Below are 288358 nucleotides of genomic sequence, written 5' to 3'. Positions count from 1 at the left end.
TCAATATGTAATTTTACCCATTCCTATCATTCTACCACAGTGACAGCTTCAGCCTGAGTGGAACACAAAATGATAGAAACTATAAAACAACTGTTTAGCAGAGGCATGCAACCATTTTGTTGTTTTTCTACTTCTCATTGTTGTTTGCAACAAAAGGTATGACATGCCTGTCTATTCTAGCTCCTTCACATATCCACTGTAAAAGTAACATGTTTGGTTCAGATCTGATCTGCTGGTAGACTGGTATACCTTTTCCTTCTTCTGGTAAAAACAGAGCACAGGCAGGCATTTAAATCATGTCATGTCACTTGTCTTCACAGGCAAAGAGCAAAATGGAGGGATATGCAAAGAAGAGAAGAGCAAAAAAGACAGATAAGTTGGCAGAGAAGAGAGACAAAAACAAAAGAGAGGGGAAAAAGTGGAGAGATGGACAGAGCTAGAGGTTGAAACCAGATGTGGGAGACAGAAAAAGAGGATGAACAAGGAGAAAGGTTAAGCTAAGAGGGAAAAAAAAGAGAGTACAAAGGATATGGAGCCGAAAAAGAAAGCAGAGACAAAGAGGACAAGGTGGAGACAAACAGGAACACAGAGTGAGAGATGAAGAGCTGTAGCGAGAGAGAGGAGAGAAAAATGGATGCACAGAGTGAGAAAAGAGAGACAGAGGCAGCAAAGGTGGTGGACCATTCATGTGGAACTCATCTCTCTCCATTGTTGACACTCTGTGACCTGGATCTCACAGAAACACACAAAAACAGGCAGTGCTTGGCAAACAGGTTGGAACATACGCACAAAAATGCAGCCAAAAACTGGTGAGACAGAAACATTTAGTCCAAGTGAAAACAACAGATATTCAGTTTGTGTTTATCTGAAAACAACCCGAACCGAGAAAAAGAGTTGAATATTTCTTCTGATGTATAAAAAACTCTGACTTCCGTTTTCTTCTTGATCGATCACTTCAGACAGAGGGCTCGTCACTGGAAACATTGTTTTCTACAATGCGAATGCTCAGTAATACAAAGTAATTACAACTTTGTGCTTCCAAATCAAGCATTGATCTGTTTATGGTATTGATCTGTTGACACTTGAAAGATAAATAACCCTTCATGATTTGTTTGGGATGTCTGGACACATTTGACTACACTTGGTCACTGCTGTTTTTTATTTTTTACAAGTGTAATTTCAAGCTTATTTTGCTTGTAAAATATTCTCCTCTCACCTAGACATGCCCTGACAAGCCAGATAAGCTGTAATATGAGACACAAGAATCATAAATTACTCCTGGAGCATAATCAACTAAGGCACTCTGGAGTAAACACCATTAACATGGTAATGCTCATAACAATAATGACAAATTAAACAAGGCTGACGTAGGTTAATGACCTTTGTGCATGAAGAAGAAACAGCCAAATTTATTCTGCAGCTGTGTTTAAACCCCTCAGGAGAAAAACTTTACTGATACTTTGCCTGTGTTGACCTTGTTAGCAAGCTTGTGATGCCCTTGATAAGAATCTAAACTATGATTAAAATGTTGGAGAGTCTTGTCTGTGGTTTTTAGAAGTCACAATGAAAATTAAAGTCATGATTAGTTTTTCAGCCTATCGGCCTGCAGCAACTGATGGCAGCAGCCAAGGCTGACCATAAGGGGGGATAGAGGGGAAAGCTGTCTGGGTCCAATGTAAAGTTAAACTTTGATAACCATATTTTACATTAAACCTTAATAATAACCACTTATATCAAAGCAGCAGAGATGTAGTTTATTTATTCTTTAAGCACAAAGCCACATTTTCAAAATGTTTTTCTTAAAACAGATTTACCTTTTTATAGGTGATGTTGGTGGGGGGGGTCACGTTGATTAAACCATTTGGAAAACAATGTCAGACTTCACTGCTAAACCATGATAATGTAGAAGAATATGAAATAACTGTAAGGAAAAATAATGAAGTAGCTTCAAAACGAAGGTGAAAATTGGCAGAAGACAAGGGTTAAAAGTGGCAAAAATTGGCAGAAATTAATTGAGAAAAGAGGTTAAAGAGTTGCATGAATTGGTTAAAAGGGGCAAACAGGGAATATCAGCAAATATGGGTTATGAGGAAATAAACAGCTGAGGACTGGTAACAGAAAACATGCCAGATTGATGCTCTTTTCTTTTGTTTTTGACAATCTGTATTTTCAAGCTTGAAGTAATTTTGTATTAAAGCCAACATGAATCCTTAGCTGTATGACTATCTGTTCCCCTGTTGTTGTTGTTGTTGTATATGAAGCATTATCAGTGTTTGTCTGTTGTTAGGAGTTGTTGTGGTTTGTTTGTTATAATTTGTCACTTGATGACACAGCGATGTTTTCCTTTTTGTGTTTTGTTTGTGTTGGTTGTAATCATTCTAAAATAAAACATTTTGAAAATAAAATAAAGAGGAAAAAATTGGCAACAGCGTTACGAAAAAAATGGTGTTAAAAAGTGGTCAAATGGTTTAAAGTGGAAAACAAGCTTCAAGTTGCAAAAATGGGCTGTAAAAATGCTGAAAAGCAGTTAAAAGTGACAAAAATGGGTTAAAAGTGTCAAAAATTGGCTTAGAGTGGCAAACATCAATTGTAAGATGGTGAAACATGGATCAAAAGTTTAAAAATTGGGTTATAAGTGGCTAAAAAGGGGCAAAAATGGATGGCTCCAGTAGTGAAAAGTTTTAAAGTAGTAAAAATTGGCTAAAAGTAGCAAAAATGTAATCTTGCAAAGCAGATGGATATGCCTGTTTCCTTGTTTTTCACTGGTGAATCTATCTTGCAAAGCTCCCTTCTGAACCGTTTGGGCACCGTTAGAAAGTGACAGAACCAATCAGCGACGAGGGGCAGTACTTTCAGGCGCCGAGTCGTGATGTAAACAAGCAGCAGCAAGAGGCCGGTGCAGTTATGGCGAAAGAGCTGAGCGTGGATGCTGCTGAAGCGCCAGTTTTATCAGAGCTTGATGACATTTCTTTGTTAAACGAAGAACAAAGAACAGCAGTGAGTTGTTTTATTTCAAAAATGACAAAAGTCGAGTACTTACATGTCTAAAGTTGCCATGTTTCGCATTATTCCTTGGTAGCTGTGCACGCACAGCTAGATACTGCTAGTTAACTGGTATACTTTTAGCTGCTCACTGGTGGTCATTTCTTTTGAAGCTCAGAGGACATTTCACTGATTTTATTCAGCAGGTTTTCATTGGAGCGCTTCTGTTTTGTCTGAAACTTTGAAAGATCAGCCACTTTACTGCTTAAAAGCTCAGTTTGACCCTAGCAGTCGGCCTCGATATGCCACTCCTCCTTAAGAGCCTTTTTAAGGGCATCTTTCCCTTTTCTCTCCTTCTCCAGTGCTTTTCCTCATTTCAGATCCAGCACACTTCTCCCTCCTCAAGTCTTTTTCAAGAGCTTCAATCACTCTTTTCTTCTTTATAAGTTAATCTAGGAGATCAAATATTTGTCTGATCTCTCATGTCTTTTAAATCAGCCTGATTCTCAGAATTCTTAGATGTTTCCAGACTATCTGAGTTTTCTGACATATCCGGTCTCTTGGACATCTGAGATCTTTCTGACATATCAGATCTCAATGAAGTCAGATTTCTTAGATCTAGATGAGGTCTCTGATTTTTCAGATTTCAGATATCTCACAGATCTGGCAGATCTCCCATCCTCAGAGTCCTCTGGTATTTCCCCTTCAATCTTTTGGGTGTTACTTCCTCAAGCTCCGTCCTGTCACCAGGGGTGAAAAGTAATGAATAACATTTACTCAGATTATTGTAATTGAGTTGTATTTTGTTTTTTAGTACATTTTTGAAATCAGTACTTTTACTTCAACTTAAGTACATTTTAACAAGAATAACTGTATTTTTACTTGAATAGGCAACTGTACTCTTGTACTTTTTTCCACCTGAACTGACTACACAGTACCACAAAGAAAAAATGATTCCTTATCACATCCATAAACAGTAAAAACTGGAACGTTAATATCCAGGGTTAAACATGTCAAAGTTGATTTTCACTCCCAGAGTGTAATTTTAACTACATTCTGAGTGAAATGGTCTTCAGTGCTGGAGTTATCTAACATTACTGATCCACCAGTGTTTGTTCAACTCTATAGAGTCAAATGATCTAAGCTCTGTCCACTGTGGATTCAAATCTGGGGGGGTGTCCCATCATGTTTGATATGTGAATAGCTGTGTTGGATGTTGCCATTTGCACAGTGATCTCTGCTGGGGTTCTTTTGCTCATGTTTCTGGTGAACTGTTGTTTTTGATGTGAGACACATTTGAACCATGAGTGAAGTTATCCACTGAGTTTACGTGTGTCTGATCCTAAAGAAAGTATAGTGGATCAGAATGCATTGCCTTGCTATGAGGGTGACTCTCTGCTTTGATCTTCAACAGGAGACCCATCTTGCCAAAGATTTACTCAAGTTCCTACAGCTCTGTGAGACTGTAAGATACAGATTAACATGTAATTCAGACCAACACAGGCTATTTTAAAGTGTTAAATCTAACTCTAAGAGTTAACACTGTCCGTTTTTCTGTGTATTTGACTTTATTAAAAAGGTTTGACTTTAACTGAACAACCTGGTTGGAGATCCATTCTCTTGTTGTTCTTGCCAATAAGGAAAGATCATATTTTACAGCTCAACTACTCAGTAGCTATTGAGTACTTCAAGTAAACTTTAAATCTAATTCTTTTTACTTTCACCTGAGTAGATTTATAGACGAGTACTTTTACTGAAGTAAGTTTTAACCAGTGTAAATGCACTTTTACCTGAGAGCAATAGTCATGTACCTTTTCCACCTCTGCCTGTCACGTCCACACGTGTACATGGACATTAATTGTTTGGCTTTTGGTTTTAAAGTTTGACCTAAACCCTATAGAGCACTGATCATCAACTGGTGGCCTGGGGGCAATATCAGGCCCCCCAAAGCTTCCTGTCCAGAACCCAAAAGACCATTAAATTCAGAAAAGAAGGAAAAGAAGATGTTGTGGTTTTAAGAGTATTCATTGGCTTTAAATGTATGCAGCTTTTAAACACATCCCACAAACAATTAATATTGAAATAGTTTTAGAATAACTTAACAATTGATCTGTTTTTACTTAAATTTACTGTTGTGATCAATAGATGTTTAAAAAAGGGTTAAAGTTGGCAGAAGCGCTGCAGAAATGACTAGATACAGTGTTGAAAAGGGGTTAGAGAGTAGCAAAAATGGGTGATAGGTGTCAAAATGGGTTATGGAGCGGCACAAAGGGAAAAAAAATTGGCAGAAAAAGTTGTGAAAAGAGGTGAAAAGGGGCAAAAAATGGTAAAAGAGGAAAAAAGGATCAAAAAGCATTCAAAAGTTAAAATAGTGCTAAAAAAAAGTCACAGAAAGGGGTTAACAAGTGGCAAAAATAGAAGAAAAGTGACAAAAATTGATAAACGAATGGCACATGGGATAAAACATGCAGGAAAAATGGTTTAAATGGGTTAAAGAATGGTAACAAATTATCAAAAATAGGTTAAAAGTGGCAAAATTGGTTCTAAAGTTGCAAAAATGGTTGAAAAAATGTAATGGAAAGGGGCTAAAAAGTGGCAAAAATAGAAGAAAAGTGGCAAAAATTGATACGAGTGGCACAGAGGGGGTAAAACCTGCAGGAAAAGTGGTTCAAAGGGGTTCAAATCTTGCAAAAATTTAGTTAAAGAGGCAACAGGGAGCAAAAAGTATCAAAAAGGGGTTAAAATTGTCAAAAATGAGTTAATACTAGCACTAAGTCACAATTGTGGAGGGCCCATTCTCTGGGATTCTCAGGGCCCAGCCAATTCTGTTGCCAGGCCGGTCTCCTTGTGGCCTGCTGCATTATTGATAATAGGGATAGATCTCACTGGTAATGACTAACAATGTCTTGCATTTGTAAGAAAACACAAATATTATTACAATAATATTTCAATCAGACCAAAATATTTATTTAATTTTTGTTTATGTGAAAGTCCGGCCCCCAGAGTTTGTACTGAGACTAAATCTGGCCCCTGTGCAAATGTACTTGATGACCCCTGCCATAGAGGATCTATGGGGTATTGTGAAGAGGAAGATGCGAGACCCAACAACGCAGAAGAGCTGACGGCCACTATCAGAGCAACATGGGCTTCCATAACACCTCTGCAGTGCCACAGACTGATCGCCTCCATGTCACACCGCGTTGCTACAGTAATTTATACAAAAGGAGCCCCGACCAAGTATCAAGTGCTGTATATGATGATACTTTTTAATAGTGCAACATTTCTGTGTTAAAAATCCTTTTGATAAATTGTTTTTAGGTGATAATGTAATTTCTGAGATACTGAATTTTGGGTTTTCATTAGCTGTAAGCCATAATCATCAAAATTAAAAGAAATAATCACTTGAAATATATCAGTCAGTGTGTAATGAATTGATATAATAGATGAGTTTCACTTTTTGAATTTAATTACTGAAATAAATCAACTTTATGATGATATTCTTATTTACTGAGATGCACCAGAAAGTTATCAAAATGTTGTGTCAGGTGTGAAATGGCTTTAGACATGAACATGCACCATTAACTGAGAGCAGATTTGCCTTAGAAAAACATTTCATCATGACTTTTGAATCATTGATTGTAAAAATGGAGATAGAGGCCTCTCATTTAAGACTCTGTTAATGCAGTTTGTGCTCTTCTTTCTCTGATTTAGTTGCTGATGGAAGAGCTGTTTAAATCGACGTCTCAGTGGTGTTGAAGGCAGACCCTGCCTCTTACACACATCCACCTACACCCACACACACTTAGGTAAATCTCACACAGACAAGGCTTTAAAAGGTTTCAGAGTGTAGCAGCACTTACACAGATTACCTCTATCTTTTCACTATAAAGGCTCACGCACACACACACAGTCCCTCTAACATTCAATTACCTCTATCTATTCACCATACAAGCCCATACACACACACACAATCATTCAATTACTCTAAACTTGCTCTATCGATTTTCATTCACAGTGTCACGCACACCCTGTTCGGCTGCTGTGTGCATGTGTGTGTGAGGTGATTTGGAGTATGAATGGGCATGCAGGTGGTGTGTGTTCCCAGACTTTCTGTCTTTGTGAGGATCAGGCTGAGCTTTACACACGACTAGTGAGGACAGATATGGAAACTGAGGGCGTTTTACATTTTCCCGGTCTTCACATCTTCAGAAAGCTTCTAGAGGGTCAAGACTCTGTTTGGTGTAAGCGCTCAAAGAAGGCATTCCTCAGCCCAGTTTAGCCCTTCATATTGGCCACACCAAGTCAACTTTTCAGACCGATGGGAAGCAGAAAGGCAGCACTGCAAACCCCTTTTAGCTTTTTTTAAGTTAGTCCCATGACAAATCCAGAGGGCTGTGATCCCCCATCCCAGAGCCCCCCATCTCCATGCTGGCTCTCACCACCCAACATGCTAACACTGAGACATTTTTTTATCTCACCTACTCTAACATATAGCCATCATAGACCGGTGCCACCTTTAACAGAGCCAGGTGTACATGCCATCTCCAGGTAGTGACAGTGCTGATACTACCTACCCTAGCATATGACTCATAGTTGCCATCACAGAAAGACAGCACTCCTGGTGCCAAAATTACACATAAAAAGTGAGAAGAGAGAATCCAAGAAAAAAAAGGAAAGATGGAGAAAGCCTGAAGAGAGCTTAGAAAGAGGAAGTATCTCCTATACTGTCTTTCCAAGGCTGTCCCTAAACGCTAAGCGCTACAAACCCCCTAAGTCCCACTTCTACTGGACGAAGCCTAACTTGCCTACTTTTCCATCTTAATCTACATATCTAAGCTTATTCTTTTCTTACACTTCCTCCAAATGCAGTTTCTTTATGAAAAAGTAATTGCCCCCTGAACCTAATTGTTCCATCAATCACAGCAACTGGTCCAGGTCCTGAAGCAGCAAAGCAGCCCCAGACCATCACACTGCCACCACCATGTTTGACTGCTGGCATGATGTTCTTTTTATCAAATGCTGTTATTTTTACGCCAGATGTGACGGACCGCACCTGGGAAGGTTCAGCACTGTTCCCAGTTTTCTCCATTTGTGGATAATGGCTCTGACCATGGTTCGCTGGAGTTCCAAAGCCTTGGAAATGGCTTTGTAACTTTTTCCAGACTGATAGATTTCAATCACTTTGTCTCCTCATTTGTTCTTAAATTTCTTAGGATGGCATGATGTGTTTCCTTTAGAGATCTTGTAGTCTACTTCACTTTGTCTGACGGCTTCTATTTAAGTGATTTCTTGATTCAACAAATCCGGCAGTAATCAGGCCTGGGTGTGGCCGGTGAAATTGAATTCAACTTTCTAAGACCTGTGGTTAATCACAGTTAACTCAAAATTTAACAAGGGGGTAATTACTTTTTCACAAAGGGCTGGATAGGTTTGGATTTTTCCCCTTAATAAATAAAATCATCATTCAGTCATTGCATTTTGTATTTACTTGGGTTGTCTTTGTAAGATATCAGAATTGGTTTGATGATCCGAAACATTTAAGTGTAATAAATATGCAAAAAACTCAGAAACGATGTCATACTTAGTACTGTTCAAATTCATATCTTAACAGTTTAGATGAATGTTCAAGATTGCTAAACTTTCAAGTAGGTACAGTAGCTAAAAGTAATTTAACCCTTTATAGGGTAAAGTAAATGGATTACACATATTCACAGTAGGTACACCACATCAAGTACATATTGCATAAAAATGTTTAACAGAGCTTAATGTTAATTATAAGCTGATGCTTTTATTTTTGCCTATTTTGATGGGACTTACACATAAACTGCTGAAAGACAAAGTCAATTTGAATAGCGAAAAGGCTTTAAAACAATAAAAAAAATTGTTGTTGTTTTTCATGTGTTTGCATGTTACAGCTCAGCCACTGTTGTCACCTCTAAGCTTTATGCTTTTTGAGTTAATTTTGCTCTCATTTTCTTCTTATTTCATTTCACCCAGTCGCAACATTTTCATGCAGTCATGCCTCCATTCAAATCGCTCACCACAATAAGACCTTAAACTGTGTCCTCTTTTACCGTTAAAGGTATATTGACTCCTGATGCTTGTGAAATTTGTCTTTTGTTCAGTTTGAGGAATCTTTTTGTTTAGGGTTTGTCTTCAGGGACTGCATTATGTCAATAAGGGTCCACACAAGTAATGCATGCGTACATCTGCCTGAGAGACCTTGAAGGAACAATGAACCTAAAGCTACACAGAGATGCAGAAAGCTTGTTCATTGTATCAGTATGTAAGACACATAATGGCTCTCATTTTACTCACACACACAGGCAAACAATGGACTGAGTAAATTAAATGCGAGGAAGCAGTCATGTAGTGAATCATGCACGAATTAAGTGATTAAAGTCCATCACACAAAGCTTCAACACGTCCACACATACAAACACTCACGCAGCTGTGTAATTGTCTTTCTGTGGTGATCTTCTGCTTTAGACAGGTTGTGTGATTAAGGAGCAGCTCTTGGTAAGACTGTAAGTTGTCTTTCAAGGCTCTTTCAATCAAGAGTGTGTGTCCATGTTTGCATGCATCTACAGGTCACTGCTCTCAGATCAGGTCCTGCTCAGCACCATTTTGATTTCCCCACTGAAATCACCAGCTGTACCTGCCCAGCATGAATGTTCACACAAACACGCCACAATCACCCATTGTGTTTAATTGGAGTGGGGCTCTTTGTGAATCACATAACACAAGCTGTCGGTTCCTCCATCATGGCTGAAATGAAGGGCAAAATAGCTGTTGTCAGAGGGAGGACAAGGTAAATATAATAGATGTTTCTGTGCTGCCTCCGCTTTCTCAACTATTCTTTTTATTTCAGCCATCACTTTACTTTTCTCTATTTTTCTTTCTTCCTTGGCTGTTCTGTGTTTTTTGTTACTGTTGGGATAAAATGCTATTAAAACTAACAAAAACGAATGCATGTCTAACCATGACAAAATAGTTTGTCAAACAATCAATCTATGAGTATAGAGAGCTCTTATTAAAAGTGGAGAAGTAACATTTGTTTTATTATGTTGAAATCGTCTGTGACTGTCTGAAATCATTAGAAAAATGATGCATCATGGATTGTTTTACAATTAAATTTCCAGTTATCAAGCATTGTTATGGGAAAAATATTTTTCTTCTACATTTGGAAAAAACACCCTATTACAAAAACAGAAAACTTAACCATTACTCATATGGGATACAAAAGTTAAACTAAGACAACCCAATAATTTCATCAGCATGGAGCTTCATTTTACTTTAATGCCGGTGTAAAATGGGCAACAGATCTTCAATAGATCCTGGAGTTTTTCTAGAGAATGAGCCACTTGTGATTGTCAAACTATAGTAGCATATACGCAACCCTCCAAAATTACTGGAAGGTTGGGCCCAATTCCTTTATTTTTGCTGTAGACTGAAAGCATTTGGGTTTGACATCAAAATCTGAATATGAGACAACAGATCAACATTTCAGCTTTTACTTCCAGGAATTTACATCTGATACACAACTTAGGAGATAGCCCTCTTTGTTTGAACCCATCCATTTTTCATGTGAGCAAAATTATAGGAACATCTGACTGACAGGTGTGTTTTGTTGCTCAAGTGCGTCCAAAGACATTGATTATCCACACAATAGATAGTGCTGAATGTCTAAACTCAGTTTCAGATTTGGTTCTGCCTTTGGAGACTGCATTTATAGTTAGAGGTGTGAAAATCAGAGAGCTGTCTATAGGTAAAAAACAGCCATGAAGCTGAGAGAAGATGGAAAATCAATCAGAGCCATTTTACAAACATTGGCCAATGCCAGTACAACCATTAGGAATGTCCTGAAGAAGACAGAAATCACTGGTGTACTCAATAACAGACATCAAATGGGTAGACCAAGGAAACAGCAGCAGTTGACAGAAACATTGTGAGAGCTGTAAAGAAAGACCCTAAAACAACTGTTAGTGACATCAGCAACAACCTCCAGAGGGTGGGAGTGAAGGTATCACCACCTACTGTTCACGAAGACTTCATAAACAAAAGTACAGAGGCTACATCAGAAGATGCAAACCCCTCATTAACAAGAAGAACAGGAAGGCCAGACTGGAATTTGGCAAAAAGTACAGAGATCACCCTCAAACTTCTGAACAAAGTTTTATGGACTGCTGAGACAAAGATGAATCTTTACCAAAGTGATGGAAAGGCTAAAGTTTGAAAAACGAAAGGATCTGTTCATGATCCCAAACACACAAGCTCATCTGTGAAACACAGAGGAGGAAATGTCATGGCTTGGGCTTGCATGTCTTCCTCTGTGACGGGCTCATTAATCTTCATTGATGATATGGCAGCAGCAAAATTAACCCAGGAGTCTACAGAAACATTTTGTCTGCCAATTTAAGGAAAGATGCAACCAAACTGATTGTGAGATCCTTCATCATGTGGCAAGATAATGACCTAAAGCACACTGCCAAAACAACAGAGGAGTTCATCAGGGGCAAGAAGTGGAAGGTTTTAGAGTGGCCAAGTCAATCTCCAGACTTAAACACTATAGATCATGCATTTTACCTGCTAAAGAAGAGACTAAATTGAGTAACCTCCCAAAACAAACAACAACTGAAAGAAGCTGCGTTGAAAGCCTGGAAAAGCAAATATTGCTTCTAAGTTGTGTATTAGATCCAGATGTAAATATCTGTAAATAAAAGCTAAAATGTTGATCTCTAGTCTCATATTCAGCTTTTGATCTCATACCCAAATTTTTTCAATTTACAGCAAAAATAAAGGAATTTGGCCCACCGTTCCAATACTATGGTCCATGGTTCAGGGATTTAGAGTAGATGCAGCTTCAGGAGTCTGGTGAGCAGAAGGGGCTCTTTTCTTTATCCTGGGGTGATTTTGGTGATTACACTGAATGACAACACGCTCTGCTGCTATTTTTAAAATGACACTTTATGACTGCACCAGTTAGATGTTAACGCAAATACCTCTTTAACCAATACATGGTAGCAATGAATTTATTTAGGCATGGAGACACAGTCAAGATGATCTGCTTAAGTTCAAACCTAGCAGTAGGATGGTGATGACAGGGGGTTTAAGTGACTTTGAATGTGCCATGGTTGTTCTTAGTCTGAAAGGCTAAAAGGTGTCTTTTGTGAATGCCAGAGTATTCCTTCAGCTTCATGAGTGGTAACCTGACTACCTAAATGTTTGATTCAGTGTGCTTTTGCTAGTGAATTTCTCAGTGACTTTTTGACTTTGCTAACACATTTTTGTCCCCTTCCCTTGTTGTGCTCCTACTTCCTGCCAGTGCTTCTGCCTGCTACTATGCAGCTCACTCACCTTCTTTTTGCACCATTTTTGAATCTGAATTAAAATTGATCATTTTTTTAACTGTGATTGCCACCATGTATACTGGGAGAGGCTTTGACCTGATTAGCAACAATACAGCTGTCAGTAAACATGTCTTGACTTCCCAAATAACTCAAGATGTTGAACAATTTCCTGTTGCCTTTCTATGTATAACTCCCATGTATTTCATCAAGGAGATATCGGGCACTGAACAAACATAATGGAAGAAAAAGCACTCCTGGCTGTGGTAGTTGACTCACGTAGTGTTGTGTTTTAATGCCTTTCACTGACCCCAGCAGATGCTGATAAGAAAATAAGGCAGGACAAACACCTCTGTTTATCTGCTTGTTTGTTCTGTTATGATTGGTGGAGAGGAAACCCGAAGGCGAGGTGGTGGAGCATAACACCTGGATCCATTTTAAAGCCTGCGGTATGGTTCTGCTTGATTCCTCATGATGTCATTCAGCTTTGCAGTCATTACTTCTTCTCCCAACAGATGGATCCAAAATGCAACAGGAGAGCCATGGGGGAGGGGGGGTTAAGGAAATAAAACCAGGAGTGACAAGAGAACATGGGATTAAAGGAAGGAGACAGAGGAGGAGAGGAAGGTAGATTTGCTTAGGGGGAAAGAGAAGCAGAAAGGCGAGAAGAGGGCTCAGCTTTGTTTATAACATCCTCCAACTCTTGTTGGGGGGGGGGCTCGGGCTTCCTCAGGTATGATTTAGCATGCACTAGTGAGTCACAGAGCCACCCAAGGGGGGGGTGTACGTGTGCTCATTAAAGATGACTCTGAAAACCTCAGAAGTATGATAGTGTGTGGTGAGGGCATGACATTCCCCCCGAGGCCTGTTATCAGCATGTGTTCATGGGTAATAGTCTGCATATTTATGTTCATGTATGAGTGAAGGGGGCTCTTGGATGTGTTAGATAATGCTAAAATCTTAGGAACTAAAAATGTTTTAATATCATACAGATCCAGTTTAACCTTTTGCATTGTTGTGGTTTTGTATTTTCGAGCAGACAGTGCTCTTTCCTCTTTATTTCTAATCTTTAACATACAGGTCAGTAAACCTTTGGTGTGGAAATATTCCAAAATATCCTATTTTTGCAGCATGCTTTAAATCCCTTTGGATGACACCAGCCCTACAGCAAGGGTGACAGCCATATCAAATAACTTCTGAGAAATAATCAATATTCTTTCAGCTTAAGTCTGGTTTGATTTGCTTTTTAAGCCCTAATAGAGGCATCAGTTTTACCCACAGTCTGTTTCATTTCTAGTCGAACACTCGCACAAGAGTTTTAAGTTGTAGATTTACTACATATTTAGACAAACAGTAACTAGTAAAGGTTACTTATAGCAATTCAGGATGCACAGATTACCGATATAAACATACCTTTTTGAATTGTAATAAACAGCAAGTGTCTCCTGTGCAAATAGAAGCTGGGTCAAGGGGAGTGGGGAAGTAGAGAGTCTGGTAGTTGTTTTATGATTGGGGCTTCATTGAAGATGTGCAAGGCTCACTATGGGGATCCTTAAGTGTGTAGTGCCCACCTATACCTGATCGTACATTTGCATATTTTACCAGTATTTAAGGCCAGTACTACTACTATTCTACCAATAGCTATGTATAGTTGATATAGTTGTAAATATCCACAGAAACTTTCACATCTGCTGATATACAGATACTCGCTATAATGCTATAATCTGCCAATACCAATATCATGCCACTAACACTGTACATCCCATAAAAAAGTGACTCACTGAGTTGCTGCATTATAAAAGTAGTTATCTAGGAGAGAAGCTTGAGTGCTACCTCTCTGTTCTTCATTATCGTTTTAATGTACACATTATTTAGTGTTGCTGTGTTTGAGGAGATACCGAGCAGATTTCAGAAATCAAAGACGAATAAATACATTCTGTAAAAGACTTTCACACTGCAATTACTTTACTGCTATATTTATTAATAATAGTTCTCTCTATTCCATTACCATCCTAGCAGCTAATAATAATACTGCTTTGTTTTGTTTTCTGTTTTCTATCACATCTGGGGGGGGTTAATCAATCAAAGTTGTTGCTGCAATATTTTTTTACACGTTGTAACTGAGGCTGCAGTACCTGCAGTTTCTTTGCAACTCTACTGCATGCACTCCGATCTGTCTTCAGTGGGGAGTATGGCACCAGGTATACTTTCGGCATAACCTGACATGCCAGATGGATTTGTTTCACACATCCATGTGGAAAAACTTCTATAAACAGCTGCTGGATGCTGCGTGGATGAGCAGCATCCACGCTAATCTCTTCCACCATAATTGCACCAGCCTCTTGTTGCTGCTTGCTTACATCATGACTCCGCCGCGCCTGAAAGTACTGCCCCTCGTCGCTGATTGGTCCCGTCACTTTCTAACCGAGCTCAGACAGTTCAGATGGGAGCTTTGCAAGATGGATTTGCCAGTGAGAAACATGGAAACGGGCTTATCCATCTGCTGTGCAAGGTTACTTTCAGCACTGGCTACTACCAAACTGCATCAGTCCACCCAAGGAAGATCAGTCCAAACAGCCAGAAAAATGTGTAAAGCTTACAGTCAACTTCAAAGTACAATACAATGCATGTGTGTTGGAGAGAAAACCAAAGAATTTTACATGAAAGCACACATCTCTGGTAGCAAACATAAACCTTCTAACTTCCTAATGTACTTACACATGATAGAATCAAAACAAAAATCATGGGAAAATCCCATAATAAACCCCAGCAGCTCAGGGTTGTGCTGCACTGCACTACAGGACAGTTCCAGCATGTGCGGTCACTCACTTTGGTCTGAGCAAAGCATAGCCTATCTGGAATGCAGAGCAGTTTAGTCAGAGGTATGTAATTCTGCTGTACATTCATTTAGTTTTCAGCTTTCAGTAACAATGATAGTTGTGAGGTATGGATCCACAGCTTACATCCAATTAGCCTGGAGTAACTCTGACCTCTGCTGGCCATTTGTTGTCTTTTATATTACTTTTCAATCAAACCAGCATCCTCAAGGTGGATTTATTTAATTATCTACAGTTTTCTTTATATGCACATTAGAACAGAATGAAGGAAACAAGTGCCACTCACAGCCTGGTCTACATCATTATGTGAGCATCAGAGCACAGTTTACACAGTAAAGTGAAAGCTTGAAATCCAAAGTAGATGGTGGCTGTACTTGCAGTCATGATGGAGCATGTCTTCGTCAAGTTTAGTTAAAGTTAATAGCAACATCTCTTGCAGCATTTATACAGGTATATCAGTTGCAGTGGTATACAGGACCCAGACCACATTTCAGATTTAAAAAAAAAAGGTATTCTAGAAATTGTACTTAACTTTACCCTGGACAACAGCGAATTCTGCTGCAGTTACCAAAAGCAGTGGTTTTCTCTTTGGTCTTTAAAACAATCACAATGACCTCATTTCTACGTGGAAAGCAATAAGCTGAAAGAATCAGAGCAGATATCATAAAACACGTACAGTAGGACTGGAAACCTGATATCAAAACTGCCCACCTTTATTTCTCTTGAGCTTTTTGCTTTTGCTGATAAATCCATAATAGGCTGAAGATAAGAAATGGAAATAAAAGATTAAATTAGTCCCGCTATTTTAGTTCCCATCCTATTGACTAAAAATCCTATTTGTCATTAAGCAGGCATTTTCCACACAATGCATCCTGCTTTAGGTATTACAGCAAAAAGACACATCTGAAGCTGAATCTAAGAAGAGATATGTGCCGTCACGAAGCACCTTCATTGACAATCAGAGCAAGAAGGGACAGCTTAGGCGTGTGCATTTTTGTTTGTGTTTGTGTGTGAGAGATCCATCTGACAGACAGCACGCTCCACAGACTCTGGCTCACTCAGTATCATGGGATTAAAGGAGAGGAATGTGCAGAAGAAAAACAGAGGAGAGCAGGGACACTTAAACATAGAAGTATTGCTAGCTACTGTTACATCAGCCACTGGTTACCACTATTAATGAGTGAAGAGGTCAATAGACTTAAAAGTTGTCAAGGCTGAACAGCCCTTCCCCATGCCTCATTCATTAGGAAATAAGCAAATTAACCTATAACCACAATTCCTATTACACACCTGCATGCTACTTATAGACTACAGGGACAGGCCTACCCAGTTAGCTAGGTTGAAATCATACAGGACAGAGACTTCATGAAAAAAAAATATAAACCATAATACACTGAATAAGAGAAGTCTCAAGACTTCTATATGTTTGAAAGTTTACCCTACCCTAACCCTAGAACAAAGTATCTCTGCTTAAAGCGGACTGAATAAATAAGTCCATTAACATCCTAGCCTAAATAAAACCAGAAGAGAAAATCTTACTTTGAAATCAGCAGGCAGAGCATTGCTTATATCACATGTGTCAACTGCATGGCTCACAGTTCGTGTCACTTTGTGTTATTACTCCCCAAAAGCAGTGTGGATAATTATAAGGCTGCATCAGTTCTGCTCTGATCCCCCACACACAGCTTAAACTAATGAACATCAGAAGTGAATAACATTATCTCTCGTCCTTATCACCTCAAGGAGGTGGGGTGGGGGGAGTGTGTCTCTCCTCTTATGCAAAATCTTTTTCTTATTCACCGTTTTCTCTCATTTTTGGTAGATTGCCCAGACCCTTCATCTCTGTTCTCCCCGTAAAAGGCATGGGTTATACATCCTGTAAGTGACAGCCACCTGTTGATCTAATTTTTCTCTTTGCTTCCATCCTCTCTATTATCCCTTGTCTGTGTTTTGCTGATTAATTATTTTCTGGACTGATTGTCTGTATGGGTTTGTTTTTTCTGATTGCCTGTCTGCATTGTCCTTTCTGTTGCTTTATTCTCTGCCCAACAAAATCAATTTAGGTGTCCGAAGAATAATAGTGAGGTGAGAATGAGAAAAAAAATGTAATGGAATTGTCCGCCTCCTTTACTTTTAGTTGTTTTACGGCAGGTACACAAACTTAAAGGGGACATGGCAGTGCATGTTATTATCATCAGTTTATATGCAGATGTTGTCATTTTAACCAACTACACACAATTACAGCTAAGTAAATTATCATCCACATGTAATACTGCATTCATCATATTATTAACATGCAGGAATAGAAACTGAAAGTTTAGTTTTAATATTAATTACAATGTCACATTTGTTGTTTTCACAACCAAAACATTCCCATGTGTTGATTTACATATGTGGCAGAAATATTGAAGTTAAATTGAATTAGGATCCAGATGCAAACCTGAATGATGAAAGCGTATGATGGTTGATTTCAACTGTGCTGAACAATGATGTCATCTGCATATAAAGCCAGTTTATATGTATACCCCCTCCTCATTGCCTTTAAGTTGACCTGAGGTCTGGACGACGAAGCTGGCTTAACAAGTCTTGGATATCTCTCCGTTAGCTGGATTGACTTATCAAGACATTCGCAATCCAGATGAGCTGTACGACAAAGCTGGTTATCAACTCGCTAATTGCAGCCAGGGTTTTCCAATCTGGATCAGTGCGCGCACACATAAAAGGGGCGGTGTTTGCAGCATCTGACCAATCGCAAACATGAAGAAACCCTGCAGAGCAGCGTACTTCTCAGTGGAGGAACAGACAATAATTCTTCAAAAATACGAGGAATTTAAATCAATAATCCAGACCAGAAGCAACACTGTCACCGCAGCAAAAGCCAGGAAGGAATGCTGGCAGAAAATTCTCTGTTAATGCGTAAATTCGTCAGATTATACAATACTAATTCTACGGATATTATAAACAGACAGCACTCTGATCACTCAGTTTCACTTTATTACAGCACAGATTTTTGGGGCAGAGCTTCCTCAGCCAATTTTGTGTTGTAATATTAATTCCTCACCTTGATTAGTACAACAAAATACAGTTTATGAACATGATTAGAATATTAAATGTACAGTTGTCATACCTAGCTCAAGTTTCTGCGACAGTGCAGAGTCCCTGAAGATGTGGGAGTCATGAGCGGACCCTGGCCACTCAGCGACAAGGCTTGTGACCATCATTTGATAGTAATATGTCATCTGCAGAAGCATCTGGGGTTCACATTAGTCAGTGTGCACTTGAAAAGATTTGAATAAAGTTCAACTGTGAAAACAGTGTTGTTTGGGCCTCTTTGTATATGTGGACTGTTTGATTATGATTTAAAAATGATTATGATATAAATTATGGAAATTGAGACAAGACATATTGATAATGAACTAACTGAATGTAAAATGTTAGTGCACTGCAAATGTTTCTGTATTATGTGAACTACCTAAATGTTGAGGCTGTGAAAGTTTTTTCTACAAAAATTACTACAAAAAATACATTTGCAAGAGCCACAATCTATGTGGTGAAAAGTGGCAATTAAAATAAGTTAAAGGTGGCAAAAATGGGCCAGAAAGTGGCAAAAATCAGTAAAAGGGTGGGAAAAATGGGCAAAAAGTGGCAACAATGGGTGAGAAGTGACAAAAACATGAGATAAATGTGGCAAAAATGATCAAAAGAGGCAAAAACGTGGCAAAAATTAGTGAAAAATGACTAAAATAGGAAAAGGCAGCAAAAAAAGGGAAAATGAGTAAAAAGTGCCAAAAAATGTGACAGAAATGGGTGAAAAAGGCCAAAAAATGAGACAAAGTTGACAAAAATGATCACAAACTAGCAAAAACATAGCAAAAACAAGTGAAAAGTGACCAAAACAGGCAAAAAGCAACAGAAAAGATGGGGGGAAATGGGCAAAAACAGGCAAAAATGGGGAAATAAATGGCATTTAATGGCAAAATGCAGCTCAGGAGAGCTGGGTCTGCTGGACTGCATGATCCCATGTTGTTGTCAGCATTTTTGCTAGCATTAGCAACATCAGATATCATCCCACATTGTTGTTAGCGTCTTAACTAACATTAGAAAAAATGTGTTTTGCCCAGAGTTGGTTGGCTACTTGTTGTGCTTTGGTGTAAAGACAGTTTATCACCGCAGTAGGCACACACAACTTTGTTTCATCCAGTCTTCCATTAGGCAGCTTTTTAAATCGAGATTGGCCGTGACACAGACCTGGGTCTGTCTCCTCACTCATCACTGCTGGCTACGTTTGACCCGCCTTTAACCTTTTCACCCCAGGGACGTAAACATCCGTGCAGGAGGACTATGTGGGGAAGTTGTGGTCAAACTTAGTCATATGATTAAATTGCGTTAGCATTTTAATCATATAAATATACTTGGCCAAATATACTTGGCACTCTTTTAATGAATAATCAGCACTGAAGAGCAGCACAGCAGAGAATACTTTTTAAAAATGTGTCCGGCTCCTTTCCCACAAGTACTTCCCCACTCTGTCATCCCTCTTTTCATTTCTACTTAATGTCCTCTGAATAAAGCCCAAAAATGTACATTTTTTTAAAAATAAAAAAGGTGACAAATGAGGTGCTGGACCCATTCAAGGTATCAGTTCTAGACTGGGAGATGTCAGATCCTTTCTAGCATCTGCTGAGTGAAAAGCCAACATAAGAGCGGGTCAATCAGCTTTCCTCCAGCTCACCTAAAGCCTGGTGGATGTTGCCAGTGTCATCTGTAATATGTTATAACATTTAAATTAACATAAAATCCACAAAAGGCCAATCTCTGTTGTCGAACTTTGTTGTATCTCGTAGTGTTTATTAATCCTGTCTAAACTTTTCTTAGCTACCTCTATGGATGTTGCATATCGTGACAGGAATTTAAAAATGTTCAAATACAGACAACAGAAGGAGAAAGAAAACATCCTTTCATTTCTAGTTTTACTTTAATAAAATTTGCCCTTGGATAAAAATTAATTAAAAATACTGGACTCCAAAATAGTCTGAGATAAATTCTGCTGCCGCACTGGAATGCAACATTTGCACATTAATTAATCACAGGCACTCTGTAACAAACAAGTGCAAGCAGCACAAACAGTAATCATCATTACTAAGAGGAAACAAAATTACAGGGGACAGGCCAGCAAATGTTAATTATTATTTTTTTTAATTCTTATGCAGATGCTGTATTTTTCCATTCAACGTGCCCACATCCGATTCGCCGGCTTATTTCTGGCTCACCACTTGTCCATCTGCTTTGTCCCTCTTTCACCCCTCACTCTGATGTTTTAGCTGCGAGCTAAGCATGAAGATAAATGGAAACTATGGAAATCCCCTGCAGTGACAGGATGACACAAAGTGAAATGCTAAAATGCAGATTTGCATGCAGGCCTGCATGGCAAAAATATTCAAACTGTACTGAAGAATGAACGCAAACATTAAAGGCAGAGCACTTGACCAACACGTGAGTGTTTTATCTTTTATCACACACAGATGTGTTTGCTCTCAGAGTGTGAATGGAAACCAATTAATTAAATAAAGCTTATTTATGGAGCAGACATTTCTGCAATGTTGGAATGTCTTGTAGAGTGTACCCCCTGGAGATTATAGCCTCTTTTACTGAATCTTTGCCCTTTAAAACAACAGTTATAAAACATTTACTCTTTTACCCTTTACAAAGTATGGTCACATTTCCTCTTCAAGATAGCTAACATTATCTTACAAATTTAAACTCACCTGATGGCACATAGAATCCCAAATTAACAACTTCAAGAGAGACTAAAACACACCATCTTGTTGCAATATTGACTGTTTTGTCGCAGTGATATCAAACTACATGTCTGTTTACTCACTGTTTACAACAGGAAGAGAAAAAACCATGACGCACTCAGCAGTATGACATTATTACCTCCGCCAAGGAGGTTATGTGATTGGGTGGGTTTGTTCGTTTGTTAGTTTGTTAGCAGCAGCATAACTCAAAAAGTCATGGATGAATTTTCATGACATTTTCAGGAAATGTCAGAAATGGCCTAAGGAAGAACTGATTAGCTTTTGGGACTGATCCGGATAACCGTCTGGATCCAGGAATTTTTTAAAGGATTCTGTACTATTGGGAGATAGGGCTGCACTGTAGGGTTTAAAAGCCGCACGCCCAGTCGAGGAGACAAGTCGGAGCGTAACAGAGAGAAAGAAAGCAAAATGTAGCGAGAATACTCACAATGCTGGGAGGAATAGAGGAGTATACACCCTTTGCCATGACTTCCACACGTAGCGAAGCCAGTGCTTTGCCTCACCGTGTCTCCACCACACTGGGGAGGGAGTAATTGGCGAATTAGATTTTGGGAGTGATCTGGATCCCGGAATGTTTTTAACCCTTTACCTACTGAGTCTAAAAATGGGGATTTGGACATATTTCGTTATTATGGCTGTAAAATAGTCAGGTAATGCCCTAAGTCTGAGAGCTTTGGTCCCTTTTCCCAGGAGTACTTGAACTTGACTTTTCAACATCTGGTTAATGATTAATGCACATTATATGGAATTGTCATCAAGAAGAAAAACACAAAAATGGATTTGTTTTTTCATGGCTTTTATGAGAAGACATTTTGTTATTGCTCACAAAGTTTTGATTTGACATTTGAAATGTGAACCTGTACATGTTTAGAACAATCACCTGTCATTTTTTGAGTCTAGGACTCTGGGTGTGCAAAACACAGTGCAAAAGATAACTATATACATAGGTGAAAATTAGTGCAAATAAAGGTGGAAAAATGCATTCTCAGCATTCTCAAGTGACATATTGTTATTGCACATGACAGACACTCACAAATGCCACTAACGCTGTTTTTTGAAAACAAAACACCACTCTCGCTCGCTCTACTTTTACTCTCTTCCTTCACTCTCCTTTCTCACTTGTCTTCTGCCAAAGCTGCCAATTTTCGCAGTGCTGTTCAACATTACCGTAATAAATATACCACAAATCATATATTGCCGGAAAGGACAGATTCTCAGCTCTCTGTCAGCATTGGAATTTTTTAGATTGAGCAAACTTTCAAGGAGTTACAGTGTTGAGAGTCCATGTAGCAGTCTCGCGATACTTCTGGTGTTTTTCTATGGTGTTTTGCTATGAATGCCCACATCATTTGGCTGCGAATACTGTAATTAACCATATATGTGCGCATGCCCACAATTCTCAGCTTTTCAACGCCATTGGAATTTTTCTGATAGGACAAACTTTGACAGAGTTACAGTAATAATACTCTGGACATATAAAACACAGCGCCAGCTCAGTAGGTAAAGGGCTAAAGGATTCTTCACTATTGGGAGATAGGGCTAATGGCGGAGGTCTGCACTCTCTGAATGCTTTTCTAGTTGTTACTCGATGCTGCTGATAGGAGTCTTACACCAAAAGAAGTAATGAGAAAAAAACATCAGTATCAGTTGGCTTTATTATTATTTAAACATCAGTAATTCTAGTTGGCATCCAGCTCACGTCTCTAGAGACGTGCAGCAGAGAACAAGTCTTAGTGTTTGTTTTCTCTCAGACTGGAGGTTTTTAATAGTGTTTTGAAAGACTTTTTACAGGGGATACGTGTGGTTAAACAGTTAAGTGGTTACATTTTTTTATCAAGTAGGCCAGCACAAGATTTAGGAGTTGATTAAACAAATTATTATCTGTCATTATTAATAAAAATGGGCTTGAAATCCCAGTCTATACTGCACTTTTAAACTGTAATGAACCTCCAGCCACCAGAGGCCACTGTAGCTTTAGTTAATGGCCTTCTTGTCTGAGCTTTCCCCAGCACTACACAGAATTTAAATATGAGAAGCTTAGCAGTAAGCATGTAGTGTAGATAATGGAAATAAAGTCATATGTAGGCTGTCAAGGGTTTAGCTCACGTGCTCAACAGAAGTGAAAAGAGGCCACATATCAAAGTCAATATCAATCCACAAAGAGGAAAAAAGGCTGGCGTAGCTAGCTGATAATGTTAGCTGTGCTATGGCTCACATCACACCCACTGACACAATGCCCCTGTGATTAATTTGACTGTTTTATCAGCATTTTTCAGACCCAAGTTCTCATAGTCAGAAAGACAGAATGTCATGTTTTGAAAAACACTGAAACTCAATAATGGATTGGAAATACCACAAAGATAACACATAACATGTTAAAAGTGAGAAATGTTATTGTTCTTGGAAAATTATGTGCCCAACTTGAATCTGATGCTCACAGCTTGTTTCAAAAACTTCATTCTGTGGCATCACCTCTTCTTTAACTTTATATTGTGTATAATATTGTGGCGATCCAGGAAGTAATCGCCTGGAGCAGGGACTGCTGGGATGGTTGGTACAGGGGAGTTCGCTATTCTGATGTTCTATAACGTTCATGTTTGATTGTGTGGTTGTAGTTGTGCATGCTTTGGTTGTTGGTTCATGTTTTTGGGGGAGGGTGTTCTTTCGAGTGTTGCACCATGAGTGAGGGGGATGAAGGTGCGGACTACCTTGCTTGTATATGTATGTAAATGTGTGTTAAAAAAATAAATGAGAGCTATTCGTGTTCAGTGTATGAGGGCTTGTAAAATGCATTCAGCTTGTCTAGAGCCATTCTTCACCACAGCTTGCCAGAATATAAATTATTATAACTTTATGAAAGAGTGTTTGGGGCTTTTTGCCTTTATTTTGGTAGGACAGCTGAAAAAATACAGGAAACATGGGAAGAGAGAGTGGAGCAGTCATGCACCAAACAGCACAGGATTGAACCTGTGACCACTGGGTCAAGGACTATGGTCTCTGGATATGGGATTCTGTTTGACCAACTGAGCTAAACCAGTAACCACAATCTACCAGCTTTTTGGGAGCTGGGGCTGTAGAAAAACTAACAAGAATAGAAAAAAATAAATATCTGAAAGCTCACACTCAAGGATTTAAGCCAACATGCACCAGGGAGTCTGACAGTCTGAGGAGGAGCTTGTTTGTTTTGGACCAAGCACCCACTAAAGGACATTTCTGTCTATTATTTCCAGAAAATCTAACTACACATGTACTGCATGAAATAAATTAGCCTGTGTGCATAAAAATATCTGAATAGAGACTATTTTTGGCTAAACTGATCATAGGTATAAAATGTTTGTATATATGCATGAATATATGGTGTAGGCACATGGTGATTCTTGCTTTCTTTTTTTTTTGTCTGACTGACAGTCCGCTTGGCACCATGAGGATTTATGACTAATCAGCAAGACACTGGCTAATCAAACACACAGACACACACACAAGCTTACACACAGAATAATACAGATGGTGCAGAATATAATTGTCAGTGATTGCATTTGAATACCTGCCCATGCTTCCACTGATTAGCATTGTGGCACAAATCACTGCTGGATCCCTCATTCGTCAAACCAAGAAACTATCAAATCACTGAAGTATGGAGCTATTAATAATATAGCATCTATATAGATGCTTCCAGCATGTCTGACAAAGGTCCAAGCAGTGTAAATTCTTTGTGACATTACCTGCAGCTTTATGATTTCAAAATCTACTCTGGTATGTTGTTCCTGTTGTTTTCCTCTGTAAGTGACAGCTATGACAGTTTCTCTATAGTACATTCAAAGTCTTCTGAAACCTCAGTATCACCATAAATGACTGATATTTCCCAGAAAGAAGAAAAAACCTGTCAGTAATGTGCTTGGGAGAAAAACAGCTTTTTTATTGTTTGTATGAGCTTTAGAAAAGCTGTCTTTTTGAAGACTGCAGGTTTCCACAGGGCATAGTTAAGACTGTGTGCTACATTTTGGCCTTTGGCGTGTAAAGATATTATCATACTGATTATAGAATAATGTAATAAAGCAGTTAGATTCCCTGAGAGGCACAAAAGAGCAATGAGAGAGAGTGAGAGAAACAAACAGAAGGGCAGAGAGAGGAGGAAAGGAAGATAATTTCTCCTTCATTAAGATGTAAACAGCTCCCGCTCTTCTGGGAGAGCAAACAAGTGGGAGAAGGAGAAGAAGGAGGAGGAGGAGCCGGGTAAATGAAGGAAGGAAAAAATGAAATGAAAAGGACAGGAGATGTTGGGCCGCTTGTGTTGATCAAAGTGTGAATATTCACTGCACTCTCCTCTCCGAGATTAAATACCAATTACACTCAACAGCTGCTCAATGAGCTTGCTAAGACTCATTATCACAATGTAGTACATGTGTACCACTTTGGAAACACAGAGCCTCATTGCTAAACAAGAGGTCCACCAAAAGGAAAGACAAGCAGCAGCCTCTCGGGTACAATAATACTTGCAGGAAATCTTTAAAAATGACCATTTGACAAACCTTTATCAGGAAGCAAAAATCTACTCATTATTCAGCAGGTACATAATGTGATACAAAAATGACACTGCAGTCTTTTTTTCAATCATGCTGGTCCTCAAGTAATTCTTCAGTGTCTCTAAATACTAAATGATTTAGTCCAGAGTTCATAGTCTCAACAGCTGAACCTAAACAGGGGTTTAGAAGATGTGCTTATATCTACTTTTATCTAAGAGCTCGTAAACTTGATACACCTCTGTTTGCATGGATGTGAGGCTTTCTGCAGACAGACGGTAACCTTTAAGATCTGCAGAGTCAGTGTTTTATTGTAAACAATCATTAAAGCAGTTCTTTGACATTTTGGGTAATTGCTTCCTTGGTGAGAGTTAAATGGGATGATGCTATGTCTTAGCTGGAACACTGACTTTTCTTTTTAATGTTGATGTTGTTACTGTAGGGATGGCTGAGCATCAAGCAGATAAAGAGATACTGCTGTGTGGTATAACGACTGTGTCAGTTTGTGCAATACGCACAGATGAAACAAATAAGATGTAGTTGTTAATTTAACATAGGCTTTAAGGAGGGTTTTTTTTCTTCCTGGGTTGGACCAGATAACAAAAGACCCTTGTCATTGATGCGGCATTGATTTATTTTCCAGATACCAATATTTGAATGGCATAATCACTTAAAGTGCCTTGGATGTCATGATCAACATTGTTTCGCTTTTTTTTTTTTTTGCATATTAAAGATAGTAATTTGGACTGTGTTGGAATTTTTTATCCATCCCCTGACTGTTACTCTTCATAAATCTTTTCTCTGAGTTGCTTGGAGTGTTCTTTTGTCTTCATGGTGTTATGGTAGCCAGGAATACTTATTAACTAATGATAACACCTTCCAGACACAGGTGTCTTTATACTACAATCACTTGAGACACATTCACTGAACTCAAGGGATCCCCATTTCACTAACTGTGAGACGAGAAACACCATCTGGCTTGACCTAGCTTGAATTAGGTCAGTCCATGGGGTACTGATTTCCCAGGCCCACAATAGGGAGGGACCTGTGAGAAGCCTGCAATGAAAAGTGTATTTTATTTCTTTTTTTCTTAGTAATTAGTGTCATTATTAAATCAAAAACAACTAAATGAATCGGTCAACCGGCTGAAATTCGTATCAGAGGGAAATACAGTACTGGGGGGCCCCTGCTCCTCCCTTAAAAATGTCCAAATGGTATGGTCCAGCCCTGCAAAATAATGCAAGTAAGTTTAAGTCAACCAAAGGAAAAATATTGCTCATAAATCAAGGAAATTATGGTTCAAAAATACATTAGAATGCATGGATTTTTGTGATTTTTGTAAACTCTTGTTGCTCGGCTAGCTGGTTAAAGGGGGCCCTGTGTAATATTTTCTCTGGGGAACAAAAATCCCTTGCTATACCCCTGGGTCAGTCACTTTAAAAGGGGTGGATATTTATGCAGTCACTTATCTTGCCTTACTGATCACACCCCTCTCAGGAATTGGATGTGGCAGTCCTGATCTTACAATGCTACAGAAGAAGGAAGGAAATGGATTTTTATGGTATCTGAGGGGATTGTGGACAGGCCAGGGGCACATATTTTTGTTAGAAAAGCCTGAAAAAGTGATTTTTGAAGAATGTGTCCCCTTGTAAGTTTGTGGAAACACAGGTCCCACATTTGACTACTTTGCTTCTCTCAAGTTTCAGTCAAAAGCCACAGATCTTTTCTTTGACACTCCTTTGTCAGCTGCAGATTAAAATATGCCATTAATTGTGATTTTTTTAATTATTTGAAGCTCAAAACTCAGCAAATTAGCATTAAATTGTGCCGCTACCACTGTTTTCTTGTTTCTTCAGTCTTGAGTCTGGTTTTCACCCATTTGGGGGTGTTGCCACTCTGGAGGGCAGGAAGGGAAATGTATCTGCTCTTATGCATAGCAGTCTTCAATATACAGTCACGGACGAAAGTTTGGCACCCCTGGAATTTTTCCAGAAAATACGCCATTTCTCCCAGAAATTGTTGCAATTACAAATGTTTTTGTATCCACATGTTTATTTCCTTCCTGCATTGGAACAACACAAAAAATCCAAAGAAAAATGCCAAAATGGACATAATTTTATTCAAAACTCAAAAAATGGGCTGGACAAAATTATTGGCACCCTTTTAAAACTGCAGGCAAATTATTTTATTTCAAGCATGTGATGCTCATTTAAACTCACCTGTGGCAGTAACAGATGCTGGCAATCTAGAAATCACACCTGAAGCCAGTTGGAATGTATAAAAGTTGACTCAAACTTTGTGTTGTGTGTCTGTGTGTGTCACACCAAGCATGGAGAAGAGAAAGAGGAGCCGAGAATCGTCTGAGGACTAAGGAAGCAAAATTGTGGAAAACTAAGAACAATCTCAAGGTTTGAAGACCATCTCCAGAGATCTTGAAATTCCTTTGTCCACTGTGCGTAATATAATCAAGAAGTTCATAACCCATGGAACTGTGGCTAATCTCCCTGGATGTGGATGATAGAGAAAAATTGACAAAAGAATGCAATGCAGGATAGTTGGAATGATGGATAAACATCCTCAGTCAACTTCCACACAAATTCAGGCTGTCCTGCAGACTCAGGATGAAAAAGTGTCAGCTCGGACCATACATTGTAATCTGAATGAGATGAAGCGCTATGGCAGGAGACCGAGGGGAACCCCACTGCAGACAAAGAGACATAAAAAAGCCAGGCTGGAGTTTGCAAAAAAGTACCTGAGTAAGCCTCAATCCTTCTGGGAGAACATTTTGTGGACAGATGAGACTAAGGTAGAGCTTTTTGGAACAGCACATCATTCTACTGTTTACAGAAAATGGAATGAGGCCTACAAAGAAAAGAACACAGTACTTACAGTCAAACATGGTGGAAGTTCAAGGATGTTTTGGAGTTGTTTTGTTGCCTCTGGCACTGGGTGCCTTGACTGTGTGCAAAGAATCATGAAATATGGAGACTATCAAAAAATTTTGGGCTGCAATGTAGGGCCTAGTGTCAGAAAGCTGGGTCTGCATCAGAGGTCATGGGTGTTCCAGCAGGACAAAGAACCGAAACAAACCTCAGAAAGCACCAAGAAATGGTTGGAAACAAAGCGCTGGAGAGTTCTGAAGTGGCCAGCAGTGAGTCCAGATCTAAATCCCATTGAAAAACTATGAAGAGATCTCAAAACTGCTGTTGCAAGAAGGCACACTTCAAATCTGAGAGACCTGGAGCAGTTTGCAAAAGAGGAGTGGTCCAAAATTCCAGTTGACAGGTGTAAGAAGCTTGTTGATGGTTATAGGAGGCCATTGGTTTCAGTTATTTTTTTCCAAGGGTGTGCAACCAAATATTAAGTTGAGGGTGCCAATAATTTTGTCCAGCCCATTTTTTGATTTTTTTCTGTAAAATTATGTCAATTTTGTCTTTTTTCGTCATTTTTTTTGTGTTGCTCCAATGCACATAAAGGCGATAAACACATGTATACCAAAAACATTTGTAATTGCAACAATTTCTGGGAGAAATGGTGTATTTTCTGGAAAAATTCCAGGGGTGCCAATAATTTTGTCCATGACTGTAACATCTAGGTTGATAAGCATTATGTGTTTGTGATGGAGGTTCTGTCATGGCAGCAGTTGTCACAGGACAGCCCTTGTTACAACTTGAAATATTGACAATTTGTGACTGTTTTATTTGCGTGTTTTGTTGTTATTTACCTGCCTTGGGACCTCAGATGGACAATTATCTAGTAAGCTAAATCTGGACAAAACATCTTGCCTCATACAAATATACTAAATAAACTAAACTTAATTAACCCTTTAAAGCCAGTTGTATAATATTGGATTGATGATGTTTCCTGCTGTCTAGATCTTTGCTTATGTTGTATTTACTCTCAGATGTCCATCGCTTTTGATGAAAGCTTTTGTCAAATGACATTGTAACATTGTAATACCTTTTATGTTTTATTTCCAGGATCTAGAAATCTTACAAAAGCAAACATCTTCTTAGAGGTGCATTGTGTAGAATTTGGCATTTTAGCGACATCTAGCGTTCAGATTTTAGAATGAGCCGATCTGTTACCAAAACATCACATCACTAAGCGACGAGAGCCTGTGAAGACCAAAAAGGATCATGAGCCGGTCATCATTTACAGCAGTGACGAGGTGAGGGTTTATTCATTCATTTTTGTAACCATGATTTTTATAGATTATAGGTCAGTCTTCTTCTCCACCTGCCTTCCAGGTAGCTTTCAGGACCGGCAGGCAGGTTTGTATTTAAAAATCACGTTTCACTCTTTCTGTCCCCAAAACATTGCCGTAGACAACATGGCGGTTCGTTATGTCAGCCTCCATGAGGGTGACCCGCGGTAATGTAAATTTAAAAAGCTTTTTTCTAATTTTGTAAAAAGAAAACGAAAGTTTAAAGGGGATGATTGTGCACTTATTTTAACATACTTCACATAAATATATAAACATTATATCCCATTTACACCGTTTCTGTTCGGCGAAATGCAGCCAAATTCTACACACTGTACCTTTAAATTTCATTACTAGCTTTATCCTGAAGAAGCTTCAGTGTGTTGGTCTTATGTGTGTTGTGGTAAGAGGAAGATGCTTTCAAATGCCAGTGAGAGGATGTTACAAGAATGTTACAAAAAAAAAATGTAAAGACCGAGAAGTTATGAAATCCAAAAATCCCAGCACTTTGATGTATAAAAGTTGACTGGCATGTACTTTAAAACAAACTGCCACATACTGCGTATTCAGTTTATCAGCAGGGCCATTCAGCACTGTATGGAGGCACAAGTCTTATTTTCTGCAGGTTTGAGAAGACAGAAAAGCTTGCCAAGTGAGCAGCCCTCCTCTCATTTGAGCCCCTCTTTACCATAATTCTGCACACCATCCCAAAATAGCAGAATCACCATAATACGATATAAATAACAGTAAAAGAGTGTGGCAGATGGTGGGCGAGCATGTCACACAACTGGGTCAGCATGTATGAGAATGGACCAGGCTGCTCAGAGTTTACACGAGCACGATAAGACACAGTGCAGCTGAAATGGATGACTGCAGCTGAACTTGCAAAATAAAGGCTATGAACGATGAATATAAAAATACTAGGAAGGCAAAGGCAGCTGAGAAAAGTTAACCAAAAAAAATCTTATTCATCTGGTGAAGGGTGTTCAGCTCATAGGTTTCTCTCCACACTTTCAGTTTTTTTATTAAACTGACTTAGCTGCAGTTTATCCCGCTGTTACGACCATGGCTGTGACAAGTATCCTGAGTTTATAATGGGCTAAAAGCAGACTGTGTGTTAGTGTGTGCGTGTCTTTTTGTTTGTTGTCTGCGTGACTGGCAGTCAGGCAGCATGAGAGTTGACAGCCAATCAGTGCGTCACTTCCTAATGGGCTAAAATGTTTGTATGCATTCACAAATACACACTCTCACACACAAATGCACACAAGCACTGCATGAAGTGTAATTGTCTGTGATTGCATTTGGAAAACCATCCACACTCGTGCTGATTAGCAATGTGCCATTTACAGAGAGACAACTGCAGAGAGAGAGCAGGGGAGACTTATTAGATGGATCAGTTTTTCACATAACGCTATCAGTGAGAAATTTTAACCAATTAAAGGGAGACAGAATTCACTAAACAGCAGCCCAGTACAGTTTCTAATGGTAAATTAACTTCAACACAGCTGCCATACAGCAGCTGTCAGTTTTATAGCCTCAAATTACAACCCTAAAGCCTGAAGTATTTCTAAAAATCATCATCATTTGAAAAATTGACAGAGAGAAAGATAAAACTTAACTGACTCATGTGTGCATGTATTCACATCACTGGTTCCATAGACTGACAGATCTCTGGAAAATTACCATCTGTCATCTGGTCACTACTTTATGACTTATCATGCTTAGACTTATGACACCAGTGAGGGGAGCCTGTATGTCACTAAAAGAAGTAGCCGCCTTACCCTCAAAATCCATATACTCTGTACACTCAGGAGAAAATCATTCCCTTTCAAGTCAGTTTTAGCAGTCCCACAGCATTTGCCACAATCTATCACCATCATGTGTCAGAAGAACTACTCTGTACTGCTATGTTGAGTATACACCTAGTATATTTTCAGCAGTCTCTGCTTAAAGGCTTTAATCCCTGGAGAGCAGATTGATCTAATCAGGAACAAAAATCCACAGAGAATCCAGTGAGTTTCACAATTGCACACAATTCCCAGAATTTTGACTGTAAATCTCATCACTTTGTCAACTTTACGTCTTGTCACCAGTTAGTCAATGAGTTATAGAGGTAAACAAGAGAATAACAACAAAAGAATAAATTGTTGAGAAGGAAAACCACAGGATTTAATTTGACACCACACATCCTTTGTAGAAAACATAGACCTTTTAATATTCCAACTTACCCACCCGTGGAAGAAGCAAAAAAGCAGGGAATAATCTAAATGAGAAGAAAATCAACCTCAGAAACATAAACCCTGCTGATAATATGCTATTGTTGGTTGATATCTGGCAATTTCCATGTGAACTTTTAGTTTTCCCTTGTGATCTCTTGTCTCCAGCTGCTCAAGCTAGTGCTCAGTTCTGCTGCACAACAGAAATGGATCCAGTTGACGAGGACATGAGCGATTGGTCAGAGATAAACTGTGGTACTCATGAAAAGTGTGTGAATTTACAGGTAGCCCTTTGTACACTTGAAGCCTTTTTTGGTACAAGTATTTATAACTTTTTTTTTGGCTGACCACTGAGGTCAAGTAACTGACTGAGTGAGTGACCCTACTTCCACAGCCCTAACATAACAGAGTTGTGTTTGCTTGTACTGAATGCTGTTAGTGATGGCTGCTTCCACTGTGTTCACTAGAGCCATACATAGAGTTGTGCTATGGGCAGGGTTAAGTGTGACTGAAAGCCCTCTAATGGCTACCTCCACTGCTCTAAATACCTCAGATCTAGCTTTAGCCTCTGTTTAACCAGAACTGGGCCACATTTCTGTATGACAAAGAATAAAAACAACCCTATAAGCTTTTCATGTTGGGAAAGTTTTCACTCTTCTGCTGACCTGCTTTGGCATGACTATGTGATATTTAAGGGGGAAAGGTAACTTCCTGTGTGAATGCTTGTGTGCTTGAAGCGATTAGCTCTGAATTAGTCACAGCAGCACTTTAGTCAAAATTGGACATTTCTTCATTAAAACAAGCGAGGACAGCAACACTAAAAGCTTTCTGTAACAGAAAGGGTGTTTTTTGCCCTTCTGCCAAACCACTTAAGCATGAGTGTGTGTGATAGTTAAAGGGGGAAAGGGTTAATTGTTGTGCTTGTATACAACGGCTGCTAGCTGAACGTTAGCCCGGCCTTAGCCAGACCAACACATTTCTTCATCACAGTTAGCACTGAGAGCAACACGGACATTTTTCTTCGACAGAAAACAATGTTGTCGCTCTTGTGCCACCCCGCCTTGGCATGTTTATGTGATAGTTACGGGGAAAGGGTTAGTTGTTGTATACAGCTAATGGGTTGTTGTGTCCCAGCTAATGATTCCACTAGCAGGCCTGTCAATAGCTGGAACTGGGACTGAGCCGCAGCCGCGCTTTGTCTAAACCAGACATCGTGTCTCATTCCAAACAAGCGCAGAGAGCAACGCTGAAAGCTTTCTGAGACAGAAAAAAAATGTTCTCGCTCTACTCCCGGTCTGTTTTGGCATGGCTTTACGATCATGGCGGTGGGCTTGTCCAGTATTATCCGGCGTTAGCTGTTATCTTGGATGTCACTTTAAGACTGTTGCAGTTTACTCCAACCTGGACCGCTGTTCTTGTACTTGATTCGGACTCATGATTTGAGACACCCGCACGAACTTCGGTTTTTAATTTTTCCACCATGATCTCCTGTCCCCATCTCACTCTTTCTCCTATCATCTCTTTCTCTTTGACTGTTCGTGTGTCTTTTATGCAGCAGCGTCACCTGCTCTCCTTTAATCCTCGTCTTCTTTCATGCTGCATAGTGACACACACAAACACGACATGCACACACCTACACTGAAATGCACGCTAACATGTTCGTAGTGTAGACTTCAGGCTTCCATCTGTTGAGGGCAAAAGTTTCAGGATACTGCGGGATAAACAGCAGAACTTTCTCCTCTTAAAGCTCCTCTCTGACTACGGAGGACCAGCGCGTTAGCACTGTGTGTGTGCACTCCAGCTGTCTGTGTCGCCCGCATGAGCCAGGGGTGTGTGCTATGCTAAGATAATATTTGGTAAATATTCCCTTAATACTGTATGATTATGGGGAACAAATAAACATTAAAATCTCTGCATTTGCATTGTTAAAAAGAACGCTATTTGAACATTTGACATGTCTTTAGTTACAGGAAATATGATAAATGTGCTGTTTATAGATAATTAACGGATAAAAAAATGATAGCAACACTAAAGTAGACATTCAGCTTAATTTTACTTATATAAAGACCCATACACACCTGTCTGAGGAGAATTACAAATGTTTATGAAACCTGCTGAAGTTTTTATTTTATTTTAGAATAAACAGTTCATTAACAGTTAGTGTTTTATTGTTCGTATTACCTTACTACCATTAAAGACTTTTATCTGACAAAAAAAAAACGTAATCTCCAGTGACACTGTCTGTCACTATCAGTGAAGTCTGACACATGTCTCTGTGGTGTTTCATATGTGCACAGAGAAGAGCTTTGTTAAGAGGAGAGACAGAGAGAGAGAGGACAGCATGTAGGTACATACATTTAAGTAGCCACAATAAATTTGCTCACAAAAAATAGCAATAATGACAAAATCACTCTGCCAGTCAGGCTATTAACAGGCATCCCAGATAGCTGCAGTCAGCCATATACAAGGTTTTAACCTAGTCTTGTTTTTTTGGAGCATGTAGCAAGTCAATGCAGGTTTTCACACCAGCAGTATGATTTTGCCTTGCGAAATTACAACTAGTATTTTTATAAGCACACTTCTGACCAATTAGACCAATCACTTGACATTACCTTTGGTAGAAGAGTTTTGCAGCAGTTTTATCTGCATTTTGGGTCTTTCACCTTTTGTTTTGGATTTTTGCCTACACCTGACACAGACAAAGGAGCTAAAACCTCCCCCTTTTTATAATAATGCATAATATTTATCCCCTTTACATATAAACATATTTTATTATCCCTTTCATCGCACTTTGGTGATATGCCAGTGGTTCCATGCTCATGCATCATGCTGCTGCTGCTGGCAAAGCTTATACTCCTCCACCCCAGCCTCCTCCTTTATAGCATAAAGCTTTTGCACCCTCATATTTAGATTCATACTACTATGATTAATTGCTTTTGAATTATTTTTATTGTATTCAGTATGCATTGTCAAGAATGTATCAATCCAGATGAGGGTGTCTAGCCATGTGCTTCCTGTAAAGTCAAAGTATACTTGACTAACCCAGGTATCATCATTTGAGCAGCACCTTCTCTGCCAAGTAAATTTTGCAATAAGATGGTTAAATGTATGACGAGAGTTTTCCTGACTGAAAACAATTTTGAATGCTGAATAGTGGAATTCTATTATTATCATTGCATTTTCTGATACTGTCCCTGTTGATTCCTGGTTTTGATACAGCAGTGTTCACAGAATCGGGACTCTTTTACATTTATAATTTTCTTCCTTAGAATGCCATTAAATGTTACATCAACGGAAATGCTTGCAGGCAAACAAGAGCAAACCTTAATATTCATCAGAGTTAAAACTCCAAGCAGGTTCTCTAGGTTTACTCCAAAGTGAGAGGCTTATTTGTTATCAGAACGCATCATCATAGCTGAATTATGGCAGATTATCATTAATAAGAAGATCCTGAATATAGCATCTCTTTGAAAAAAGAAGCCGTTTTCTCCACAATCCCTCCCTGTCAATCTCATAAAAAGACTTAAGATGTCTCGCTCTCTCTATGCGCACAGATGGGAACAGAGGGGGAGACTGAATGGGTGAGAGGAAGGGAGAGGCAAAGAGGAAGTGGAAGAAAATGGATACGGGAGACAGAAAGATGAGAGTGGGCAGGAGAGGAGGAAGGAGAGCACTGAAGACGAGGAGATGAAGGAGGGGGATCAGAAAAAGGAGTGGGAAGAGAAGAGCAGAGAGGGAATGAGAGCCTTAATGCGCCTGCATGAGTGACAGCCATGTATGAATATTGCATGTGTGATTAGGCAGGAGAGAAGATGGGGCTTAAATGGCTTGTTAACTGGGCCCCTAAATACATGTGGTGCAATGGATAAGAGCGAAGGAGGGAGAGGAAAAGTTGGAGGATAGGAAAGAGATAAGTGAATGTAAAGGAAGGAGGAGTTAATTGATCTTTTATTAGCTGATACAGCAAGACATGGAGGGATTATAGGAGGAACAGAAGATTAGAGAAAATCAGAAAACCCAGGGGAACAGGAAGACTGTATGGCACTTGACAGGTCTTCAAGGACCTCTCAGATTATCTAATCATCGTTGAGATACTCACTTATTTTTTGTTTATGCTGAACCATATTACAAACCATACATGTGGTTACTTCTAACAAGAACTCTCAGTGCTGTGATATGCAGATGACACTCTGCTATTCATGTGAACTCGCCCTTCTTAAACTCAGGTTGAAACCTGCCTCACTGCTTGTCTGACAGATATTGTCATGCACACTTTAGAGCTCAATCTTTAGACAGGCTTTTACCTTTAAGGTTTACATAGAGGAAGTTCATCTTTATGTGATAGAACTTTTTGTCCCTTTACCAGAGCTATTTAACGATAAATTGTTGAGGCTTCCTGAAGGAATTAAATATGTGATCAAGATGTTTTGATTTTCAGCACAAAAGTAGACAAAGACTTTTAACCTTGCTTTCAGACAGAGCAGCAAAAGTATAGGCAGCTGTTTCTCTTGTATTTTTATTGTTTTATTTGATCATTCTTTTGAGCAAGTGCATACAAGTGGGGATTGTCTTTACGTACGGTGCTTTGGTGAAAATATAAACATCAGTCCTGATATGATTTGGTTTGGTTGTAAAAGAGTGTAAAGAACACTGATCTAATAACAGACTGGAGCTGTCTCAAATAAACAGCTGTGCTGTGCTTAATGGTAACATCCACGTGTCTGTCCGTGTCCTCCTCATCCTCCACACTTAATGGATGTCTGCTTACTTCTCTGTTCATTCTAATGACAGATTATGTCTCTGTGAACTTGTGAAGTTTGTAGTTTGTTGCAATGTGAGCTGCTATTTTTGATGATTAAAAAATACTGAAATGTACGTTCAAATTAATTAATTGATAAAACACTGATTTCTGCAGCAGGAAGAGTAACATCACATAAAATAAATTCTCTCAGCTGTAACTTACCAATTACTGATATCAAAGTATAATAGTTTGTCTGATAATAATGTGTTTTATGTGATATTGTAATATTAGCAGTGGCACCAGTGTACGGTCAGCATATTTTTTTCATTTTTTTTATCCAGTTAATGAGTCACACATAATCCTCCAATGTGCTGACATGGATGGTTGCACTGCATGCCTCTGCAGGAATGAATTTTTTGCCTGAAAATTGGACTTTCTCTGTTTTATCTCTGTCTTACTCTGTCATCGTGGTGTTGGCAGAATGCACTATGCGATGGTCATGTTTGCATCTGCATCTGATTAGTGCAAATTCTCTTGTGGAGAATCAAAAGAGTAGAGCCAATCTTTTGTTCTCTAGGTACAAAGATTGGCTATTTCTTGGTGCAAATCTTAGTGGATCTATCCCTGAGTGTTACTATTTGCAAGTATCATTTTAAAACCTCAGAGCAGAGAAAGCTTCAAGCCCCGCCCCCGTGGTCCCCCGTGGCTGGACCCCAGGCTAGGAACAAATTGCTCCAAATCCTTAAAGATGTTAAAGAGGGACCACATCAAAGTTTTGATGATGTTAGCCTTTGTCTTTGAGTTTGAATGTACTGGAAAAATGCATACGACTAATGGTTGTAATTTTGTTTTTTTCACAGGGTTTCATTCATTTCATTGCAGGTTTATTAATCCCTTTAACCTGCTAAATAAATCTAAGATAAACTTTTGAGTATACTGGACATGTGCACAAGATCACAGTTTCCACATGCAACCTCCTTAACAATGGAAATCGTCCCAAAACGGTTCATCACTGATCTCCCTAATGTCCCATTCAGTTGTCATACTTCTAAGTCCTGTAAGGCAGTTCACAAAATTCTATTTGGGTAATGTAAAGACTGTGAAATCCCATGTATATCAAATGTTTTTAAAGACACATTTTGTTCTTTTCAAATGCAATTTGTCTCTGAGACAGACTACTATGATGCTACCGGTGCTTATACTCCATCTCAGTTTGGATCTGTTTTTGCCGCTCATATTTTAATTGTCAGACATATTTTTCTTGGGTGAATTTTGGACTGTTTTTATGGTCTTAGGGTCCCATGGAGATCAGCTCTTTGGTATTATATGAGGTTTGAAGTCACAAAAACACCATCTTCCAATACCAAAAATGTATTCTACATGTTTTCTTACTGTTTTGCATTTGCACAAAATTCCTGATAAATTCTCCAAATAAAGCTGCATGTGTAAATACAAAAAGTCAAATTTTCCATTCAATCTTTGCCCTACCTTTTTCCCGACAGCTCCTGGTAAAAATGTCCACATGTGCTGCAGGAGGTACTCTTGAAAACCCCCAAACTACAGTGTGTCTTAATACATTTTTTGCATTTTTAGTTGAAAAACATGCAGAATGTTCTCTCATTTGTCTTGCTTTTTCTTAGTATACTGGCAGTTTCTGTGAATATTCCACTTTATCAAAGAAATTCTAACATGAATTCTCATTAAATGTTGGCCAACAATGAATAAACAAGCAGTAAAACACTTATGGGATTTTGTAGACTGGCATGAGGTTCTTGATTTCCAATTATGTTTTTCCTATTATTGTTTTATTGTTTGCAGCATCTCAGACTTGTTTTTGGCAGTATGGAGTTTCTCTCAGCACTCTCGATCCGTTCCTGGCCGTGCTGCTGTTGTGAACGGGCAGCGTTGGACCATGCTAATCGAAAGTGGCTGCATGCCCGATTTGGCACCGTGTCACATATCGACAGAGCAGCGGACACTTTCTCAAGTCCAAACTCTTGCTGCAGGACATTTTCTGGCAGAGAGAATTAGCTGTCCAAGCCAGACATACACGCACATAGGAACATGAGCGCAAACACCACACAGACTAACACAAACACACACACTATCTCACACACGCTCATAAGCACAGAAATGTGTATTTAAAGGGACAAATGTGACACAGACTTAGTGGGGGTGGGTGCTTCTTGTGTGAACATGTAAATGACAGGCGTGTGGTTAAGAATAACCGGCCAACATGTCCCTCTGTTTTGCTCTTCTAAATTCCATGAATAAAAGTTGTGCCTGAATACTTATAAAGACATTTGGTCACATTAGGGAGATGCTCATGAATACAAACTTTCAAGCTTCCTCTTTTTGTTGCACTTTGTGTAATCTGTCCTCAACGGATCTCTGGAGTATCTGTTGTAAATGTCAAAGCAATATTCAAAATGGGACTAAACTATCTCCAATGACTCGTGTTGCAATTAAATCAGCACTTAAACACTTTGTGTCCCTGAAAGGTTTTACTGGCAAGAAAATTAATTTAACAAGTACTATATGAAAAATGTAGGCCAAAACCATTATTTATGATGAGAATAAAGGGTTATAAAAGTACAAATCTACATTTTACAGTGCCCATGGAAAAATATTCATCCCTTTGGATGTAGTTTTTTGATTTTATAAATCAATCATGGTCAATATAATTTCGCTTTTTTGGTTAAACTAATTACACAAAACTCTTTAATGTCTAAGTGAAAACTGATTTGACCTGATTCATCAAAGGTCCAGCCAGTTGGTGCTAGTAGCCTCACAATTCATGAAATGGGGGTCATATTTGTGTATTGAATGTGTCTCAGGTGATGTAATATAAAGACACCTGTGTCTGGAAGATCCAGTTACAGGTTAAGCAGTATTCCCAGCAACCATTACACCATGAAGACAAAAGAACACTTCAAGCAACTAAGGATACAATATATACAAAACAAATTCCATGGCACTGAGCATCCCCCAGATTTCAGTTAAATTCATCATCAAGAAATGGAAGGAATATGGCACATGTGTAAATCTGCCTAGATCAGGCCGTCCTCGCAAACTCAAGAAGGAGACCAGTGAGAGAGGCCACCAAGACACCTATGACTACTCTGAAGGAGTTACAAGCCTCAGCAGTTTAGATGGGAGAGACTCTGAATACAACAATTATTGCCCGAGTTCTTCACCACTCAAAGCTTTATGGCAGAGTGACAAAAAGGAAGTCAAGGATAAAGAAAAACTCATATTCAATCTCAACTACAGTTTGCCAAAAGGCATGCTGGAGACTCCATGGTCAAGTGGGAGAAAGTTCTTTGGACCGGTGAGACTAAAACAGTGTTTTTTGGCCATCAGACAAGACACTTTGTTAGGCGCACACCAAACTCTGTACATCACCACAAACACACCATTCACACTGTGAAGCACGGGGGTGGCAACATCATGCTGTGGGGATGCTTCTCGGCAGCCATCCTTGGGAGGCTTGTAAAGGTAGAGGACAAAATGAATGGGGCAAAATATAGGAAAATCCTGGAGGACGATCTGTTTCGGTCTGCAAGAGAATTACAGCTTGGGAGAAGAATTATTTTCCAGTAAGACAATGGCATGAAGCATACAACAAAAGCCACACAGAAATGGTTTAAAGACGGCAAGATGAATCAAGGCAAAACCCAGACCTCAGTCCAATAGAGAATATGTGGCTGGACTTGAAAAGGGTAAGCTGTCAGAGCTTGAGCAGTTTTGCAAAAAAGAATGGAGTAAAATTGCAGTGTCCAGATGTGAAAGCCTGATTAAGACCAATCCACACAGACTCAGTGCTGTTATTACAGCCAAAGGTGCATCTACTAAATACTGACCTAAAGGGGCTGAATATTTATACAGTCACTTATTTTATCTTACATATTTTTTATGTAATTGACATTACTTTGTAAATATATGTTTTCACTTTGACATTGAAATGTTCATTTCTTGTCAAAAAAGCCAAATAATATTGAACATGATTGATTTATAAAATTAATAAATGTGTAAAACATCTAAGGGGTGGATACTCTTTATGGGCACTGCTGTATACATAAACTCTATTCTCTTATGTGAAATTTAGCATAGAATAATATACATTTTAGTACTCACCAAATGTTAATCTAAACACTGAGGGGACCAAGTTTTGAGAAATTTTAGGCGTTATTATTGTCAGATTATACATGATAACATTGTTCCTTCAAGTCTTTCTTAAGTTGCACTTGAATAAAAAAGGTGTGGATCAGTCTCCTGGATTTTAGTATGTAAAGCATTCTAGTTTTCATTTGAAGTGTATTTGAGTAGTTTTGAATAATCGAGCTGCAAAATTGTATTGTGATGAACTCCCAGCTCCCATCAGCAGCAATCTGAAGACAACTTTTACATCTTTATAAGAACACCCATACGGGTAAATTTTGCTTCCTTGTGTCATGTGGATCCACATGCAGACACAGGACACAGGTAAAAGTTCAAAATCCGTTTAATGGAGGCAAAGTTCGGTACACAGGAGGTCAAATATCTCCGGCAAAAGTACAAAAACAGCAGGAAAAACTTGGAAAACTAAGGTCATAAACTGGGTCAAAACACAAAGGGTCTATCAGAATAATAAGGCTCAAAAGTAATGCACACTAGGAGTTAAACAAGACAATCTCGCACAGAGGGAAGGGAGTGAATGGTTTAAATACACAAGGAGAGGGAAGACAACCCAGACGCGGATCACCAGGTGTAGCTACTCAAACAATCAATGCAGTTGAAACACAAGGTGATTTCAGATGCGGGGAACAGGTAGGGATGGGCAGGAAGGAGTGATCTGGAAAAGAGACACAAGGTAAGTATACAAAATAAAACAGGAAATGACAAGACTGAACATGAGGGAAAAATAAAAGACTTAACTAACTCAACCAGGGGATGTGACACCTTGTTGATATGAACACAGTGGAAATTTTAATAGGAGGTCATCTAAACGCACAACATGTACATAAATTCCACTGCCAGGGGTTCTCAATTAATACAATAACAAAAGATGATGAGTAGAGACACACTGCTCAGCTCGAACCCACCTCTTTTGCTTTTTCTTTTCAATAAAAACTGCACTCTCTTAGGGTTGATTACAATACAATAAAGCACCGCTTTCATTTCAGGAATGAATTCCTGGAATAAGTTAGCCTTTACGTTTACAGTCATCATCCTCATTTAAAGATATGTTTATAAAAGGATATGTGCATGCTGGGTTGAAAAATGGATTTGAAAAAGGGCTCCTTGGTGTGCGAAACATTTTTGTGAGCATTATTGATCCAAACAACACATTAATTCATTCTGTCCATAATTTTGTCCCCCTGTTGGCTATGTAAGACAAATGATTCTCCACTACTGCAGATATACCAGTATGTAAACTTCACCAAAGTACATGTCTGGCTTCGATTTTCTGATTAAGGTGATTTAAATTGTTTTTGAGGTTTGATGTGAGGGTCCAAAGTGGCAAAAACTTTCACCTAAATGTATAACTCAGGTTTAATGAAGCTTAGCTTAAGTTCAAGCAGGAAGACTGTTTCATTTCCATTCATCCTGTCATTCATTAGTAATCACACACTCATGCGTCCCCCTTTTCCTGCTCTGTTTCTATTTTTTCTCTCCTCTCTGCTGCAACCCTCCTCCACCCCAGCCACCTCCATTAAATATCATCAGTGTCAAGGCTCAGCTCCCTCATGCCATCCTACTTCCTTTCATCGTCACCTCCAGGGCATCCCATTGGTGTCTGGGTCAAGATCCTCTGTACATCCTGCATCCCTTCATCCCTACTTTCAGGGGTTTTTTATCAGTGTCGGGCCAAGCTCGTTTGAAATCTGCTCCTCAGAATTCTCTTACTTATCTTATCCTACTCCTTCCATCACCTCCAGTGTCTAGACTCCATAGGGGGAGGGCCCTTTCCTGCTGTTGGCCTCACAATGGTGTGAGGCCAATGGTGTTTATTCGCCAAAGACTGTTTACGATTTAAAACATCTAAATTTGTAAAATAACTTATTCATCTCTCCTTACTGAACTGGGGTTGAGTTGATCTAAATCTGCATTGCTTTACAGAGATGGAGAGTAAATGCCTGTTGCTACAGCAACACAAAGTGACAGCTGCCACTATCCTAAGCCTTTTTTTTTTTGTCCTCCAGGCCTCGGCACAGTCACATGAATGAAAGCTGAATACATATTCTGTACAATGCACAAATCAGTTGTCTGGTTTACATTTCTGGTACATGAAGAACACATGTACATTAAACCAGCATGCAGGATAGTCTACAAGCTTGAACTTTGACAAAAGCTACATTACAATATGACTCAGAGTTGTTGGGAGTCTAGCTCTTAACTGTGTTACAAACCTAAACTTGTAAAACTAGTGGTTAATCTCCCAGGGACCAATTTTGTGTTCTAATAGGACATTAAGGCACGCATTGTGTCTAAAACATAAAACACACACACAAAGTCACAATTCACACACCTGCTGGAAATCTCATTGTGCTCTTGGAATATTGTGTGTTGTGCTGAACCCTTTTAGCATCATTGAAAATAAATGAAGAGAGGTAAATGTAATCTTTCTCGCTTAGGTGTTTCTCCTTAGATGCACCAGCCGGACAAAATATGAATATCATTCCAGGTGATAAATATCGCACACTGCATTCAGCCTGCTCCAGATAAACACAATCATGTCATTTGATTTTTGACATTTTGATTAATGTGGTGCTGCGTGTCTCACAGGAGAAAATGTGGTGTGTAAAAGAGAGGGGTCACCTGTGAATCCTTCTTCTTGATTGGATGGACTTTGATGCAAACAGTATTAATGGTGAACAGTTTTCATCTTAAATTGAAAACAATATAAACTTAAAACAAAAAGTAAGGCAATTTGTGTTTGGTATATTGTTTCTTTGTTGTAACAATGCCTCTTGGTACTAAATCTTATACCGTTGGAAAGCCTGTTTATTAACCTTTAAAACTGTGTCAAATTTGTTTGGAACATGCATTTGTGGGATGAGCAGCAGAGCTGAGTATGTGGGTTGTGCCCATGAAAAATGTGCCAAATCTTCTCTGCCAATGCCAAACAGCTGAGTCTGCCTTTGACTCTTGTTTGGTGTTATGTGGATTGGATAACTGAAGTTTGAAGAAACAAGACATTTTGACAATTTTACAAAATATTCATTTAACAAACAGGCGACTCAGTAGGGTGTGGAAGAACCATATACAGCTCCAACAGCCTGGCACCTCCTCCTCATGCTGGTCCCCAGCCTGGTCACACACTGCTGTGGGATGGCATCCCAATCTTCAACCAGCATTTGTCGCAAGTCAGCCAACATGGTTGTGTTGGTCACTCTGGCACAAACAGCACACCCAAGCTGATCCCACAAGTGTTCAATAGGGTTAAGGTCAGGACTGCTGGCAGGCCATTCCATCCTCTCCACTCCCAAATTCTGGAGGTAGTCTCTGATAAACCCCACTCTGTGGGGGCGAGTGTTGTCATAGATAGAGTTCTTGCTGACAGGGTGAGAAAAAAATAATTTTTGGGTTGTTGTCTTCCCCATTATATGGAACTTGGCCTTCAGTTTGGAGATGGTACTAGGGTTCACTCCAAACAATGCCGCAACTTGGTTTTGCAGAACACCAGCTTGAAGCTGCCCAGCCGGCGGGCCCTATCCAGATCAGTCAAACGTGGCATGCCGATTTTTGAAGCAGACATCTACTGACCACTGTAGCAGGGCCCATTCTCACAGGTGCTGCCAATCAGGCACCTCATTGGCAGCACCTGGGGGTACCAGAAGCTCAAAACAAGAGTCAGTAGCAACAGCAAAATAAGCTGTTTGGCATTGGCAGAGAAGATCTGGCACATTTTTCATGGCCGTAACCCACATACTCAGCTCTGCTGCTCATCCCACAAATGCATGATCCTTACAAATGTGGCATCATTTAAAAGGTTAATAAACAGGCTTTCCAACGGTATAAGATTTATTACCAAGAAGCATTGTTACAACAAAGAAATGATCTACCAAACACAAATTGCCTTACTTTTTAAGTTTATTCCTGAAACAGTTTTTTTTTTTTTTTTTTTTTTTTTGATAAAGGGACACCTTTTTTGCATTTTTATTTTGAGTTAAATCAACTAATATTGGCAAGAACTCAATCATGATGTGCGTTTTTATTGTCAGTATTCTGCTTGCAGATTATTAAAAGACCAAACCTGAAAACCACTGCATACAAATAAAGAATCAAATCATCAAAGTCTTTCTGTTGTGGCATTTTATTAAAGTTATTAGATTTCATTTCCTTTGGGAATTTCAGGACTTGTATGAAAACATCAATAAACATCCAGTATTTTTATTATTTCTTGATAATCATGAAGCAGCGAAAGTAACAGCACAATATCATACAGCTGTATATTTCACCCTAGTGTTAGATTTAACTCACATATATTTCTGTCTAAATTTAACAGTCTAGTCAAATAGCGTTTTAGTGTTGAGAGTGACATTATCATCTTAAAAAAGGCCTCAGCTTTGTATGTTTTCAGCTCTTTCTTAAGAGGGTCAATATACAGGAAGGGCATTTACTGCCACGGTTTAACAGGTCACGTCAGGCAAATCAATCTTGAAAAGCTCCAGTCCACAACGTTTGTGCCAAACAGCATGCTGTTTGGACCAATCAGTGTCATTTGAAGAGAACGAGGCAGTAGGTATGGGAAGGGTTAAGTGGGGCTAGCCTATTGCAATGGCTGCCACAACAAGTGGCAACGTATGAAATAAAGAGTAAAACAACACTTCAAGCTTTTCATGATGGAAAAGATGCAACTGCTTTAAGGGGGGAATTTTATGATAGAAGGGTTTGTAAAAGGGTGGGCCCAAGCATTTAATGAACACAATGTTAGTTAAAATGTTTTTTCTTAAAAGATGACTGCATACGGTTTAACAAAAATATGCATTTGATTCTTCTTTAATCTATGGATGGATGGACGGATGGATGGATGGATGGATGCCCCCTAAAAATCAGTTGAAAAAAATCAAGAATAAAAAGCTAATAAAACAATTAAGAGATTTTTACAAAAGCATTAGCTAATTATCTGCATGTAAGGCACATCACTCACGGAAGGAAAAAACATACTGTATACTGCTGGATCATCCTGTTCTGCTGCTGAGATTACTTACAGAGATGAAAAGTGAAGAGCAAATGAAGGTCAATTCATTTTAAGCATATGACTGATATTAATCTTACAGATATTTTTACAATGATCATAATCACCACCCAGTTACCCAAATTTACACTTTGTTAAAATAATCAATCAAACTACAAAGTATTGCAAGCTATGATAAGGGATAGCTCAGAGACCAATCTTGATAGTTTAACAAGCACTCATGTAAAAATGCTGAAACGACCAAATCCAGACTGAGCTTCATTAGGAAGAAGACGCTTGGTCGTTAAAATTCAAAATTTCTAGTGAAATGTGACACAATGTACACCTTTTACATCTCCAAACACAGTCAGCATGCCATACTTTGGTCAATTTTTTTTTTTTTTTTTTTTTTTAAGTGTATCATATCGTGTCAGAAAGCGGGGAAAATGGGTGGGTGTCTTATAATTATTCTGGAAGGACAGCCATTATAAAGTGATTTAAAGTGATTATTTAGGAAAGGAGAAAAAAGCAAACAAGCCAGAACTAATATACTCTCATAATTAAATAATACTGAGGAAAGAGAGAACTAAACCACCGCTGCCTAGCTAACTAGAAACAACACTTGGGCAGACTGAGAAAAGCGATCCATAAATGAAACACTAAGGGTACATTCACACTGCAGGCCTTAGCGCTCAATTCTGATCTTTTCTCAGATCTGATTTTTTTGTTTGCCTGTTCACACTGCAGTCAACTTCCAGACGATCAGATAAGTGTCTGATTGAGAACCACATACGAAAGTGGCCTGAATCTGATTCGAAAAAGTCAGATTCAATGTGACTTCCGCTGTACACTGTCAGAAAAAAAATCAGATACGAGTCACATGTGAGCAAAAAAAATCAGATTCAGGTCACTTTTAACTGCAGTGTGAACGTAGCCGAAGATCTCCAGACCAAGGTAAAAGGAAGGAAGGAAGCATCAACCATCTTCAACCCCGGGGCAACTGGTCAATCTTAGAAAAGTCTCTCTAATAAGATGTCAGGAATGCTTACACAAACTTCCTCACTCAAATGCACAAGAAAACACAAGGAGATGCGCTCACTCACTCACTCTGAAGGTGTATAATGAGCACTGAGCGCTGTAAACCAAGAATATAAAAGCTCGCCACATCTGAACCTAATCAGTGGCAATCAGCCACAAACACCTGACACTGCTGTGATTGATCCACATGCAGTAAGTAGCCAGTGTGATCTCCCCCACAGGATCGTATTGTTAAATATATTGTGGATCAAGTAGTAGAATAGGTTTTTGACCCTGTATAAACCAAATCTAAAAAGCCTTTCTCAGAAGTTGGTTTCAGTGTCTGTCTCTTTAAATGCAAAAGAGCTGCATCTCACACTGCCTCTCTCTTCTCTAGGGTAAGCTGACACAAATGGTTGCTTCCATAGCCATGGTTGGTGATACTAATTAAGGGTCAGGTTTCATTATAATGACTGTGGTCTTGATGTCACATGGATCACAGTCTCTGTTTGGACTGTCAGATTTTCTGTTTTCAGGCATAAACAGATCATGAACAAAGAACTGCTGGCATATTTTACATTTTGTGGGTTGGTAGATACTCTGGATACTTAAATATATGGGCAAAAATACTAAAAAGTGGGTTTTGTGAGGCCTTTAAAGAGCATAAAGGGCACAAACCTGAGGATAAGATGAACTGATGTAGTTTCAGCACGGTTCAGCTATCTGACACATACCACATGTTGTTCTCAATTTTTGGTCACATAACTGAGAATTTTAACTTTCAAATGCAGCTCTTGCATGGTTGTGGATAAGATGGAAGCAGATGGATAAGATCAACCATGATATGACATTTCCAAGTAAAATCCCAGAGGGAGCCCTTTTCTAAGAAGGACAGAAAGGTGAGGGTAAGAAAGATGAAAAGACAGATGAGTGAAAAATGTGAGAGAAAAGTGCAGTGAAATATTCGGGTGTAGAGACGAGAAAAGACAAACAGTCTGAGGAGAAAAGAGAAAGTTTTATAAAAGTGCTCTAAGGAGCTTATCGCTCATATGATAATCATCATTCAATTTGATTGGTGTGCAGATAGAAGGTCAAGAAGGCAGACAGTCATAATTGTGCCTCGCAGCTCGGCCCCACTGAGTCGTTTCAGGTAGCAGGTATCGTGTGCATCTATGCCTGTTTTTCTGTGTTTTTGCACCCCAGTCTATGAGGAAGAACTTTAATTAAAGGATCTGAGAAAAAGAGGGAGAATTTGTGGGGATATTTGAGATATTTGTGTGTTGTAGGCAGGTTACATCTTAGTTTAGAAAGAAAGATTTCTACAAGTACAATTATGTTTGCATGTACAGTAAGAGATTCAGGAGAAGAGACAGTAATAATAAAAGACAATGTTTATCTAAGGAGCACCATTCATAAAGAGGAATTCAAAGTGCTTTATGGAATAAAAAAACAGAACATTTATGTCATTAAGAACATTAAAAGGCAGCAAAGAGACAATAAAATATACTGAAATATGAATTCAAGGGGCGCAGATAGTAGAGCAGCGAGGTCATGCCCCATACTCAGGTGGCCAGGGTTCCAGTCCAGTCTGTGGCTCCTTCCCCACTTTCTCATACCTGTTTCCAACACCATCTACTGTCCTCCTTTATCAATAAAGGCATAAAAAGCCTAAATATATACAAACCTTACCTCCTTCATCACAGTCTGGTAGGACTGAACGATTCACAAAAATAATCTAATTGCGATTATCTTCCCAAATATTATGATTGCAATTTTATTGGGTTCCTCATCTTGTGTAGTTTTTCAACAATTTACAAAAAAAATCATACTGTATTTTAAGCACTCAGTCAGGAACTCATAATACATTTAACCATTTTATTGCAAAAGGGATATTTAGTTTTACTTGACAGAGAAGACTGCTCAGAAGAAGCTCCCTGGGTTAGTCAAGCAGCATGCTTTGATTTTCCAGCTAGGAACCCACATATGGATGGATACATTTATGAGAATGTATATAGAAAACAGTGAAATTACTTCAGAAACAATCATCCATAGTAGCATAAATCTCAGTATGAGGGTGCAGCTATATGCTATAAAGGAGGCAACTGGGGTGGAGGTATGACTTCCATGAAATAACGCTAAGTTTCATCAATATCAGATTAAATGAACTGGGGCAGAACAATTAAAGCTTATCAAATTGCAATTATTTTTGCTCATACTGCAAATTTTTTACCCATTGATTTATTTAAGGGATCATCATTTCTATGTCACTTTGTTGATTAAAAAAAACACATAAAACAAATATACATAAAACAAGAAAAGGAAGATTTTTGTGAACCATTCTAAAAGAAAAACACTTGAATGGTTGCATAATGTGCATAAAATCTCTGCTGCTGCAAACATTGATGAATTAAACTGGTATTTTGACACCTTTAAAGTTAAAGAAATATTGCAACTTCTGGGATTTTTAAATTGCAGCAGGCCTTATTGCTTTTTAATCTAATTTGCATTAAATTGCCCAGCCCTACAGTCTGGTACACTTCAGCCACGATGAGAGACAAAAACAAGAACTGCAGGTGCAGAAAAGGTGATTGGCTGCAATCATCCATCTCTCCATCTATTGCAGTTTTTTCCACAGATGAGCAGTGTGTTGACTTAAAGCTGCCTCACTCAGGTTGCTTCTGATTTTGGGAACAGTTATTTAACCTGAGGGTCTGTATGCCAAGGTATTACGCACATTTCCACCCATTGCTTTTTAAACCAGATGTAGAATTTTAAAATTGATTCTTTGACTTACATGTGGTTGATGCAGAAATGTGATCTTTTTTACTGTCTTGATGTTGGTGAGGACTCTAGCAGCAGTGCTCTGAATGAGCTGCAACTTCTATTTAAAGACCAGAAAGATAAGTTTAAGTCCAATATAATGAACTCTAACTGATAGTATCTCAGCTATCATAAAGTTATTCTTCTGTATAGCTCAGTGGTTTACACAGGAGATCAGGGGTCTTTGGGCCAGGGCCTTTACATCATGACACCTGTCTTGTCCCTTTGGACAAATGTGACAAATATGACACTGTAAAGTTTTGACTTGTCTGCATGTGGCAAAATTTAAGTGATGATATGATGTGAAATCAATTCTAAATTTCTGTAACTATAGTTTTTGAATAATCTTTGGTTACACTTGAAGTGAACTCACCAAACTGCTCCTACTTGTCTTTTTTCAATTAATTATCCTGTCTTTTGAAGTTTTTCCAGGCAAGTCAGCATCATTTAATCTGCGTGACTATGATTTAAAACTTCACACATCTCAGCACTGCTGCTGGGGATTAAAGTAAAGCCATCCCTGGTTCACCTGATGAGGATAATGGTATATCACTTTAACAGCCGTCATTTAATGGTCACTCTGAGATTTGTGGAGAAATGCGATCAGAATCTTTAATAATATTGATTTAAATTACATGTCATTTTTGTATAATGAAAGAAAAGACTGAAGGCTTAGTGCTGATAAAAACGCAACAAGATCTGAACGCAAACGTAAATCTAAGCTAGTTTATTTGTCTGAGTTCTAGTCAACCATATCCTATTGAACATTTTTTATTAAATTTATTTCAAGCTATACAAAAGCAACTAGAACTACTTCCTGGCAGGTGTGTGCCTCCAAGAGATGTACAATTGCCGGACAGTAAAAGTACAGTGGGTCAAAAAGAAGATCTGAACTTTTATTTTGTCCCCAGACTTTCTGTTGATGTGAGCAACAACAAAATCAATGATTCAGGGACTCTGTAAAAAGAACTTGATCACTACAGCACCTCACAGCTAGACACATGATTTCCCTCGCACACTAGCTCTTTTCAGATTTCTCTTTGTAATGTGAAAAACTGTATTCAATATCAAAAGCACTCGGAGAGCGCAGACCTCCGCCATCAGCCCTATCTCCCAATAGTGAAGAGTCATTTATAAAAATTCCTGGATCCGTCCCCATGTGCCCCCCACCACAGCATTCACCAATTACTCCCTCCCCGGTGGGGTGGAAACAGGGTGTCGTATTGTATTGGCTTCGCCATGGGTGGACTGTCAGGGAGGAAGCGTTGCCTGTTGGTGCCAACAGATGCATTGACAGTCTCACCCATGATCTCACTGGATGACTGGAAGTCATGGCAGAGGGTGAATATGCCTCTATTCCTCCCAGCATTGTATGTATTCTTGCCACAATTTGCTGTCTTTCTCTCTGTTACGCTCCGACTCGTCTCCTCAACTGGGCATGCGTCTTTTAAACTCTATAAACTCCAAAACTCTGAATAGAAACACACCCAGATTGCTGCTGGGATTGAAGTTACTCATGTCCGCCATCTTCTGGTGTAAAGTGGTAACAGCGCAGACCTCCACCATTAGCCCTATCTCCCAATAGTGCAGAATCCTTACGAACAAACAAACAAACAAACAAACCCGATCACATAACCTCCTTGGCAGAAGTAATAACTTCCACTCTGGTGAGTAAGGCAAAGTACGTCAACCCAGACATCCCTTTTCCCAACATTTTCCATCTCCTGCTGAGGGATTCCCAGGTACTCCCAAGATGGGATGTATAATCCCTCCAGCAACCTCTGGGTCTGCCCCGGGGTCTCCTCCCAGTTGGATGTGCCCAGAAGACCTCAACAGGGAGGCAACCAGGAGGCATCCTGATCAGATCCCCAAACCACCCCAACTGGTTCCTTTTGATGTGAAGGAGCAGCGGCTCCTCTTCAGGATCCCTCTGGATGTCCAAGCTCCTTACCCTATCTCTAAGGCAGAGCCCAGCCACCCTCCTGAGGGAGTGGAAATTCTAGAGATATCACATCCACAAGAATGTCCCAGATGGAAATACAGCCATATGCACATCCCTACAACCGGATGCCCTAAAGAGAGCAGACTTTTTCCACATACAGAAAGTTATAAAGATGATGGGGCCACTTCCATTTACCTCACCTTTATGATACTGAAGTCAGTAAATCCAGTCTAACTTAGGTAAAGATGTGCTTAGTAATTGGATATACCTAAAGAGCAAGTTAAAGACCCTGTAAAGTGAAATCCATAAGTCTTTATCTTAACACACTAGATATGTTGGAATATGGTTGCTGTAACCATGTGAAAACACTGAGATCTACATGTGACTGAATTTTGGATTGAGACTGTTAGAAAGCTTTTCACCTCTTGTCTGGCTGGGTTTAATTTGGACAGGGCCAATATGTGGGTTCATGATGTCTAACACTACAATATAAAATCACAGAGCAATTCATGTCAGTACAGTCTGTTGTTAGCTGATGTCACTGCCTTTATTGAAAGTTAGCAGTCAGTTAAATGCTGTTTTTTTTTGTTCACTGTGAGGTAAATTTGTCAAATCTATCAGTCATGGTGCCCTACGGATTATGTAAAGTATCATAACAGAGATTTGAGCCAGAAAACAGACTTTGCCTCTTCTTATGAGGTCAACAAAAGGTCAAGAGGCAGGATAATGGTTCTCCTGAGTGGGCGTGGCTTCATCTCATTCAACAGACATGCCCGCAACATCCTGGAGCAGATTTTAATGCTTCGTTTTTCATGATTTTGAAGCTTAATTTTATAAACTTAGAGATGTTTTATTTGACTGAAATTTGACCTGGGGGCTCATAACACAGTGACCTTTCATACAGCAAACTTTTCAAGGATTTTAAGGAGGCCAGCTAGGGTAGCCCTGGTTGGCCCTGACTATCACTTGCTCTGCTGTGGTCGTAATGAGAATGACACCCCATGTACCAGAGAATTAAATGACAGTTTTCTCAGTTTGTCATGGAAAAGCACATCAATTAACCCTGCCAAAATGTTTGTTTACAGAATTAGCAGAGTAGCACTGCCTAGTGCTGAAACTAAAGTGTACACTAAACAAAAGAAATTCATACTATCTTCACAAACTGTTTTTTTTTTTTTTTTTCTGTCTGCTTATTGACAGATGAGTTTAGTTTTGAGTTACCTTTCCGGGCGAGTCCCCAAGGGAACACAATACTATACTCCTCTGTCAATAGGAAAGCACAGATAACATATGCAGTCAAGCACAAGCTTCATATTCTAATGTGTTCTAATGTTTTATTTTTTAGAATTTGCTGCAGGCCTTTAAAGAATGGGCCCAGGGCCGCATTTGTTCCCCGGACCATAGTTTGGACATTCCAGCACTAAGGTCTAATACCTCTGGCCCTAGTTTACACCAGCATAGAGGCATAAAAAATAATGCTTAAATGACTATAATATGTGAAAAATAAATTTGCTAACAGCACGAGCAAAATCTCCTTGTTGGATGTCTTGAAATGTACAAACTAATTTTGTCTGTTTTCTATTGGCAGATTTTTTTCTTTTTCCAAGCCTCATTTGTATTTTTTGTCTTCAAATAAGATTTTTTTACCCAGTTTTGCTGCTTAATGAATATAATAAGATACTCTGACAAGAAATTAAGCAAACAAACTCATTTAGATTTGGAGATTTGGACTTAAATTTTTGCAGTGACTCAATTGAGCATTATGTCCATTCATCTTAAATGTATCTCAGTAAACTAGTCCAAGCTCTGGGAATAGAAAAAGTCTTCCTTTGTTACTGAGGCACAAACACCAAAATTAAAAAAATCAAAGGCAAAGTTGTAAATTAAAGATTTAATTTAAAATTATAAAGTGCCTGCAAAATTAAAAAATGCCTCAGATGTAAAGACGTAAAGACATGTGTGACAAATCCTGATGATATCTATCCATATCAAACATTATAGCAGTTCAGTGCATCATTTATACTGTGGTTCACATCAATATGAAAGTATGAAGTTAAATAATATTCAGTTAAATGGAGAAAATGAGGTCAAAGAGATTTTTACCTGAAACAGTTTAAAATTTCCAAAAGATACAAATTGACCAATAACTGTTTTATATTTTCAACATTTGCCAAAATGTCCAACTTCCATAGAGTCATACATAAACCATTTTGGTACCACTCTGCTTTGCTAACAACAAGAAGACACATCACAACCATTTGTTTTCCAAAATGATCCCTTTAAGGAAAATTAAAGCCAAACAAATGAGCTTATCCTGGAAGAATTGTGGTCTTTTCTGCCTTATTTGCTGTTAGATAATGAACTTTAGGTTGTGCCCTTTAACTGAGGTTGTGTGTGTGTGCTTGGTTAAGACAAATGTGTGAGTGTGCGTGTGTTTGGCCTGAAGAGGGAGAGGCGCAGGTGGTGAGTGTGAGGCATGGAAAGCCTTTGGAGACTCTGTTTGAACCACCAGGGACCAAAATAAAAACATTTTTACCTCTGTTCTTTCTATTTTTTGCTTCCATCATCACTCTCTTTTTCACATATTCTTCTCCTCTTAACCCCCTGTTCTTCTTTTTTCTCTTTTTCCTCTCTCCCTCTCAGTTTGCTCTATGAAAGCTATGTTCATGTAGCGCCATCTTGTGGTAAAACGTGTGGATGCAGTATTTACCTTCCCTCTCTGGTACTTATCTGTACATGACCATGATCTTTGGAAGATAAAAGCCACAAACCAGTGGTCCAGGGTTTGAAACTTATCTTTTCACTGGGCTTGACATAAAAGTGTACTGTACTGTCAAAACACCAAGTATTCTGAATGTAAGAAAGAAATACTTGCTTTCTTTTGAGTGAAACAATAACATCACCATAGACTCAGCAAAAAATGCAATTTTTCAGCTCTGATAACGTCAAAACAAACAAGATGTGTTGTGTTAATGTTGATGCTGTGGAATTACAGGTAGCAGTTTTGCTACTCTGTGGCCATGCTAGTTGCTTCCCCTTATTTCAAGGATTTTAAGAGCTATGGCTAGACTAACTAGCTCCAATTTTATTTAACCCCACAAGAGGGAGAATAGTGTCAATAAATTAATTTGACTTCAAATTAGAGAGCATTAAAGTGTATTTCACAAAATATGGAGTTATTATTCAATAATAGGTCAAAAGCATGCAGTGGCTTTGTCCAAATACAGGGCCTGTATCCAAAATTTGGCACATTTGTAGATACATAACAGATGTGCATCGAAGGCTGTCACTTCTAAAATGCAGCCAACAGCTGCCTTCATCTTCCCCTGGCCAATGTATAGGATCCCTCCAGTGTATTCTCTTAGCCCAATATATCCCAAATTCATTGCATGCCAGTTAAAAATGTAGCTGCCTCTGAAGGGGCCAACTAACACACTTTTAAATGAAAGTAATTAGTTGCAACTCAACTCAATCAAACAGCTGGTTTAAAAACTGAGGCCTTGAGACTTCATATTAGCTTTATATCCCCTCTGAGCCTGGTGGTGTCACAAGAAGATACACAGATTATAACTTTTAAATCATCAATCGTAGTCACTGACTTTTTTCCCTTCTGAAAGCCCCCCATTGGGTCATTCTAATGCTGCTATTATCCCTTCTTAGCTTTTATAGAAGCTTCTCTAGAGAACCTAGAACTTGGGTGAGTCTCTGGGGTCTTTTTAGATTAAATATATGCCAGTAAATCTATTTGATAATCCATTTTTCAATCATTCCTGCTGCTAGCTTTATTCTTTAGCTTTTCCCATAATGCATTGTGACAGGCTGTGGCAACCAATGGCAGGCTGTTCAATCATCATGTCATGCTTTGCCAAATTGTGCATCCTGCAACACTTTGAAACTGGATGAGACCGCCTGAGGAATTTATAATGGGAAAGGAAAGACAGAGAGTCTGTAATGTGTCCCTCGGTGTGACTGTAGACAGGAACTGCTTTGAATTATGACTGGAAAGACACCAATTCCAAATAGCACAAGATTTTTTTTTTTTTTAAATGTGAAATCTTTGAAGACTTTTTTGTCACAGAGTGATTTGTTGTTGTTGTTGTTGTTGTTGTTGTTTTTGTTTTTTTTTTACTTTTTAGTCAAAAGCGATGGCTGTCTCTTGGGGACTGTCATCAGTCTGTACTGTGTGAAATACATAAAAAATCTTTGCATTGTTTAATTTTTTCTTTTGTATTTACAGTCCCATAACTTTTTATAATAAAAGAGACATCACTGTGGAAAACATTTTCTTTGAGCCCAGGTTGTCTTGAAAAAAAAAAAAAGATATTAAGAGCTTGATTGTGCACAACTGGGTTGATGTTTAGCAAGCTTTTTAAGACAAACAGTCCAGGTGAGACAAAATGGTTAAGCAAAGGTGTCAGAGGGTAAATAAGTTCAGTTACATGATGTAACATTGAGTGAGTTCTGGTGCAGCTGTTGAGGGTTGCTAGCCAGAAGTGTAAAACACACTGCAGAACTCACAGTGAGATGTTTTTCAGAGTGTGTATACTTTATTTGAAAAATCATGTCGCTCCTGATGAGCATAGAAAGGCTTGATAAAATTTGCTTCCAAATAATTTGCATTTTGGTGCCATTTATTCGTGTCATCCTTAATGTGCAAAGGCATTAAGAGTGGAGACAGCTGTTGATGTAAAAAGAGGAAAGCAGTCTCTTTTCAGTTGGGCTTGAACAGAGGCATGAAGGCAAGGTATCTTAAAGGGTACACACCCTTAGCTGAGGCACAGCTTATGTTTACATCAAGACTACACATTTTTATAGGCATGGCTACAGAGGGAATGATTCTCAAACATGTGGGTAATAAAACATCTAAGTCTAACACATTTTAACGTTTGAACCAGTGTTGTACTACTCGAGAACAGTCTTGGTCTTGAAACCACATTTTCAATGTCTTGGTCTTGTCTTGGTCTCGGATTGGCCAGACTTGGTAATTTCCATCATGACTGGTTGAGACCAGCACTGATCTGCTATTCCTTGACTTCATTAATGTGATAATAAGGAGGAGCACTTGCTAAAACAACAAATAGTTACACCTGCAAAAACTCGGACATCAGTCCATCTTATTTGTAGTCAGAAATACCTCTGACCACTTACTTTAGGCCTCATTCACCTGACAAATCTAGGTGAACATCTCCTTTTCAGATATTTGAAATAATTACAGACTTGCCGGTGGCTTTTAATTACATACAAGGATTTATTTTTTACAAGAAGCAAATGAATAAATTTAAGATTTGAGATTTTTGCATGTTGTGCTTCTGAAGAGTTGAAGACACATTGTTTGTATCTGTCAAATGTATTTAAAAGAAAACCACAATTAAAGAGGGAATGCTCTCTAACTCTTCAACCCCCATGCTTTTTTAAATTGATTTTTATGATCTTGGTCTTGGCTCGATCTTGACTCGGTCTCTACCCCCAAAAGTCTTGGTCTCGGGCAAGTCTTGCTCTGGACAATGTGGTCTTGAGTACAACACTGATTGGAATATCTTGTCTAGTCCCAAAAGCAGAATTGTCAAAAATGAAACTAGCTACATGCCATTAGCATCATCTCGTTGCCTTTAGTCTCCATGTTAAGATGAGCTTATGCCCTCCTGACTCATGTTCAATAATATATGAAAACTCAAATGCCATTTTAGTAATCTTCCCCTCTAAAATTCTGTCATATTTGACTTTCTCTTCAAGTTTGTCTCTCCTCCCTGCCCTCCTAACTTCCCTTTCTTGCACACCCCACCCTTGTTTTCTTTTCAGCTTTCTCTCTCAGTTCCTCCACTCGCTCTTTTCTTCCTTCTTTGTTTTTCGATTCCTTTGACTCCTGCTCTCCCATTGTGTTGTTTTTCTCCCCTCACCTCCTCTCTCTGCCCACAGGCAACCAGGCTGTGATGCTGTTGTAGATCCACTGGAGGGGAAAGTGTTGGAGCAGAACCAATTCTCCTGCTCCTGGTTCTGTTGTGTGTCATCATGTATGAAGGCTGTCACCCAAAGACCTCAGGATACCCTACAGATATTTCCTCAGTGACTGCGAGTGTGTTTGGGTTTCTTTCAGAGTGTGCGTGTGTGTGCTGCAGCAAAGACAAGTGTCACCTGAATGCCTCAGGTCTCTCATGATGCCGTTCTTTGACGGTGGATGTGTGTGTATCAGGTGCTTGCCCAAGGGTTTCACCAAGGGATACAAGTGTTTGGCTTGCAGCACTTTTTGATCCATTTTGTTAGCATGCTAACAAGCTTCATCCTGATGCTGCAAACAAAGCAACATTTATATTCTCCTGGTCTTTGCAGTAAATTGGATGTGACTGGTTCAATGTTAGAAATACATTTCCTTGTAATTATGTGCATGTATAAAGTAAAGCAAAATGGATTACAAAAAGTAATGGGTTTGTTGGCTGAACTAGAATCAGAATCAGCCTTATTGGCATGAAAAATTAAATTGTATCATTACCCTAATATATACATTAAACATTGATTAACCACTTACATATCGTCTGCCAACAGCATATTTTCCATTTCCTATCACCACAAAAAGCACAATCAATTAGGTTAGGTCAGGTATGGGAGCATATGCTGGTTTGGCACTTTGCCGCCTCAACTCTTGTCTCGTACTGCTCTGGCCTGCTGATGGCCATCATCCTGCGCTCTGCCAGGCCCATGCCCCATCTCTCCAGTCATCCTCCCAGCTGCCCCATCCATGACATACGCAGTCGCCCGGGCATCTGGACCAGCCCACCAGGTCCTGTGTACCCAGTAAGTGGTGAGCTGGATTGGGCCTAGGAAAGTGGCCAGATACCCTGCTGTTCCCGTATCAGGCAACTCCCATCACAGCTCTCCTGTTCATGTCAGCTTTAGACACATGGTCTTGCTAACAATGTCCATAAATGCACCGAAGAGAAGTTGTCACAAAGGAATCCAGTTGGCTCCTCTGGCAGTCCACACCTCACAAGAGTAGAGTAAGACAGGAAGGACCAAAAGACTCTGACTTTCGTCGGCATGGTTAGATACCGGGAATGCCACACTGTCTTGCTCAGTGAACCAACCACCCCATGCATGCGTCTAAGTCTGCAGTTGATCTCAGGCTCTCAGTCAGTAGCTTGATGGATTACACTACTAAGGTAGATGAACTGCTCTACAGTTTCCACACTCTCACCATTCACAAACACTGATTTGATGGCAGCGTACAAGGCATTCTCAAATGCCTGAATCTTTGTTTTGGCCCATAAGACCAATGCTTCAGCCTCCTGTAAGCCAGGCAGGCATTGCTTGTGCCCAGGTGGCCCTCTACTGTCTTACACAGGCCACGTAAGACAGTAGACCATCCCTCAGAGATGAGGCCCTCCCTCCTCCTCAGTAACTTCAAGATGCTTTCACCGGCAGCAGCCAGGTCATCAGATCTGGTGTTCCAAGAGTGGCCACAAACCCAGGAACATACTACTGTGCTGTGACGTGTCCGTTCTGGGAAGAACAGCATATAAGGATACGTCACAGCAGTCAGGTGACGCTTCTGAGGAAGACTGCAGATGACAGTCAAAACATGTCAAGGTAAAAAACATCTCCTACAATTAGTTTGTCTGAAAAAAAGAAACCCAAGATAAGTAATCATTACTGTTACAAATGCATACAGATGTCAAAATGAAGGGAAGCAAATCACAACCCAAATACAATATAAAGATAAGTTCAGTAAATACCCCACAAACAAACCTAACAACCTGAGTCTTAAAAATAGGGCCGTTAAAAGATGAAAAATTTTAATTGCAATTAATCTCAGGATTTCTGTAGTTATTTGCAATTAATTGCACCATTTCACTGTTTTGCATTTAAAACTGTTCTCATGTCATTTTTTATTTTCCACTGTCAACAAAGGGTCAGTGACTTCCTGTGTGGATACAGACCAGCTTTTATAGGTAGATCTAAGATTATGACCATGGAAAAAGTAACTTGTCACAGATTGTAGAGGAAATAAGTGAACAGAGAAATGTACGTGTAGATGTTTAATAGCACAAGGTGCAGATGACTTCTGACTTGTCCACTGAGCTGTCTGTGAGTCCTGTAAAGTGAAATGAGATGTTAAAGGAGAAGTAGTGGACTTATTTTACATCAATGGCTGCAAGGAGACATTACAGTAGCTAAACCAAAGTGTTTTGAAAGGGCCAATAAAGTATTTGATTAATTGTGGTTTTAAAAAATGTGTGCAGTAGTTGTGGATCAAAGTTAATCACTATTAATCTTGGCAGCCCTACATTAGATTAAATATAGCAGCAGGCTTTGAGGTGCTCTTTTGCATTTCATGTTGTATTGCTTTCTGTCTGAGAAAAAGTGAATAAATGAAAGTAGAGGTAAATTATATCTGCTTCGGTTGTGAGTTTTTGTTATAGTTTCGTTTATTTCATTTATTTATTTTAACGTTTTCTTTTAAGGTTGCGAGTTTTATTTATATTTTAGGTTGCGAATTTGTTGCTCCTCGTGATGATTCGTATGAAGATGCTGCCTTCATGGACGTTTTGTAACCTACAAAATCCCAGTGTCGACGTTTAATTATAGAATATACTGAGAGAGATTTATAAGAAATCTAATCAAATGTGGAAAACTACACTTAAGAGTTAGTAGGGGGAACTTGTGGGATCGGTGATTATTCAAAATATATCTCACAACTTGTGTTATGAAGCAATCATTTATAGACAGCTTATCTCGCCTTTTATAAGAGGAAGTTGTAGAATTTGAAGAATTCAGCCAAGAGCGCTTGAATTTGTTGACTTTACTTTTAGACTACCTAGTTTACAAGGGATATTAAGATGGTGACATAATATATCATACATCTACGTCTATAAATACGTTTTAAACAATAAGGGGCGAAATTTTTAAACCAACTGTTTTTTTCGATGTGAGGGTAAGGGACGTGTGCACTGACTGTAGAAATAATTGTATATGCCTAATACTTCATAGTTTGAAAAAAAAAGATGGAATCACATTTTGTGCTTTAGTTATGTAGCTATTAAATACATCAGAAGGCTAAAAACATATCCGACCTTTTGCTCTTTATGTGAACAGTTATACAATTAACGTAGTTGTCAAATTTCCGATAGTCCCTTAAAGCAACCTTGGTATGGTGGGAGAGGCTGGTTTGTTGACTGACTTGGTGCTGCGGTGCGGTTTTGGCTGCGCGATTGTTGCTACTGGCAAACCAGCTAGCTACCTTGTCAGAGATAAAAGGTATCCATTTTCCAAGATGTCAGCAATGTAACTGTCTTCGTACAGCTAAAACTGCTTGCCCTGAAACCAAAAGGAGTTTACTTGTAAATGAATTTCGCATTTTTGGAGCAAATGCTATCGTGGTTTTAGCTAGCAGTAGCTTAAGTTACAAGATTGACAAACTAGACGGCTGAAGTTCCTCTGGAGTGAGATGAGCAACGTCAGGCTCAACAGAGACACACAGCATAGACGGTTTGCCAGCTGAGTGCAACATGGATTCATTAACATTTGAAGATGGATTTCAGCTGTTAAATAACCTGCCCTTTCGGGTGGTTATGTGAGTTGTGATCTTCAGAAACTGGAGCAGCAGTATCTGGGCGTTGCTGTCAAACTGTCGCTCGTCCTGGCTGCAGCGCTGGCCTAGAAAGCTAGCAGCTAGCTAGCGAGCTAGCTAGCTGGCTGTGCGTCTGGCTCATCCACCAAAGTAAGTGTTCCAACCCATTGATAATGTGTTGACATCTTTACCATGTTGGATAGCTCACAGTGAACAAACATAAACCAGTAATGTTAGTCGGTTGAATACGTCGCATGCACTTGTTTGACAGTTGGCGTTAACCCACTTAAAGGTGGGTCTTTGAAGCTGCTAGCATCAACTTAATCTATTGCTGCTATAACGTTGGCTAACTGTAGCACACAAGTTAGGGCCTTGAGAAATCTGCTCTGTTGGTCTCTTGACTGAACTAACTGTTGATCTTGAATATACATTTACATAGCAGCTCTCTTATGAGTTTCAGCCTTTTTGAGGGAATCGGCCTTTAATTTCTGACTTTTTTAGATCTGATACTTTGACACTGTTGACATTTCCAAGTTGTGTTTGAATATTGTTCAAACAAAACATGGCATTTGGTAGCTGGTATTTGGATATTTGACTCAAGATTATGTAAAGTTAAACCGTTTCAGTGTAGAGAGAGCATTTATTTTAGAGTTTACAAAAAATCTACGTCTCCAAGGCTTCACTTTTCCCTGTCACACGGTCTTTGACAATATATCAAGCTGTATTTTATTATTACTTTTGTGTTTAGTGTTTCTGTGCTCACCTTTCCTTAAACTTAAACGGGCTGTTAAAGTAGAACTGTAAATAAAGTTTAAAAAAAAAACTCAAAACTTTAGCTTGTCAACTCACAGTCTGTCTCAAAGTGAAAATGCCTTGCCTAATCATTTTCAGTTCCTCAAATCATAAGATTCACTGCCTTTTCTCAGTTGTACTATGTCGTAAATTGATTCATCCTTTTTTGACGGTTGCATTTTCCTTGTGCTCCACAAAATTTGGATGAGACACCCTAGCGATAACTGACACATCTTACTGTTGTCTTACCCTGTAACTTTAAAAAAAATGTATTTCTCTGTAAAAGTGTAACTCATGAAGTACCAAGACAGCAGTATTTGCTCATACCAAAATATGCCATGCCAGCCATGAATCACTTTGTAATTCCCCTTTCAAAAGCTGAAGTTGGGATTGTCCCCTTTCTTGACAATTGGTCCTCAAATTCAACACCAATTAGGCTAGTACTTCAACAAATTGATAAAGATGCTTCATTACATTAATGTAGTTGCTCAGATTAGATAGGGAAAATAAATGGTTACAAATCTTCAAAGTAATGTTTTTTTGTGTGTGTGGCTTCTTTTTACAGTTATTTTATGATTCAGATACTTTTACAGAACTTATCTCAGCAATGTAAACATTACTGTTAAAAACATGTTAGGAAGGTTTTACAGATCAGTTATTTCTGATACAAAAAGGCAGCTTCACCACCTGTGATGTCCCTTGCGTGCTCCTAATAAGTTGGAGAAAGAAATACAACACCCATAATTCCCCTTTTAGTCTGATATAGTGCTGTCTTTGTGACAAGGAGGAAGGAGGGGGTAATGCAGCTGTTCTACCTCTGCTGACTACAAAATATTTACATCTCCTTGAATGAACTGTATTAGATTTTTGTGAGCTTAAACCTAATAAAGAAGAAACTATGCATTTCAAACTTTTAAACCCAAACCTCAAATTGGAAGAGGTCATACAAGGAATGCATCATCAAAGACTGCCATTACAGTCTAACTTGTCTGGCTGAATTTCATAACTGACACTGAGTAGGCCTCTTTTAAATTAGATTTACAGATTTTATAACCCTTTTCCAGACAATGATTCCTCTGCAATTCAGCTTTATGTAATGCCTGAATCGGTAACAGTTTATGCAACAGCTGAGATCATGTGCCCTAGCTGATCAGGGTAGTTAATTTTTCACATTGTGGAAAAAAGAAGCTATCATTCCTTATGGTGACATTATGTATTTTATTGTTTGAAGGTTGCCTGTGGTTGAAGGTCTCCCTGCCAACCATGGACACTGAGACTGATGCCTGCCCTGCAGTGCACCAAAATGGGAATGCCCATAGGGAATCACCAGCCATGAGTCCAGCTGCTGCTGTTCTACGACTTCATTTCTACCACAGCAGCCAAGGAGAGGGGAACAGCAGCTTCCTCAGCTACCCACCTGGAGATTATGTAGCAGAGGAATTGTGTATAGATGCAGCCAAGGCGTGCAGTGAGTACACACATTGTTCAGGCCTCCACTACACACTCCCATCCATGTGTTTTGCTGTAACTCAGGCCATAGGTAATGAGATAAGGTTATCGAGAGGCCGCAGTGAAACCTATCTACAGATAAATTGTTGGCCTGTAGTGTGCTCATGACTTTGTTCACGGTTTGTAAAAGATTTTTGGCTCTTTGTGATGATAAGCAATAATACTGTAGTTTTTTATTATTTGTACCTTTTAGTACAGAGGTGCAATTTGTGTGTCATTTATATCATTGTGCAACTAAAACACAGAGCAGAACTAATATCATGCAGGAGAGGAGAACTAACCTGCATGTAAGTTGCATGTTGCTTGTTTGATGGTAAACAAAACAGAGCTGACATTTAGAACGATCTTTATTGACCTTTGGTTCACCTTTGTTGGTGGTAGAAACGATCTGTGTCCTAAAGAACACATACATATTCTTCTTGTTTTAAACCAGCATACTTTTCTACTCTATAATTTGTCCAACACAAAGACTTTGTTTTTCAGGCCACCCAGGTATATTTAGAGTCCTATGAAATCAGTCTCATATTTTGCCATGTTCCATTTTATTTTTCCCAGGTTCTGTTTTTTCTGTTTTAATTTTTTTGAAATGCTGTTAAACTAGCTGTACCTTCAAAGTGAGCATCCTGTTTATATTACTGAATAAAATATCCACTCATTAGATAGAAATGATCTTAAATTTATCAAATTTCCTGAATGTGTTGATGAGCAACAGTTGGCCCGTAAGCTGTAGTTTGGAAAACCCAGTGCTTCCCATCAATTACCCAGACCATGGTGGTGTTCTCCTCCTTATATCCACGTAGGATCTGCGCATCTATATGGATTGGTGTGCTCCCACCGTGTCCCTTTCATGGGCATTTCGACTGGCCCTTAACGTCTAAATCAATATTTGTACCGGTAATATTCTTGTCTTAAGTGATGAAACCTCAGCATGTGCACATGTGATTGATAAGACTGCATCTCAGTCAGATGTATTGCTTTACAGACATTAATAACAGTATTTATGGCACGTATGAAACTGGTTAAAAACTCTTTGCACCTGTGATTTGATAAATTTCCGAGTTACATTGACACAGGGGATGAACAGAGTTTATAATGGCAGACCAGACAGTTTACACAGAAATTAAATTCATATCATCTACATTCATTTTGTTTTATTTAGGCTAACAAACATAAAATATTAACCTCACCATAAACTATGAAATAAAAATACACAAGAATACAGGAAATAAAGGCTGTGACCCAGTTTTCTGGTGGAGATAAGTTTAAAATCAGTGATGGTCATGTGACCTGCTGCCATTTTTTGTATTTTTTTTTTATAGAAAATATATACGGTAGATTTTTTATTTTGAGCATAAAATAAAAAATCCACCAAAGACAAGGTAAAAAGTAATCTTTAGATGTCAACAACAGATTTTTTAAAGAAAAGAAAAAGATTTCTTTTTAACTCATTGAGTGCCAGCCCTTCAATAAAATGGGAAGTGCCTTGTTCCAGCATTTTTGGCCATTTTGAGTCATCCTTCAAGACCCATAGAATATTTTGTACTATGATTCTGAAAACACCAAATAGCTCAAATGAAAGAAGAAACTCTATTTCATCATGGGAAAAAAAACGTTTGTTTGTAGCTTGTTCCGTTCTTGATTTGTCTGAAGTTGAATAGAGGCTAGTTTCACCAAAAAGACCACTTTTTTCTAGAAAGCTGAGAAAAATGCATTTTTGTGAAAGAGAGTGTCAGGCAGAACAGTGATTTGAATGTTGTAATTTTGCCTTCAGTGACATAAAAGACATCTGAAAATTGTATTATAAAAGTTATTTTATTGTAAAATAAGTAACAGTGCTTCCAGTCACTGCTATGCCATTCACACTCTGGAACTGGACGGCCTCCACAGGACCTCCCCATACGTCCTCTCCTGCTTGTCGCTGTATGCATCCAGCTGGTGAGAGGCTGCCTTATTATTAGTTTAAAGTTTCTTCCAGCATCTGTTAGAACTTTTAGCTTAGATTACCTCCGTAACGATCGCTCTGCTCTTTGACCCCAGGGTGTCCACCTCTGACGTTTGATCTACCGTCACTTCCGACTGTAGTGTTCCGACTACGTATCCCAGAAGCCCCAAAATTACTCACAGGGAACGTGACAGCGCCCCTTTGTGCCCGCCGCCGAAAAAACACTTTGACGTATATATACGTCAATGGCACTCAAGTGTTGATTTTTAAATGAAGTATGTATACGTCAATGGCATTCAATAATTAAAAGAAAAGAAAATATCTTTCATCCAAAATCTTTATCATCAGGTCAAACAAGAATAAAAGTCAAAACTGGATTGGCCAGTCAAATTATAACCAATACACCTCTGATTTTATTAATTGAAGAGTAAATTTTACCTCTTGGTTTTGCGCTAAAAATGCGCAAGATTGGTGCATTTAACTTCAAAATGTCAACATTTTTGTTTTTTTAGGAATAAGGTTTACACTGACTTTGCAGCGAGCACACATACAGAGAGAGTGAGTGGCTGAAATCTAGAGTTTGATAGTACAGTTTCGTTATGCTGATGTAATTATTTACTTCATTGGTTTTAGAGCTTTTCTGCAATACAGGCGTTATACTTTGGTTGACCTTAGAAAGCATGCTTACATAGAAGGTCAAAAGAGCAGAAACATTCAAAATGATCAAATGCATATTGGCCAGTAATTGATAATTACTGGCCAATCAGTTCTGCTCAAGATACTGGAGAAAGCTGTAACAATGCAGCTGATAAACTATCTGGGCTCAGGGTTAGGTATGGACACAGTTGAGGTTTATTTGGATTTTTGTATGAAAACTCTCAAAAGCCATAGAGCTAGGGAATAATGCAAACTCAGATTTTTTTTTTTTTTTTTTACTTTTGCACTGAAGTTGGGACTCTTGCAAATCTTCTCAACCCTGAAACTAAGCCCTTCTTTTTTGTCAACATCTATTCAGCAGTAGTCTTGTAACATCAATGTATGTCTAAGTTAAACTGGGAAAAGGTGCATATTAATGAAAACAAAGCCTGATCATGCAGTGAATACATCCCAAAATCTATATAATTCATACTGTAGGATGAAGAGAGGATCACTTTACCAGTCAACCAAATATCAATACAACTAGGATTACTCAGTTATATGGAATTCTTTACATAACTTAATGTATTGTTTTCTTATGCTCTGTCTGCATAGGTATATCACCTCTGTACTACGGCCTCTTTAGTCTCTTCAGAGAGAGAGACCATTTGTGGTTTTCACCCAACCACATCTTCCAGCTTGATGATTCAGCTTCAGAAGATGTGTTTTTCAGAATAAGGTAGCAAACTAAATTTCCCTTTGGAGTATCTTCTCTAAATTTGAAAATCATCTTATTTACTCTGTCTGTTTACCTTATTTCACAGATACTATTTCCCTGGCTGGTACAGTGGTGGGGCATCCAGAGCATATCGATATGGGGTCACCAAGGGGTCAGAAAGCCCTGTCTTTGATGACTTTGTAATGTCATACCTCTTCTGTCAGGTGAGTACTTCAGCTCATCGATTCGTTTTTTCTTGAAGGACCTAGATACAATCCACTATTTGTCAGTGGAATCTCTGGATGTATTTTATTCTTTGGTTTTTCCATGGTTATGACTCCGTCAGTGTTCGTAGTTCGGAATGTATTTACCAGGAGCCAAATATAATACATAATATCTTCATAATATATAGAGGTGTCATCCTCTTTGAAACAAACAGACCATGTATCTTGAGCACTTAAAAGACTTTATAAAGCAGTTCAAAGCTGTAAAACTGGCTCTACTGTAATCTTTGGAGAGTTAAGTATGGCTGCAAAATTTTTCTTTTTGGAACTTAAGTCCAATACCTGACAAAAATTCATCATCTCATAAAATGTTGATGTGAAAAGGGAGGTCAGATGGCTTTAAACACTAAGCTGGTGATAAGTAGAATGTCTTTCTGAGAGCTGGTGTATGTTGTTATACATAAGGTCCTTAGGATGATCCAAGTATCAAGGGAAAAGTGAGATTCAGTGAAAAAGAATCCAAATTAGTTTCAGCCTTAGTGGAAATGAGACCTTTTTTAATTGTGGACCAGTTTAAGTACAATACTTAAAAGCAGATCTACAACTTGATGGGGAGGTGTAAATATTTAAGTAACACTTATTTATTTATGTGTGTACGTATGTATTTATTTATTTATTTATCTAGCATTTATTTGCCATGGACACACAGTAACATTAATGCTGTGGCATGTAATCATGCACAGGTCCCAGATGCACTGCTTTAAGTGTTTATAGCAAAGTGCTAATTTTCAACACCATGATTCAAAATCATGATTTCAGTTTTATTTCTAATTCTGTGGGTTGCATCTTGATTCACTATCAATTTTTGATCCAGACCAGTTCCCAATGCACAGTGCATTTCCTATTTGTTTCAGAGACGTATTTCAGGATCTACTCCAGTCAATGGTGCATTAAGAGCATGTTGTATTCATATCCTTTGTTTTACTGCAACTGAAGTTTGTATAGTAGCAAGTGATGCATGGTTTTAACTTTATGAGCTACTATACAGATTTGATCTGAGCTTTAGGTATGATCCCAGTGTCAATAAATCACCTGTATTACATAGAGGTGGGAATCTTTAGGCACTCCGTAACTCGATTAAATTACAATTCGTAGGGCTACATTTCTATTCTTAGTCTGTTATTGATGCACTTTTTTTATTTCTGTTGTCCTTACTGTGTCCAACACAATAAAAAACATTATGTTTGTGTTTAGAAAAAAAAGAGAGAAATAAGATGTCCACTATCCTCTAATTGGAGATGTGTGTTAACTGGATAGTTTCAATTGCACTGAACCAAAGGTAGCAGTGTCTTTTCCTTGTAACTTATCTGAAATAACAAACTTAAAAATGTCCTTTTTCACAGATGAATAACTGGTAATCTAAATCTCGCTGTTATGCGCTACATGTCAGAGTTTCACCTTTTTGTTCTGACTATTCCACAGTATTAAATATTTAAATAATTAATTATTGGACATTTACAAATTGATTCATAATCTTCCACCTCCACATCACGATGCATCTAAGAATCAATTTTTTTCTCCCACCTCTAGTATTACACACTGTTATGATGAGACTGGGAATCCTGAATGGGTAAGCAGTATCAGGTTTCCCCAGCTGTGTAAAACAACTTTTCTGTCGCACAAGTAAACTGCACTGTACAGGTACATCTCAAAACATTAGAATATCGTGAAACAGTTCAATATTTTTTGTCACTCATTTGAGAAAGTGAAACCAATATATTATATTGACTCATTACATATAGAGTAAAATATTTCAAGACTTTATTTCTTGAAATGTTGAGGATCATGGCTTACAGATAATGAAAACCCAAAATTCAGTGTCTCAGAAAATTAGAATGTGAAAAAGCTCAATATTGGAAGGTCATGGTGTCATACCCTAATCAGCTAATTAACTCAAAACACCTGCAAAGGTTTTTAAAGGTCCCTCAGTCTGGATCAGTAGGCTACAAAATCATGGGGAAGACTGCAGACTTGACTGATGTCCAGAAGACAGTCATTAACACCCTCCACAAGGAAGGTAGGCCACAAAAGGTCATTGCTAAAGAAGCTGGTTGTTCACAGAGCGCTGTATCCAAGCATATTCATAGGAAGTGTATTGGAAGGAAAAAGTGTGGTAGGAAAAGGTGCATCAGCATAAGGGAGAACCGCAGCCTTGAGAGGATTGTCAAGCAAAATCCATTCAAGTATTTGGGGGAGCTTCACAGGGAGTGGACTGAGGCTGGAGTCAGCGCATCGAGAGCCACTACGCACAGACGAATCCTAGACATGGGTTACCAATGTTGCATTCCTCGTGTTAAGCCACTCCTGAACCAGAGACAACGTCAGAAGCGTCTTACCTGGGCTGTGGAGAAAAAGAACTGGACTGTTGCTCAGTGGTCCAAAGTCCTCTTTGCAGATGAAAGTACATTTTTCATGTAATTTGGAAATCAAGGTCCCAGAGTCTGGAGGAAGAGTGGAGAGGCAATGCAGCCATCTACCAGGACATTTTAGAGACCTTCATGCTTCCTTCTGCTGGCAAGCTTTATGGAGATGCTGATTTCATTCTCCAGCAGGACTTGGCACCTGCTCACACTGCCAAAGGTACCAAAAGCTGGTTCAATGACCATGGTGTTACTGTGCTTGATTGGCCAGCAAATTCACCTGACCTGAACCCCATAAAGAATCTATGGGGTATTGTCAAGAGTAAGATGAGAGACACCAGACCCAACAATGGTGATGACCTGAACACCGCTATCAAAGCAACCTGGGCTTCCATTACACCTGAGCAGTGGCACAGGCTGATTGCCGCCAACCAAGTAGAGTGCATAGAAATGAACATACTTTTCAGACGCCTGACATTGCTGTTTAAAATATCCTTTTTTTCTATTGATCTTATGTAATATTCTAATTTTCTGAGACACTGACTTTTGGGTTTTTCATTATCTGTAAGCCATAATCATCAACATTTCAAGAAATAAAGGCTTGAATTATTTCACTCTATGTGTAATTAGTCAATATAATATATGGGTTTCATTTTCTGAAATGAGTGACAAAAAATACTGAACTTTTCATGATAGTTTAATTTAAAAAAAAAAAAAACGTTTTTTTGGGCCTTTTCATGCCTTTATTAGGAGGACAGTGGATAGACTCAGAAACAGGGAAGAGAGTAAGGGGAGACATATATGCCTGCATACATGGTGCAACCTTTAAACCACTTGACCATCTGCGCGCCCCGATATTCTAATTTTTTTAGATGTACCTGTATGTGTAATGAAGCCTATGCTATGATCCCTTTGGTTTCCGTGGCTTTTTTATGCCACAGGCATTGTCTTAAAATGTCATACACTGTAGTTAACTGATAGAGCATTTCCATTATGGCAATTGAAATTGAGTTGCTGGTGTGTGATCTGTGGAAGTTTTTAAGCCTGTTCTTGTAGTGCTGCACTTTATGGTAACATTTATCAGTGGCTGTTTAACATTTTTTGCTGTCACAGTCAGTTTGCAGCGATGGACATGGCAGTCACCACTGCAGTTATGGTGGCTGGTTAAGATGGCATTCCCCATACATTGGGCATTGATGGGCTACATGTATCTGCCCATTGTCACCAAAATCCAGTCAAGACATCTGAGTCAGTATTGGATCAATATCTATTTTCACATGTTACTTTAATTGGTCCACATTTAAAAAGGTCTCAGTTCTAAGTAGGGCTGTACCTGACTTAGATTTTTTCAGGAGCAAAAAAACTAGCAAATATCTCAGCCTGTTATTACACAGTATTTCACATTATTAATTATTTCTGTTACTACATATTTCTGCAGTTTTTCTTTTTTCAACAAACAAAAGGAGTCAGATGATTCTGAACTCTCTTTTTGTTTTGAAGATTTTTCCAGATTGAGGATGAAACTGGTTTTAATGACGACAGTGAACATTTCCCCATGGTTAGTAATACCATTCAAATTGTGATTATTATTTAAACCATTTCTAATAACCACATTACATTATCATGGTAAATGATGTCCAGACAGCGTGCAATGTAGGTTGGTTTACAGGGGTGAACTGAAAATCAACAGGTTGACTGGGGACTTGAAGGAAACCTATAGGGAGGAGACATCACTGTCTTTCTCCTCTGCTCTCTCGTCTACACCATAGCACTGCACTGTCAGTCGGAATAAAGAGCAGGGACACAGGTAAAGAAGGACTTTAGCAGAAAGTCAATTAGTTCATCAGCCAAAAGCACATCAGCATTGTTTTATATTATACCAAAATGTAGTACCTTTGACTGTCAGCTTGGACACAACTCTGACAGTTGGACAGTGGAAATGGTATGCATGTTTATTAAACGTTATCATCAGGTTGTCGGCTGTAAGAGTAACAAGTAGCGAGTGATTTAAATTCTCTGTAATTGTAATGGCGTTAATGATTTTAAAAGGAAACACTTTACACCACTAATTACTGTAAAAAGTAACTTTCACGCGTTACTCCCAACACTGGTTAATGCGCATGTAATAAGGTTTATATTTGCATTTGATAACTTTATGATTTGATGTTTTTACAAATAGGACAGTGTATAGTGCTCTCTGCTGTTAATTGTATTTGTGTTGTTGTTGTTGTTTTTTATAAAAACTTGGTGGAATTATTTCAAATGACTTGGCAGCACCTTTTGAACATTTTCAGTAAATTATCACAAAACCATGATAATACTAATACCTGATATTTTAGATCACCATAACCGAAATATGACTTGTAATATCGTTACATTTCTATGTCAAATGTCAGACAGCATAACCCATAATGCAGAAACCAGCATCTGCACTGGAGTTGTGTAAGTCAGAGGACAAGAAGTAAGGTTTTTTTTTATTGTGGACTCACTACAGTGCAGCAGAACTGTGTTTGAATAATATGAGTAAATGAATTTCAGCAGACTGCAGCAGGCTGTGGTTTAAGATAGTTGTGTAATGCAACTGAATGTTCTCACAAGTAGAAGCAATCTGCTGTTATTAGCAAATATATGAGTACATGTTAATCAAGATTCTAATGTTGCGTGTAAGTTCTGTTTGATTAAAATAAAGCAGCCAAGACACAGTACAACAAAATGTTGACACTTTATGACCCTGCCCTGAGTGAACAGCCTTTCATGTCAGGCTTAAAAAACTATTCTAGAATACTGGCTTTGCCTTTGCTTATTGAACCTTTTCTAGTTATCAAATACATTAATTCTTTGAATTAAATAACTTCGCTGATTGCTGGAAACTTCATTGTTTTTCTCCAGATTAATGCAGATTCAGAGAACAACCCAACCCCCCCGTTTTGTCTGACTTTCTCTGATCTGTAAGGTTCATGGGTCAGCTGTCTGTTAAATCACTTGTAAGAATTTCAAAATGCCCTGATAACTGATAAACCTGAAATCACCAAACCAGAATTGTTGGTCTGTTTTCCAATGCTTCTAATCTTCTAAAATCTTGAAAGAAAATAGCCTAATTGCATTTTTTTGAATGGGGACAAAAATAGATCTGGGCCTTTTAGTTATTGGCAAACATGACTTGGACAGGAGCCCATGTTTATCTAACAACAAATTTCTCCCTTGGTGTGTATTGAATATGCCGGCATTCCCTTAAAGTGAAATGTAACCCACTGCAACATAATAGGTCTTTGATTCTTATTAGTATGAACCCAATGTGCATTTTTCCCCAGGGCATCCTTTTGGGTAGTCCGACAATGAATGCCACATTAGCTAACAGATTTACTACTTTTCTAATGCCTAAGAGGCCAATATGTCTCGTTTCTCTTTTAGTAAGCAGAACACACTTGTGATTGAGGTTGCACAAAGCCTGCTCTGGTTTTGTGTGTGATGAATGAAACACATTTTTACTGTTGCCATGCCTGAATTGACTGCTAGAGGCTTTTTGTCATAGGAAGACAGAAATACACTGAAGCGTAGTGTTGCTAGACCGGAAGGAAGAGTAAAAGAGATACTTTTCAAATGTATCATCTTAGCCCTGCAGCCCTTTTTTAGACCTTATGTGTCTAAATCCTACGAAATAAACAGGGGGTCTGTATAATATGACTGAACTAAGGTTACTTCAGCCACCAATATGACTGGAGCTAACCTCTGGTGAACTGAAGGATTATGTGGATTTATGCCTGTGAAAATCTGTGCTTGTGGCCCGGGAAAAGCCTATAAGGGAGAAGGGAAGCACTGCTGTGTGGGTCATTTGAGGGTACCGCGCATTGTGTGTTTGCAGCCAAGCTATTAGACATGCTTGCATTGGCCCTGGACAGATGTTAAGTTTAGTTTTGTGTGGGGCATGTTGGATTCCTTTTAGCCTGTTCCAGCACGGAGCCTCTGTTGGTTATAAAACAGACTAAAACAGATAAAACAGGCTGCTACAACTTTCAAAGGGAGCTTTGTGTCTGCTCATGCCAGTTGGAAATTAGCTGATAAAATAAGCAGAAAATAACCACATTTTAAAAAGCCTCTATTTTGGTAAGGATAATGAACAGTAAGATTGTTGGGCATTTGACATTGCTCATTTCATGTGAGAAAACAATTGTGCCAACTGTAATAGGAAACACTTTCTGGTGCGTGTCACCTGTGCAAGGTACAGTGATAAACAACATCAGTACAGTGTAATACAGTGTAGACATTTTGCATTTGTGTTTTAAATTGTTGTGTCTAGAAAAAGGGTAAAAATTATTAGAAAAGAACAATACAAGCAAGTTTATGGCTGTAGTAGAGTAGGGCGATGTGGGAAAAAAATGGTATCACGATTTTTTTTTTCACAATTATGATTTTTATGGCTGATTTTTATGGTGTTGAACAAAAAAAAAAAAAAAAAAACCGTATTCCCCACATACAGTGCTTAACAAATTTATTAGACCACCACCTAAAGTAAGGTTTATGCCACAGCTGCCCTAAATTAACAGCATTGGTAATTACCAAAATCATTTTTTATGTTTCTGCAATAGTTAATACATCAATATGTACAAGCTCTTTAACCCAAATGATATTTTTAATGCTAAAATGTTATTATCATTGTTATCCATGAATTTTCAAATTTACTGATTTACAGAAAAACTGAAAAAATTAGAAAGCACAATAATATTTCTTGATTGATATGTCAAATTTTAGTTATTTACTTGCATTCCTGAAGAGAAAAAATTGTTTTAGTGGTTGAATGTCATGCTTGATTAATTTCTGACGTCTCAGGTCTTGTACACAAGTAGCCAAGTATCTGGGAAACCGCATATATTTTTATATGTTTAGGCCTGTCTTCCACACGAAACCGCAGTTTTACGTCACTAAAAACGATCTTTTCTGAAAACTCCAGCCAAAGTGGAGATTTTGGAGAACTCCAGTTTCGTGGTTACATGTGTACGCTGGGAAACAGGGTTTTTGGTTCTTAAATGTCACAGCTTTCACCGTGTTTGAATTTCTGGCAGAACAGACAGAATGACGGAAGTTCATTCTGATTGGCTGGCACGGGTTTCACATCTGCAAAACACTGCCATCTATGGGTTTGGCATGCTTAGAGCAGCATTTAACGGTGGACTAGTTCTTTTTTTGTAAATGATCAGGTGTGGACGAAAGTATTTTTAGAAACAAATGAAGGGGTGTATTTGTTTTAGAAAATACTCAGCTACGTGTGTACAAGGCCTCAGAGAAGCCCAGTGAGCCGGCTCAAATTTGGGTATAAAAAGGTGAATTCAGTTTGAAATCCTTCATTCCTGTTCAAAATGGTAAAACGTTGAGAGCTCACTGAAAATGAAAGAGTCTACATTAAAGCACTTCATGATGCTGGATGGTCTCTGAGACAAACGTGACAGGTGGTCTAATAAATTTGTTAAGCACTGTATATTTTTCAAATGCACCAATACAGAGTTTACAATTAAAGTCATATTTTTTCATGCTTTTCTTCAGCAACAACCTGTTGGTCAATGCATGAAATATTTCAGTAGTTCGTACCATCAGGTCAGATGGGTCTGGAGGTCCTCTCCCAAATATTTTAGGCACCTAACATTTTTTAATATCCCTGCATTCATCACAATAAAACCAGGATTTTGTTTTGTACCCCCCTTAGTGTTTTTCAATTAGTGGACAACCTCCCGGAAATCTAAATCTGTGGTTTCCACTCCTTTCTGCCTGGTCCCCCTTTAGCAGATGAATTGTTTAAATTGTGATGTCTAGTGAAGATTTGTTGTTAGCCCTAGATTTATCTGGAAGTCGGCCCACAAAATTTGCCTTGCATTGCTTGTAGTGCAAATCAGAGCCATCAGACCTACTTCAGCTGAGGTATTTTTCTTTACTCATCATCATTTCTTATCTTTTAAGTGTGTTTTAAGGACTGAAGTTTAAGGTCTTAACTACATTTAAGTATCGTATCCGTATTGGCTAAAATTATTTTGTAAATATCAGCATACCGGATATCTGCAAAAAATCAAATTTTGTGGATCCCTACTTTAAATGAACTAAAGAAATAAACAGACTTTTTGCAGCATAATAAATTATTTTAAACGTCATTCTGTTGTTCTGAAATAACATGTGAGTCATAGCTAACCATCTGTGTACTTTTTTCAGTTTACAGGCCAGGTTGAGACAAAGAGGAAGACTTTCTAGGGTCATGACACATCTCACTCTCTTTCCTCTGCTCACTATGTCTATAACAGACGCTAGCTCACATTTTAAAAAGACAATGAAGGACTTAATTAAACATTTTGCTGAATAAAACAGGCAGCGGGGGTAAAGGTTGGCACTGAGGTAGGAGTTGAGATACTCCCATAGGACTTAGACCAGCAAAACAATCTTTTTTTCTCTATCACTGCCTTGAGCGCAAGTACTAGCTCTCTCTCTCTCTACTTCATCTCCCACCGCCGTGTGTTCCTTTCTCTCTCCATGACTGTGCAATCACCAACCAACTGGGGAGTGAGCTGCAAACATGATATCTCCGAGTGACAGGAAGCTCATTATTGGTTGTGTTGGTCAGCCGTCCCTTTAACTAGGGCTATTTCGAATCATAGTGAGGTCACTACATGAATGAATGAACATAATAGCTTTTAAATTGATTCTTTTGACTTGTTACCTCTGCCAAGGAGGTTATGTGATCGGGTGGGTTTGTTCATTGGTTGGTTAGTTAGTTAGTTTGTTTGTTAGCAATATAACTCAAAAAGTTGTGGATGGATTTTGTTTACATTTTCATGAAATGTAAGAAATGGCATAAGGAAGAACTGATTAGATTTTGGGAGTGATCCGGATCACCGTCTGGATCCAGGAATTTTTTTAAGGATTCTGTACTATTTGGAGATAGGGCTAATCGCGGAGGTCTGCACTCTCCGAGTGCTTTTCTAGTTTTTAAATGAGCTTATTCACATATAATCAAAGTTTTAAGCAAATGATCTGAAAAAAAAACTGTAACACTTCACTATGCTGTTCAAAGAAGAAGTATACATTGACTGTGCTTTTCTTTGTGTGCAGTGGAGGAATGACTTTGTAAATGGTTTGGTGAAGATCCCAAACTCCCATGAGACTCAGGAAGAGTGCCTGGGTATGGCTGTCCTGGACATGACGAGAACTGCCAAGGAGAAACAAACATCGCCGCTCGACATTTATCACACTATAAGGTACAGAAACAGAGGCAAGACTTTGTAAGACTTGTTTGAAACTATGTCCTGCTCAGTACTCTTTGATGTTGGGGTTCAATTGTTCACATTACAAAACCTGATTTCTAGCACTGATGCTATAATTGAGGGGTATTGTTGACAGGTTTTTTCTTTTAATCTTTGTGTTGTTTGTTTATGGAACTAAGCCAGTCTTCAATTAAGAGTCTTACTCACCCTTAGCTACAAGTCCTTCTTGCCAAAGGATGTGAGAGCGCAGATCCAGGACTGCAACTTCCTGACTCGCAAGCGAATCCGCTTCCGCTTCAAGCGCTTCATCCAGCAGTTCAGTCAGTGTCGGACCACAGCACGCGACCTCAAGCTCAAGTACCTCATCTGCATGGAGTCCCTGGAGAAGGCCTTCTATACAGAAACCTTTCAGGTCCGGGAACCATCCAGTGGACAGCTCATCATCCTGGTGGCAGCAGGCAGCGGCGTCCAGTGGTGCAGAGAAAAATTAAAAGATAATGGCGAGGTTTGTAACCATACCTTTTGTAACCTTGTTAGCTTTTTTACTGCCATGCTCTACCATCCTTTCTACATATCAGTTTAATTGACAAGACTTAATTGAAAGAAATGTTATCACTAAATTATCCCTTAAAATACATTGAATTTTAAGGAAGAGACAGAAACAAAGCATTGAATCCATTGGCATTCTAAATTTGCTTCACAGACTTTGGTTGTGAGACTATCTTTCCCACTGTTTTGTTATTTTTAGAAGTGTTGTGATAGAATACAACTACAAATGATTTTGGGACATACAGATGATATTTGTTGTTTCATATGTTCTTTATTTAGGAGCTGCAGACCTTATGTGACTATCCTGATGTCACTGACATCAGCATCAAACAGGCCAGCAAAGAGGGTGCCACAGAGAGTCGGGTGGTGACAATCAACAAACAGGATGGAAAGAATCTGGTAATTTCTTTTTCTGGATGTCTGCCTTTTACTCTGTTGTAAACAAAAAAGGAAACGGAAAAAACTCAGCAGTCATGTGTAAAGAAATGAAAGAGCTGGATATCAGCATGGAACAAAAATTCTCAGCAGTTGTGGACAAAGAATTATAAGAATTAGGTTCAAGCTTTTTATGCAACTTGAGTTTTACAATACAGAGTTTAGGAATAGTTGGAGAGCGGTGGAAGTTTTAAGCCCAAGTTAAGTTCTTTTTGAAATAAAACACAAGATACTTGTACCCTAATGAAAAGGATAAGCACTCAGTGAGGAAACTCCTCCTCCCAATGCCCTTATGCCCTACTGATCCGTCACATAACCATAGTGACCACAACCGTTTACACAGCATTGCTGCCTAAAACAGACTCAGGCTCTGTTTATGTAAACTTTCAGATGGTGACAATGCTGATCCTAGTCTACCATATGAATCCCAACTGGTATATGAATGAAAAGTCACAAAGGTTATCAACTTGGTGTCTCTCTTCACCCTTGTTTCATCAAGTGAAGCCTACGACATCTCAGGAAGGTTTGACTGTTTACCCTAACATCCCATAACTCCTCCATATCCTAGCTGTCTTCAACCATTACACTCACATGTGAAACTAGAAGAGCACTCGGAGAGCGCAGACCTTCAACATTGCCCTATCTTCCAATAGTGAAAAATCCTTTAAAAATTCCTGGACCCGTCCCCACGTGCCCCCCACCACGGTATTTGCAGATTACTCCCTCCCCGGTGGGGTGGAAACACGGTGAGGCAAAGCATTGGCTTCGCTATGGGTGGACTGTCATGGCAAAAGCATTGCCTGCTGGTGCCAACAGACGCACTGACAGTCTCACCCATGGTCTCACAGAACAACTGGAAGTCATGGCAGAGGGTGAATATTCCTCTATTCCTCCCAGCTTTGAGATTTGAGATTTATTTATGTTTTTTAAAAATGGGACAATATGCATTAATGGGCATTTACATGTAAGTACATGGGATTATAGCCCAATGGCTAATTTCCATCCCCAGTCCCATTAGCAGGTTGGTGTAAACACATAGAACAAAAAATAAACGTCAGTAAATAGGAATAAAACACACAGAGCGTATTAAAAGTGTACTTGCTACAATTCACTGTCTTCCTCTCTGTTACGCTCCGACTCGTCTCCTCGACCGGGCCTGCGTCTTTTAAACTCTATAAACTCCAAAACTTTGAATAGAAACACACCCAAAATGCTGCTGGGATTGAAGTTACTCATGTCCACCATCTCCTGGTGTAAAGTGGTAACAGCGCAGACCTCCGCCATTAGCCGTATCCCTATAGTACAGGATCCTTTTAAAAAATTGCTGGATCCAGACAGTGATCCGGATCACTCCCAAAATCTAATCAGTTCTTCCTTATGCCATTTCTGATATTTCATGAAAATTTCATGAAAATCCGTCCACAACTTTTTGAGTTATGTTGCTAACAAACTAACAAACGAAGAAACCCACCCGATCACATTACCTCCTTGGCAGAGTTAATGAGAACATAAAAACAGAGTACGGCTGAAGAGGGATGTAAAAAGAGGGGACAGGGAAAGTAGAGAGAGGCTGTTTGCTTACTAACAAGTTTTCATGAGAGGAGAGAGAGATGACCAATTTTTACTTTTATTTTTGTTTTGGTCCCGTCTTAGAATTATTTCTCTTCACCAAAATCAGCTGACTTGTTTTAACTGCGTTTTCGGATGTCTGTTTTACAGCCTCATGCATTCTTTGTCCACATGCCCCCTGTTTTTACAGTAATGCAACAGTTAATTGTACTGTAAACCCCCTACATCCTATCTCCATCACACAAACTTCTAACATATGTCTAACATTTGTTGTTGTTTATTGTAGGAGCTGGAGTTCTCCAGTCTTTCTGAAGCCCTCTCCTTTGTGTCCCTTATTGATGGCTACTATCGTCTAACTACAGACGCACATCACTACCTTTCTAAAGAAGTTGCTCCTCCTCGGCTTGTGGAGGCCATCGCTTCACATTGCCATGGCCCAATCTCGTGAGTGAAGAATAAATCAACTCTTTCTTTGTATTACCACAACGCCAGGGTAATTTTTCCTTGACAAATAAGAAACAACAGGAGACACAACAACAGGAGATAGGCTTTTCTTACACAAGTGTCTCTGAAACTGAAATAACACTCAAGAATGTCACAAATATCTGTTACATGTATTTGCAGTTGTTTTGTACTGTGGAGGGTATTATCCCAACCAACACAGACATTAAGTTAAAGCTGCCAGTAGTGATGTATTTGTACCATCATTATCACACTTTTCTGACAAGCTAATTTAACTTCTAATGCTGTCAGACCAATAGTCATGCCCAATTTGTGATCAGCAAAGCTTAAAAGCCATACAAACAGGCACAGCCACAAAATCTTTTCAGATTCTGTTCATCATAATTCACACTACTACATCTTCCTCCTACATGTAACAGCTCTACTGCACCAGACACATTTGCTATGCCTGCAGAAAAACCACCTCCATTTGTATAAGGTTTTTACACAAGGGAACATAGAACAATATTTTGTGTTTCCCATATGCCTTATAGCATCTGTGTGCCCGACCCCAGTGTGTGAATTAATTGTTTCTGCAAACAAACAGATTAATAACCTTCTCTCACTCCTCCTACCTGATGTGGCTTTTTTGTTTGTTTGTTTGTTTGTTTGTTTGTTTGTTTTTCCAGAATGGAGTTTGCAATCAACCGGCTCCAAAAAAGCGGAGACAAGCGAGGATTGTACATTTTGAGATGTAGCCCGAAAGACTTCAACAAATATTTCCTAACTTTCCCTGTTCAGGTATGTAAGCTTAAAACTGAAAACCGTTTGTCCAGATAAAATAAATAGCTACAGAAAATGTAATTTAAGCTAGTAGATATGAGTGCAGTGACACAATTTTATAAGAATGGTGATGATGAGATAGATGCTAAGGTGACTTTCCTACTTGAATGAAAACGAACCCCTAAATATTACCCATTTGTGATAAAAAATGTGCCTGTTTGTGTTCACACTTGCTGCTTACCTTGACAAATTTTGGTCAATTTTCAGGAGTTTTCTTCGTCTGTAAACAGGGGTTTGTATCTGAGCTTTCCTCATTTTAATAACTGTAATATGGACGGTCATGGCTCCAAATTTGCTTCATTGTTGCAACACATATGAGGCAGAATACCACATAATATCCTGCAGCAGCTTGTGTCAGTTAAATGTTAACTTTCAAGTAAGTCAAACTGTAGTGCATTGGCTTTGTTTTCGATAAGCCTCCAGACTGGACTTACTGCTTTGTGTTTAATCTTAGCATACATACAGTCACATCATGCGTACACTGAGAACATGTTCATACAGACTACATGTAAGGGTTTTTTGTTTTTTTTAAAGGAGTTCCTTTTTTATTCCCTGTAATTTTTTCTTATTGAAATGAAAACACCTTTACTTTCTCTGTTGATATTTCCCTGATTGTAGCAGTATTCTTTTTTTCTGATGAGTCTTTAAATGAAACTCATATCGAATAATTTTAAGAATCTGCTTTCCTCTGTGTCTTTTAGGTGTATGATACATTGGAATACAAGCACTGCCAGATCACCAGGTCTGAAAGCGGGGAGTTTAACCTCAGTGGAACCAAAAGAAATTTTAGCAATCTGCAGCAACTACTCAGCTGTTACCAAAAGGAAACTGTACGCTCTGACAGCGTCATTTTCCAGTTCAGCAAGTGCTGTCCTCCTAAATCCAAAGGTAAAATACATTCTGAAATAACTTAAAGCGATGTTGTATTTGAAAAATATTGTGTTTTGGCTAAGCTCTGATGGAAAATGCAACCATTGATCGCAACCTCCATTCACTAGCACAACCCTCTGTTTGCTGGACATAGAGGCAGCAACGCCATTGTCCTGGAAAAAAAAAAAAAAGTTTTCAAATCTGAGTGCACAGTTTAGAAACTTTGCACACAGATTTGTAAGTCATGGATATGGATTTCATATGACTTTTTGCTTTGTCTGATATGAGTCTTAGAATCCAAAATAATCCAAAATGTCAGAGATGCTGTTCTTTCTCACCACAAAGTCTTGGTATTCAACATTTCCTTAGTCGTGTGTCTACCCTCGTCCATGGAGATAGCAAACGTCCCTGTCATGCTTTATAATTGATCTTCCCTGGAGTTCGTCTACTGGGACGAGGACAGTAGTCCAACCAAATATCCTAACTGAGCTTTAACAGTAGCTCCACATAACTTACTATCAAGTTGTGCCCAGTCACTAAGGAAGTGTGTTTGCTAGCTGGAGATTCATCTTATTGAACCGTGTATCCAGTGGCTTCATTCAGCTGATCAAACAGTGTATGTGACTGCACAGCTCTTGTTTATAAAATGTACCTTTTCATTAATTCAGTGCCTTTCGGGCATCCTTTGCGGTGAGTTCATTTTACATTTTCATATGTTCAGCCCTCCTCTTGATACCATTTACTCTTCTATTAAAACCAACAGAAAAGTCGTGCCTCCTCGTGTGCAGGAGCAACAAGGGCTCTGAAGTGCCTGCATCTCCATCACTGCATCGACATAACATCAGTCAGATGGTGTTTCACAAGATCAGAAAGGAAGATCTGGAATTTGTAAGCAGAGTTTGCCTTTAATGAGATGTCATATTTGTTTTCAGTAATCTAAAAGTTTTGTACACAAATTACAGTTGTAGTTCTTTATTACTATACTTGTTTTTTTTTCTGTTTTAACACATGCTTTAAATTTACTTTGATAATCATTGGTGTAAGTCCAAGATTTTTTTTGTTGGAAAAATGATTTACACCTGAAATCCTGGCTTTCTTTCAGATGGAGAGTTTAGGCCAAGGGACATTTACAAAGATCTTCAAGGGAGTACGTAAAGAGCTGGGCGATTATGGACTTGTGCACCAAACAGAAGTAGTCATGAAAGTCCTGGATCAAGCCCACAGGAATTACTCTGAGGTCTGTGGCATTGAACCTTTAAAAGGTTTTGTTGGTTGGACAGATGAATGTTTGTAAAAAAAACAATCAATATTTGGATAGTGACATTTAATTCTAAATCTGTTCTAGTCTAAATTGTTGTCTTGTATTCAGGCTTTTTTTTATACAAGGATTGTCCAATAATTAATTTGACATGATTTAAAAAGAGAAGTGTAGTTTCTTGGTCATCATGTTGTCCAAGAAACTAAATTGTCCGGGATTTTTCTCAAACGTTTTTCTCTCATCTGAGATTACTGTCTGAAATGAAACATTTGACATGAATTTCACAACCCTTATTTTGTGTGAAACATCTGTTTGATGATTCAAAACTGAAACTATTGCTGTTGTGGACTTCCGATATAATCCTGTTTTGATTAAATCTTATAACAGCCATTTTGAAAAAAACAAAAATTGCATCTAGGAATATCTTTGCAATTTTGTTTGGGCACCTTATCATTGTCCACACACTTGAAAAACTGTGAGCCTAACCTTCATAAGTGCAATCATTAACTGTAGCTGTCTTTGTTTGAAGTCATTTCTCCGGCTTCTTTTGTCTTACAGTCTTTCTTTGAAGCTGCCAGTATGATGAGTCAGTTGTCACACAAGCACCTGATCCTTAACTATGGCGTGTGCGTCTGCGGAGAAGAGAGTAAGTCAGCCTTATAGACACACTCACTGTACAGATGCTGTTTGTTTGCACATAACTCACAAACAGTGCACTGTCATTTGGGCCATATCATGAGCTTATCTCATTAAGTTGTTATGTTGTCAAGAATCTACTGTTGACGCTGTAATCTTAACCAGACTCTATTTGGCTCAGAGCAGTGATTATAGCGTGACCATGGTGGGCTATTCTAAGGAGGATTACATTCCCCTATCCAAAGCACTTTGGCTTGTCTCATGTCGTCTTCATTTCATAAGACTTCTGCACCGTATATAAAGCTTTCCATCAAAGTGATCAGAAATGTCTCAATCAATCAGAATCATCAGTATGACTTGCAATAGAATTTACCCTGGAGAATTTTGAAACTCAAACATCTGATTTACATGTACAGTGGATTGGATGTAGTTGAGATTTTTGTGAATTATTTTGATAACCCCGACAAGAATTATGCAGAAACTCTTTGTCCAGATCACTGTAGCTGTCACCGTTATCTGCGCCTGGTATGATGTGACTCTAAGATACTTCCTGTTTAATTATCAAAGAAAACATTTCACAGCTGCCTAAATCCTTATTAGTAATCAGCCCATGAATTGGATTCAAAGATGCCTCTTTTATCATCAATGTACACTGAAATATAATGCAAAAGTATAACCCGTTTTTTTCTATTCCCTCTTTAAAAATTAAAATGTTGTTTTTCATAGTGTGAAACAATAAACTGTCAAGCAGTATCCTATGACTAAATTACTGAAGCAAGCTTAGTGATCCTAGGAAAACTAAGTAAATAGGAAAGCATAAAGTCAGAAATGTGTCATAAAATTAAATCCTTCCATCATCACTTTTTAAGATTTCTGGGGTGTGACACGTAATCCCTGTGGTCCTGTTTGTAGCTTTGGCTAACCCCATTTGCCAAGTGGCTCTTAATGTTATTGACATTGTGTAGAATAAAGTGAAACTGATATGTTCAAGAACATTGCAATGGTTTTCTAAATGCATCAATGATTTTTTTTAACCTGAGCTGAAAAACACACTTTTCTGCAGACATCATGGTGCAGGAGCTTGTGAAGTACGGGTCACTGGACACTTACTTGAAGAAAAACAAGAACTCGATCAACATCCTATGGAAGCTAGAGGTGGCCAAGCAGCTGGCCTGGGCCATGAACTTCCTGGTAGGAGTCTGTATTTACTGACATTTTATAGAGTTAAAAGTTTTCAGATTAAAGGTTGACAAACATGAAGGGTAACCCGTTATATGATTTTGACAGAACAGCCCCCCCTTGAAAATAGTTACATTTTGCAGGAGAAATTTTCAAATGTACTATTAAAGAATGATAGGGCTAAACACAACATAAATGAATAAATACATGACTAGATATCCTTGCTCTGAATTGCTTCAATTTACAGCTTGATTAAGACTAAGATACCTAGCTATGTATATTTGGAATAAAAAGCTGAAACAATTGAGAAAAAGAAACTGAGAAGATTTTTTTTAGGAGATGGTTAATATCTTCCTCTGTTAACCTGCAGGAAGAAAAGCATCTTGTCCATGGGAATGTTTGTGCTAAAAACATCCTTCTGATCAGAGAGGAGGACCGACGATCCGGAAACCCCCCCTTCATCAAACTAAGTGATCCTGGCATCAGCATCACAGTCCTGCCAAAAGAGAGTGAGTTTCTCTTTATCCTCAGTTTAACTGTAATACAAAACTTGATCAGCATGGGGCAGCAGTTCAACAAAGATGAAAGTGTATTGAGCTTGTATGTCCAGTTTCACATTGATTTGCCAACTTGAAAATGTGGAATATAAATCTAACTGATATAGAAAAGGCAAGCTCTTTTAGTATCATCCGTTTGTGTCTCATGCAGTTTACAGTCCTGCCAGCTACAAGTATGATAGTTAATTCTCAGTCTATGGCAACCTTGATAGTTATGATGTACAGATCCACAGTCAAGAGTTGTTCTGTCCACCTCCGTCTGTCACATATCATCTTAACCCATTAGAACCATTTAGTCCAGTAATATTTCTTAAAATCTTAGATCAAATCAAAATCATCCTCCTCCTCCTCTGCAAACATATCCTTACGCACTAAGCCTTGGCTAGTGGGTCTGCTGTAATTTGGGTCATTGGTCATACCTTTGTTGTTTTAGTCTAATTTCGTGTTGTTGTTGTCTTAAGATGCTTTTCAGCAAACCACATCATGTGGTTTAAAAATAATGAAATCTTTCAAAAAGCACAGATGTTACATCCAGTCTTTTTATGTTTCGGCGTGTTTTATTGGAAGCTTCAAAGGAGTTCACTTCTCAGTGCAGGAATTTATTTTATTTGTGCATTATACTGAAATGAATGCTTATTTTTTTCCTGAATTTATAGTGCAATTTATAGTGAAACCTAAAAATCATGAAATAACTTTAATGGATAGAGTGTTTGTTTTTGTATCAGTTCTGGTTGAGAGGATCCCATGGGTGCCCCCTGAATGTATCGAGGAACCTGTGAACCTGAGCCTAGCTGCAGACAAATGGAGCTTTGGCACCACACTGTGGGAGATCTGCAGTGGTGGGGAGAAACCTCTAGCAACACTTGATAACTCTAAGGTAGGGCAGAGTATAATATATCGTATAGCTACACTGTTAAATGTTTATTTATCTATTATTTAAATACTGTTTATACTGTATAGTGGTAAAGGATTTTAATTCCTTTAATTCAAAGGAGTGTTTTCAAACTGCCTTCTGATTGTGTTCAATTAAAAAGAGTTGTTGACACACCTTTGCTGTAACCTGTGTTCCTGTTGACAGTCTAAGGAGGTTAACCGTTGCGTAAGAAACCTGCACGAGCAGGTTAGCATGTTCCTCTGCATTGTCATGGATTTAAAAGACAACAAAAAACATCCTGGAATTTAAACTAGGTGTCTTTGGTTAGCATCAGCTACACGTTGTTCCAACTCTGTTTGGGAACCTTCAACATGCCGTAAACTCACAAGTTTTTGGCTGAAATATTTCTCTCTCTATTATGCTCTCTATTTGCTCTTTATTTTCACTTCACTGCACTGCAACATGAAATCAGAAGGTTTCACTTCAGCTCAAAGACAAATGCCAAAAGTCAGTCCAAATATTTAAAAACAAAATTTCAGTCAGTTTGTACATAAGTGCAGGACAATCAGGAGCTCTAATGGTGTCACAGTCTGTGATAAAACAGCTTTGTTCTACATGTGTTAAGACATCCTGAGTAGTTTTGGACCACAAGTAATTTGACTGTAAAATATTTAGGGCTGACACCTTTCATTCGTCTGGTCTGATGGTTGGCCAGTATGCTCTCATCTGACAAAGATTCCTGTTTATTGGTTGGTCACGCTGTGCGAGAACGAAACAGTGGAGCACACAGCGGACTGACAGACACAGCAGGAGAGAGGGGAGCAATGCTGGGCAGTACATGCAGAGAGGCACACAAAGTGACGCAGAACATGTTCTGTTCTGATTGTTTCCAGGAGTTAGGCTGTAGATAATTTGGAAACAACAGGTCTTAAACTCGATATGAAGATGCCGGCTTTTTGTAGGCTACTGAGGTGGCACTGCTGAGTGTCTCTGCTTTGCCCTTCATCATAGCTCCAACTCTCGTGACCTGTTTAAATCACTGGTCTGTAAGTATGGGGTATAATATTGCCCGTTTATCATGAGATTGAAGTGTTCACATCAGCCTTAGTGTCTGTTCCAGGCAGACAGAGAGCAAAGAGAGATAAAACAATGTCGCTTTGTCATGAAGTCACAACCAGATGACTTTTCTCCCTTCACCTCAGTAAATAAACGCTGCATGCCATCTGATCCCTGCTCATAAATGACACAGCTCCAGCTTGAACAAGTGATCCTGTTAATAGTTATCGTTGTAAGTTAATAGAAACAATTGACTGAAGATATTTTGTAGACTCTGATGCCCAAAAGTTATCCTGCTGTGATCATGTAAATTATATGATTAAAGGTAGGTGCGTGCTGATCATCTCTGAGTCAGCTGTTGTTTTAGTACAACAAATTAAGGATGAAAATTATCAAAAGTGCCTCATAAAGCTTGTTATGTTGATTTTTAAGGTCATCCAGTCTACCAGAGGGTGCATTGAGGAGCCTGTTACAGATTAAGTGTTCTTTTTTAGTTTAGTTTTGTTTTGTTTTCTAACGGCATGACCAATCGAATGGATGGTGTGTGGATGTAATTTCAGTCAACAAAGATTTTCTTTGGTTGACTACAGCCCTAAAAATATAACACCCAAAATGCTAATAATTCTTGTGTTAGGTTAAAAGTGTGTGACTCCATCATCTACCATTTAACACTAGAGACAGTTGGGTGAAATTTACATGAGGCTTATTTTCAACCTTGTCAAACTTAATGTTGATAATTTGTGAAAGTCTGTCAGTCTTTGACTTTTATTAAAAGTGAGTGCATCTGATGTTGTTAAGCTGATGGCATAAATCCAGATTTTTAAAATGCTCATTTATACCTCATTTATGCCATGCTGATAAAATCTGCCCCATTAGAACACAGTAAGTTTTCCCCTTTTTTTTTTTACACCAGTCAGTAAACTATAGTCATTGGTGTGGAAAAAAAACATTCTGTCTGTTGCTTTACTTCCTAATCAGAATTCATAGACGTTCATGCTGCACTGAGCCGGATCAACGCACGCAAGGCTGCCAGCCCAGACGGCATCCCCGGGCGTGTGCTTAGGGCATGTGTAGATCAGCTCACAGGGGTTTGGACATTTTCAACCTGTCCCTCGCCCAAGCAGCTGTACCAGCATGCTTTAAATCCACCTCCATTGTTCCAGTTCCAAAACACTCCAGCCCAACATGCCTAAACGACTACTGCCCTGTAGCACTCACACCCATCATTATGAAGTGCTTCGAGCGACTGGTCCTGGCACACCTCAAGATCTGCCTTCCACACTGGATCCATACCAGTTTGCCTACTGCAGCAATAGGAGTACAGACGATGCTATCTCCACAGCGCTGAACTCTGTGCTCTCACATCTGGACAATAGTAACTCATACGCACGAATCCTGTTTGTTGACTTTAGTTCAGCATTCAACACTGTCATCCCCTCCAAGTTAACCAGTAAACTTTGAGACCTGGGCATCAACTCATCCCTCTGTCACTGGATTATTGACTTTCTGACTAACAGGCCCCAGCATGTCAGGTCAGGACACACCTGCTCCACCACCATCACACTCAACACAGGCGTACCACAGGGCTGTGTGCTGAGCCCATTTCTCTACGCCCTCTTCACCCATGACTGCAGGTCAGTACATGGATCCAACTCCATCATCAAGTTCGTGGATGACACGATGGTGATTGGCCTCATCAGCAACAACGATGAGACGGCCTACAAGGAGGAGGTACAGCATCTAGCCGCTTGGTGCGCTGAGAACAACCTGCTCCTTAACACCAGCAAGACCAAGGAGCTCATCGTGGACTTCAGGAGAGAGAGAGGAGGCACGCACAACCCTTTTCACATAAACGGGATGGCAGTCCAACCTGTCTCCAGCTTCAAGTTCCTGGGGATCCACATTGCTGAGGACCTCTCCTGGTCCACTAACACCTCTAGCCTGGTCAAGAAGGCTCACCAACGCCTCCAACGATCGAGAGCATCTTGACCAGCTGTGTCACCGTCTGGTACGGGAACTGCTCTGTTTCAGACCGCAAGGCGCTACAGTGGGTGGTGAAAACCGCCCAACGCATCACAAGGACTCCTATTACAGCCTCCCTGCTGGTCATACTCTCACATGTCTGTCATACCTCTGTATAATATGTCCATAGTATTTAAATCTGTATAGAATGTTCATATCTGTAACACGTCTTCAATCTGTATATTATGTTAATATCTTTCATGTATACATCCATACACACATATATATGTGTATTGCACCATAATATATTCTGTATTATATTCTTTGGCATACAATATCCTGTAAATACATATCTGTGCCCCATATACTCACCTCAATATCTGTAAATTATGTCTATAACAAACTATTTAATACATATTATAATTAAGCCATATATCTTTTTTTATATGTACATTTCTGTAAATACTACTACTACTTGCACTTGCTATTTATTGCACTTCTGGTTAGATGCCAAACTGCATTTCGTCACCTTGTACTGCACTTGAGTAATGACAATAAACTTGAATTTAATGTAATCTAATCTAATAGACTAGACTTAAACATGGATACAAAATATGAGATGCATTTTTGTGAAGTGTCATTAGATTTGCTCAGGTTTATAGAGGTTGCCAGCAGTTCTTAAGTTAATGCTCAATTCTGTCTCTTAGAAAATGCTGTTCTATGAGGACCATCATCAGCTTCCTGCTCCAAAGTGGACTGAGCTGGCTAATCTGATCACCAGCTGCATGGACTACGAGCCCACGTTCAGGCCAACTTTTCGTGCCATTATCCGTGACCTTCACAGCCTCTTCACACCAGGTTGGTAGATACACTGCTCACCAGCAGCAAAGCCAAACTGCCCCTATCGGTGTCACGACAGGGAATCCAGGTCACACTGGCAAGGAATCTCAAATGTCGTCAGACTACACACATTTATCACAGTGTCCTCTGAACCACTTCAGTGAAAACAGAGACTCAACTCCTGACACTGTCAGGCCATCTTTGAATGACTATTCATAATGAGTTTCCAGGAGGAGAACAGGACTAATGTAGTTCTGTTTGTTTGTTTGTTTGTTTGTTTGTTTGTTTGGGGTGGGGTGCGGTGGGTTACCTTTTAAGGCCCCATCCACACGGAAAAGAATTCACACACGGAAACAGCGTTTCAGGTGACTGTAAACAATACTTTCTGAAAACGGGTCCCAGAGTGCATAAATCCGTAAACGACTACCGTTTTGTCTCTGTGTGGATGGCTATCCGCATCTTTCTTGAAACGATTACGCCACACATAGCGTATCTCCCTTATGGTGCCTGCGTGCGTCTCACCAAAACATTAATGGCGGACTTCAGGGTCATGTTTGTGCTGCAGAAGCTACTGAGCTTGTTATGGCTTTTACAGCAAAATCTGATGCTCCTTTACCACCACAGTGAAATGCATAAACAATATGTTCTTAAATCCACTGCGGAGAACCACCAAAAGGACAACTAGAAGAAAGTTTGTGTCAGTTTGCTGTGATCTTCTTCTTCTTCTTCTTCTTCTTCTTCTCCTTTGATGCATTTCCGTGGCAGCGTTACAACGCCACGTACAGGCTTGGCATATGCACTACGTCGTTTTCAGTCGTTTCAGTGGTTCCGTCTTTACAGAAAACTTTTTCAAAACGAAACGGCAATGTATCGTTTTCGTCTCCGTGTGGACGGTGCCTAAACGGTGACCAAGTAGACATACACAATTATTGCCACAAGTATTCACTCACCCATCCAAATAATTGAAATCAGGTGTTCCAATCACTTCCATGGCCACAGGTGTCAAGCACCCAGGCATGCAGACTGTTTCTATGAACATTTGTGAAAGAATGGGTCGCTCTCAGGAGCTCAGTGAATTCCAGAGTGGTACTGTGATAGGATGCCACCTGTGCAACAAGTCCAGTCCTGAAATTTCCTCGCTCCTAAATATTCCACAGTGAACTGTCAGTGGTATTATAACAAAGTGGAAGCGAATGGGAACGACAACAACTCAGCCATGAAGTGGTAGGTTTCGTAAAATGACGGAGCGGAGTCAGTGGGTGCTGAGGGGCATAGTGCGCAGAGGTCGCCAACTTTCTGCAGAGTCAATCTCTACAGACCTCCAAATTTCATGTGACCTTCAGATTAGCTCAAGAACAGTGCGTAGAGAGCTTCATTGAATGGGTTTCCATGGCCAAGCAGCTGCATCCCAGCCATTCATCACCAAGTGCAATGCAAAGCGTCAGATGTAGTGGTGTAAAGCACACCACCACTGGACTCTAGAGCAGTGGAGACGCGTTCTCTGGAGTGACGAATCGCGCTTCTCTATCTGGCAATCTGATGGACCAGTCTGGGTTTGGCAGTTGCCAGGAGAACAGTACTTGTCTGACTGCATTGTGCCAAGTGTAAAGTCTGGTGGAGGGGGATTATGGTGGGGTTGTTTTTCAGGAGCTGGGTTTGGCCCCTTAGATCCAGTGAAAGGAACTCTGAATGCTTCAGCATACCAAGAGATTTTGGACAATTCCATGCTCCCAACTTTGTGAGAACAGTTTAGGGATGGCCCCTTCCTCTTCCAATACGACTGTGCACCAGTGCACAAAGTAAGGTCCATAAAGACATGAATGAAAGAGTTTGGTGAGGATGAACTTAACTGGCCTGCACAGAGTTCTGACCTCAACCCAACAGAACACCTTTGGGATGAATTAGAGCGGAGACTGACAGCCAGGCGTTCTCGTCCAACATCAGTGTGTGACCTCACAAATGTGCTTCTGGAAGAATGGTCATCAACACACTCCTAAACCTTGTGGAAAGCCTTTCCAGAAGAGTTGAAGTTGTTATAGCTGCAAAGGGTGGACCGACGTCATATTAAACCCTATGGATTAAGAATGGGATGTCACTTAAGTTCATATGTGAGTCAAGGCAGGTGAGCGAATATTTTTGGCAATATAGTGTATCCAAGTGATGATAATAGGGTGGTCCAGGTGCAAAGCTTGGACACTTCAGGGCACTCTGTAACAGTAAAACTGGTATTTTTTTAAACTTCTGAGCAGTCCATTTCTTTCTTGTTTGAGCTTAACTTTATTTATTTTATCCCTCCAGACTATGAGCTGATTGTGGACAGTGACATCCTGCCTAACAGGACAGCGGGCTCAGGCTGGGCAACTGGAGGCATTGAGAGTCAGGAACCGGCTCAGTTTGAGGAGAGACACCTCATATTTTTACAGCAGCTGGGCAAGGTATCAAAATATATAGGGATGGTGCTTTTGGGAGCAAACTTTGGTTTTGGCACATACACAGGTGCATCTCAATAAACTACAATATTGTCAAAGAGGTTATTTATTCCAGTAATTAATTCAAAAATGAAAATCATATTTAGATTCATTAAACACAAACTTGTATATTTCAATTGTTTCTTTTAATTTTGATGATTATTTCTTACAGCTTATGAAAACCCAAAATTCAGTATCTCAGAATATTAGAGTATTACTTAAAACAATTAAAAAGAAGAAGTGTTGGACTACTGAAAAGTATGAGCATGTACAGCACTTAGTACTTGGTCAGGGCTCCTTTTACATAAATTACTGCAGCAATGCTGTGTGACATGGAGGCCAGCAGTCTGTGGTACTGCTGAGGTGTTCTGGAAGCCTAGGTTGCTCTCATAGTGGCCTTCAGGTCTTCTGCGTTTTTGGGTCTGGTGTCTCATATCTTCCCTTTACAATGACCCATAGATTTTCCACGTGGTTTAGATCAGGCCAGTTTGCAGGCCTGTCCAGCACAGGGATACCATGGTCCTTAAACCAGGTATTGATACTTCTAGCAGTGTGGGCAGGTGCCAAGTCCTGCTCCATAAAACTGTTTCGAAGAAAGAAGCATGAAGTGCCCTTAAACTTCCTGGTAGATGGCTGCGCTGACCTTGGACCTGATAAAAACACAGTGGACCAACACCAGCAGATGACATAGCTCCCTAAACCATCACTGACTGTGGAAATTTTACACTGGGCCTGAAGAAACTTGGATTGTGTAGGCTTCTGATCCAGACTGAGAGACCATTTAAAGGCTCAGGAAACCTTTGTAGGTGTTTTGAGTTAATTAGCTGATTAGTGTGGCACCATGACTTTCCAATATTGAACTTTTTCACAATATTCTCATTTTCTGAGATACTGGATTTTGAGTTTTCATTATCTGTAAGTCATGATCATCAACATTTCAAGAAATAAAGGCTTGAAATATTATGATTTATTACTGAAATAAATCAACTTTTTAATGATATTCTATTTTATTGAGATGCACCTGTACGATCTACATGTTTTAGGCCTACTGTTACTTTTAAATAAGAAATGCAAGATTAATGAGTTCTTATGTTGACTGTGAATATCTTACAAAACGGCTCCCATTATATCTGAACTATCAGTAGCTCTATTAGCAGATGCTTTCAGCCTGAAAATCAAAGGGTTAATACACATTTAGAAAGCTTTTTGAAATGAAGCCAAGACCCTGAATGAGAAGATGCTGAAACTTGCTCACTAAAGTTGTTATTGTCTTCAAGGGAAACTTCGGCAGTGTGGAGATGTGTCGATATGACCCTCTCCAGGACAACACAGGAGAGGTGGTGGCAGTTAAAAAACTCCAGCACAGCACTGCAGAGCACTTACGGGACTTTGAGAGAGAGATTGAGATTCTCAAATCACTTCAGCACGAGAACATCGTCAAATACAAAGGAGTTTGTTACAGTGCAGGTACAGGTCACATGTAATCAATATTTATTCGTAACTCCTGATGCTCCACAGCTGAAAGTGTTGCAATCTTCCACTTCCTGTAAACTTTCTCTACAGACTTGACAACTTAAACACAACATTTCTTAGAAATACTGTCTTTGTATTTTTTGCCATTTTCCTGGCAAGCAGAAAATAATTTGGTGTATTGATTTATACAAATCTTCATTCTGAGATGAGTGCATTTACTGGATACCTTCCTAATTAAGCTGCCTTTAATAGTTAAGTTCCACTGGGTTAATATTACTTCAGTTGCAGTACTGCAGATTTCACATGTTACTGTATAATTATGGCATTAGGCATGCTATTGTAGTTTCTGTGCTGCATTATCTTAGTCTATATTTTATTATGGGTGAATGGAGAAAGTTTGAGCATCAGTCAGTTTACAATCTTGTAAATCTTTGAAAGTTCCACACTGTTGTGGCTGCAGGGTCCCATGATTGTGAGTTCACCATTTTTTCCTTTTCAGGGCGACGAAATCTCCGTCTCATCATGGAATATCTGCCTTTTGGCAGTCTGCGAGATTACCTCATGAAAAACAGGGAGAGGATTGACCACAGGAAGCTTGTGCATTACACTTCTCAGATCTGCAAGGTAATTTCACATGGTCTACTTCTCTAGCATGCTCTCTGAAGATGCTGACCAGAGGAAATAAGATTTTGCAAATATCTAAAATGCGGCTTTTCCCTTTTTGTTCCAAGGGTATGGAGTACCTGTCCAGTAAGCGGTATATCCATAGAGACTTGGCAACTCGAAATATTCTTGTGGAAAGTGAGCTGAGGGTGAAGATCGGAGATTTTGGCCTCACCAAAGTTCTGCCTCAGGACAAAGAGTACTACATGGTCAAAGAGCCCGGGGAGAGTCCAATATTCTGGTCAGGCTCTGAGAGTTTCTTATCTTTGAAAACTGTAATGCACTTATTCTTAGCATGCTCTATTTTACAAATTCTGCACTTCTTTTCTTCTTATACTTGATGTATTACTCATACCAATCCCAATTTATCAAAATACATCTTTGTTTCTGTTTGCTAAGCTCTGATGTGATTCCTGTTCTCATGTTAAAACTACCTATAATCACACTACTTAGATCAAAGTTGTAGAACAGTGACAGTCATACAGTGTGTTGTTTTGTAGGTACGCCCCTGAGTCGTTGACCGAGAGTAAGTTCTCTGTGGCGTCAGATGTCTGGAGCTTTGGAGTGGTGCTCTATGAGCTCTTCACCCACAGTGACAAGAACTGCAGCCCTCCTGCAGTATGTGATAACACACCAGCATACACTGCCTTTTTACCAGAGTATTCATTCTGTTTTATACTTGTTCACAGATCAAGACAAAATGTAAAAATGGAAGTACACAGCAAACCACAGGACTAACTACATATTACAGTACATGTGTCGTATTTACTACCATGGTTGTTTACTCTTTCATTAGATCCTATTTTTATTTGAAAAATTAAGCATAGTGGGTGTAATCTTTGTTGCATAGAAAATCCCTTCATCCCAGCATTTCCTAAAAGCTATCAACATTTCCTATAAATTAAATTTCAAAATACAACATTTCAAAAGAGTTTAAGAAATATATCTCTGGGGAACATTTCCTGGGAGACAAAACATGGAAGTAGACTTCCCATTTCATACTCATGCCACATAAGAATCTGCTTTTCAAGAGCTTAATTTTTATAATTCTCAAACTTACAAAGAGACATGATGGAAACCAACAAAATAAACTGTTAATTGACCAGGAGGCACAGGCCTGTCAGTATAATGCATGCACCTTGTGATGTTAATGGATGACAACTATAGATTATATCCTAAAAGTAAAAATGAAATGACACACTATCTTGACTGTACAACCCTGCAGCAGTCCATTTATTACCTCATCGCTCCAGGTGAGGAACCTTTCCCCCCCTCTCCTACCTGACCTGTCTCACCTTCAGGTTTTTACATAATGAAGTTAAGAGGTCAGCTGTTCTTTCTCTCATGAGCTTTGTGGTTTTTGTGGTTTCAGAGAGCCGGTAGAGCCAGATTTTTAGTGACTCCTTGTTTATGACATGATGATAAGATATTTATTTGCGTTCTCATTTTTGGTTGTCTTTTCCCAAACACGACAGATATATAGCTAGGTTTGTGCCACATTTACACACGTGGACAAAATTGTTGGTACCCCTCTGTTAATGAAAGAAAAACCCACAATGGTCACAGAAATAACTTGAATCTGACAAAAGTGATAATAAATAAAAATTCAATGAAAATTAACCAATGAAAATCAGACATTGCTTTTGAATTGTGGTTCAACTGAATTATTTTAAAAAATAAACTCATGAAACAGGCCTGGACAAAAATGATTGATGGTACCCTTAACTTAATATCTTGTTGCACAAACTTTTGAGGCAATCACTGCAATCAAACGATTTCTGTAACTTTCAATGAGACTTCTGCACCTCTCAGCAGGTATTTTGGCCCACTCCTCATGAGCAAACAGCTCCAGTTGTCTCAGGTTTGAAGGGTGCCTTCTCCAGATGGCATGTTTCAGCTCCTTTCACAGATGTTCAATTGGATTTAGATCAGGGCTCATAGGAGGCCACTTCAGAATAGTCCAATGTTTTGCCCTTAGCCATTCTTGGGTGTTTTTAGCTGTGTTTTGGGTCATTATCCTGTTGCAAGACCTATGACCTGCGACTGAGACCAAGCTTTCTGACACTGGGCAGCACATTTCTCTCTAGAATACCTTGATAGTCTTGAGATTTCATTGTACCCTGTACAGATTCAAGACACCTTGTGCCAGATGCAGCAAAGCAGCCCCAGAACATAACAGAGCCTCCTCCATGTTTCACAGTAGGGACAGTGTTCTTTTCTTAGTATGCTTCATTTTTGCGTCTGTGAACAAAGAGCTGATATGCCTTACCAAAAAATTCCAGTTTTGTCTCGTCTGTCCATAGGACATTCTCCCAGAAGCTTTGTGGCTTGTCAACATGCAGTTTGGCAAATTCCAGTCTGGCTTTTTTATGATTTGTTTTCAACAGTGGTGTCCTCCTTGGTCGTCTCCCATGAAGTCCACTTTGGCTCAAACAATGATGGATGGTGTGATCTGACACTGATGTACCTTGACCTTGGAGTTCACCTTTAATGTCTTTGGAGGTTGTTCTGGGCTCTTTTGTTACCATCCGTATTATCTGTCTCTTCGATTTGTCATCAATTTTCCTCCTGCGGCCACGTCCAGGGAGGTTGGCTACAGTCCCGTGGATCTTAAATTTCTGAATAATATGTGCAACTGTAGTCACAGGAACATCAAGCTGCTTGGAGATGGTCTTATAGCCTTTACCTTTAACATGCTTGTCTAGAATTTTCTATCTAATCTCCTGAGACAACTCTCTCCTACGCTTCCTCTGGTCCATGTTTAGTGTGGTACACACCACGTCACCAAACAGCACAGTGACTACTTGTCACCCTTTAAATTGGCCGACTGACTGATACAAGTTTGTAGACATCTGTGATGCTAATTAGAGGACACACCTTGGTTGAACATGTCCCTATGGTCACAGTATTTTCAATCTTTTCTAGGGGTACCATCATTTTTGTCCAGGCCTGTTTCATGAGTTTATTTTTTAAAATAATTCAGTTGAACCACAATTCAAAAGCAATGTCTGATTTTCATTGGTTAATTTTCATTGAATTTTTATTTATTATCACTTTTGTCAGATTCAAGTTATTTCTGTGACTATTGTGGGTTTTTCTTTCATTAACAGAGGGGTACCAACAATTTTGTCCACGTGTGTTCCTGTTTGGGTTTGTAGCCAATTGTAAATTTGTATTTTTTCTGTTAGGTAAAAGTTTTTAATCCATCTTTATTCTCTTCTTCAGGTTTTTATGTCCATGATGGGGAACGATAAGCAGGGGCAGTTAATCGTGTACCACCTCATTGAGCTTCTCAGATCAGGCAGCAGGCTGCCTCAACCCCTGGGATGTCCCACAGAGGTATCAACAACTACAACAGCTTTCTTTCCAAAAAAAAAGACAACATTAATATACTTTTTAAAGCAGGGCAAAATATCATGTTTTGGGAATATGTTCAAAAGAGATAGAGGGTAGTACCATACCTCTTATATGATATAGTTTATGTTGATGTTGATTTGAGAAAATTGGGCATTACCACTGTCTCTTTATTATTTCATTAAAGGAGCTTGATTTTTTTTGGGGGGGGGGGGGGGTCAACAAGGAGTGGTTTATTTTTTGGCATTTTTTCATGCACATGTTGACCTTGGGTAGCTGACTTTTTGAAATGTCTTTATGGAAAAAAAAATATAAAGGTGTACAATGTGTATTGCCATTTATCTGAAAAACACTAGTGTGATATTCTGTCCATACCATCTGGCATAAATACTTTTACATAAATCAGTTGTGTATGCTAACACATAATTTGCAGTCATTTACTACATGCAGCATGGACAAATATGCAAACTTTTAACTTCTCTGTTTTTTTATTAATGTACTTTTTATGTATTTAAGTTGTTTTGGCTGAAATATAAAAGTCCTTCTTGCTTTTTTCTTGCAGATACATGAAATCATGCAGGAGTGCTGGAACATCGACCCTAGCTTGCGTCCTTCTTTTAAGGAGCTTGCTCTGGGCATCGACTTGTTCAGGGACAGTAAAGAGTTTTAGACAGAAAATCACCCAAAGTGCCCCGCCCTCCTCCAACCGAGTCGCTCTTAACATTGTCGTCATGTTTGTGACAAAGGGACAAAGGCCAAAATGAGTTTCTTCTTCTGCTCAGTGCAAGCATGTGACACAGCAGCTTGTGAATGAAAGAGTGATGGTTCAAAACTAGGACCAGATGGAAAAACTACTGCCGAGGTGCCTTTAAGCGAGGCATTTACGCACCATTTCTGTACTGGAGCTGCTAATTCCCTCACAGCAGAACAGAAATGAGAGCTTGGATGGAAGGAACTGTTGACTGTAGATTTTGCTGAGGAAAATCTGTTAAACATACTGGATTAAGTTTAAAAAAAGAAAAAAGTTTATGGAGACTGTGAGGACAATATTGCCAGGTCTGAAGCTAGACACTTCTGTTAAAGAAGTCTTGTGTTATTAAGTGTATGTGTGTGTTTAGTGAGAGAGAAGTGAGGGTGTGTGGGTGTGTGTGTCTAAAACAAAAACAAAGAAAAAACAGCTAGCAGGGCTAGCTCTCACCATCCCTTTCCCCTCACATGAAGAGAAATGGACTAATATTGTTTAGTGTTTTTTATGTATGTGTGTATATACAAACAGTATATTTGTGTACATATGTCCAGAAAAATTTTGTAATTTTATAAAATGAAAATGCAGTGAAATACTTAATTTGAACTGCCAGCAAAATGTCAGTGTTAACGAAGTTCAAACAGAGGTGATTTAAAGATCTGTTATTTTATGTTTTCATTGTGCCAGGTGTCATCAACATTAAAATTGTTTAATTCCACAACATCTTGTGTAAATTTTTTCATACATCCCACTGAACCCCTATCAGCTGTACTGAGATGAACTGCTTGGTGAATTTATATCATCATTGCATTAGAAGGGTGGGGCAATTTCCCATCAAGACTGGTGGTGTCATGGGCTCTTGTATTCGCCCTGCTCAAATAAAACCAAGCAAGGAAAGAAGTGAACAGTTTTCTAATGGTCTAAAGCAAAAATGCAGTCACACACAGATCCCAGTGTTGTCACATGTTTACAGCAACCTTATTTCAACATATCTAGTGTGTTGAGACACAAAGTGTGGATTTAGATTTAAAGGAACATAAAAGCTCAAATGTGCAGTAATGAAGCTGATTATTAAAGGGGTCATATTATGCAAAAATCCCTTTTTGTGGTTTTTCTAGCAAAAATATGTGCCCCTGGCCGGTCCGCAGTCCCAGAAAAATCCATCCCCCCACCCTCCTCTCTTTCTCCACCTTTCAGAAAATGTGTGCTGAAACAAGCCATTCTCAGATTTTACCCTCGTGATGTTACATGGGGAGTTAGCACCCGCCCCCAGGTTTGGTTGCCTCTCCTCTCCTGGTCTTCCTATCAGCTGCCAGTTGAGATGCTGGATAGCTCAGTGGGTTACCCTGCCGGTTTTCATCATAGATTGATGGTTTGAATCCCAGTCAGGTCTTTAACTTTGGATAAAAGTGTCTGTAACATCAGAAGTGCCACATCCATTTCCTGAGATGGGTTTGGTCAGTCAGACAGCCCAGTAACATTTAAAGCCACAGACACAGAAACAGCTTGTTCTGAGCAGGGCTTAAACAGAGGGGTTTTTGGACATGCAAAAATCCAATACTGGAGTGTTACCCTAGCAACAAACTTTACAGGCATGTTTTTGGGACCTCTGAGACCAATATAAACTTGTCTTAAAGGGGCAAAATATGTCCCCTTTAAGATGACCCAGACTGAACTAGACTGCTCAGTTTTCATGACATGTTGCTTTATGTTGCTGCTTAAATGCCCTTAAGCATATTCATGTCTTGACAAATCTCTGGATTGTAGATTGAGAGTCTGACATCTCTGATAAGAGCAAACATAGACTATTATTGTATTCAGTCTTGATATTGGATTTTACTATATGTAACAGCCGGTTGTTTTCCAGACAATACTGCAGTGCAAGAGGAAACGTTCAAAACTGTCCAGGTCCCTTCAGGCACTGATATGCACTGGCCATACTTCATTATGTAACTGCTGAAATTTAACCCATAAATTGAAGGGCCATGGGGAGGGAGTTTCACCAAACGTCTTAACTATATACAACTTGTACAATTCAACCTGAATGAATTAATGACAGTGTTGGCTATATAAAGTTGGGTTGATTTCTGCCTAAACAGTGCACATGCACCCGCCCCCCAGTAAAATAAAATCGTAAGCGGAAACACACTTTCTAAAAATACACAATGGGCAATAGCTTGCCCATCTATTTTGTTTGGTACGGTAAGTACAATCCTGGACTGTATTTGCTATTTCATTATTAATTATTTATATATGTGATTATTCCATTGTGAAAATGTTTTCCTGGAGTGCTGCACTCCTATGTGTGTGTGTTTTTTTTTTTTTTTAATTTCACAATTTCTACAAGGATGTGGGGGTGGGGTATACGAAACTATGAGAAAATACGGCAATATTAGGGATATTATGGATTCTTTATTTCTTTGTCAAAGTAATGAGGATGATATTTTATGCTGATCGATATTTTAAAATCACTGTTCTTTCTTTGACATCTATTTTATAGGCTGCAGTTCGCATTTTTAGGCTTTGAAAATGAATCAGCGCAAATGAGAGGAATGGAAACTTTGTGTCATCATTTCAGCGTCCTTATTTGTTTTCATAAGAAACTGTTAAACGCGTTTACTTGTATTTTTGGGGCATTAAAATGCTTTCTAATAATATTTCCTGCAGTGTATTGCGTTATTGACCTCAATTCTGTCACTTTATTTTGAAATCCGGATGTTGCGTGCGTAACAGATTAGGGAAACTTTACGGAAGCCGAAGGGGTTTGAGCCGGCGAACGTCGGGTCCTTAAAGGACGGTAATATCTCCCAGCTGCCTTAATTAGTCCTAATGGCCCGAGTGGTGACCTGCTGCAACGATGGGTTAGCAAATGTGAAGAAAACGACGGAATTAGGTCGTTAACGTCGATGATAGCATTAGCTTGTTTTTGTTGTGTCAGTTTAAATACCGTAAACTTCATAATACGATCGCACCGTCAGTGACAGTGTAAATGCTTCTTTTTAGAGGTACAAAAAGAGACGTATTGTAGCAGAAACATAAGAATGACGAGAAGGACAGGCTTTGGACCGTGACAACAAAATGTGAGCTCGTTTTTACTCAATATTTTTATCTGAAAAGCTAAGTGTAGTACATTATGTACTTAATCTGAAGATTGAAATGTGATATAGTAAAGTTCCTTTACAGCAAAATGTTTAGAGACATTAAATTAATTAAAATAGTTAGCTACATAAAATCTTAACTGAAACTAATATGTTTCATTTGTTGAACATAGTTCTTCGGTACTGGTAGTGAGTGTATCTTTGTGCACTTTGCATGCTCATTTCCATTTTTACTCTTGACTTTTATCACTTTATTGCATGACAACCACTGAACAGCACACCGAGGAGAGCAGGCTGCAGGGCAGCAGTTGAAGATGAAGTCCAGGAGAGCTGCACCTCCTGATGGGGGTTATGGCTGGGTGGTGGTTGTCTCAGCCTTTCTCGTTATGGGCCTCACTGCCGCTGTCCTCAAGAACTTCGGCCTTTTTTTCCTGGACATTCAGAGTCATTTTGGAGTTCCAACCAGCACTACCTCATGGGTCACCTCCACCACAATCGCCATGTTTCACCTGGGAGGTAAATATTTTAGTTTTGGCTGAATTATATTAGTAATATAAATTGTAGTATGTATTTGAGTTGTTGTCATTTTCTTCTCAGCTCCACTGGCCAGTGCGCTGACATTGCAGTTTTCCCAAAGAGTGGTCATCATAGTTGGAGGTCTGCTTGCCTCCTCTGGGATGCTGCTGGCATCTCTGGACCTCAGTCTGCCCTGGCTCTACCTCACTATGGGCCTCCTGCAAGGTAACAGGCTCGACTATTAGCTTAGCCTCTCTAAGTTTCCTCCGTTTCTTCTGCTTCAGTCTAAACACAGCATTAAAAGACAGAGAGTGTCTTAATGTGCATTTCTTAAAGGTTCCCAGGCTTTGAGTGGTGATCTCAGAGTTTTAAAGATCAATCTGAGGGCTGACGAATGGAGCAAAAAATGTTGACCTTATGGCTTTAAACTACAACTTAATTTTAAAAAACAGACTTTTTCATCCTTTTATGAAAACAAGACCTCTCTTGTCTTCAAAATGTTATTTAAATGAAAATATTAGAAAGGTTAATGGAGGTTTTAAGCTTCAGAGATCGCAATCCACAGGGGTTAGCAAACACTGCATTTTTGTTTCAGTCTTTGTTTTTTTAATAAGCCATGTTGTCCCCCCTAATGATTTGTACATTGCATTTTTGGTGGGCACGCACTTGAAATATACATTTTTTTATCGTCTACAGACAAAATTCTGTACAATGATTGGCATATTAAAGACCAACTCTGATCAATGCTTTGTCTTCTTATGTATTTTTTTATATATGAAGGAAAGGAATATTTTGTTGTCCAAAGTAGTTCTGAACTGATCAGGCCTCAGGACACTTCCTCACAAATTTCCAGCAAAAAATTCAATCACTCTAAAATTTTTTGTTGAAAATTTTTCAGTTTGGACCTTAGAATGACCAAAACATGACTGAAAAAAGACACAGGAAAAAAAACAAACATGTTTTAAGTACAACATGATTGAACCTCTGGGAGGACATGCAGGCATACATTTTGGAAAGGAAGTTTATAAAAGAAAAAAAATTATACATATTGAATAAACACAGTTATGTTCGGATGCCACTTTTGTGGTCCACAATAAATCTGAAACAGTTTCTCCATTTACCAGTTAAGAATAATATGCAACTATTTTGTAACAGAATGATTACTACAGTAATTATTTGAGCGAAAAGTATTCACAGTTGCTGCTTCCAGTATCTTGAATCAAGATGTTTTGGAATTTAATTGTTGGTTAAAAAATAGTATTTATTGAAATAATGAGCTATCATTAAATTTTTTGTGTTTTTGGAAAAATAGCCTCAGCTTGTATGATCTCAGATGAGCTTCCATAACAAGAGCATATTGTTAAAACTCTTTATTCTTATTTTCAGGACTGGGCATTTCCTTCTCATGGATCCCTGCCAACAGCATGGTGAGCCACTACTTTGTGCGATGGCGTCCCATAGCCTACGCCATCGCCAGCTCAGGGGAGTGCGTCTTTGCTATGGTTTTCAGCCCCTTCTTCCAGTGGCTAATCGAGATGTACACCTGGCAGGGATCCTTGCTCATCATTGGAGGCCTTCAGCTCAACCTGTGTGTGTGCGGTGCTCTCATGAGACCCCTGCAGACGGTCAAGAGCCCACCACAGGAAACCAAAGACGAACTGGAAGGCGATGCTGCTGCTCTCCCACCAAAGAGGACATTTTTCTTCCAGTGCTCACTCATGAGGAAGCCTGAATTTTTCCTTTACATCCTGTTTGCTATCTTTGCAGCTGCAGGTTTCTTCATCCCTCCTCTGTTTTTAGTCCCCTTCGCTCATAGTCTGGGAATTGATAAGTACTGGCCTGCCTTGATCCTTTCCACCCTTGCTTTAGCAGACCTGGCAGGGAGACTGATCTGTGGCTGGATCGCCAACATGAGGCTGCTGAGGAACCTACAGCTTCTCACCATGGTGGTGACTCTGCTGGGCGTGGTGCTGCTGCTGCTGCCCATCAGCCACAACTACTGGGCCTTAGTGGCCTCTGCTCTGCTGTACGGCTTCCTCTTCGGCTGTGTGGTGGCCATTCACGTCACCTCCATCGTGGACATTGTAACGCTAGAGGGATTCGACAATGGACTAGGGCTCTTCATGCTTTTCAGGAGCATCGGGGGCTTTGTCGGTCCACCTGCTGCAGGTGAGAAGTCTGAACTTAGATGTTTTTGTAAAAGAAAAAATTAAACCAGAGGTGATGAGAATGGTAAAAAACAGAAGATTAATACAGCTGAAATGTCTCTTTGATTGTTTTGGGTATGTAAACATGGCATACCAATAATGAACAGAAACCAACACATGTAGAGCTATTATTTCAAGGAGGTCTGTGTTGGTTATCAGGTGAACACACAGTATGTTTAGGCCCATTTTAAACATGTTTATTCAGAGAAAAGTAATTTACCAAGCTGATAAAGTCACCTGTTCAACTAACTTGGATTTGCTTCGCAGTCAAACATGAAAGAAGTGAGTCTTAGCCCATTTCTGGGAGTGATCAGTGACATTCAGTCAGACCTGTTCTAGTGACATTTCAAAAGGAGTAACTACTAACAAATCAACTTCACAATTTAAAAAACAACTTAAATACATCCTGTCTTATAGCTAAATAAAAATGTCCACGAGCCTACATGGAAAACATCAAAAGGGAACAGCACACATTTCTGGTCTTCCTCCTTCCAGTCTTGAAACCTCAAACTTTACCTAGTGTGATTGCAAAGCTAAAAACCTACAGTAAGTTATGATGTATCCTAATTAGCTGCTTTACATATTTTAAGAGGGTTTTTTTTGTCTGGTGTTTTAGTTTTTTGCGTGGTGTTGTTTTTATCCCAACTCTGTTCTGGTATTACAGTATTAGAGTAAAAATGCAGTGTGTGCTATTTTTTTTTTCTCCCAAGATACATCTCATAAATTGTTTAAAAAAATGTTATTCCTCATAGTTTAATGTAGAGTTTAGTGAAGATCTGGCCTGGCATTTGGTCAAGGAACATGAGATCCATTAGAGACACATTTCCTGCAAATAACTTCCAATGTACACATCACAGTCTAAAGAGCTGAAGATGCAGGTTTTTCTGACAAAACGGATCAAACAAGACCCTCCCTTGCCCTTGGTTTTAAGATGAACATTCTTCAGAAAGTTATGCAAGATGAGCCTGCCGGTGTGCATAGCTTTATTAGCTAAGGAGAGCAGCACAGTCAGAGACAACACTGCTGAAATAATCTGCTCTCAGCTGCCATTTGATGGATATCTGTAAAATATGTAACCCTTAATGGCTACTCTTTTACAGACAAAAATTCCCTGACGTTTCTTGTAGGGCAGTGTTAATTTCATTGATTAAAACTATGACTTAAAATGTTTGTCGACAGCCTTTTTTGTCCATGACAAAAACTAGACTTAGACTAAAAAAATGAGTTGTGATGACTAAAACTGACAAAAATTAAGTTTAGTTTTCGTCAAGATGACTAAACTCTACTCTTACATGTAATCTATTTTTCGTCAGATATTAAAATCCCTGATATTTCTCCACTGTAGGCAAATCTGTCAAAAACAATGCATCTGCAGCTCTTCTGCCTCTCAGCTGTAAAAAGCAAGGACCCCAGGTTTAGTAGAGTGCAGAGAACACACTACAGTGATTTGGTTCCAGATTTAGACAAGAAAATAAATGCTTGGACTAAAAGTAAAGACTAAATTGCGACAACTTTTTATGGACTGAAACTAGACTAAAATGTTCTTGAGTTTTCATCGACTAAAACAAGACTAAAACTAAAAAGGGAAATGACTAAAACATGACTAAAACTAAGACATTTCATCTAAAACTAAGACTAAAATGAAAGATAGCTGTCAAAATTAACACTGTTGCAGCACAAACATGAAGCTGACATTAGTGCTTTTGGATGAAATGTTTTTGCAGCTATTTGATGGGCTGCTATGATATCCAAAGGTGCATCTTAGAAAATTAAAACATCATGTGAAGTTCATTTTTTTCTTGTGATTTACCTCAAAAGTTAGACTTTGATAAATTCTAGATTAATTTCATACAAAGTGAAATATTCCATGACTTTAATTTTAATGTTGATGCTAAGGGTTAACAGCAGGGCTATTCAATTACAAATTCAACTGGGCCAAATTTTAAAATCAAGAAACGTAGCCGGGCCAGACCTGTTCGGCGCCCAGTAAGCAGCTGGTGATGTCAAATTTCCAACCAATACAGATCAATATGATGAAAAATATGCACTTTTTATTCATGGTCTCCCTTTCAAATTTGGCAACATGACAATAGGACATCAAAAAGCACATAAAAACACAACAACAGAGCTGTATTTGAACATAACCTGAGGTAGTAGATTTTTTTTCACTTAAATAAAAGTAAAAGAAATAGAGTAAAAATTAAGAAATTCTGTAAATAATAATTTTGGTCACATCTTACCCAGGCATATCTTAAAGTGGATAAAAACTAAATTTGGACAGTTGTAGCTACAGTTCAAAGGACATGTTTTGTACATGATATTTTGGGGCAACTTCTGTTGGCATCACTAGCCAAAACAACGCACTGCATTGTAGGTAGACTGTTGCTAGGCTACACAGAGTGTTGCATTCACTGTCTGAAATACTGTGAGAATTTATGAAAACTTGGTTGCCCTCTGCATCTCTGGCATGATCACAGGTTGGGCCACTTGGGGGTTGGTTCTGGGCTGCATTTGGCCCCCGGGCCACCAATAGAACAGGCCTGGTTTACAGCTTATGAAAGTCAGAGATGGTTTGTGGTGCCATATCATCTGCTGCTGTTGGTCCACTGTGCTTCATAAAGTCCAGAGTCAACACTGTCAGCCATCTACCAGGAGATTTTAGAGCACTCCATGCTTCCATCTGCTGAGAAGCTTCACAAAGAAAATGATTCCCTTTTCCAGCATGACATTGCACCTGCCCACAGTGAAGGCAAAATTACCAGAAACTGGTTTGCTGAGCATGGTATTACTGTGTTTGATTGGCCAGCCAACTGACCTGACCTGAACCCCAAAGAGAATGATTTAAGAAGTGACAAGAGGAAGATGAGACACCAGACTCAACAATACAGATGAGCTGAAGGCTGCTATTGGAGCAACCTGGGCTTTATAAAAACCCAGCAGTGCCACGGACTGATTGGCTCCATGCCACATCTCATAGATGTAGGAATTTGGGTGAAAGAAGCTCCAAATAATTACCGAGTGCATAAATAAGTATAACATTTCTGTTATGGTCATTTCTGTTTCATAAATCCTTTTTTGGACTGATGTTTGTGACATTCTAATATTTTGAGATGGTGGATTTTTGTTTTGTGTGAGCTGTAACTGTAATCATCAACATTTAAACAACAAAAGTCTTGACATTTTTCACTTTGTATGAGATGAATCTAGAGTCTATGGATGTTCTAGGCATCCAATATTGAATAATGTCTGTTTTTTGGACTCCAAACATTGCGATCAAGTTCCTGCACACTGTCTGAATTGCACAAGTACACTGGCAGTGTTTTGTTGTCAATGTTTGTGCAATTGAGAAATCCTTTCATACTTGTAAAGATGATATGGCACAGTATTTTTCCTGCAGGTCTGAATGCACCTGAAGAAAATCTACATCACTGGTGGTTATTTATTCATTTCTTGTTGCAGTCTGTGATCTTGTGTTCATCATGTCTTGTGCAGGCTGGCTGGTGGACGAGATGAATGACTACAGTGCTGCCTTCTATCTCTCAGGCTTCTGCCTCATCTCATCAGCAGTGTTTGTCATCTTGGTCGACCGTCTGGTTCAGAGGAGGAAAGTGGTGGAGGCTGAAGTTCATCAAACGATCAACAAGGAGGAGTGGGAGGAGGGAAATGTCAAGTGAGATTCAGTTACATGACTAATGAGGAGCCAGAGGGACTCTTTGTTGGCCTGGTCAGTGTTTTACACGAGCCAGCTGCTGGCTGATTTGACTTGAAGGTAGAAACCTTCAACCCTTTCAGTATTGCCCAGTGTTTGAGCATGGCCACAGACTGATAGCTAAGTGGCAGAGCATTAATTTACAAACTATAACTCGCTTTTAACTCACTCAGTGTTGGATACAATCAGTTATGAGCATCAGCATTATCTGTCCTCTTGCTTTCGTAAATTATTCCAATCTACATATTCAAATGTATTCTTTAACATTTCAAATGAATTTAGATGTTGCTGTTACCGGAGGAGAACTAGCACATACTGTTGTTCAGTCAGGGCCACATTTGCCATTGAAACAGAAAGAGAGATGCACCAATGACAAGTATAATCCTGTTTAGGATGCTGTTATTGTTGACACACTGCAAACCTTTCTAACTCTACAAGCCTTATAAGCTGTTTAGCCCTCAGGACCCAAACTGTGTTCGTCTGCCCTGGGGAGCCTCTCAAACTGTCAACTGCAGACAGTCAGACTCCAATAATATGTCACTTTATACTAGAGATGTGTCACACATGAGCAGCAGGTTAAGTAAGGACATTTTGTTTTTATCATCCAGAAAAATCCTACTAAAATTTAAAATGTTAGTCCATTAATACTATCCGACTTCCTCACTGTTCCCTTTTACTGACTCATGTATGTATTTAGTTTTTAGTCAAGTTTCTCTAACGGAGCTCTCTTCAAAACATAGGAATAAGCTACATTAAAACTACTAAAACAGATGGAAACACTGTCCTGTTCTGGTGAATTACCATGTGACCTTACTTCGGAAAAATATGTAAAGAAGTCAGCAGCTAGAGAGAATATTCTTGGATTCAGTTTTGATTTTTTTTCCATGACTTCTGCCTTTCATGTTTGATCATTTTAAAACGATCCAAGTGGAGCAAAATGTGCTTATAGGCGCATTTTAGACTAAAGAGGTAGACGGCTAACCATGAATGCTGCTGAAGACGGCAAATTTTGACACTAATGTAATCCTGCAGGTTATATCCAGCTTTCTAGCTTTAAAATGAGCTTTGATGCTTTATAAATTTACAAATGTAAGGAGTGTATTTCATGGCTAATTCAACCAGTATTTAAAATATTTATTTCACCATTTCCTCCTGTACCTCTAAACTGATGTCCTATATTGCCCGCTTACGGGGGAGGTTTAGTTGCCTGTTTGTCTTTTTGTGTGATTTCATATATTATCTTTTTAACTGTTTTCAACTGCAGGAGTTGTAAAGGACTTGTGCTGGGTTTATTCTGTTTTTTTCCTGTAATTTATCCCTTTGCCGCCTTCTTAAGTTTTCAGCAGGATAAGAGGAACCAATTGTCTTAACATTGAATCAGTATATTTTAAGAAAAAGATTTTATTTTGTTTTTTTTTTAGAAGCTGTGGGACTGGAGTTTATCTCCAGGGTTGTACACTAATGTAGGTCAGACCGCAGTGAGTGAGCCAAGTTTTCACCCCCAAATAACTCAGGTGACTGTAGGTGTCGTCTTTCTGTTTTTATGCTGTGTCTCACACCGTGACTGCCCTCTTGTAGTTTGGGTCACAATCAGGGTGTAGCAGCCTCGTACGAATCAGTTTTTACTGTGCAATAAAGACTGAAGAAGTGGTTCTTGTTACTGCTTGTTCCTCTGATAAATGTAGATTCTAAAGCCATTTTATAAAGGAATATGTTTTCACAGATTTTACCTCAAGGACTTGTTAGCTCCAGGTTACTTTTGTGCTGTTTTCGATGTTTTAACTGAATCACAGTTTGCCCTGACATGAAATGTTTATCACATTACCAGAGTTTGTAGCAGTTAAAACATTTAGATTTTAACAAATAAAATACTGCACTGATTATCTAAAAAGCCTGATTCTTTTCTGTATGTAATGTTTTTCTTATTTGCCACTAACACTCCTACAGGCAGATCTCAAACTCTCTGCTCAAACTTTGAAGAGCTGCACAACACCAGAGGAAACAAATGCCAATATGATGACTTTTTAGTTTCTCTTAGGAATCTGTGGTATGCACCCTAACTGCTCGGAGAGATCAAGTGCAGTTGCATAACTAAAATTTAGGGAAAGCTTTCCAACCAAATATTAATCCATGAGAGACAAACTCAGTGTGGGAATCTGAGCACTTATTGAAACAAAATGGGAATTATTTAAGAAGTTAAGCTTAGAAATGTGTTTAAAATGTTAAGAGTCTGTTGTTCTAACTTTTAGACTTCAATCATTTTAAGTTCTAAATTGACAAACGATTTACGATATTCAAATGTGGACTCTGGGAAATCTTAATGTTCATTCTCTATTTTGTGACATTTAGTGTGTCAGTTAGAGCTTGGGTTTTCAAACTTTTTTTTTTTTTTTTTTTTTTTTTTGGCCAAGGCACACCATATTCAAATCGTTACAAAATAGACTCTTTAATGCTACAGTGTTACAGCTTTCTGGGGCCCATGCAACCAGAGCAGGGGTGTCAAACTCAAGACCTGGGGGCCAAATCCTGCTCGTGGCACAGTCGCACCAGGCCCCCCCACATCATATAATATTTTGATTATAACTGGCCCACTAGTATGAGGTCTGCACACTTCCTCCAGTATAACAAGGTAAACTTAACCTTGAGGATTTAAAATATCCTTTATAAGTCATAAGAATTAGAAAGAGTAAAGAGTTAAAATAATTTGATAAAAAGCCAGGAATGTGGGAAAAGAAGTTTGTGTTTTCATTCTTTATTTTCTCATTTTCATCTCACAATTATAACAAAGTTTTGGTTTTGACTTTTATATCATATTTTGAACTTTTAGATTCACAGTTGTAATTTTTAAGTCATATTTTTACATTTTAAGCTCATGAATTTGAGTTTTATATTACATTTTGATATTTTCAACTCCTAACATCGAATTTTAATCCCAAATATTAACCTTTTTGATTTAAAATCTCAAATTTTTAGCTCATCTTTGGACCTTTATAACTCAGTATTTTTAATTTTATCTCATATTTTGACAAAAAATGATTTACAATTTTCTTATATTCTGACCTTTAAAACTCTTTATTTTGAATATTATCTCATATTTTCAACCTCTAAACTTGTTTTAATTTTTTTTCTCATATCTTGACCTTTTCAACTCCTAAATATAACTTTAATCCCAAATATTGATCTTTTCAATCAAAAAGGTCAATATTTTGAAAATTTGAATCTCATCTTTTGACCTTTTAAACTTATGATTTGAAATTTTATTTAGTACTTTTAATGTTAAAAATCGTGATTTTAACTTTTGACTTTTTTATCACAAGACCATTTATCATCAATGTTACGTTTTGTCTCTTATAATTGGTTACTGGTGAAGATGAGGTTAACAGTTTATGACCCAGTTAGGCCATCAGGTTAGACCCAAATTCATAATTCAGCCCCTGCTGTGATTGAGTCTGATATCCCTGAACTAGGGGATCATGGAGGTCGGTAAAACCATAGTCCTTTGTTAAGCTGTGGGCAAAAAGTGGCCAAACAATGGCAAAAATGGACAAAAAGTGGCCAAAAAAAAAACCCAAGTGTTTAAAATGGGTTGAAAGTGATGTTTAAAAATTGAGGCAAAATTGTGAAAAAAAAGTTGCCAAACATTTGTAAAAAGGTAGCAAAAAACGGTTAAAAGTAAAAAGATTAATTAATGCGGCAAAATTGGACAAAAGTTGTTAAACAACAGCTAAAATGGTTGAAAAGGTACAAAAAATGGGTTAAAAGGGATTTTTAAAAATGTTGCAAAATTGGGTTTGAAGTGGTTTAATAGGGTTAAAAACAGAAAGAAAATGGGTTAAAAGTGGCAAAAAAGGAGTAGAAAAAGTGTTTTAATTGGTTAAAAGTTACAAGAATAAATAATTTCAGTACCTGAACCCAATAATAGCTTGACACACTTCTCATCTCCAGAATGAGGTAACTGTTAACCGGGACACTAGCGCCAATGCTACTGATCCCTCACACATGCAATGATATCAACAAATCACATTATGCCTAAAAGAGTACTTTCTGTATATTAAATTCCTGTGTAACTTGTTACAGATTTGTTTGAGACACTCACTTCCTGAGCAACACTGTTTTTGTAAAGGTTTATTATATTATTATTATTAATGTTTTAGTAACAGACTTACTGGCACATGACTCTCTGGTTTAGGATGGATACCTGGATACCTGATGTCTTTTTATAAGTCATCATGTCAGGCTTCTGGCCACTAGGTGGAGCGTTTACTTATTCAAGACTTAAATAATATTGCTTTTTTCTTGGATAACTAGCTCCTTCCTGGAGCTTTTAAACAATTTGTTGTATTAGCTTTAATACGTCCCTATTGAACTTAAAGCTTTTGGTATGAGATAGAAATTACTATTAGTTTTTTGGATTTCAGATGTTTAAATGAAAACATTTTTTCTCTGGAGATTCATGTCTTGAGCCCTGTGACATTGACCTTTTTGCGAGTTATTTTGTACTGGTTTAATTCATATTTGTATGTACATGGATGTCTGTGCTAGACAGAGCGGTTGTGTCTTACCCATCTTACTTCCTAAAGGTTCCCTTGCGCTCTTTGTCTATAACGCTGAGGAAGACCTACTTGTCGAAACGCGTCCGGTGTGGCCTGTGAAGCCTTAATAAACAGTAATAGGACATTTTGAGTGCTGACCTTTCCTACTTCTAGTTCAACTTTTATCTTCGTGCATCTACTTTTCAGTTTTATGCTAGGAGGGTGCTCCTTTTTTGCTTTTTCATGGTCGTACAAATTCCCAAGGCACACCTAGACTTTCTTCAAGGTGCCTTAGTACACCATTTAAAAACAACTGAATCAGAGCAAAAAAGGCACTGAAAACGATCAGTAGTTGTGGCAGTAACATAAAAGTCTTGCTTATCTAACCAATGTTTTTGTTGGTCTGCCAGCGGGCACAGTTCCTCACATAGTTTATCCTAAGGACATAATTGTGTAAAGACTATAATGCCAAGGGCTGAAAATGTCAAAGTTTTCTGCGTCCCAAGTTGCTTCAATTACCAATATTTTTTTAAGTTGTAGAGGTAGTGCAGTAATTAAATATTTAAAAGCCTTAATCAAGGTCACATAAGAAAAAACTGAAATAAATCAAGTAAATGTGACATAAATTTACCACTGGTTAATAATTTTAGCATGAGCCATTAGAGAAAAATACCTATGAGAGAATAAGACATGTGTATGCAACACTGCCATCTAGTGGTGACTTACACATCACACATCCCCAAACACATTTATTGACAAAAATGTTTAATACAGACATATTTCCAAAGACAAAATGGGTAAAATTAGAAAATAATTAATCAAAATTAATATTAAGACTATCTCATCTACCTTCTGAACAATAAAACAGATACAAGTTTTAAAAAAAGCCTACAGTAAAGTACCTAATATGTAGTCAGGTTTTTAAAAAGGGAAAGTCGAGGCAATTTTACACAACAGAAACTGAGGCACTGGGGTTTTTTCTTGTGCTGGGAGTCTAACAAATGGTCTATAATCTGCTTAATGCACAGAATGTCAGAAATGTGTTACAAAGAGGCCTCAGTCCCTCAGGGTGCAGTTATTTTGCAATCTAAAAAAGCAAAAGTTGCACCTTTTGGTCCACAGGAAGAGTTCAAGGAGGGAAAACCCCATAAAGCCTGGTGCCCATGTCTACCTCACAGACGTGAACACCTGATTCATACAGCATTGATATTAAACACAGGGACCAATAGGGGAATATTAAATCATCCAACAATCCTACAAACAGCTGTATGTTTTTCTTTTGGCCCACTGAGAGCACAAGAATCTTTTTGTTTTTGTACAAAAGCGAGGAAATGCCAACCACTTCTCCTAAACCATAGATTAAATATCAGCATCACACTTTATCCCCTCATATCTTGATTTCATCTGGTAGAGCTGTGAGCTCCAATATTTTCTCTCAGTATCTAGGGGTTAGGTCTGTGAGGTTTTAGAGCTCTTAGGCCTGCACAGGGAGCGTCTATGATGAGGCTCTCTTCTCCTCATACGGGGACTCGTAAGCATCCATGGGCGGGCAAGTGCACACCAGGTGCTGATCACCATAGATGTCATCAATCCTGGAGATGCTCGGCCAGAATTTGGTCTCTGGTCTGATGAACGGCTGGAAGGTAAGAAAGGAAGAATAAATTTGCTTGTTCTTTGCTGTGTAGACACATACAGTACATATCTCTTGTTGTTCTTTTTTTGTTGTTGTTAAAATACAGATGCATTTTCAAAAAACTGCTTGTAAAGTAAAAGCATAGGAAAATTATGTCCCAACTGAGGTTCTCAAGGTATTGTAAATTAGCTGAATAAAGCAATTCAGAAATCAAAAAAGTAACTACAGTAACGTCTAAATTTTGTTGCAGTTCTTATTTCTTACCACCAGAGGCCGACAGAGGCAAACTCTTGTTCTGGGCCTCTGGAACTTCAGAAAAGTTGTAGTTAAGACAGACAGAAAGTCAACACTCACCAGGGGGAAAGCAGCAAGCTCCCGGGAGTAAGGTCTGTCCCAGGTGGAGGAGGAGACGCAGGCCAGGGAGTGAGGAGCCATCTGACAACAAAAACACAGAAATTAGCCACGTAAATTCATCTTCTCACCTCATACAAACTGAAAAATCTAACAAATTGCATACTTTAAGCGGGTTTATACGAGAGTCCATCCTTCCCTCTTCGATGTCTGCGATCTCCTGCCTGATACTGAGCAGGGCATCACAGAACCGGTCCATCTCTGCCTTGTCCTCAGACTCTGTGGGTTCAATCATGAGGGTTCCAGACACCGGCCACGACATGGTGGGAGCATGGAAACCTGGACGGAAGAAAAGACAAAGACAACTAAATTGGTGTTCACATGGTACTAGAAAACACTTTTCTTTTAATGCAACATCAAAACGAAACCTCTATACCAGAGCATAAAAGCATTATCAGCATTTATTACATTTTTTAAAAAATGATTAACGTAACACAACCAACCATAATCCTGCAGCCTCTTGGCTACGTCGACAGCTTCAATGTTTGCCGTCTTCTTGAAAGGCCTCACATCCAGAATAAACTCATGGGCAACAAAACCTGTCCAGACAAACATCAACGAAAACATGAGAGGACAATCTAACTCTTTATGTAGGGAAGCATTCTCTCTAGATCCAGCACTTCACAAAGTATCAGTGTCACTGCAAGTAACACAGTGAAACAACAGCAGTGGATCACTGGTAGAGTCCATAACTAGAAGGTCAGTAGTTTGATCCCCAGCTCCTGAAGCTGCATGTTGGTGTGTCCTTGGGCAAGACCTTTAATCCCAAATAGCTCCCACTGCTGTGTCAGTGGTGTGTAAATGTGTATGAATGGGATTAGTTAACACTGATGGACACTCTACACAGCAGCCTGGAGTTAATGGGTAAATGTGACTTTGAGCAGGCAGACAACTAGGAGATATGCAAGCTCTAGTCCATTTACTCTAACAACACTGTACTTTTAAACTGAGAGAAATAGAAGAACTGCAGCTGAATCTACCTCAGTGGAGCATAAGTATAAAAAATAATTAGACACCTCTGAGGTGTTTTTCAGCCGTACCTTTCCTGCCTCTGAAGAGCACCTTGTAGTGACCTTCCAGCCTCTTGGCCATATAGTTGGCGTTGAGGATGGCCACCTCTGTAGCATGAACCAGTCCTTTAGATCCCATCATCTAAACACAGAGGAAAAAAATATCATAAAATAAATTACAGACCTCATAAAATGTTGGAGGAGCTGTTGAATTCCTCTAACTTTTATTGCTCTATTTAACAGTAGAGTCATCATAAATATTCAAATTTTGCCCTTTTGCACTTTGTCACACTGTGACTAATACTGCTCAGGCAGAGACCCCCTACCTCCTCCACCTTCAACGTCTCAACGGATCAAAGAGATTATGTAACATCTCAATCTAGAGGAGATAAGATATTCTCCAGAAGGCTTTGCTCTAAGATTTATGTAATCTGTAGAACTTTTGTTTGCCTGCTTTCCTTCTTCCACAAGCCTTCAAATGGACTAGCTCATAATTGATTGTTCAGGTCTGTCCAGTCCTTTTGATTAAAAATGATTCAGTTATTTATTATTTCAGAGAAATTCGAAACAAAAAAGGAACATTTTACTTTCAACAATCTGGTGCATAAAATAATAAGAGAATGCCTTATCTTTAAAAAACAATTAAAAAATGTGCTTAATTGTGTGATTAGAAACAATTCTACCCTATAAAGAGAGGAGAGCATCACCTGATTACACCACATTATAAATTGTTCTGACATTCATTCACAAAATATTTAAATTAATTCTCCTTTTAGTTCATGTGACTGACATGAAACTCCCATACAAGCCTGAAGATGTTACTGATCTCTATGTGACAACATGTAAATAAATGAGGTATGAATTACTAAAAATGTGATTATATTAAAAAAAAACAGCTTCTTTTGGTTGTAGACACTCCAATAAGACTTACTTTTCTCCACTGTTTCACTACATTTACAGACTTTCAGATTGTTACACTGTAGCAGATTTCCAAAAATCCAACTCTTCTTCCAATCCTCCTCTGTCAGCCTGACTTTGCTTCAGTATTGATAACAGAGAAATGACCTTGTCCTTTCAACTGAAGTATTTCTCTCAAGCATTTTGACACATCAAATGTTGGACATTAAACACTATGAACATTGTTGATAATTAGCACTGACCTTGATGTAAGCCCAGGAGATTGGCAGGATGGCACTGGAACCCCAGGGGGCAGCGCTAATGGTGCCCAGTGAGCTGCCTGTGTTGACGGACTGCATTGGGACCACCGGGTGGCTCGGCAGGAAGGGGGCAAGGTGGGCCTTCCTGTTGAAGAAGATGGATGTTCAGTCAGGTACACTCATCATACATTTAACATTTTATTGCAAAAAAATGGATATACAGTTTTACTTTGTGGTGAGGGCTTTGCTCAAAAGATTCTCCCTGGTAATAAGAAAAGGTTAGTCAAGCAGTGTGCTTTGACTTTCCAGAGAGTGCATAGCTAGAAACCCCCCATATGGATGGATACATTTAAGACAATGAGAATTGAGTACTATAAAATTAGTGTAGAAATAATCAATCCATAGCAGCGTGAATCTAAGTATGAGGGTGCAACAAGTTTGAGCAATAAAGGAGGAGGCTGGGGTGGTGGAGGTGAAGCTTTCCCAGCGCAGCAGCGTGGTGCATGAGCATTAATTTATGCAGGGATTGGTGAGAAGTACGTCACATTTAAATGGACCACTCAGTGAAAGGAAAGAGTTTTGATTGGCTGTTAGAGCTGGGAGGCAATAATTAGGATCAGATGACAAACAGGAAATCACGGCTGGATGCATGACTTCTGTGTCCTGCATAAACTAAGTCTAAGTTTATTTATCATAAGTTAGTCAAGATTCAAACTCTAAATGGAGTAGCAAGTTTATGATGCCAATGTTTTTCACAATAAAATCCCAGGTTTATGATATTTACTACTAAAGATACTCTTGAATTCAAAATCAAATTATGATAAATACAGAAAAGTTTGGATGCCCTGGTTTATTTCTTATTTTGAAACTCAAATTTTTGGTATTTTCAAAAAATAAATGCATCAACAACAAAACAGTTGCACTATTGACAGATACTTAAGACACATTCAGTCTCAAGGTTACAATCTAATTTGTCATTTACGCAGTGTGAGTTTTACATATAATTGCATGCTTATCATTAACAGACAATAAAGAGGAGGTAATTTATGTGTGAAAGTGGTGAGAATGTGTCAGGCAGACAACCAAGAATATTCTTTCAAATATAGTTTCCATTTAATAAATCTTGTAATGTGCAGGTCATTATTTAGTCTCAATAATAAACTCAGTCCTTCCACTTTGTGAATATTTTCACTGATTTCAAGCACCTGTGTGATGGATGTATCGCTTTAACACAGTGGAAAAAAATAATCTAGATTCAGACTTACACTCCGATCGGCCCCATACCCGGCCCTCCTCCACCGTGAGGGATGCAGAAGGTTTTGTGCAGGTTGAGATGCGACACATCAGATCCGTAATCTCCAGGACGACAAAGACCGACCTAGAAAACAGGAAAATTACCTGTCTGTAGTTGATAAATTCATCCACCATTTTTATTCAAAGTAAAATTACTGAATCTTGTAAATGAATGAAGAAACTGGGAGATGGTCAACGTTGTAATGCAGCCAACATTTAGCTATTAATGTCACACCACATAGAAAGCTATTTTACATACATAACAGCTAACACTGACATTACGGAAGGATGCTATTGAACTTAAAGCCTATTCCTTTATTATTTATGGGCATTTTTCATTCTTACATATTTAAAGTATAAAGGTACAAAATAAGAAGGTACCAAATTAATGGAATTCAGCCATGCACAGAACTGAACTGCAGTGACTGTCATGCAACTGACCAAAGTAAACCCAATCAAATATGCTTGGTTTTCCTCGCACGTAATGCTACTTTTAGTTTCTAACATTATCAGAGGGATCTGTAGAAAGAAGTCTTTTTTTTTGGCTAAAACATTTTTTGCAGGAACAGAAACTAAATCCTCCTCCTGAAATCCCTTAAGATATGTGTTGTCGTAGGAAAAACCTGAAGGAAATGTGAGTCAGAATTACAGAGAGGAGTTTGTCTGAACTGAAATATTTAACAACAAGTTTAATATCAGTGCAATTAGCCTTTAACTTATTTCATTAAGATCCACTAAAGGTGTCTGATAATCTCAGATTCTACCTGAATTTATCTGCCCTGCTATTCCAAAGTCATGTGCCTTGATATAATCTGCTAAAGAGGAGGAAGTTGGCATTTTAAAGGTTAATGGGGGCAGTCTCTGTAATTCTGTGAGTGATTGGTGGAGGTAGTGTTGGTGCTCAAACCACCATCTGCATATTACAGGGATCGAAGGTTATCTATTTACTGCATGAGAACACTCAGCTATAAACCTTTATAGTATTAGCCTTCTGGGTTTTTTCAGAGGTAATACTTTACAAGAAGAAAGATGAAAACATTTCAGTGCTGTTTTGATTTCTCACCTGAGCATTCATGTTAGCTCCATCCAGGTACACCTGGCCACCATTCTCATGAATAAGAGCACAAATATCACCAATGTGCTCCTCAAATACACCAAAGGTGGAAGGATAGGTGATCATCATGGCTGCCAGTCTAGTCTTGTGTTTATCCACCTGGAAGAGTGCAGGATTTAGGAAATAAAGTCACATGATGGAGTGCTGGAGACACGTGGGCTATGATGACTATGATAAAACATACAAAATAAAGTCTCAGAGAGAGTCTGGCACTCACCAGGGCCTTGAGGTGTGCCAGGTCAATGTTACCATCCTTATCCACCTCCACCACCTGAACCTTCATACCGGCCATCTGAGCGCTGGCTGGGTTTGTGCCGTGGGCTGATTTGGGGATCAGACAGACCTGGAGTGTGGAGACGAAATATCAGTGTAACAGCAAAAAGTGGATAACCACCTCAATGAGCAGGCTAAAAGCAATACAGAGTATGAGGAAGTTCTAAGGTGTATTACACCTTTAATACAGGTTCTGAGCCTCTTTAGCGCTTTATACAGTTGTAGCAAAGACAGACAGTAAGCCAACACTCCCCAGGGTAAAGAAAGACTTGAAGGTTGTTAAAAAGAAATAATGTTGTTGTGTTAACTTAAAAAAAAATAAGCTGTACTTTTCTTAATTGATTTGAACATCTTTAGTTTTAAGTAAACAGTACTCAGTCACTCAGAGTATTTTTGTCATTGTTCCCAGAATGCTTTTGGGCATTAGACACATGCACCATGAGTGAAGATACTGACTCAGTGAGAGAAGTCCCGCCTGTAGGATGTATCTACAGTATACAATAGATGGAATGCTGAACCTGATAGAGGAGGACTTCCTGGTTCAGTGAGAACTTATCACCTACTGTCACCTTCAGTCATTTAAGTTGGACCACCTTGGGTGGCGTTAATGTTCAAGATTTAAGTTTGTGATAAAAATAGGGGCAAACTGTTGTGGATGAAGACCATATAATTTTACAAAAAGTACTTAAATGTGTTGTTTTGGATTGTAACAGAATTTGTAATTGTAGGAACATTTACACAGTGCAGTTTGATTTATGAAAGGCAGGTTGATCCAACACAAATGTATGAGTAATGATTACTCAGAAAATATATGTCCACTACAAAAAAAAACTTATGTGATCATTTTCAACAACAACCTTTTGAGCAGATTCAACTAATTCAATTTTACAGTACAGGTGCAATCCAACCCAAGAAGCGCTCTTGTACAGAATTTATGCTGCGTTCCAGGCAACCCGTGACTCGTGTTTTTCCCACCTGTAACTCGTGAAAGTGCACTGGAGCGGCAGTCGAACTCGTAACTTCCCACCCCTGAACTCGTACCAGATCTATGTACTTCGAGTTACAACTTGTGACGTCACATCACTGCCTAAACAATATGGCAGCGTTTCAAAATAACGACAAATACCGTAAAATATAAAGTATAAGCTTCTGTTACCTTATGCGCCGTTTCCCCTCCTCCATTTCACTCAAATGACCAAGTAGCAGGCTCCTTTGGTGATTGAAATGATTAAGCATAAATCTTATAATGTCTGCCATGTTGGTTTGTTTACATACCAGAATTCCTTGCACTCAAACCGAAGTCGTAATTTGCCTGGAACGCTTTCAGGTCGGAACTCAGGGATTTCAAGTGGGAAATTTCCGAGTTACAGGTTGCCAGGGACGCAGCATAAGTCCATGATGCTTGCTATGTTGAAAGTGGCCCCTATAGGACTTCTCTGACTGAGTTAATAACTTCACTCATGGTGCAAAAGTTTAGGAAAGATTGTCAAATAATTTGAGTACAATGACAAAAAACACTAAGAGTTATTGGGTAACGTTTACGTACAACTAAAAATGTGTTCTAGCAAATCAGAAAAATAGAACTAAGAGGGCTATTTTGGATTTGTAAGTTAACATAACTATTTTCTTAACAGTTTTCACCTATTTGGTCTTACAGTGAAGTTAACTGTAAGGGTCATGGAATTTCAAGACAATGACATCTCTGGTTCTTCAATCGTTCTTTTATTATGTCTACCAAAAAATAAAACTACTTTTATATCATTTGTTATTTTAAATGAGTAATTCTTAGGAATTTAAATTGTAAAAAACTTTTCTAAATAGTTGGCCAATTAAATTTTCTGACTTCACTTTGTTAAAGGTGTGGATTTTTTATAATAATAATATAGTGATAAAAAAACAGAGGTTGTATTTTTAAAGCATGTTGTATCAAAAAGGATTTAAGTATCAAAAATCCTGATTATCTCACCACATGGTACTTCCCTTACACAATGACAGTGAGGTCATAAACATGAAAGCCAAAGCACCAACATACCATTCAATACATGAGTGATTGTTAATGAGGCTGTAAAGTGATCAAAACTTTTAATCGTGATTAATTTCAGAATATCTGTAGTTAATCATGATTAATCTCCCCTATATGTTGAATTTTGAAATCCCACTATTTTGCCTTTAAAACCGCTATTTTTCAAATTTTGGATATTTGTACTGTCTTTAACTAAGGGTCATTGACCTCCTGTTTGGATACAGACCAGCTTTCATTTTGAAATGAAATTTAAAAAAAACTTTGGGTACATTAAAGTTTATGACATATATAGTTAACGCCGCTTTATAGTTAACACCACTTTAATACTATAAAAAGATAGTAGTATAGACAAACACATATGTATACGAATTGATCCTGAAGAGAGTTTCAAAGCTTTGGAACACCAATACATGTCTTATAGAGTAGTTAATTCAGTTTTTGGTAATGCTAAATATATGAGAAATTAATTCTTGTTTGTAGACAAGTAAAACTGGAAATAGAAAACATGTATTTAAAAAAACTTTTGTAAGTTAACTGACCTGAAAGAGTTTGCATAAATTAGAAAGCTTGCTAGCTGTTGATCAATAACCTTTGAAGAAGGGATGTATTCTATCATTCTTAACACTTTCCTTTTTCTTGTTTTTATCTGTCTTGTTTTTATATTGGTCTGAGTGTTTTATTGTGTTTATATGCTTTTAAGTTTGTACAGTACTCTGGTCATCCTTTACTGTTTTTGAATGTGCCTAATCAAGCCTTTGAGATTTTAAAACCAAGTACAATCAATGCAGTCAAACAATGATCACTTTGTGGTATTAATAAAAACTAATTCTTAATGTATAGTAAATAATGTTAAGGTATTCATTAGAGCAGGGATTGTATGAGTGTAAAAGAAGGGCAATGCTGTAACTCTTCATGGTTGATTTTTGATCCAGCCAACGCCCACCACTGGCACTAATATATAACCTGCCTGCAGGTCACTAATTGATTTTATCCCTTATTAGGGATGACACTTGTGACATTTTGCAACCAAGTCACACAAGAAAACAGGGCATCTACTCCTGTGTGTTGGGAAACATTGGCAAATGGCTGACTGGGAAAACACAGAGAACTGCAAGTCAACAGTGTGACAGGCTCAACAGAGTCTTAAAACCACCAAATATGGAATCTTGAAAGCAGGGAGCCTATAGTGGGATCACAGTGATTTCAGCCCCTCTGTTTGCACAAATGCTTGTTAGTTTGGACCTTGACTGTTTCTAGAGATCAGGCCACTATCTTAGATGGAGCCATTAAAAACAAGAGCCAAAAGATCGCAGAGGAAAAGTTCTTAGTCAGCCAGTCCTTAATCTATCTTATCTCTCTGTGTACTTGTGCTACCGCAATAAGAAAGCCAGGATCCAGAGGGAATTTCTAACTAGAAGACTTGAAACATGTTACTCTGTGATGTCAAAGTGACATCCTGTCATATCCCGGGAACAAAAAACCTGACTGTAAGGAACTCAGGTGGCTGAGGCAAATGTTCCAGTGATCTTTATCAACCTCTGTCAGAGAGAAGCAGTCAGCATAATCAGACACTACTGGTGATAAACCATTTTAGATATAATTCATGAACCTGAGCTCATATTATTAGTGAGTACATTTCAGAAAAGCAATGACATGGCCGCTTTGTTGCTTTCAGGTTTGTGCTCTAGCTGAGCATCAATTATTTAACTTTGTTGGGTTTTAGGATTGATTCAAGTTTACATGCTTTAGCATGGCTCCTCAAATCTTTAATCCTCCTTAAGACCAACATAAATGAGGAGGAAATTACAGTAATCCTTTGAAAGTTTGTTTGCTTGTTTCCAACAGTAGCATTAGATTTAGCCGGGTGCAGGTTTAAAATTTGTATAACCCAGGCAAAGAGCAATATGAGGTCCCTCTCAGTGTTGCTAAAAGCAATCATAGGCAGCAATCTTTTTAATTACAAAGCCACATAACTACATAACTGCAGGATGTACCTAAATGTTAGTATTTTCACCTTTCATGAGTTACAATAAAACTCAGAGTCATCTACATATAGTTCAGCATGTCTCGAAGCAAGGCAATACTACAGAGTTTTTCACTCATTGTGTTCACATTAAACATCCAGTTACAGCCAGGAGAGAATTAGTTTAGCCTAGCATAAAAACAGACAACTCTGGCTTCATCTTGTGGGTTTCTTTGGCTTCTCCTGCACATTTCTTTAACAATTATTTGACTTCCAAATTATCATGCACTGCATTCGTTGTATTACTTGCCCTATTCTGTCTTTTTGTTATTCATCTTTGTTCGTATTTGCAAAAAATAAAAAATAAAACATCTATTATCTTGAATATGAAATTTAAACAAAGGAAAAGGAGGGCTGTGTTTTTGGGGTAGGTAATACATGGGCTACTATCACCTTGGGGTTAACAGGTTTACAGCAGAGTCTCAAGGAAGTCTAGGTGTTTGGCATGAAACAGTCACACACATAACTCTATAAAACAAAACTTTTTCAGTATTAATGCTAAGTTAAGCTAACAAGCTACAAGTTATAGTGTCATGTTTAATACCCAGGAGTGAAAGTGTTGTCTTAACCACATATGTCCTCACAGTATTTCCTGGAGGACTGAAAATCTGCTTAAAAGCTTAATCAATCAAACTGCTTTATCAGGTAACATATTGGTATTAAATCCAGATAACACCACAAAAAGTTAAATTAGACACTTTTTATGGGGTACAGTCGGGCTTTTGTCTCTTGCACACTTACACTTCTGCCGTTCTCTCCCTTTGAGTTCAGGTAAGCTTTTATGGCAGCCAGACCAGCATATTCACCCTGAGCACCACTGTAACACAATAGGAACACACACAGGTCATGTACTGCACACCTACACACATCCTTACCTCAGCACAGTTCAAAGAGCAGCCTGCACATATTACCAAAAGGGGACTGGTTAGACTGGGAATGAAACCTAGCAGCATCCTGGCCAGTGTAGCATGGTGTGCTATTCGTAAAGTCTAAGCTGCTGATAAGTGATGATAGACAGCGGAGGTGGGTGTGTGCGTTATCAGCTGCAGCCTAATATATTAAGACTGAAGTTCCTGCTTGCAACAGAACACAGGTTATCAACTAAAGCTTGTTTGGTTAAAGCTAAGTTAAAGCTAATGTTTCATGTTTGTAAGGAAAAACAGCCAACTTTGAAAAACAGTGGTCTTATGTATTTATCTCCCCTGATGTCTGAGGTTAAAACTGTTGACAGGGAATAATGTGCACCCTATTTCCCAAAGCAGCTGGGAAACTTAATCATAAGTAGATACAAAGTGTGATGATTTTCTAGCATTAAACACATATACCGAATCTTAAAAATCATTGCAACAACAGCCCAAATGAAAAAGTAAAAAGTTAAAAATTTCATTGTTTGTTTTTATAGATCCTAAGAGCTTTAAATGCATGATTGTGCATTATACTCACAATGCTTAAGCCAGAAAAAAATGCCCAAAAACTTAATAAATTGCCTTTTTGCAGCTTCAAAGCATCTACAGAGATGCCTAGGAATTAAAAAGCATTATTTTATTTTGCTGATCCAAGACAAAAATTGTTTCAGCGCTGCTGTGGGCATGAGGGAGAAAGAAACCCTGGACCAGCTGGAAAAATTGTCAGTAACATTTAGCAGCATAAAGGTCTGTTATGTGACTACTCAAATTTGTGCTTTGACAAAGTTTGGTCTCACCTGTTTGGCTGAAAGGAGATGTTGTCATAGCCAGTCACCTCACAGAGGTCCTTCTCCAGCTGTCTGAATAGCTTCTGGTAACCGTCAGCCTGATCCAGAGGCACAAAGGGGTGGATGTTGGCAAACTCCTTCCATGTGATTGGCTGAAAAGCAGAGGAGAATCCTGGTTAATGCTTTTAAAATCATTTCAGTTTGCGCTTGTAGGTGTACGTGGCATAACAGTCACGCTTACATTCAAACCTATGGGCAATTTATAGGTTGTTTCCACCAAGAGGTCCAGCTCAGTTCGGTGCGGAACGGCATGCATTTTTTTGTGTTTCTATGGAGCAAAAGTTGGAAAGGGTCCCAAAAAACTGCCCTGTTACGTCCCCCTTTTCGGCACCGTTCCATAGGGGTACCAATCTTACCTATCCCTCCCAAAAAGGTGGAGCTACACACACAACAATAGGGGGTTGCACTGACTTCATGTCAGCGCGCGACACAGCTGCTTGGCTCCGGGCTGCAAAACACGGAAGTCTGCTCTGTGAGGAGTGGCGAAAACGGGAGAAAAACAGACTAATATCTGCTTAAATTGGGGATATTTGGACTCAACAGCAATCCAAACTGTTTCCTGGTCTGTGGATATTGATATCTGGCCACAAATCAAGTTTCCTGACGTTTATCTGGACCTGATTTTAACAACACAAAGCAGAGCCTGAAGGCTTACATCAGCCTGGTCTATCCATGATGGATGTGAAACTAATTAATGCTGAAGTTTTTGAATACAAAGCCTTAGAACAGTTAATTCTCTACTGTAACTAGTTATTAATGTATAGCTTACTTTAGGTAACTTCTGAAAACATCGCTATGTGGTTGTTGAACGTATTTATAAAACTTCTGGCAGCTGCCTATTTTGAAACGAGACACGTATTCCATCAGCTGAGGATCTGTACTGACAGTGGTTAACATAATTAAGATGTAGGTTGTTTTTTTTTAAAAAGCACTTTCAGCTGAAATAAAGCTGATAAATGTGTATTCCCTACTGATTTTTGTCATCATCCTTTCCACAACTATGCAGCTGGACCAGCAGACTCGCACTGCATGTGACGTCACATGCATAGTTTTTACAGCCCACCCATCAAGTGAAGAGACGGGTGTCTGTGGAAACCGAACCGTTTTGGGGTTTAGCATACCAAACCATACCAAACTGTACTGAATCAAACCAGATCCCCTGATGGAAACACAGCTTTAGAGTCACCAATTAAATAACAAGCATATCTTTTGGCTGTTGGAGGAGGCTGGGGAACCTGGAGAGACCCAATGCGTGTATGGGGAGGTCAAACAAACTCAGAAAGACCCTGTCTGATGGGGATTCAAACTAGGAACCTTCTTGTTGTGTGGTTACAAGCACTAAGCACTGCACCATAGTGCGGCCCACGCGTCACTTATTCCTTTTGAAATACTTACCATTAGCTCTGAAGAACTGTTAAGCTTCATTGTGCAGGAACCCTAAATGAGGAAAAACATTAAATTACAGCACAAGCCTCAGGTATGGTTGGGCAGGAATTTGAGCTTTTAGCAAATGTGAGTGTATTGTAACTAACCAGTGGGATCATGCTGTGCACCAGGGAGATGTCCTTGTTCTCCAGACGCTTCATGTATCTCACAATATTGGTTTCAGAGTGATAACTAGAAATAAGATTCACCAAAAGAAGGAGGAATAATTATGGGCATTGCATTTTCTGATTCCAACATTTGATATTTAAAAACAAAAACCTGCTCCTTGAGTTGATAAGTAGGCAGTTTAACAAGCCTTTAATCAAGTATGTTGCAATGATCATGTCAGAGCACAAACTGAGGACTTGATACATTAGAAACCCTGATAACTGACTGTTTTACAGCACTAATAAAAGATTAAATACTCCTCAATAAGTAGCCAAAAGATAGGGCTGCATCGCCAGTGCAGCCTTTATTTTTGGATTTATAAACAGGTGCATCTCGAAAAATTAAAACATCAGTTCATTTTTTATTTACTTTAAAAAGTTAAACTTTTATATATTCTAGATTCATCTCATTCAAAGTAGAATATTTTAAGAATTTTTTTGTTTAAATCTTGATGATAACAGCTTACAGATTATGAGAATCAGAAATTCACTATATCAAAATATTAAAATAATGTGGAAAAGACAAATTTGCAAATGTTTCCTAAACCTTCATTCTCTCACTCTGGTTCAGTACACACAACTGAAATCATGAGAAAGACTGCTGACTTGACTATTTTCCAAAAGAAAGGCAACGGCAACCTTCCCAAGGAGGGTAAGCCACAGAAGGTCACTGCTGAAAGGGCAGACTGTTCTCAGAGGCTGTATCGAGGAATATTCATGGGAAGTTGATTGGAAGGGAAAAGGTGTTTAAGCAATGGGAATGAGCTCAGCCTTCAGAGGACTGTCAAACGAAGCAGATTCAAGAAGTTAGGGGAGCTTCACAAGGAATGGACTGAGACTGGAGTCAGTGGATCAAGAGCCACCACACACAGACATGTCCAGGAGATGTGACATGTGACTACAAGCGACATTTTCCTAGTGTCAAGCCAATCCTGAACCACAGAAAACATTGTGAGCTTCTCACCTGGACTTAAGAGAAAAAGAACTTGACTGTTGCTCAGCGGTGCCAAAGTTCTGTTTTCAGATGAAAGTGAATTTTGAATTTCATTTGGAAATCAAGGTCCCAGAGTCTGGAGGAAGATCTGAGAGGCCCAGAATCCAAGGTGTTTTAAGTTCAGTGTTTTCAGTTTCCACAGGCAGTGATAGTTTGGGGAGCCATGTCATCTGCTGGTGTTGGTCCACTGTGCTTTCTCAAGTTCAGAGTCAATGCTATCAGCCATCTAACAGGAGATAATAAAGCACTTCATGCTTCCATCTGCTGAGAAGATTTATGTGGATACTGATTTCCTTTTCCAGCAGGACTTGGCACCTGCCCTAGTGAAGCTAACCCTACCAGAAACTGGTTTGCTGACCATGGTATTAGTGTGCTTGATTGGCCAGCCAACTGGTCTGACCTGAACCTCACAGAGGAATTTTTGGGAAATGTGACGTGGAAGATTATTAACATCAGATTCAAAAATACACACAAGCTAAAGGCTACTATCAGAGCAAGTGCCACAGACTGATTGCCTTCATGCCATGTCGCATAGATGCAATAATTTGAGCTCCAACCAATTACTGAGTGCATAAATAAGCATAATTTTCCAGAAGGTCAATATTTATTCATGATATTTGTACTGATGCTTTATGATATTCCAATACACAGAACAACCACAATGGAAAAGGAATACCAGATTCCTAAGTTTTGTGCCAAACATGTTGTAAAATCATAAATGTCTGTGAGGTCTATTAACTGGTATGATGATACACTGCGTGCTTGTCTTTTCCAATAATACCAACCTGTTGAAGACTTGATGTGTGAGGTACTTGCTTGTCCTCTTGAAAGGACTTCCCATGATCCCTTTCACCCGCTCACCCATCTTCTCAGCAATCAGCTCCTGAAATTTGGCATTTTCCAAATAAGAGAAGGTGACTCTTTAACATTGAAGCAACTTTTATTTAAAAACATCTGATTGCAATCCTGAAACTAGCAGCAGAATTAGAATGACAACAGATGGAGAGTTCACAACAATCAATGACTTACAGCTGAAGATTCACAGCCAAAGACCCACAGCAAGTCATCTAAGTCCCTCTCAGTCACTGTCTCATCCAGAGAGACGCCCAGCTGTTGACAGGGAAAGTTAAAAATTTACTGAGATTTTTGAGCTTCTCACCTGGTGTTACAGAGTGTTTCGGATCATAGTTTTCAGCAAGTTTGAAGGAATAGCAAAACATTACCACTCCCTCATTGTAGACTCTCAGGTTAATCTCCCTCTGCACAGCTCTCTCATAGATGTCTTTGGCTGCTACGCTACAGTTGATCTTCAGGGTGTCGAAAAACATCTCACTGTGCAGCCGGTGTCCTGCTCTCTTCAGACCTGAAACAGAATGAATAGTTACCCATAGAAACAGGACACTTTTAGATGGATTGAACCCTCAAAAATGATTGTTGTATCAGTCTGTTGTACAGTTGTGGAATTATGTTGACAAAATCACAAAGTTACAGAAAAGTATGGTCCTTTCTCTTTTTATTTTTTATAGGCTATGTCTATGTTGAGGATGCTTTTTGTTCACAGAAAAATTAAACATAGTTCACATAGCTTCAGGTACTTGACCAGGGGGTTTTAGCATGCAAGTTGCCTAGCTGGTGTTAAATGGAGCCTTTTCTATATGGAATTAATGGTGCTTTTTGCACGTAGTTTTGATTTAAGTGGATATTAAAGCAATGAGTGCAATGTGTGGTGTGAGGTGCCATCATCATCTGATCGCTGAAGGCCTAGGGAGAGACCTACCACAGTAAGAGAATATATGTTTACCTTCTGCAAGAATCAAAGCAGCATTGTGAGTCCTCTCAGCAATGTGTTTGAGCCCCTGAGGACCATGATACAGAGCATACATGGCAGCCATATTGGCCAGCAGAGCCTGGAAGCCAGAGTTTGGAAAAATGGAAAAGTGTATCACTTGTCAAAAAACAACTATTTTAACTCAAACAAAAAGACAGACAGTACTGGAAAATCAAAAATAACCTCAATGTCCCTCATGATTTCCCAATGGCTCTTGTTGTTCTAATAATGTGTGAAAATCAAACCTGTGCAGTGCAGATGTTGCTGGTTGCTTTGTCTCTGCGAATGTGTTGCTCTCTGGTCTGCAAAGCGAGTCGATATACCTCTTTACCAGCTGCGTCTCTGAAAAAAACAACATAATGCTTCAGACTGTCTACAGGAAGTTCTCAGTTTCCTTTAATGGTTTCTGAATTAAAAAAACAAACTTCTCTGTTTCTTACCTGGTGACTCCAACCATTCTGCCAGGCATCATCCGCACCAGGTTGTCCTTAACAGCAAAGAAAGCAGCGTGGGGGCCGCCATAGCAGAGAGGAACCCCAAACCTCTGAGAGCTGCCCAGGGCGATGTCAACGCCAAACTCGCCCGGAGGACGTAGTACACAGAGAGCCAACAGATCTGTGGCACAGCAAGCCAGAGCCTGGACAGAAGAAGAAACAAGGACTAATAAAGTCAAACATGCCGCCACATGAGAACTGCCTTTAGAGTGATAGTCTAAACGCCAAAAATGTTGATAGTGGTTTATGTACCACCTGTTTCTGCAGAAAGGAAATTTTCTTAGTAAATATGAGTGTCATCAGCGTAGAACTTTAAACAGACCATTTGTAAGAAGGAGAAATTAAAAACTTTCTGGAGACACCTTAAAAATAATTTCAGATGGCAACTATTCACACCAGAGAAGCTGTCAAAAACACAGCACCTTCTGTATTTTTATTTACATTAAGCAAGAACAAGTTGGGCAGTTTCATAAAATGTTCCTAGCCTCTTGTCAGTGTGTAGCATAATCCATGGTTATACAAGCTCAAATTATTCAGATACTTATATTTGCAATTATTTTTCCTTTCTGTCTTCATATAGTGGATGGTTGAGAACAAATAGTTGTGTAACAAACAAAATATGTTAAGGTGTCCATAGTGAAATAAAATGCAAAATTTCTTTTAACTTTTTTTCTTCAATATCCCCTTAATTCCTTTTTCTTTTACACAAATATGCAACAGTTTACCCAAAAAATACATATACATTCTATAAACAGGGATGCATAGTTTCATGCAATGCAAGTTTTTAGAGTTTAAAAGCACAGGATTAAAGCCTAAATGTAAAAATATATAAAAAGATAGCTATTTGCCATTTTCAATCATCAAACTGAACTGTAACCTGGAGGCAAACTGGTTATGTTTTTACTGGGGCTGTCAAGATTAATCACATTAATTATGATTAACTACGATCCACAATTAGTGCACTAATTCTTTTCATTCACGATAAATCACAAGATTTCATGTCGCTTCCCAAAAACTTTAAAAAACTCACAGACAGCTCAGTGGACATGTAAAAAGTCATTGGAACCATTTGTTAAAAAACATTTACCTTTTTACTTTTCTCATTTTTCCCATGGTTAAGTTTATATTAAAATCTTCAATCTACCTATAAAACCAGGCCTGTAGCCAAACTGGAAGTCTCTTACCCTTAGTTTGGGAATCCAAAATTACTTTTAAATGCAAAATAGTGGAATTTTTCAAAGCCACAAATAGGGTGCAATTAACTCGCATAACTATATAAGTCCCAAGATCAATCACAATTAAAATGTGAATCTTTTTACAGCCCTAGTTTTTACTGTTTTTAGTTGTCAACTCTGGCTTACCCCTCCTTTGTGTGCCCGGTCTACGAGGGCTGTGAAGTCTTCAACCTTGCCATCAGTGTCTGGATACTGGAAGAGGACACCGCTCACATCCTTCCCACTAAAGTCCATCTCATGAGGCAGCTTGAGCACTGTTTTAACCCCAATGTAGCTGTGACACCACAGAGAAAACATAAAGGATTGTTAATTGTTTTAATGTAGGTATGTTATGATACCTGTAGTGAGAATAAGCTGTAAGTAGTAATCTCTTTCTCCCACTTGATATCTTTGCATTCTAAGGATGCAATGACACAATCCGCTCTTGATACAATACGTATCAAGATATCAAGTTTTAGCAAACTTTTAAATGATTGCCAAATTTCTGCAAAAGGCATGAAACTCAAGTTAATTTATGAAGAAAAATGCTTTATTTTGATTAAATACAGAGTACAGGTTTTCCTTTATTTTCTCTATAGACATTTTTTATTGACAATTTTGTCTGATATGAAAGGATTTCAATGCATGTGGCTAAGAGAAGAGAACTGCACTATATATTTTCATCAAACTGATTTCACTTATCCATATTCATATTGATTTTTAATTGTAACGTGAGGTATCATTACATCCCTTATCTGCTTGTTAGGGTAAGCTCCTGCATTAATGTGTGTGAGTTTAATACATACTTGGCTCTGGTCTGCACCACAGCAATGGTCTGAGGATGGCAGCGTGGATCGATATAGAAGGTCCGTTTTTTGTTCTGTCTGTAAGGTTTAATTGTCATAATAGTTAGCACTAGTTTGTGCTTACTGGTAACAGTAATTATCTATAACTTTACATGTCTAGAGTTAAACGGAGTGGCAAAGATTGCTCTCCATGTCACAGATTATGATTGGTAGTACTCTATGAGCACCTGTGGCAGAGCTGCATGGCCTCAGCAGCGGCTGTACCCTCATCCAGCAAGGAGGCATTGGCCACAGGCATGCCTGTGATGTCACAGATCATGGTCTGGTAGTTGAGAAGAGACTCTAGGCGACCCTGAGAGACCTCCGGTTGGTAGGGAGTGTACTGAGTCACCCTGAGGATAAGACCAACACAGTGAATCAACAGAAGGAGACTGGACAAGAGGACAATAGCACAAAGCTGGAGGTATTCAAGGAAAAGCGACAGGGCGGAGGAATGCATTGTGCTGCTCCCCCAGCCCTGTGGATTTGGAGAAATTGAGGGTAGGGATCATGGATTCAGATACGGGGGAAGGAAACTTTTGTTCAGCAGAAATGAGGAGGGAAGCACACAATCAGGTTTCCTATCAGTCCAGACTCAAGTCACAAGACATCCTTTAAAGGGCATCTGACTCAGCAGCAAACCAGTTAAGCTTTAAATGAGTAACCCAACCTTATTAATAAACATGATAAGATATCTGTGATAGAGTTAGAAAAGAAAACAAAGTCAATGTGCTATAAAATTTTAGAGAATGTCCTATGGGGAGGTTCACCTGAGGGCACTCACCAGCCTGAATTCTCCAAGAGATTACGCTGGATGGGTGGCGGTACTGAGCAGTTGTAGTAGCCCATCCCAATGTAGGACCTCCATACTTTATTCTGATCAGCAATCTTTTGTAGAGACTCCAGAATTTCATTCTCACCTGAAATACAAATGCAAGGAAAATGGGTCTATTAAGAATAAAACAACCCGTTTCTGAAAGGTCCAGTCACTGGTCAATCAGTAATCCTGGCTACCATAACACCATGAAGACAAAAAAACACTCCCATGAGTTCAGTTAAATCCATCATTAAGAAATGGAAGGAATATGGCACATGTGTAAATCAGACTGTTGTCAAACTAAGTGACTGTGCAAGAAGGAGACTAGTGAGAGAGGCCACCAAGACACCAATGACTACTCTGAAGGAGTTACAAGCTTCAGCAGCTAAGAGAGACTCTGCAAACAACAACTGTCGCCCAGGTTCTTCACCTGTCAAAGCTTTATGGGTGAGTGGTTAGAGAAAGCCACTGTTGAAGAAAACCCATATTAAATCTCAACTGGAAATCGCTAAAGGCATGTGGGAGACTCAATAGTCAAGTAGAAGAAAATTCTTTGGTCTGATCAACACAAACACACCATCTTCACTGGGACGCATGGTGGTGGCAGCATCATGCTGTAGGGATCCTTTTCGCAGCCAGCCCTGAAAGGCTTGTAAAGGTTGAGATTAAACTGAAAATATAGGAATATCCTGGATGACAATCTGTTTCAGCCTGCAAGAGAACTACAGCTTGGGAGAAGATGTATTTTCCAGAAGCATACAATGATAGCTGCAAAGACACAGTTTGAAGACAACGAGGTGAATGTTTCAGACTGACTGAGTCAAAGCCCAGACCTCAATCCAATAGAGAATTTATGGCTGGACTTGACAAAGGGCTGTTCACGCCAATCACCGTGCAACCTGACAGAGCTTGAGCAGTTTTGCAAAGAAGAATGTGGTTAAATTGCAGTGTCAAGATGGATAAGCTTGTTTGAGACCTATCCACACAGACTCAGAGCTGTGATTGCAGCCAAAGGTGCATCTACTAAATACTGGCATGAAGGAGCTGAATACTGAAGTTGTTTTTTTTACATTACATATTTTTATTTAATTGACACTACTTTGTAGAAATCTGTTTTCACTTTTTTCTATGATGGGTGCCTCAGAGCTCCATCTTATTGCCATGGAGCTGAAACAGTATGTGTTAAAAGTTTAAAGTGCTGGTCTGAGGATAATATTATTTAGCACAAATAATGACAACAATTGGCATGGTCATGGCATTTTTAGCTCAGAAATAATAGTGGATGGATCTCATCTGCAATAAATATTGTTAGATTCTGAATTAATAAATCAGAGAGAAAATGTCTGACTAACCTTCTGTCTTAATCAAGAATTTTACGTATAAGAAATACCTACACCAAAAACCTACACTTAAAATGTTTGAATTTCTGCCAGTTACAGAAATAAAAAATAATAATCTCAAAGAAGAGTCACCCAGAGCACTTATGACCAGCATCTTGTCTCTCATGTGAGGAGAGAATACTAACGAGATAATACAGAACAGAGTAGCATGCCACTTGTTACTGTACTCTATTCAATCCCCTTAGAAACAATTACATGAGATTTTTTTCTCAGAGTGAATCAAAATAAACCAAAAACTCTTCTTGTATGTAACCTATTCAGGTCAATCTAATAATCAAATGAGGTCTAAATCCATGGTTTCTTCTGTTATAGACAGTTATTTAGCCCCATTCCCTAGTGCTACAAGGAGGCTCTGCCAATGCACAACCAGCCTCTGAGATTCCTCTGGCCTTCCTGGCTGCCTAGCAACTCCAAGGAATGGACAATACTGCCTGTCTGAACCGAGAGTCCTGACTACTCCTGTTTTTGGAGAAGAAAGACACCTCTGAGCCCCCGATGGTGAGAGAGACTGCAGCCAGTACAAGTGGATATTTACAGCTTCTCCATCAGGGCGAGCTCTGAGAAAGCAGGAGAATCAGCCAAGTTTGGTACAGTAAATAAAAGTTTGTGACTCAGGATTTCCAACAGGTTCAGGCTGAGCTGTTAGTGAGCATTTCTGTGTGTGTGGAGCTGGTGACAGTGGGGAGGACTGCTTTCCCATGGACTCAGAGTTCTGCAGGGCAGCAAAAAAAGCCTGATTCAGAACCATCCAGGAGGTCTATTGTTGAGGAGAGAGAATCCCTCGCTGGCTTTGCAAACTGAAGCCCTCCATAGCTGAACAAGCAGAAAACCAGCACGGCCTCCAGTTTATTCCTTCAGCATGGCTTGTCGCATTATGAAACCTGACAGAGTCAGAGAGGAGGGGTTGACACGAGGGCGGATCGGATGGACAAGGTGATATGGAAAAGCCAAACTACCTGAGGATTTCTCACTGCTTAGCTAGATGTTGGATTTCCTGGTGCAGAAGCAGACAGTTTCCAAGGTTGAATCAGTTTTTGGTTGCAGAAGTGCAGTGTCAGTGTTCATTTATCATGAACTATCACCACACGGTGTCTAATAGCATCTTTCATTACACAGAGAGTAGGTAAAGGTCCATGTTGGGCTATAATTCATTTTAACAGTTTATCAGCTTTTAGTGTGTTTCATATTGTTGCATGATATTAGGAGCTAAAGAAAGTTCAAATTCATCTACATTTAAATTAAAGTATGTTAACACGTTTGCAGCTCCTGTTCAACTAAAGCCTCTCACCAAGCACAAATCTATTTATATGTTTGTGGTTAGTCATAATATTTCAGCAGAGCTTAAAGAAATAATATTGTTTTTATATCATAGCTTTCAAGCTTAAATCAATGTCTTTCATTCTCTTTCATTGTTTGCTGAATTTCCCCTCAGATAAACTTCCTCTGGCTCCACATCAGAAATTAAAGCTGAATAAGCTAACACGGTGTAAACAATGCTTTGATGCGCACATATAAAACATCTGGGTGAAAAAAACATCCAGGCAAAACAGAGTGAAGTCACCTTATTAGGAACCCCCTCGGCTGTGATGTAATGTGAACGCTGTAACCAGATTGAACTGGACTTCAGACCGGAGCTCAGGGCTAAACTTTACACTCCAGTTGCCATCCTATGAGCATCGGCTTCCCAACAGGAGATTGGTGCCGCTCGCCGAGTTTCGCAAAAACAACTCCTAATATGTTCAAAGGAAGACTTAACAGAGGGGAGAGCGCTCTGTGGAGCACAATAGAGGTGCAACCTACATTTCAGCCACTCACTCGTCTCCATTCAACGCCTCATTCACCGAGAGCAGAATACATGGAGACGGCTGGGATAAATGTCTGGTATTTTGATCAAATGCAGTTTAAAACTGGCTGTACTACACTAATGTTGATCATACTGCTTTTCAGGGTAAACATCCCATTGGTCTTAATATGCAATTTTAAATTAAAAATAAAATAAAATGAAAGTAAACTTACAGACTGGATCATCCATTTTCATACTCCGCTGTATGCGGATGGATGCTGGAACTGTATTTTCAATCAACTGGTCGATAGTCTATGAAAGAAACAAAAATGAAATGGTAATAAATATCAAACATAATCTAGCCTACATTCCTTATAATATCATGCTGAAATATGGGTAAGTGGCAAAGGAGATCATGTTTACGCCTTATTTCAGGGGATGAGTACTCAAGCTTACCTCCAGTCCCAGCGCATCCAGCATTTCTCTTTTCTCCCTCTCACCTGGACCGATGTGCCTCTCCGCAAAGTCATCATGTCTGGGTAAAATCCTCTCTATCTGCCTGGAGGAGACGGCCGCAGACGTCTTCAGACCCCGGGCTGCTGTTGTTAGGGATGCCCTGCGTTGAAGTTTCCAAACCACGCGGCTCTTGTCACTCAGCCGCCTGCACGGTGCGCTGGGATTCACCGACTTGGCCAAGAAGATCCCCCAGGACTTGGCGCAGCTCTGCATCTCTGAATCACTTTGTAAGACAAGTCTGCAAAAACTACTGACGCCTTGTCCTCCCCTCGCCCAGCACAGTTTCCCCCCACTGAGACTGATGTGATCCCTGCAGGAGACTCTGCCAACTCCTTCAAACTGCAGAGTTTATACAACTGCACAGTTGCACAAGAGCGAGCCAATCAGAGAGGACATGATGCGTGACGCAGCGAGGAGCCACGGTTAAACAGCTGCTAAACTTTCTCACGTGCCCACCCTCCACTGATTAAGACGAAAGAGAAGTTTCTCCGCATTATCACAGGAGCAAGGATCAAAGTCAAAGTCCACTTTGAACTCTTTGCCATGCCCTAATGAACGTATAGGTGTGCTCGGTGATAACGCTGCAGGAGAGATGGTTTATCACGATGCAACAATCGGAGCTTCTAGGTAATTACCCAATCCTGAAATATTCGTATGTGGAGCAGTTAAATAAAACATAGGCTGTCTACCTAAACACAACAAAAGTGCCCTCCTTGACTGTCTATTAGTTGGTAGAAATAAAAGATGTAGTCCCCTCTAGGGAGGCCCAGTCTGCTCGGAAACATGTTTCAGCTCTAAGTGCTAAAACTGCTAAGACATGTCAACAAGGGCTCTCTGGGTTGCCTTACAGTTGGGAAAACATGATAACGTGTTGTCTGGGATGCCAGCTCCATAGAAGAAAATATGGGTTGTACTTCCAGTGGAGAGAACAGTATGCAATGCCTGTTAAAATTATTCACATGCTGCCCTTTCTATGAGAGAAGTGCCCCATATAACACATATCAAGTGGAGAAATATGCTGCAATCCCTGCAGGAAGTTCCACCAGTGAAGAAAAAATGAAAACATATCCTACAATGTGCACCCATGATCAAGAAAATAGAAAATTGTGCCCCCTAATGTTCAGTAACTGGATCATTCAATTAGGTGCCTTTTGATGTATATTTTAAATCAGGGGTGTCCAGACTATGGCCCAGGGAGCCAAATGCAGCCCACAGCCAATTTTTTGATTGGACAGCAGAAAATTCCAGAGATAAAATGAAACATGGCCCACTTTAAAACATGAAGCTTGTGCTTGACTGTATTGTACTTCTTGTTTTCAGCACAAGGCAGTGCTGTTAAATCTGTAAACAAACGTGGATTATCACAGCAAATAGCAGCACCAATAATTTTTCAGGGGTAGAGCCAGTGGTAGCCAGGGCTAAACGGGGCCCCCTGAATTCTGATTAGCTCCCCAAAACCCTGAAAACGACTGTCTATTTGTCCTGTCAGCCATTAACTAGTCATTTAGGCATACTCAATTGCTAAGCATGTATTAACTTAAATTGGATTAGTCTGACTGACTTTAAAATCCTCATGGCAAGGAATATGAAAGTGGCCCCACCAACCTTATACATTTCTGTATGTGGCCCTCTATGGAAAAAGTTTGGACACCCCTGCTATAAATGAAGAAAAAATGAGTACATGATCTCTTGGATGCCCTTCCAGTATAAAAAGACTGTTTAAAAGCCCACTAAAGTATCCTCAATATGGAGTCGAACGTGAAAATGCCACATAGATGTCAGTCCAGAGAAAAAATGTAATAAATTTCCCTGAGAAAAGGGCATTTAGTTTAAATTAATGTTATTTATGGTGGTGATGAGTAATAAAATGGATGCCAAGCCTACTGCTCAGTAAAAAGATCTGTTACATTAAGAACTACTATCTACCTTGACAAAACCTATTTGAAAAGTAAAGTCTAAATTTAGAATTATCCTTTTATTTGTTTTGTTTAATCTAAGGAGCATTTTTATTTTTATGCAATTAGGTAGTTAATTTTTGTCTTTCCTTCTGGTAAACCATGTTGATATTTTGCAGGTTCCTGTTCATAAAACCGCCATGGCCGATGTGGATATGACTTTGAACGGACTGTTTTATTGTTTCTAACAGACATATATTATTAAGATATATATTGTGTAAAACCATTCAGTTAAAAAAATGTCAGTCAGCATTACTCTTCAGTGCTCTTCCAATGGAGAAATGTGAAGTGCCTGTAGAAGGTATTCACCCCTTGGATGTTTTAAATTTCTATCCATGTTATAAATCAGTTATGTTAATAAAATAGGGTTTTTTGGGACCAAAAATGATTGATTTTAATGTCAAAGCAAAAACAGAATTGTACAAACTAATGTCATTTCAATAAAACTATGGAAGGTAAAATAAGTCACTGCATAAATATTCATCCCCTTTAAATTGACTGACCTAATTCAACAGAGGTCCAGTCAGTCGGTGCTAGAAGTCTCAACATTAGTGAAATGGGATCACCTGAGTGCTGCGACTGTGTCTCAAGTGATTGTAGTATAAAGACGTGTATGGAAGGTAGGGGTTGCTCAACTTGAGAACGTTTAAAGTCGACTTTCTTTGATAAAAGTCAACTCGACTTTGACTAGTCATTGATGAAATCATGAATCATCAATTCATGATTTCATCAATGACTAGTCATTGATGAAATCATGAATTGATGATTCTAGGAGAAGGTTATAGTTTAAAATAACCAACAATTTATATATTTTGAAAATCATAATCCATATTCTCCTAAGAACGGGCAGCTCACAAATATTTTTTGGTATGAGCGCAAACAACAAAAGGTTAATATGGTATATAACATACCAGAATAAAATAGGTCCTAAGACTGAATCTTGAGGCAAGCCTTTAAGACCTCCAGAAAAGACGATCCAGCCATCTGAACACACAGCCAAATAAACAGTTGGCAAACCATGATGCGGTTTGGTATGACATGCTAGTGTGATGAAGCACATCTATCAGTTAATTGTGGTCTACAGTGTCAAAAACTTTAGATAAATCAATTAAAAGGGCTACACATTAGGCACTGTAAATGCCTTATCTTGTGATGAGTGACTAGTCGACTTCAAGCAAAAAGAGTCATCATATAGCAGTAAAGTCAACTAGTCTATGCAGCCTCTAATGGAAGGTCCAGTCACTGGTTAATCAGTATTCCTGGCTATCATTACACTACAAAGATAAAAGAACATTCCAAGAAACTCAGAGAAAGCTGTTCTTGAAAAGAATAGGTCAGGGAATGGATACACATAATTATAAGGCACTGAACATCTCTACGCTGTTTGTGTATCTAACCAATGAACAAACAGGCTCTTACTTTGGCTGGCCAGGTTGAGACTGGTGATAGTTTTTTTGTCTTCCAATCTGAGCAAAGCTCACTCACATTTTTATCATTCTTGTTGTGTTTATATTTGTCAGATCAGCTCTATTACTTAACATCTGATTTTAGGCCAAATTTCAGGAGTGTGTTGTTCATTCTTTGGGTACAAAATGTCACAGATCAGGCTGCTGTCACTGTTTATCTATGACCTTTGTCACTTGCTTTGTTTACATCAGTGCTGTTTTGTAAAGTGTTGTTTTCAGTTCTGCTTGTTTGCTATTAGATGTGTAATGTTTGACATTTTGGTGGGATTAACACTGATTTTCTCCTGAGTCTGGATTTAAGTGGTGTGTTGAATTTAAAAAGCACCAGTTCAATTGATCATGTGGTTCATTCAATTTAAGATGATGGTTCAAAGGTACTTATTTAAGAGATCTTTTTTACATTAAAAAAAAAATATTTGGTTGTGTCCAATAAACAGACACAAATCAAAGGATTTATAATTTTATAATAAGCTCATATTGTAGGAGTGGTAAACAGATTTTTTTAAATTTTATTTTAATCTATTATTAGCACAGCCAATTTCCCACTAGTTCTCTGTACACTGTAAAAATAAATCTAAATCCACAGGTATCTGTTTACAATGAGAATCAGAATCTACAGCCTCCGCCTTTGTTATTTATCCACCCATACTTTAACGATCACAGCTTTTTTCATGCATGTTGGTTTAGGTGTCTAGACTCTGTGACCTCTGCTAACATAGAACAGAAGATATTACCAGAATGAACCTGTCTGCTTCAGCTGCTAAGCCAAGATATGTTTTAAGGTATGAAAGCAGGAGTTCTTATGCTTGTCTAGAAAATTGGTTCTCAACTGGTGGGTTGGGACCAAAAGGTGGGTTGTGAAGCCCTTTTCAGTGGGTTGCAGATGAGTGCCTGGGAAAAAAATTGTGCCAAATAGTTTCTATGAGACTCTATAAAACATACATGTTTTGTTTAATTTCATTGTTTTTGTACTGTCTTAGGCCCAAGCACTACTATTTTTTATTAAATACATCTGATTGACAAAAGAATTCCCCAACATTTGGGTCGTAATTCCCCTTCAGGAGTTGATGGTGGGTCCTATGACTCAACCAGTTTGAGAACCTGTGGTCTAGAAGATTAAACATCAACAGTGTTATAGTCTGAATTTTTAAACAAAATGACAAAACCACTATTACATTGATAATCAAAACACTAAAGGATTTATTACCTTTGTGCAATGAAGCAGAGTGGTAAGCTTAAAAAATACCAAACACATAATGTATCAAGATGTGATAATTTAATTCAAAGTACATAGGCATCCTCATACTCCATCCTGATGCAGTAAATAATCACCAGTGCATCAGAACAACACTCAGTACTCTTGTTTGGCTAATTTCTGCAAAACATAAAAAAAGGCTCTAGTGTTTTTTAATGATCTAGCTCTTTGAAGGGGACTTGGAGCAATCAGAGTCGCAGCGATGTTCTGAAAGTCTGAAACAACTGAGACTGAGAACTGAGAACTGAGAATCAGTCAACAGTCTGGTAGGCGAAGCATTCAGAATAAGGGGCATAATTGGCATGGAAACATACAATTGAACCAATCAATTCTTTGTCTCATTTGGTCCTTTGAAAAGATGAAACTGGAATTTTAATTTCATATATATGTTTTCTCCACTGTTACTGTTTTATTTAGCTGGGCCTCAGATGTAACTATCGATGATATGTTAAATTTGGGGCAGGTTTCGACTTCACATGCTTATTTTTTCTGCAGGTGGACAAAGGTATTCTTAAATACCTTAAATACCAGTATATAGCTCTAAATTTAGATGGAATCTTTCTGCCCCCTAGTGGTTGATACTGTGAGATGCAGCTTTGAGTTGTATCCTGTTGGACATATTAATACACCCAAGTGCTAAAATGATCATCATTTGTTTCTAAAATGTTTCAGATAACTGAAACTTCTGGTCACTGAAGCTCCACCTGTCAGACAATTAATAAAGTGGACTACAATTTTAATGAACCACATAAAATGTACTCAAAATCATTTGAATGTTGATAAGATTCAACAACAGCAGATTATGTTGAGTGAGAAAACAAATGTGTAATATGTTTGCTGAGCGGTTAAAATTATCTATCTTGCAGTTTGTTTTGCCCCAAAATGTACAACTTCTGACAATAAAAGTTACAGTGCAATGTTGATGATGGTCATCTTCTGTCGGTATGATAAAATTACATTTGTGCTGATTGTCTCACTTATCTAAATGCTTCGTCATTTTGTAGCAAAGTCTCTTGTCGTTCTTTCCATAAATTGCCGACAACTATTCCTAAAAACAACAACAGTCCAAGGTTCCTGTTTGAGACAAATTTCTTCCAGCAGTCTTCTGGTTTGTTAATGTCCAATGAGTAAATCTATAAGAAAGGGGGGAAAAAAAGTCAAATTTAGAGTAAAACATGTTTGATACCTATAAAAACAACTAAGAAGATTGCTACTACTTAAAAAGATAAGTTATATTAGTTTCCACATAGCAGTTCACTCAGTTTTATCATCTTACTTAACATCTGACACCTCAGTATGAAATTAAATTATGAAATAAATGACCACAATATCCTGTTCCTTACCTGATGCATGAGGTGGACAGCCACTGCAGACAGAACAGCATAGTAAGGAAGAGTCTGCTCAGCGTTGACCCCGGCAACAACGAGTCCTGACATCATGGCCACCGTGAAACCACTAAGCCAAGGTTTCGTCTGCTCCTGGAACCTCAGAGCAGTCGATTTGACTCCTACCTTTACATCATCGTCTTTATCCTGGAGGTTAAAGAAAATGTAAGGCAGCCCAGATTTAATTTTACTTCTTAAAATGTGAGATCTCAAGTGACTGAACCTAAAAATACAGTTACTTGATTACATTTGATCAAGTTAGAGGAATAGTTCACACGTATATGTATAAGTTTAGTGAACTTAATTTTGTAAAGAAGCCCATTTCAGTTCCACTGTTTTTGTCCTTGTCTTAATTAATCTTCCCCTAATGTTAACAACAATGTTAATAACAAGAGATTATATAGAATGAGATCTCTAATAATGCATTCGGATATTTTTTTTTCTAAATGTGAGATATTGGGCTAAAATCAGCCCAACATCGTTCATGTCAAATGATTAAGTGATTTATATCAGACAAATACATGGAGGTTGATGAAACCCCTCTTTTTCACCTGATGTGCATAGATTGTGTCATATATGAGAGTCCACATCACTCCTGAGAAATATAGTGGGAGGCAAACAGACCAATCACAGTAACCTTTGACGGCTGACCAGCCGAGTAGTGCCCCCCAGTTAAAGGTGAGACCTAAAAAGAAGGACAGGACAAATTAACAATAGCTTTACTGATGGCAAGATGCAATAACTTTAGAAATTACACACAAAAGGGTAATCCTGTAGAGTACATACCCAACACAAACTGTGGCCAGTAAGTGATTCTCTTCATGAGCGGGTACGTGACGACAAGAGACAGTGAGGCAGCGCCTAAAGCTATGCTGTGAAGAGCATTAGAATAAATGTACTTCTTATTTCTTTCTCTTTGACACAAAATTGAAAACACTGCAAACCTATTATTTCAGTGCCACATTTATTTGACTGAACATTAAACAATTTAATGAAACGGTACCTGTAATAGTTAAGACACAAAAGAACTCCAAGAGCCAGAGTGAGCTGCCCTCCAAGGAAAACTAAGGCCTGCAACTGAGAAATCTCCCCAGAGGCAATTGGCCGTGTAGATGTCCGGGCTACCTGCACAAAAATACCATCACATTCAAGAGGTCAGGACAGAAATATTAGGTAGCTACACTACTTAAATTAAGAGTGTTAACGACAGGGTCTTAATGACTATAATTATGTGAATGAATGTGATGAAGACAAGTAACAGCATCAAGCATTAACCGTATCTATTTAGTTAAATTAAACACTGATTTTATATTAGCCATAATAAGGATGTCAGATACCTTTTTGTCAAAGTCCCTGTCCCACATGTCATTGATGGTGCAGCCCGCACCTCTCATCAGCAGAGCGCCTGTACCAAACAGAGTGAGCATTCCTAGATGTGGGAGGCAGCCAGGGTCAGCAGCCAGAGCGATGCTCCAAGTACACGGGAGATATAGCAGCCATGTCCCTATAAAACACAGGCACACCATAACTCAGATTAAACTAAAACAAGTCAGATTAAGACAATGTCACTAACACCAGTGAGCCTTTATAAAATGTTTTTTCTTCAGCAATTTGAAAGTTGCTGCCAAATCAAACAGTGATAAGTCAATGTATAAAGCCTCTGGAGGTTTAATGAAAAGTAAATAGTCTCTTCTGTAAGACATGTTAATAAAACTTTTAAAACAATTAAAACAATTGTCTTCACTGTTTTTTTTTTAAATATCACTTGGTATTATGTTGTACAGACTTTGTGTTCAGGCTTTTGCCAACAGTTGTTGGTTTAAAAGAGTGATCCAAATTCTCAAAAGACTTCATTTAAACCTTGCAGGTACTGACAAATATGTTTTTAAGCAATTTTGCCTTTTGGTTTGGCTTTTAGCTGCACATGCCAATAAATCTAACAATAATTAAGGCCACCTTAACAATGGAACGTTGCAAAAGTTCAAGCAGGAAGACTGTTTTTGCTCATTCTTCAGTCACCACTCATTCACAGCTTTCCCTTTTCCATTCTTTCTCTCTTCCCGCTCTGACGATCAGCTGATTATGGGCACTCACTCTTCTAAGTACTCAGCTAAACAGATTCTGCCACAGCCTTGTTTGACCAATCATCATGCACCTGTCAGATTTTAAATCTGTCATTCTCTCTTTCACGGTCAGCCATCTGCAGATGCTGCAACCCTCCTTCACCCCAGCCACCTCCATTCAGTTATTCAGCATCTTTTCCAGTTCCTTACAGGTCTCTTGCTAATCTTATCCTGCATTTCTGGGTTCCTGGGCAGCTTCTATGAAAGTCTACTCCTCATCTGATCCTGCATCTCTCAACACCACCACCAGTGTCTAGACTCCATGGGGGGGATCCTATTCCTGCCATTCGCTTCACTACCCCTTCAGATATATATTGTCACGGTGGAGTCTAATCGCCAAGGACTTTGCACACTTCTCTTTCATTCAATTTGTAAAATAAATCATTGACTTCCGTGAACTAAAGCCAAGTTTCATCAGTATCAAAAGAATGAACGAGGGCAGAACAATTAAAAAATATCAAATTGCAACTATTTTTGCTCATATTGCAAACTGTTTACCCATTGCTTTATTGAATGGATCATGATTTTGTCACTTTTTTGATTAATAAAAATATATTTAAAAAAACAAGAAAAGGAGGATTTTTGTAAACCACTCTGTGCATAAAATCTCTGCTGCTGCAAACATTGATGAATTAAACTGGTATTTTGACACCTTTCAAGTAAAGAAATATTGCAACTTCTGCTGTTTTTAAATTGCAGCCATATTGCGGTTAATCTAATTTGCAATTAACTGCCCAGCCCTAGTCACCACTGACTTAAAAATTTCTTGAAGTTTCAGTTCTTGTCGATACTATTGATCATTATGGTTACAAATATAGTCTTGTTTTAAAACCATAGGTATCAAAAGGTATTAACTGAAGTACTCAAACTTTTGACAACCTTAGTGTTTTGCACAGAAATATATTATTTGCATTTAAAATTAATGTACACACCAATAGGTTTGTCCAGCCTCATCAGTCGGAGGTATGGCTGAACAGGCGCTGGTGCTGAATTCACAATAGTAGCAGCTGATAAACTGATTGATCTTCTCCCATAGAGCTCATATAGTCTATGAGTTGGGCAGACAGCCTTTTGCCTTGGATATAATCTTCCTGACAGAGTAGAATCTGATAGGAGATACTGTCTCGTCTTCCCTCCATCCGTGTGAATGAAGCAGCTTGTCAGGGAGTGAAGACAGGGGGAAAATGCTCCAGGTTGAATCCTCCTCAGGATGTTCAGAGTTAACCGGCTGGTCAGCTGGGCAGGCAGCATGGTGATGTTTCAGGTCAGACTGCCATTATCTCTTTTTTTCTCAGAAAGTCAGCCTGTAAACAAAAAACACGATGGTCTGTCAATGGCTCTTGTTCAGAGGAGGGCTGCTTTGCTGCTGTAATCATTTCTTTTGTACCAGAGTGAATCAGCAGCAAACAGACAGGTGTTACTGAGTCAAAGAGCTGTTTACGTGACTGCAGCGATAAATACCGCTAAACAGAGGTTATATAGAGTAGCTGGGGTATTGATAAAGTCATTCCACTAAGAACCCCTAAATTGTCTATTATTTAACCGAATAATGGTGAGCCACAAATAAGCTCTGTTACTGACTTTAGCATGAGTTCACTGTTACAACGGACTTGATTCAGCGTTCCGCTAACACGATCTGAGGTCTGATCATGAGAGAAAAACTTACACTTTGTGCAGTCGCACATATCACATATATTTTTAAGACGAGCTAGGTATTGATTTTTACAGGTCAATGTTCACGTCCCTGTTGTGGTACGACCGATATATGGCTCCGGAGGAAAGAATGTCCTCATGCGGAACCAATGACAGCCAAAGCGAGGAATTTAAAATAGTCCATTTCGGTGTCAGGTTGTTTAAGATTGTGTCGAAAATGTATTAAGCTTGAAACTGATTCCTGCTTCTGGTTTGTAGAAGAAATGGTGGGAAACACTGCCTTAAGTCATTGAATCTGCTGTTTGACAATCCTCCTAAGCAGTGGTTCTCAGCTGGTGGGTCGGGACCCTAAAGTGGGTTGCAGAGCAGTTTTCAGCGGGTTGCGATTAGGTGTGGGGAAAAAAATGGTGGCAAAAAGTCCTGAAGTCCCTAGTGAGCATGCATTAACACTTTTTATTTTACCCCGTTTTACTGTGAAATTGGGTCAATTTAAATGTTTTATTAATATTTCAACCAATTTTTCTAATTTTCTTGCAGTGGAAAGGTTACTTTTCCCATGAAAATTAAGTAATTTCTTAAGATCTTTGGAAAATTGGCAAAAAAATTCACATAATTATTGAGGGGGGGTAAATCTTGTCAGTTTTGTCCCATCTCTTTTTCATATTGTGTATTTTGTTTCAATTATGCTCCAAACTGCAACACATTCAATTAACTTAATATGGGTTGTTGATTTTTTTTTTGGAAACTTGGGTCACAATTTGTCATAAGAGAGACTGGTGGGTCCTGAGCCCGGACCATGTTGAGAACCACTGCCCTAAAGGTTGCAGCAGTTCCTGCTGGTTGTTGTGTCTTTTGTGCACCTTTTCTTACCTCACTATTTTCTTCAAGTCAACTTTCTATGAATGTTTAGATACAGCACTCCGAGAACAGCCTGCTCTTTCACCATGCCAGTGATTCAATGGATCCCAAGTCACTTATTCATCAGTCCTCAGACAAACTGGAAGTAGTTTCGTGTAATAAAGCATTTGCTCATTGAAAGAGTGCATTTTTTAATAGACTGCAGGTTTCTCTTTATGTTTAGGTGTTTGTGATCCCACACTGAGACCAAACAGTAAATGTGGATATCTGATTGGAATAAATACAAATTTAGTAAACACAATCAGTTGTTCCAGCCTCCTGACATCTTATTGATGATCAGCTGGCATCATCATCATAAACTGACGTCCCTTCACGTGGCAATCCAGATGTGCCATGGGCTGTTAAACATCGGTCTTTGGTCTTCAGTCCTGCGCTTGGAGTCCTCCAGTCTCTCCATGAGTCTCAAGGAAAGACTCAAACCAAAGACCCAGCCATTGTCTGCTAGACAGCTGTCAAGTCAGAAGTCTTCTGTGTGACTGTGGTTGTGTGTAATGAATCAGAGTGACAAAATAAAGGCTTGGGAAACCATTGAAAAATGAACTTTCCAAATTATCCTGGTATTTTTTTTTTTTTTTTTTCCTAAGCTGTAAACTTTAATCAAAATTTTAAAAAACAAAACCCTGGAACATTTCACCTATGTGTGATGAATCTAGAAATGTTGAAATTTCCCTTTCGAAAAAATGATTTTAAAAAGTCACTCTGTCACGATATTCTGATATATTGAGATACACTATCTAGCTATCTATCTACAGGTACATCTAAAAAAAATTAGAATATCATTAAAAAGTTCATTTTTTTGTCACTCTTTTCTGAAAGTGAAACCGATATATTATATAAACTTGTTACACATAGAGTGAAATATTTCAAGCCTTTATTTCTTGAAATATTGATGATTATGGCTTTCAGATAAGAAAATCCAAAATCCACTATCTCGAAAAACTAGAATATTACATAAGAGGTCAGGCCAGTTTGCTGGCCAATCAAGCACAGTAACACCATGGCCATTGAACCAGCTTTTGGTACCTTTGGCAGCGTGGGCAGGTGCCAAGTCCTGTTGGAAAATGAAATCAGCATCTCCATGAAGTTTGTCAGCAGAAGGAAGCATGAAATGCTCTAAAATGTCCTGGTAGATGGCTGCGTTGACTGTGGACTTCAGAAAACACAGTGGACCAACACCAGCAGATGCCATGGCAGCCCAAATCATCACTGACTGTGGAAACTTCACACCAGACTACAAGCAACATGGATTCTGTGCCTCTCCACTCTTCAAGGTCCCAGAGTCTGGAGAAAGAGTGGACTTATCTGAAAGCCATAGTCATCAACATTTCAAGAAACAAAGGCTTGAAATATTTCACTCTATGTGTAACATATAATATATGGGTTTCACTTTCAGAAAAGAGTGACCAAAATTTATGAACTTTTTCATGATATTCTAATTTTTTGAGATGTACCTGTATCTATCACCTCTTTTCTGTCAGTAAGACGATATCCTTCGGGCTTTAACTTGAAATCTTTCCGTTCACTTCCGGGTCATGTGACCGTCCGTTTTCCTTTTGATTTACAACCTTGTGGTAAATCATCAAAATATATTTTAAACAATCCAAATCCAACGGGGTTTTTTCAGTTTGATTTTTAGTTTTAGTTTCGTAACAAGTAACCGACAAATGGCACCGTATTTCGTTTTCCCAGTTTTCCCCCGTCTCTGCCTAAAAAAACAAAAGCGAGCAAAGCTAGACGATTTCTTCATTTCCATTCAGTCGAATACTCTTTCAAAATAAATTGTACGACAATATCCGGACCCCTCGTCATGCTTTTATCCATCCTTAAGACCAAAAATCTCAAGCAGGCACTTCCAACATACAGGCGACTTCGAAAACAAGCACGAGGGCACGAAATGACTTAAATATTCTTTATCATGGTAAATGTTAAGGTTGTGACGGAAATTTCTGTTCTCCGCTTGAACCGTGATAATCCATCACAGGCTAGTAAACGAGTATTATCCAAACGGACACATTTTTAACTTTAAGAGTGACTAAAATACTTTGTAGGGGATTTAAATGTTATAAAGCATTTTATAAATCCGAAAAATACAGTAAAGTTGTAAAAGCGTTTCTTTACACCCGTAAACAGGACATGAAGGGAATCCCCAGTACTTCCTGTCGAATTTGTGTCAACAAGAGCTCGAGTTTTGTTTTTTACATAATTCGCACCAAGATTGAAATAGCTAAACGTATCTGTTTTACTTTAAAAAATAAAAATTATAGAAAATTTTTTGTAGAAAACGTGTCATCAAAGTTGTGATTATCATGTGGTAGCCATTTTTAACATGTCAGTGCAAGTGCATTTTACGTCATAACGTTGAGTGAAATGATTATGAAAAATCATGGTGTGAAATACTTTGTTCCGCGTTTTAATGAGGAAATATGAATTTATGAATGTGCTATGAACGTTTGGATCACTAAGAGGTCTAAGTGTTTGTGTCTGGCAAGCTGCGAAATATTGTCGTGTTTCATAAATTATCTTAGTGTGTGAATTGACAATGAGATTTTACTGTCCACAGCGCGATTCACCCTTCTTTATTTTGAAGGGTGGTTGTCTTTGGACGGAAGCAAGTGTAGCTAAAACAGCACAAGCCTCAGAGAGTCGTACTCGCGGGAAAAATGGCGGAAACGTGAAGGACTCCTAACGATATCAACATCGAGGGCTCAAAACATTGCTTTCCAACCCGCATTCAGTTTTCATTTGCATGCGTGAGTATGTACCGTGAGTGCACTGTGTATTTCATGAAATTATATGTGCTTACATTAAGTTTCTGTTGGGTTTTTGTAAAAGTTAATGCCACTTTTGCAAGCATAGAGACGTAGTCGTTTCGTGTCTTCCTGTTGAGCGTTCCTCACGGAGAGTTATTTAGTAAAGTAATACGGCCTTGTCTTTAATAATTGTCAGGATATCTTCTGAAGTTAACGTGTAACCGTTTTAACCCCACGTGGAAACGTTCTTTTGTGCGGAACAGTTACTAGACTAGTATCCGAATATGTGGTGCTTCTATTTTGTATCTTAAACAGTGATGAGTGTTTTTAATCTTCTAGGTGAGGCACATCTGCTTTAATCAGGACACTTGATTTAGGAAAGACATGCAAGATGCAAAAAGGTATTTATCAGTCCAGTTTTTAATTGCAAAATATTGTTTCAGTCTTGCTTATCACGTTACATTTGCAGCACTTTCTCATAGATGTTATTTATTCCATCAGATACAGTGCACATTGCCACCTCAGGCAACTTGACACCCCATCAAGCTGTCACCCAAGAACTCCAGATGAAGTCTTTACAGTGCAGCCGCTGTTCTCTCATCTTTAAATCCAAGGTTTACCTTTTTGAACACCTCAACAAGGTTCATGGCTTTGATGTAGATGTTGCTCTCACAGATGCCGGTCTAAAGCACCTTGGGACTCAACAGACCAATACCGACATCAAAAGCAACAATTCAAGAGATAATTTTGGATGCCAGCACTGTGATTTTAAAGCTTTTAGTTTGGATCTTTTAAATGAGCATGAGATGCAGTGTCAAAGAACACCAGAGAATCAGAATGGGTTCCGGACTAAGATAATTTCTGAAAATTCAAAGACTAAAATTATATTTGTTGTGAAAAATCACAAAGAAGCTGAAAGAGCTGAAGAGAGTTCCTCTGTTCACCCAGTGAAGTCTACCTCAAAAACTGAATGCACATTGAACTCCTCAAAGGACCTGAAAACCTATAAGAGGCCAATGCAAACCATCACCAAGTACTTGGTGCCATCCCCTGAGTTGATACAGAAACCCCCAGCACTGTTAGAGCATACTTCAAAGTCACCAGATGGCTCTAAAGAAACACTCTTTTTGAAAGAATCTCCATCAAACTCCACACCAAACAGTAGCGGTGTGTTTAAAGTCACCGCAATGCACACAATTGATATCTCTAAAAGTGAGTCTACCCGTTTTCTACTAAAGGACCCCTTCCCTGGTGCTGGCCTGAAATCACCAAAGCCTCAGGGGAAAATAACAGCCCCAAACAATGGTGAAAAGCGGCCAGTGAGTGAAATATCAGGAGGTCCTCCTGTGAAGAAAGCAAAATCAGACAGAGAAAAGAAAATTATTCCAGAGAAAGCAAATGAAAGTAAGCACCAGTGTTCAAATAGTAAAGACCTTTCATTTGAATTCAGTGACGGTGAGGAAGAAAGGAATCTTGAAGACATGGATGTGGAAACCTCAACCGTTTACAACTGTAAGCATTGTGACTTCAAAGTTGTTGGCATTAAACTTTTGGCCAACCACTATCAAAACAGTCACCCTCACATAAGATATAATGCTGTCTACCTTCAGGACCCAACAGATCACAGTGCTACTTTCCGTTGCCTGGAGTGTCCAATCGAGTTCTCAAATTTGGCCAAACTCCAAAGACATTATACAGAAAATCATCCAGAGGCCTTGCTTGTACTCACGATGCAATCATTTGACCACAATTTGGTTTATAAATGCTTTGTTTGTTCATTTAAAACTGATGAATTGAAGGCCCTAAAAGAGCACTACAAGGAAAAGCACCCAACACATGAGGTTGGTAATTCTTTGATGTACTGCAAATTTTCAGCAAGGAGATGCCAAGAGGAGAAAAAATCCAAATCTAGTGGATGTGAAAAAGTGTTGAGTCCTGAAAAAGCAGAAGAGATGTCTTCAGAAAGTTTCCATGAAACATGTAAGGAAGTCAGAAAGACACCATCACCTCAACATCCCGCCTCCACAGGAACGGACTTGGCCTTGTATCATTGTAACATCTGTGAGTTTAGTCACAAGTCAGCTGTTGTCATGCATGTCCACTACCAAAGAAACCACCCAGGCGAAACTGTCACAATAGACAAAATCAAACAGTCTGCTTGTGTCTCGTCAGATACAAAATCCCAGAAGACACTAGATAAGCCTCTAAACTCTGTGGTGGAAAAATCAACATCCACCAAGAGCAGCACAGATTCCAAGACACCGCGAAACAAAAATAAGCTTTCATTGAAAAGGATAAAACTGTGTTTGAAAAAACCTTTACGCTCCCTGGAAGCCTCCAAAATGCATTCGGAGTCTCCTAAAAGCAGGAAAGTGGAATCTGCAGAGGAGGGAAGTAAAGGAACAAAATCACCTGCCACACAGTCAAGAGAAATGTCGATTGAACCAGACCGGTTACCAATCAGCAGTTCACCAAATGAACAGTTTTACTGCCAGCATTGCAGCTATTCAAGTACCAACATTAACAGCGTTGTTGGACATTATAACACAAAACATTCTGGACATGAACAAACAGATGTTTTAAAGATTGCGTCATATAGTGATGAAGTGGAGAAAAGGAAGAAAATTCAAGTGAGCCCAAGTTCAGTTCCCTCTGAAACCAAACCCTGTGAACGGGTTGAAGTTTGCAGTGGATCAGAACATCAGAACATGGAGGAGAAATCAGCGGGGGAGTCGGTGGTGGAGCACAATGCTTATGACTGTCCAGAAAACTTGTTCTACTGTGAGAGGTGCAACTTGGGGAATCCAACCTTAAAAGGAGTGCTAAACCATCAAGCCAGAGTTCATAAAAACATGAAGACAAAAAGAGAACGTATTATTAAACACACAGCCTCAATTCGTGATCAGATTAACAAAACAAAATCCCAAAAAAACGACACTGCTGTTCATCTACCTCTTCCTATATTGAATGAAGGTGAAACAAATGTGTTTTTCTGCCATTTATGCAATTACAGAAACTGCAATTTTAAAGAGGTACTGCGACATTATTTCACTAGACATCCTCGATTTAAGGTGGGGGAAGATCGTATCCGCCGGTATTCTTCTCTGATTCATGAAAAGTTAAAGAGATTGCCACAAGAAATGCCTGCAGACCATGAGGTCGAGTGTGAATCCCTTTGTGAAAAGGGAGACAAAAAGGCCAAACAAAAGGTGCTCAACAAAGTTTCAGAGTCCTCATCAGGAACAGCCTCACAAACAGAGAGGACCCTTAAGTGCCATGTATGCCCGTACAAAACTCAACATTTTTATCTGTTGAGGAGGCACATGAAGCAAGTCCACAAGTTAAATCGCACAGTCCCAGAAGTTTTGAGGATGTGTTATAAACAAGGAATTATACAGGCAGGTTATCACTGTGAAATGTGTGTGTTTTCTCACCAAACAGCCGAAGAAGTCTTTCAACATTACAGAGAAAAACATCCAAAACAACCTAGCCTGGAGTATGTGATGACTCGCTTACATGTCGGCCCCAAACCAACAAAATCTACAAAGAAGAAAAGGCAAATCAAGCAAACGGAGAGTTTAAATGATGTAGTTACCACAGATGGTATTTCACCATCTCTGAGATCTGGACAAAACGAAACCAAGGCATATTCCTGCAAAGCATGTTCATTTAAAAGTGACTCCATGTCAAACATCACTCACCATTATCGGGCTGTCCATCCTTGGTCAGTGAAAGAGGATGGCTCTGTCCTGGATGTCATCGAGATCAGGAAGACTGGTGCAAACAGGCAGTTAGATGACCACAGTGACAAACCTGTTACAACTGACAACATCCAAATGTCTCTTGAGTTTGAAAACTCACCTGGATCATCTGATAAAGTCAAAAAATCGTCCAAAAAGTTCAAGTGCCATTACTGCTCTGCAAAGTATCACACCCAGCGCCGTCTCGATTCTCATCTTGCACTCAAACACAAAGAAGCTGCAACAGAAAATGTTGAGCTGAAAGAAGGGCAAATGAACAACCAATCACGTATCCATGTTTTTAAGTGTCCATACTGTACGTATGTGAACACCAACTATCATGGAGTTCTCACCCACTGCCAGATGAGGCACCCTGGTTCTGTATCCAGGGCAAATAGTCTTCATGTGGATGGAGAGAATTTAAAGAACTTGAAGGACTGTTTGAAAAGAAAAGGTCAGCGCTTGAGACTAAGTGGGTACATGTGCAAAACCTGCCCACAAATCTGTGCCACACTGGAGAAACTGATCAGGCATCGCAAGAAGAACCATCATGGAACTGCAGTGAACACAGTGCCAACAAAGCTCAAACTGCCCCTTAAACCATCAGCTGTCATGAAACAAACTCAGGCCAAGATCCGTAGCAATCAAGGATTCATATCCAAAGCCTCACTTTTTAAGAAGAAACAACGTGCTATGATAAAGTGCCCTCATTGTTCTTACAAGGGCAGCACGCAGGTTGGGCTTGGACGACACATTCTTCTTCAGCACAATAATGCATCTGCACCAACAGCTGGTGATCCTCCATACAAGTGTGCTTTGTGCTCCAATGCCTATTTCAGGAAAAAACTCCTTGGAACTCATTATGCCCAAAAACATGGAAAAGAAACCTTCGATAAATATTTTGTACCACTGACCAAGCAGGTTGAAAAGAGTCCCAGGCCAACATCTCCACACTGCGTTTCAGCCCAGCAACATAAAAACAATTTGGATACAAGTAGCACAGAAACAGCGGAAAACAAAGTAATGGTCTTTAAGTGTCCAAAGTGCACCTATGTGAATTCTAGCTACCATGGGGTTCTCACTCACTGCCAAATGAGCCATCCAAAATTCACTGCCAGGGCAGACAATCTTAAGATGGAGGAAATTCTGGTAACCAACATGGTTGGTTTTTCAAAGGGAAGCTCTAACAAAAGAGGTTACAAGTGCAAGAAATGTCCACAAATTCATTGTTCAATGAAGAAACTGAAAACCCACTGCAAGAGGGACCACAGTAAGACTGAGGCAACAACTCCTAGACTTGTACTCAAAATCAAAACCCCAAAGAAACAACAGGATTACGGCTTTGAGCAGTCAATATTGGAGGCATTCTCTTTAAAAAAAGACGCATCAGTTGCCAGCATTACAGAGCCTGACAGCGCTCAAGAACTGGACACTCCTGAGCCTGTTCAGTCAAACACGGCATCAGAGCAGAACAAAGAGATGTCATACCCTTGCCACATTTGTTCCTATAAAGGTGGCTTCCGAAGATACCTGCAAAGCCACTACAGAAAATTCCACAAAATAGACGTACTGACAACACACAAGCTGCTGGAGAAGTACAACAAGCGTAGGCCTAAGTCAGATGCTGACCAGCTGGATGCTCAGGCTGTGGAAAGTACAGCTGTTGAATGCAAGATATGTCCAAACATAAAGTTGGACTCACCTGAGCTGCTTATTGACCACTTTAGAACAGTTCATAATTCAGATCGTATTCTGGACTTTATTGTGCTATCCAGAGCATCACATAGGAGCACAGGGCTTTATAAATGCATTCACTGCAAAAAGCAACTGAATGGAATAAAGAAGATGTGTTATCACCTGGACCGCCACAGAGAGAGCGAGAATATGAAAGCAAATGAAGCAAAGACAGACACATCAGATGTCATAACCACAACACCAGAGGACAAATTAATGGAAGTAAGTTCTCTACCAACGTGTTCATTAACATTTGTATGTCTTGGCTTTACTTACGAGTTTTAATTTGTTGTGTTTCTGTTCTTAAAGCAGAGTGAACTGCCTGTGTTAGAAACATTGGAAGAACTGGAAGTGTGGACGGGGGCACCAGTGGAGACCTTGATTTTACCAAAAAGCCCTTTGTCATCCCCTACAAAACCAGCAGACACAGATCAACCAGAGGAGGATTCAAAAGAAGACCTACCTGCCTGCAAACGGTGTGGGCGAACATTCATGTCATTGAAAGGTTTGCGTTCACATGAGCGCAGCCATGAAGCCTTTGCAGCCATCAAGAAACACACACTGCCAGAGTCAATCCCAAAGCACAAGTAAGAAGAAATTATATTTTTTTAAAGATTAATTCAAAAGTCCTTAGGCAGTTAGTAATGGGTTCATTATGGTGTAAAACTGACCTTCAAACACAAGCTATTCAAATATGTTCATATGAAATATGGGAATCATGATCATAGTTGTAATTGGCTTCCTTTGAAAATATTCAAATAGGTTTTCAAAGCTGATAAATATGACAATTATTATTCCAGCATCATTTGTACTCTCTTTCCGATTATGGTTGAAAAAAATAACTTGAAATTAACTTTTTGTCCTGTAATCCTAGTGTATATCTGCTTTTTTTTTCTGATTGGATGCACTTTGATGTCATTGTTTCTACAGAATTAACAAATACATCATCTATAAATCTGGGACCACAAAGCCATTCGTGTGCAGTTTCTGTTCTTATCGAACCAATGTAATGGGCTTGTGGAGACGGCATTTTATGAAAAATCATGAAGGTGAGTGATTTATATATTCTTCCTTACCTAGCATAGAATCAAATTGAAGTGATATCATGCTGCTGATATGTTCAGTCAGGGATAAAAAATGTTACTGTCAGCAAATTTGTAGTTTACCTTGAATCTATTTGATCTGTCTGCATTCTAGTGAGATGTGTTTTTGATATTTTCTCCACCTGTCTCCACATTGTCAGGGTTGAGTTCATACACTCACTGGCCACTTTATTATGTACACCTTGCTAACACTGGGTTGGTACCCCTTTTTGCTTCAGAACTGCATTAAAGGTCACATATCAGGGTATCCGCGGGGTCTTAAAAAGTCTTAAAAAGTCTAAAATCATATAATTTGAATTTAAGGCCTTAAAATGTCAAAAATTCCCTTAAAATCACATAAAATGTCTTAAATACGATTTTTAAAGGTCTTAAAAATGTATTATTAATGTATCATTATAACGGAATCACGGAATTGGCCTATAAAAATTGAATTTACAATTTAACGCAGAAATTGAATGAATTTGACTGAAATGCTGTGTTTTTTTAGAAAGAGGAACGTATATCTGAGGAATATGTCCCCGGGGAACACTAAAGCGGGGCACAGCTTGTCCCTAACTCAACCCACCCCCTCTTTAAAAATAACAGCGTGTCAAAGTGGCTGCACAAAACACCAGCAAACATCACATAGCCCCATACGGGGCTGTACCGTGTGCCTCACCTCACGCTAGGCGCACCGCACACCCATCTGAGGCTCAAAATCAAGTCGGACAAACTCGAGATTTTATGAAGTCTCACAGTCTGAATGATGTTAAATTTGAGTAACAGTTATCTTAATAGTTCATCCTGTAGATACTGTAGTTCCCTTTGGTTGCTTAACGAGCCAACACGTGTCTGTATTAACGTAGTGGTCTGATATGAGGCAGACGGACAGACAGCGAGGATGGAGAGAGATGAGGAGAGAACCGTTACAGTCAGGAGTAAAACAATGCAGCATCAAACTGCATGGACTGTTACAGACTGTGAGAGTAAATACAAGTTTAGGTAGCAGGTTCACTATTAACCATTTAACTTTAACGTGACCTTCTTATTAAATTACTATCACTGTGTTTGAGAGAACAGAAGGATTTCTTCATTTACATTATAAACATCAGTTAGGATGTGATTATAGAAGTGAATGTGTCTTGAAATGTTGGAAATATGTGACTGTTACACTGGTTGTAATTATTTTATATCAGGGTTATCCAAACAATGGCTCCTGGGCCAACTGTGGCCCTCATTCAATAAATTTAAGGTTATTTCTATTTAATAAGTGAACATTTGATTCATTTACATAAACAAGACACTCTTTTTTTCTGGTGAAATTAGTGGAAAGGCTAAAAAATGGAATTCCTAAAAGCATTAAAATGGAAGAAATGAAATTTGGCAAAAAATAAAACAGATTTCATAGGGCCCTACATCAACTTTGCAAGTAATTCTGGGCCTCCGATTTCCCTTCATGTCTTTTTTACTTTTTTGCCAGTATGGATGTAAAATGGGTCTTAAATTGTATTTATTATGGTCTTAAAAAGTCTTAAATTTGACTTGTTGAAACCTGCGGAGACCCTGATTATGCAAAATACACTTTTTCAGACTTTTCTAACAAAAATATGTGCCCCTGTCCTGTCCACAACCCCCCCAAGAATCAGAAAACTCCATCCACCAAGAGATGTCATGGGATTAATTGAACAAAGCACCAGCAAAGCAGGGTTCCCACTTGACAACCCAGGCAAAATGCTGGCTTTTTGCCACCCATCAATCTGCAAGGTTGACCTATGGAGGCAAATAAAAATGGGTTAGGAACTTTTCACTGAGTGCTAATCCCTATGTAAGAATTGTACAGTTGCAAGGAGTACATGCCGAATAAACATAATAAAAGAAGAGAGGTGTTATGGTGTGGCTGATTTGCCTGAGGTAGATAGGAGTTAACATTTAAACTGTGCAAAGGTGCATGCACATGAGGTGAGGGGTAAATCCACTAAAACACAGGATCTACAAAAGACTGTGCTTTATAAACTTGTGTGAGAACTGATCTTTAACAAAAGTGGTGTTATGCAGATCTTTTTGTGGCAGTGATCGGTCAAAAAGTCCTTGATCAGCTGTGATTCTGACCACTAGGTGTGGATGGAGTAGAGTGGCCACACTAAATCAAAAACTTTCTGAGACAGTTTCAGCAAACACAGAATGCTTTATCTGTTTTGTTATTATACCTAGCCTAAGTCTGGATACCACTTGGATAAAAGTGGTGTTTAGGAGAGGGGGTACCCTGACACTCTAAATTATGCACACAGATATTAAAATTTACTGGATAGAGCATCATTCATACCATCTATAATCTTAAATGTGCAAAGTACACCACACAGAACTTGTTAATAATATTTTAAGTTCTTATCCATCCTTCCTCTCGTTTGTATGTGCCAAATGTCCAGATGTCCTTGACGATCCTATTGAAGATGAAGATCAAGACGAAGATGACACTCAGAGCGGCACAGAGCCACATCCATCAGAGGAATCCAGCGATATTCCTAAGCTTGATGAAAAACCTGAAACAAATAAAAGAAAGTCAAGCCTGTTGTTAGTTTTAGAAAACCATTCTGCCTGTAACACTCAAAATTCCTATTTAAAACACTCTTCATGTTTCACTCCAACAGGATCGATATACTCAGAGCCCCCAGATGTGCAGCGACAGTTGAATCAGTATAACTTCTTGGCACAGTCTAGCGTTTCGTCAGAAGCAACCATGAACGAAACCAGGTTACCCGACAGCAGTCTGCTTCACTGTGAGCTCTGCAACTTTAACACAGAACACATTAGCAGTATACGACGGCACTACGTAAATCGCCACGGAAAGAAGCTTTTCAAGTGCAAGGACTGTGAATTCTTAACCTATTCAAGGTAATAACAACTCTCTGTATGTTTCTGCATACTAAAAGTTGAAAATGTAGTTGGATGATAAAGACATCACTAACTTTGGCGGATGGAACATAATTTGATACATTGATTACATTTGTCATTTATGTTTTCAGTGTCCTCTACTTATCGTGTAATATTAGTTAAGTGAAATTTGTTTTATATCTTTACTTGTACAAATGAATTTATATCATAGAGGGATGGATCTCCTCAACATAAAACAAACTTAGATGTTTAGTTGTATCTGTTAGGGAATCAGTTGAGAGTGAAGAACTATTTGTCAAACTTACATTTTGGCTGAAAAACAGATCATAATTTGCTGAATTAAATGTTTAAATATGCTAAATTGCTCAAAAAAGAAATACTAGAAATGTCTAAAGTAAAAGCAGATTCAAGCACTAATCCTCATTATTGTGCATCATCACAGACATGAAGTGTGTCTCATTCACTGAACATTATATTTTTTATAACGAAATCTAAAGCACTCAATCGAGGACATAGGTTTTGCACTTAAAAGTCAGGGAATAAAGCTTAATAATAAAGTAAGGAGTAAATATGGTATAGTAGTTTTGTATTTCTGAAGTAAACACAAGATCCTTGAGCCTTGGTGAAAGGATAAGCACCCAGTGAACAGACCCCTAATCTCAGTTGTGCTCATATGTGCTGAGAACTTCCTACTGTTCCACATTGCCACGGCATCACCACTTTTAACATACCCATCATAATCCAACTACACCTTATACTGATAAATCATCACATTTAAAAAGTAGTTCTGTATTTTTTTAATCCTTGTGTTAAAATTTTAATTAAAAGCTAGAAAATGTTGGCAATACTTCATGTAGAAATAGTCAGAGATGCATTGAGGGAGTCCGGCCCTTATTTCTCATTTTCTCAGGTGCCAACAGTGCAGTCTAAACTCTGTTTCCATCAGTGAAAACAACTGAAGATTTGCTGTCATGATTATGTCAGGGCAGTGTTTACTAATTGAGTTAACTGTCTTTAGCTCCAAACCCTAAGTGGGATGTTTGTGATGTTAATCAGACTCTGTCACTTCCACTTCTGTTAGAAAAAACCTGGAAATGCACATGGAGAGGGGCCACTCGGCTTTCCAGTCAGAACCTACTCATCAAAAAGACCTCAGCTGCCCTTTCTGCCTTTACCAGACCAAAAACAAGAACAACATGATCGATCACATCGTCCTGCATCGTGGTATGTTTAAAGTTCAGCAGGAGTAACACTTAAAACACTTTTTAATCTTATCTGTCATGGTATATCACTTACTTTGTCTGTCTGTTTCTCAGAGGAACGCTTGGTGCCAATTGAGGTGCGTCGGCCGAAGCTGTCACGTTACCTTCAAGGCATCGTCTTCCGCTGTCACAACTGCACTTTCACGTGTGGCAGTGCTGAAAATCTGAATTTGCACATGGTCAAGCACCATGACATCAAACCCTACAAGTGTCGACTGTGCTTCTTCGACTGCACTCGGCTGAGTGACTTGGAGGCACACCTGAGTGATAAGCATCAGGTGAGGATTTGTTGCGGAACCCTTGATGCTACACAGGAATCCCTTTATGTCTGAGAAAAAGACAAGTTATTCACTTTCACAGAACTGGAAAAGTAAAGCGAACTATACACAGATACTTTGTTTCTTATTTCTAATGTAGAAAGACACATCAGAAAATAAAGATTATTCAGATGTTCAGAGGTAGTGCAGGAATGACAGTCAGTGTGTTTATATGGTATTAAAGTTTTTTCATGCTATCCCAACTTAAAGGGACTTTCTATGTACACATGTTAGTTTGGCTCAGATCATATTAAAGCCTGGCACACACTAAAAGAAAACAATTCACCTATTTTGAAAATGTGAGACACCCCACACATGATGACACATAGGGAAAGATATAACCGTTTTGTTCTTACAGTGCATTCATCACCAGCCGGAGTCTCCACTCTCAAGATGAGACGTCTCACAGTCAAATGGGACTTGAGAGTAAACAAGCTATTTTGGCCACCTTTGTTAGCCTGTTTGCAATCTGCTACATCCATTGTGGTAGCGGTCCAATAGCTCTTTGTCAGTTTGATGCCATTTGTTTTACAGGACATGTATAAACACCCGCATTGTTGCCACATATCATCAATTTTCTCCTCTATTTCTGATGTCTATCAAACTTTATGCTCCACGCTTACTATTGTTGCTATGGCTGTGTTTGTTGTGACCCTTCCTGCATCAGCTTGCTTCCTGGTTGGCCATTTTTCTGTTCCACGTAACAATCCTGCTCATGCCTGCTTGGCTCCACTTCATACAACAGGATTTCCAATTGTAAATATTGAACATATTTAATACACTTGATCTCAAGTTGGAGTGGCTCCAATCATCTTCCAAGCAGGTTGGAGAAGGAAAGATCACTCTTAGCACACCTCAGGAAAATCCATCAAGGCGAACTTTAGAACTATCTGGCAATTGGGTTGCTGACATTGACCAAAAGGGGAGAATCTGACCCAAAGTCAGTACAGTTATCTTGTAATAGTGCCAGGCTTAAGTTGTATACCTTGAAGTTGGACCAACATACATAGATAATGCAGTTGGTGATCGGTTTATGCTTGTATGCTGACAGTGTCTGCACTTACAGTTGCTTTGACCTCAGAGTCAAGCAGCTCAAATGAGCTTAAATGGATGTCGTCATGAACATGAGGGATAGTGGGCATTTGCACCATTTGCAGGAAAAATATAATGTACTAAAGTTGCAAAATGTTTGTGTAGCTTCTCATTCATCCAGGTTATGGTTATGCAGTTCTTCATCAAAAGCGCAACTGGACTTGATTGAGGTTTTTGAAGACATTTCGCCTCTCTCTCAAAGGGCTTCTTCAGTTCTAATGTGACTGGGGCCAAAGTTAACTCCCAGGTAACCACCAAGTTCATTAACTTGTGGATGTTCAACAGAGGTGATAAATTCCAACTTACAGAACTGAAGAAGGCTTTTGGAGGACAGGTGAAACATCTTCAAGAACCTCAATCAAGTGCAGTTGTCCTTTTGACAAGGATTTGGATACAGTTACAGCTAACTTGTTAGCAAGGGTAATATCACCACCTAGCAGTTTCTTCAATCTTCAAACTGATTCTGATGCTTGTACAGTAGAAAAGGGTTCATAATGACTGTTGCTCCTTTTCTCTAAATAGTTCCTAACACTGTGAAGACAGACTAGTAGAGTTTCCAGCTGTAAAAACTAAATTGATTCTTGTAGTTTTTTTAAATTCATCTTCCTTTTCTTTTTCTGCAGGTCCTGAGAAATCATGAGCTTGTCGGTCATGTCAGCCTGGATCAGCTAGAGGCTAGGCTCGGTAGGATGCCAGAGGATGGAGAGGAGCCTTTGTCAGATTCAGATCACCACAACTTTGACCAGGATATAGTTAAAACAGAGGAGATGGTCGCAGACTGGAATGAAGTGCTACAAGAGACACAAGTTAAAAATCCTGAAGAAAATGTTATGGAGCAAATTACCCTTAAGATTGAGGACATATATCAGCTAAAAGACATGGAAGACTCAAACAGGAATGAAGAAGGACATGGGAGTCATTTAGACTCTTGGTGTGTGAATGATAAAAATTCTGTCCCAGAGAAGCATGAGCAGGACCAAGATGAGGAGGAAGGAACTGTATGTTTGCCAGGCATTGCAAAAGGACAGGGTGTTGAAAATATAATAGACCAAAATTTGGGTGAAAGTATGGAATTTGAGGACTACGGTAGCCAAGAAAGAGAAAGGCAGACAACTGCAAAAGTAGCCCAAACCATACTTAAAGAAAGTGAGGACAGCGGCACAACGATCACACAAGAACAAGATGAGGACAAGCCACATATGAAGACACTTCAGGAAAATGTTGGCATCACTGAGGAGAGAGAAGAAAAAGAAATACTTCATGGAGAAATTAAGGATACCAAGGAGATCTTGGATGAAGACTGCAGCACCAACTTGACTACCAACCAAAACAATCAAGCTAATACAGAGGCAAACAACAGTCATAGGTCTGAAAATAACACTGGGGCCAAAGAGAGTTTTGCATTTCAAATAACTCCTCTACATCCCAGTAATGCACAGCACAAAATAAGCCACAAGAAGAGCTCAGGTGTATCACTGGCTCACTGCTATGAAGAACAAGTGCATAAACAGAGCAGCGCGGAGGAGTCCAGAGACCCTTATGGAGAAATGCCTGTACTTGAGAACGAATATTTCAAAGAGGGAATGGGCCCTCTAGACCGCTGGAGGGAGGGAGATCACACTTATCATCTGAAGCAGGAGCAGGACATAGAGAATGAGATGATCTGTGGAGATGACACAGATGGGCGCCTGGCTGAACATGACAAAGGTGATGGGATAAAGGAGTCTGAAAAACACAATATGCCTAAAGGTAAGACCTGTTTTCTTGTCAGTATTGGGCTGGAAATAAATCTCATGGACAATGAGTTCTTTCTTAGAAAAGCTTGGATTCTTTTTGTAAAGAGATGCCTTAAAAATCTTTTCAACCTCAGCACTAACTCAAAAGGAAATGGCTATTTCATTACAATTTAATTTTTGTGACCAATATCCAGGCCACCGTCCCATGACTGCCTTCTTGTTCCTCATAGACACCAGTGTTCGGTAAAATGATTTTTGAATGTGCCTCATATGATACAACTTCACCTGGTTGAGTTATTCTCCAATTAATTGACTGCAAATTAATACTGAAACTATTTAACTCAGATAGGATTGACTTCTACCTGTATCATATCTAGATTTTATCTAGATTTAAAAAAAAAAGATGACATTCATTCATACTGTACTGAACAGTATGAATGAAAAAAATGAAAGCTTTCATCTTGTTCTTTTTTTTGGCTTGTTCTTGGTATAATGAGTATTTTAAGAGTTTTATATGCCTAATAATCACATTTGAAGGTGTCATCTTTATCATATTGAAATACTGAGCATTTTTCACCAATATCTGCCATCTTATACATTTACTGAATATTTGGAAACCATTCTTCTTTTTTCTTTGTCTATAGTTATAGATGGAGCTGCTGAAGACCCATGCTCTGTTGCCACAGAGCAGAAGCAGTTTGCCTGTGAGTTTTGTGGACGAAACCTTATGAACAGCTTGGATCTCCAGCGTCATGTTGCACGACACGGAATATAATTCTTTTTTTATGTTGCAAAAGCGCTTTCATTGCTGAGTTCTATGTGGAAAGCTAGAGTTTGTTTTAATAAACCATCTTCTACCTTTTTTACTTTACTGTGTATTTCTGAGTATTCCTGTTGAAATTTGATTCTGTTTTTATTTTCTAGATTTTTAAACAGTTTCTAATGAAATATATTTTATCACAGCACTAATGTGCATAGGATCTAATTTGTTTGATTTGAGAAATAAAACTTAAGAACCAGTACATGGTGACTGTTAAATGTGTGACACATTGTCATTAAGATGTTTATTTTCCATTGTTTAAAGACGCTAATTGATATCTTCGAATAATTATGATGAGAAGGATGTCATTTTTTTACATCTTTAGTTTACTCCAAGGAGGAATTAGTCAGCATTCAGTTCCCTTAAACATGCCTAAATGTTTACACTGTGAATTACTGTTGCATAAGAACTGGACCAACTTCAGAAGCCACATATTGTGGAAATGTTAATGCTGCCTTCAAGTGCTGTTGGGTATTTGAATACAAGCTATGTACTGTACCAGTGAGGAAGTATTTTTTCCCTAGTGTTACAATAACAGTATTTAGTCTGATATTTCATGTAAATAATACATTTCTGTTAATCTTTTAAACTTTTCTTTCCATTGTATGATAACGCATTCAGTAATATTAAAGTGTCATTGTTGCTAAAACCAGCTTGTCTTCATTCTTCTGCTGACAGTATTAAACTAAAACTACTATTATATAGCAGAATTGATAAAGTTGCCAAAACTTACAAAATACAACAAAAGTTTTATCTAGCAACATGTGGGATGACCTGAGTGCTCCACCTTTTAACTATGATTTTACTTGAAGTTCCCTACATTAACTTTAAATGAAGGAAGAATACATATGAACTTTTCAAGAGGTGAGTGGCATATTGAAATGCTTTCTCAAGCTTGCAAATTTCTGTTAAACCGCCTTCTAATGCTGGCAAACTAAACTAGAGCTCACATGCATTTGTAAATATTTTTAATATACATAGATATTTATCTGTCCAAATGAGATTTACTGTAGGTTGAGAAAATATTTATATTCATACTGTCAGTTCTGATTTGAGGAAAAAATAGATTCCTGTTCCTTATGCTCAGTCAAATTGAATGTTTTTTGTAAGAACCACAAATAAATAATACACTCACTGACTACAAGATGATCTATTTGAAATGGTTTATCTTATTTAAATTATGTTTTTGTAATTAAGGAGAATTTATTAGTGGAACTCAATGCTGGCACCTGTTTAATACCATGGCAACAAAATATAACTTCTAAGTATCCAATATTGGTTACTTTATTGTGCATTGACAGCTACAGGAACATGAGTGGAACCGTCAAATTATTTTCCAGTTCCTATAGTGATGGGAATTGCAGCTCTGAAGTTTGGAGTTTCCATGCTTTTTGATAACTCGGAAATAATGGCAATGCTATCACTATGAAAGAGCTTTTAAGAGTTTGGAAACTTTTACAACTGGCTATTTTGCCAATAGTTTTTTACAATTTAGACTGAGTAGGAGTTTGTCTTTCATTTTTTTAATGAATGACAAACTCCTACTCCAATTAAAACATGGCAACCCAACAATGAATGTCTAGTACTTTGTTTTGGCGTGGTTGTATATTTTAACTTTGTATGAATTTTAAAGATAATTATATATTTTGTAAAGCAATCAGCTAGAAGAATATTGAGATATAGTTTTGCACCACATTGTCCAGCCCTATGTTCAGGTTCTGCCCAGGTTTGTCATTAGTTAACGTTTACTCTAGCTAACAGTGGAGGGGAAGAGCTAGGTGGGAATGTGTATTTAAATGTTTCTTTTTTAGCCTGGGACAAAATAGTTAGACAGAAACGAATATTAGGCATATGCTGTTTAACACACATTCATTTGACGTTTTTACCAGGTGCTGGTTAACAGGGGGTAGAGACATCTTTGATAACTTAAAACTATATTTTTCTGCGTAGGAAAATCTATCATTATGGTACATTAGCGGCCGGAGGGAAGATGTTCACCTCAGCTAAGAAATGTCGCAAGCGCGTGGAACGCGGAAATACGAGCTTACCAGAATCACCCGAAAGCAGCACATTCGTCTGTTGGCGTTGCTTACGACACACTGTTGTCATCCAAATGTAAGAGGACACCGCTTCCTGGTGTGGACTAAATAAAATGGGCTGATGCTATGAGAAGGTTGAAGTGTTCGAGTCGGGTAAGTAAGCGCCGTGATCTGACGTTTTGATTTAGAAATGTACGAATATAGCGCTGGAGTAGGAGTTGGGGCATTATTTATGTCTGTTGAAGTACAGGAGTTACTGTCAGAGTAGAGGTGATGCTGATGAATTGAGAACAGTCTTCATCGGTACTATACTACGCCAAAATAAATTTGAGAAATGGGTGTTGTTGTGTAAGATAAACAGTTTCAGAGCGTGAAAACATGTTTGCATGTTCTTGCACTCTTTTATTCTCTTCTGATCTCTGTATGTTAGCAGTAGTACATAAATGCTGTGCTTGTTTAAAACTTTGCTTTTATTTGGTTTGTGGTTGATGCTCACAACCACAATTTTAATATGGGTTGCCAAATGTAGAAATTAGTTACATTTAGCTGAGCCTTAGGAAAATTCCCTCTGCTAGTGTTTGTGCTACAAGATTTACCCACCCAAGCTTAGATCACAAATTTACTGACTGTTTACTCTTTCTCACGGATCCCTGTATTTTTGAATCACTCTCATACACTTACATGTATAGGAAAAATGTGGTTCTTGTCACTTAAAACAGAGCATAATTTACTTAGTGCACAGCTGGCCATCATAACATAAAGGTTGCAATCCATTAATCTATAGGTAATGATAATCCAGATTCATATCATGCACGATTAATTTACGTACCTTAAACAGTGTGTTAAGACAGAACCAGTCTTTCAGTGAAATTTGAGGGAACTTTAAGACATCACCAAGGCATAGTAACAAGGAAGTGTTGAACACAATGGGGCTCAACAGTTGGTCAATCATTTCCATGTATTCTGGGACTGTTTAAAACTAGGTATTTGTTGGTATATAAAGCATTAATTAGGGTATTTAAAACCCAAATGCTCCTAGACTTTGAGGGTATTTACTTAGGCTTCATTATGTGTCTGAAAAAGGAGTGAGTCAGAACTGGTGCAGAGTCTTTTAGCAGGAGTTTTAAAAAATGTATACAAGAAAGTGGCTGAAGCTAGTTGTTACCCTCTGAAATTAGAAGACTGGTATGGAATAATATTAGAAATATTGAAAATGGAAAAATTGACTTCCTCTGTGAGAATCCTGAAAAAAAGTCCTATGACAGTTTGAATGTGGATTTTTTTTTTGTCCAACACAAGCAGATTTAAAAAAACAATTAATAAACTGGTATTTTCACACATTTCAAGTTTAAGAAATATTGCAACATCCTATTGAAGCCTATTGAAAATGAATAAGGAGGACTGACAGACTGTATTAGAATAGTAGATCCTGACAGGCCATGAATTTCTGAGCTTAAAGTTCTTAAAGTTTCTTCCCATGCACAGCCAGCTTAGAAGGTACTATAGCTGAAACTAAGATCAGCATTAAATTGTCCTTAAATCGTCTATTTTTTTTTCCAAATATCACATGAAAGACTTTCAAGGACAAGAATTATTTGTATTAGATGCAGTGTTTTCCTTAGAGTTTCTTCTAGGTCAAGTTTATCTGCAGTGTCCTCTAATTTTTAAATTCAGGTTCAAATGCTCCACTTCTAACCCTCACCGTGCCTTTTTCATACAAGCAAGAACAGAAGAGGCACCGTATTCAGTTGAAGGAATGTCAGCTGTAAACAAATCTGCTGAGGATGACGGCTCCTCTTCGTCAAAGGTCATCAAAATTGTGTTTATCCTCCTGCTGCTGGACCTGCTGGGATTCACTGTGATCCTTCCACTCCTGCCTTCAATTTTAGACCATTATGCACAAACGGGGGTAAGTGTTGTTTTTAGGTGTAAATAACACCTTAACGATACTTGTATTTAGAGCACATTTAGACATAGAGGGAAAAATCCTTTCCTGTTGGGAATTTTTAAATTGAAAAAATGTTTCTGTTTCATAAGACAGGCAAAAAAAACGCTGTTTTCCCAAGGAGGGTCCTATACCCAATTGCTCCAAAAACATATTTTCTTTCAAGCTAAACAGTTTGCAGGAATTTTCTTTTATTTTTTGGTGTCATGAATTTCTCAAACAAATTACAAAGTGTGCCACGCAAGAGACAACAGAAACCCTAAATAGACAGACAGCACATGCATACATTCATTTCACTGTTTTAGTGCAATAACAAGTAATTTTTGGTTGTTTTCTCAAGATCGCTGCTTGTTTTTGTGTTTAACTCAAAATTATAAAGTTGGTCTTCCCATGCTAACTTGTTATTTCTCACAACCAAAAACAACTGAAGTTAAGTGGTTATTATGGGGAAACAAGCTATGTCAGATGGAAGTGAGTTAAGATTAACCAGTTAAACCAAAGGCAGAAATTCTTTTGCCCATAAAATAAATAAGTAAATATTACTCATAACAATAATTTCATCATTTTCAATTAAGTTGACTTGGTTGGACAGCGTTGGTTTCAGAAATGTAACTGTCTCTGTTTAATAACAGTGAAACTAACATGTCAAAAGTGGAGCCATTGTTTATTATTTTGACAGTAGACAGCTTTTTGTAAAAATGGATTATGAATGGGACGTGCTGAATAATTCTGATGCCCTGTCAAACAAAGGGGGCTTTGTGTGAAGACTGTGTTCCATGTGGAGAATTCATGAGTGATAAGACTGTGTGTGTGTGTGTGTGTGTGTGTGTGTGACTATTATTGCTGACTCATGCTTAGATTACCTCTTCTTCACTCTAGCTGTCCTCATGTGAAGCATTTTGTGTGTTTTTCTTTGTCACAGGATGTTGTGTATGAGTCCTTGCAGGGTGTTGTGGACTGGTTCAGGGAGGCTGTGGGGATTCCTATGGAAAAGAAATACAACACAGTCCTGTTTGGAGGTAAAGTGGATTGATGGCTACTGAAAAGCTTTACTTGATCAGTGTAGTATGATTAGTTTACAAAGGAGCTGTTTTCATTCTTTGTCTTTCAGGTCTGATTGGATCGCTGTTTTCCCTACTGCAGTTCCTCTTCTCACCCATAACAGGGGCTCTGTCAGACCGCTATGGCAGAAGACCACTGCTCATCCTCACCACAGTGAGTAAAGTGTCACTTGTGCACTACTTTTTTGCATCTTTATTGTTTGTCATTGGTAGCCCCATTTTAAGGAAAATTGTAAAATGGTCATATTTTTCCTGGTTAAACATGTTATCATTCCTTTTGTACAGTTCATTAACCACTTACAAATAACCATGCCAGGCTTTCAATCAGCACTTTTTGATCAGAGTTTAATTGGTGCCTTTTTCCAGCTAGGGCTGATGTCCTCCTACGCTATCTGGGCAGTTTCCCAGAGCTTCAAGATGTTCCTTTTGTTTCGAGTAATTGGGGGCATTTGTAAAGGAAACGTCAGTCTCTGCACTGCCATTGTGGCCGACTTGCCTTGCCCAAAAGCCCGAAACCGAGGAATGGTATGCAGAAAATGTATTGGCTGCATTTCATTGTATGTTTCTGTGTAGGATTATATGTTTAAAAATGCTTTGCTAGTTTACCTTGTCTTCCTCCTTTTAGATATTTCTTCAGGTCAATGTGAAATTCATTGTTATCTTCTATGAGTGTGTTGACCCTCACATTTCAAGTGACTGAAATGTACAAAGAATCCACCATTTCTTTACTCTCCAGGCTATGATCGGCATTGCCTTCTCTGTGGGCTTCACAGTGGGACCTCTGATGGGCGCCTACTTTGCCATTAGCTCAAAAACAACAGGAGGTATATTCTACCAGACTCCAGCACTGCTCGCCTTGGCCTTCAGTGCTGCTGATCTGCTCTTCATTTGGCTCATGCTACCAGAGACACTCACAAATAAAGTCAAGGTTAGATATGTAAAAAAAAAAAAATTACACTACTAGTCATAAGTTTCTCTGCAGTTCAATCTTCCAAAACATATTCTTTCTTGCAGAGTCAAAGTAAAGGTAAAATTTCCAGCAGCTATCCATACATGGCCTCAAGGAATAGTTGAACATTCAAGGATTTGGTCTTATTCACTTTCTTTACACAATTTAAATGATAAGATTAATATTCAACTGCACATCTCTGGTGTTAATTTGGGGCTACTGTCAGTAGCTGACACTCATGCTGATGGTCTCATTACATTATAAGTCATATGTTTTTGTTTCATAACCTACTAAAAACTCCTCACTGACACTTTGTGTAAACATAATTTGGAATAAAATGTTAAAATGTCATTTATCAGACGCTTTTGTCCAAAACAACGTACATCTGAGACAAAGTTCAACACAAGCAAAGATCTAGACTGGAAGAAACATTAGTAAGCGCTATTAAGTGCTTCAAGTCTATTTGGACGCAGGGGCTGCCATGCAGTGTTAAAGGCAATGGGAATGGGAATAGGGGATGTTTTGATTGCTTTTTATACACTTAATGGCCTCTGTTTTGCCTCATGGGTATTAAATGAAGCACTCCATTATTTCTTTAAGGATGCTGGGAATGGGATTTGTTTAAAATGTTACACAGCCCTATACAACACCAAAATATTATATACATTATCATTCAACTCCTTACTAAACTATTTTAGTATCGTCACCAAATTTGTTTTAATTTTTCTGTCTGGGTCATACTATTCAAACTGATCACTTTTTAAAATCTTATTTTACCTTAGGCTTCATCCTCAGGGTCTGGGGACTCCAGGGACCTTCTGAGCCCATTGTCCCTCTTCCATTTCTCAGCTGTTACAAGAACAAAAGATCCGCCTTCCAAAGCAAGTGAGTAGCGTACATTAACAAAGATTCCTGGCAGGTAATTACACCCATTTGACCTATTTAAAAGGAGTAATTGAACTTTGTACACTGATAGCAGATGAAAATGTCTTTACAGGAATGCAGAAGCTACAAGTGCTGGGCCTGATTTATTTCTGCTACCTCTTCCTGTTCTCTGGTCTGGAGTTCACTCTGAGTTTTCTGACTCATCAACGTTTCCAGTTTACAAGGTGTGACTTGGAGATAGAGCCGTCTGCAAAATAAGGCAAAGTGAACGCACCTGAAGAACAGCAATATCATTTCAACAGTGAATTTCTTCTTTTACTAGTATGCAACAGGGAAAGATGTTCTTCTTCATTGGTGTCATCATGGCTTTAATTCAGGGGGGTTATGCGCGAAGAATCAAACCTGGGCACCATATCAAGGCCGTTCGTATGGTATGGTTACCGATTATTTCCAATAGTTAGTACAATATGTTGCTTCAAAGACATGATTCAACAGTGTTTGGTTGTCCTCTCTGATGTCTGTGTTTCTATGTTTTAGGCAATCATAACATTAATCCCTGCATTTATTCTCATCGGACTCTCATGGAGCATGGCGATGCTCTATGTTGGCTTAGCATTATACTCATTTGGTGAGCTGATTCAACACCTAATGTAATTTAAAAACTAGTAAAAACCTTCACTGTTTTCGGGATTTTGCAAAATATATGTGCAGGTATGCATAAATAGTGATTTAATACATGTAAGCACAACAGAGTCAAACCAGGAAATGAGGAAGATAGAAGGCCAGAGTTCTAAATTGTAAGAAATTTTGTACATCTTAAACACTTTTAACGGGGAATATTAAAACTATCACTCTGATTATTTAAATGTGTATATATATATATATATATATAATTTAATTTTATCTCATTCTATGTAATTTTGATATTTTTTTTAATAATCTGCACCTCTTTCTCTATCCAACGAGAGGAAAATTAAGCACTGACAGGTAAAAGAGAGGCCTTGAACAGGGTGTACCAATTTTTTATGATTCTCGTTCTCCATGTTATTGAGCATTTTATTCATATATCCTGATATTGCAAGTTTGAGTGAAATTATATTAAACACAACTCTCAATATTTTTCAGTTTGGATCTGGTGAAGCTCCCCTAAATATTATGGACAAAACTAGAGATCACTTTTCAAAAAGCAGAAAAATTATCAGTCTTCTGAGAAGGTTACATGTTGTGTATGTGCATGCCAAAATGACAAAAAAAAAAGGTTAAATCACTTCCTTACATAAACACAATGCCATCATCCTGGTAGTATTAATATGCTTTGTATGAAAATTAAATGGAAAATATTTATTTGTATAATGGCTTTATTTTTTCAAAATCTATTTTGAATGTATTGCCTTTTTTTGTGTTTACATGTTTTTACAGCAGCTGCAATAGTAGTTCCATGCCTGTCCACTCTTGTGTCTGACCATGGTGAGCTGCTTTATAATTCTTTTTTTGTATTTTTTTTGTTTGTTTGTTTGTTTGTTTTTTTGTTGTTTTTTGTGTTTGTTTTTGTTTTTTGTTTTTTTGTGAAAGCTTACAAACTGTTTTGGAATTAAGTTTATGGGGACACTGTTGCTAATTATCCTTGTGCATACTCCACAAGGCTCTGCCAGTCAGAAGGGCACAGTAATGGGGATCCTACGTAGTTTGGGAGCTCTGGCCAGAGCACTTGGACCAGTGATGTCATCCTCAGGTAAGATACACAAAAGGAAGTATTGGCTGAAACCCAGTTTTTAATGACAAGCATAATTTACTAAGTAAAACAATACGTTTCTGATGTTTTCTTCATAGTGTACTGGATTGCTGGAGCTCAGACATGTTTTCTCCTCACATCAGCCTCCTTTATCATCCCTCTACTTCTCCTTAAAACAGCTGGAAGGCTAAAGGAGGAGTGAGGGATACCAAGAGTCAATTTAGTGTTTGATAGTTTTATTGTGTTATGATGTTTACATCTGTTGGGGGAAAAGCACTGAATTAGAACTTTGACACATGCAAAAAATAATTATTGAGGTTTAGACTGTTGTGCTGTTTCAGCCATGTATCAACACATGGAACAAAATAATGAAAGCACATTGTGCCATATAGAGCAATATTACTAAACAAAGAGTAAACATGATGCCTTTGAATGTAATGTGATGCATATTGTGAATTGCACAGGTTGGCTTGATTTTGGTTGCAAATAACGAGAAGATTTATCAAACATTGCTATCTTTTTATAATGTATTTTATCTATCACCCAGAGTTTCTGTTTTTTTTTTTTTCTTTTAAAGAAGCCCTTTATTTTATATCAATTGCAGGATGTTACTGTTATATTTTGTGATTTATAAAAAATAAAGTATAGACTGAATCAAACACCTTTCTCTGGAAATAAATTATTATGATCAGCATAACCCAATCACATAATTCACTTGTTTAGATTTTATTATGTCGTATGAGAGCACATTGGGAAAAACAGTCCACATTAACAAAAAACGAAATCTCAAAGCTCTACAACATAAACATGTTTGTTCATGAATAATTCAAACAAGAAAGGGTAAAAACGTGTATAAGGTTACTTTTCATTATACTGTGATATATTTTGCTTGTTATACCTTTATATTTGGCCATATAAGTGGTGACTGCGAGACGGATGTTATGAAAGCATAAATGTAACGTTAACTTGGTTGTGGCGTGTTGTTCCGCTGTGAGCTAGAAGGTGTCGCTGTCAGCACTTCTTCTGGCTCACAGCGAGTATCAGCAATTCACGTTGCTATCTAGCTGCTATGCTATCAAACAGGTTGCTTAGCCTTGTTAGCCAACGCGTTATTGCTGCTAATAAATGTAACGTCGTTGTACCAGGGACTTTGACAACACTCGTAAGACCAGTTGAAAATGCGGAGACGTGACGGCATATAGGAAAAACCTGGAAATGGACAAGGTAATAAACTAATACTAACGTAACGGTTGCCTTTAGCCGGTGAGCTAACTAGGAATGCTAACATACGTTGGTGCTCGTAGTTGAGCGCAAGCTAACTTTCATCTAACTTAGACTTATGCAAACGAGTGGCTAAGACCTTTGACAATACAAAAGCTGAAGGTATGGGGTTATGTCTGAAGTTTTGACGGAATACTTCAAGAATTGTACGGTATAATGGGTAATTTATCACACGTTACTTTGAGCTAACAACTGAGTTGTTCTGTGTGGATTGTTACGTTACATTTTGACTGCTGATGAACGCATTTTGTACAGTAATCCTACACAGGCATGTCCTACAGACATTAGTGAAGTAACTCTGGCATTGCATAGCTTACTTGAACTGCAGCCAACAGTGTGATTGTCAAAGGTCGTTTTCAGCAGAGTGTTGTTGAGAGACCATCTTTACTTTTCTCAGGAGAGCAAACTGTCATCTGCTGACCAAAAACACCAGAGGAGACAGAGGAGGGAGCCTGTTGAGCCGCACACAACCTCATCAACACATCTGGTTTTACCAGATCCTTATGTGTCTGATCACAGTTTGAGAGGGTAAGAAAATAATCAGAAATTTAAGTAGAATTTTACTTTACTTAATGACTGGGGAGAAATAGTTCAGGGTTCCCAAGGTCCCTTTTTCACTAAAGGCTGACCAAACGTCTAGTGCAGTAGTACTTTACCTGGCTCTAGAGCCACTCTCTTTTGTGACACATGGATCACCTGATGTTCTAATCAGCTACTGATTAAAAAATGTCAGAAAAATGCTAATTTTACTGTTTTGAATGCCTTTAATGAACTATGGATCAATATTGCAAATGCACAAACACACCAAACAAAGCTACAGAAGGAGATGAGGTGTGACAAAGGGCTTATTGTGGCTCTTTCCATTTGGCCCCTGAGTAAGTCAAGTTTGAGTATCACTGGTCTGGGGATTTTATTTACCTAACATATAATGCGTTGGACATTGTATGCTTTTTCAAATGGTATTGACTTAAACCCCAAAGCACTGTATTGGCTGTCTGAAATTGTAAACAAACTAGCTTCATTGAAAAAATATAAAACTGGAATGAATATTTCAAATGAGGTATACATTATAAAAGTATTTTTGTTGTTGTAAAGACTAAAGTTAGTAAAGCAAATCAAGTTGGTTGCAAGTTTGAGGTTATAGGTTTTCAAGATGGGCAACATCTGTATGCCGAGTTTGGTCATTTCAACATGTCAGCCCAGCAAACAGTGAACATTTGACCAAAGTAGCAACATTCCTAAGAACATAAACCTCTTAAAGGATCATTTACTAGGTTTATGTTCTTTTATATATTTCATACTATGAGGGTATCACGCATGGGGACACATGGCCTCATTTACCAATACCTTCTTGAGATTGTTCTACAATTTGAAGAGAAGCCTGTGTGGGATTCATGACACATTCTTACGCTGCTTAATAGTTGGCACCTGTGTTCTGAAGTTGATGAATGTCAGCGGCTCCTAAGATAGATGCATATGCATGTTTCTTCTAATTAGCATAGAGAAACATCCTTTTACGCCCATGTAAGGTCATTTAAGGGCCATGTGCAAAGAAAGAAGGCCCACTAGAGTAAGAGGAGAAGAAGCACGATGTTAGTAACGTCCTAATTAAAATAAATCATAAAAACAACTGCAGTACTTCCATAGCTCTAAAGTGGATGTAGTGCTACTCCAAATGACACCAAAAGACAATGAGTTGATTATATTGTAGCATCAATAGTAGATGTTAAATATATACCCCTAACAATTTATTGGATGATAGGTTCAGGTTCCGAAGGTTCTTTCTTTCACCAGAATGACATGAATCATGCTGCAATAAGAAAAGCATGTGTGGAGATAAGTTTCTATTGTTTAAGTGTCTGGTAATAAAAAGAAACCCTGCACATGTGGTGTATTTATAATTATAATTTAGCAATTTGCAGCAAAGATCAAATACTGCGTGTTTAAATTATTCTCAGAACACAGAAATGCTTTCACCCCTGACACACCCTTTCAGACTTGTTATATTCATTTGTTTATTTAATTAGTTTTATTATTTTAATCTCTGGACTTTCTGTAGGAACCAGTCAGATGTGAGCTTTAAGCAGAGTCCATCAAAAACAAATGGAATGCCTGCAGGAAGAGGAGGAGATGTGTCAAGGGTTCATGGCTACAGCAGCAGCCGTCGTGTTAGAGAGAACAGCGATGATTTTCTGCAGAGAGAAAGGACTGTACGGAACCCCCAAGCAAAGGTTTTTTTCTTTTTGAGTAAATTTTTACATATGAAACAAAAAATATTCATGATTATAATGTAATCCCTTTTTACCCACCATTACAGACTTCAAAAACCAACAATTATACTCCATCTCAGAGCAAAGGAATGGGCAAGAACCAACGCAATGCTCATAGAAAAGGTAGAAATCACATATTACCATATATTTTTTGTTTTGATGACCACTTTTTATCGCATTAAGTGCCTGCATACACCTCTTTCCCTGCTTGTGATTGGTCAATAGATGTTAGAGGTGCCAGATCTGACTCGAACTCTGGAGAGAAGTCGATACCATCTCAGTCACCCTCGATTCCCTTTGAGGTGAAGATGACTGATTTCCCAGAGTTAGCTGGTGTCATGCCAAGTAAAGCAGACCCTGCTCATTTTCAGAGTGGGTGCTGGGGTCCTATTTCTCAAAGATCTGCCTCTTCCTGGAAGGTGAGTTTGCCAAAATTTCAGTTGTGATATTGAAGAGATGAACACAGTATGTTCCCTGCTGTAAGACAAGGTAACGGTAAAAAAAAAAAAAATGAGATAAGTGATACTAATAGAATTTAATGTATTATTTGAGAGAGTTTATTGAACAAGATTTGTTTATTGTTGTAAGCTGGTTCTGCAATTTTCTTCTGAACAGGCTGGAAAGACAGAGTCCCCTACACAGTCTGATTGCCAAGAAATTGCTAAGAATGTTCAGCCAGATTCTGCCGCTACATTGTTGGGTAGGTTTGAATTAACTGTAGCATAATAACTCGTTATGTATATAGATCATCAGTGTTATTTGTTTTTATTTACATTAACAGATCAGCCAGTGGTGACATCCTGGGCCAACGTCGCCTCTCAACCTCCAAAGAAACCTGTCCCTAAAGAAAAAACAACCAGCAGCAACAGCATGCAGGTGAGATGGTGTCTTTTGTTTTAGATTTTAATGAAGAAGCTAACTTTCCAAAGAGAAGCCTCAGCTCCTGAAAATTCTGGAATGCTTAAAAAACAAAAGGGTTTAAAAGGTAACAAAAACTCTTTCTAGATGTCTTGAATAATTTTGAGCCTGCTGCCTGTTTTTATGTGATAGCTGGTTTGGAGGAGATATGCATCAGGAAACTTGAAGTGAGACTGGTGTAACAGTAAAAAAATACAAGGTGCCAAACTACAGTAATGTGAGGTACTCAGAGTTTTTGGGTCTTTATGTAAATTTGATTCTGTCAGCACAACAGAACAACAACTGTTTGATTAAAACCACAATTTTAAAAAGCTTTATTAAAGTTGAACTTAACAGGGAAGTGAGGCACTTTTTCCATTTTTAGCAACCAAATTGTATTTATTTGCTGTATCAAGTCAATCTGTACTGATAACTTGCCTCACTTTGTACAGAATCTCCACAGTGATCAAGACAGTTGTCTTGGCCAACAAGGTTTTCTATCTAAAAAATATCTCAGAACAAAAAATGATAAACAATTATTGGTATTTTAAATGTGTTGCAGCTTTGTATCTGTTTCTTTGGTAAGTAACCTGTGTTCTCCTCTGCTGCACCATTTCTGTCTGCCCTGTTTTGTTTTGTTTTTTTTGTTTGTTTGTTCCTTGTCAGATGGAGGAATCTGCTGTGGAGCCAGAAGATGAAGCCTCAGGGAAGAAAAAACGAAAGAAAAAGAAGAAAAAAGCTAAAGGTGCTGGTGAAAACGCAGAAGCTGAATCAGAAGTGACAGCAGTGTATCAGGAGCCCCCAAAATTTGAGGTCAGTAAAACCTGCATCATAAGTTTAACTTATTCCAACTGCAGAAGCCACATGTGAGCATTTTTGAAAAGTAAAATCTCTTAATTAAAAGGATATCTGTTGGTCTCTCGTCTTGCCAGGATGAAGAGGAGTTTCCAGACTTGAATGTTGCTTTTACTGGGACTACCAGATTGGTTACAAGCAGCTATGCAGCAAAACTATGCAATGAGGTTAATATAGTTCATTTTTACTCTACAAAAAGAATATGGTCCATCATTACAGAAATGCAAAACTATTACATAGGGGGAGCATTTTAATGTTATATTTGTTGTATGAAAAATGCTTGTAATTTACTTTTTAGGAAAACCAAAAAGATGTTCATCAGTCTGCTGAACAAATTAAGGGAAAATCACCTGCAACAAAATCTGCACCTACAGAGACAACTAAAAAGGCACAGCATGATTTAGTATTTGTCCTAATTTGAACAGATGTCACTGTGAACAAGAGGTTTAACTTATTTTTTTCCATTGTTCTTGAATGTTTTTAGAAAGCTGAAAAGGTATCTGGAAAGAAGAGCAAAGTTCCTGTTCAGCTCGACATTGGAAACATGTTGTCTGTCCTGGAAAAGAAGCAACAGTCTCAGAAAGCCAAGCAGGATGCCAAGCCAGTCATTCTTTCAGGTGGAGTATATTATTATTAGCATTGTGGACTTTCAACTGTAGCTTCCTTATTTCTCTTTTTTTTTTTCAATAGAATAATTCAATACTTAAACTTGTTGTTCTTTAATTTAAAGCCCAGCCCAGTGTAAATCTCGTGTAAATGTCTTACCAGTTGGTGGAGGACTTCCCGTAGTCCAGAAGCAGCCACCAGTCCAGAAGAAAGCACCATGGCAGCAAGATAAAATTGCACACAACCCTCTGGACTCCACCAGCCCCTTAGTGAAGAAAGGAAAGCAGAGAGAAGTGCCTAAAGCCAAGAAACCCACTCCTCTCAAGAAGGTATGTCTATTCTTTTGCTATGAGATGAATAAAAATGTACTCCATTTATTAGGGAGTGTGTTTAGTCTTTACAGCCTTCTCAGTTCATTTCTGCCTGTTCCTTAGATCATTCTGAAAGAAAGGGAGGAGAGGAAACAAAGGCGTTTGCTGGAGGAGATGGGCCTGCTGCCTGAAAATGAGTTCATAGCAGACAAACCCGCAGAAGACCAGTGTGACACCAGTGCCACAGGTAAGAGCGAGATCTTAAAATAATAGAATAAATCAGGTCCTGTCTCTTTTTTATACCCAACGTTGGTGTGTTTATGGTGGTCCTAAATCTCAGGTGAAGTTGGAAGTCCTACAGAGGAGCCTGACGAGGATAAGTCAGAGTTAAATGGCTCTGACCATCTGGACAAAGAGGATGGGCAAGAGCTCGACAAAGAAGAACAAAAGGAAGACACTGCAGAGCAGCAAACCACTTTACCTGTGACTCTCCCAGCCAATCGACCAAAAATCCACAGCAGAAAGTTCAGAGAGTAAGATGGAAAACTGTTGTTTCAATGGTATCACAAATTGTTGTTTGCTGGGTTGGTGTCTTTTGTTCTTGGTTGAGAAATAAAGAAACAGTTCATCCTAAATAGTTTTTTACTCTATGCTAATGTTAGTTGTATTTTGTTGCACATGTCAGTTATTGCAGCCAGATGCTGAGTAAAGATGTGGACAAGTGTGTGACAGATCTGCTGAAAGAGCTGGTCCGTTTCCAAGACCGCCTGTACCAGAAGGACCCAATGAAGGCCCGCATGAAGAGACGCATTGTGATGGGGCTAAGGGAGGTCCTGAAGCACCTCAAACTCAGAAAGGTCAAATGTGTCATCATCTCACCCAACTGTGAGCGCATCCAGTCAAAAGGTAGCCCCCCTGTGCCTCTGAGAGCTTTTCTTTATACGTGTGTAGAGCATTTTCTTTTTTGCTTTCCTGCCAGTCTGACAAAACAGCAGTTTGATGGTTCATTATGCAGATTGACAAAATGAAAGAACTCTTTGGTCCAACTTTGGTTTCTCCAAAAAAAGCAACCATCAATTGTAGTTTCATATCTGTTTTACTTTACAATCTTAAATGAAGGACACAAGTACTGAAATATAAAATACAAACATTGTGGCAGACTTATATTTTTTCAAAGTGAAAAAGGAATAGAATTATTCATCCTAATGTACAAATCATATTACCACAGCTGTTTATTTGCAACCTTTTGTTTCACATGTTTCATTTCTCTAGGAAATGAGATTTTTAATATCGATGAGGTTTTCCTGGTAAAATACATTTAAATAAATAAATAAAATGTACTAATATAAATGTAGGTTCAATGGAAAGGTATGGATGTGAGCTGGAAAACAAATACTGATACTTTAATTAATAGAAAATGTGTCTTTTTGCAGGAGGCCTGGATGAGGCTCTGTACACAATCATTGACACTTGTCGTGAACAGGGGGTGCCGTTTGTGTTCGCTCTCTCCAGGAAAGCTTTGGGTCATTGTGTTAACAAAGCAGTGCCCGTGAGCCTTGTGGGTATCTTCAACTATGATGGTGCACAGGTTGGGTTGATATTCAGCTGACATTTAGTATTACTCATGAAATAAGCATTTATGTTACTAAAATCAGCATTTAATTTGTGTTCCTTTTTTTAATTCTCTTAACCTGCAGGACTTCTACCATAAGATGATCGAGCTGTCCTCTGAGGCCAGACAAGCATATGAGGTGATGGTGTCGAGCTTGGAGCAGTCAGAGCAGGCGGAAGAGGAGCAGACAGCCAACACGAAGGAAGAGCTGGAGGTCAGCAGTCTGACAGAGGCTGTGCCCAGTGCTGAACCCACACAGCTAGAAGAACCAGAATACAGTGAGTTATGTTCATGATTTCCCATACCTGATCTCTATTATATTTAGTTTGTCAAGTTAAATCCCAGTTTTAGCTTGAAGTTCATGAATTTAGCCCTTAAATCCATGCTGCTTATGATGTTTTTGTGTTTCTCCTTTAGTCAAAATTTGGAAGAAAATGTTGGAGAAAGACTACAACCACAAGTTCCTGAACTTTGAGGAACAGATGAACTCCATGCACTTGGACAGTGAATGCACTGACATCCTCGATGAAGAGGAGAAGAGCTGACAGCGGTGAACTTTTTGTGCCTAAAACAAAAAATAAACTGTGATGATGATCACCAGCTTAAAAATGTAGAATGAAAAACCTCAACCTGGAGATTTTGTAAGGAAATTAATCATGATGTTAGTATTTTTTAAATAAATTATGAAATCCTTTGTTTTATTTTTAGGAAGTTATATTTTTGTGTTTAAGATAATCAAACATAGGATGTATATTTTACATATACACTTAAGTCATAAACTGGAAGGTATAAACACTGATTTGGTTACTGAACCAATTCAGTCACTTTAAGAGAAACTACAATATGAATTTAATTAATTTTCTACAGTGATGTCTGTGACTGTGCTCTGAGGATGTGTAGAGGTTTACATGATGAATGTAAGAAGAGTAATCATACAGTACTAAGACACTATTAATTTTATTTTATAGTTTGGTTTGATTTTGGAGCCATGATGGTGCAGTTTTTCCTTTCATCCATTCTTTAATTTTTTCAACATGAACAGCAGAATAATGCCAGGAAACAAAGGGAGACATAGGACCACAGGCATTGCAGTTACATGGTCATAAATAAGAAATCTTAATAATTAAGTGGCAAGATATTTCTGGCATTGTTTGTGTGACACCACCAGGGTACTATTTGACATGCTGGGACGAGCTGTAAAATGGTGGTGTTCATTTTTCTGTTTACAGAAGAAACATCAACTTGAGGTTAGGAAACATCACCTGTGTATGTACCACTTAGATTTTTGTCTATTTTATCATAATTATCTGCTACAAACAGGAAGTGGGTTTCTTAAAGAGTTACCTAATCGATATATTCTTCACAATAAGGTGGTTTAATACATTCTGTGGTAGTAAGCTGTGAATCAGTAGTATTTTAGGAGCTAAATTGGCCTAATGTTCCTGTGAAATATCTTTGTTGATTGAGTTCTTAAAACAACTTTCCAGTAGACGAGTACAGATATATTTCCTGGAAAAATATCAACTTACCATAATGTGATTATTTTTTCAATGCACTAACATGCTAGTTTTACAATCAAAATCAGCAAACTGGTTTGAAATAAATCACTATTAAAACTTCATTTTGTCAAAAATGGATTGAATTTATTTCAGAACGTTTCAAAGCATTAAACGGTTCTCAAATATAAAGTGAAGCCTTAATAAATAACATTTTCACAGTGGATATGACTTTTAAATGCACTCTACAAACAGTCATTGTCAAATATGAATGTCTGCACCACAAATCAAGGCAATCTGTCTCATTTGTTGATAACACCAAAGAAATTTGACTCTGCCTAAAGAATGAACGGTGGAATACTTTTGAGCAAATCCATCAGACAGGTATCACTGGAAAAACTTTCAACTTTCAGAGGACCAGTAGTGCCTGTGGCTTTTCCATTAAAGTTGCTATAATTACCTGCAGCAATAATCTGCACAATTATTTTAAGATGTTTTACTTTGATGGATTAATGGATGTCTGCTTTTTTAACAAATCATCTGATTACAGGATTTTTTTATATTGTGAAAATCTTAGCATGGAAATAACTAATTTGTGCATAAACATTGCATATTTTAAAAAAAAATTACATTAATAGTGATGCAGGGGTGGCATCTACATATCCACTGTTCAGCTCTTTACTGGCTCCATTCAAATTTCCTTGATTCTGAAAGTCACAGGCTATGTAATTGTTGGCCTTGTCTTTGTAGTGTGGGTCAGCTGATCTCATTTGTTTCTGCAGGATGACCACACTGTCACCTTCCACCTCTTTCACTCTGCTGTAGCCATCTGACGTGTTCTCCTCTTGTCTTTGAATGTCCATATATCCAGAGCTGAAGAGTAAATTTCCTTTATTCAGGATGAGATTAATGTCAGTATTTGTATCTCTCACTCTGCTGTACTGCAGCTGTTTCACATCTTCCTCCTGCTGGTTGTCATGTCTCTGAATATCCACATAATCGCTGTTTGTGAATGGAATGATTGTGTTTTTGTGGTTTGAGTGATCTTTTGCTTCTGTGATCAAGTTTAAACCTGGGCCCTGCAGCTTCTGAGCATGTTGCTGTGTTTGCTCCATGTCTGACAAACTCATCTCTGGGAGAGACTTGTTGCTTTTGTCAAAATTATCGTTCTCATTCTTTGTTTTTCCTGCTTTCTCCTGGTCATTTAAGCTTGGTCTTGACTCTCTACATTGGATGTCAGAGTTTAAGCAGAAGCTGCTGGGAAATGTCCAGCTGTTTTTCCTTTCTTGAGAGATGAAGGAATCACGATTAAGTCCACTGTCATTTTCAGTGACAATTAAGTAGTCGTCCATCTGATCTTTCCAGGCTTCCATCAGAGGGAAGTTCTGGTTAAAGGCATTGATCACGTCATCAGATGGCCCACTCTGAAAAGATTGATTAAAGTTATTCAGTATATTATCACTTCACCGCTGTTATAAAGCCAAGAGAAAACATCTTGGAGTTGCTGTGTTACCTTCAGAAGCTGAAAATCAACTCCTCTTATCTTTGGCCCCGGGATAGGTGGCAGAACACACTGCTTCAAGCTTCAGGAACAAGAATAAGTCATGACTGTCGTTTTGACTTTATTTCAAAGAGAGATGCATCATTTTTTCTGCAAGAGCTACTTACTAGCTTCTCTTAATGACCAGGATGCCAAGTGTTGCTGATAATGGGATTATAAAGAGAGTGGAAGCCATAATCCAGAAAGGTCTCTCATGGAGATCTAAATTAAAAAATTACAAAAAAAACAACTAAAACAACAAAAAAAACTATTACTGATTAATAGGTTTTCAGTAGCTGTGATTTCACAATAGAGCCAAAACAAACACTCACAGTCTGGGATTTTCACATCAGAAGTATTGCTCCACTCACTCCAAGAGCCGTGGTCTAATCTACAGCGCACCTGGACTGTGTATTCCACCCCAGGACTGATGCTGTACAGGCTAAAATGGGTCTGTGTTCCTGACATGTACTCCTACAGAGGAAAATAATCAGAAACCATCTGGTGTGCAGGTTCAGATCACATTTGAGTTAAACTGTAGTTGGGAGTTCATCTTTTTGCTTGTTTAATTACATTTTAGTGAACTGATTTTGGTTTATGCTCTGATGCTTTACTATGAACCAGTGTTGAAGTACGTTACTAGTCCTGGATAAAGGCCTTTATCACCTTCTACTGGCTGACTAACTCAACTTGCTTCAATTTTACATTTTTGAAAGTCCATCCATCATCACACCACTTGCTCAGTGTTGCAGGGGGGGTGCTGGAAGAGATCTCTGCTGATCCCTGCCTCTCAAGAGTACATACACCTCAAACTAGTCGAGAGTCAATCACAAGACTGACATGCAGAGACAAACAAGCAGAAGCGCTACCATCCACAGATAAATCAGAGTCACCAGTTAACCTAACAAACATGTCTTTAGACGGCAGGAGGAAGTCGGAGTACCTGGAGCGAAACCACACATGAAGAGGGAGGATATGAAAATTGCAGATTAGCAGCCTTAAAATACTCTTGTTCCTAAATTCAGATTGCCTTTGCTCTGACTAAACTTCGTTGGATCACTTTACAAAACTCACAAATTTGACTCTAAAGCCTTCTCAAATTTATGGAAGAATATTTTTAATTGTACTTTTTCCTCTTTTTTTCCACATTTTTAGAACTTTTTTCATAAATTCAATTTTCTTTCACACAAGATTATATGTTGTATTCTTCTATCAGACAATAAAGTAAGAAGCAAAAACTACTCACTTCGTTCACCTCCTTTCTGTGTTTTTTATTGCAACTTAGAATTATAATCTATATGCTTATAATTCAATCATAAATAGAAATCTGTAAATAAAAATCAAAATGCAATATATTTTCATGACTAAAACAAAAGATTATCTCTAGGGCTGTCAAAATATTAACATTTTTACACCGCAATTAATCTCAGATTTTCTGTAGTTAATTATGATTAATCTGACCTTTTTACAACATTTTAAAATTCAACTATTTTATATTTCAAACTGTTTTCTTTGTCATGTTTTTTAATATTTTTTGACTGTCTCATACAAGGGGTAATTTATTTACCGTTTGGTAGACTGAAGATTTTAACATGAACTTAATCACAGAAAAATAAAGTAAACATTTAAAAGGTTCAGATGACTTTGATTCAGTCATGACTGTCAAGTATTGAACCTTTATAGTAAAAGATCTGTTGATCAGTTTGAAAGTGATAGCAGGCTGCAATCCTATATGCTGACAATGGGGCAGACACTTTATCTGAAGATCACAGAGGGACTCCTAATAAGCCCTTACAACAAACAACATGTAGCGGTCCTTCAGTAAGAAAGATATGTTGATTTTGATTTTGTTAAACTATTTGACCCTAATGTTGAGAAATATATATATATAAACTCACCTTCCACTTGTTGTTCCCTTGTTTGACTCTTATTTCATATTTAATGGTGACCCAGCCAGACTTGGTGTCTGTGTTATGAGGAGGTTCCCAGCTGATATGGAGATGTGGACTGTCCTCGATGTCCTTCACAAGCAGGGTCACATTTTCAGGAGGGTCGGGCTTCACTGCCACCAAAGACATAAATAACAAATCACATCACTCCTGTGAGGCTGTAACCAGACAAAATAGCATGCTCATACCCTAACGATAACAAGGATACCTATGTTTAAGCAATTATCACATCTAATATGTTCAACATCTTTGTATAAATGCATAAAATACAAACATTTGCTGCAACCTGCATAATCAAACAAAACATGTGAAATATGATAGACTGTACCCAATCATGTTAATCACTGTCTGATTCAATGCAGATAGTTTCCTGCAGTATTAGCATCTTCTCCAAAGAGTTCACAAGCCAAGAAGTCATCAATAGCTCAAAGTGACAATACCACAGTGATTTTTTTTGCCAAAGTGACACAAAAACACAGCTGAGACAAGCATAGTCTGTAAAAAACAAACAGATTGTAGAAAAAATGTTTTTACTATGCTTGACTCATGTAATCTTACCAATATCCATCACATCTATCTTAAGGGGGTCTGAAGTTGTATTTCCGAGGTCATTAAAGGCCACCACTGTCAGGTAGTAGTCGACCCAGATGGATGTGTGATTCTTGTCAAAGAAACAGGAATTCTTGCTGGCTGATTGATAATCTGGACACTCGTGTATTCCATCTAATCTGTGCAAAGACGAAACAAGATGCTTAATGACAAAGAAATAAGTCTGCATGTAATATGTGGTCGACATTTATCTGTCGTCAGTGAGCGCTCATGTTAAGGGATCAACATCAGTAGTAGGAGTTATTCTCTATGAGCCTTAAAGTATTACAAATCTTTTGGCTGTTTAACCACAAAATGCTGAGCAGATGCTGCTTCCCTTGAAACATCTTGAACTTTTAGAGTTTGGATGATTTTGTCCTTGGATAAGAGTGGGTGAAGTTTACACAGGTGGGACAATGAAAGTCTGCCGTTCCCCTGCACAACAACAGATCTCTGCTCAGTTCACTGAGCACAAATGTGTGAACAAGGGACCTGGTATTTTTCCACTCCCTGCCCACTCAACAACAGCTTTACTTTCACTTGTTCGGGTAATATCTGAAACTGAAGCTGGGACCTGGTTTCTTAGGGGTAAGATTCAACACTGTACAGTATTAAATCCCTGGATTGACACTAGCAATCGGTTACCCATCTTTCTTTGCTCTGAGAACTTTTCTGTATTTTAGTTATGAACCACTGCTGAAGGGCATAGTTAAAAAAACATTCTGACCATTATGCTGACCTTTCTCTCTCATAATAGAGGCGGTATGTTGTCGGCAGACCTCCATCTGGTCCTGGCTCCCACCAGCATGTAAACGTCTCCTTCTCAGGGGACCTGCAGCTCAGCAGGACTGGTTTGCCTGGTGGAGATGTGCCTAGCAACAAATGTGAAAAACAGGCTTCCCATTTTGAGTCAAACACAATTAAAAAACACGACATTTGCCAGACGTCGTCTACAAAAGCTGAGAACTGATTGAAGATAATAAACTTTATTTTTTTATGGCAATATTGTCATTTATGTTGCCTTAAACCCAGAAGCCAACATTTGGATGTAGTGGTACAAGACAGGAGCCAATTAGCAAACAAACTCGGTATCACTAAAGCTGATCATCTAACTCTTGAATATGATTTTTGATCTTGCTGTATTTTATTTAAATCTGGTGCCATTTAACTCAGATGTGCAGTTCAGAAAGTGTTAAGAAAATGTTGCAAGGCGTGACCTTATATTGCTTTTATGTTTTTTACATTATAAGTGATTAGGATACTTACTGAAACAGGATGAGACAAATATTTCAAAGTAGTGTCACATTTGCATAGAGGTGCATGAAAGTGAAGCATTTTTGGCAGGTATTGGGGATAGCTGTGGATCATTCAGATCAAGATCACAAGACACAGTATTCCGAAATTATATATTGTTGAAATAAACATTTATAAATTTTAGGAAAAAACCAACAGCAGATACCAAAACTTTCACAAATAAAACCAAACTATCTGCCTGTTTCTATCTCACTGTTTAAAGTTTGATTAAGCAGAAACTTTAAACATCATATCATAATACAAAAATAATGTCATTCAAGCCTTTCCACTCACTGTTGGAGTCTACAGCTGCAGACAGCAGTAGGAGCAGGGCCAACCGAAGATCTCCCCTCATCCCAGAGAGTTTTATGTCCTGAAAAAGGAAGTGGCAACACCAGCATGCAGTTAATGAGGGGACAAAAACCCATGACTTCACTGTGTACCTTGTTTGTACCAAAACAGTGCAGAAATGAAGGTAAAACAATGAGAACAACCAAAGAGCATTCGCTTATTTTAGCCGGCATTCTACACAAACAAAACAGGTTTAATGAGAAAAATTTAGCAAGGGTAAACGAGAGTTCACGAATAGCATAAGACAGCTCTTTAATCTGCAAAATCACACAAAATAAGTGAAGATTATGATTTACCCAAGACAGATCACCAACTTCCACAGATCAGGATTTCACACAAACACACACAGACAAATGGGGATGAATATTGATCAACTGGTTGATCATGAGTGCACAGGAGATTGATACTTCCTGCTCCAGACTCTAAAAAATATTTTTTTATCATCCTGTCAGTTCTCTGCTGTCTGGAAATGTGAAATGATAGGCACAGTTTGTCATCTAAAACAGTGGTTCTCAACCAGTGGGTCCAGAATCAAAAGTGGGTCACATAGTGGTTTTCAGTGGGTCATGTGTGCCTGTAGAAAACAGCAGCAAAAAGTAAACAATTTACAGAGGCCCTTAGCAGACAAACTTAATGTTACTTAATTTACTCTTTATTCTGTAATAACAGCTACATTTTTTGCTGTTTTCTTAAGATCTTGATTTCTTTAATCCATTTCTTGGTAAAAACAAAATGGGGTTTACCCATTGTATTCTGTTAGTTTTTCTTTCTAAATTTTTTGGAAATTTCCTAAAATTACACCTTGTGCATTCTATCCTACAAGGAAAAAAACAGCTTTACACTAAAAAACAAAAAACAAAAAACAAAACAAAAAAACCCCCAGAGAATCTGAGGAAAAATAAGCATATATGTACAATATTATTATGTTAGCATTATTTAGCATAGTTCGTGACTTTCTTTATCATTACACATGCTATAATGCAACTTTTATTCAATATTTTTGCAGCATAGGTTGGGAAAAACACAACATAAAGGAATTATTGATGTTATGACACTCTCACAGTGACCTTTCTTTTGTCCTACATTTTAGTGTAATTTTCTGAAAGTAATTTAAAATCACTTTCAGGGATAGCCCCTCAAGGTGAATTAGCTTTATTTTAAAGTAGTCCTTACACAAACATACTGACCAAAAAAACTTAACATTACAATGAGAAAGAGGATCAAAAAACATTCAAATACAGACATTACAAAACAGTGATTAACGCAAGTCATTATACAACTAAATATATAAGCAAACGTGTCTATAGCAGTGATTCTAAAGGTGTGGCTCTGGAGCCACATGTGGCTTTTTGTTATGATTTGTGGCTCTTTTATGTCTCAGTTTGAAATATTATTCCCCCAAAAAACCTTTAAAATGGGAAACCTTGACCTAAGACAATTTCCATTGCAAGTAGCAATAATCAGTTTGTTTTCCCACATTTATACAGCAGGCTTTAATCGTCAAACTTAATTGTCTACCTTTCTTTTTTTTTCTACATCTTAGTTGCCCTTATTTGCAATTTTGCCAATTTTAATCATTTTTGCTGCTTCTAGCCCATTTAGCTTCTTCTTTTTGCCACTTTCTGCAATTTTTTACACTTTTTCCCCATTTTTTCCACCACTTTTTGCCTCTTTTATCCTGCTTTTTTCAATTTGCATTTTTCCCCTTTTCCCATTTAAGCTGCCTCTTGCCATTAAATGTCACTTTTTCCCATTTTTCCACCTTTTTGCCCATTTCAAACACTTTTCACTCCTTTTCTTGCCACCTTATTTGCTGCTTTATGACCATTTTTCCACCTATGATACATTTTTTGTCACTTCTTACCAATTTCTGCTGCTTTTCTCTCCATTTTTGTGACGTTTTACCCAGCTTTTGCCATTTAATGCCTATTTTAACCCGGACCCCAGTTTTTGCCACATTTTGGCCACTTTTTGACCTTTTTTTTGTATATACCAGCTTTGACTTATTTTTATTGTCACTTTAATCCATTTTTTCCCCACTTGATTGTGGCTCTTGCAAAAATATTTTTTAAACAGGCTCTTTGGATGAGCAGGGTTGAGTAACACTGGTCTATCCTTTCATGAATATGAGAATTAAAAAAATACAGTTTCATTTATTTGTGATAATGTCAAGAAGAAACAGCACTTTACTTCGGCTATAGTAGGTGTTTCTTTCTACGGGCACACAAACATTAAAACAAACCAAAATAACGCCACTAAAAACTGCAAAATATAGAAATTATGAAATGCAAGCAAAATGGTTGCAAAGGCAGTAAAAAAATAAATTGTTATTCCAGTGTTCACTTACCTCAGTAATAAACAAGCAGTCTTTCTTTTCCAGCTTCTCTTGTTTTTACAATAACAAGGCCTATATTTAAACTACGTTGGCACAAAGTGGGGAAAGTGGCCTTCATAGCAGTACTCCAGACGACTTTCTTTCACCTAGGCGTCCGGTGTGTCTGAAACAACAGGTAAAGAAAGAGGTGTGGTTAAGAGTATGGAAGGGAGGACTTGTTTTTTGAGAGCGCAGCCAAAGCAAGATGCTTCCCTGCTGCATCATTTAGACTTTGTAACATCGACTACATCATCAAACTGTTCTGCTGATGACTCATTATATTTTTAAAATTATCATAAGTAAAAGCAAGTAAAAGCAGATAGACAACGATGGAAACTAAAGCTGATAAAATCAACCGTTTTCGGATAGCATACATGAATGGTTTCAAGCTGTAGGTGCTCCCTGGGTGCTCCATTAAAACAGATGATTTTGCAGATTAAACATAAGCTTAACTACTCATTTCTTACGTTTTTTTATGTAGCAGTAGTTTCAACCGTGACACAGTGGCGAACTTTCGGGCTTTTTACAAGTACAAATAACCTAAACTTTACTTGGAGTGACTTATCTTGATGCATACTTAATCTTCAGAGCATGCAGTCTTCGGCAGCGTGGGGGAAAACCACGGCGGTGAAGTAGGTGTGTCTGTAAAACACTTTGCACTTCTTTCAGGAAGTAGACTTTTTTTTTTCATTTCTTGGGGTTTTGTTGTCGAGTGCATTAGCAGCTTGAGTTTGACGTTAAAGCTGGACAACGTCGATGGTTGACTTTTCCTGCTGGCTGCTGCCATGTCAGAAACTCTGGACCGATCCACGAAGATCAACCTGTTGAAAGAGCCGATTGTGAGGAGGATTTGTGAGGTTCTGGACAAGCCCAACAGTAAAGGATGGCGAAAACTCGGAGAGATAGTCGGAAACGACAGACGCTTCAAAGTCAGGCAAGCAGAGGTTCACCTGAGATAGTCAAATAGGTTACTGTATTTGACACAGGACATACAAAATACATTTGCTGTCACTATAAATGCATTGCATAGCAAGGTGCTTGTTAACCTGGGAATGACACTACTACAGGTTTAAGATTTAGATAAGATTGGGAGAGAATCAAAATATGGAATTATGAGATAAGAAATAGACATGAAGATTGTTGTCATAGTAATAGTAAGTAAAGGTTTAAAATTAATTTAAATTGAACACTGTGCTTCCAGCATCAAACAGTTTAATGTTCATCATATAAAAATAAGTGCTTTATTTGTTATTGAATAATTTTATTACATGTTTAGAATCAAATGTATGATGACAGATTTAGAAAGAACTGATTGATAGGCTTAACCTATGTGTATTAATTTTATCATTTAGCTATTTATTTTGGCAAATCTGATAGTACCAGACTGCTGTGTCCAGTTTTGTGTTGTAAGTTTTGTGCTGTAGCTTATACCTTATTACTAATGTTTAATTCTTCATAATTTTACCTTTGATCTTTATAAGATTTAGAATTTGCAGTAAAAACATAAATATAATCCTCTTATCATTAGGACAGGATGCAGCATTAATAAATTGAAATTATATCAATTGAATATGTAGTCCTACTCTTCCAATAAAATCTGTTTTGATATCGTAAATTTGACCTGCTGTCAATCTGTCCCACAGTTCAGACGACATGGAGATGTGCTCTCTGAAGGTGCTGGAGCTTGAGGGCAGCCCAAGCCGCATGCTGCTGAGGCTGATGGGAGAACGAGGCTGCACCACAGGTCACCTCTTTGACTACCTTCAAATTCTGGGAAACTCAGAGGCCCTGCAGTGCCTGAAACCACCAGGTAAAATAAAAAAAAAAACACCCACAAGCCTGCTGTGATTATGTCAGAGATCAAGTGTGATGGCAATTCTTTTTTATCGTTTTCTATTTTTAGCTGAAAGGGGAGTTTATGACTCACTTCAGGGTGTTATGGATGACATTTACAATGCATTACTGCTTACTGCTTGCCAGTGTGGGCTGTTATAAATTGGATTTTTAAAAGAGGAAATGCATTACAACATGCTGACTCCTGATTTACACCATTGGTGGAATGTTAAGATCAATGCATCAACATGCAAACCAGTTTAAACCCACAATTGAGTTTGATAGCAACATAAACAAGGTGCTCTGGAAAGCCTTGGAAACAGATGACCAATTTTCTTGTCATGGAAATCAAGAGAAAAAACTAAATTCACAGGAAAATCTTTTTCTCTATCCTGGAAAATTACTGAAACATTTCCCTGATCCATCAAAAGAAAAAGTATTGTCATCTGAAAGGGCTAAATTATGTCAAGGATCATGTAGAATAGTTGCATTAGTTTATATACAATAGTATTAAGGAAAAGCTACACACAAGCAGCAGCTCTAGACCTAAAAATATCCTTGATTAAACCAAGTTATGTGAGTACAGTTGTTACTATGGATATTTTGAGAGATAGGTGCAAGATACTCCCGCTGGCTCTTTATTTTAAGGAGCTTTTTATTAATTATTATTTTTTATCAATTATTGTTTTTCTATGATTAATCCGCATGGCTTATGATTATGTAAGAGATTGTTTTAATGGCTATAGACTGCATGTCTTTGAATCAGACCTCCACATAAAGGAACCTATTAGTGAGTGGGCGCTGGTACCATGGCTGCTAAATTGTCTTTGAAAATTTCCTGGAAAATAATCTAAAGAGTGAAATAACTGATCAGACATAAGCGCATATAGAAACACACATAGAAACTGTCTGTCTTTGATTCCGTGCTACCTTTCAGCCCTGCAGATCCTCATCCAGCCTCAGTCTGTAGCTCTTACATCGGGACACAACCTGCGTCTCAGCTGCAATGCTGTGGGAAAAGCTCCTGTCCAGTACCAGTGGTTTAAGAGCAAGGAAGAGGTGGGCAATGAAAACTGATATCTGGATATCTTTTCACTAATATTACAGCTTTGTGAAATTTGTGGTCCCTTATTTGGTTGTCCTGAGAAGATTACTTCTACTTCTCCTGAGCATTGAATGATTTTGAACCTTTTATGGACATAGTCCATAAAGTATGTAAGATTTCTAATGTAAGAAAACATGTTTCCCATTGTCCCATTGTCAGGTGCCAAACAGCTTCTCTCCAGACCTGGTGATAAGTCCAGTCCAGCTAAAGGATGCTGGCTTTTACATTTGTCGGGTCAACTGTGGAGAAACTTTTGAATTCAGTCAGTGGGCTCAGGTGGACGTCCTGGATGTTGCCATGTCTTGTGGTGAGATATTTTAGGTCCTTCTTGAGACTTCTGTGAATTGGAAAGTTAAGGTTTACATCTGTAGTGTCTCATATGAAAAAAAAATAATTCTCAGCAGTGAGTAATTTGCCTATGAAGCAGAAAAATTTTGACTAATTTTGGACAATGATGTGTCCTCTCCTCCAAACACCAGGGCAGAGTTATCAGTCCCTGGGCGGTCGGCTGAAGCTGGTGATCCAGCCTCAGTTCCAGCGGCTTCATGTTGGAGAAAACCTTCACCTGGAGTGTGGAGCTGTGGGACGGCCAATCCCTCGTTACCAGTGGCACAGAAATGGAGTCCCAATCCCCAACGCCACTAAGAGAAGACTCACAGTAAGGAGAGATTTTAAGAGAAAGTCCTACTTTTTCAACCAGTCAACCATTTACTTTGTTTTGTAAGCTTTTTTTAAAGCTATATTTAAAGTTGTCTGACAGTACAAGGCATGGCATCAACTTACAGCTTTTATGCCTCTTCACTAGTGTTAGCTTTAGCTGGAGGCATTATGTTTTTGTATTGTGTGTCTGTCATGGTCATTGGGCCTAATCTTCATCCCTCACTTATGAAAACAATATCTCAAGAAGCTCTGGGAGGTTTTCTTCATACTTTTGATAAATGTCCAAATGATTCAATTTAAGAGGTTATCTTCCTTAAGAACATAATATCTCTAAAATGCTTTTCAGGACTTTTTTTTTGGGCTTTGCACCAATATCTGTACCGACTCGATTTTGGAGTTCCAAGGTCAAGGCCATTTGCCTCATTTTCATCCCTTGCTTGTAAGATTTCTACAAGTTACCCTACCACAAAAATCACTCAGTCCTTCTTGACCCATCACTGTACACTTGACTCTCCAGCAGTGGCATATCTCATGGTGGGATGTAACTACTACTAGTTTCAGTTCTTTTGGTAACTGGTTATTATTATTCACTTTTTTGGTTCTCTAAAGTAAAATTGTAAATACTTTTACTGTTTTGATACCTCAGTGTTCAAATGATACATTCTTTGTGATGATTAGTAGTTTCAAAATCTACTGGATCTTGAACAGGCTTCAGATATTAAGTCACATTTTTAACCAAAACCTTCCTGTGCATAGAGAGAGCTCTGTCTAAATTGCAGAACTACATTGGCAACGTATAGGCACCAAACTTTTCCAACATGTTTGTGCATTTGAGACAGGAGTTAGACTGCAATTTGTGGTATTAAAGCAGATATCAGTAGCATTTAGTTTTTTTACTGGTTACATACCTAAATTCAAAATTCTGGATGTGACAACCCTACTCCAACGTGTTCATGATCTTACTTCTATTACATGTAAAAGAACGTTTGCCTGCATTTCAGATCCCTAATGTGATGCAGGATCAGCACGGTCGATATCGCTGTGAGATCAGCAGCAGCACTGAGCGAATGTGGACCAATGAAGTCGATGTTGTTATAAGTATGTTTAACTTTTTCATACTTTAACCACAGCTAAATGAGCCTGCATTATTATTGGTATATTATTGTTGATTATTTGCTTTTTTCTCGACTGAAAGTACCAAGGATATCTGTCCAGATTTCAGGAGCAATGGAGTGCTCTGAAGGTAGAGTTGAAAGGACTGGTGCAGTTAGCATGGTGTTGGCTAATGGCTAACAATTAGCTGCATGGGACGTTAATCATAACAATGCTAAAACTTTAAACTGCTCTTGCAACTGCATGTGGGTAATGGTCAAAATAAGGTCTCTCATGGTTTAATTACCAGGTCCTGCTTGATTTACTAATAACATTCATCTTCATGAAACTGACATTAAAGGAGACTGTAATCTTTATTTTCTTAATTGTCAACAGTAATATATAAATGATGCTAACGATCTAATTCTTCAGTGTGATTACTGTATCAAAGTGTTGTTCAATGTACATAAGTGCATGAAAATTAGACTTTTCTTTCATTGGTGAAAGGGTTTATTTCCTGTTGTTCAATCCTTTTCTCCAAAATTAAAAGTACACTTTTCTCACATAAAAAATCAAACACAGTGCTCTTGCTCAGCATCACCTTTTATTAAAAAGAACACTGATGTTAAACAGTTTGTCTTACATGGTGCTAAAATCTTTGTGCTTTTGATTTGTAGATGATATGTATGCCATTGGAGGTAAGAATCATCCCACTCATGCACTCATCCTGTGCATGTTTTCTGCTATTTGACTAATACTGCTGTCCTCATACAGCATTTGTTTCATGATCATTTGTCGTGGGTTTACTTCATCTTTGCTTTTCAGGTTCCAGTGAATTTTTCCTGAATAGTCTTCCAGAGCAACTTTATGGTGAGTGTTTTTCAACGAATGTTTTCATTCAAGTGCTGATGGGTCAATTAATACAGCAATCTGTGCTGTATGTGTTAGTAGATTATTTTTGTGATGAATCTGGCTGATATACAGTTCTTCTCTATGTCAGCTGTATTATATTGTGTATGATACTTTAACTATTTTTGTCCTATCAACCATCTTCACCCAATTAAAGATGTGAAACTTTTTGGTAATTGTATCATTAACAACACAGAAGACGAACTAATACTTTACAAAATAATGCAGTCCAAAAATACCAAATTTAAAGAAGAGTAATTATCAGTTATATAAAGTTTGTTTAAGCGGCAGTGCTTGTCTATGACTTGTATGGTTAACCTAAAACATGACGTCACTTTCTTCCTGCCTTCAATTACACCTCTTGTGTGTCAGCCTAATGCATTTTGTTACAAGTCTTTCACTCAAGTTAATTTCTCTACGAGTCTTACATGTCTCCAAGAGGAGTTTTTCCTCACCTACACAGTGGCTATAAAAAGTATTCACCCCCTTAGACAGTTTCTTTTTGCCTCAAAAAAGGCAGACAAAGATTAAACAAGAAGATGGAAAACAACCAAAAATAAAACCTATAATGAATGTATCATTGTGCAGGACAACAAATCTTAACACAATTATTGGCCTTAAGGTTCAATGTCTGTATAAGTAAATCATTTCCAATACTAAATGACATTGTGAAAAAGTCCAAGTTTAAGGGATGCTTGAAGCAAAGTTTTAGGAGAAAGGCCAGACCTAAACCAAGCCTCTTCCTATGTTTCCCTACATAACTGACCACCTTCCATTTTGTTCTTGCGTTTCCCTCCCCTTCCTCTCACCTCTTTTCTCTCTTTTGCCCTATCCATATGCCCTTCAGTGAGTTTGTTATGCCTTGGAGCTACAGCAGATCCTCAAGGCATTAAAAATCAGCTATTCAGGATTAATCTTTCTAATGTCATTTATGAGTACTTGTAAAATTGCATGCTATTGATGGTGTGGTCTTTGCAAGTGAAGATATAACCCTGAGAGCAGAGGCAAAAAAGCATCCATGAGCCTCAACAGATGCAACTGTCTTCTATTACCATCCTTCCGTTTATGATTAATAATCCGAGTTATATCTATCCTGATGCAGAAAGAGAATATTTGATAAGTTGTTTTATTTACAATAGTATAACAGTTTGGTTTTTTTTTCTGCTTCCAGCGACAGACAAAGTGGCCCTGCTGATCGGTAATCTATCCTACCAGAACCACCCACAGCTCAAAGCTCCCATGGTGGATGTGTATGACCTCACCAACCTCCTGCGACAGCTAAATTTCCAGGTGGTTTCGCTGCTGGACCTCACAGAGTCAGAGATGAGAAATGCTGTCGATGAGTTCCTGATGCTGCTTCACAGAGGAGTCTATGGTGTGTTGAATTTCACCAACCTGAGAGTAAAAATACAATTATTCTGTTATAGAGATACTGGAAGTATTTCTAAAGGTCATGAGAAATTAAATTGAACCCTTTCCCATTTAGGGCTGCTGTACTATGCCGGTCATGGATATGAAAACTATGGCAACAGTTTCATGGTGCCTGTAGACGCTCCAAACCCGTACCACTCAGCCAACTGTTTATGTGTGCAGAGTATCCTCAAACTGATGCAGGAGAAGGAGACGGGTCTAAATGTTTTCCTGCTTGACATGTGCAGGAAGAGGTATGATCATTAGCCTAGAGTCTTTCCTGTAAGCTTATTACACTAACTGAGATATAACTGATACCTACTGTATGATACTTAACCTACGATTAGGGGTTGTTAAGTTCAGATCCACACAACCATCGGGTTTTACCATTAGGTAAAGGAAGGCAATTGCTTAGGCCTAATGCTCCCGTAGGCCTCAAGATAAAGTCATCATATGGGTGCACCAAATATAATAAGTGTCAAAAATTACTTTTAATGAATGAGAAATTTATTTTAAATGTAAATGAGGGGCCAAGTGTGATTAAAATCAAAATAGATTTGGTTGACCAAGCCCCTCAGAAAGCCCAAAATAACTTCATATCAAAAAAGTTATATTTAAGTAGGTAGTCATATTGAAATTGGGGATTACTGTGGAGGAAGTTGTAGCATAATTGGTAAAACACTGTTGTGTATTATGGCATTTATTTCAGATTTGGTTATGTCTTTGTTCTCTGGCATTCAAAATGAAAAGAGATGCTTCAGAATTTTAGTTTTTTATTCACTGATTGCTTTGAGCCGAATGGTTAGGGTCTCATATTTGTCTCTGCCTGGGGCCTGAACATCAGCTCCCTCATCAAAAAAGCTCAACACAGGATGTACTTCCTGTGTCAGTTGAAGAAATTCAACCTGCAAAAGACAATGATGGTGCACTTCTACACTGTCGTCATAAAGTCCATCCTGTCATCATTAGTTACCGTCTGGTATACTGCAGCCGTTGCAAGAGACATAACAGGCTGCAGCATATCATTCACTCTGCAGAGAGGGTGAATGGCTGCAGTCTTCCTTCTCTTCCCAACCTGCACCCCTCCATGATGCTAAGAAGAGTCTCTTCCTCTCTGCTGTCAGTCTCATGAACAGTACTCCGGCCCTCCCCTGACAGGCTCTAAAAAAAAACATGTCATGTCTATACACACTTTCTGTGTTACATTTATACACAGATATGGACTGGCCCGTTAATATTTTCATTAGCCTCTTAACATTTGTATTCTTCCTCCATGTTATTTGTTTTGCACCAAACGCCAAGTCAAATTCTTTATATATCTGAAAATGTACTTGACAATAAAAACACAGCATACATCCACCCATTCTGACAATATTGCAATATTGATTGTGTTACCACAAACACTACATAGTAGGATGTAATACATTAATTTAAAACTACACAATTTTTATGTTATTTTGAATTACTTCAACTTAATTAGGTGTTTGTTTCTTCTTATTTAAAATGATTTTTATTTTTGCTACAAATGCCATCTAAAGCTGTCAAGTCAGAAGTACTAATACGTTTTATTGCCATGGAGTAGAAGTACAAATTGTCATGGAATAAGAGACTTAGAAGGAAAAAAACTCAAATGTGAACCTCAGTCAGTTCTTTTGTCAGTGTACTCACTCATGTGGACTTTTATCTCCTTGGTTTGTTTTTCTGAAGTTTTAAAGAATAATTTGTTATCCAGGAATATTCATGATGAGAGCACTCCAAACGTTGTCCTGAGGGTTACGGCCAACATAGTCTTTGGATATGCCACGTAAGTTTCAGTATCACACAGCATAATTCAAAACTAAATTTACTCACATTCTTTTGGTGTTTTTGAAGATGTTAGATGTTCTGTTCTTGTTTGTCCGTTCAGGTGCCAAGATGCCGAGGCCTTTGAGCTGAGCTCAAGCGGCAGCACCAATGGAGTGTTTGTCAAGTTTTTGAAGAGACGACTTCTGGATGATGAAAAGATTACCGTGGTGCTGGACAGAGTGGCTGAAGGTGAGAGGGAAACAATAACATAGAATTAAACAGAAAGAACTATGATAAATATGATTGTTTTTGATTTATGATTTAAAAAACACATTATCGACTGTTCTTATATGAGCAATAGATATTAAAATACTATGTTGGCCCAAATCAAGAATTGGAGACTAACTAAAATGAAGAGTAAATAAAGACATATGATTAAAAAGCCACTTTTGGATTGTTGATTATAAAATGGGAACTGGTTATAGCTATTGTATTTCTAATTTAAAGGTAATAAAATTAATTAAATGCAGCTGCTCTGAAATATTAATGTCAAAAGTGCATCAGCCTTCATGGGGCTAAGTGAGTTCCTTTGAATGAAGTATTAATGAAGGAATATGATTTGAAGTGGCTGTAGGATGCTCTCATTGTCAAACAAAGCACAGGATATGGACATTATACAGTCATAATGTCAGAGATTATGATACTGAAAGAAACCCCAGCCTTTCTGCTGCTGTTCTGATTCAGTTAACCCTTTAATTCCTGAATTTCTGGACTCTTTTTTTTATTTTGACCATAAAAGGCCCAGAAAATGTCCTGTGGGTTAGTGCTTTTGCCCATTTTTCCACCATACTTAAAACTTTTTATATACGGCAGTTACTTAGATTTTACTGTATGTTAAGAGTGTATTAACAGTTGAAAATAAAGAAATACAAAAAAGTGGGGAAATTTATGCTAGATTTTTAGCGAGAAAAGGTGAAATTGTGGTAATAACCACATGTTGCCTGTGAAATACAATTTCTCAGCTTTCAGAAACTGTTTGAATTTTTCTCATAACACAAACAGTTGTGTAATTATGGTTTCAGTCAAGCACAACTATCTATGGTTGCAACACTTGCAAGCACTTGTATCTTTTTTGGGTTGCAGACATGGGTCAGTTTGATGCCACTAAAGGAAAACAGGCTCTGGAGATCCGCAGCAGTCTGTCAGAGAGGAGAGCTCTGACTGATCCTATTCTGCCTGGCGACAGCGCTGATCTCGCCCACACTCTTAGCCGCCGGTGGGCTAAGGCTCATGGTGAGTTCAAAAGATTTCCGTCAATGTAGAACAGTAATTTTGATAACATTTTAACTATATTTTTAGATAGTTATTATTCAAGTCTTTTAAAGGCAAAACAACTTCATTAGTCCAGCACACTAAGACAATTCAAAGTGCTTTATAAAGTAAGGAAACTAAAGATGCTGATAAACTAAACTATCAGATTAAGCCTATTGTCCTGTAGATCTCTACAACTGTGGCTCCTTAGCTCTGTGGCTCTAAGCCAAGTAGTTCTTGATATGTTTTCATTTTGTTTTTTGTTTTTGCAGAGCTTCCGGACAGTATGACTCTAAACTTTGACTGCGGGGCTCAGATCAAGTTGGGCTTTGCTGCAGAGTTCTCCAACGTTCTTGTTATTTACACTCACATCATCAAGAAGCCCGAGGAAATGTCCTTCTGCCAAGCACATGTCACCGACTTCTCACAGGTCAGCATGCTGTCTTTAGATAATGAGCATGTTTGCTGGTATTTATGCAAATTTACATTTCCAACTGTTCATCCCTGACTGCAGGAGCTCGATGTGGATCCTAAAGAGATGAACAGGGAGACTCCAGAGGAGACAGGGATCTACTTTCTGTCCCATAGCTTGCCGCAGCACTGCCTTTACACCAGAGTCAGCTCCCTGCAAAAGCTCAGGGTAAAAAAAAGAAAAAAAAAAAAAGAAAGAAAAAAAAAACACGGCTTTCTCAATGGACATATTAGCTTCATATGAAAACCTAAATAGTTAAACAAAGGAGCATGCACTTTTTTTTTACACTTTAAAGGTTTTGCCTGAGAAAATCAGAATAAAGTGCTGAATGCCGCTACTCTCTTAGTTTGTAGACATGCACCAACTGGCCCCAATAAAAATACTTTGGCCTGTAGGTGGTGCTATGTGTGAAGAAAGAGCATCACTGAGCCCTTTAATGAAGCTCATGGCAATTTTTCAATACTCTTTCTGTTATTTTGTTTGAAAAAGAGGCCAACATTGTTTCAACTTTGAGGAAACAATGTTAAACAAGGTAAATGAAGAAAATCCATCCTACTTAATCACTTCTCACTTTTTATTTGTTATAATTAAAAACCTTTTGTTCTCTATTTCACTGGTTAAATTTAGTTCAGAAAAGATTTAACCATGGTCTCGAAATTAACTCATGTTACCACTGTAAATTTTAATGCTGGTTGTCCTTCTTCACTCAATGTGCCACAGGAGGAGCTGGTGTTTACTGTTTGCCTTCAGGGCACCTTCCCAGCTATGGATGAGGATCCGGTCCACTGGACTAAAAGCATCAACATTGGAAAGCCGCTGATTGCCCGACTGGACCTGCACCGGGCCATGAGGAGAAACAGCTGCCTGCAGACCTGCCTGATGCCTCACAGCCCGTCTCACAGTCCTTGTCACAGCCCCGGGCCTGAACACCAGCTACACCTCCATCACGGGACTCACCAGGCCCAGGACTACAGCCGACTGTCCCCCCAACAGCATTACCTTGGTGCAGTTGGAGGCAGTGGGGATTCCTTCTACACCGTCAGCCATACTCACTATGAACCTGCATATGATTCAGCTGCTGGGCTTTCAAGCTCTTCAGGAAGGTACAGCATTCCTATAGAGACCACAGATGACATCAATGAGCTGCAGACTGATTTTATCAACAGCCTGCAGCTCCAGGAGCAGTAACCACAAACAGCTGCTGGATGTCATGTTATTATTTCTCACAAGAGAAGGTTTACACATCTAATGATGATGTTTCTATAGTAACGCCACTCTCTCTGTTACATGCTGTGACTTCATAAGCTTTGATACATTATTATGTCGGCTAGTTATTCGCCTCAACAAACTGTACACTGACAAGTTGTAGTTAGACTTTTCAAAATGAATTTTGTAGAAAAATGTGAAAATTAAATTTCAGTAATCTGCTGTGTTTATTTCACAAGGGCTAACTACTGACGACCATATTTTAAGGGTTGTACATTTTTCTATAGCTTTCACTGTCCTTTTGCAACATTATTCAGGTTCCTGCTTGCCCAAGCACATGCACCTGCATACAGTCAACCACTGTATTTTTACTACTCTTCCACCATTTTTCAGGAATCAACTCTGACAGCAGATTTGAAAAAATCTCGGCACAAAAGTGGAACATTGAGAATAGAGGTCTTTTATATGTTTGTGCAAAGAAATGTTACTAACAGCGAGCAAAAGTGGAAAGAAAAAAAATCTAATTGAAATGGCATTGAAAGAGGTGACCATTTCATCTCCTCTTCAAAGGCCTAAAAGCCGGGAATTCTTTCATTAAGAAGCATAATTTTCATTATTAGTGTTTAAGGCAAGCTACAGTGGGTGAGATAATCAACTGAGTGCAAAAGAGCAAAAATTAAGATATTTTATGAAATTAAATAATAGCAATATCAACAGAAATCAGAGTGTTAGAATCTCTTAACTAGACTGCATTTTCAAAATAAAAGCCTCACCAGAAACAGCTCAAGATAAGTCAAACAGTTTGAAGAGAATCTGCCACTTTGCGGAGTTAACTCATAACCAGTGACCTGGCACAAGGCAGGCATCTTTTAAATATGATTTAGAAATGTTCTAGGTACAAATACTTTAACACTTTAATTTTTTTTCCTCTTTAAAGGGAGTGTGCTGTTTTTTTTGTTTTGTTTTTTTTTACCTCTTACGACTTTATAATGGTGTCTTGATCCTTTTATGTCCATGTAAAGTGAAATCCAACATTTTTGTCTTAGCACACTAGATATGTTGTAATTGATTTGATTTGATTTGATTTTGATTTATTTTATTTATCTCGAACGTACAACAACAAAAGAAAAATATATTGCTCAGTATGGTTATGTCAACTTGTCAGTCCAATTTCATACACATAAATAAAAATATACATATGTATATACATACACACACACATATACATTTCTACATATCTGCATACATATATACACACATATGTATTATATGTGTATATTATACTCTCTGGCAGTACTCTATTTTTTGCTTTAAATACAAACTGAGCAGTTTTAAACTTAATTAAATCCATAAATTTTAATACTTTTGAAGTTAAGAAAAGCGAGTTGGTATGATCCAAATAGCCTGCATGATTTATTATCCGTATTGCTCTTTTTTTCAGTGTGCATAACTTCTGAAGGTTACTTCTATACGTATTCCCCCATACTTCCACATAGTAAGACAGATATGGAACAATTAAGGCACAGTATAATGTATGTAATGTATCTTGCTTAAGTATATATCTTGTTTTATTCACTATCCCAATGCTCCTTGATATTTCAGCACACAAACATTTTATGTATGGTTTCCAGCAGAGCTTATGGTCTACTACAACACCCAAAAATTTAGTTTCAAACACTCTTTCAATTTTCACTTTATCAATTTCCAGATAAACTTCTTCAGTTTTATGATTCCCAAATAAAATAACCTTAGTCTTACCTAAATTGATAGTCAGTCCATTCCTGTCAAACCATAACTTAAGTTTCTTTAATTCTACATTGACTACATCCATTAGCTTCTGCAGGTTCTCCCCAGAACATAAGATGTTTGTGTCATCTGCAAAAATTACAAATTTGAATATGTTGGACACAGCATGAATGTCATTTATATACAAGATAAACAGTTTCGGTCCCAACACTGACCCCTGTGGGACACCACAGGTAATGCTCAGGCATTTGGACCTGTGGGGACCCAACTGGGTGAACTGCACTCTATTGCTAATGTAGCTCTTGAGCCAGGCTAAAGCCGCCCCTCTTACACCATAACTCTCCAGCTTGTTAATAAGAATTTCATGATTAATTGTATCAAAAGCTTTCTTTAAATCGACAAAAACACCTAGGGTGTGCTGTCTCTTATCAATGCTGGTGGTGATTTCTTCTACAAGCTCTAATAATGCCATAGAGGTAGATCTACCTGTTCTGAAACCATACTGGCTGTCCATTAGAATGTTATTTTTTTCTATAAAAATGTCTAGCTGTTTTATAAACAGTTTTTCAAGAATTTTTGAGAATTGTGACAATAAAGACACTGGCCTAAAGTTATGTTTGTCTCCGGATTTAAGTAAGGGAATGACTTTGGCAACCTTCATTTTTTCAGGGAACACTCCTAGTTGGAAAGAGAGATTGAATATGTGAGAGAGTGGCTCAACTATACCCCCCATAGTGAGCTTCACCAGTGACATATCAATACCATCCCCGTCAGTGAAGGTTTTATTACAGCAGTTATTAATAATCTCAGCGACATCATTCATGTTCACTGATCCCAAACACATGGACTCCAAAACTGAGTCTCCAGAAACCATGTAATCAGATGTTACATGCTTTCTTGCTTCCTCAGCCAGTTTAGGGCCTACTTCAACAAAAAACTGATTACATTTATTAACTATATCGTTTATATTAGTAAGTTTAACACCATCATATTCAAAGTAGTCAGGGTAATTATGTTCACTGTGTTTGTTTCTAATAATACTGTTCAGTATGCCCCAAATTCCTTTTATATTGGATTTATTTTTATCTAACATTGTGGAGTAGTAATCCCTCTTGCATTTTCTAATAATAGTCATTAATTTATTTTTATATTTCTTATATTTTTGCTCTGTTTCTTTTGATCTGTGTTTTATAAAACATCCATAGAGAGTATTCTTCTTTTTGCAAGCATTTTGGATACCCCTAGTCATCCAAGGCTTTTCAGCATAATTATTCCTGTAGCTTTACTCTTTGATTGGACAGTGCTTATCATACAGAGTTTTATAAGTATCTAAAAATGATTTGTAAGCTATATTAACGTTGGTTTCTTTATAGATTTGGCTCCAATCCCATCGTAGTAGTTCATCTCTAAATTTAGATAACGTTTCTTCTGTTCTTTTTCTTTTGTATTTGATGTCTTTTGTCTGATTCTTTTTCCTACACTTACATTGATAAATAATAAAAACGGGAAGGTGATCAGTAATGTCAGTTATCAGTAAGCCGCTCATTGTATTACTTTCCACATTATTTGTAAATATATTGTCAATAAGAGAGGCACTGTCCGCTGTTATTCTACTGGGTTTAGTAATAGTTGGGAAGTGACTCATGCTGTACATCATTTCAATAAAATCATTAGTTTTACTATGCTTATTATGCTTCAGCATATCGACATTGTAATCCCCACATATATAGCTAATTTTGTGCTCTGATGCAGTAAATAATCTTTCCATATTAAAGATGAAATTATCCATGCTGGACCCTGGTTTCCTATAAACACAACTTACCATTATATTTCTTGATCTTTCAATACTTATTTCAATACTAATGCATTCCATTATGTCATCAATAGCTACAGAAAAATCTTCACGAATAACATAGGAAAGACCTTCATCAACAAACAGAGCAACACCACCACCCCTCCCATTTTTCCTACTAATACCATGAAAGTTGTATCCCTGTAACTCAAAATCGAATCCTCTCTCACTATCTATCCATGTTTCTGAGATGGCTATAATATTGTTTCTGTATACATGTGAAAAAACTGAGATCTACATGTGACAAAATTTTTTCACCTCTTTCCTAGCTTGGGCAAATATAGCCCCCACCACGTTGCTGGCTGAGATGGGGAATTACCCTGCCGCCCTAACACTACAACAATATAAAGTAACTGAGTAGTTCATTTCAGTAAACTTTGTTGTTAGCTGATGTCACTAACTTCATTGAAAATTAACAGTTAGCTGCATGGTGTGTCTTTGTCTCTTGTGAGGTAAATTTCCCAAATCTATCTGCCACAATGGCTTACATGTCAGAGCGATTTGTGCCAGAAAACAGTAATAATAATCCCTGCTTAATCCATTCTGTCTCTGCTCTGGCACAGAGCCAGGCAGCTGCACTCTGATCAAAGTTCACTGTAAGGTCAGGGGGCAGGCTGATTGCTGGAGTGCTTGTCTATCTTTCACTTTAACCAGATGCAGCAGCAACAAACACAGATTAAAAGAAGCAGACTGTGGCCTTCTCTCTCCAAGCAGCCACAGTTCAGCTGCTCTCTCTGATAAAGTTTTGTAAAGTATCCGATGATAGACACATTTGATTCCTTCCAAGTCTGTCAAAAAAAAGTCTCCAATGCTAATCATCATTGAAGACTTATTTTGAAGAGCAACATCAGGACATGGAGTGTTTTCTGCAGCAACTTAACAAAGACGTCCCATAAATGGGAGAGAAACATAACTTTACATAACTCAGAAAATGAGATATAACAAATACCCGAAGAGTTAAATACAGGATGAGAAAATGAAACAGACTTTTTAGCTCTAAACTGCCTGCCATGACATAAATGTGATTGTTTCTCTGGAGGCCTAAAAAGAAAGTTTTAACATGGCAGTATAACAGACAGATGATTCCTCCATTCAGGTTGGATTGTATTTCTCATGAGTGGGCGTGGCTTTGGCTGATTCAACTGACATGCCCACTGTCGATATAAATATCTCATTTTTCATGATTTTGAACCTTAATTTTATAAACTTAGAGATGCTTTTCATGACTGAAATTTTGCTATGGTTCATAACATAGGGGCCTGTCATACAACAAACCACAGATTTTTAATGACTTTACCAGGACTTTAAAGTTTTTTTTACCTCCCTATGAAAGGTATTCGTTTTCAGAAATCTTTAACCCTTTAAAAAGTTGTTTCTTGCCCTCTTTGCAAAGATTTTTTCTACATGTTTTTCTCATAAAGTTTGTATTTATGTCGTACCATGTTTATTTTTAAACCTAAAATTTTAAGTTACTTGGAGTTGCTGACAACTAGCACTGCTATGTTTGTATTTCTTGGTATCATCTTAATTGTATTTGCTCTTTATGATCAAGTGTGAAACGTATGGCTCACTGATTGATCCAGCAGTGTAAACACAGAAAGAAAGCAATGCACTTTGAAATGAATAATAGAAGAGTAACCAGTGAGCAGACGTGCATGTAAACCATGCAGGTTTCTAAGTGTTTGATGAAGAAGGAAAAACACATCGCATGAGGTTTAAAGGAAACATTTTGTTAGGTAGTCTTCAGCTCCTCCTGTGTCCTTATATAGCTCTGCAGTGTACCATGAAACTTTCCAAAAGACGTGACTATCCTTGTGGGATTTAGACCGCCGCTCACTTCATCATCCCTCAGATGTTTATATAGCTACTTTCAGATGAGTCTGACAATGAGAGGTCATAGACTGTCAGCTGGCTGAAAAAGTCTTGCACACTCTCCTGACATTATCCCTGTAGTTTTAGGTTTTATGTCTGAATTAGCATAAAGAAAATCTAGAATTGCGTTCTGTACAACAACACAATAGAACATCACATGCTCACTCTCAGTCCTTAAGTATATTCACCTCTACGAGTTTCAATGTTGCACACTTAAAAAGACACAAGCTCTTTACAAATGCAGCCCACATTTGTTATTTATTTGTTTTGTTGATTTTTTTTGTTGTTGTTGTTGATTGTTTGGTGTTAATGCAGAAATAGCATTAACCCAACGTTGGTTCACTTGTAAATTTTCACTTTATGTGTGCAATTGGGTCTTTATGTTTAAAGTGACTGAAATAAACTAGACTTAACTAAACTACAAATGCAGCCCACACTGAAGTATTTTAAATCCCTTCATCTTTTGGGTTATTCATACCATGTTGAGAGTATTTGTGAGAAGTACAACTCATTAGGAAACTAAAAGATGAAAATAAAATCAACAAATAACTGCAAAGACAGGACAGGTTGTTAAAAAGACACCCTGAGCACACCAACACTGCAGTATAGGAGCAGACTTCAAAAACCTTTAATCAGACTGGTTTGTGAGTTGAAGTGAGATACTTTAGTGCTACAGTGGTACACTTACTATACACCTTTTATCCTGGATCCTTAACACAAAACATGAGGGTGTTTAACTCAATGTTTCCATAAATATTGGTACAACGTTTTTTTCTAGGGGTGGAAAAGAGCTCAAATATCCTGGGTAAACAGAAGGCCTCTTAATTGATTCATAAGTGCAGTTAACGACTGTAATTACTGAAAAGACTGAAATTATCCACAATAGAGATGGCATTTAAAGAGAAAGTCATCCTCAAAGAGTTTACTGCAACACAATATTTACAAAGCCTGCGCACCAGCTTGTTAGAGGACTATTCTATGAAGTTGTGTGATCATGTTTACACCTAAGCTTTATGCATCTTCATGACTCACATTATTTTTTCAGTCTGCCTTTATTCCCTGGAAAAACAAAGAACAAGACTGTGTGCTTTGTCATTTGCAGTGCACAAAATCAAAGACTAGAAAAGTTTAGATTAGAGTAGTGGACATTTACAGGATCTTCTTAGTTTAAAAGCAATATATATATATATATATATATATATATATATATATATATATATATATATATATATATATATATATATATATACACACATATGTATATATATATATGTATATGTATATGTATATATATATGTATATATATATATAATTTAATGTAATATGATGAAAATAAACTATGTGCACCAAAGATGTTGCTAATCCATAAACTGACCCATCACTGAAGAACGTCAACATCAAAATGGTATGTGAGTGTGATTGAAACAATACTAGATTATAAAATAACTCTTTGAATGGAGAAGTAGTAGTTTAATATGGCTGTCAGCATTAATGCATTAATCATGATTAATTTAGGTCCATAATCATTGCATTAAAATTTTTGATTGCATGTTTTATTGTCCCTTTCATCACACTTTGGTCAAGGCACTGCAACATCTCCCTGCAGCCCCAACAATGTAGAACAGAGGTGTCCAAGCTATGGCCTGGGGGTCAGATGTGGCCCGCAGCCCATTTTTGATTGGTCCACTGCAAATTCTTGAGATAAAATGAAATATGGCCTGCATTAATACATGAATCTTGTGCTTAATTGTATTGTAGTGCTACCATGTTAAATCTGTAAGCAAACATTTTGACAAGAAAATATCTTGATTAATAATGTCCTGATTGATTATCAAAGCAAATAGCAGCACCAATAATTTTTCAGGGGTAGAGCCAGTGGTAGCCAGGGCTAAACGGGGCCCCCCTGAATTCTGATTCGCTCTCAAAAATCCTGAAAATGACTGTCTATTTTCCCTGTCAGCCATTAACTAGCCATTCAGGCATACTCAATCGCTAAGCATGTATTAGCTTACATTGGATTAGTCTTACTAATGTTCCAATCCTCATGGCGAGGAATTTGAAAGTGGCTTCACTATCCTTGTATATTTCTGTGTGTAGCCCTCTGCCAAAAAAGTTTGGACAGCCCTGATGTAGAATAACCACCACTGCTTTTTAATGTCTCATTTCACTTCACAGACAGCTCAGTGGGAAACTCAAAGACATCTGCACCTAGTGTTATCAAACATTTACCTTTTTAATGTTCACTTCTTTCCTTTTCAATCCATGACAAGTTCCTTTTTTCCATGGGTACATTTATGCCAAATTTACATGAAGATCCTTATTTTCTTTCAAAATAAAAGCGGGCATGTATCCAAACAGGAAGTCAGTGCCCTTAGTTGAAGACATTACAAAAATCCTAACTAATCAAAATCAGTTTTATAATTGACAAATATGCATAAACAACTAGAGAACATTAAGATTAGTTGCGATTAAAAGTTAGTAATGATCTGAAAGCCCTGAAAATAACTAAGCTCTTACCTAAATTATGACTTTACTAATACAATGTTTTCACTTTTGAGATGTCACCTTTGGCTCATTTTAATACTGCATTTTTACTCGATTTGGACTCAGGATTTCACTGGTAGTGGAGGGTTCTACAAGCATTGATATCTTTTAGGTTTATTTTAGAAAATAATGTAATTACTATCCCCCTGACAGCTAAAAAAAGGCGTATCGTTTCTAGTGTATGCATCTGCTCAACTGTCTCAGAGAAAGTGTCTCTTTTAAAATGCTCTACTTGTAATAGTTTTGTTTTTAAGATTTGCTATAAAAACATTTGAAGATACAGTATCTTGTAGAAATTGTAACCTTTGGTGTGGTTTGTTGTCCTATCTTTGCTGTTTTTATGTGGGCATGAAGGTCACATGACCTTCAGCTGCTGGATACAGTAGCATAACAGGAAAGGGCACCTTGAAGAAATCTCCTTTAAAATGCAGGATAAGAAATACTCTGATGGGCATTTTTTAAATCACACACAAATACACTCAAAAAGTATCATTTTGATGTTAATTATAACATTTTCTAATTTTGAAGGATATGACACCGCAGCAAAGCATCGAGGAGGAACCCTGTCTGTCTGACTGAATTATGGATGGAGTCAGCCTTCCACAGGCTGCAGGGTGATACCATAGCTGCGTCACTTCTGCAGCTGAGGGAGGGGGTTGGGGTTGCTGCACGATGCAGTAGCAAACAGTGAGAGCAGACAGAAACAGTGAGAAACCTGTACGCAGAGAGGACAGAGGGATTATAATCATGTCAGCGTCGTGGAAGCAGCTCTTTTTTCAGATCCTCACCCTTCTCGTTTCCTGCAGGCACATCAATACAAGTAAATGACTATATTGGGTTTAATTTTTAATATGCTTATTTCTGTAAAAACCATGTTCTGCCTTCTCTTTCCCCCACTAAATGAAGAGCAGTCAGAGAAATGTAACGGAAACTCTACTCCATCATGTTTAATGTTTCTGCCATAGTATGGTCTGACTTGTAAGGTGTCACCATTGATATTTCCTTATTTCTCTACATTTGTACTCTCATGGGACAGTGAAACACTGCATTAAACTAAGATTTATTTAATTAAGGGTAAAAAATAGATAAACGCACATAAGAAACAGAAAAAAAAGACTTGAATGTCTCTTGGGTGTGATCCGGGATGTCACATAGATCATCATTTAGATAAAATGATCCTTCCCTTTCATTAAGGGCTGATGTAACTGTAAAGAGTTTCCTGTGATGTAAGCACTTGAAGACTTTTTCTTGATAGGATATGACGCTGAAATTCATAATTCATAAGTTACTTTCTACAAGCTTCTTTTGTGTCTTTATTTTTATTCTACTTCTGAAGAATAGAAGAGAATGTGGACGTTTGAGATTATATTTGTCCTCTCTATCATTTAAGATGCCCTTAAAACATCAAATGCATCTTTGCATCTCACTCTGTCTTTTTGTTTGTATTTTATCTACTTTATTTCAACTTAGCAATGAAGTTTAAAATGTCCTTTTTGAAGATTAGAAATACATCAAAGAACTGCATAAATAACAAAATCCAACCCTTTATGTGACCAAACTATTCCTCTGCAACCTCCTAGATGTCAAACATTTTTTTAAACCTTCAAGTACCTCCTTTATTGCATAATTTACCCTTGAAGTCTTCCAGCAGCAACTCACAATAACCACATGACAATCACTTCAGCATACTGACGGTATATATAGCTGAAAAAAGGGCCTGAAGTGAGGGTAAAGTGATCTAGATTAATATAACTCAACACTTCTTAAAGGGCCCATGTAATATAGATCAGTGTTTATGTTTTTGTCATATATAAACAAGCATCTAGGCCAGGGCCGTAGAAATAAATAGTTTTATAACTCCTCTCTTTCTTCTTTCAGGCTGCCCATGCTTTCCAAATCAAACTAGTTTATTTCTGCCTGCCACTGATATTTCTTAGTGTCTAAAGACAATCTATACCAGTGGAACTCAACCTTATTTTACCCAAGAGCCATATTGTCGTAAAATACTTCAGTGAGAGCCACCCTCCAAAACCGGGGATGTAAGAAGATCCATTGATCAACTGTTGAAATAAAATGAAACAGTGAATTTTTGGATTTTTGTGTAATAAAATGGGATACAATAAGCCACATAAAATGTCTATAGTGTCAGGGGAAAGGATATGTTACTAATAATAAGCATATATTTTTATTTGTGCAGGTTCCACCCGGTCTAATGACATGTTAAAATATTAGTTTGAGCTCTGAGATGCTTTTCAAAGAGCTGATGAATTATGGTTGGCTATTTGGGTATTTAAATCTCACACTGGGACATTTACTGTAGTTCTGTGGCTCTGTTTAATTTAAAGAGATGTTTTCTATTTTTTTTCCACTCATCACTGATGCTTTTAGCTAAGGGGGGAGGGGCCTCATAGTGGTCTTTGCCCTGGGCCTCCAAATGATTAAAACCTCACACCTGCAGACACATCGTTCCACCCCCCTCATTCTGTAGATTTGGTTTCCTGTTTCTGCTCTTTTGACAGTATTTATTATCACGTATTGCAGGGATCATTATAAAATATGAGTGTGGGAACATGGGCAGGAAGCAACTGAAGAAATGTGTTAAAATGAGAGCAGAAGAAGTTTCCATTTGAACACGACCACACACCTCAATCAATGAGCTTACTGAAGAGACACACCACCAGCAGACTTCCTGTGCTCTCTCTTACGCACATTCCTCTGTTGCGCACTCGACGATAACACACAGATTAAAAAGAAATTAAAGTTTTCATTTAGCCTTAGCACTAAAGAGCCACAGGCAGCTAGAGAGCCATGGGTTGAGTATCTCTGCTCTATACATTAAGCAGAAAGTAACGTAATGCTGTGGTGCATTCCTTCATGAATTTCGTCACTGGTTCAACTATGATTATTGTTAGGGGGGCTGAGGAACATTCTCGGGTGGCTTCAGCCCCCAAAAACAGCCTAGCGATGCCCCTGATCTAGGCCAGTGTTTTTTTTTTTACATTTTTTTTCCCTTGACACACCTAAGATCAATCCAAAATCTCTAAGCATGCCACATCCATAAAAAGAACCGCTTTACATGTTAGCAGTAGCTTAAGTTGTTGTATATTTTATAGTAATAATTCACTGCTGTATAATTTCTCAAGACACACCAAGACTTGCTTCAAAGCTCACCGGTGCGCTCTGCCACAGGATTTGAGAACCACTGATGTAGGCCAACAATATCTTAGCAAATCCAAGTTTTATGATGTTTTTTCAGCATTTCATTTCTGGTCAAAACATAACAAAAAGAAAGCAGCTGATGTTTCATCATGCTCTTAGCCCAGTGAAAAGCATCTTTGAGCTTTATGTCCCACCACCATGATGCAACAGACCAGTAGGCTAGCTAGCTAGCTGACTAGCACCCCCCAACACAGTCTGGCTGCAGACAATTCATCTCTGATGACCACCGTCACAGACCGTTCATCTGAGACACTGTATATTTTAGTGCTGTAGTTTGCCAGTACAAAATATTTTCAGTTTTAGATTTTTTTTTAACCAGCTTTGTTTAGAAACAAAGTCTGACAGTTACACTTGTCAAAGAAAACACATTACAAACATTACAGGCTGAGCAACCTTTCACGAAAAAAGCAGAGAAAAAGGTCAGAAAAAGGTCAGCGCTAGCACAGCTAACAAAACTAGCTACATCATTAGCTTCACTACATAAGCCAGTGTAGCTAAGCTAGTTTAAGCAACATAAACTTAAGTAACATGAGCTTTAGCAACTAAAGCTAAAGCTACATAGCTGCTTTGTAAGTTTACAGCTTTAGCCGTGTAGCAATGTCAATTACTTTGCTCACACAGCTAATGGAGCTATATGCTATGCTTGCTGCATTAGAATGTGTTTTTTTAGATTTAGCTTTGGATTTTTTATGCATTTATTGATAGTGAAAGACAGTGGATAGAATCAGAGACAGGGATGAAAGAGCTGGGGATGTTGCCACAGGCTGGATTCAAACCAGCACCGACCGTGAACATGGGGCATGCCTTAAACCACTAGGCCAGCCGCACCCCTGCATTAAAATGTTTTAATGGAGGACAGACTTTTTTCCTGTCAGGCGACCTGTTGACTCAGCTTTATTAAATGTTTTTTAATCAGGTTTTACAGGTCAGGTTTCTTAACTTTTAACTTTAGGCATCCTTTGACACTTACCCAACCCTAAACAGAAATTTAATCTGTTTATATGTTGAACATTTTGGCATGTATTTCTATTCTGGCATAGAGTGGCTGCAGGGACAGTCTGCTGCCCCTCTCAGCTAGCCACTATTTGAAGATGTCTATCATCAAATTATAGTAAACTAGCCAGTGTTGGGCAAGTGTTTGTGTTTGACTATACTGATATTTAAGGTGTTTGGCAACTGCTAATGTAATGCTAAGTTCATGCATGTGAAAAATTCCAACTAAGTTCTTTGTTTGTTTGTTTTTTCAGTAATCACACTTAGCTATTATGATGATATATTTTGACTTAATTTCTTAAAGCTCCTGTATGGAGCTATTAGTTGGGGATTATGGTGCCCCCCTTGTGGACATAGTAATACTGATCTCTCTGTTGATCTTGTCCTGTACACTTTCATTAGGCAAGATATCCTGCTTTCATTAAAAGATCAAACAAATCACTGCTGGGAATCTCTGTTGTGGAAAATGTAATGAATGTTGTTAATCTTGTGCCTGAAACTTACCCCATGGCAGCATTTTCAGGCTTTATAAACAGCCCTATAGAATGTCCAATTTTTTTTCACTGAAGGCCACATACAGGAAAATATAAAGAAGACTTGGCCACCTTGATTTACCTCAATTTAATGTATTAAAGCCAGTAAAAGTAGTCCAGTGAAGATTAAGATATGCTTGGTAATTTAACACACTTATAAACAGCCTGCATCCCATCCCCAGATAAGGAACAACACCCTGGCAGCAGAGAAGAGTCACTGACACTTAAATCCACATTCAGGTGCAAAACAAGAGCAAACTGCATGAAACTGCCAAAACTTTAAAAGTGTGTATATAATTAAGTGTGACATGCTTTTAATCAGACATTGAGAGGGTCTTACTCTGCTATTTGTCACTACAATCCTTTTGTTTTTATCTAAATGTTAGAGCAAGACATCTTTACTGTTTACCATTTATATTGTCATCTCAGTTTATCCATAGAAAAATAGCATGTCTATGAATTCCTCTTGTCAAAATGTCTGCATATAGATTTAACCCAGCAGCACTGCCTAATGTTGAAACTAAGAAGTACAATACAAGCCCAGGCTTATGTTCTAATGTGGGGCATATTTCATTTTATTTTTAGATTTTTTTTTTACAGGATGATTAAAATTGGACGGGCAGCACTCAGCACATGGATCATAGTTTGGACACTCCTGCTTTATAGAAATAATTAATCTTACAACTGATGGTCTGGTATTTATTTAATAAACATCTAAATACAACTATTTATTTTCCTATCAGAGACACCTGGCCCGACATCCCCTCCAGTGGATCCCATCAGCTCCCTGCCCACAGTTGAAAGGAGTTATGTTCTTAAAGGTAACCTTTAGTCAGATAACAGAAGCTCACTATACTGTCTTTTAGTGTTATTGGAGTCTTGTAAATGTGAAAAACTGAGATTATTTAAGCAGTTATGTTAGACATTAAAGTTCTTTCTGGTCATTCTGAATGCTTGTTTTTATATATGTGATCACTTTCAATCGAACCCCCTCTGAACACAGGTGAAAGCCACACAGAGAAAGTTGAACTGTTGAATCCAGTAAACCTGGCACTGATGTGTACCTGGGCTGGTACTCAGAACAAACCATCAAACATCAGCGGCTTATGGAAGAAAGATGGGGAGGAAATTGAGAACAGCCGTGTCACAGTGGCGTTGAAAAATGAGCAGTATAATCTCAAACATACGTATGTACTTTACTATTTTATCCACAACTTCATAAAATACATTTTTACCCCAGTTTTGGCTGTTGGTGTCAGGATCATGCTGCAACCCACTGTCTCATGTTTGCTCATGGTTCTTGTGTGCTCCATTATTTAAATAAAATCACAAGTATATTTTAACTTTGTCCAGCTTTTCTCCCCAGTAAACATGCAGGTTTACCTTTTTTTTTGTTCGCAGTTTCAGTATCGTCAGTGAAGAAAACCTTGGACAGTATTCGTGTATTTTTGGAGATGAAGCAAAAATTGATTTTGTTCTGGCAGGTACAGATCTATCTACGTATGAGCTATATAGTATACACAATGATTTGGCTTTTTCCAGTCATAATTGTACTTTAATCAGTCTCCTTAACACCACCTAGCCACGAATATTAATACTAACAAAGTTTGCAGAGGCACAATGTGAAAATTAAAGTGTTATTCTCTCATTATTACGCTTTGCCCTTGTCCTTCACCAGCTCCACGGATTGGTGAGGTGCGAGATAAACCCATCGTTAGCTACCTGGGGGATTCTGCAGTAATCCCATGTAAAATGGAAGAATCTAAACCAAAACCAAACACCTGGAAGTGGTATAAAGCAAATGATACAGGAAAGGTAGGTGGGCATCTGTTTGATTTACGTGGTATGGGTTTTGGTGAGATATATGCAAACAGTGACTTTAATTGACAGGTTTTCAGTATGTGCTCAGAATCAAAGAAAGATAAATGCAAATCCATGTGAAAGTAAACATCTTAGAGGATAATTCATCATTCAAACAAATAAATTTACAAAAGCAATACTCAAATCCTTTATCCAAGAGACCTCACCCAGTAGACGCCTCTATAATCAGATTACCATCAACATTTAAACCAACGACTGACTCTGATCACTTGACTGGTGTTTGTTTTTTAGGAGCAGATTTTCTCTGAGGCAGAGCCTCAAAAGTATGGAATCAAAATCGAGGAATGGAAAACCAAACTGGTGGTTCACAACCTGACAGAAGCTGACTCTGGTTTGTATTACTGTGGAGCGGTGTACGGCATCAGCACCACGATGGGCCACGTGGAGCTGAAGGTCAGTGTGGAGAGTAAACAAACTGAAGTGATTTCACTCAGGTTCTGTACATCTGCATGACTCAGTAGTTTTTTTTCATTTATGTCTGTTATATTTCAGAATCTGTATAGTTATTCAACAACTATGTTATCTTTGTAGTATTTACCCTACAAAACAAACAGGATTATGCCCACCAGTTGTACCACATGGGAAGTTTAAAACTTTCTGTGCTTGGTTTTTAAACTGTGAAGTCATGAGAGCAACTTTGACTTTTAAAAAAACTGCCTGTTTACCTGCAATTTATACACAAAACAAAAAGGTGTGATGAGAACTGCAACCGTGATAGATGCATTTTCCAGAGTTCATATCTATCATTGGATGACTTTATCTTGCAAAGCTTCATGCTGAAACACTTAATGCTCAATCAGCATCATTTGTGGAGAGAGAGACGGTTAGATAAAGTGACTGCAATCCTGTAAACAATGGACAACAGTGAAGAGAAAGCTGTTTTTGCTCTTCTACTGATTAGCTTACTGATGTCAGCTTACAGCTGTCTGTTGAGCTCATGTTATGTAGTTCACTCCCTGGCAATAGCATACACCTTTTTAACTTTATTCCCCCTCTGACTGGCCCGTAATGAATATAATGGACTCAGTTTCTGTCCAATTACCCTCTGAGTTAACTATTTTTGTTTTTGAAAGGTTCGTCCCTTCCCAAGCACCATCTAGAGGGTTTTCCCAGATAGTAAGAATAGAAATGGGAAACAGCCTCTTTAGCATGTCAGGGTAACATTATATTTTTGGTTTTGTTTGAAAATACAAAAATGAATAATGAAATTCAAGGCATTTTTCTTTACATGGTCAAATCAGATACCATAATCTCACCACATCCCACAACATTTCAGTAGCTACATACATCTGAATCCCCTGGTGTAATTGGCCCTCATTAAAGCAATCGTCATTGAAGATAAAAATAAAAATGAAGTTAATAGATAACTGACTACAAATGAAACAGTTCAATGTTGCATTAACTTGACTGACTCACAGATATATCTGAATTGATTTCTGCTGAAGGTGATCAGTTTCTACGAGCCTCTGAAGCCCTTCATAGCCATCGTGGTTGAAGTAATCGTCCTGGTCACTGCAATTCTGCTCTATGAGAAGAGTCAGTCCAAGAAAGACTACACAGCAGGTAAACAGAAATAAACAAGCACTTATTTATATATCATTGTGGTATATGTGGTCCCTATGATATATTTTAATTTTAAACATCTGTCTTGTTCTCAGGAAATGGGACCAGCGATCAAACAAACTCACTGTGAGTAAAATGGATATATTGATAACAGATTTATTTTTATGTATATTTATTTGCAGTTTTTCATGATGCACATCTTATCCCTTTGCTAGGACACCTGGTGAAAATACTGGACCTGAGGAAAGCTCTTCAATGAGGCAGCGGAAAGTTTAGATACAGCAATAACTCCTTTAAAGCCTTTAAAACTGTCGAAAAATAAAAAGTATAAAGCCATATATCACTAACTATTTAAGGACTAGAAAGAAAAAAGAAATCACCCATTAGAGTGCAATAACCACCTCTTAATAATCCTTAAAAATCTTACACAAGTAGCTTCTTCCACATAAAGTTTGATTTTTCACTCTCACTGTGGGATGTTGATTTTATTTTTTCATTGAAAGTGATATTGTCAAACTGAAAGTGCAAAGCATTTACCATTTTAAAGTTCAGTTCCTGTGAGAGAAAAACACATCACTTGGCTTTCAATGCCTCAGTCAAAGAGAAAGTGGCTTTTTTTTCTTCATTTTGCCACAACTTCAATTGCTTTTGTTTTATGCCTCATGATTTTTGAGCAGTGCCTTAGACACCTTAATAGAAAAGTAACCAAATACTCCGTCCTTACTGCAGGTTTTTGTCACCTTCCATCTCTGTGGTGTGGTTAACATACTGTACATCTATAACATATATAAAGTATCATATACACTGATGCTTGTGTTTGTTTTTCATGAACATTTATGGTCAGAAAAGTCACATTGTTGTCTGTAACATGAACGATTTCACCAATGAGACTAAGTCAACTTACATGTGTCACTGTGTATGTAAGAAGTTAACTAAAAATCCATGACTCTGCCTTCTTGTTTCACGTACTACTTGTAATAACCACCATTTTTATGCTACACAGGGAGTCTGTGTTTATGCTGATAAATACTGGACGGCTCATTTTCCAAAAGAACTCTATATGGTAAAGTCTGTTTAGAGTTTGTGTAGGTTCTCTGTTTAGAGATGCACATTAATGAGGAGCTGTGCCCTAAAGAGAGAGAGACTGTTTACAAAAGCTCATTTTCACAGCTGAAATTAGCATGTTTAAAGCCTGGTTCATAAAAAAAAGTTTGGTCTGAATATTTGCTTTCTTGATTGGCACACACTGTTACAGGGGGGTGAATACCAAGATATAACGAGAAAACATACAAACATTACTTTACCTGTCCAAAGTTGACTTAATGTTCATGGCCTTCCTGTTTTAATGTAATGTTGACATATTAGTGAGATAAACTATAGGCAGTATGTGCATGGTGCTTTAGTTTGAAATCCGCCTGTGCTTTCCCTTTTCTGTCTTCCTGTTTGGGTCCATCTGCTCTACATGGATTACCCCTTATTGGAAGTGATCCCCTGAAAACCGACTCAGCATGTATCCCAAGACGTGCAGAGCAAGGTGGCAAAAGCAATGGGTGATGTCACAGAGACTTCAAGCATGTTTTAATACAGTGTGTAGAAACTATAGACAAGATGACATGACAGAGCACCCCAAAAGTGAGCCCAAACATCTGGAATTTTCCCTACTTACTGCCTGCAGTGTAAGTCACAAGCTCTACCTCCTCCATGTTACCTGATGGGACATGGTTCAAATTCAATACACCTCTAATATTTTTGCAAAGGTGTTTTTTCTGTATAGTTAGTTCCTACAAGGCTGATTTATTTACAGGGGTTTATTTAGCTGAGGGGTTTTTTTTTTTATTCAGAATTTGGTCATATAAGGGATATATAACAGCATGACTGAGAGCTCCGTAAAGTTGAAGTGACATCCCTTGACTCAGTAAAAAGTGTATAAACAATAATATGGATAAAACTGGATGAGTTAGAAAAAAAGTGCTTGAGACAAGTTGATCAAGCAGATTAGCATCATTAAAATAAAGTATTCCTTTTATAGTTCAAAGGGGAAATTCAAATAATTTACAGCAGCAAAAAGTCGTGTAGACAAAATTACATTCCCTATAACTAGGGGTGTCCAAACTATGGCCCGGGGGCCAGTTTTGTCTGGCCCGCAGGAAATCTAAAAAATAAAATGAAATATGGCCCACATTAGAACATGAAGCTTTTGCTTGACTGTATTCTACTTCCTTGTTTCAGCACAAGGCGCTGATACCATGCTAATTCTGTTAACATTTTGACAGTAAGAATTTAATGTATCTTTTTAAATTATTGACCATATTGGCAACCAAAATAAAATTGATATCTTAAGTTATAATGCCCTTACTGATTACCGCAGCAGATAGCAGCACCAACAGCCTTCCAGGTGCGTGATAGGCCTTCCCCAAAATCCTTAAATTGATTGGCTATTTGCCTTGGCAACAACTAACTAGTCACATGAGCACACTCAACCATTAAATATATTTAAAGCTACATTAGATTGGTTTTACTAACTTTCATATCCTCAAGGTGTGTATATGAACATAGCTCCCATCATTCTTATATATTTCTATATGTGGCCCTAGGTGGAAAAAGTTTGGACACCCCTGCCTATAACTGTCTGTGATTGAGTTATATTATTGCTTACATAGGTGGCAGGATTTTGTTGATTAATTTACTAGTTTTGTGTTTCCATGCCTTTATATCCATAGTTTTCAGAGATAAATATTTTTCTCTTACATGCAGTGACAAATGAATAAGACAGCAAGAGATATCTCTGACAGTGCTACAACTACCTTCACCTTAATGTTCAATCTATTCAAATTGATGTTTACAGCCTATGATTCAAAATCTATTAAAACATGGTCTGGTCTTTTTGAAAGCTGTATAATATTTATAAAGTTCTATTTTTGGGAGTAAACACCAAAACATAAGATATTTTTGAAAACCATGACTTTATTTAGGCATAAATACAATCTGCACTATACGTATGTGTACAGCATTTTTTTGTTTTATGTTCACTTTTACAGAGACACACACATCCATCTGCTTCTATATATTACATACTTAAAGCCTCTTTATCAAAAGCTCTGTCTCTTTATTTCTAGTGTCTGTAAATTATCTGGAGAATACAGACTCAAAGGAATCTCCCATGAAATGATGGCAATAACAGATGGCACAAAACCTGAAGAACTCTATGGCTGATTCAACAAAAACTGAACCAGGAGTTTTATGACCTCATCGTTCAGACCCACTAACTCGCCGTCTTGCACGCTGTCATACAGTCGCAGGCTCTCTGTGCCCCACATCAGGTTTTTGCGGGGGTTGTTGGCGTCAACCTCCACAGAGAGGGCCAGCGTGTTGAGCTGGTAGCAGAAGAAGGAGAAGAACTTTCCATCAGAGATCACAGCCTGCGAGACAAAGGGCCGGGTGAGGTCTTCGTTGTTCCAGAAACCTACAGGAGAGAGGAGAAAAAGACTTAAATACAATTCCTTTATAAGAGTGAAACATTGACAATTCATTATTTAATAACGCACTTATTCACAATGCAGTTTAACGATCACATATTTTACCCCTTTAAGACAAGTTTATATTGGTCTCAGATGCCCCCAAAACATGCCTGTGACATTTGTTGCTGAAAAAAAACATTCCACTATCGGGTTTTGCCTGTCTATAAAAAATAGAAAACTCCTCATCCCTGCTCAGAATGAGAATGATCTGTCTGTGGCTTTAAATGTTACTGAACTGTCTGACTCCGTCCCCCTCAGGAAATGGATGCGACTTAATGGATGTGGCTCTCCTGATCCTTCTTCCTGCTGCCAGCCAAGAGGAGTACAGGAGAGGAGGGCAGGACCTTCTTACAAGTAGGGAGAGCCAATCAAACCTGGGGGTGGGGCTAACTCCCCACATGACATCATGAGGGGAAAATCTGAGAACAGATGGTTTGAGCACACATTTTCTGAAAGGTGGTGGGGGGTTCTTATTCTTGGAGGGATTGACCTTTAAAGACGTGTATGTAATGCTCCCACTCTAATTTGCTCTCTCGCTGTCCCACAACACTACCATGAATGTTTCAGCCGTAATAATGGTGTAGTTTTGTTACAGTGCTATTGCAGAAATGCACATTGAAACCCCCTAATATGATATTCCTGCCACATATGGTATACTAACTTTTAAACTACAGAAACCAGCAGAATAACAATATGACATTTTTCTCTAGTATATTGTAGTTTTACTCTTATAGAGTTAAATCTTTTCTTGTGTCATACTTTACAATAGCGTGGACAATTTTGATTTATTTCTTGTTTATGTTGGACTTTTAATCATAAATTTACCACGTTAATCAAAGACAGTATCATTGATTTTTCATGTAAATATTAAACTTTGGCTATCAGATTTTGTGACCATTATGTAGAATATGCCTTTGGGGTGAAAATAATATTATAAATCATATTTTAAATGCACACACGACAGGGTCTGATCTGTACACAGAAAGAAAGATCTACATCTACACATTAAAAAAAAAAAAAAAAAAAAAAAAAAAAAAAAATTAGGCTCCTCTTTAGTCAGAGATTGTTTTACTCTCACCCTGATACACAGCCTGAGCTCCGGTCCAGGCAAAGAGGCTGGCAAGTGCGTTGGCTCGGAGGAAGTTCTCCACTTGATCAGACTGCTGTTGTCTGGCCATCCGGTCTCTATGGTAACGGTCTGGTACCAGGTGGAACTGGGTGTGACCGTAACACATCGGGTCTTGAAGCTTGGAACCTGAAAATAAATCAAGAGGCAAAAAATAGGGGATTTATAAAGTTATGTAAATGTCTTAGAACATTTCTAATATGATTGATACATTATCCATATATCATTTTCTATGGCTGATATTGCTGCTTTTAGAAGAGCAAGATCTCCAACCAAAACTCAGTTACCAAATCACAAGAAAATTAGTCAGCAGCTATTTGCCAACAATTTAGGCTGAACCACAACATATATGGATTTAAGAAAATGCAGAGGACGAATCTCCAATTTATCTGTTTTTTTTTTTTTTCAAATCAACAAAGCTGTTATTTGATTAACTTGCTGAATTTTGCTCCCACCCCACCCTGAGTTAGCAACATGTAACTGAAAGATGAGAAATCAGTCCCAACACTTAGCTACACACACTAAAACATTTGACTAAACATTTTAATTTTTACACCAAAAATATTCAGTCAGTGTTAATTAAGAGCAAGACGACAAAGGATGTTAATTGTGGCTGTGTTACCTGTAAATATATTGTTGTCATACTGTCTTCTAAATAGAGGCAGGACATTGGGAGCAAGTGTGATCTCTGGGACTTCAGCTGTATAAGAGGCCTCCATTGGTACAAACTAAGAGAAACAAAATGACAGAAAGCAATAAGAATAAGACAATATGAATATTAACTGAACTGAAATCATTACTTCTATTTCGGTCTGCTGTCAAATGATTCACACGTAAGATGTTTTTTTTTCCCTTTACTGTCCTTTCTTATCTAAATTGTACATGCTACACACTGTACCAAATCATGCACTGACAATACTGAATTTGAATGCTCTTCAGATCATGCCTAACTGTTATTATTACCTGTGGGAGCTGCTGAAGAATCCTTATCTGAGAGTTTGGTTGATCATCTATCTGGAACCTGGTTGGCTCTTGCCTGCCTTTTCGATGCCCTTTTGGGATAACACTTTGTCCTCTTCTCCAGTAAAAGTGCACCTTAGGATCAATATCTGATAAAGAAACATAGCATATAATTTCTTTGGTCAGTGACAAACTAGTAAGGATGTAAAGCCATGCTTATTTCATGATTCCTATCAGGGTAATATTTAAGCAAGATCAGTTTTGTTTTTAATGATCTTAAAAAAAAGTAGAGACATAAAGTCAGTTTATGTATGAATGTGATTCTTTTATCTTAATTATATAACAATAAATTACTACATAATGATTGTTTTCCTTTATAAATAATTAATAGTTTTTAATGTCAATGTTATATAGTTACTAATAAAATAATTTTTATTTTTCTTTACATATAGTGACACTGATACAGCTTGTGATGGTGAAGGAGAAACTACAGACAACTAGCATGCTCTGCTGATTAAAATGTGGACTGCAGTTCATCTTGTTTCCATACTGGTATACTGGAAAATACTATATTCCATATGGGATACTGTTTGCTTTTGGTTTTGATTTTTTAATTGCACTGGGCTGTGTTGTTGTTCCTAAAAACTGAATACAAAAATGATAGAACTTACATTACTAGTCTAATCAATAACTAATCAGCTGTATTTACATTACTTTAAATGCACTTTTAAAAAGACAACAGACACTGATAATATGAGGGAGCCACTGTCATTCCAAGCGAGTTAGCCTAATTGTTCATGTTTAACAGCTGTCATGGTCATAAAACAAACATACCCAGGCTGGAGTGGAGGAACAGGGGGTTGTGTTTCATCAGGCTACAGGTGAGACCCCTCGCAAGGTTTCTCAGCACAGGCCCAACCGTCTGCTCCTGATTTCTGTACAAGAAAGGTTTGCGCTTGTTCATGTACCAGTGCTCCTGCAAAATCACACGAGTCACCAAGGAGCGGATGTCGGCGAACTCATCTCCAAAGCCCAGCGCAGTGGTCTGACCCGCGGCTGCCGGTGAACTCTCCGTCCCCACGGTCTCCCCCTGGAGTGCTGTAAATTTCTCGGGCAGACCCGGGATATATGCAGTCTTGGTAAAGTGTTGGTACCACCTGTCTGCATTTCGTGAAAAAGTCTGAGGGTAAATTACAAATTTCTTCCGCTGGATACGAGTGAGGAGGGAGAGCTTCTCCTCTGGTGTAGAGGCGCATATCTTCTTTATGTGTTCCTCAACTTGTCGCCGGCGGGCAGATTTGCTTTTCGCCGTGAGGGAGGCGACAATGGGGGGATACGCTGGCTCCTTGACTGCAGCCTCAGTGTGGACGGGCTGTTTGCTTCTGAAAGAAGGCGAGTTTTTAGGGAACAGCAAGGGCAGCCGTGTGCGGGCCGCCATTTTTCCTAGAGTCATATGGAATTCTTCTTCCTCTTCTTCCTTTACAATTTCCGGCAGTTTAGACGCATCTTGGCGTTTTACTGCCATCCACAGGTGAACGATAATATCAGTCTAAATTAGACGGTTCCTCATATTCTTGAGTATATTCCCGTGGCATGCAGAAATTTACTAAGTGCTTTAATCAGTTGGTGGTTCTCACACTGGCAAAGCAAGAAACTCCCATGTCTGATCATTTTTTAAACAATGTGTTTCTCTCTTTTGTGTAGTTCCTACACTGAATTAAGGTGTGAGTAACTGTTTCAGGGCTTCCACAAACACATGGCCCATTTGGGATGTTTCCCAATTGTGTGTAAATACTTATTCAACCCACAGTATCCCAGCCTCAACCTGGTTAACTTCACAACATCCTTTCAGTTTCCAGAAAAGCAGAACATTTTCCTAATATAAAATAATATCTCCCTCTTTTTTCCTTTTCCCAAGTTTCTTGCCACTCTCGCTCAAGCTCTTCTTTGATTTTACTTCTGTATTCTGTTTTCCTATGCAGAAGCTTAATGTTTACAGAAGTTTGCATTAATGTTTATTTTGCAATGCTATCTTCAATTTCATGAGCCATAACCCCAGAATGGCCTGAAACCTACAGTAGTACAACTTCACAGTTTATCTTCTCAATTCTAAACAAAGACAATACAATTTCTTTAACAAGGTCAGGATGAGCTGACACTCTGCTTTGGTTTAAGGACAACAAAGCTGCAGCTGAGTCTGAACAAATAACTTTTTTTTCTGGTTTGACTTCCTCTATCCAGTGTAAGCCCAGAGAACAGCCAATAATTTAGTTGTAAATGCAGACATACCATTACTCACCCTGTGACACATTCTTATTTCTAACTGAGTCACATACACCTCAAAACCTGCCTTACCACTCCCTGGATCTCTGGAACCATCAGTAAAAAATCTTTACATAGGATATGATACATTAATATACTTATCAACCAACATCCCAATATCATTATTCTTATTTCGAGCCACAGATAAAAGCGACAGGTCAACTTCAGGCTCCTGCATAACCCAGTAAGGAACAGGAGGCCAACACATGTGCTCTGCAATCGACTCCCTGTCTATTCCCTTTTTCTCAATTCTTCTTCTTCTTCTAAAAAAAAAAAAGAAAGACGTTTCTTATTTTGTTTAGGAGACTCCCATGTCCCTTGAAACAGACAGTCAGATAATTGATGGTATTCACTGCTAAACAGTACTGAATTCCTAGTTTTATGCGTCGTAAATGCAGAGGTATTTCACCCATCTCATCCAGTAAAGCAGGGACTGAACAGGATCTAAATGCTCCCGAACAGCGTCTTACAGCCTCGGCCTGTGCATGGTCCCTCCCTCTGCACCCCAGTCACAACCACATAAACTTGTCATAGCATTCATTGCTTTTACATATTTTTCGATAATTTTCTTGATCCCCATGCCTTTGAAAACATGTAAGCGCTTATGGAATTCTTCTTCCTTTCAGTTGACATATCAGCGAACAGTTTCCACGACAGCGCCCCCTATAAATACAAAATAACATAAATATTATAGCAATTAAAACGTTTTACTCATCTAGAATTTTTTATTCACCAAGAGAAATGACGAACTTTTCTATTCTAGGACGTTGTTCACTTAAGATTCATAAGTTACGACCTTTTTTACGCTACTACGTCTGAGATCACTTTTAACATTGGAGAACGTTGAGGCTCTTGAAGCTACCCTCGTAACTGTCGAACCAAAGCCTCATTTGGGGACACCGACAAATATCGTTTTTTTAAGTACATGTTAATATTTTGACCTATTGGAATTCGATGTTTACTGCCATTTGTCAAATCCATCTACAATTGAACCAAAGTCATGTTTTATGATTAATAGGTGCAAAAATTGAAATCTTGACATGTGTTTAAGGGAATAAGTTAGATTTTATAGCGTTTAGTTTGGATTATTACGTGTAGTTCTAACATTGCTTATAAAAATACACTGTTTCAGATTCCTTGTAATAAAAATAACAACCTCACATTCATCTAGTGGGTGTATTCTTTTTCTGCAGTTTATGACAAGTTAAAACACGCCGTACTATGGACCCGATTTAACACAAGTGAAATAAAAAACGGGGGTACCTGAAGGTTACACTGACATGCAGCGTAGCAGAGTTTTCGGCTGTGACCCTAGTGGTTGTTTGATTTCGCATTTAGCTGTCATTTAACTACATTAGCAGTGGTTTGTTAAGGTTGTTTGCATATACAATATCTAGTTAGCTTGCTAGATATGTATTTACGTCACATTTTGCGGACTCAGTTCATCGGGTCAAGAGTTGCGCACCTGAACCTTGTTCACCGTGTTTGTCGAGCTCAGGTATCCGTTTTCAACATTAACCTAGTCATTCTTATAAATATATTCTTTATGATAACTGCAGCCGTGCAATTAGACAACAACTGTCCCACCAAACTTGGTTGTGGCATTGGAAAACCTGCTCTGCCCCATAAACCAGAGGTTTGGTTCATTGTGCCTCTCTTAAGTTGTTTTAATGCGCTGTTTTGTGTCACAGTAGCATACCAGCCTAGTGCTTTTATTTACCCATGTGTAATGTGTGTGACTGACCCACAGAGACAACTGTGCACCAAAAGTGACGAGGTTAGGCTTGCAGAGGAGGCCAGTAAGAAGTATGGCTTCTCAGCACCAACCATTTTCTCCAAAGTGATTGACAAAAGCATCCCTGCAGATATAATTTATGAAGATGACAAGGTAAACAATGCTTCCAAAACATGCTGGGGTTATTCCACGCAAAGTTCACTAATAAATTAGCATTGACTTATTAAGATATTGATTAAATAATTCAAAGTTACGTTGTGTAATTCAACCCCAATAATGTTTGTTGTTCTGTGTTTTATTAGTGTTTGGCATTCAGAGACATCAACCCACAAGCCCCTGTTCATTTCCTGGTTATTCCAAGGCTCCCCATTCCCAGAATAAGTGAGGCCAAAGATGATGATGCTGAGGTAGGTTTACATGTTCACAATGGCCTTTGGTATTTACATAGAACAAATGGGCATTGATCTGATGTTAAAACAGCCTTAACAGTCTTGACAAGATTGTATACATGTTTGTAAACTGGATACAGGGCTTACTTCCATTCAGTTACAGAAGATGCAACAGAGCAAGCCCCACAGACAGGCTGTTGTCCTCGGGGCATACCACTTTGGCCTGTGGATCCTTTCCTTTATGTCATTCCTCACCCTCCCTGGCTCTTGAAATTGTTTTCAGGTGTCAGTTTAGCTCAATAGGTAGAGCAGGTGCCCATATACTGAGGCTACAGTCCTCAGTGCACTGGTCCTGGGATCATTTCCAAGTCCTAAAATATTAAAAATCATCTACCAAAGCATTTTACAGCAGAAAACGTTTGGGAACCACTGCCTTTACCTTCAAGATTTAATTATAATCTACACTGAGCGAATGAGATAGAACACTAAACAGCACAAATGTAACGTAACATTTTGTGAGTAAAGCAAAATATTACACGAGAATGGTTGCTCAAGGCTTTGTTGTTTTTTTTTCCCATAGGATCAACAAAGGGTATCAATAAATGTTTAATTTCAGTTAAATCTTGACAGAAAATGAAAATGTGGTATTGTGACAACCCTATGTTTGATGTTAAAACAAATTCTTGTCCTGATTACATGGTAAAACACTTGTGATGAACAATATCTCAATGTAATGATATTAATCCAAAGATTCTTAATGCACTTGCAGTGGAGTTAAAATATCTTTGAATTAGATTTGGTATGCATAAAAATATTAATATTACATCCAACTTAGAACACATCATTTTAGAGAAAGTCCTATTAAAAACAAAACTCATAAATATGTATATTTCATATAAATCATATGCTTACACTGTATAGATACGGGATGAATAAAATTAAACACAAGGTTTAATGTAAGCGAGCTGCTTTTATTATATCGGTCTCCATTTATTATGTTAATACAAAGTGAAAACGTTTGACTCATCTTAAGGGTGTGTTTTTTTTTTTTTGTTTTTTGTTTTTTTTTACCAGGGATGAAAACCTTGTAAACCTCTCTTGTTAGCACTTATATTAGCTTGTTTAGTCCAACGTCAGTCTGATAAGTAAAGAGGTATATTCATGTAAGCCAGTAAGCAATGCTCTTTTACTTTTAAATCATACCAGAGTCTAAAATGTAATGTTTGTAGCTTTCCCTTAATTTATTTTAACTTCTTACCTTAATCTAAGGATACAACAAAGACTATAGCCCTAGACCAGACGTAGGCAAACATACAGTATGTGAACAGGTATGTCAACGTACTTCAGGCCATACTGTAATGTGTATGTGTAAACTTAAAAATCCTCAAACAGAACTGGTGGGCCATGTAAACTCCTCCCAGCTTACCCTGAGGTTCAGACCCCTGCAGGACTAGTTGCTGTGTGCAGAGAGTCTGTTTGCTCTCAGTGTCACAGAGTAAAGCCTTCAGGACGTTTTACAATCAGCTAAGTGATCGTACAGAATCCCTCTCAACATCGTTACTGGTTAAAAACTTTTGAATCTAACCAGCTGAGGGTTCACACTTCTCTTAAAGGATTTAGTTGTGTTTGGGGGCATATTAACTGTGTATAGATGACTGAGGGCATTGACTAAATGTAAAATCAAAGCATAGAGGCAAGGCTATTTTATTCAAATATCACACTGCTTCAAAGAGAAAAAAAAGTCTGACATTTATATATAATAAATACATTATGCTGTGTCTTCAGTCTATCTTTTATTGAAAATATATCCTTTAAAGTTTAATTAAAAGGAAACTGGACTTAGTCAAGGTTTTTGAAGACTTTTCACCAACCATCTAAAAGGCATATTTAGATTGTATCAAAGGGTTCTCATCCTAAAATACAATGAAGCATGTCTGTGAAGGTTCTCATTATTCTCATTCATCATTCCATGATGATTTTATTTTAGCCTCCTCTTTCATTATAACCAACCCTCAATTCTACTCTTTCTCTTTGTTTTAATAAGGTCAATAATGTATTATAATGTAGTATTAAAAAGATTAAAACCAGTTATTCCCGAAAGGTTAGAAACACTTCATTCGCCCCTGAATTTTCATCTTTTCTGTCAATTCCAGCTTTTAGGACATTTGTTGGTTGTTGCCAGAAATGTGGCAAAGCAAGAGTCTCTGAATGAAGGATACAGAGTGGGTGAGTTACAGTTTTTTAATTGATGAAAGTGATACGTGTATGCTTTTGTTACTTAATTCTGGGTATATTTCTGTTCTTGGCAGTGATCAACGATGGAAAACATGGAGCTCAGTCGGTCTACCACCTTCACATCCACGTCTTGGGAGGGAGACAGATGAAGTGGCCACCAGGATAGTGGTTTCATGAATTTTCTGTCGGTCTGGTCTTATTTGTTTCTAATCCAGAGATCATGACATTTTATTCATCTAAAAATTCAGAATTATAGCTATTGCTATTGCAGGTGCACACAGCTTATGACATATATATGTTCCATCCATCTATTTTTCTATACTGCTTATCCCGTTCGGGGTCACGAGGGGGGCTGGAACCTATCGCAGCTGCCATTGGGTGAGAGGCGGGGTCCATCGCAGGGGTGACATATAGAGACAGACAACCAGGCACGCTCACACTCACACCTACAGCCAATTTTAGTGTCACCAATTAACCTAATGAGCATGTGTTTGGTGGTGGGAGGAAGCCGGGGTACCCGGAGAGAACCCACGCATGCACGGGGAGAACATGCAAACTCTGCACAGAAAGACCCTGACGGGGAAGCGAACCAGGGACCCTCTTGCTGTGAGGCAACAGCGCTAGCCCCTGTGCTACCGTGCAGCCCCATATATGTGTTGATCTCTAATAAATGTAAAAAAAAAAAAAAACAAGATACCTTTGTTTGATAATGCTGAAAATCACAAATAAAAAGCTTTCTAGTGTTGAAAGATGAAAACTTTATTTATTTTTTTATTCTGATTTTGTCCAGTGACAACAGTGAGTGTCTGCTGCTGTAAAGGTAAAACAAAACATTATTTTCAGCTGACAGTAAAGACAATACAACTTCCAGTTTTCTAGTTGTACAGTAATTTAAAATAAACCAAACTTTGGACAGACTTCTGACTTGTAGGCCTTTATAAGCTCTGAAAGCCAATTGAAAAAAAAAAAAATTTAATTTTAGTAGTGTTTCACTCAGGCACTGATTCCTAGAAGTTTTCTACATGAAGCACTAAAGTTCTCAGAATTTTCCCCTGTGAAGAAAATCTTTAACACAGTTTCAAATCTGTGTTTATGTGCAGAGATAGCTTTTATCACAACTGTATTGATCAGCTAAGTCCTTATGTAAAATCAGCTCTAGTCATCTTCCCTCAGTAAGTCAACATTATCACGGGGTATATGTGTTAAAGATTACATGTTCAAGACCCCAATGATTTCTAAACTAAAAGATGTAAATGTACATATTCAGATGTTACTTTAGGGCAATGATTTTGCATCATTTTTTTTTCCAAAAAATATCTTATGTTCGTCTTCCTTAAAGCCTTTTTCGTTTTAACCCAAAAGCAAATTTAGTGTAGAGAACAAAAAAGGGAGAAGTTATGATACAGTAACTTAGATCGAGGGAAGTACGGTCCTAAAGATGTGAGAAGAATGATGCAAAAAAAAGGTTGAATTATAGTGCGTTTCAAACAATAGTCTACAACAGTCGTCACAATTTCATTGTCTTTCATTGAGAATTACTATGAATGCATCCTAAAAGTCCAATTTTTTTTGCAATAAATGAGCGAACCAATATTATGCAAACAAGCAATATTCTTTTACTCATTATGTGTATATTTTACTCATTAGATGGAATCTTTTACACAACCGTGCTTTAACACTGCTCTGATGCAATAAGATAAAGTTCAAGGTCGCTGTCTGCTATCTTCAGATCATTTGACACCAATTTTATGGTGAAAGAAAGCCTTTTGTTTTAATTTGGGATTTAGGGGAATCATGTTTCAGACACCAGGAATGTGGAGATTGACTTAAACTGGGTTATAGCAGCGATTAGCTTTAGTCTTGTTTATGGAGGTTGCTTAATTTCATCACTGAAAGTTGTTATATCACATTACAAACATTTTTCTATTCATGCAGGCCTACTTTGTTTGGCTGCTCGACGATGCCAAAAATCCTAATCATTATTATCATTGTTATTTATTCTTGAACACAATAACTTACTGATTTTACAACATCTGTATCACATGCATTCATCAAACTAAAACTTTCCTGAAACCTTAACATTCTGGACACTTTGGAAAACAACTTACGTGAAAGGCAAGCACAACACAGCGTGCAGCATCGTAATTGTTAGATCTCAATTCTCTTGTTTTAATGATAGTGAGAAGCCAATCTCATAGCTGAAATAGATACTTGACTAAGTGACCAGCAGTATTCCATGGAATATTTTTATTTTCATTATCAACAGCATTTTTTAAATTGTGTTTTACTTTTATTGTGTACTTGTCAAATACCTCTGCTGTGTTTCAGCACCACTGCCTTTTATTGCTGCACGAATCATTCACCCCCCCCCCGCAGAGTGCATGTGCCCAGAGTTGGCAGTGAGGGTCGGAGTCAGGACAGGCGTGGTGTGACTGGGTGGTATGACTCAGTGATCGGGGTGCCCATGAGGAAGGTAACTGTGTGTCATTTTAGAAAAGGAGCGGAAGGGTTGAACTTTCGTCTCCATTTACTCAAAAAACAATTATATGTGCAGCACAACAGGAGAGACCAAGTTATTGATGCTATAAAGCAAAGACCAAGTTTAAATAGCTTTTTTTTCTAAGGCTGCTTTTATAAGATGTGCCTGCTAAGTAATCTTTAAAATGACACTGATTTCCTTTATATTACTGCAGACATTAAGATTTTGATCAAGCACACAAAGGGTTAAATGAGTTATGAGATTCCCAACACAATATCAGGAACAGCATTTGTATTTTCCCCTAATAGCAGTGATATCTTGCTGCATCTTGATGTGTAAATCTGGTTTAAAAGTCAAAGTTGCACAAGTTTTGTGAAACTATTGATAAATTTATGGGTCAAAGTATCTTCCTCATGAACTTATCTGGTTTTAGGTTTATCTTACAGACAGGTTTTATCATGTGTATCTGATAATGACCAGCATTAACATATCAATAGCACATCCTCAGGATTTATAAAAGTGCATTATGGGCTGTTTATCCTGTTAAATACTCTGGCCTGTCATCAGTGATGATATTATTCATATAAACAAAGCAGCTGCAGACTGTTTGTGTGTCAGGTCTTCTTCACCTTAAGGAACCCAACCTTTGGTCAAGTTTTGTCTGTGGCTCTGGTCAACACGGCCCCGGCAGGGAGTGTTTGGAGGATTGTGTAAGTCTCTGTAGGTTTAGATGAGGCATGACAGCAGAGGGGAAGTTGGCATGTGCTCATGAAATGCTCCTATAGGTTGAAATCATTGACCTGCAGACAAGCACCTGCGCTGAGCAAAGGTTGACGCTGTTCCTCTCTACACCTGACTGCAGCTGTTCAGTGGATGTCGTACAGATCTGCAGCACAGAGGAGGTAGCTATCATTGCATCATATTTCTATTTAGTCAGTAAGTGTGTGAAGTGTGGGAAGAGTTTACCAGAGTATTTTTTGTTTGAATCAATTTCCATGAGGACTAAATGCTTGTATGAATTATGCACACAGAATATTTATTTTGACTGGCAAGTTATTGCTCTTTTTAAATATTTGTTTTAGTTGCAAAACTCAATTTTATTGTTGAAGCCTTTAAAACCAAGAGAAATCAGATGTACAATTTCACAGAACTGAGCATGTTTGACAGAAGTAAGCAGCCCTTGGGGCGACGGTAAATATGTTCTAGACAAACACAATTTATGGAGAAGTATATAACCCCTGTTTGATGTGAGCTGGCTTCTCCGCTTTTATTATTTGGTCAACAGGGATGGTGTCATTCTTTAAACCCCCGTCTAGAAGGGTTGGTTCATGTTAAAAGCTTAAAAAAACAGCTGCAAGCGTGGGTAGTCTTCTGCTGGACCTCGTCTTAACACACCAAAACTAAACATCTGTGACCACCCTGGATGTTTTCTCCTATGGGACTGTAGGACTTTTATTCTCATTTCTACCTGAAGATTGAACTGTAAGAGTGTTTCAAAGGTAACTACTTAATGGGTTCAACCAATGTCTATGATAGGCTGAAATTGATTTTCTATGTATTTCAGGCAAGTAAATTGATAATTATACTATGTAGAGCAAAAGCCTGGTTGCTACTTGAGCCTCCAGCACAGAACTTTAGTAAGATTTTATCCGGAGACATCTTTACTGAGGAGAAGATGAGCTATATCTGAGTGCAATGCGATAACACCTGCAGCATGCAAGACCTGAGGTGGAAACACTTATTATGAGAACACAGTGTAGATTTTTATTAAGTGCTTATTTCTTTTCTGATGATCCTCTGATTTCTTTCATCTTCTGTCTGTTATAGTATTTGATGAATCTGATCAAAAAATGTAATGTACCTGTGCTGCTGTGAAACTGTGCAAATGGACACAAACGTTAATTCAGCTCTATTATACACAGATGAGTACAGAAAGGATATTAATTAGGCTGAACTTTCTTTATTCTTATTTTTACATTTTTTTTAACGATAAGTGGTGATGATTTTGATGCAAATTTCTTTTTAACTTCTGATTTTTTTCTCTGCATGTGTCCTCTTGATTAATCATTTGTTTCACATAATGTTAACTAGAAAAGCACTCGGAGAGCGCAGACCTCCGCCATTAGCCCTATCTCCCAATAGTACAGAATCCTTTAAAAAGTCCTGGATCAGATGGTGATCTGGATCACTCCCAAAATCTAATCAGTTCTTCCTTATGCCATTTCTGACATTTCCTGAAAATTTGATCAAAATCTGTCCACAACTTCTGGAGTTATGTTGCCAACAAACAAACTAACAAACGAACAAACCCATCTGATCACATAACCTCCTTGGCTGCGGTAATAAAACTTGTGATTTAAAGTCTTATTTAAATAATATCCAGTGTTGCACACTATTTACACAAGATGGCATTATTTCTTTGTCTCTACGACAAGAGTGGAAAGCTTAAGCCTCATTATTCTCTGTTTTGCTCAGTTTAAATTTAATGTAGTACTTTAATGAATCAGAGACGATATAGATACATAAATGCTGCTTCTTAGTGAGATTATTGTCTCAGCTGTTCTTCAAATATTGGGCAAAGAGTATCAATCAGACGTGCAAGCAGATGTCCCAATGATTTCTGGCACGACATTGAGAGTTTTGACATTCAGATCTTTGCTGTGCTTGTTTACCAGTGATGGCTGTATTGGCTATGACCTGTTGTTGTGACCGTCGTGAATGTCAGTGTTGTATAAATGAGCCATTTCATAATAGATAACTTTATCAGTCAGAAGGTCGTCTTTAGAAAACGTATGCTTGTTTTACTTTTCATCCAGTGGCAATATTTTTCTTTATTTTTCCAGCACAAATAACATGAGTGTCAAAGAACAGAGAAACGGTGTTGCAGTAATGAACGGCAGTACTGGCAGGTATGTAAAACTGCTGTTTTGGATATTACTATCATGTTTGATCAGTCTACTTTAAACAATTTGTTTATAACTTTTCAGACTTTTTCTTCAGTTGGATTTCTGCTGATTTCTCTTAATAACTTTCCCGGCATCCCTAGCAAAACCTCCATAAACCCAAAGGACTCTTGTATCCTAAACGGCAGTGTCACAAGCACTGAGCTCAGTGCTGCTTCAGAGGACCGAGAGTCTCATCCTCCCAGCTACACTGACGGAGCTGCTGAAGGACATTCAGGTAATCATCTTACTATGTGAAAAATACAAAAAAACGTGAAACTTTGATTTCCCCAATGGCTCTACATCAGCAAGACAAATCTGATGGTTTATATGATTAAGACGCATGGAACAAAAAAAAAAACTTCAACACAAGTTTAACCCTTTTTTCAGATTTTAATTGAAATGTGCCTCTTTTATTTTCTAAAACATTTCAAAGAAAACAGTCTGACAAGGTTTTGGCAGTTTTATTTTGAAAATGAGATGAAGGATGTGAAATTTTTAATCAACATTACACTAAGTCCCCTCTACAAGGTCAATAACACTAAGAGCAGCTGTATAAGTATACGTTTGAAATGCAAAGTTTTCTTTGCTATTTAATAAATCTGTAGGATTGCAAACAAGATTTAAAGAAGGTTTCCTGTTTATTAAGATATTTTTGGGGTTATTGTTAAGGGTCGACTGTTTACAGGTCTGGCCAATTATTGGGGCCGATTGTCTGTCTCAGCTTTTAATTTGAACTTTAATAAAATACATGTTAAAACATGTTTGCTACTTACAGTGCATTCAGGAAATATTCAGATCCCCTTGACTTTTGTCAATTTTATTATGTTGCCGTCCCCCATCATGACCAAGTGAAAACAGAATTTTAGACATTTTTGAAAATGTCATTTTTTTAAAAACCCTGAAATATCACATTGATGTTAGTTTTGAGACCCTTTGCAAAACACTTCAAATTTAGCTTAGGTTCCTCCCATTTCTCCCAGTCTTTGCTGAGATGTTTCTACATCTTGATTGGAGCCCACCTGTGGTAAATTAAACTGACTGGACATGATCTGGACAAACACACACACCCCTCTATAGAAGGCCTCACAGCTGACGATGCATATCAGAGCAAAAACCAAGCCATCGGTCAAAGGAACTGACTGCAGAGCTCAGAGACAGGATTATTGCAAGGCACAGATCTGAGGAAGGCTACAAAAAAATCAGCTAAGAGCTGGTCATCCGGCCAAGCTGAGCAATCAAGGGAGAACAGCCTTCAGAGAGGTGACCAAGAACCCTATGGTCACTCTGACTGAGCTCCAGAGATCCTGTGTGGAGATGAATTTCCAGAAGGTGATCCGCAGCCCTCCACTGATCTGGGTTTGTTACAGAGTGACTAGACAGAAGCCTCTCATCAGTGTAAAACAAATAAAATGTTTGAAATAATGAAAAAAAAAAACTACATGAAAGCCGAAAAGGATACAAAAAAAATTCTGATAACAGGTCTGGCCAGTTAATGGGGATGATATTAGGCATTTGGCCGGTTACCTGTATCAGCATTTAATTTTACATATCAATTATATTTAAAATTTTGCTCCAATGTGAGGTGTGTCTCCCCTTTGGCTTTGTTTTTGCTCTTTACTGTCTCATCTCATGACCTGCCCACAACATTATCTGATAGGCTAGACATCTCACAAGCACCAGCCAATCAGCACCGAGGACTGGGTGTCACTGACACTCTGTGGACTTGGAATCATTTCCAGTGGCTACTGTGTTGCTTTGTGCCATTTCATGTGTCGACAGAGCCAATGCCAAATTGTTCGGTTTTAATTTTTGATCGTGCAGTTTTGTTTTTGTCACGTTGGGTCAATTTTGTGGAGAAGACCTACTTACACCTTAAAACAAAATTAAATAAAAAAGACACACTTGTGATAACTGTTAGCTAAAGCAGTTATGTACATGTAAATTTGATGTGAAGCCAAACATGGATTAGCATAAACCGCTGAGGCAAGTTTGTCTGCAATATCAAGCAGGATTGACTATCTTTGTTTTTTATCATCATCAATAAGTTTTAAAAGCTATTTCAAAACCCATGGCACCTTGTGAGTTTTAAAACAATTTGACAAACCAGTCCTTCAACAAATACTGTAATGTAATCCAAACATCAGCAGCAGCAGCAGCATTCTTGAGGGGCCGAAGGCGTGGATTTACCTTAAATAACACAAGCAGATAAGGCCAGTAAAACACATCAAAGATTGCACAAGTACACTATCTTAATCTTCATACAAATCTGAGTACAATCTCAGTTCAGATGGATTAGTTTTTACCTCCTGTTTGATTGTGTTCATTTTTTTGCGTTTGATTTTTAAAACCTGAAGGCTCTCACAAATAGCTGATATTTGAGGGAAAATGTTTTAGTGTAGCATGCAAAAATGAATTTGTGCAGAGATATTAGGAAAATTAACGGAATTTTTTTTAAGGGAGATACAGAAGAGAAAGATGGAGATGTTAGATAAAGCAATATCTTTATCAGCCAGAAAGAGCATCACAAAAGCCTCAGGGGCTTTTTTAGATACAGTGAAGAGGCTGTTGTGTAGAAATCACATGATTCTCTGTGTCAAATAATGCAGACAGAAATTCTTGACCTTTGCGAGAACAGTCACTGTTCTGTAAAACGTTTTTAAAATCAGAAAGAAGACATTTTTAAAAATGTCATTCCTTTCAGCTAGAAAAGAGAGAAAAATGCACCTGAGGTCAAAGAGCTGTGACAAAAGATGAAATCCTCCAGGGCTCAAGAACTTTAGGGGAGCTCTGTTGGATGCTAACAGCAAGACAAACAGACTTTTGATCATGAATTAACACAAATCTTAGCAGAAGGATCAAGGATTTTGAAAAAAAAAATGATGTTTTTACTCAACTTCTTGAAGAAGATTTAAAATCATATAAAAGAAGGAAATGCAACATCATTTGTATGTTCAATCTTTAGTGCTTTCAATCCAGTAACCCAACTCTGTTATGTTATCTAACCCATATTCTTTTTCCTGACCAAACCGGATTGGCAGGTAGGTATGGACTTCCTAAGTCTTCCTGTTTAGTTTCAGGTATCAGCGTAGCCTTTCCCCATTCACGCACAACCTGCAAATCGTGTTGCTCTGACACAGCAGAGCTTGCAGGAGGTTAGTCAAGAGATGTCTGCAGTCCTCTTTTACACCTGACTCTTCTTCCTAAGGGAGCACTTGCTGTGTTTTAGTGTAGTGTTTTAGAAGTTTTCATTGATGGCAGGTAAATGTAGTTGCCCCTGTTGTCCATCAAACCCGACTAAAACTCGTCTTTGGCCTTTTTATGGGACTCCAGATTTGGCCCCGGGTGATGAGCTATGGAGCACCAGCAGAGAGAAGGCAGTCAAGCTGAGAATGGAGGAGTCAGGGCCGGGCTCAGAGACTCCAATCACCATCCATGAGATGTTTAAGAAGACAGTGGACACTTTCGGGGATCATTCAGCCTTGGCGTTCAAAAAAGAGGGTCAGTGGGAGATGGTGACATGGAAGCAGTACTATGAGCAGTGCCGGACAGCTGCTAAAAGTTTCATGAAGGTTTGTGGTTTTTGTTCCTTTTTCATAGCATATGACTGAAACTATACTATCCACCTAGTGCAAGCAGGAAATAATCAGGTCAGTAGGTATGGTGACTTCAGCACATTCAAATTTTATACAAACATCAGCCTTTAGATTTGATGACTGCTTTGAGCTGCAGTTGAATGATGTTTATATCTGTTTTCAGGGTGTACTGTAGGAGTTGTAGGCTTTTTAATTCATACTGTACAATACAAAAAATACATCTAATAAGTTTGTCTAATCTAGTCAAAAATATCTAATTTCACTTATTTTATGAAACATCAATACAAAATAAATGAAGACATAAGTAAATAAATTCATCTGATAAGCTAAATTAACTTTTTGAATATCTTGAAGTATGATGGCATGCAAACTAATTCAAATAGATAGCTCCTTTGGTAGATATTTTTTAACTTTTCACAAACAATGAAAAGTTTTTTTTTTCCTTTTTTTAAAAATCTTAAAATAGCATTTCATATGGACTCATCAGATAAATGTGGCATATATAAGCAAATATATTTTTGCGTAGAAAATAGACAAACACACTCGCTTGGATTTTAGATTTTGCATGTAAGTCCTTCAGTTGTGCAAAACAGAACATATGCAATTTAAGAAAAGCAGACTGTAAGCAATTTATGTACTAACATGTACATTTCTGTCCAAGTGTGGCAGTTTTAAGTAGTTTGTAAAGAAAAAAATTATGGCCAAGGTTATCTGTATTTATATTGCATCCCTGTCATTGTTGCATAGATTTAAAGAAGCCTTTGTTAATGAGGGCCTTTTTTTCAAATCTGGCCCTCAACCCTGTGCTTCACCATTTGACCTGAAAAACACATCCTCTCTTTTGCCATAAAAGTGTGAGACTTGTCAACTTGCTGCACCCTGAGCACCCTGAAACTCTTACAGTAAAGAGTACCATAAAGTCTCTTATTCAAATCAGTTCTGCAGGTATGGTGTGTAATCGCCAGTCTTGTACTACTTCAGTAAGACACTAGATCTTGAATGAAAGAGGATTCCCTCAAATATGCACATGAACTTTATTCCAGAGATTAGATATTCCTAATGCCTGATTTTTAAACAGTATCTCAGTGTTTCCTCCCTCTCTCTCTGTGAACTACCTTGGCTCCTGAAAACTAACACTTGGGTGTGTGAAATTCACAGGTAGAGTTACATCTCTTGTTTCATGGACATGTTTGTGTCTCATGAGACTGAGTGACTTGGAGGAGGATGTAGGTCAAGAGTAACCGAGGCACTGTGCCTCTGTGTCATTAAAGATACATGTTCTCGATAAAAGCATGCTCTTCTTGTCCTTTTTCTCCTGTAGTTGGGGTTGGAGCGGTACCATGGTGTGGGGATTCTGGGTTTTAACTCCCCCGAATGGTTCATCTCAGACATCGGCTGCATCTTAGCAGGGTAACTGGACATTGAAGGATCAGATCACAGATAAGATGAAATGCAGATTTACATTCCTGTTTTTTACTTAAGATGCCTCAACCTGGTTCCACCTGATGCTGACACATTTATCTGCCCGTGCTTATCTCAGGGTCTGCCTGTGTGTCTGCCCACTCCTGTTTGGGCTGTCACGAAACCTGATGTGACCAATACTTCTCCTCTCCATGTGGAGAAAGCTACATTTTAGATTAGTGTCTGAATATCCAGCAATATAAAAAAGTGAAAACAGGCACCATTCACCATTCAAATTCAGCCGTTTAAGAACCACTGAGAATCCAACAGAGGTTTCTAGTGGAAACTTTGTTAGAAAAAAGAAATTAAAGAAAATCTTAAGGAAGTATTGGTGAATGAGGCCCTTTGAACATGTGTAGCTTTATTCAAAGTGGTTTAATGACTGATGAACTAAATTTGAAATTTTATTCAAACAGGAATTACAAAATCTATCAGACCACTTTACATTATGATTCACAATGTTCTGTGTAATTTTAATGTCTTTACATAATTGCGATAGAAACCTTTTAACATTACATGTTATATTCTGATTCAGTTCTGATTTGTAGCATTCCTTGTGTAATCTATTAACATTCAGTAGAGCCTGTTTTAGACACTCTTGCTAAACTAAAATGTAACCTCAGTCAGACTTTACAGGTTCAGACAAAGTTTAAAAGAGAAAAATATTAACTGAAAGGGCACCTAGGAACCTGCGACCTCTAAGGAGACATTGTCAATTCTCCTATGGCATTTAAATGTGCAAACAAGTGCTTTGTTTTTGTTGGCATGTCTGCGGTGTATTTCTAAAAAGAGAATTCAGGAGACATATTAAACACACTTATACTTGAGTTTCCCATACACTTAAGGCTCCTGTAAGAAATGTTTAAAGAGGTTAAAATCAGTATTAATGATGCTAAACGGCTTACAAATGCAAATTATAGGTTTATCAACAAAATAAGTAAATTCTATGTAGGTGTTTTTAATGCCTAAAAAATGCTGTTATGGAGTTGTGTCAAACAAGGGAGAAAACAGTCACACATTGTTTTAAAAATTGTTACCTTATTGTTTTCGTACTTTTCTATGGAAACAATTCCTAATGAGTGGTACACCTGATATTGAGATATTTCTTCAGAAATAACACTTCTTAGACATGTTCAAGGCAAGAAAATAAAGGTTCCACTTTGTCCATAATGGGCACCAAATTAATGCAAACTGAAAGTTCCATACAGGAGCTTTAAGGCAAATAAACTTTAAACTATGAGCGCTTCATACATGTCAGCTTGTTACAACAGTTAGTTATTACAAAACTTTATGTTCAAGAGAGGATATTTTAGTTTAGTGTTTAAAAAGAAATTAAATGTTTTTCCTCAGCACATGACAAACCACAGGAGGTTTTCCCTGGAAATAGGGACAGTTTTGACCATAAACAGCAGGCTTAAGGCCAACATTAAATAGAGCAAACATTCAAAACTATAACAAACATGCTTCAAAAACATAGAAGTAATAAATGAGCACAGTCACAGTTTATTAAAATCACTAACTGTTTGTCAATACTTTTTTCCTGTTGTCCTGCTTTAGACTTTGTGTGAATGTTTAATCTGTTTACAATTTGTGACAAAAATTTGCAAATGTTCCTTTCACAAGCTTTTGTCCCACCTTTGTACATGCATTCTGTAGACAGAAGCTTACCTCTGGCACATCTAATATACATAAACTGAACTAATTTGTGCTGCAGGGGTTTGGCAACTGGAATTTACACCACCAACTCTCCAGAAGCTTGTCAGTATGTAGCCGCCAGCTGTGATGCCAATGTCCTGGTGGTGGAAAACCAGAAGCAGCTTGACAAAATCTTGCAGGTCAGGAGCTTTATTACCCTTAGTCTGCATATAATATAATTATTTGCAAAAATCAGACCAGCCGTGACTTAGCTTAATGAGTCCTTCCTGACAGATTAAAGATCAACTTCCTCACCTGAAAGCCATTGTGATGTATAAAGGCGAGCCGCAGCAGAAAGCACCGTTCCTGCATACAGTACGTTCAAGGGGCACACATATTGATAGAGCAGATTGGTCACATCTGTTTGTACACTGTTTGTGACCCTACTGTTGCAAGTAAATACTTTATTTCAATACAGTTTATCCATATACCTAAGTCATTTTCAACATAATCTCCGTCTCCATGTAGTGGGAAGAGTTCATGAAGCTTGGAGAGGACGTGCCTGAGCAGAAACTAGATGACATGATTAAAAGTCTTAAACCCAATGAGTGCTGCTCTCTCATTTATACCTCTGGAACCACTGGCAAGCCTAAAGGAGTCATGTTGAGCCATGACAATGTGAGTTATCCACACAAGAAACGCTCATATTCTTTAATCTTTTTGTTTTGAACCATCTTATCTTCTTTAAATCATTGTGTCTTCTTAGGATCTTGACTCACAGTTGTTCTCATCATGTACCAAACAGATTTAATTTTTAGTTTATTTAAAAGAAATACAAATTTTCAGATCCTGAAATATCTCCATCTTCAATGACTGTATATTTATGAAATATGTTTCCATTCCTTTTTACGCTTAATGCAGCTGACGTGGACATGCAACCAAGCCGCTCTTACGTTTGATATAAACTACGCTGAAGAAGTAATGGTCAGTTACCTGCCGCTCAGTCACGTGGCAGCCCAGATCATTGACATGTGGCTGGCTATTAGCTACGCCACAACTACCTACTTTGCAGACCCAGATGCCCTCAAGGTAAGAAGTCTTCTGTTTTATAATTATTATGATAATCTTTATTTATAGAGCACTTTTATTAACTCAAATTATGCAGAAGCAGAAGAGCCGTAGGCGATCATGGACCTATTAAAAGGTGTCTCCTATCATCTTCATTCATGCATCCAGGGCTCCTTAGTTAACACAATGAAAGAGGCTCGTCCAACATGTTTCCTCGGGGTTCCTCGTGTGTGGGAAAAGATGCAGGAGAAGATGAAAGCTGTGGGAGCCAAGGCATCGCCACTGAGGAGGAGTGTGGCAAGCTGGGCAAAATCTATAGGCCTGCAGTACAACTACAGCATCATGAATGGGTGAGACATGTTATGTCGTACGGTCTTTTGTACAGAAAGATTGCAGTTGATATTTTGCATGCCACAAACCCCAGTCTCATCAACAATCTTATCAAAAATACCTCCATTGTTGTGTTACGGTGTAAATATTTCACGTGTTTCAGTTGAACCGCAAATGCTGTTGTCAACCAAAGAAATCACACTCATTAACTAATCCTGTGGTTGTTGAAATAAAAAACCCTGCACCTTATGTCCAGATCAACCTCAGCAGTGACAGTGTAGTCAGTGCACCCTGACTAGCAGTCTAAATTAAATGAAAATAATTTTAAAAAGTGTTTTGCAGCAATTCCTGAAATAGGAGCAAACATGTGCGCACATGCCCGTATTCATGTGATTTTCAATAATAAAACTAGATGAAGTGGTGATCACAGCACATAAATACAGTATTAGGATTATGAAAATAAATGTAGATAGTTGTTTTTGTCATATTTTCTACAGTATCAATGAACAGGACTTTCTTGATTTCCTAACAAAGAGCTTTCTCTTTCTACTGCTCTGACATTAACATGTGCATTTTAATGAGATGTTGAAAGGACTAAGTAAATGTATTCACTGACTGCTGAATAAAACAAGTAGCGGTGAAAACGACTGTGACGGCGGGCGGAGCAGAGACTTAAAGCATGCAGAAAGGAGAGGACTGGCTCATTCCTCTATTCATAAGACTTTCAGTAAACTGATGAAACATCAAAGATCCCTCAGGCCTTTACAGTCCACACTTACTGTTAATCTTCCTGGCATCAGAGCTGTGAATCAGTGTTAAATTGCTTTTAAAGTATGAGATATACTATCAGAATCAAACTTCTCAGAAAAATGAACTCTCAGGCAACAATATAAGCATACTGATCGACGATTTATTTGCTGTATGTTTCGATTTTCAAGTTTCCAATTCCCATAAACCCTATAAGCCAGACTGTTTTATATATCCATGTCAAAGGATATATTTCATACCCATTTGGGCAACAGCCCATGCACAGTGTTTATGAAGGGAACAACCTTAAAAAAAATGCCAGGTGGCTGGACAAACAGCCTGATTGTCATATTAAGTACAGACTAATCAGAGCAACAAAACATATGACATAGTAGGTATGTGCTGCCTGTGCCCCAGTGACAAGAAGGATTACAAATGGTGACCATAAATTGCTAGCCCCTTAACTTTACGCCTGTAGTAACAGATAAAGAGCACTAATACCTGACAATATCTGTCCCATGTTGTTGATCTGAAGGCTCCTAAATTTCAGTACACAACAGTCAAAACTATCAAAGATGTGCAGCATTGTCTAGATATGTTGTTACAGCCATGTTAAGAAGTAGTAATAAGAAAGATGAAAGATAGCTGACTCTTCTAACCAGGGGTCTCAGGACATGTTTTATCACCCCTCAACATGTACTCAAAAAGGTCTTCACTCAAAATAATGACAAAGAAAATACAGGTGAGGTGTTAATTGTATTTATTTATTTATTTATTTATTTTAACAGGGAGAATCTGGTGCCATGGGGCTTTACGCTGGCTAACACCCTGGTCTTTAAGAAGGTGCGTGCCGCACTGGGCTTAGATCGCTGCAAGCTCTGCATCACAGGTGCTGCCCCAATCACCAAGGACACCTTGGATTTCTTTGTGAGCCTGAACATCCCTGTGTTAGAGACCTACGGCATGAGTGAATGCACCGGCCCACACACCCTCTCTCTGAGTGACCAATTCCGCCTCACAAGGTCAGTAGCAAAGTAGTTGTGAATGAGTAAAATGTAGTGTGTTCTTGTTTTGGATGTCACGATAAGATGGTGCAAAGACTTGTTCTTTTCTCTCTATTTTTCTTAAGGTGAAACTCCTTAAATGTTGAGCATTTCTGTTTTCAAATGACGTCACCTGAATCTGTCAGTGCATCACAGTGTTCACAGAAAAAGAGAAAAACACTTAATGCAGAGTCAGTCAGAGAAGTTGAATTAGAAAAAGTTTTATTCCTTAGTAAACTCCCTAAATTTCAAGTAAAAAGTTTTGTTCTGCAATTAGATGTAGAAGATGTCAACCTACAAATGTAGCCTGTAAAAGTCATGTATTTAAGGACACTATGCATTTTCTGGCCAAATGTAAAGTTTCAGAAAGTTTAATGTTAATATGCACTTTTCAAAATAAAAGATATAAATGCAAAAGAGGAATACAATCCCTAATAACCAGAGCTTTCAATCTGCATGTTATATAAGTAATTGATGTCTACTTTTTATTATTTTAGACATTGTCCATATTTAGTCATTTTCACAGTTCAGCTTTCAGAATAATTTTAATATTAACTGTCCATATTCAATTTTTTAAATCATTGTTCATCTTTAATGTCAACTATTTTTCAGTGTTTTTAATCCAGTTTTACTTCAGGGTCATTTCTGTTATTAGAGGTGAAACTTTCAGTGTTATAACTTCTTCTGTGTTTGAATTTCTTCTTATAATTATAGCCTACATTTGATATGTTTTCATGATGAACTCATATCTGCTCATGTCTTATTCTTAGTCAGGACCACTTTGTCAAGAAACACACATGATTTGCAGCTTATACATTGTCTCTTTATTAGCAGTTATTGATTTGCTGCCATTGCATTGCATTGCATTGGAAGTGTGGCTGTTCCGGGGTCCCCCCTGCCTTTCCAGTGGCCTATGGAAATCATCAAGCAGGAACGGTGCATGTTCCTGCTCTTCCTATGCCTACAATTAAAGCCTGAGGCAGGGAGAAAAGTAGCAATAAGCCCAGAGCAGAGCAGGCATCAAATACAACAGAATGACATTGATTAAGTCAGATAAAGCATACAGGAGGAGCTGGGGTGGAGGAGGGTTTTCTAAAAGCAGCATTCAGAGGGAGCAGTGAAGCATAGCCAGGCTAGAGCAGTTTAATCATGGTGGCATGAGAACAATTAGCCAACAGTGTGATTAGGATGAATCTGCTGGCTGTCAGCTGATGAGGGCTTGCGTGAGATTAGCTGATCACAAATGTATGGCAACTCTTGACTCCATGGCCTCCCTGAACTAATGCAATACACTTGATTTTAGTACTTCGCAGTACATCTGGGGTGTAACTGCAGTTTAACTTTTGTCAGGACTTTGGCTACGAAGTCTTTATGATCATGTTGTTGGTTGATGATATCTTTCCAGCTGTGGTAAGGCGATGCCGGGCTGCAAGACAAAGCTGGAGAAGCCAGACACGGATGGTAATGGAGAGATCTGTTTCTGGGGTCGACATGTCTTCATGGGCTATCTGAACATGCCGGACAAAACTGCAGAGGCAATTGATGAGGACGGCTGGCTGCACTCTGGAGATCTGGGGAGACACGACAAGAAAGACTTCCTCTACATCACTGGAAGGATCAAGGGTGAGCATTTTGGGGTCTTTGGGTCTTTTTAGTTTGTAAAAAATGTAACACATCATTGTTTTGGATCATTTCAAGTATAAAATATGGATTTAGAAGGGGGTAATTTTCTTTGTTTGGTCCATACAAAGATGTGAGCACTCGGGGTATTTGTATCAATTGTTTAGCAACCATCTAGGCATTAAAAGTCAGCGGTAAGAGTGAAAAAGTTAGTTGTATGTACTAAGCATGATTTATTTGTATCATATGTTTATTGCCTAGCTATAATATAAAGTTGTTTTTACTCATTAGACATCACTTTACGTGTATTTCATAAACTTTTAAATCTTGTATGGCATTGATAAGTGCAGCAGCACCTTTATTTTTTGCACATATTAAAGAAAAAAATGCACAATATCAGACTTTGGAAGAAAGAGCCATTGGTGTGAATTATAAATGAGTGTTCTGAATGATGACAAACACGTGGCGCACTTTTAAGTAACTTGTCGTTTTTCCATAGAGTTGATCATCACAGCAGGAGGAGAGAACATTCCCCCGGTGCCCATCGAGGATGCGCTGAAGGCTGAGGTTCCCATCATCAGCAATGCCATGCTGCTGGGAGACAAGCTCAAGTTTCTCTCCATGCTGATCACTCTCAAAGTAAACCGACCTCCACTCCTCCAAACATACTTTGATAATGAATGAATGAATAGATGGGTAAATAAATAATCCCAATGATGACTCTTATTTTATTTCCAAAAGTGCGTTGTCGATGATAACGGTGAGCCCACAGATGAGCTGAGCCCCGAGGCTTTGGACTTCTGCAGGAATAATAGTGTCAAGGCGACCAAGGTGTCAGAGGTAATAGCCAATAAGGAGCCAGTGATCTACACAGCCATTCAGGAGGGTATAGAGCGTGTTAATGCTACAGCAACATCCAACGCTCAGAGGGTCCAGAAGTTTGTCATACTGGAGCGGGACTTCTCTATCAGTGGAGGAGAACTGGGTGAGTTACACATTTCACATACTCATACTAATCTCATATTTCACCTGTACATTTATTTTAACAGCTTCAGTTACTTCAGAGTTAGATCATTCAAACTAATAATTTATTATTTACATCATAAAGTAAAACCAACTGGAAGTATGTTATTTTAAATAGCTGCACCTTTTATGAGCAAAATATAATTCTAAAATCTAACATTTTTCAAATGTAATACTTTTAGCTTGGTCTCTTCATTTTTAAACAACATACAGATTCACCAAAAGTTTTTGGAAGAATGAATTTTAACTGTCGTAGAGAATTTCTACACTGTGATATTACTACTTTTATTGATTCAGTCATCATACCTTTTATGTATTTTGGTAGGACAAGAGAATGTTAATTTCCATCAGTACAAGAATATGAAACCTACACATGCAGGACATAGAAGCAATGCTGATGTACTTTCAGCAGGCTTTTAAAAAAACACCAAAGAAATGACAACATTAATAAACAAAAAAAAAAAGAGGTATAAAAAGAAAAAATGTTTGTCATAGTATTTACAATATCTACTTCTGCTCAAAGTCCCTCTCCTCATCTGCTCTATTGACTCATCTTTTTGCCATTCAAACTAGAGCAAAAGTCAGCACATAGCATAATTATCAATCAGACGCTTTCACTGCTGTCACTTCTCAGCACACTGTAAAACATAATCACCTTTTACTTTAGGTCTTGTCATCATGAAACAAGTCTTAAACATATCAGACAACATTCCTGTCTGATCGGATCACTCCCTCTGATTATTTTTATATCTACAGTGGATCAGATGTCTGAATCTTCAGCTTTAAACTGAACTAAAATATCTTTTTATTTGTGCAGGACCCACTTTGAAGCTGAGGAGGCCCATCGTTGTGAAGATGTACCAGGAGAAAATAAATGAAATGTATCAGGAGACAAAGCAATAAACTTTTCTGCACAAAAGGGAGAATGTTATCAGGAAGCTGATGTCAGGATTTGCGAACACTATTTGTTGTCCAGATGTCATTTTGAAAAATGTATAAAACTATTTTTCACCGGGATGTGTAAAGTGCAAACTAAGATTTTTTTTTTTTAATTCAGACTGTGTTGTATTTAGAGTTATATATTGATATGTCAAGTTTCTGTTGTCAGTCTCACATTAATATTTAAGCTATAAAATGCACATACAGCAGTTATGCACATTGTGTAAATAAAAAAACTCAAATCAGAGCCAATATCTTGCCACTTTATACTAGTGCACAATACAGGTGAACTGCCCAAACATGCAGGGTGAAAACACTGGATTGTGTCAGTACATATTTAACGTTTTGCGGGATATTCTTATAAACATAATTTACTGTAAAAGTTGAAACTTTTTAAAGATCATCAGCATTAATTTACTGTTTCCAGTCTAATGTTGTGTACTTAGAATATTCCTTTTCTAATATTCAGACACTACCTTTCAAATATTGAATGTAATGTCTAAATAAATGTTTGATAAAGTAAAACGAGTATAATAAAAACAACATCAGAGTACAAGAATGTAGAAATTCTCATTTCTTATTTTTCTTAAAATTAAACACATCATATTTTGACTCCAATAAACACATTATTTTCATTCTAATAGTTTATTTGCATTGTGAAATTAATCTGAAAAGGATTAAGATTTGCAACCAATATCTCCCAGGCGCAGCTGCACCTATTTCCGGTACTCTGAATAGTTTTAAGCACTTCATCATCAGTTGAATCATCACTTTTTTTCCCAGTTCCAGCCCTGAGGACACTTTTGATGGTTGTCTGCAAAAATGTGGCAAAGCAAGTATCTGAAAACTGGTTAAGTTACTTTTTTATTTTTATAAAACATATGAATGCTTTTGTCATTTAGTCTTTACATTTACCCCCACTTGGGGTTCATAAACCAGCTGGATAGCCTCTACAGTCTGATTCAGAAGGAAGGGCTTTTAACAGCAGTTGACCTCGATGCTCTAACTTGAAACAGAAAAAAAAAACTGGAGACGATAACATTTCTCCTGAGAACCAGTGCCCAGTGCACATAACACTTCTAGTGCCCTGAGAGGGAGCCTGAAGCTCTCCCATCCTTCTGGTAGTAGCTAGTAGAAACTTGAGGGACACTTCAAATCTACAAAGTCCAGGGCCTTGAATAGTGTCCATTCAGAACCTGTAGGACTAGCTCCACATCCACAGCAGGAAGAGAATGTCTAAATGATGTCTGATACATTTTATGGCCCACTTTAGAAGTTGGGACACAAGGTCTGCTGGTAACTGGTGTCATCTAATGTGAGCTGCCTTGATATTAAACCATACCCCTGAAGGTGGATGGTGACTTACTTGCTTTTAAGAGCCCTTGTAAACACTGCAGGACCTCTGGGGTATGTGAGAGGGTCTGCCTGATGATCTCCCTGCACCATGTCACAAAGGTCCTCCATCACTGAGGGCCACCATGAGTCCACCGCTCATCTCCTACATGAGAAGTCTCTGCAGGAGCACAAAGGTGGGGAAAGGCCTAAAGCAAGGAGGATGGCCTGGACAGACATCACCTCCACTCAGGAGAGGGTTGCCTTCCTTAGGGAAAAGAGCAGGGGACAGCAGGTGAAGTCCTGTGATGCAAACAGGTCAACTTTTGCTTGTCTTGTGTGTTTTACTTTATTATAGAGATGTGAGTAAACCTGAAGAGCCTTGCTTGTTGTAATTCACTGCACAACTCCTTAGTAGCTACTCAGTACTCAGTACTTTGAGTAAACTTTAAATGGCATATTTTTATTTGAGTAGATTTAAAGAGCAGTACTTTTACTTCTTTATTTTTGAACTAGTGGTATAAAAAGACAACATGTTTGTAATTGACATTATCTACTTCTGATCAAAGTCCTTCTCCTCAGCTGCTCTATTGACTCATCTTTTTGTCATTCAAACCAGAGCAAAAGTCAACACAGCACTATTTTCAACATCGGATGCATTCACTGCTGTCACTTCTCAGCACACTGTAAAACATAATCACTTTTTACTCTAGGTCTTGTCATCATCAGACAAGTCTTAAACATGTTTTTTTGCAGGACCCACTATTGTTGTGAAGATGTACCAGAAGAAAATAAATTAAATATATCAGGAGACAAAGCAATAAACTTTGCTGCACAAAAGAGAGATGGTTGATGCCAGAATTTGTTGTCCAGATGTCATTTTCACACAAAAGTATTTGAAAAAATGTCACTGGGATGTTTAAAGGGCAAACAAATATATATATATACTGATTCAGAGTGTGTTTTATTTAACGCTATATTTCTGCCCGTTACTGTGAAAGGTAAACACTGTTCCACAGAGTTTATGGACATTGTGTAAATGAAATATCCAAATATCATGGCCCAGTATGGATGAGTTATCCAGAACATGCTTGGTTAAAAACATTGGATTGTATCAGTCATGATTATTTACAAAAGTACATTTTAATGTTTTTCAGGAATATTCTTGGAAACATAATTTACTGTAATGAATAGTTTGTCATTGTTAATTTACTTTCCAGTCTCATGTTGCGTACTTAAGATAATCTATATTTTTTTCAGATACTGCCTTTTAAATGTTAAATGTTGATGTTATATAATATAATATTATACTGTTTTGGGGGCTGGGTCGCAGTGGCAGCAGACTAAGTAAATCCACTCAGACATCCATCCCCTGAGCAACATTTTCCAGCTCTTCCTGGTGGATTTCAAGGCGTTCCCAGGTCAGATAATATAAAATCCCTTTCTACCAGTCCTGGGTCTGCCCCAGGGTCTTCTACCAGTTGGATGCACCCGGAGGACCTCCACAAGGAAGTGACCAGGAAGCATCCTGTTCAAATGCCTGAACCACCTCAACTGGCTTCTTCTGAGGCAAAGGAGCGGTGGCTCTACTTTGAGATCCCTCTTCACACCATCTCCAAGGCTGAGCCAAGCCACCTTCCCCAGGAATCTTATTATAACTGCTTGAACCCGCTCTTACTCACCCTGAGATACTTCAACTCCTTCATTTGGGCCAAAGACATCCCCCCCAACTCCACTGTTTTCCAGGAAAAAACCATGACATTAGACTTGGAGGTCATCTATCCAAATGCCTCACAGGCCAGATGAAGCCAGCTCATTTGCTGAGCCATATGGCACTACTGGTTTAAAGCATAATTACACCATCCATCATGCTTGATCGCGATGCTTCTCATTTCAGAACAGTTTTATCAGATTGTTCCAACATCATATGATGCAAATTCCTGGCATTGTTCAAGTTATCTTAAAGGTTTGACTGGGGTTAGGTTTCTTTACCCTGCATGGTTACTTTAAGACATCAAGACAGTCATCTCTGTGTTTCTGACTGACCTTAATCATAACCTCTCCTCTGGTTGGAAGGAATCCTGTCTGACATAACATTTATCCCATATGCAAACCCAAGTTCCAGAAAAGATGAGACATTGTGTAATATGTGGTTAAAAGCTGAATACAGTGATTTGCAAATCCTTCTCAGACTATTTTAATTTCAATACAGCACTGTGACAAAACATTTAATGGTTACTGATGAACTCTATTGAGTTTATGGGTCTGGACTGCATACAGGCCAGTCTAATACCTTGTCTCTTTTACTGTGAAGCCATGCTGTTGTTACTTAGAATGTGTAAATTGGTACGGTCTAACTGAAATAAGCAGGTGTGCCCCTGAAAATGATGTCATTTGGATGGAAACATATGAAACCCACTTAATGGTGAGCTCACAAATGTGCAGGTTACCCATGCAATGGTCACTGCTACGCCCCCACACATCACAGATTCTGACTTTTAAACTTTGTACCCTTTTTAACCTTTGGAAATTTCCAGGTACATTTTGAACATTTTATAATTTTCCTAGACTTTTCCTGTCCGTCTCAACTTCTTCTAAATGTGTTACAAGCATCAAATTCTTCATGTGCACATATTTTCATAAATAACAATAAAGTTTATTAGTTTTAACATTTAATATCTTGCATTTGTGCTGCAGTCTATCAAATATATGGGCTGAAAAGGTTTTAGAAATCACTGTATTCAGTTTTTCTTTGCATTTTAAACTGCAACCCAATGTCTCTAGGTTGGGGTGGCTAACTTTCAATTTTCTGTTAGTCAACAACATAAAATTATATTCATTGTGTTTTCTAGGGAAAAGTGCTCACACACTCATTAAATGTCTATATGTACACAGAAATAGAAACCAAGGGGAAAAAAACTTGTATGCCGCTATTTTGCTGAGTAAGAGGTACAGTGCTTAAATTTAATAGACCACCCTAACCCTAACAAAAGTAAGGTTTATGCCACAGCTGCCCTAAGTTAACAGCATTGGTAATTACCAAAATCATTTTTTATGTTTCTGCAATGGTTAATACACCAACATGTTGAAGCTCTTTAACCCAAATGACATTTTTAATGCTAAAATATATTTATTATTGTTATCCATGAATTTTCAAATCTACTGATTTACAAACTGAAAAAAATAGTACAGCATTTCTTGATTAATATGTCAAATTATAGTTATTTACTTGCATTCCTGAACAGAAAAATTAGTTTCAGTGGTTGAATGCTTGATTTATTTCTGACTTCTCAGAGAAGCCCAGTGAGCCAGCTCAAATTTGGGTAAATTCAGTTTGAAATCTCTCATTCTTGTTCAAAATGGTAAAATGTGGAGAGCTCACTGAAAATGAAAGAGTCTGCATTAAAGCACTTCATGATGCTGGATGGTCTCTGAGACAAATATGACAGGTGGTCTAATAAATTTTTTAAGCACTGTATATTAAAATGATTTTTGCTGCTAAGGAAGCTTTTGGTATTCGTTTCATTAAAAAAAAATCAAATATTCCCTTTTTTCAGTGAATTAAATGTTGATCTTGTCCGACATAGTAAATATTAAAAGCAGACATCAGACTATATGTGCTGTTTGCTGTTTGTTTAGTTATGACTAAGTTTCAAACAACCGTGGCTACTATTTAGCTATTTTATTAAATTTCCTAACTTAACCAGTATTGCTTAAAATTTTGACTTCTACATTTATGCATATATCTGTTTATTACTCGCTGCAGATTGTATGGTCTGGCTCACACCAGGACTGCTAAACTATACCAAATGGTTATGCCCTGACATACAATTAAGAAAATGTTTAAAGCAGACTTTCCATTTAACCTACTAATTCATTAAACAAATTGTGGATTAAGGCTCCTACACAGGTGCTAAAGAAATGGTTTTAAACTGCTTATCATAAACTGCTGTGAAGGGAAAAACACATCTATGAATGGATTCAGTACAATTTGTCTTTTAAGATAAATTGCCATTAACGCAAAAAAACTGGTCGATCTGTTTTACTGTTGTGTGTTTATTCAACAGAATGGATACAGCACACAGAGAGATACAAAGTGCTTCTGTGAAAACATGGTGCAACATTCATTCTGCCTTATTTTTCATTCCTACCTAGGTAATAACAGGCAGACAAGCTCTTTTAACCAGCAGATATGGCAGAACACTGCCCCCATGTGGCTACAACTAATGTGAAAGTGCACATCACAAAAACTGAGCAACAGCAACATAAGATGTTACACTTTTAAATGAAGGTTTTCAAAAGTATAAAAACAGAAATATGTTAAGCAAGAGTTATTAAAAGGCATTTATTTCATGGTCTATATCATGTAAGGCAGTTTCTTCATGATATCCTGCAGCAGATGGTTTAAGGGACAGTTTATCTCAATGAAATAGGAACACTTCTTCTTGGAATGTGTCATATGTACCTATGTAAATATTGTAAATGTTAATCCACTTTATTTGTACTGTCATTAACATAGAATGGAGGTGAGCTGAATTTAGTTTGTGGAGTTAACAGATCTAAAAAATAAACTTTTTATAAAGAAATTTCTCTTGGCTTTATAATTTCCTAAGTGTGCAATTGAGAGTTTCCATGGGGATTTTTTCTTTGATAAAAAAACTGATATGGTTAAATAAGAAATAAAGAGATCTTTTCACTCACAAGCAGTTGCACATTAAGGTGATTAAAAAAGTTTAGCTTGTGGAAAACAAACTGAGGGGAAATAGTGTTCTTCAGCTGTTCTGTCATCTGTTTCAGGCAGAATATAAAGTAAAAGGGATTTAATTCATTTCCCACTAAACAGTGTCTAGAGCCATAAGGGAGCGGTAAATTGTGGATAGTGAATCCAAAATAATTAGCAGAAGACACAATAAAAGCCCTGTATAGCAAAAGGGTGCAGCGGAGTCCTGGGAGTATATCTCTATGTGTGTAACTAACACAGACCATGTGTGAGACCATGTTCACATTTCATTTTATCCTTTCTTATTATAAAAGACTGACATCTAATGCATAAAATCTAAAGAAAACATGGCTTGATATCACCAGTTTGCTGGCCCTTTCTCATGTCCTCTTTCTCACTTTGTGGTGATTGCGACTCCCTTCTTGACCCATGCGTTGCTGTTGAGCAGAGAGAGCATGAAGCGAGCCACATCCCCTCGACCCACTGCGCTGCCTATAGGGTTACCACTGCTGTCAGGAACAAAGTATCCCTCGTGCGTCAGAAACTCTTGGGCTGTAAAGAGCACAGGCATGAAAACATTTTCATCGCTTATTCATCTCAGACGCATACGGAAACCTTCAGGAGAGAGACGACATTAACAAAAAATGAGCTCATTTATTCCCTGCATGAAGTAATAGGAGCACATGCTAACAAGCTTGAACTGTGTCGAAATGGATCCTGAGGCAAAAAAGAGCTCTAGAGTCAATATTGAGAATGTTTTTTTCCTGCTCCCTGACTGACTGATGCTTGTATGCTTTTACCTGAAGCAGCCAGATTCTTGAGGCCTGGTGGGCGAACAACAGTCCAGTTGATGTCGTCAGTCTTTTGCAGAAACTGCTCCATCTCATACATGTTGGTGAGGATGCTTCGGATCATCGGCAGCAGGAGGAAGCGGATGAGATAAGACGACTTTGTTCCAGAGTCGGCTAAAGACAAGGGAGGGAGACATAGTTTCACAAAAACAAGTTACCAATCATAACAGGTTTGCTTTATCTTGATAGCCTGATGGCTAGAACAAATCAAGGCTGTCTCTGGTTCATTAAATCAAACCTGATATAAGCCTTAAAATCTCCTCAGAATAGTTTTAACTGGTTATGAAATGGAATAAAATATGTCACTATCTTGGGTAAGATCAAATACTCTAATAGTGTTGTTACAGTATTAGTTCCTGAAAGTGTTGCTGCAGCGAGGTGTAAGCGTAATTACCAGCATGCTGCTGAAACAGCCATTATTTTTTCCCCTGTGGCAAAGATATTTGATGAAAGAAAAATTAAAGATTGACCAATATGCTCTCTGATACACATTTTAAGTACTAAGAAGCAACAAACTTTGGTTTGATGTGATAGAGGTGACGAGTTTGGAGAAATGCCTGAAGGTTAAGTGATAAAAACTGAGCAGTGTCTGTGACAACTTACAAAACTCTTTACTTAAAAGGACAAAAGAGTGTGTTTAAACAGTCAGAAATGAATAAATATAATACTACTACCAGGAGTGGAATGTAATTAATCAAATTTACTCAGATAACTGTAATGGAGTAGTTGATCTAAGCTCTGCCCACTGCAATTTCAAATCTGGGGGGATGTGTGGGTGAAACTCCCCATCGTGCCCTTGGGCAGAGTGTTTAGTTGTGTTTGGATGTTCCCTGTTGTAAAGTGGTCCCTGCTGGGATTCCTGTGCACATGTTTCTGGTGGACTGTTGTTTTTTTTTTCATGTGGGATACATTTGTACTATGGGTGAAGTTATCCACTGAGCTAGAGTTCCCACCTGTGACTTTAGCTGCTGCTAAAAGATTCAGTGCATATTCTCCATCAGTACGCATTACCAGGTTGACTCTGCTTTCACCCACCTTGCCGCATATTTTCAGGTTACTGCTGCTCTGTCATAATGTTAAATATTTCATACTTTATAAGTTAAGTTTATCTATAAATAGAGGGGCGAAATATAGACACGTTTAAAGTGTTAAATGAACTCTTTATGAGTTTGTCAATTTTGGTGAGTATTCTCCTTTATTACAGGGATGTGACTTTAGCTGGTTTGAGATCTATTCTCTTGCTGTTCTTGCCAATAAGGAAAGATTATGTTTTATTGTACAACTCCTCAGTATCTTCTCAGTAATTAAACTTAAATTAAATACTTTTTTACTTTAACTAGAGTAAATTTTAACCAGAGTGACTATACTTTTACTTGAGTACAATAGTTGTGTACTTTTTCCATCTCTGAATACTACCAAAGCTATGTTTTGGATTTTTTAAATGTTGAAATAAATATATTGTAGCTTAGCAGTCCTATTAAGGTTTTGGATTTCTATGAAACACACCAAAATGGATACAAATACTTTAATTAAGCTACAAAAGCAAATTCTCCTCAATACAAACTATCAATATGCATGTTCATAAATGCCTGAAACTGCAGTCGTAAAGAGAGGTGTCAGAGAAAATGTTTAACGTCCGAGAGGCATTTCACTTTAACAACAGCCTTAACAGGAAAAATAGAGATGCAATGACAAGCTACACTTGGTGACATAATTACTTAAGCAGCTACAAAAGTGCAATGTTTTTTGAAAAGATAAATAAGAAGCCACCCTTTAAAGCATCTAAACGATAACCCAAGACTGAGGTTTAGCAGTGGTCGACATATGTTATCAAACATGTGGATCTTTTATTGCTAACATAATTTTAGCTGCCTCACTTACGGTCGGTGTACCAGGAGGTCATGGTGATGATCCTGCTGACTCGGGCCTCTCGCATGGCACTGACCACACTTTTCATAGAGAGGGTGTAACCCGTCACTGCAGAGAAGAAGGAGGTCGGGAAGCCGAGGCAGGACATGATCACATCCTGACCCTTAAAGTGAGGCTTCAGGCTGTCCGCTGAGAAAATATCAGCCTCCACCACCTGGTGAAACGATGCAGAGGACACCTGAATAAGGCTGAGGGGAGTTTAAGCACAACTGTCTCTCAACTAGAAGGTTGGGGTCTTGATCCCCAGCTCCTCCAGTCACGTGTCAATGTGTCTTTAGGCAAGACACTTAACCCCAATTTTCTCCAGCTGCTGCAAAAGTGGGAGTGAAAGTGTATGGACATGTAAAAACTGAGTAAAAACTGATGGACACTCAACATGGCAGCCTTCATAATCATTGAGGGAATGTGGAGGGAATTGGTGTGTATGGATAGCCATACCCATAGCACTAATCAGAGGCATGTATGATAGCTAAGGATCAATTTGATATAATTTGTTTGCATGAGCCGTTTCAAATTGTATCATATAACTGTGCTCCAGTGTAGGCTTATCCCGATACCAGAATTTCATATTTAGAAATTACATCAGTAAAAATCAAATTTTGTTCATACCTGTTTGATACCCCAGCAAAAAAAAAATAAGTCCCAGGTGTCCTTTTGGAAGCTTTCTTGTTCTCAGTATCAAAAACTGAAAGCAAACTCCTGCATACTGTGTCAACTGCACAAATATGAAAGCAACATATTTTTTTAACTGAGACAGTGTGCAGAGGTTTGCTCACGACCTTCAATTGAATAATTACTCTACTGAGCACCTGATTAAAAAGATTGCATACGTTATATTTTCACCACTCATCAATACATCTCATTAAAATAAAAAACTTCTCGTTTAAAAATACCAATATGGGGACTGATTCTTCCCAATAACAGATTTCCAAAATAAAATAGCAGTACCAGATTACTTCTCTGTTACTCTTTCTCTGTCAGTGGGTAACTCTGGCACAACCTCACCAACTTCAGCGGTGCATGGAGGATGAAGAAAGTCTTGAAGAGAACAGAAATCTCAAGCAACACTTGTAGTTTAGAGAACAAGTTCACTGGACCAACTCACTTTGGCTTATAGCCTTCATCAGGGTCTCCTCACTCTTTCTCCATCAGCCAATACTTTTCAGGTTCCTTAGAGTACTCAGAATTTTCACAACAGCATGGCACAAAATCTTAATTGAAAGATTTATCACTCTAAAAAATAAAGAGATTCCATTTTGAGTTTAGTATTTTTGATAAATAATTTTCAAGCTTTAAATTATGCTTACATGAAGGAAATAACAGATGCAATACATGTAATATATATTATAAAAATGATACAATATCTGTGGTTATCTATGGAACTACTTTTCAGTAAAAGTTACCCAAACAGAAGTAAGATTTGTAAGGGACTTTTTTCAGCTGTGCACTGATATATTTTGGGCTGTGGCAAGTATTTACAGCAGGTTTTGCATGCTTAGTCAATTGCACAAAAGAACCAATTGATCCAGACAACAATCAAGCTCTTTTTAAAGGGTTTTGATAGCTTTGACTAATAAAGGGCTCTATTGTTTATAGGAATGAGATAAATGAGGCATGTCTGTGCAATGAAATCAATATCTTATTTTATTTTAGAGACATACAGACTGATACTGATGGTTAAATTAACTATTTAGCTTATGGTCGATACCACTTTTTCTTTTTCCCATCACTATTTTTGGTGTAAAACTCCCACAATGTCTTTATTTTCTTTCATCTTTCACCACAAAAACAGATCAGAGTTTCTCCAGCAGGTCACATCTTCTGTCCAATAATAAACCTCTTCTCTGAATCGACCATTAAATGTGCTAAATTTTATTTATTAATTTTAACAACATAAGCATGCACACTTTCACACTGTGATATCCAGACATCATAAAACGCAATAAAACATTTATCATGTGATCTGACTGGACTCTGAACCCAACATGCAGCAAACTTAACAGTTCAAACATCTCTGTGTTCTTTTACCTTGAGATCGCCATGATGCACACTGAGTTTGGACGGGTTCCTAACAATGGCGGTCACTGTGTGACCCTGCTGCAACGCCTGGTTGACCAGATACTGACCAGTCTGCCCCGTAGCTCCCAGCACAGTGATCTTCATCCTCAGACTCTGATAGACATACACACACACACAGTGCTCAGAGAAGGCTGATCAATTGACGCTGTGCAGAATGAACTAACACTAACAACAGGGAGGACGTTCCCTTTCTGATATGCAAGTCCAAGTGTAAAATACAATTATTACGGTGCAATAAAGAGGCCTGTCTAACATATTTAGGTTAATCATCTGACAGACTTTGTGGTCAAAATGTGGACTGAGGCTACACTTACTCCTCTACAGACAGCAGGCACAGATCTAACTATAGAGATTACGTCATGTACATTAGAGACAGCATGACTGGCAATACATGATTAATGATGCAATGTAAAGCTTTTTATTGTATCTACTCATGTTGTTGGCAAGTTTTTAATAAATCAGTTCCTTGGTCTATAAAATACCAGGAAAAGGGAAAAACTGAAGTCGTGAATGATGTTTTCAAATCCCTTTTTGTCCAACAGACTGTCAGTACCTCAAAGATATTAGTTCAAGAAAAACTTTATTGATCCCTCAAGGGGAAAATCAGTTTTTACACTATTGAACATGCTACACACAGAGGCTGAAACATATGCACCATACAAACAGGATCCTACAGACATGTACTGATAAAGAATATCCGAGTAAAGGGCTGCCCACAATGGAGCACTGCAAGAGTGGTTGGGGGTTTGGTACTTTGCTCGAGGGCAGGTACGCAGTAGGTGAAGTGGCACCTCTGGAGCTACCAGACCAGTTTTCAGACTTGGTCTGATCAGCAGTTGAATAATTGGCCCACAGATTCCCCGCCCAAGGCCTCAGCGACTGAACTACTGTTACTTAGATTTCATAAAACAGAGAAAAACAGAGAACTTGGACAAAGTAAATGTTCATATTTCTAGAAGCATTAGAAGGGTTAGTTAACCAGTAATCATATTTGCTTGTATCCTGACAATTGCACCCTGACATTACATCCTGCTAAAATGTTCAAGGCACCTAATATGGGGTAATTTTAAACAAAAAATGCAGGCAAACTCTTGCACTGCCCATTTTGCACAAAGAAACACATAGCTTTGGTATTAAAATGTTATAAGCATAACTTTCTAAATGAGTTAGTGCTCCCTCTCATTTTTCCTCACAGCAACTTTTTAAAGCGTAGTCACATAAAATCTATTATTTAAGGAAAAAAACATGAAAAAATGATTCTAAATGCTTCTCTAGAGAAAAAGGTCTTATGAGAGTGGATTATACTGTAGGTCTTTGAGGCCTCCAAACTGTATCGAATTGATCATTTCTGCAGCAGTGGAAGACTAAAAGTGTGTTTATCTGATGCTCTTTGCAAATATTTAGTTGTAATGATGACTGGTTTTAAAAATACTGGTTAGGAAATCCATTTCCAACCAGTATAATCATGTAGGGGAAGAAGTATTCTTATTTTGTGTGTGAATGTTGTCTTAATGATTCCCAGAGGCACAGTCTGTACTGAACTGTAAAGCCCTTCAAACCACTCCAGTGGCTTAGTAGCATGCAGTTAATTGAATGTTGGGCTGGACCGTAAAAACCGAAACAGAAAAAAGCCTTCATTTTAACCCTTAGATGCACACGGGACTGGACCCTCCACTCTTCCGTAAGTGGGTCAAAAATGACCCGTGTAATAATCAATGTGTTTCTATGCCACTTTTGTTATTTTTGGTTTAGTATAATCATTTGTAATATGTTTTGTGTTTCATTTTGGTCCACAAAAGAATGATTTCATGTTTGAAATCTTACTATTTTTCACTTTTTTAACATTTAAAAAAAATTTGGAAAATTGGAAAATAAAGTTACACAACAGCAAAAGTGCAATGTCAACATCCATTTTGTACGTGTGTGTGGGGTGTGTTTGGGAGTGTACAGGCTTTTGCACACTGAGTCAATTTTTTTTGTCTTAATTATTTTTTCTGGAACAGGTTCGATTTTATGCAAATTTTCGCATCAGTCCAAGTCACTTAAATGGGTGATTAATGATTCAGATCAGTGCCTGGTGCTTCCTTCTCACTCGCTCTCTCCCTCCCTCTTTCACACTGAAACCTCACTTCAAACATTGTAGTTTGCCTGTAAATAATGTGGAGGGCAAACATGGAAATATGACAGATAAAGGCATAAATTTGTTCTCACAGCCACCGAACAGAGACTGAATCAAAAGTTGCTCTCCACCTCTCCAACGTGGCACAGCTGTGACGTAAGAGCTGGTGCCATAAGCTCTGCTGGGATGGATGGATCCAATGTGATTTCTTTTTAAGAAGTGACAGAGCCACAGTCTCATCCTCACTGTTTTTATTGTCACAGTACAAAATAATTTGCCACATTTCACTAATTTTCACAGTAGATACAAAAAATTGCAACGGACTGTTGCATAAAAGAGTATGCATATCTTATCATCTATCATCAAATTTGTCTATTTTATAGTTTGCAAAACTAGCTAGGTAACATTAGATCAGTGTTTCCCAACCATTTTCCCTTGGATCCCCACCCCCTACATGTACCTAAGAAAAGTGGAGCCCCCCCTCCCCCAGTACCCAAGAGAGAACAAAAAGTGACGCACTGCTGTCAAAAATCAACATAGATTTTGATTATGTTATTGATATAACCCAAAAAAGGCATTTGCATGCTTTTCTTATCAAAAGACTTTTGAATAAACTACTTAATAACTGCTTTATCATGGTTTTAGTCAATATTTGCAAATCTAATTTTGCCAGCCTCAGAGCAGACAAAGCCTCATGCCCCCCCTCCAAGATCTTTGGGCCCCCCTGCAGGGACCCGGACCCCAGGGCAGGAACCAATGGATTAGATAGATAGATAGATATTGTGCATGTGCGTGTTCGTGAGCACACACACACACCCATACAGTCACACAGTAAATACAGTACTATTCAATACTTCCCTCCTAAATGCAGGAAAAAATTAACTGAAGCTATTTTTCTGTCTGTACTTGACTATGGTGATATCGTCTATAGACACGCTGCTGCTTCCACACTCAAACCTCTAGTTTCTGTTTATCACTCCGCTCTGAGATTCATAACTGGGGATCGTTACGACACTCATCACTGTATTCTGTATGACAAAGCTGGTTGGTCCTCTCTGGTGCAGAGGCATGATAAACACTTGTATGTTTTTATCTATAGGTCCCTGATTGGATGTACACCTTCTTTTATATCATCTATGCTGAACTGAACATTACATTATACTGGACATTATAATACTCACTCTACTGACTGTTTAATGCTGCAGGACCCAAGAGTTTACTCTGAATTGGGTAAATCTGCGTTCAGCTACTGTGCTCCTAAAATGTGGAACAACTTACAACAAAGTCTGAGGATTGATACACTAGTTTCTCTTGGAAAATTTAAGATGATGATATCAATTTCACCACAATGTGTAATTGTTTTTATTAATCATACTTTCTTGTCTCGTTTTAACTTGTTCTAAATGTGTCTCTGTTGTATCTCGACATCATTGTAAATGAGGGAAACCTCAATGATTTTCGAGAATTAAATAAAGATTAAATAAATAAATAAATAAATACAATAATGTCAGCTGGCTAGCATTAATTTGTTGACACATGATAATAGGACATACTCTTTTACTCACTGGTCATTAATGTCACGCCGGACACATATTTCTCAGGTAGAAAATGAAGATAATAGCTAGGCTACATGTATCAGATCTTGCTGTGTAAAATAATCTTCTTAAGAGGTGACACTTACGATATAGTCTGCGTGGTCCATAAAATATATGTTTCTGACAGTCACAGTTGATAAGAATCAAAGGTTCCCATGTAACTCCATAGAAAATGGATGCAGGTTATTTTCGACCCACTTATGGACGAGTGGGGTAGTAATACAAAAACTCAAATTTGATAAAATCTTTAAAAGGTAAATGAAAAATCTAAATGGTTTGATATCAATGACATGTTTTTGAGGAATAGCTGGAATATGAAATGATAACAACTTTTCATTACAAAGATACTGCAAGATTTATCAACTTGAAAAAGACATAATAATTACTAAATCAAATTTAGAGAGGAAGAGAAACTATCTTTAAAAAAATTAATGATTCAACATCTTACCTTTTGTTTTAAGTCTGGACTGTTACATTAGATGGGATCAGTTTTAAGAAAGGTAACTTATTCAACTGGCAGATGAGTGCACTGGTGTAGCACGGGGGGAGTAAAGGGTGCTGATTACCACAGTAGGGAGGGGCCCCTTGGGAAGCCTGCAATTAAAAAGGGTTTTTTTTTTATTTATTTATTTATTCTAAGTAATAAGTGTCATTGTTGAATTAAAAGCAACTAAATTAATTGGTGAATGGACAGAAATTTCAATCAAATAGAGTGAAATAAAATACTGGGGGTATCTCCTCCCTTAAAAATGTCCTAATGGTATAGTCCAGGACTGCAAAATAATGCAAGAAATTCTAATTTAACCAAAGTATAAATATTGCTCATACATTGGGAAATTATGGTTTAGAAATACATTTAAATGCTTAGATATTTGTAAAAATGATGCAACATTTGTTGATCAGCTAGCTGGTTAATGGTGGCCCTGTGTAATATTCCTTCTGGGCTCCAAAATCCCTAGCTATGCCCCTGGATGAGTGTACAACATTAACATTTATGAGCCTTTCAGCTAACAAAGCCAGTAAAACCATAGGCAGAATTCACACTGCAGACCAAAGGCTTGAATCTGATTGATCTGAACAGCTAGAACAGCACAAGTCATCGTGAAATCTCTTTTTGAAACACATTTAAGCCACTTTACTCTGTGAATCCAATGGAGTGCATAGATGTGTCTGAGATAGGCCAAATTTTTAAAGAAGTAATGTGAACAGCCCAACAAAACATCAGATCCATGTAAAAACAAACAAACAAAAGACAAAACAAAACAAAACAAAACAAAAGTAGTATCGAATATTAGGGCGTACATTGTGAATGCAGCCTGAGGTTTGTGTTTATAGTTTCACTTTCCAACATGTGTGTCAAATATTGTGTAACAAAGACAGTTAGTAGCATTTTATCACAGAAAAAGATTATATTTAGCGTTCAACATTACTCGCGGAATATCTTGTTAGTGCTACGAATCAGACAAAAAGAGTTAATACAACTGACAACTCAACATTAGATAACTCACCTTCGCCATCTATGTCCGCCCATCCGCCACACGTATAAAAACCCAGTGAAGGGAGTGTTCAAGAGCGACAGCGTTAAGGAACGTTTGTAAAGCAACCGTTTTTGAAAGTAGTGAATCTAATGCGATTTAACACGTTTAATAATTACTTTGGATGATTCAGACTGTAAAAGTACTCTACCTACACAAAGCTAACATCATAGTGTGACCTGTAAACAAAAACGTGAATTTCAAGTAATACTTGAGCTAGCAAGCTAGCAAGTTTACTGTATGGCAGCTGAGAAAAGTAGCTAGCTTAATTAGTGACAATTTGGTGGCCTAACCAACGCATTCGGCTGTTAATGTGTTATTTTTACATTTGTTGGTCTTAGTTTTCATTTATGATATATATACAAAATATGTTAATATCAACATGAATTCAAGTTACTGCTTATTTAACCTACTTGTTGACTACCTTTCCACTGCTTACTTTCAAGGGTTAGTAGTATTAGTAGTAGTAGTAGTAGGGGGAGGAGGATGACTAGTAGCCTACTGGGAGTAGTAGTAGTATTTATTTTAGAATGAGTAAAATAGGATCATGTTATTTGCACTAGCTTCTAACCTTTTAAGGGTGGGTTGTGCTTTCTTTTCTCCGGCCACCTCTTAACAGAGCTGTTACTCATACTGAAACGTTGTTGTAATGTAAAAATGAAGATTCTTGTTTTAAGCTCATCATTAGGTCAGAGTTAATTTGAAACAAGTCCAAAGTCCTTACTGGTGAAAAGATCAGTTTGAGTCTTGGCCCAACATAAGAACCTGACTACACATGTACACTTAATTGGACTCTAAATAAATCACTTGTAATAAAAAATAACTCCAAAAGCATGACCCAAAACTAAAGCTGGCTTCCCTCTTACTGGCTATGTTTACGTCTGCACTTTGCCATCTTCCTATATAAAGACCAGTCTGGCCGCATCAAGTCATTAGCTCAAGTAATCCACTTGTGGCTTGGTGCCTTGATTATGCGATCACACAGAAGGACTAAAGACTAAACCAGCTTCAGTGCAGTCTCAGAGAGCTGCACTAAACAGTACATTTGGCCTCTGGTTAAGTTCCTGGATGCTGCTGTCATTCATCTTCAAACAATGACAAGTCTGATTAACATCCTGCAGTCTTTGACCTGATCTTGGTGGATTTATGGAGGATGAAACAAAGCAAATGGCTGCTTGAAAACCCACTGAAACTGAGAACTGACAGACAAACAACTTGGGAAAAGGTGACCAGGAAGAGGTGGTAACTACGTGAGTAAAACTGATTTTAAAGACACTTCCGCTGACTTGTCAGCTGTGAAATATCCAACAGTGATACCCAAAAGTTAGCTATTGCAGATTTCATTAGTCTGGTTTTGTGTCTTCTTTTATCTTTAATTTTCCAACATGGTTAAGGTAATTTTAATTTTGGACCAATTTTTATTTCAGGTTTGGAGTCTTTTTGTTTTGACATGCAGGCTTTTCCTCTTTAATCTTCTATGAATGAATGTACTTGACCTGCCACCACATATATTTAAGTCTCACAAAATGTGATTTAAAAAACTCATAGTTTCAAATTAGTTTAAATTTGCTTTGACCAAAAATTAAAACAGCCTGCAGCTTAATGAGACAACAGGCTGCATTCTCAAGTGAGAATGGTTGTCTTCATTATCATCTTTTATTCTGAACTGTAATCCAGGCATTCTTTGTTTGTTTAAAAATGCATGCTCGTTGCCTTAGTTTATCAATTTCGTAAAAATAACTTTAGGATGTGCAGATAAATACACCCTCCTCTTTTTGATTGCTTTATTTAAGCCTTCGAAGAATTCGTACCAAAAACAGTCCCCTGCTGCAGGATTGAGGCCAATCGCAGACGTTAGTAGAAAACCAGCAGGTAACGAGATTAAAAGGGCACAAAGTTGACTGTCCTGCTGCTTCAGCTTTGCCAACACACGCTTAACTTTCCACTTGGTGAATGAGTAGGTGCCTTTAAGGTCAAGACCGTACCAGAATTATGGAAATAATAGGTGGAGTATATTGCTGTTTAACTCAATCAGTTCTCTGTGACCCCATAAAGACTCAGATCAAATTTTTTTCGTAATTGCTTTGAGTAGTCTGTACAGTTTGAAACGTGCAGGTAATCCAGAAGAAAAGAGACCAAAGTGTCCTTTTTGGTGAAATATTTGGACTTCTTTTAGCTGATCTAATGATTATTTGATGCTTTGAACAGGAACAGTCATGGGATGTGGCGTCACAAAGTCTGACCAGTTCCACAAACACTCCGGGAAAGGTAACCATTACCCTTCAAACAAACACAAATACACCTGCATGGCTCTCTTTCTTGTCTTACTTGCTTGCACCTTATTTTAAAACTCTTTATTCTATTTTTTAATATCACCTTTTTTTCTTTCTTGTCTTTTCTGCAGCCGTCACAAGTAAGCAACATCCTTGTTGTGTTGTGTTGTCATTGTTAGTATAGCTCAGAGCAGAGTTACTTTGCTTGATCAGGACCTGATATGGAAAATGTAGCACCCAACTTTAGTTAAAAAACTGTTTTAGATCTTTGGATGAGGAAAAATTATAGGAAAATAAAACTCCTTTCACTGATAAACACCAGTACAAGCAATATAATCTACACAACCCAGCTTTGGTATTTTTTGGTTTTCATCTCATAGTTTTAGTCGTTATAATCCTACATCTCATTGCCTAATTCCTCCATGTCTTTTATTTTCTGTTGTTTGTTGCATTTAATTATGTAGTTTATTTTTTGTTGTGTGATTTGAGCTGATGATGATGATGATAATGATTTTTAAATTCCTGCAAAAAAAAGCTGCCCTTCTTGAGACTAACCAGGTTCTGATTGAATTTAAATTACTTTCTATACAAGCTTGGAATTACATCTTTACCTGTAAATACATCATTACACATTTGTTGATTACTATTGTATTATTATTTCAAATCTGCAAAGTATCTAAAAAGCCACGTTGGCCTCAGAACTGTATTACAGAGGTGTTAATATAATATCAAATTCAAATTTACAAAAGTTGGCCCCTTTCACAGTCATATAAGTACGATGCATAGTGAAATCAAATTGTCCAGCCAGGAAAAATAACTCATAAGGTTTAAATAAATCAAGCTTAAATAAATATCAAAATGTTAGAATATGATGTGAGATATTCACATCATACATAGTTGAAGTTTAAAATGCAATAAAACCTCTCAAATGATCAATTAAAGTAAAATACCCTATCCAGCCACTTCATTAGGTACACCTGTTCAACTGCTCATTAATGCAAATATCTAATCAGCTAATCATATGGCAACAAACAATGTATGTAGGCATGTGAACATGGCCATGACGCTCGACCTAAGTTCAAACCAGGTATCAGAATGAGGAAGAAAGGTGATTTAAGTGACCTCCAATGTGCCATGGCTGTTGTTTTCCAATTTTCCAATCTTCTATCGTCAGTTTGTTGAGGCTATTTGAACTGTAGCCTCAGTTTCCTGTTCTTAACTGACAGGGGTGGCACCTGATGTAGCCCATCTGCTTCAAGGTTCAATGCATTCAGAGTTACCCTCCTGCATACCTCAGCTTTAACAAATGGTCTTTTGGGTTATTGTTGCCTTTCTAAAAGCACAGACCAGTTTGGTCTTTCTCATATGACCTCTGCTATCAACAAAGCATTTTAGCCCAAAGAACTGCCACTGTCTGGATATAGCTGCTGTTTCAGGCCATTGTCTGTAAACCCTAGAGATGGTTGTGCTTACAATTCCTAGTAGATCAGCAGTTTCTGAAATACTCAAACTAGCCCATGTGGGTCTAAGTTAAGATAAGATATTCCTTTATTAGTCCTGTAAGGGGAAATTCCAAATTTACGGCGGCAAGAGTGGAGTAAGCAAAGCACACAAGAGAGTAAAAAGAGCATTCAATTAGTACAATGAATAATACAAAATAGGAAATATAGAAATGTAACTTACAAATCAAAACAGTTATAAATACTATTTACAGCTGTTATGTACATGTTGAATACATTACGGATTGGAAATGGGGAGACACTTATATGTACACCAATATACACATATATACATACAATTAAATATATAGACATGTGTACTGTTGTGGAGCCTAACAGCTGCAGGAAGGAAAGGCCTGCGATACCTCTCCTTCACACATTCGGGTGAAGCATTCTGTAATTAATGGAGCTCTTTAGTGCAGTGAGGGTGTGTTGGAGGTGGTGGGAGTCATTGTCCATCATGGAGGACAGCTTGGCTGTCATCCTCCTCTCCCCCACCTCCTCCATAGGTTCCAGAGGGAATCCCACGACAGAGCTGGCCTTCTTTATAAGTTTGTCCAGCCTCTTCCTGTAAGCTGCTGTGATGCTGCTCCCCCAGCAGACCACACTGTAGAAGATGTCAGAAGCCACAACAGAGTCATAGAAGGTCTTCAGGAGTGCCTCCTGCACCCCAAAAGACCCCAGCCTCCTGAGCAGATAGAGATAGAGTCTGCTCTGTCCCTTCCCTTGATGTTCACTGGTGATGGGGGGGGGGGGGCACAACCAGCTCCCTGGTCTTTCCATTGTTAATCTGGAGGTAGTTCCGCTGGCACCAGTCCACAAAGTCATGAATGAGTCCTCTGTATGACCTGTCGTCCCCATCTGTGACGAGGCCTGCAATGGCAGAGTCATCAGGGAACTTCTGCAGGGGGCAGGTGGGTGACTGGTGGGAAAAGTCAGCAGTGTAGAGGGTGAAAAGGAAACAGCACCGTTCCCTGGGGGGCCCCTACACTGCAGAGGACAGTCGTGTTCAAAGTAGTACAAATTCTGGGTAGTATATGATTTAGGATGTAAGGTAAAGACTCCCCACATATGCTGCATAATGTTGTGTAAAAGGAAAACGGATGAAAGATGAAAATTAACAAACATTTCAACATGATTGTACCCTGTTTGATTATCTTTAATGATTACTCTTAAACTTGAATCACAAGTACAACTCAATAGTTCTGAAAGTGGCGCTGGAGTAAATGTTCTTTCCTGCCTGTCACTGCTGGATTTAATCTGTTTAAATTCATACTTATCATGTCAACAGAGAAGACAAGCTGGGGAAACAGCCATTAAACCACTGGAATCACTGTATAAACAAACCTTAAAAACTCTAGATACAAAAATGTATGCAATATCACCACTGCAGGATTCCAGAGAGGCATCATCTGCTTAGCTTTGAGAGTTTTAAAATGTTTTCTAATTTGTGTCTTATGTTTAAGATTTTAAATGGCTTGGCTCCTCCCCCATTGCATCAATTTGTTAATCTTCGTCCTGAGCAGTCCATAAAATCCACCAGAATATCTTCAAAAAGAGATTGTTCTGTGCCTTTCCATCGCACTGCTTTTGGTCAGTCAGCTTTCCCTGTAAAAACCACGACTCAGTGGAACGCTCTCCCTGACAGCATTAAGACCTCTGATTCTATCAGAAGCTTCAAGAACAAACTCAAAAATCTACTGAAAGACACTCAACTCTGTGACCACTGATTTTATGACATGATTTTAAATATGACTGTGTGAATGTGTTTGTGTGTATGTGAGTGTATGCCTGTGTGGGTGATCTAACTCTGCAGCTTTGAGCTAATGTTTTATTGCAATTTCTCTGTGATGTTTTATAACTGATGTTTTAATTGTGACCTGCCAAGGGACTGCAGATGTAAATTAGCTTTAAGCTAACTCTGGTACAATGCATCAAATGGAAACATTTATGTTTTTTATTGTACATGGTCCCTTTACAAATAAACAAATAATAAATAAATAAATAAATAACCTATCTTGTGTTCCAGCTATAAAAGCTGCCGTGCTGATTCAGCGATGGTACCGTCAGTATGTCGCCCGCACAGAGATGAGACGGAGGTACACGTGGCACATCTTTCAGTCCATAGAATACTCCGGAGAGCAGGCTCAGATAAAGGTGAGAATAACCAACAGAGAAATTCTAACATATTTTTGTATGTTGTTCTCTGACATACCAACTCTAATGTCTTCTCCTCGTGCAGCTTTATAATTTCCTTGGCTATCTCATGGACAATTTCACCCCATCAAGCAATGAACGTAAGATCTCTTTTATGAATGACAAAAAAAGGTCACAATTTTAACCTTTCCAACTCAATCACTGAGTTTGTACTCATCATCCTGACCTTTTAATCTAGGAAACTTGATCTCACACATCTTCCGCGAGAACGAGGTTTGCCGGGACGCAGAGTGGGAGAGATACTTCTGCTACAAGAACATTGAGGTGCCAGAGATCTACTCTGGACCACATCTGACCTTCCCCCTGACAGTGGACCAGGCAGTCGGACTGGTGGACGCCTTCAGGAACAAGAAAGTGGGTGCACCGTACAGTTTTACTGCAGTAGGCAAAGCTGAGAAAGACTTTACATCATTCACATCATTTACAATAAGAGAAGATTGGAAATTCACTTTCTTTTGAAATAGAATTAGGTGTATGTTAGCTGATATTTGCATTAGAGATGATGGAGGTTGATTATTCTAGGGCAACAACACAAATCCCTTTGCATAGACAACAATTATTTAAATGGAACTGGCACTTATAATAATGCTTACAAGCTGAAGGAAAGCACATCTTTGACTGGTTTATAACATCCAAAAAATGCCCATAAAACTTTTTTGATTCATCCTAAAAAGTTACATGTTTGAGTATATTATGCTTTCTTTCTAACTTGTGTATTATATATCAATGGTTAAGTTAGAAATAGTACTCAGGAGAAAAGACCATAGCGGAAGTTCAATACTGTTTTTAATATTTTGCAACAACATGACAAGCTTTCTCTGTGTTGGTTCCTCTTGCTGACACATCTCTGTCCTAGCAGCAGTTGCACTCACGTTACGTCCTCCAGCTCCTCCTTGAGACATGGAAACGGCTCCGCTCGTTGCCTAACATCAACCGTGTCGCCACCTGCCAAAGCAAAGAAATCTGCATTTGTGGTGAGCTGAACAAAATTACAACTTCTTTTTGTAAATATTCAGATATAGATATCCAGTATAACAGAGGGAAAAGTGGTAATCATACAGCGTCATCTCTGGCCATTCCTTTTCTTGAAACAGTTTAGAAATATATATTTTTTTACATATCTTGACCCAGTTCCTGTTTTTTTTAAGTCTTTATTATAAAAGAAAAGACAGGAAACAAGTTTCTTTCAGTCTGCTTTTTGCTGTTTTAATGAATTAAAGTTTATCTTTTCATCTCAGGGGATTTGCATGGCCAACTGGAGGACCTACTGCTGATTTTTTACAAGGTTTGAATCTCATCCTCTAAAAATCAAATGCTACTTGAAAGTTGCAGTAATAACATGTGGTTCGCTAAATAGAGCTTAAATATTACCCTTCTTGTATGTTTTTGGTTTCAGAGCATATATTTTAGCAGCATTTTCTGCTTAACACTTACGATTGGGCATCGTTTTGTTTTGTTTTCTGGTGCTAAATCAATATTTTTCAGGGTTCATGCACACTTTTCCCAATCAAATTTAAGATTTTCTAAGACCTGATCTGAAAAAAATAATATCATTTTTTATGGCAAACTGTCAAAAAAGAGGCATGTGAGATTTCTTGGTACACCAGGCAGAGCTGAATTATCTGGTTTAATGTAATGTTAGCGAAATGTTATTTGATATAGGCCAAGAGATTTTTTTAAAATCACAGACACACAAATTTGATGATTTCTTACACATTTAATGCCACTTTTCTATCAATGTACAGTAAAGTGATATTTATCATACTATATGCAATAAGCATAATTCAAGATTGAAATCAGATAAATACAGGTAGATAACAAAAATTGGATAAAAACATGTCAAAGTCAACGTGCTTCCTAAAATTAAAAACTATTCACGGGTAAAAAGGAGACATTTTCTGGCCTTAAATTTAAAAATTCCAATTTAAGACTTTTTTTATGGATCTGCAGGAACCCTGTTTTATATGGTGCAAGTGGCTAACCAGTGCCGAAATCAAAACTTTTGCGAGGAAAAAAGTTTGAAAGTTAGCGGGACAGTTAAAGCAGTCCGAGTATCATAAATGAGTCACATAAAATGCTAGTCAGACATGAGCAAAAAAAAGGAAACCAGTGTAACTTCAAAGAAATCAGACAAATTCCATGATGTATTTTTGCCTTTCATTTGGGTAGGCGGGATATCAAAATTAAGTATCGATATCTGTATTGTAATTTGGTCAGGTAGGAATTCGATTTTCATTATCTATCCATTCATTTCTGGAGGTACAGAAAACAATAAAAGAGATAAAACTATTTGTTTCTATCTGCATTGATCTGTGTTGGTACTGGTACCATGTACTGGATTTCAATACTCATCCCTATCACAGAGTAGAGTAGAGCAGAGTAGAGTAGAGTAGCATAGAGTAGAGTAACGTAAAGTAGAGTCGAGCAGGGTAGAGTAGAGTACAGTAGAGAAGAGTGGAGTAGAGTAGGGTAGAGTAGCGTAGAGTAGAGCAGCGTAGAGTAGAGTAGATTGGAACAGAGAAGAGCAGAGTAGAGTAGAGTATAGTAGGGTAGAGTAGAGAAGACTAGAGTAGTGTAGAGTAGAGTAGAGCAGGGAAGAGCAGAGTAGAGTAGGGTAGGGTAGAGTAGAAGAGACTAGAGGAGAGTAGCGTGGCATAGCATAGTGTAGCGTAGATTACAGAAGAGCAGATTAGAGTAGTGTAGAGTAAAGTTGATTAAAGCAGAGTAGAGTTGAGTAGAGTTGCATAGAGTAGAGTAGAGTAGAGTAGGGTTTCATAGAGTAGGGTAGTGTATAGTAGAGTTGAGCAGGGTAGAGAAGAGTAAAGTTGAGTAGATTAGAGTAGGGTAGCTTAGAGTAAAACAGCGTAGAGTAGAGTAGATTGGAACCAAGTAGAGCAGTGTAGAGTAGCATAAAGTAGGGTAGCGTAGAGAAGGCTAGAGTAGGGTAGAGTAGAGTAGACTAGAGGAGGGTAGCGTAGCGTAGTGTAGTGTAGATTAGAGTAGTATAGAGTAGAGTAGAGTAGTGTAGCATACGTAAGAGTAGAGCAAAGTAAAGTAGAGTATAGTAGTGTAGCATAGATTACAGTAGAGTATAGTATTGTGGAGTAGAGTTGATTAAAGTAGAGTAGTGTAGTGTAGAGTAGGGTAGCATAGAGTAGAGTAGAGTAAAGTAGAGTAGCGTAGATTAGAGTAGAGCAAAGTAGAGAAGAGTAGAGTAGCGTAGTGTAGATTAGAGTAGAGTAAAGTAGAGTAGATTAGAGTGGGGTAGAGTAGAGTAGAGTAGAGTAGAGTAGAGTGGTGTAGAGTAGGGTAGAGTAGAGTAGAGTAGGTTTTGACTGATGACTCGTTTACACCTGAAATGCAGAAATGCATTTTAACATAATGCTTTTTAATATAAGCTTTACCTGATAGGATGACCTTTTCCATGGCTCTGTCTTGCATTTTTTCTTCTTAACAGAATGGCATGCCTTCCTGTGAGAAACCTTATGTGTTTAACGGCGACTTTGTAGACCGAGGCAAGGACTCCATCGAGATCCTCATCATCCTGTTTGCATTCCTGCTTGTCTACCCAGGGGAAGTCTTCCTCAATAGAGGAAACCATGAGGATCATATAGTCAACCTGAGGTAAAATAACATTTAATGGATATTATTTGTTTGTTTTTACCACTTTTGGACCTAATCCTTTAGGTGAACTCCTTAACCTTTTTTCCTAACTTTATTCTCTGTATCCGTGACTGTCAAGGTACGGCTTCACAAAGGAAGTGTTGTCTAAATATAAGGTAAGTTTTTAATATGTTAACCTAGACCTAAAAGCCTTTACATACTCTTTTTTTACCTGCTTGTTATAAACTTTTATGTCTGCTAATCAAACCAGCTGACACATACAGAATTGAGCAGATTTTTACTTTCTCTTGAGCAGTAAATAAAAATAGTTTAAATCATCTAGAGTACACCTACGCATTTCCTGTAAAGCTTCATATAGGCCATCTTCCCTCGCAACGAAAGACAGGTCACTCCTTCCTGCACTTAAGAGGATTTAAGGTCATTAAAGCAGAGTATTGAGTTAATTCGACCAACCACATAAATAAAACTCCAATGGAGATAGAAGACACTGGACTGAAAAACATTTTCAAAATGTTTTGAAATGTCACCCACCAAAAGTGGGTGAGCACAAACCCATTTACAGTTAACAAACCATCAGTACCACCCATTTCCTTAGCTTGTTTGTATTATAATTTATCAATCTGCTAGTAGCCATTAATTTAGAAAAAAGACTTAGTATGACTGTAGGTAACCTGAGGTTTTCTAGTTCAGATGAGAAAATCCTTTTGAAAGAGATCCAGAGTCTCAGCGGGAAGATAGTCCAAGATTGGTTTCCACATGTTAAGAAATAGCTGTTCATTACCCTTCAGCAAATCAATGATCCTCTCATGAGAAAGTACAGAGAAGATCTCTCTGTACCCCAGTGTGGCAGTAGGAGGTCTATCTTTAATCTATTTCAACACAATACTTTTATTGCCAAATGCAGTTTGTCTAGTAGTTTAGATTGAAGGTAGGTGGCAGATCCTAGAGAGAAGACCGAGCACAAAAGTGCCTGTTTTTTTTAATTAGTATTGAAAATACCATTAAGTTCTTTAGTCATGCAGTCCCAAAACTGCAATATGAATTTACAGTTCTAGAAAAGGTGGATATACCCCCCATTTCTCCTACAAAAGCACAGAGGGGATAAATTTAGATCCATCTTGTTCTGAATGTAAGGTGTTATATGTAACCTATGGAGGATTTTGAACTGGATTTTTCTGTCTATTACAGGAGAAAACCATTTTGACACAGTCAACAGGCAGTCTTCTGCAATCTATTCATTGCGACCATTTGTAGGGAGAAAAATCTGTGTTTGTAGCCTTGGAATTTTAAGGAAATGATTAAGAGAATATAAATGATGAATAAAATGGTTCAAATAAGTTCTATAAAAGCCAATAAAATGATCGAGAGTTTTGTTGGAAGGAAAGATTTTGAGCCTAGGTTGTGTCAAATGGTCCTTTTGTCATTCTAAAACTAGCAGGTATTATTTCAGTAATGTAAGCGCTCCTATTTGTGTATAGATCCATGCTCAAGATAAAGAAAAAACAAATACATTAAAAAACCCTCAAATTTACCCCATAATAACAGTTTCTTATTTCCTTTTAAATATTTAGAAATCAAAGTTAAAAGAGGAGGTTACATTAAGTCCTTTCTGATGTGTGCCTCTCCTCAGATGTACGGTAAACGCATCCTGAAGCTGTTGCAGAAGATTTTCAGCTGGTTGCCCTTAGCCACTGTGATTGACCAGAAAGTACTTGTGCTCCACGGGGGAATAGCCGACACCACAGACCTCGGCGTGCTCGCCAGAGTAGACAGACACATTGTAAGAAAAGACATCATACATTATTTTAATACTTTTTGTAAAAGTCCTTCAAACATGTCCTCTCTTCTGTTTTCCCTCCAGTATGTTTCAGCGCTAAGGCCGCCGAAGAGGAAAAGCCAAAGCCACTCAGTGAGGTCCATTGACTCGGACATAGATGAAGACATCTGGTCCTCCAACAGGCTCATCCAGCGTCGGATCTCTCTCACGCACCCCAAACCCCTCGGAACCCGTGACAGCTTCCACAACCGCTCTCTGCAGGACTTCTCAGACCGGATTAAAGCGGTGGACGAGCTGGAAATGTGCAGGAGAAAACACACACTCTTTAGCCCGGGGATGCATAGATCAGAGAAAAACGTGACTTCACCTGAGTTCACTCCATCTGGGTCCACGGACTCTGTCAACAGTGACACTGCCAAGGACGAGTGGAAACAGGTGAGAGCTGAGTTAACATTTTCTGTTTTAAGATAAGATTTTTCCCTGAATCTGTTATTTCAACAGAGTTACTGATCATTCTGCAGGTATTTCTTTAATCATTATATGTTAGAGAGGTAGAAAATGATGAAACACCCATTCAGTCAATTACAGGGCTGTCATGTAGAGGCAAACATTCACACTCAAGGGCAATTTAGAATCAATCAGAAAGGTAGAGTACCTGGAGTGAGCTCAGGCATGCATAGGGAGAAGATGCTAACACAACACAGAAAGGCCCTGTCCAGTGGGAACTGAAAACCAGGAACCTTCTTGCTGTGAGGCGACGGTACAAACCACTGTAACACCATGTAGTCCACAATTCAAAACAGACAATTAAATTTCCTATAGCAGAGGGGGACTCTTTCACAAAAACCCCATCAGCTCAAAAACTCCAAAGCTATTTGGTCTAATATCACAAATCATTGATGAATTTCACTCATTCAACTGTTAACATATTAAATAGTTTAGCTCTAAATAAGGCACAGCCTTAAAGGAAATGCTTTTCTTGGAGATAAGGACGTACAAAAATTCTTACAATGACTTTAACAATGTTATCCCCATATAATAAAACACAGTTGTGTACATTTGAGCTTTAGCTAACTTACTGATGACATTTCCCCCTGGTAAAACCTGATCACTGATACAGTTCAAATGACTTTAGATCCTTTGTTTATATCCTGGTTAATTAAGTCGATAAGTCCTCCTCTTAGTGTGTTTGTTTGCACGTTGCAGTACAATTTCAAATGTTGGATTAGTTCATTTTAGTTAAAGTTTCTGTTCTGCTAATGGATTTTATGCCATTGTTTTTGAGTCCTTAGAAACCCCTAATGATTAATTTATGCAATGACCATGTCGCGTGGAAAAAAGAGAGTTTATTTCAGTGAGGGGTCGTGGCCTTTGTGCCTTGGCTCTGTTTCAGTGGACTAGATCAGTCCAGATAAACGTTCCATCAGTGATCAACACTCACCGTAGAAGGGCTGCAGTAATCTACCCTGTCATTAATCCCCCTGTCGTGAGTTCAATCTGCTTTCTTGCATGCCGTCATCACCTTAAGCACAAGCTGTGGTCTCATTCAGGTTCTGTAACTTCTGGTATAGTACATAATGATGATAACAAAAACACATTCACCCTATGGTTAATTTAAGTCATTTAGCACTAACAGTGGTTGTTTTAAAATCCCGTTTAGTTGGTATTTCATTTTTTTTCAAATCCAGCTAAATGTCATAAGTTATATTTCCTGAAATTCCCAGTAGCTTTTGCTCTTTTTGTGGTACCACTAACTAGACAAAGTCAACTATAGCTGGTGTCAGGCCAAAATCTCCTTTGTCCAAAATAACCAATTTTCAGGGAATGAAAAAAATAGTTTAACACTGAATGGTCATAGGATATTTTAGACACTTTTTTTTGTTAAAATTGGTTAAAACCCACTGACAGATGTAAAGGGTGACCCATAGCACTGATTTATAAAAATCACAATAATAGAATCATGAAAAACAGAGATGTGAGGTTTTGGCACGAATGCCAGTGATATGTGTCTCTATCATCAGTTTTAAACACACTAATTTTGGAAACTCTACAAACTAAAGAAAGATGTGTTAAAGCTCTGACTGGGCTCTACATCTTTGAAACATTAAAGATTGTGTCCCAACGACTTTAACAAAACGTGATCGTCCCTGTTGTTATGTGCACTTACTGATATGGAGCTTATAAAGACAACTAAATTTGCTAGTGTACCTTATCAGACAGGATTGTCCTCTCCAGTAGAAGGTGAATACTGATATTCTCCCATTTCAGGTTTAATGGATGACGTTTTCATATGTGAATCTCCAAATCGCTTTAATAATCAGGATATGCATCTCATCACTATGCAAAGTCCCAGTCTGACAGAAGGGATTGAAAGTCATGCCCACAAAGGAACACTGGGGGCTGGCAACAAGGTGGATAGGGATCACATACTGTTGGATGGATACTTTGGGTCTACTTTCTTGTAAAAGCTTATATTCCATTATTTCTTCAAATGCAAGTGCAAAAAACCCCACCCAGTCGGAGTTTGGAATAGAAATAAATACAGCTAGTCATCTGCATACAATGAGACATTTTGCTCCTCACCACCTCTGAAAACCGATCTGTAGTCTTGTGAGGCCTCTAAAGAGATTGCAAGAGGTTTGATTGCTAATGCAATAAGCGCAGGAGATAGCAGACAGCCATGTCTAGTACATTACATTGAATTAAAGTATCTTGACCTTAGTTAGTTAGTTTGTCTAGACTGAAGCCACTGTAAAAGCATTAAGAAGTTTGACCTGTGAAGTAAATGTGAAGCCAAAACCAAACATTGACAGCGTTAAGGAGAAGAGATCATTCCACACAAACCTTTCAAGGCCTTTTTCATAATAAAAGATCAATAATCAGACAGGACCTTGAGTGAGGGGAGTTGATGATATAGATCATATTTCATCTTGTGAAGGATTCTTTTGCAAAAGTAGAATCTGATCAAACAAAGCTAGAAAAATGCATGTCTCTTTCAAAAATGATCCCAGGCATACTTGAAGTTTTTTTTTTTACATGATTAAAACATGCAATATAAAATGATTTAAACATTAGGGTTGCACACTCAAAAGACACCTTTCTCTTATTTATCATTCAATCATTCATTCTTATGTAAGTGCAATACATTAAAGGTCTGCAAGCACATGTGCAGTCATAAACCAAAGTATTTGGAAATTCATACTTTTAAAGCTTTATGTCACAATTTTCTTTCTCAAATTGTAGATTTTAAATGTAGTTGTCCTTTATTTCCTAAAAACTTAAATGACACATTGTCTTTGTGGTTTGATATTTATTTGGTTGATTGATCTTACAGTGCAACTTACAAAGCAGAAACAAAGAGTTTTGTGCATCACTTCCTTTGTGTTCATTCTCAGTATGTCCATTTTCAAATTTCAGTTTTGAGAGCTTCAGTTCAAGTCTTTAACTTAAATCTCTCCCTCCTTTGTTTCTCTAGATCCTGGACCTGCTGTGGAGTGACCCGATGACCACAGACGGCTGCATACCTAACGAGGTGCGGGGTGGAGGCTGTTACTGGGGTCCTGACATCACTGAAGAATTCCTGAACAGACACAACCTGCAGCTCCTGATCCGCTCTCATGAGTGCAAACAGGAGGGCTATGAGTTCTGCCACAACCGTAAGGTGAGCTCAAACACTGACAGAAACATGGTTGTTTCTTAATGTAGTTAAAATTATACTAAAACAAGAACGGCTCTACTCCCACAGGTCCTCACTCTGTTCTCTGCCTCCAATTACTATGATGTGGGGAGCAACAGGGGGGCCTATGTGAAGCTGGGTCCAGACCTTGTGCCTTATGTGGTTCAGTACCAGGCAAGCAGCATGACCAGAGAGCTCACTGTGAGACAAAGGTACAAGAAAATTATCAATATAGTGTCAACAAGGTTACATCGTTTTTCTAATCTTTTTTTTTTATCTTGAACATGACCAAAAAAGTGGAAAGGATTTTTTTTTAAAGCAAAAGACTCTTCATAGCCATTAAAAAGTCAATAGAATAGAAAACATACATGTTTTCAAGAATGAGTAGAATGAAGCCATGAGCAATGATAAAGATTGATTTTGCTGTGAATATTGAAAATTATTGATACTAATGCTGTATATATTGTATAAATCCATTCAAGAACAGATGAAAAATTTAAAGTAGTCAAGAAAATTGTCTTTGAAAATTTGAACGCATAGCCTCTAAAGAGTATAAGTTAGCTGTAGGTGTTTAATTATGACATATTTACACATGGAGGCAGGCATTTGTTACTTTGAAAGTCCTCTAGAAGTGTCTTTAAAGTTTCATATTAAATATTGACATAAAGAGCATGGCTACAATTGTGTGGTAACTATTTTACAGATTGCCATTAAATAAATTTTCTGCAAAATACCAACTGTACTACCTCTGATCAAGAGGTAACAGTCTTGAATTGAATCCCCTAAATGTACACCAATTTTTTAAAAAAAATCAACAAATCCTTGTTTTGAGTGTCGGACACAAAAAGTTGCAAAGGCTTTTAACAATTAGAGTGATACATTTTTCTCATCTCTGTCCTGAGTTAGCTCTCTGTTTCAGCAAAAATCAAATATGATATATCCATTATCCTTACCGCTTAACCTGTTAGGGCTCACAGGGGGACAAACGCCCTTTAAAATCACCAATCACCCTAGCAAGCATGTCTTTGGTCTGTGGGAGGAAGCCAGAGTACCTGGAGAGAACCCATACATGCATGAGGAGAACACGCAAACTTCACACAGAAAGGCTACGCAACCCTAAACATGATACATGATCAAATTAAAATATGTTATATCAATATTACGAGAATACAGGATTGTTTTTTCTTCATGTTATTAAGATATTTAGTCTTACTTGTTAAGAAAGCTCTAAGATATACACTCATGTCTCTATCATAAATCATGTGTTCATGGAGCTTCTACATTTAAAATTTTTGTTGGCATGGTCAGAGAGGTGATAATTCTGCTTTGTATTCATAATTGAAGTCATAGTGGGTTGTGGTGGTGAACTAAAGCGCATTATAGTTATGACCAGAGTTTCCGCTAGACTTTTTGTCTCTGGTCAAAATGACCAGCAGCGTTCAAGAATTTCAGCCATTCAGAACATTTGCATTTGATCGCCACACGTGACCAAAAACCTGCATTTACCAGCAACAGAGCATGTAAAAACAGAAACACTGTGGTGCAGCTTCATTTTTCTTTCTGGATCCGACCCAAGACCAGGCCTGACATCTGGTATTTAGTCAACAGCCAAATACCATCCTCTACTGAAAACACCAACAAATAACTATCAAGTGCTCTGTTAACTAGATATCACCTTAAAACTCTACATTACACATGAAATGTCTGTCGGTTACTGTCAGTTGTCCCAGATTAGTCCTCATAAAGGGATGAACTCAACTGTAACCTCTGCTAAAGCAGTAAAATCCAGCCATCATGGTTTCTTCAGAGTACACCTGAAAACAGACAAAAGTGAGTACCGTGGATAGTTCAGCACAGTCCTCTAATCGATGCCTTTACTCCTGCTGCTGATTAGTCAGAAAGCCCTGAGCACAGACACTCAGCTTCAGGGAAGTGAGACAGTGCTCTACCAAGCCATGCCTTCTTGCATCTGTATTGAATACAGCTCCACTTCATCTGAGAATTTGTCATTGGTAGATTTACCCGCTAGTCAACAAGAACTCTCTGCTTGGCCCTGGCCCATCCTAAACCCAGCTGTGTTTATGCAACTCAGCTTTCTACCAATCCCTTTGTTTTAGCCTCTTTATTACCTGAAGCCATGACAAACTCAAAAACCTCCCATACGGCTGACTTCTCTGCAGTTTCCAGTAACTTTAAACTCTCCTAGAGATTCTGGAGATAGGCTCGGTTTGACGTCATCCACGATAAACACATGAATATTCACAGCCTAAATTGGTCATGTGCTGCCTACGTTAGATAAACAACCCCAGCACCATATAGGAAATAGGTCATAGTAAACCTACTCTGACTTTATATTAAAGGACTCTTGCAACATATTTTCTACATAACACAGTATATTTAGTATTTAATTATTCACTGTTTACTTCTTTGGCAACTGGCATATTTTTTCATGGTATCTTGGCTATTAATATTCTTATCTGCTGGACTTCTGCTTGTGAAACTAGCCAAAGGTTGGTAACTGCCAGCTAACAGAAACTATGATCATGACTGTTTGTAATATTTTGCCCTTGCCTTTACAGGAAGGATGCAAAATATTAGGAATACTTCAATGCAGTGCCCTCCTATTACACCACCATCACTCAGAATAACTTAAATTATAAATGTAAAGTATGGTGTATTGGTAGCCTAGTGGTTGATGTCGGGGTATGCCGTGGTCAGATGCTGTTCTCAAAGCGGCTCAAATTTGGCCTGTAGCTCCTTTCTTGCATGTCACTTCCCACATTCTCTGTCTGCCCAGTTCATCCATAGTCTTATTCGGATTAAGGGTGTTGTGATATGAAGTAGATTTATCACATTTTGACCATGTTAGCAAAAACTGAACCATTGGAGCTTTGAACAAGTGAATTTCAGGTAGAAATGTTCTGATGGTCTGCATCAGATTGCACAGAGGCTTTAAGATGTGATAGCACTATTCTCTACCCTTTTGATAATCTGTCATCATTTTCTCTGTAGTGTTGGACGAACCGAACGCTCGGCCCTCAAAGTCTTACGAGAGCAGCTGTTTTCGCACAAATCTGACCTCATCTGTGCCTTCAAGCAGTACGACAGCGAGAACACAGGTGTGTAATGTGACTTTCATGGTGCGATTCATGTGTTCATATTTTCTCAGTCCTCGAGAGATCAGGTGTGACTTCATGTCATCACAGATCTGTGCTGAACCCTTCTCAAAGGTTTAGTGTCTCATCAGGGAGAAACACGAGCTTTCGCTTTTGTATTTTAATCTGCATTCAGGAAGACAAACACATGGGCAGAGCTAAAGTTCAGCCTTCAAGATTTAATAGTTTCACTGAAACTTTAGCTGAAACTGTTGTTGTTCAGTCTTATGTTGATCGGCCAAAGCTCTTGTTTTTCACGTACATAATAAAACAACAAAAGTGTACTGTAAGTCATTTTCTGCCCTTTTCTCCTTTCACTCTGTGCCTTTATTCACTACAGTTAGGTAAAAAAGACCTGCACCTCTCATAAAAACATCCTGATGTAATACTATTTGAATCAACTGCTGTTTTCCTGCACAAAAAAAGAGAAAGGTAGTTTTTTTATTCATAATAAGGATCTCTGATCAAAAGATAACTGCAGCAGTATCATGGCCATTGCAGATGCACTTTGCAGTCCACCCTTTGCTAATAAGTAGCACACTTGCACTTAAATCAGAATTATTGTTTAATATTTTTTGTATTTTTTTAATTACTGAATGGATAAAAGTTTAACTTATCCATCTTTTCAGATATTAAAAGTTGATCCAGTCAGAGAATCTCATTGCAAAGCTTTGGATGCCTGATTTTTTAATCTGATAGGTATAAAAAAGTGTTTTCTATATTATTGTTATGCTGTTTTTTTCTACAATGATCATATATCATTATGAATATCTACGCAAATATTTACTGGCAATAATTTTCAGAGGATTTTTTATTCTGTGGATGTTTTAGGAGGTTTAGTTTTGGAGTGTGTCATTAACATGCAGTAACTGGAGTGTGTTGGGAAGGAATGAAATAAAAAAGACGGGTAAAAGAGGACATTTGGTTTAAATTCAGGTAGAAATCAGAAAATGTACAAATATTCCTTCCAGGTCTTGTGTCTTTGAATGACTGGGCCTCTGCGGTGGAAAGCGTGATGTTCCTTGGTTTACCTTGGAGGATGCTGCGCAGTCAGCTCGTCACCTGCAAGTCCAGCGACGGCATGATCAACTACAACGAGTGGTTCAATGAGCTCGCAATCCAAGGCACCAACACAGACGTAAGCAGACATGTCTCCTCAGTCTTACTACTAAGATTCTACTTAAGATTTTATTTGGGACTTTTACTTGAAGGATAGGACAGCAGATAGAGATGGAAACTGGGGAAAGAGTGAGGGGAATGACATGCAGAAAATGAGCCATAACCTAGTTTTGAACCCAGACTGACAACAGCCTCTGTACATGGGGCAGGAAGATGCAACCACTTTTAACACTGCCTACATAAAAAAGACTAATTTTCGTCTCAGACTTGTTTTTTCATGAGTTTTGATGTTACTCCTCTTGTAGCACATCGACCAGGGTCTGCTTGAGATGTTGTATCGCCACCGTGCTACCTTGGAGACAATCTTCAGAATCGTAGATACAGACAACTCAGGTACATCAAATTACACTTTATATTTACACTACTTTATCTTTCAGTGCCGTATATTGTTCCTCTCGTGACTAAAATCAGAAAAAGGATAATAACATGCTGATCTAACCTGTGTTTTGGGGTCTATTTTGATGGAGTATTTGGTTTTCACAAAAGTGGTGTCAACATAAATCTAGAAAAGTGAAATGCTAAAAGAAACCCTTCATCAAAAATCTCAGTCAATGAAATTAACTGTACACATGGTTAGTGACATGATTGGATATATAAATAGCATCCCAGAGAGTCAAAAGTAAAGATGGGCATGGGCAGGCCTGCCCACAGATTTGGCTGAGCCCCAGAAAAAACCCAGAGTAATGGACCCTCCCCAGTTGTGATTTATTGATTATTTCAATGCATGTCGCATTATACACACATTCATTCATGCAACTTTTTAACCCCTTTTTAAAACTTTTTCCCAACCATTTTTCCACCTACTTTTGCCACTTTGCATCAATTTTGAACAACTTTTGCGCATTTTTTTCTCCACCTTTTTGCCACTTTAAAAGCATAATTGCTACTTTGAACCAATATTTGCTACTTTTGAAAAAAAAATCCACCAACTTTTCCACATATTGCTCTTTTTAACCCCTTTCCACCACCTCTGTTTTTTCCACTTTCCTTCTATTGTTGCCTCTGTTGACCAACTTTTGCCACCATTAACCCCTTTTCAACACTCAATGCCTATTTTTGCCAATATTGACTGCATTTCACTGTTTATTATGCCAAATTGTGCCACTTTAAACACATTTTCACCATTTTTCTACCAATGTTTTTGACCCATGTTTCCACTTTTTTCCTTTCTTTTGTCCCTGTTAACACATTTTGTCACTTGAAACATTTCTGCTACATTTTAAATACCACTTCATCACATTTTCAACCCATTTTTGCCACTTTTAATCCGTTTAATTCAGTTTTAAGAACAGGGGTTTTTATTAAAATTAAGCTTATATACTACAGCATAAATCTAAAAAAATATACTTATGTTGCCTTGACAACAGTAGTTATTATTCAGGCAAAATAATAAAATATGTTTACCACAGCTTTGCTGTACAATGAATTATGATTTTGCTGACCTCCAAGGGTCACCTGTTCGGTTGGGCCCCGAAAGCGCTCCCCTTATGTCCCCTTATGGGCGGCCTTGGGTTTGAGCTCAACTCTCTGGGACTAAACAGTGTCAGTGTTTCTAAACATAAACTTACAAAGATTCTGGGGGTTACATCAGCTTACAGTAAAAGTCCATAAGAGATTCATAGAATCTGAAGAAGTCTTTGTAGGCAGAAGACAAGGCAGAAAACCAGCTTTGGACTGAACAGTATGGCTGTGACCTACAGGTACTCAGATAGCACTGCATTAATATACAGGCATGATTCTGTTGTGGGCCTCAGTATAGACTTAAGGAATCAACAGCCTGCCTCAGAATGCATGTACACGTAGACGAGCTGGATTTATTCAACAGCTTGATGAAGTTAGTAGTGACTCATGGAGGAAATCCAACGACAGACAGTCTGGTGCTGCAGAGGTGTAAAGTGTGTCACAGATCTGCAAAGTGTGTGTTGTGTACATCACTGAGTTAATCCACCTGTAGCATGTAAAGGAGGCCACGGCATGTAACAGGCTCCTGAATCCTCCCAGTTAAGACGAGGATTAACCTACTGATCTACTGGTCCTTCCATCCCCCACGGCTGATCACACACACTGTAATTCTATCAGTATTGGTCTGTTTGGGCTTTTTTATTTTATGCATTTTTTAATCCTGTTTTTAACTTTAACTTTCTACATCCCAAGGCTTCATCTCCATGGAGGACTTCCGCCAGACCTGGAAGCTGCTGAGCGTCTACCTAAAGATGGAGATCACAGATGAGGCCATCTCTGACCTTGCAGTCACCATCGACAGCAACCACGATGGCAGCATAGACATTGATGAGTTCATGGAGGCTTTCCGCCTCACAGACAAGAAGAGCAGGCTGGAGCGAGGGCGAAGCATGTTCATGGGCACTGCGACAGACCTCACAAAGCTGGAGGGAGACCCCAACATTTAAGCCCAGAGAAAGTGACTGAAACCAAGAGAGAAACCTGGGCTCAGACTCTCCTCACACAGGCAGCGAAGGAGAGGCCAGGGAGATGCAGCCAACACAAGCTGCTTTAATGACGCACATAAAGACGTAGGATGCTGCTGAGCTACAGCCGCGTGGATCACAGGGGATTAGAGTGAGGTTAAAGTTCAAGGTATTGGACAGCAAATGTTCACGTCACATAAAGTTCAGGTATAATGCTTTATAATGGATATGGTGAAGGAACAAGGAAAGGAAATAACATTTGTGCTGCATCAGTATTAGGATAAAACTGTAAGACACTGTAATCACATTTACTATTATTTATTATTCATTTAATACAGCTATATA

At 38.3% G+C, this 288358-nt stretch overlaps 15 protein-coding genes across 27 annotated transcripts; 10 read left to right on the top strand and 5 right to left on the bottom strand.

Moving 5' to 3' along the window:
- The first annotated feature begins 60768 nt into the window (after positions 1-60768).
- On the top strand, positions 60769-99145 carry jak2b (Janus kinase 2b). Its single transcript, XM_041787144.1, has 24 exons — positions 60769-61320; positions 63194-63430; positions 66665-66788; positions 66874-66991; positions 76501-76646; positions 76866-77157; positions 77481-77600; positions 79492-79649; positions 80336-80447; positions 81191-81377; positions 82123-82247; positions 82462-82596; positions 83176-83263; positions 84317-84444; positions 84803-84941; positions 85715-85866; positions 89589-89739; positions 92020-92156; positions 93467-93656; positions 94162-94286; positions 94394-94566; positions 94826-94943; positions 97551-97664; positions 98242-99145. Exons 2-24 carry the CDS (start codon positions 63226-63228, stop codon positions 98347-98349), a joined length of 3345 nt encoding a protein of 1114 aa, XP_041643078.1. The 5' UTR covers positions 60769-61320; positions 63194-63225; the 3' UTR covers positions 98350-99145.
- A 2046-nt stretch (positions 99146-101191) lies between these two features.
- Positions 101192-109839, top strand: zgc:114041 (uncharacterized protein LOC574425 homolog). Of its 2 annotated transcripts, XM_041788258.1 has the most exons (6): positions 101192-101317; positions 101428-101504; positions 101799-102038; positions 102120-102263; positions 103425-104207; positions 107738-109839. In XM_041788258.1, exons 3-6 carry the CDS (start codon positions 101837-101839, stop codon positions 107917-107919), a joined length of 1311 nt encoding a protein of 436 aa, XP_041644192.1. In that variant the 5' UTR covers positions 101192-101317; positions 101428-101504; positions 101799-101836; the 3' UTR covers positions 107920-109839. The 2 variants fall into 2 exon arrangements, with proteins under 2 accessions (XP_041644192.1, XP_041644191.1); XM_041788257.1 differs by having other exon boundaries at positions 101197-101504.
- Positions 109840-113198: 3359 nt separating this feature from the next.
- On the bottom strand, positions 113199-136998 carry gldc (glycine dehydrogenase (decarboxylating)). Its single transcript, XM_041788051.1, has 25 exons — positions 136600-136998; positions 136377-136455; positions 132928-133063; positions 132332-132496; positions 132105-132182; positions 131446-131593; positions 130031-130227; positions 129836-129932; positions 129564-129669; positions 128986-129125; positions 128792-128872; positions 128548-128645; positions 126709-126793; positions 126572-126613; positions 125126-125268; positions 124165-124240; positions 119322-119447; positions 119054-119203; positions 117963-118075; positions 116701-116842; positions 115571-115682; positions 114974-115069; positions 114637-114809; positions 114474-114554; positions 113199-114122 (listed from the first exon to the last, which is right to left on the bottom strand). The coding sequence occupies exons 1-25, from the start codon at positions 136870-136872 to the stop codon at positions 113982-113984; spliced, it is 3078 nt and encodes a 1025-aa protein (XP_041643985.1). The 5' UTR covers positions 136873-136998; the 3' UTR covers positions 113199-113981.
- A 4339-nt stretch (positions 136999-141337) lies between these two features.
- On the bottom strand, positions 141338-146606 carry coq2 (coenzyme Q2 4-hydroxybenzoate polyprenyltransferase). Of its 2 annotated transcripts, none has more exons than XM_041786733.1 (8): positions 146510-146606; positions 145776-146147; positions 144058-144224; positions 143724-143845; positions 143507-143592; positions 143272-143405; positions 142679-142867; positions 141338-142468 (listed from the first exon to the last, which is right to left on the bottom strand). In XM_041786733.1, exons 2-8 carry the CDS (start codon positions 146092-146094, stop codon positions 142313-142315), a joined length of 1173 nt encoding a protein of 390 aa, XP_041642667.1. In that variant the 5' UTR covers positions 146095-146147; positions 146510-146606; the 3' UTR covers positions 141338-142312. The 2 variants fall into 2 exon arrangements, with proteins under 2 accessions (XP_041642667.1, XP_041642665.1); XM_041786731.1 differs by having other exon boundaries at positions 146425-146600.
- Positions 146607-150050: 3444 nt separating this feature from the next.
- On the top strand, positions 150051-165467 carry LOC121509713 (zinc finger protein 462-like). 3 transcript variants are annotated; one of them, XM_041787316.1, is made up of 11 exons: positions 150051-150164; positions 150504-150565; positions 150666-155860; positions 155951-156225; positions 156569-156687; positions 159147-159275; positions 159369-159612; positions 160694-160836; positions 160929-161152; positions 162907-164032; positions 164664-165467. In XM_041787316.1, the coding sequence occupies exons 2-11, from the start codon at positions 150556-150558 to the stop codon at positions 164792-164794; spliced, it is 7596 nt and encodes a 2531-aa protein (XP_041643250.1). In that variant the 5' UTR covers positions 150051-150164; positions 150504-150555; the 3' UTR covers positions 164795-165467. The 3 variants fall into 3 exon arrangements, with proteins under 3 accessions (XP_041643250.1, XP_041643247.1, XP_041643248.1); XM_041787313.1 differs by having other exon boundaries at positions 155948-156225; XM_041787314.1 differs by having other exon boundaries at positions 150075-150168; positions 155948-156225.
- Positions 165468-166960: 1493 nt separating this feature from the next.
- On the top strand, positions 166961-174125 carry mfsd10 (major facilitator superfamily domain containing 10). Of its 2 annotated transcripts, none has more exons than XM_041786600.1 (13): positions 166961-167031; positions 168600-168787; positions 169746-169842; positions 169935-170038; positions 170251-170409; positions 170621-170812; positions 171616-171718; positions 171831-171942; positions 172041-172149; positions 172256-172346; positions 173138-173185; positions 173361-173450; positions 173549-174125. In XM_041786600.1, the coding sequence occupies exons 2-13, from the start codon at positions 168635-168637 to the stop codon at positions 173650-173652; spliced, it is 1362 nt and encodes a 453-aa protein (XP_041642534.1). In that variant the 5' UTR covers positions 166961-167031; positions 168600-168634; the 3' UTR covers positions 173653-174125. The 2 variants fall into 2 exon arrangements, with proteins under 2 accessions (XP_041642534.1, XP_041642532.1); XM_041786598.1 differs by having other exon boundaries at positions 166962-167031; positions 168553-168787.
- Positions 174126-174453: 328 nt separating this feature from the next.
- Positions 174454-181983, top strand: LOC121509726 (selenocysteine insertion sequence-binding protein 2-like). Of its 2 annotated transcripts, none has more exons than XM_041787357.1 (18): positions 174454-174674; positions 175129-175259; positions 176791-176962; positions 177049-177124; positions 177227-177420; positions 177617-177701; positions 177783-177877; positions 178565-178711; positions 178831-178920; positions 179052-179141; positions 179238-179370; positions 179522-179688; positions 179794-179917; positions 180011-180203; positions 180356-180576; positions 181104-181228; positions 181368-181560; positions 181700-181983. In XM_041787357.1, the coding sequence occupies exons 1-18, from the start codon at positions 174666-174668 to the stop codon at positions 181825-181827; spliced, it is 2373 nt and encodes a 790-aa protein (XP_041643291.1). In that variant the 5' UTR covers positions 174454-174665; the 3' UTR covers positions 181828-181983. The 2 variants fall into 2 exon arrangements, with proteins under 2 accessions (XP_041643291.1, XP_041643290.1); XM_041787356.1 differs by having other exon boundaries at positions 174455-174674; positions 181104-181258.
- A 1041-nt stretch (positions 181984-183024) lies between these two features.
- Positions 183025-190979, bottom strand: prlrb (prolactin receptor b). Of its 4 annotated transcripts, XM_041787360.1 has the most exons (9): positions 190847-190979; positions 188443-188521; positions 187595-187727; positions 186826-186995; positions 186217-186380; positions 184651-184792; positions 184447-184540; positions 184292-184361; positions 183025-184202 (listed from the first exon to the last, which is right to left on the bottom strand). In XM_041787360.1, exons 2-9 carry the CDS (start codon positions 188501-188503, stop codon positions 183405-183407), a joined length of 1632 nt encoding a protein of 543 aa, XP_041643294.1. In that variant the 5' UTR covers positions 188504-188521; positions 190847-190979; the 3' UTR covers positions 183025-183404. The 4 variants fall into 4 exon arrangements, with proteins under 4 accessions (XP_041643294.1, XP_041643293.1, XP_041643295.1 ...); XM_041787359.1 differs by having other exon boundaries at positions 187595-188521; XM_041787361.1 differs by lacking the exon at positions 190847-190979 and having other exon boundaries at positions 186826-186990.
- Positions 190980-191521: 542 nt separating this feature from the next.
- malt1 (MALT paracaspase 1) lies at positions 191522-205016 on the top strand. 2 transcript variants are annotated; one of them, XM_041787637.1, is made up of 17 exons: positions 191522-191807; positions 192517-192683; positions 193644-193765; positions 193971-194118; positions 194291-194469; positions 195473-195569; positions 195667-195714; positions 196241-196261; positions 196389-196433; positions 197644-197847; positions 197959-198136; positions 199615-199686; positions 199789-199916; positions 200811-200960; positions 201251-201408; positions 201493-201618; positions 202171-205016. In XM_041787637.1, the coding sequence occupies exons 1-17, from the start codon at positions 191659-191661 to the stop codon at positions 202636-202638; spliced, it is 2460 nt and encodes an 819-aa protein (XP_041643571.1). In that variant the 5' UTR covers positions 191522-191658; the 3' UTR covers positions 202639-205016. The 2 variants fall into 2 exon arrangements, with proteins under 2 accessions (XP_041643571.1, XP_041643572.1); XM_041787638.1 differs by lacking the exon at positions 195667-195714.
- Positions 205017-211363: 6347 nt separating this feature from the next.
- On the top strand, positions 211364-219735 carry emb (embigin). The gene is made up of 9 exons (XM_041788356.1): positions 211364-211490; positions 216159-216236; positions 216419-216602; positions 216817-216899; positions 217094-217230; positions 217528-217689; positions 218742-218859; positions 218955-218985; positions 219075-219735. Exons 1-9 carry the CDS (start codon positions 211418-211420, stop codon positions 219133-219135), a joined length of 927 nt encoding a protein of 308 aa, XP_041644290.1. The 5' UTR covers positions 211364-211417; the 3' UTR covers positions 219136-219735.
- A 2068-nt stretch (positions 219736-221803) lies between these two features.
- mrps30 (mitochondrial ribosomal protein S30) lies at positions 221804-225926 on the bottom strand. The gene is made up of 5 exons (XM_041786702.1): positions 225298-225926; positions 224467-224612; positions 224126-224231; positions 223456-223632; positions 221804-222322 (listed from the first exon to the last, which is right to left on the bottom strand). Exons 1-5 carry the CDS (start codon positions 225914-225916, stop codon positions 222063-222065), a joined length of 1308 nt encoding a protein of 435 aa, XP_041642636.1. The 5' UTR covers positions 225917-225926; the 3' UTR covers positions 221804-222062.
- Positions 225927-228073: 2147 nt separating this feature from the next.
- On the top strand, positions 228074-231642 carry hint2 (histidine triad nucleotide binding protein 2). Of its 2 annotated transcripts, none has more exons than XM_041787953.1 (5): positions 228074-228283; positions 228536-228673; positions 228823-228927; positions 231063-231135; positions 231219-231642. In XM_041787953.1, exons 1-5 carry the CDS (start codon positions 228197-228199, stop codon positions 231308-231310), a joined length of 495 nt encoding a protein of 164 aa, XP_041643887.1. In that variant the 5' UTR covers positions 228074-228196; the 3' UTR covers positions 231311-231642. The 2 variants fall into 2 exon arrangements, with proteins under 2 accessions (XP_041643887.1, XP_041643886.1); XM_041787952.1 differs by having other exon boundaries at positions 228074-228421.
- Positions 231643-236261: 4619 nt separating this feature from the next.
- LOC121510091 (long-chain-fatty-acid--CoA ligase ACSBG2-like) lies at positions 236262-250572 on the top strand. Its single transcript, XM_041787989.1, has 14 exons — positions 236262-236532; positions 236670-236803; positions 239899-240137; positions 241483-241571; positions 243337-243457; positions 243552-243632; positions 243786-243935; positions 244179-244346; positions 244494-244675; positions 246191-246424; positions 247851-248068; positions 248565-248704; positions 248807-249050; positions 249906-250572. Exons 1-14 carry the CDS (start codon positions 236477-236479, stop codon positions 249989-249991), a joined length of 2142 nt encoding a protein of 713 aa, XP_041643923.1. The 5' UTR covers positions 236262-236476; the 3' UTR covers positions 249992-250572.
- Positions 250573-255395: 4823 nt separating this feature from the next.
- LOC121510134 (uncharacterized protein YwnB-like) lies at positions 255396-266206 on the bottom strand. Of its 2 annotated transcripts, XM_041788061.1 has the most exons (6): positions 266161-266206; positions 265101-265246; positions 260888-261031; positions 258812-259013; positions 256880-257044; positions 255396-256631 (listed from the first exon to the last, which is right to left on the bottom strand). In XM_041788061.1, exons 3-6 carry the CDS (start codon positions 261020-261022, stop codon positions 256474-256476), a joined length of 660 nt encoding a protein of 219 aa, XP_041643995.1. In that variant the 5' UTR covers positions 261023-261031; positions 265101-265246; positions 266161-266206; the 3' UTR covers positions 255396-256473. The 2 variants fall into 2 exon arrangements, with proteins under 2 accessions (XP_041643995.1, XP_041643994.1); XM_041788060.1 differs by lacking the exon at positions 265101-265246.
- A 4583-nt stretch (positions 266207-270789) lies between these two features.
- On the top strand, positions 270790-287995 carry LOC121509757 (serine/threonine-protein phosphatase with EF-hands 2). The gene is made up of 16 exons (XM_041787419.1): positions 270790-270877; positions 271989-272116; positions 272202-272256; positions 272355-272530; positions 273036-273150; positions 273415-273461; positions 275634-275800; positions 275919-275955; positions 277431-277580; positions 277662-278012; positions 281053-281238; positions 281323-281465; positions 284266-284372; positions 285380-285546; positions 285833-285920; positions 287742-287995. Exons 1-16 carry the CDS (start codon positions 270790-270792, stop codon positions 287993-287995), a joined length of 2259 nt encoding a protein of 752 aa, XP_041643353.1.
- Positions 287996-288358: the final 363 nt, after the last annotated feature.

This window comes from Cheilinus undulatus, linkage group 5 (genome assembly GCF_018320785.1).
Source record: "Cheilinus undulatus linkage group 5, ASM1832078v1, whole genome shotgun sequence".
NCBI classification, from domain to species: domain Eukaryota; kingdom Metazoa; phylum Chordata; class Actinopteri; order Labriformes; family Labridae; genus Cheilinus; species Cheilinus undulatus.
Note: the sequence above shows the minus strand (reverse complement) of the source record. Positions and strands in the feature narration are given on the sequence as shown.

Excerpts from the sequence above, each read along its gene's own strand:
- emb (XM_041788356.1), top strand. The coding sequence starts at position 211,418 with ATGTCAGCGTCGTGGAAGCAGCTCTTTTTTCAGATCCTCACCCTTCTC. Across the intron at positions 216,237-216,418 it reads AAGGAGTTATGTTCTTAAAG|GTGAAAGCCACACAGAGAAA; the intron begins GTAACCTTTAGT and ends CTCTGAACACAG. Across the intron at positions 217,690-218,741 it reads TGGGCCACGTGGAGCTGAAG|GTGATCAGTTTCTACGAGCC; the intron begins GTCAGTGTGGAG and ends TTTCTGCTGAAG.
- malt1 (XM_041787637.1), top strand. The coding sequence starts at position 191,659 with ATGTCAGAAACTCTGGACCGATCCACGAAGATCAACCTGTTGAAAGAG. Across the intron at positions 196,434-197,643 it reads TCTTCCAGAGCAACTTTATG|CGACAGACAAAGTGGCCCTG; the intron begins GTGAGTGTTTTT and ends TTCTGCTTCCAG. Across the intron at positions 199,917-200,810 it reads GCTGGACAGAGTGGCTGAAG|ACATGGGTCAGTTTGATGCC; the intron begins GTGAGAGGGAAA and ends TTTGGGTTGCAG.
- LOC121509757 (XM_041787419.1), top strand. The coding sequence starts at position 270,790 with ATGAGTCCTCTGTATGACCTGTCGTCCCCATCTGTGACGAGGCCTGCA. Across the intron at positions 285,547-285,832 it reads TCCAAGGCACCAACACAGAC|CACATCGACCAGGGTCTGCT; the intron begins GTAAGCAGACAT and ends CTCCTCTTGTAG. Across the intron at positions 285,921-287,741 it reads CGTAGATACAGACAACTCAG|GCTTCATCTCCATGGAGGAC; the intron begins GTACATCAAATT and ends CTACATCCCAAG.
- coq2 (XM_041786733.1), bottom strand. The coding sequence starts at position 146,094 with ATGCTGCCTGCCCAGCTGACCAGCCGGTTAACTCTGAACATCCTGAGG. Across the intron at positions 143,593-143,723 it reads TTGTGTCTTAACTATTACAG|CATAGCTTTAGGCGCTGCCT; the intron begins GTACCGTTTCAT and ends TGCTCTTCACAG. Across the intron at positions 143,406-143,506 it reads CTGGCCACAGTTTGTGTTGG|GTCTCACCTTTAACTGGGGG; the intron begins GTATGTACTCTA and ends CCTTCTTTTTAG.
- zgc:114041 (XM_041788258.1), top strand. The coding sequence starts at position 101,837 with ATGAAGTCCAGGAGAGCTGCACCTCCTGATGGGGGTTATGGCTGGGTG. Across the intron at positions 102,039-102,119 it reads CGCCATGTTTCACCTGGGAG|CTCCACTGGCCAGTGCGCTG; the intron begins GTAAATATTTTA and ends TTTTCTTCTCAG. Across the intron at positions 102,264-103,424 it reads CACTATGGGCCTCCTGCAAG|GACTGGGCATTTCCTTCTCA; the intron begins GTAACAGGCTCG and ends TCTTATTTTCAG.
- mfsd10 (XM_041786600.1), top strand. The coding sequence starts at position 168,635 with ATGTCAGCTGTAAACAAATCTGCTGAGGATGACGGCTCCTCTTCGTCA. Across the intron at positions 170,813-171,615 it reads CACTCACAAATAAAGTCAAG|GCTTCATCCTCAGGGTCTGG; the intron begins GTTAGATATGTA and ends ATTTTACCTTAG. Across the intron at positions 171,943-172,040 it reads CAACGTTTCCAGTTTACAAG|TATGCAACAGGGAAAGATGT; the intron begins GTGTGACTTGGA and ends TTCTTTTACTAG.
- hint2 (XM_041787952.1), top strand. The coding sequence starts at position 228,197 with ATGTATTTACGTCACATTTTGCGGACTCAGTTCATCGGGTCAAGAGTT. Across the intron at positions 228,422-228,535 it reads CTCTGCCCCATAAACCAGAG|AGACAACTGTGCACCAAAAG; the intron begins GTTTGGTTCATT and ends ACTGACCCACAG. Across the intron at positions 228,674-228,822 it reads TAATTTATGAAGATGACAAG|TGTTTGGCATTCAGAGACAT; the intron begins GTAAACAATGCT and ends GTGTTTTATTAG.
- prlrb (XM_041787359.1), bottom strand. The coding sequence starts at position 187,791 with ATGTCGTGTTTTTTAATTGTGTTTGACTCAAAATGGGAAGCCTGTTTT. Across the intron at positions 184,362-184,446 it reads CTGGTCATTAAGAGAAGCTA|CTTGAAGCAGTGTGTTCTGC; the intron begins GTAAGTAGCTCT and ends TTGTTCCTGAAG. Across the intron at positions 184,203-184,291 it reads TTGATTTTCAGCTTCTGAAG|AGTGGGCCATCTGATGACGT; the intron begins GTAACACAGCAA and ends CAATCTTTTCAG.
- LOC121510134 (XM_041788060.1), bottom strand. Across the intron at positions 257,045-258,811 it reads GACCTCCTGGTACACCGACC|CCGACTCTGGAACAAAGTCG; the intron begins GTAAGTGAGGCA and ends CCTTGTCTTTAG. Across the intron at positions 256,632-256,879 it reads CAAGAATCTGGCTGCTTCAG|CCCAAGAGTTTCTGACGCAC; the intron begins GTAAAAGCATAC and ends TGCTCTTTACAG.
- mrps30 (XM_041786702.1), bottom strand. The coding sequence starts at position 225,916 with ATGACTCTAGGAAAAATGGCGGCCCGCACACGGCTGCCCTTGCTGTTC. Across the intron at positions 224,232-224,466 it reads TTCTTCAGCAGCTCCCACAG|TTTGTACCAATGGAGGCCTC; the intron begins GTAATAATAACA and ends TGTTTCTCTTAG. Across the intron at positions 223,633-224,125 it reads TGACAACAATATATTTACAG|GTTCCAAGCTTCAAGACCCG; the intron begins GTAACACAGCCA and ends ATTTATTTTCAG.
- LOC121509726 (XM_041787356.1), top strand. Across the intron at positions 177,125-177,226 it reads ACGCAATGCTCATAGAAAAG|ATGTTAGAGGTGCCAGATCT; the intron begins GTAGAAATCACA and ends ATTGGTCAATAG. Across the intron at positions 177,878-178,564 it reads CCAGCAGCAACAGCATGCAG|ATGGAGGAATCTGCTGTGGA; the intron begins GTGAGATGGTGT and ends GTTCCTTGTCAG.
- jak2b (XM_041787144.1), top strand. The coding sequence starts at position 63,226 with ATGGACACTGAGACTGATGCCTGCCCTGCAGTGCACCAAAATGGGAAT. Across the intron at positions 82,248-82,461 it reads GAAAGGAAGATCTGGAATTT|ATGGAGAGTTTAGGCCAAGG; the intron begins GTAAGCAGAGTT and ends GCTTTCTTTCAG. Across the intron at positions 94,567-94,825 it reads GGGGAGAGTCCAATATTCTG|GTACGCCCCTGAGTCGTTGA; the intron begins GTCAGGCTCTGA and ends GTTGTTTTGTAG.
- gldc (XM_041788051.1), bottom strand. The coding sequence starts at position 136,872 with ATGCAGAGCTGCGCCAAGTCCTGGGGGATCTTCTTGGCCAAGTCGGTG. Across the intron at positions 129,933-130,030 it reads AGAATGGTTGGAGTCACCAG|AGACGCAGCTGGTAAAGAGG; the intron begins GTAAGAAACAGA and ends TGTTTTTTTCAG. Across the intron at positions 129,670-129,835 it reads GCAACATCTGCACTGCACAG|GCTCTGCTGGCCAATATGGC; the intron begins GTTTGATTTTCA and ends TCTGGCTTCCAG.
- LOC121510091 (XM_041787989.1), top strand. The coding sequence starts at position 236,477 with ATGAGTGTCAAAGAACAGAGAAACGGTGTTGCAGTAATGAACGGCAGT. Across the intron at positions 248,069-248,564 it reads CATCACTGGAAGGATCAAGG|AGTTGATCATCACAGCAGGA; the intron begins GTGAGCATTTTG and ends GTTTTTCCATAG. Across the intron at positions 249,051-249,905 it reads TATCAGTGGAGGAGAACTGG|GACCCACTTTGAAGCTGAGG; the intron begins GTGAGTTACACA and ends TTATTTGTGCAG.
- LOC121509713 (XM_041787313.1), top strand. Across the intron at positions 156,226-156,568 it reads GAGTCAATCCCAAAGCACAA|AATTAACAAATACATCATCT; the intron begins GTAAGAAGAAAT and ends TTGTTTCTACAG. Across the intron at positions 156,688-159,146 it reads TTTTATGAAAAATCATGAAG|ATGTCCTTGACGATCCTATT; the intron begins GTGAGTGATTTA and ends CCAAATGTCCAG.